The sequence below is a fragment of the Struthio camelus genome, chromosome 23, assembly GCF_040807025.1.
Source record: "Struthio camelus isolate bStrCam1 chromosome 23, bStrCam1.hap1, whole genome shotgun sequence".
Taxonomy (NCBI): domain Eukaryota; kingdom Metazoa; phylum Chordata; class Aves; order Struthioniformes; family Struthionidae; genus Struthio; species Struthio camelus.
In genome coordinates, this window is record NC_090964.1 from 9645647 (window position 1) to 9922756 (window position 277110).

Genomic DNA, 277110 nt, shown 5'->3' on the forward strand with positions numbered 1-277110 from the left:
CGGTATCAATCTCGGTAAGGGAAGCACTTTTATATTGCAGATCTGATGGAGGAATAAATTCCCGCAGAAGCTGAAAGCAGAAGCTAATAGGCTCTTTCACAATGAAGGAATAGATCTGCTGACAAATGCATTTCCAGGGCATCAAAATAAACGGTATTTTTTGCTAAGGCCAGGAACAGGGCTGTTCCAGGGCCTCCTGAGCATCTCCAGGCAGCCCAGCTGAGACCAGACGCCTGGACACAACTGTGCTCAGGAGACTAAGGCCTGGCTCCTCAGCTTGATGGTGGTTTACTCCACGTGTCACCTACACGGAACAGTCCCACTCACTGCGTATCTTGGCCCGATTATGTCCACCCTTGCTCCTGGGCTGTGGTTTCTCTGCTCATCTCCTGCCCTTGTTGGGCTGTTTCAGGTACAGTCATCTGGGCCACGCTTTGTCCTCTGTCTGGGGAATGAGGCAGTTCCCGGCATCGCAGTGTCTTGCCAATGTCGCCTTAGGCAGTGTTTATAAGATCGGGAGGATCATGTTGCCCAGATAATCCTTCTGTTTAAGCTTCTTATCTGAAAGCGGCTCTTTGGATATGATAGACAGAACTAGCCCTCGACCTGGCTCCTTGGTGCTCTGCAGGCTGCATTCCCGGCAGGGATAACCCCACGCATTAGCGTGTCTGCTCCAAGGTCCCACGTCTGCAGGTGCTGTGAGTGGCCAACTCCTCGCACAAAGGCAGGCACGAGGCTCTGCCACCCGGTCCACGTACAGCTCCAGACTCCTCTTACCTGGAGAGCTCGCAGGGTCACGCCTTGGCATCCGAGTGTTTTACCGCTCTGTCGGGATGCAAGGTTGGTGCTGCTGCCTGCGCCGACTTGCTGGGAGGACACTCCGGCATCCCCGTGTAGCATCTCTTCTCACCAGCACTGCCTTTTGGGAGACCGCTTCGCTTGTCTGCATCCCGCTTCCGAAATTCAGGGGTGGTTTTCCCAGGGGCTCAGAGCTTGGCCGTGCGTCTCCCTGGCGCAGCGATGGCTGCAGCAGCGGCCCCGGCTCCTGCTGGCTCCGGGCAGAGGGAAGGGAGGACACTTGCCTTTTGGGCAGGCTCCTTGTGCCGAGCTCTCTTTTTCATTTCCCCTTTTGAAAAAATATGCATTAATTTATCTTTCCTATCAATTGATTTTCCAGTTAAAACTGCTCTCTGCCTGCCCTTGATTCACACCCTGCAGGAAAAAAAGCCTTGTAAAAGAAATGGATACCCCTGTTGCTTAAGAGACAAAAATTTACTGAAGACTTGTACGCGCCAGTCCCCAAAGGGGGCGAGAGGAAATGATTTGTTCAATTAATTATAAATGTTTTAATTTAAATGGCTAATGTAGAAGATAGTCAGATATAAAACAGCAAACTGCTGAAGTGTTTTATGGGTCCTTAAAGACCACTAAATGCTTGTTCTGATTCTGTTAAGATCACTCAAATGACTTTTCTCCTTGCATTCAGGGCTGGGTGCAGCGGGAGGCAGAGGGTGAGAAGAGGGGGAGGCAGGAAAGGGGAGAGATTTCCTCCTGTATTTTACATACCTCCAGGCAAGTTGTGATGAATGTTTAGCAATTCGTTTCTTTGGAGCTGGAATTTGCCTTTGAAAAAACAAAATGTTCCCAGTGCTGTGGGAGAGGTGAGGAAAAGGAACAAAGAACAAAAAATCTTGCTGGGTCAAGGTCACTATCTTGCAGTAGAATTAGTCCTACATCTATTGCATCCCTGACGTCCTCCCTGATATCTCAAACAGTCCCTGTCGCACGGGACAATGCTCACTTGAATTCCAAAGTGACAGATATTTCGCATAAATTTGTCTGCGGTTTCTCAGCTGATGTAAACCAGTGAAGCCCTACGTATTTCAATATTAACAAGCTGATTTATACAGGAAGTGATCCCAACCTTCGTTTTATCTTGTCAAAAAGTATTGATATCAGAAATGCAAAATTATGAGACTTATAATAGAAAGAGGTATTGCATGAAAGAAGGAATCTCTTAAATGGAAATTTCCTGAATGAATGAGAGAGGAGAGAGGGAGAGAGAGCAAGTGTACGTGTGTGCGCACGCCTGCATCAGCGTCCTTGCAAGAGCAGGTTGGCTCTCCATGACCTGGAGCTCCATACGCAGTGTTATTTCTAGAGAAATAAGCCATATGCTGCTCACTTGGGTCTGTAGCGCTATCGGCCAAGCCTGCAGGTCGTGCAACGCTGGGGTGCTTCCCTGCATGTCCAGCCAGATCTGGATGACCGGTGAGATGAGTCTTGCGCTTGCTTGGGGTGCTGGGGTGGGGTAGCGCAGGGTTCGGCGCGTGCCTGGCCGCGGGGTGGGTTCACGCCACCCCCAGGGCTGGCCAGGGAAGGTCACCACGTGGGATGGGGGCTGCCAAAGCAGGGGAGGCAGGCAAAAGGAGTCTTCTGCCCAGACAAACAGCCCCAGGAGATCATTTCGGGGTGCAAGCTCTGCTGCTGGCTCCTGAGGCAACCACTTGGAGGAATCTCTTGCTTTAGCTGTACAGATGAGTTCATCTTTTACAATGGTGTCAGCTGGTGGGATTTTCGCTTCGTAGCTCCCTAGCTGTAACTAGAACAGACTCAGAAAATCAGAACCTCGGTGCTACCAGGCTTTTCCTTCTGGCTTCTGACCCCAACCCCTTCCTTTTGCCGTAAAAGCAACTTCTTGCAGTTCATCAAAGCTCATGCAAATTCACTGCCTGTCTGCACTGCCTGCCCCTTCTTTATTTTTCCTCCCAGGACACTGCTTCTCTGCACTGCCTGTGAGCCGCGCTGCTGCTAATTCTTTTCTGTGGTTCTTATTTTGATGTTGAAAAGGAGTAGAAGTGGAATGGGAGGGGGTAAATTGGCCACCTAATACATTTATTGTCTCTGTTTCTTCTTTTTCCTCGCCTCTCCTCAGACTGCCCTGCCCTGATGAAAAGCATTTTCCTGGAGCTCTCAGTTTGTTGACTCCTGAAGCTTTGGAGTTATTACCTAACTAAATGGCTTTTCTTTTCATGCTTCAACAAAATCTTTCTTGCTTCCAGCATAACCTCTCTCCTCCCAGGCCACACAGAAACAATTACAGCAGCAAAAGTCTTCCACAGTCATAATTATACTTCCTTGCGATGCGAGAGCAGGCTGTGCTCTGGCAAATGCATATCGGTTTGGGTGTCATTTATAAATTCCAGCCGAGGTGGCTGGCGCGGCCGATGGGAGCCGTTTCGGCCGCCGCCTCTGTTCATGTGCGCTCGCCCGGGTGCGCGCGTTGGCAGCGACCGTGCGGCACGCAGCAGAGTTCAGGCGCCTGTAGCCCGCGGGAAATGATGAATCACACCCCGCGAGTTTCCCAGGGCAATGTTTGATGTAGCGATAGCTGCACAACAGCTCGGTATAACATCTTCTGCCGCACAGGGGACCGTGTTGTATGAGGCTCATTTCCAGCAGCATCGAAAACATATTGCTTGTTGCACAGGAGTTTGTACCTTTTTGCAGCAAGCTGGCTCGGGCTGGCGGAGCAGCTGGGATTGGGATGAGCCTGCTCACACTCAACATTTCTCCTCAAAGTATTTGAAGCTCCCATGCACCTCAGTCTTCAAAGTATTTAGAGGCGCACGTTCAAGGTTTGGCATGCAAATATAGGGTCACTCTAGGGTAGAGTCTTGCAACCTGGTGTCCAAAGAGGAGAAAACCAGCGAGGAGAGAGATTTTTCTTGCAGTGTTTTACACGCCCCTGTCCCTCATACCCTACGTCTGCTGGAGGATGCCTGCGGAAGGGATTTGATCTGAGAGAACAGCAAATCCTTCCTGCCACACAGCTTTTTAAAATACTGCTCATATTGTTAAGGACTTAAGGTGCTCATATCCAGGGAAGTGCCCTGTCCTTGAGTGAGCCTGCTGCTTTGCTGGGAGCTGTACAGGGCCTGCCTTGCTTCATCGCGTTGGGGCTGAAAGTTGGAAGCGAATGAGAAACAGCAGGAAACCAAAGGGAAACTGAGTAGTTAACGTTTTATTGAGTGAAAGGCAAAAAGTAGGAACAAGCATTAAGAATAAAATGGGATTTGAAAAATTATTACATTGGCAATTATTAAAATGGAAATATTTGTGATGGAGTGTGGAAACTGGTCTTTAACAGTTATGTGGCTTTGAACCTAGGCACGTCCTTGCATGTAAGGTACTGATCTCGCCAATGCTTAAGCTTATATGTGTGTGTATGTAAATTTATTCACTCTGATATAAGCGTTTGGGGACTACTCCTTAACAGCACCCTGAAATCCTATTGATGTGAAAGAAATTCCTTCCTTACTGCAAACAGGTGATAAGAGCCTGGTTTGCCAAATTTGAAGGAAGTGCTTGCAAAGGAACTTGGATGATGTGAATGTAGAAGGGGTATTTTTTCTTAATTTTTCAGAGCCCAGCTATTAGCAAAGAGATGCTCTGCGCAGCAGGTACCCACACTCCATAGCCCTGCCATCTGCCCTTTACCATCTTCCACTAGCACCTATAGGATGTTACATTAACCTTTCACCAAGAAGAAAATATTAGGTCTGCAGTTTTCAAAGTTGGTTTTAGTCCCTTTCTCACTGGCAGGACCATGAGGTTTTTATTTTAATTAGTGTGACAGTGCCCAGTTGGCTCCATCAGCCCGACACAAAAATATGGCAGGGGAGGACTTTGAGGAAGCTGGCTCCAAGGAGCCTTTAGCCATGCTGCCAGCTTCTCCTCCATGCCGGAAAGGTTTGCTGGGCGGTTGCAAACACAGGAGCAGCTCAGGACCGTGAGCACTGAGGCTGCCATGAGAGAAGAGAGCCACACAGCTAACTGGGGGCTCCAAGGCAGAGTGCGGGTGCCAGCCAGCTGGAGGGGTTGTTAGCAGCTTGCAAAGGTCAGGAGTAAATACTAAGTATTGGTAAGTCAGGGTGTGTGAGTGCATTGCAGCGTGGGATGAGTTGGTCTGGAAATGCTCAGGTAGTTGCTGCCATGGCTTTGCAGCCTGAAGCTGGACTGGAGCATTGCAAAGGCACAGGCACTACAAACTGGGGAGAGCTGCTAATGCTGTTGTCCGAGTTGCAGTGCCTGGGCTGCTGAGTTAAAAGGAAAACGCCACCATTATTCTCAGACCATAACCAGCGAGGGTCAGGAGCAGGAGTGTGAGGCTGCTACGAACAAAGCTGAGCTGTAACCTGTCTTGTTAGAAAACAGAAAGTCTCTCACAAATGGATTTCCAATTTCCCATCCACCTGCTTAGCTGAGACAGATTTCTTGCTGTATAATTACTTTTTGGGTACTTACAGGTTCTGGTATCCAAGCAACTTGATGCCTCTTAACTCCTTTTGCAAATCTGTTTTTTTCTGTTGACTTTTAAGTGTCGGAGCAAGATCAACTGAATTCTTGAGGCAGAGACTACTTTCTTCATTGCTATTTTACTTCCCCTAACTGTTCTGGGTAAATATGATGCTGGGCCAGTGTTTCAGGAGCAAAGACTGGATTTCTGGTACATGGTGTGGCCATTACTGCCGGCTGGAGAGCCGGGCTGCTGCCTGCTAAATCCAGCAGCGGAGCGACTCATTTTGCAGCAGCTGTAGGTCTAGGCCAAAGCACTCAGTCTCATTTCTGATAAGACAGTGGGCAAGACCAGAGCACATTAGTAATGTGTCTTGCCTCCCAAACAACATCCAGAGGCAATGATGTCTTCCTGCAGGTAAAGCTGGCTGGTTTTGCGGTAATCCATCCTTGGATGTTTCTGCTGGAGAGTGGGGACTTAAGCTCCTTGAGATTCAGCAGAGTAGAGTGCACAGAAACCTGGACAAGAGCCCGTTAGGAGTCCATGGGGTGCTGCCAGCTCGTACCAGCAGATTCGGGCTGTCAGGTTACCTAATAGCAGGACACCATTCAAGCAAAGCATGTGACTTAAGTCTATCCCTACTCAATAAGCCATTCAGGCACATACTCAAGACCTCTTGATTTCAGGGGGGCTTTACGTGTCTTTCTGGATCAAGACCAGGTTGTAGATGCCTTTATTAATACAGAGACACAGTTAATCACACAGAGAGGCTCTTCTGCAGAACTGCTCCTACATTTAAGTAAGAGTAGGACAGCTGTGTCCACATGGAGACACTAGTCAATGCACGAGACCTGTTCTGCAGGCGGTGGTGAGATGGCTGGAGAGCTATAGACCCACGCAGCCCCCCGAGTAATTGGGCAGCCTCACCTCCATAATGTTGGTGGATAGAGACCCCACTCTGCCTGGGGTCAACTCTAGGGTAAGCCCTGGAGTCCAAACCTCTTCCCAAGGTGAATAGATCTGTTTGCAGAGTTACAGTGCCAGCTTTATGGCTAGGTGTTCCCAGCTCATTAGCAGCACTTCTCTTTACCAGCAGCAGCAGTGCATGGGTTGGACCAAACCAACGTGTATCCCTGAGTGCTGACCTGGACCTAGATCAGGGACTGCAGTGAGCATCCAGGCCCTCCTGCCACGGCCCCAGGCCGAGGCTTGGACTTAGGGATCATGTTTCCCTCTCTAAGCTAGCTCTTGTTGAGGCATGCTGGCTCTGCTCCCCCCCTCCTGTTTGTGTAATTTTTCATGGACAAACAAAGGAGGAAGACGGGGGGGGGGGGGGGGGGGGAAGGACCGTAACAAACACACTGTTTTTTACAGGCCTTAGCAATCTCTTCATTATCATGCAAAGAGCACAGGCAAGTCCACACACCCCACAGAAGGTTAAGCATCAATATGTATTCAGAGGCTTTGACCTCAGTTGGATAAAGTGTAATTTAATTAACTTTTGCTTGACTGTTCAAATGCTGGAATAATTTGGAGATCTCCACATGGGTCACATCACAGATTCTTGCTGGACGGCCCATCTTCCTCGCCTGGCTCACAGTCTCAGGAGCATTTTCTCTCTTTCTCCTTCTCTCCTCCACAACAGGCTGGATATCCTTTAGCACAAAGCACTTGGGCTTAAAGCTATCATTTGTGGTCATGGTGGCAACAATTAGGCCATCAATCAATAAACTAATTCTCCTATTTAAAGTCATTAGGGACTGTGGATCTAAGCATCTGCTTTAGCTAATGGGTTTAAAAGTTGGGTAAATATGGCAGACCCGCTCTTGAGGAGAAGGAAGCAATAGGAGTTCGATTTAGAATTGGACTCTAGTGAACACAACATCAATTTTAATTAGCAAGCTTCTACAGTTTCCCAACCAAACCAAAATAAACTAGGAGGGCACCAATGGGACACAGGCACTGCTGCAGACTACGGCCATTACTCTTCTAGACCTACCAACTTGGGACTTCTTGCTGCTAAGAGCTCAGTTTTAAAGACATTAAAAAGACTGACTTCCCAGGGGAGGTTCCTAGCTCCTTAAAACAGGCCACTGAACTTTGACCCTGCAATTTGGACACATACTTGGCATGAGAGACAGGGTGAAGACTGTGCTGCAATGAGCATTTTAAAAAAGGCATCCACTTATTAGTTAACCGTGAGCATAACCTGTCCCCTTGGAGGCAGCTCTCCAGTCCCAGGGGCTTAATGGGCTGCAGTCTCCCAAAGGCCACTTACTCACAGTGCACCAGCACTCCATGCCGCTGTAGCTCGGGCATGGGAACACACGTGGGTCCTTGGTTATTTCTGCTGGTCCAAGCAAGCCCAGTGGCTGCCCTCGTGGCATCAGTGATCTGTTGCCCAACTCGCGCTCAGTGCTGATGTGGCTCAGCTACAGCACTTCTCAGCTGTCACATATATCTTTTAACCTGGTGAGGGGTCATTTATTTACACCTCCCGGCCTAACACACTGGCTATCATGGGAATGCTGAAGTTTGAAAAGCCTGATCATAGATCTGTTGTAGCTCAGAGGGAAGGGAAACAGCTTTTCTTCTACCTGCCTCTAAATGACTATAAATGTGTTTTTCTTAGAGATCATGACTCACAGGGGGCCAGCAATTGATGAGCTAGTGTTTGACCTGATTGATACAAACCTTCATCACCTGCCATTTCTTGAGTCAACAGCATGAATATGATCATTTGGATGGTGCGTACCAGCCTCCTCCCTTGATGCCTCCGTGGCCTTCAGCAGAGTCCAGAGGCTGCATCTGTGCCCTGTGCAGAGCAACACCAGTTGCCAAACACCAAACTCTGTGTCCTCATGGCACAGTCACTCACTGTCGCACGTGGGGTTAAAGCTAAGAAGTTACTGCTAGTGGAGAAAAGCAGTCCTGACTCTCTGACCCCACAGTCAAACCAATTACCCACAGTTAGTGCTGCTGCCTTGTGACTATCTTCTTTTTAAGGGAGAGGGGAAAAAAAAGAGAAGTGTAGAGCCATACATCTAAATCTTTTCACTTATGACTTATATTCCTAACTTTGACAAGTCCTTATATAACTGAAATTAAGCTTCAGCCATATTAAATCTTCAGTGAGTTAGGCCTGCAGTTATCGTATTCCCTTGAAGATTAATGAGAGTCACGCATGCATTTGAAAAGCGAACACCCGAGGGGCCCCCTGCTTTCCCCTCCCCTTGTTTTAAACAGCAAGTGCAGGAAGCCTTTGCCAGGAGCCTGGGAGGCTGCTGCAGAGCCGTGCATGCCAGATTTGCCAGTTTGCACGGCAGTCTGTGATTTCCAAACTGGTTGCTCGCAGAACAGAACAAAAGGCAAAGCTGAAATTTCTTCTGAAGCAGAATTCCAAAAACGTTTCAAAACCGGAACGGCCGTTCTCAGCTCACTCGTTTTGTACTTGTTTTGTAAGACTTACTGACTACTGAAATGCCCCCAGGCAGGGTTGTTGGAATTTCACCAATGCACATAGCAAAACACTTTATGCTTTTACCAAAGAGCATTTTCTGATGCAAAAGAAGCTGACTTCCTCCCAGCAGCCGTGGAAGAGCCCTGCTACACTCCTCCTGTTGTCTCAGGGCTGGGCTGCTGAGAGGCACCTGGTACTGGCTGCAGCCAGGGACGCAATCCTGGACCAGATGGATGCGTTCAGATCCCGGCAGGGAATTCCTAAACTGAGCTAGTTTTATTTGCCTAAATCAATATTCACTTTTTTTTCTTGGCAGGCTAGCAGAATCCATAGTAAAAGCAAAGATATGGTTTGGAAAGGCAATTATGCAAAGGCAAATGTATATATATTTTTAAAAGCAGAGTGGCAAACCTTGCAGGTCACCCGTTCGTTCTCTCTCAGATTTGATCATGTGAGTTACTCTGAGTCCTGACTTCATGCCATCCCAGCACGATGCTCTATGCCCAGCTGCGATGTAAAGAATTAAACTTAGGCATGTTTTCCCCGTTCTTGCTGGGTAAAGCATGAAACCCTTTGCACCTTTCAGAGCTGAACCCCTGCTCCTCTCAAAGCAGCACCGCTACTTCTCTGGCCGATCTATTTCTGCAGAATGTCAGACGTCACGTTTTCAGGAATCTCATGTTTCTCAGTGCAAGTTAAAACAGCAGATAAAAAGAACCATTTTAAAAGTCCTTTCTGCTTTTCTTGTGCACTCTTCAGTGAGTCAGATTGAGGCATTACCAGCTGTCAGAGATGTTTTAAGGCATGGCCTTCTCTGGATAAAAGCAAAGTCCAGACAGAGGATTTGGCTTTCAGTGAAGATTTTTCTTCCGGAGCTGTTATTCCAGGATTGCCTCCATGTGTACGTGCGTCCTCAGCACGTATTAGGCACAATGACTGAGCCATCTCATTGGGACAAGGTGAAGTTACGGACAGGCCAGTTCTAAGGGTAATTTTATTCCAGCTCCTCTGAGGAAGTTCTAATGAGTTTAAAAACAACAAAAAAAAAGAAAGTAATGTTTTAGAAAGTGATTTTTTTTCAATGCCTGTAGTTAGCACACTTACGGAACCAGAAAGGTCTTTGCATGACTGAGAATGATTGTTGTACATCTGGTGTCCCTTTTACTGACTGTACCTTGGTCCGACTGTGACGGACACGGCCCTGATGTATGGCGTAGGAGACGGTGCACAGTGAGTTTGTAGCTGCTGAATAGAGGAGGCTCTTGGGACGTTCATTGCTTGCCTGGAAAGGTCAATTTTGGTGGGATGAACATGTGTCTTTCCAGACAGGAACCCCAAGACAGGGTCCTTGAAGAGTAAATCTCTGTGAACTGGCTTAGGGAGGCTGTGATATGGGAAGCCCTGTTTCTTGGAAAAAAGAGCCCGGAGGCTAAGTACAGGGGAGAGGCTGGCAGTGGTTTCAGATGGAGGAAGGAGCCCTGGAGAGGCCAAGCAACTCGATCCGCTCAGAGCCTCAGCTGGGTGCCCTGGCCTTCGGGGAAGGCTGCGTGTGCCAGTGCTCAGCCTGGAGGTACGTCTGCTCCAAAATGTGTGTTTTCTAGTTGCTGGGATTTAGGGAGGCTGCTGGATCAGTGCGAACCACTGTTGGGTCCCGGAGCAGGACACTGCAGCTGGCTGAGGTCAGAGTTGCGTGTCTGTTGGCACCAGGGAGGACAACTGGTGACCCTCGGGAAGCGGGTGCAGCCCAGACCACCAAGGTGTGTGGGAGGAAGGCTGGATGCTCGGTAGCCCTGCTGCAAGCCTCCGTAGCTGACACTCTTGATGCTCTTTTTAATACATATATTAAAAGGATGATAATAAGCAAATCCATCAGTTATGCAAATGAGTGGCAATTGCATCTTGAAGAGCATCCCACAGTTTAATTACATCATAATTGCAATGTAACACTTTAATTACCATATGCATCACAAAATCATGAGCACTGTTTTTAATCTCTTCACTAATATTTCAAATCAAACAGATTGCACAGTGCCCACACTGCAAAGCCGCAGACAAAGAGACCAAATAGACCCTAAATGCGGCAGCAGCATGGCGGTTTGGTGGTCCGCGAAGCTATTCTCAGCCTCTTAGCTTAACAGCGTGAATGAATGAGAGCTAAAGGGATGCAAAGCTAAGAAGCAGCGTCCTTGGCTGGCATCTCACACCAAAGCCAGCCGCTGGGGATTTGTAAGGGATGGCGTGAGGCTGCACACCCACTGCGCTCCTCCGGCTCCCCGAGAGCTCGGGAGCTGAGCAGGGCACGCTGTCATGGAAAGGACAAGGACAAGCCTGAGCATTACTGTTAGCAGAGCTATGCGAGGCTTTATGGTTGGAGAAAAAGGGGAGAGGCATTTATTCCAGTCACAGTTCAGAAAGCCAGAATCCGTTGAGAGTCGCTGCAAAATATCTGCTCGAGCGAGTGGAGCCGGCTGGCCGGGCTTGTCCTGGGAGCGCCCGGGGGCGCTGGGCCCCCTCGGTCGGGCCGTCCCGGCCGGGCAAGCGCCGCGGCCAGGGAGGCGGCTGTGCCCGTGAAGGTTTGGAAACGGCTGTTCTGGGAGAAGTGTTTGGATGAAGGTGCTCCCTTCAGTGTCCCTTCCCCTCCCAGCACAGGAAAACAAATTTCACTTTCACCTTCTCACCTCCTGGAGAGGAACCCTCACACTGCACTTCCGCAGCATGTTTGTCAACATGGCCTTAGCTGGAGACGGCAAAAGCAGCACAAACCAGCTTGTTTTGTAAATCTTTAAAGTTTGCTTGCTTTATTTTCCCCCTCATTCAGTTTCTTTTTTTTTTTCCTCCTAAAGGGACATCTAGTAAGCAACTTTAAAAAGTAACAGACGGGCTTTAACACCTAAGTGAAACTCATGACTGGAGGCTCCAGAGAGGACCGCTGTTGGGCAGAGATGCGCGCTGCGCAGTGACGGACGGGCGCCGCGGGTGAGACGGACACACGGGGGGAGACGCAGTCCCTGCCCGGGCAGCAGCCCCCGCTGCTCCGCTGCAGAGCCGCCGTGGTTTGCAGAAGTGCGGCACTGATCGCACTCCCTTCCTCTGCAGCCGTGCTGTGGATATTGGGCACCAGGGTCATAATCCAGCGAAGCTCTTTCTGACTCCTCCCGGCCCATGCGCTTCCTCCCGATGCTGCGGAGCAGACGGCGCTAGCGGGTGCTCGGCGCGTGGTGAGGGCCATCGCCAAGCCCTGTGTCACTGGTGCTTTTGCTGCATGTCATAGATTGCCGGTTTGCTTTGCCGTGAGCTGGCAGTGATTAAAAATCATCCTGTGCTAATCCATATAAATTCTTTTAATCGTGAATTTAATCTTTTAAGTATGCAGTAATTAAATTACATGCCAGTCAGAAGCACATCAATATAATGTGTGAGGTTTGCAGCCCGTGGGTAGTGGGGGAAAGCCTGAGGACAGAGGACAGGACAGGACAGTGGAGTCTGTCCTGCCACTTGCTTCCTGAGGGATCTTGGATAAAGTCATTCCTCTTGCGGCCGCTGTTTCCTTACTAAAATTATTTTCAACTTTCCTTTTTCAAGCCAATTTGAGATCTTGGAAGGGGATGTGCTTCCAGAAAGTCAAAGGTAGGCTGAATGCAGGTAACCCTTCAGCAGGATGGGCTAGGGAACATCTCTGTGGAAGCCATTTCCTCTGGAGGCCTCTAACCTGTCCCAGAAAACCTCCCTGTGTCTCTCAAGGGCTGCATTACTACAGCAGTGCCCCCCGAGCAGGAGCACGGTCTGGCCAGCCTCCGCCGTGCTCCTCTACCCCTTGTTCCTGCCAGCCGGAGCTACAGCTCTTGCTTTCTGTGTTTGCAGATGCAGGGAGAAGGAAGAGGAGATGAAGGGGAGGAGAAGATAAAGCCCCGACATCAGCTAGTGGCTGGGAAAGCGCCCGAAGCACTTTTCCTTGTCTTGTAGTACTTCAGAAGGCCGGAGGAGAACCGGACGAGTGAGCTTGTGAGCTTCCTGTGTAACTGCTGATCATTTATTCTTCTCCTTTGCCCTGCTTCAGTTGTCCCCATTCACCCAGGTGGACGGTGCCATGCGTTTAAACGGGCTGGCGTTAACAGGGGAAAATACTGCGACATCAGAAGCACATTAAAAGATTAAAGTTTGCGGTGGGAGGCGGAAAGTAGACATGAACTACTAGGTAGAGAGATGACTGGCTTTGGGATTGTGACAATTACTGTACTTGATGTTTTTTAACATTAAGAGCCAAATAGGGACATATATTTAATTCATTAAAACAGTATGAAGTATCTCCCTCCATCCCAATGCAGTTAATCGGTACTCTAGAGAAGTATCAGGAAATAAGTGTCTCCTAATGAAAGGGTCCCTGTAAGGTCAGCCTGCCGCTTGTTAGCTAATCTGAGACTTATTTGTTTTGCAAATTGCTCTTCCATTTTGAACCGCTGTGCAGTAATTTCCATGGCGGGGAAGCAGGAGAGAGTTCACGGGGCTGTTTTTGAAGCCCTCAATCTGTCATTGGGAGAAGGATAAAAATAGAACGGAGAAGAAAAGGAACATGCTGTTGGTTTTGTTCCAGGCAATTCAGTCCTATTTTTCACAGCCGGAAATCTAAGAGGGAGCGATGGCTGGCAGGGTCTGTCGCGGACCGCGCGTCGCCTTGCACGCGTGTGTCACGGGCCTGGGAGCACGCGAGACGCAGGTAACCCTTCGCCTCGCCTGGCCCTTCTGCCCTGATCCCAAAGCATTCGACAAAGAAAATCACAGTCATTAACTGTAATTTTACAGATGGAAGAAGCTGAGGCTCGGAGAGCAACTGACTTTGATGAAGGTCACTGTCCACGTGGGAAATGGTCCCCGTGTCCCCCAGCTCAGGGCTCGCTGCTATTTCCAGCTCTGCCTTCAGCCTCCTTCCTGGCTCTGAGCGCGGTGCGTGGGCTGAGTCCTGCTCCCGGGGAGGCTCGTCGCGGTCTGCGGGGGTCGGCTGGCCTCCTGCCGCCTCGGTGTGATCCCCTCCGAGAAGCTGTGAGCCCTCTCCTTCGCTCAGCGCAGCCGCAGGGAGCCAGGCTGGCGTTTCTGTCCCGGCTGCGCAGGCTCCGGCACCGAGAGCCTGGCCGGAAAGCGCCGCTCCTGCTGGGACAAGTCCTCACTGAACAGCACAAGAAAAGGCGGGTGCCCTTTCCAGCCGGCGCGGCGGGCAGCCAGGGCTGGGAGGAGATGCACAGCAGGTGAGGAGAGGCGCTTCAGCTGATGGCACCCACTGAGCAGAGGCAAAAGGAGTAACATACTGAGCTCGTCTCAGCCTGAGACGAATGCAAAAGCCTGAACTAGTGTTTCAAATCCCTTTCCTTCTCAGTCTGAGGCAGTCACGCTGGAGGCTTGGCTGCTGGTCCTGAAGCACTGTGGGCTCACCGTAATGTGGGGTTTTTTTTTATCTCTGTGAGTTCACTTCTAGAGAATGGTCCGATGGAGGCATCTGCCATCATATCAGCCTGTGTCCCGACCCTTTCTCCCATGCTTGAGTCTGTTATTTATTTTACAGATGCACACACGGGAATAAGCTGCTCGACAAGGTGTCCCTCTCAATCATGATCCAGAGCCATCCCCTGGCACCCTGGCAAGTGCAGGAAGCAAAAGCAGCCCGTTGCTCCCCCCTTCCCGTCCTGCTGCCTGCTCGAGCGCTGCTTCCCTGCTCAGCTCGCCCTGCGTCTCGCAGCTGGAGTCCCCGGGGGCGCAGCCTTGCGCAGAGGGTTGGGAAGGGACCGAGATTTGCTTTTGGAGAAAAGAACGGGGAAGAAAACCGACTTTTTAATTTTAAGTAAAAAGAAGAGTGATGTGTAAATTGGGGCTGTCATCCTTTCCTTATCAATTCGTCAGCTCTGGTTCAGCAACCCTCTCTATCTAGGCTGTGTGCGATTGAGGGCCCAATGGCTGTCACTGCTTATTTCACTCAGGTATTTAGAAATAAGGAGCAAGAGTAAAACACAAAAGCACTGTGGCCCTGCGCCGGCGGTTGCTGCAGCGGCCCCTTGCTGCCGGCTCGGCCGGGAGCAGCACGAGGGCCGGGCAGGAGCTGAGCCGAGCTGCTCGAGTCTCTCGCCGGCCACCAGCGCATTGGGCGGCTGCCCCGGTTCTCCAGTGGCTGACCCGGGGCACAGCTCTTTGGCTGCGAACTTTTGGCAGCAATTTTCTCCCCGTTTTGAAGCAGAGTGACTGGGAGCACTGGGGACGGACTCCAGCTGTCCTGACTGCTCTGCGCTATCTGCTTGGCAATTGCTTGCACGTACAACAAAGCAGTGATTAGGCAATAGAAATAACCTTTATTTCCCAATATCCTAGAAAAAATAGCCTTTATTTTAATTTCCCCCTATAGTAATAAAGTCTATAATAAAAATAAGGCATTCCAATGAGGGAGGTTTTTTTCCCAGTGTCGTGGAAATGGAGGAATTTCAGCAACTGTATTTGTGTGCAAAAGAGAGGAGAAAGTAGATTAATTTTAAAAGGTTATATTGATTGCAGTCAAGCATGAACCTGCAGCAAGGAGTGTTATGTAATTACCCACTCCGAGCTGTGCAGATGAGAGAGTGAGCTGTTTTCCTCTTTACATAGCCATTTCACCTTAGCCTCTCCCCAGTATGCTGAAGCACTCCCAGCGTAACACACTACTGAACCGCAAAGAGCCATACCTCGAGGTTCATAAATCCTTAACTTAGAGGCGAGAGCAAGAGGACATATGTGATCCCTGATGCTTGGGAGAGATCAGTCCTAGGTCCTAAAACACAAAACTTCATCCTTCAGCGTGTGAACAACACTGCAGCTCAGGGGTCAGGGTTGGAAAGTTCACTAGGAGCAAAGGATCGAGTGAACTTTTACTGGATTTTTGTTTCTTTACGAGCCTTTTAGCACTGCTTCTGAGTGTCTCTTTTGGAAAGAACTCTCGGGATCCTTCATGATAACGAAGCTGATTTCCTGCAGATGTGGCAAACCAGCATGAGCAACGTGCTAGGAGGAAGCTTGGGAATAAAGATACCTCTATCAGCCAGTTAGCAACACATGGTTCTCTGCTCATCACCCTGGCTGCAGTTACCATGGGCTGGGCTGAGTGCTGTAAAGGAGACCAGAGGTCTGCTCCACCTCCACCTGAAGCCAGAGGATGGTTACTGGAATGTGGGTGTAGGTCTGGAGGCTGTACTTGTCCAGATTTTTTCTTCCTCTCGTTTTAGCATTATTATCATTGAGTTTGTTTCAGCATCAAAATCCTTGGAGTGACAGAAATTCAAACAACTGCAGAAAGACAGAGAACAGAAAAGCAGGAGGTGGAAGAGGCTGCTCCTGTTTCCCTGCTGGAGCTGGGGAGAGGCTAGGGCTTGATGTGGAGATGAAGCAGGTCAGCTTCTGCAGGGTCCCTGGCCCCAGGGCATGCGGGGCTGTTTAGGGCTGTAATCCAGGCTTGCCTCCTGCCCTTGAATGCATAGGGGACTGGACTTGTTTAGAGAAATGCAGAGACCTGCCTAGCGCTCTCTGTTACGTTCCTCCATTGTCCCCAGAAACCTTGACTTTTTTTTTGGTTAATTCCTGGAGTGGCCTGTGAGAACCAGAGGCATCTGCATCCGAGACTGAGAGGCAAAGGCAGCCTAAGAGCGTCAGCAATGCCCATCTGAAAGCCTGATGGGCAAGGAAAGTCTTCCTGCAGCAGACGGGAGCCCTGAGCATCACCTGCTGAGTCTGCTGTCTCTTTGGTTGCTTCCCAAACTTTCTTGGTCCCCAGGTTAGCTCTGTTGTTTCCGTTTCACATCAGTACAGATGGACCCAACAGCCTTTTATTGCACTTGCTGAACTTGTGTTATGCTATCTGGACTGGGCATTTTCATGAAGGCTGAGCTGGACCCAGTCGTTCCTAGTACGAACCCAGTAGGTTTCCTACCAGAGCCCCTTCTCCCCCCTTCCCTAGGGCAGAAACGTCCACTCAGTGAAAATGCTTCTTCCGCTGCTCGTGATCGTCTGGGCTACGGCAATTCCAACATCAAGCGCGAACCACGGCTGACCTCCACTTGCAAGAAGTGGCGGAGCTATATATACCTGACGCGTTCTTGGAGTTTGAAAGCCTCCTTTGCGAGGTCATGCCTTGCAGCCTGCGGCCAGGAGCTGGGGCGCGACTCCTCCCGCTCCATCCATCGCTGGCCGCCCACTCGCTCGGTGCTGCCGGCTGGTTCCCCACATCCACGTGATCCCACGGCTCCGGGCTTCAATTACAGGAGGAGGAAACAGTTCGCCTTTATCAGAAAGGATAAGAATAGAGAACGGCAGGCGGCTAACTGTGGGGTGCGGATGAAAGGCGGCCAGCTCTAATTCTTTCCACGCTCAGGGTGATCTGCCCCCTCTTTTTCTGAGCCGTAATTGGCATGCCACACCACAGACGACAGTAGCACTCCACCAAAGCCAGGAGCATCCCGAGGCCAGGACTCCAGACTCTCGGTCAATGAGTTAGAAGGCAGGGAGGATGCTTTTGATCCCACTCTCCTTCCTCTGACGTGCTGAAGGATTATTAGGCTCTGAGGAACGTTGTTCTCTGGCTCGAGCTTTCCCTTGCTCTGCAGAGGAGACCGACTGCCACTCTGCGATTTCAGGAGGCCTCGGAGCAGCCTGGCCTGTGGTGCTGCGTGCTGCGCAGTGCTGCTGGAGCTGTGCCAATGGCTGGTGCTCCATCGTGCTGCTGAGCACCAGCTACTTGTGTCGAGACTGGTCGCTGAACATCTGCAGTCACTGCAGGCCTGTCAAATTCAGGCCTGGAGACAACATCTCTGAGTCCTTCACGAGGCCCAGCCGTGACAGAGACGGACATTTGTGTGGCACTTGTGACAGCAGTGACTGATGGTGCCATGAGAGCCTCCCTCATTTGCTCCCTATCACCCTGCCCATGTGATAATTACGCCAGTAATTAGGGATGGCTCAGAGCCACAGACTTCATAACTATGTCAAACACCTCTCTGGGCTTGTGTGGCACCCACAAGGCGCCAGGTGTTGATTCAGGACAGTTGTTTGAGTAAATGCTGCTAGAGCATTGCTCTGGTGGTGTGAGTCCCCTCTGGGAGACCAGGGGTCATGACAAAGTGATTGCTCTCTTGTGTTTTGAGGTCAGGAGAAGCAGGTGATCATGGTGGGCTCTCTCACATTCGAACAGGTTTTAAAAGAAGATGCTCCAAAGGGATAAGTAGTTTTTGGCTGCTTCTCTTCTGAGCTGTGTAACTGGAGGTAGCCTTGTTTCGCTGGGGTGCCAGAGACGCTGGACGTGTTTCACTGGGGCCACCTTGGCATGGAGACTTCCAAAACCAGTCATCATGGTGGGACATCTTGGCATTTGACTTTTCTGCATTTTTTCCAGGTGCTTCCTCTGGCTTTGCTGTCATTCATTTAACACACACGCACTCAGCACAAGGTGGTTTGAACCTCCATCTCCAGTAGCTGAAATACAATTACCCAACATAACCTATTTGGAGAAGTGTTCACTTCTAGTCAGCAAATTGTGAAGAAATTCACTGTATCGTTTAGAGCAGGAAATTGTCCTGGAGCGTAAGAGCTCAGAGTTATGACTCCAGCAGCCTTACAGGTAAAAGATAAGATAAAAAGGGTGGATAAGACTGGAGATTTAACTGATATACTAAAAAACTTTGAGCAGGCGACACCTCAATCTGAGATAACTGTAACTGGGGGTTTTGCTCTCCGACGAACGCTGGCAGCCGTGGCAGTCCTGGCGAGCGGAGCTGCCCCTCGGAAAACGCTGCATGCGTTGGCAGGCACGGATCAGGAGGGTGCCCGCGGGACTGCACTGTGGGCAAAGCTCCTCCTCTTCACGTTGTTTATTTTCTTCTCTCTTGCTTTCAGTTTAATCATGGACCAAAAAGGAGAAGCGGTGCCCTTGCAAGCGCGATGTGACATAAATTCCTCCGCCACCGCAGGGCCCTGGGGAGTGAGGTGTCCATCACTGCAGCCCTGCGTCTCCCCCACAACCCTGTTCCTGCTGCCGCCTCGCCACGGTCCTTCCAGAGAGGCCCGGAAATGCGATGGAGCAACACTTCTAGGGGGAAAAGGGCTGAGAAGAGGTGTGCAAATGGGGGCTGGAAACGTTGCTCACCACTGGCAGTGGTAAAGGGGGTGTCTATGGTTTCTAACCCAAATCCAGGCTGTGCCGCTACAGGCTTGTACGGACACAGCAAGACCGTCGTGCCCCCAGCGTAGGGAAGCTGAGGCGCAGCGGGTGCATGCCTCCCCCTCATCTGGAGGAGAGGGGCTCAGCCCCCGTGTGAAGCCATGAATTCAGGCCTGGCTCCCAGCCTCGCGCACGGCCCCGTGCCCTGTCGCTGCTCTCCTATCCCACAGCCACCACCTCGACTGCTGGAAGCCGGGTCTCCCCCACCTCAAAGCCGGCAGCTCCCCTCCCAGCCCGAGGCTGCGATCAGCGCGGCTCAACACCAGCCTCTCAGGGGACGTTTCAGGCCGGGGTTGGTGAAGGAGATAAAAGGAAAAGAAGGCAGAGGCTATGCTATGCGGTGTGCATCGCCTGGCCCCGAAGGGAGTTCTCCTGTTCTCCACAAATGTCGAGGAAGAAAATGCAGTGAATCTCTCCCTCCTGTTCACTGCAGCTCCTTAAAGAAAAATGAAATGCTTTGAGCAATGCAAAAGGGGAAGGAGGCAGCAGAAGGAGACCGACACTTGAGTCTCCTCCAAATGTCATTTCCTGGTGTATAAATGTCCTCATAAACAGCAGGCTGAGGAATTACTGGCTGCGCAGAGGTCTGAGCCCAGCCTTCCCAGGCCATGCATTAGGCAGCAAGGCAGGGCAATAACTTGACCTTTTTGAAATGTCCAGTGCACTGTTTTATTGACTCTGCGCCCTCGTTGCTGAGAGGCACTTGTCATCAGGCCCACCACAACGGCCCACCATGATCCTGCATCCTGCTCCCGTGTGGCAGCGCATCTCCCAGCAAGCAGTGGGGAGAGCATCTCCCAGACCTTTCCCTGCTCTCCAGGGTTTGTCACGCTCTCCAGCTGGTGCTGCCTCGCCTCTGCGGCCGGAGGTGCACGTGTGGGGAGCGTCTCCTCTCCGCAGGCACATGGGGGAGGATGAGCCATTGCTGCCTGGAGCAAGGCACGATCAGCTGCTCCTTCGAGCCAGGCTGGGGAATGATGGATTGAATGAATATCCAGTTCATTAAATGTTGTTTGTTCTATTGTGTTTGCTGCATGTCCCAGACTGATGCCTAATGAATGCCGCTGAGCCCTCTAGATTAATAAAGAGGTGTTGAGACGTGGCTTGAACTCTGGAGAAACTTGGGGAAAGATGTGCTGTTGCATGTGCCCGTCCCAGGTGACTGCAGGTGCCCAGGAACAGGGGGAGGTGATGGCCAAGCTGGTCTAGGTGCTAGGTGAGATGCGTGTCCATGCACACGCAGAAAGCGCTCCTCGAGATCTGGGTGTTTGCAGGCAGCGGGGTCTAAGGCCTGACTTGGGAGCTGCCAGTCTCTGCAAGGCTCGAGGAAGAGCATTCCCACCAGGAACTGGCCAGGCTGGCGGGTGGAGGGAAAGCCAGCGACTGAGCTGTGTTTGTGGCTCACGAAGGAGAGCAGAGCGCGCAGGTCTTGGAGGCAGAGGTTTGTCACAGGCACCAGGCATCTGCCAGACCCACCTCTGCCCAGGGACAGTAATCTCTCTGCTGAAGTCATCTAACACACGGCTCCTCCCTGCTTTGGCTTGGTGAAGTTTAACTAAGCACAATGTTATCCCTACATCTGGCTGGTATTTTGGGGGATATCTTCCTCTTTTTCAGGAAATGTCAATATGGAGTCAAAACTATTTTTGGGCACAGGAGGGAAAAGGTCAGCTTGAACAAATTTCTCAACCCAAACTAAAAAAAGAAAGGAGTAAAACAGTTTGTCAGCTGTTTTCCAAACAAACCCATTTCAGCTTCAAACGGCAGCTAATTAGAATGTTGACATTTTAAAACATGATGATATGAAATCTCTTGCTTTGAGCCAAGTCTAGGCCCTTTTCAGATTTCAAAACCATTGTCCTGAGTTCCTGGATGCAGCATGAGCAAGCGGTGCAGCCTTAGGCTGCTCAGAGGTGCTTTTCCCGCGTGGAAGTGGCCCAGGTATCCAGGTCCAGGTCCCTCCGTCACTCTGGCCTCTATAGGGAAAGGCAAGGCAAGGAGGAAGGGCAGCGAGCCGGTGAGGGCTGGCTGCGTGGAGACAGAGGTGTTTCGGTCCTTTAGGAAGGGAGGAAGGAGCTGTGTAGAGCAGCATGAGTTGGTTTCACAGGGATGGGCAGGTGGCGTACGGGTAGTCTCTTTTGTCAAGTATTTTTCTTACAAGTGGAACAAGTTTTTAGTCTGTGGGAGAATGCTGTAATGTTAGTTTGCTTGGCAGAGATCTCCAAACAAAGCTGAGCCGGATGACATGGGTGCCTGGGAGGATACTTGGACATCAGCACTGGAATGTGTCACCCTGCTCAAAGGCCAGGAAACCAGGTGAGAAAAGCATACAGCATGTGGGCTGGACCCCGGTGGGAAAGGAGGTAGAACTGGCTGGGCGAAGACATGATGGGGAAGGGGGCAGGCGGGAGCTGCCACTGCAGGAATTGCCTCCAGACTGGGGAGCAGGTCCCCGGAGCCGGACCTCGACAGACAGAGGCTGCTCTTGAAGCCAGCAGCCTCACCCTCTGCTCTCCCCCGCGGCAGGAGAGATACGGGAAGCCTTGCCATGCCGTTTTGAAGCAGTCTCTCTTCCAGGAGGCTGGAGGCCTTGGAAGTGCCTCCAGGAGGCGATGCTCCGAAGGCAGTGGATGGGCTGCAGACAGTGTCTTGCCATCTGCTCACTGACAGTGCGGAGGGGAGATGGGAGCCGGCGCGCGCGGGGCTGGCTGGGAGAGAGCAAGCAGCAATCAAGAGACGTATTGTGGCTGTTTGACTTTCTGCATGATGCATAATTTAGGAGACAAAACGCAAAAGTCAGCTCAGCTCAGCAGGGATTCGGGAGTTGATTTGGGGGAGTGTGGGAGAGGAGACACTGTCCCTTTGATTAGCTGAGTGCAGGAGGAGGCTGACAGGTGAAGGAGAGCAGAGCCCGACTGATGCCCGGCTCTGACCCGGTGTTTACAGACCAGTGGAGCTGTGAGGAGCAGTTGCACTCACTAAGCAGGCACGAGCCGCATCCCGGGGCTGCCTCGTCCCTGCCAAGGGGGTCACCCAGGGCCGCGCCGTGGCAGAGAAGCGGCTGATCCCACTGCTGAGAGGGGCGCAGGCTGTGTGCTGGGTGGCAAAGCCTGGCTTATCACGGGCCATGGTCAGAGAGGAAGGGACCGGGCACTGGATTTCGGTGTGCACGGTGCACGTGTGCTGACCCTCCTGTGCATCTTCCTGGACTCAAAACTCCCTATCAGGTTGCAGCAAGCATGGGATGGAGGGGGCAGCTGGGCCATGAGAGAGAAGGTGTTGCTACTACCAGTGATGAGATGGGAAAGAAAAGGCCAGCAGGAAGCCCGTGTCCTGCGCCAAGTCGCAGCCGGAGCTGGAAGAGGCACCGTGCCCACCAAGGTGAGCGTGACGGCCTCGTTACAGCCCTGTTCAGGCGGCAGAGCCGTGCAGACAGTGCTGGGTGCCTGTGGCTTCCTCTCCCCTGAGGAGCTGCCAGGCGTCTTTTTGTCATGAAGACACTCCGCATTTCCCTTTGGGCTTGCGTGGCTGCTCGTACAGGGGCCCCAGGCTGCATCGGCCTTGGGGATGCTGCGGCGAGACAAATCAATCCTAATGCACTCCAGATAAACATCCTGGCAAGGGGATGAGCTAGTGAGAGAGATGTAGATGGATGGGTGGACAGATAGATAAATAGACCTTGGGAGACTGATCTCAAGAAAGGGACTGACTAGGGGGGGAGAAATAGCTGGAGCAAAACGTGCAGAGGGTAGGAATCAGGGAGAGGCGTCCTGCCGAGCAGAGCGATCCCAGCGGGCCGGCAGGCGAGAATGGTGGAGAGCCCCAGGGCTGTGGAGCAGGACAGGGGTGGGAGGAGAGCCCAGGACCTGCGCCGGTGGCTCCTGCCAGCTGCATGCACGCCACGTGCAGGGGGATTGAACCCCCAGGTGGTCTCTGGAGGCGAAGGGGAGAGCTGGCACGCAGCATCCCTCCCTGACATGGGGGTTTGAAAGGCTCATCCGTCCCCACGGAGAGGCTGCATTGTTGTCACAGCCCGGGGCTGGCTGGAGGCTGTTGCTGCAAATGCTGCCCAGTGGCAAAATGCAGGTGTTGGGATGCAAAGCCTGTCCCTGGCAGAGGCCTTTCAAAGGAAATCATCCACCGATGGGGCATTTTGGGCCAGAGGGATGGTGTGTGGCTGGTGCTCGATTAAAGCAGATCTGTGCACAGGGGTGACAGCAAGCTGCAGGGCAGATCCTGCGAGAGCTGCCCTTGGGCAGGGGGAGGCGACGGGAGAGGGTGCAGCGAGCGGGCTGCTGCGGGAGCTGCGGGCGCGAGGGGTGCACACTGTCCCCCCCAGGCTGGGGGTGACGCTGCCTCCGGTGCCCTCCTCGCCCTGCAGTGAGGCGCCCGGGCTGGCAGCTCCTTCTGCAGCAGCATCTCTGGTAGGAGCAGCTGAAAACAGCCGGAGCAGCGCCGGGCCCTGGGAGCGGGCTGCGGCCCCGGGCCCCGCCGGACGGCTCCCTGCCGCCCCGCTCAGCCCTCCGTTTGCTGGCAGGTGGGAAAGCGCATGCACAGCCTGCAGGAGAAAAAAATCTTCCCCTTCATACGAAGGGAGTTAGCAGGTTTCTAGAGTCAGCAGGGGAGGGACGGCTCAGCAATAGCGTTCAGCTTTGAACTCGCTTAAAAGCCCTGTTGCTGGTAGCCGCGGCGAGTGCCGGGCAGCTGGGTGAACTCTAAATGCATTGAGCCCAAGAGAGGAGTTTTTCCGGAAGGGTGTTTGGCGCTCGCTGCTGGCAGGCGAGGGGTGCGGGTGCCCTCCCCGGGGAGCGCGAGCCCGGCGCAGCGCGCTGGCTGGGGCAGGCAAAGCACAGCGTGCAGCAAAAGCCAGCGAGGGCCTCGGTGCCTGCGCGCCGGCAGTGCGGCAGCCCCGTCTGCTCCCGACAGCAGCTCCATCCCCGAGTTACGCTGCGTCACCTTGCCCTGTTGGCTGAGCTCAGGGGCCCTTTTAACCTACTGGGAAAGGTATAAACATGGCACTGGCAGGGTCGAGCCCTATCAGTCTGCAATGATGCCTCCTTGAACCAAAGCCCGGACCCGTCGCCTCCTGGCTCACCCAGCCCAGCTCAGCATAACCCGGCAGAGGAGAGGAGGGTCCTGGGGAGGCAAGGGCTTGATTTAGGACTGCAGTGCTTCTGGAACAGGGACATCTGGGGTGAAATTCCCAAAGAAGAGGCAAATGCAAGCCCAACGGTGGAGCAGGTACCAGCTGAGCCCCCGCAAAAGGCAACGCTCATGCAGCCCGGCTCCTGCGTGAGTGGGGACTTGCTGTGCGGGGCTTTGCAGGGTCCAGCCTGCAGCTCTTTGGAAAAAAAATAACCCTGAGGAAAACTATTTTTATTAGCACAGCAAAGAGACTGAGCACTGAGCTCCTTCAGCGGAGTGGCACTCACACGACTGCTGGGCTGCTCAGGAAAGTGCTGGCCCCTGGGAAGCTGGAGCCGGGCAGACATGACGTTGCAAGGTTGGGTGCGAGGGCTGAAGGTTAGCCAGCAGCCTCTACCAAGCAAAGACATTTTCTGCTCTGTCATCCTGAGTTTTCTGCTTTCCTTTGCCAGATTGTTCCAGAGGAAGGCCAGGGAAGCCTGGGCCGCGCTGCACACACGTTCTTCCAATGCCATCTAGTGTCTGCCGCACGGCAGCTCCTCTCTGCTCACCTCCAGCGCGGACAGGGATGCGTGTCCAGGCAGCCTGAGGGTGTTATTTTGAGGCACCAGATCTTATTTATTACAAGATGATCTCTGAGGGCCAACAGGCTGCTCTGGCCGATTATTAACAGCAGTACCAGTGCCACGAATAACTGGTAGGCGCACAGATTTGACTTGATTATTTTTTATAGCGTTTCCATTTTGCAATAAAAGCCCACCCCAGCAGGATGGATTGCAAGAAAGCAATGACATGTCCAGGGTGATAAAAATCTTTCAGCCTTCAGCCACTTGTCTCATAGCCCCAACATCACCTGAGGCTTAATCACTCAGAAAAGTGCTGTCATGTCCTATTGTCACTGTATTGGGAGCACGACCTCTTTCCCATTTAGCTGCCATTTCAAAATAATATAACCTGCCAGGGGACAGGCATGACTCAGGAGCCTGGTAATAGGATATAAAGACTTTGACCTGCAGGTCGCCCATTTGAATGCTGCCAAGGTCAGCTGCAAGGGCAAAGATGTTGCTTGCGCGATGATTGTTTGGCCAAACCACCCAACGCAGCAATAGCCGGGCCCCTAGTTCCAAGCTGGGGCTTGGATCTCCGCTCCCCCTTCTTGAGAGGCCTCCTGGGATCCTGACCCCGTCCAGCATCATGGCCTGGTTTTTGGGTAGCTCTCAAGTTCCCTGTGTCAGCAGGTTGCCACGTGCTTGCCAGAAGGGTTAAGCAGTTCATCTCCCCGCTTTAGGGAGACAAGGCAGTCTCCCTTGCCTGCGGTTTCCAGGATTAGATGACAGCCTGTGGTCCCTTCCAGCTTATGATTTTGCCCTCCACGTTTTTCTCTTGTCATCATTCCAGGGATTCATGGTCTGGATAGATGGAGAATGCTCTTATTTCTGCCAAAACCAATGGCCTCGTGGGACAAAATGCCACAGCAGCATCTCCATTGCCCTCCATGTCCCCTCACTTGCTCCCCAGTGCAGGCGGTTTCCTGGGATGGGCCTGCCCTGGTGTCCTCCTCTCCATTTCCCCATGCTCTCTCCACTCTCTGAGCCTCTCTTCTGTACTCCGCCATCAACTGCAATGATTTAGGTCCATGCTAACCCTGTCTGCACCCTCGGCCACCACTGACCATGCACATTTATCTCCTCAGTAGCAAACCATCTCATCGAGTCAGTTTGATTCTCTGATTAATTAAGCTTTCACTAGAAATTAGGTTACTCCCTGCAGCCACAATTATAAATATTAGCAGATTAATGGGTCCTGGCTATGTTAGATGGCCGCTACCAGGCTGCGCCATAGAGAGTTTGCCTGCTCTAATCCAGAGAGTCCTTGAGTACTGGCTTGCAATAAAAGAGCTGCTAAACAGCCCCAGAATAGCAGCAGGCCACGTCCTGCCTACGTGAAGGGAACCTGCGCGGTGGGAAGCATCAGTGTCGGCAGCTCTTAGGGCAGCTTGGAGCAAACACCGAAATGAGGGAAAGTTAGTTCCTCCCAACATACCTGTGCAAGGGGTGTCCATGCTCTCGTCAGAGCTGGCATGGGTGCCTTTGCTGCCTGGGTGACCTGGGGGCACGGCTATGTCACTGCTCTGGGTGGCAGCTCCCCATCCCCCCGGCCTGTGTAGGACTGCCTCCCGCTATACAGTCATGCAATACCTGCAGGTCCAACCACAGCAGAAGCACGGTAGAGACCAGGCTTCGGCAAACTGTTTTTTGACTGAACCTGGATCCCAGCACCTTGGCCAGGCTGCTGAGCAGCACAGCTCTCCCCAGCACGACACAGAGTCCCTTCCTCATTAGCACGCTCCCCTCACCCCGCCGGTGCTTCAGCAGGGTGATTTAATTGCTGTCAGCCTCATTAGCGGTGCCACCTTCTCACCATCTTTGCTTTAATTGTACCCTTCCTCCTTCTCCAGCCCCAGGAGCACTGCCTAAAGTGCTTTGGGTGAGAAATCCCAAGGCCCTGGGCTGTGCCTTGAGAGGCCGTCAGCCCTATCGCCCCTCACCCATCCTGATTTCCTTCTCCAGGGCTCACGGCTCAGCCCCAGGCCACTGGGGCAGCACTGGCTCTTCCCACCCATGCCTGGGGACAGGAGGTCCATAGCACTTGCCTCTGGGCCATCAGCATCTCCGTCAGGGCCTTCTGCTGCTGTGAGCAGCTCTCCCTGGTTGAACCTCCAGTGCTGGCATCTTCCTGCAGACCACAGTGTCCCTCGGGAAGCTCCCAGGCTTTTCACTAGCCTTCCCAGGGGGTGACCATCTGTGTGAGCCCCCAGGGCGGCTGAGTGCTCCTGCAGCCCCAGAGAGGCACAACGGGCCGGCGCGTGCCCAGGCTGTGGCCAGATGATGGAGAATTGCTGGAACAGACTCACCGAGCTGCAGAAGTAGTGGTCGTGGCCCTTGGCTGGGATGCGACAGCAGCAGTACAGCTACGGGCACTCACACGACTTCCACAGCAGTTTAGCCAACATGCAACCTGCTCAGTGTGTTTAGTTTTCACTAATCTGTTTGGTTTTTCAATTGTTGGCAAACAAGGTGCCTTCTTCTTTGAATAACAAGTGCATTGGTTAAAGGAAGCAGCGAGTGGCTGGGCTGTGCAAACAGCGCTGAGCCTGCCCGAGTTTCCAGGCTGGTCCTGGGCGCGTAACTGGTTTTGCTGCTTGTGCTCGCATCACGCGGGGTCGAGCCTGAGGTCTGCTGTGGGGACCCAGGCGTCCTGGAGAGGAAGCAAGCCCTGCTCTCCCTCGCAGATTCCCGCCTGCCTTTCCCCCACGGCTTTGACTGACGGCTGTCAGGGCCCACAGAGATCATTAAGAACACCTAGTCTGACATATCGTTTACCACCAGGCTATAATTTCACCCAGAACCTATTTTGCTATATTTATCCAGCATTAATAATGGGATTTTGCCCTACTCAACAGCATCTGCATGTAACACCGGTGACCGTAGAAGCAATTCTGGCTGAGTTAGTGTGTAAAAGCCTTTGCAATGATCTTGTGCTACAGACCTCAAGGAGGGTATAAATATAAGGCCACTTTAGTAAGATGAAAATAGCCCTTTCCCCCTGATTTTCTGCTTGCTCCTTTCCCGCAGCAGGAGCCCCCCCCGTTGGGTCAGGGCCTGCCTGTCCGGGGGCTGACAGGTTTCCTAACCGCCCCCAATTGCTTCCCTCCGTGGCTGCCTCTTCCCTGCAAAATCAGCCAAATTATGCGTAAGATTGCAGCAGCTTCAGCGGGGACCGACTCGGGCACATAGCCCGCGGTTCCTGCCCCGGAGAGACGCGGCCTGAGGAGCGGGACCGAGCCCGTCCCCGCTCTCGCGCGGCCCCACTCTCCATCCCGGCAGCAAAGGGGGCTCCCGCAGCTCTGACCGTGCCCCATGCCTGCCCTGGGGGGGGGCTCAGCTTCAAAAGGTCGTGGAAGAGCTGCGTTAGCCTGAGCGCCGAGGGGACCGTGACGCTGCACACCAGCCACTGCTGCTGCTGTTTAATTAACAGCACGGGAAGCACCGCTGAGCCACCAAGGTCGTTTACTCAGCTTGGTTTCGAGGGTGCATGTTACACCTCCTGGCAGAAACACATCTGGATCAGTGGTAAAGCATCCACCTCGACCCAGCGCTGGTTCCTGTTTATCCTGGGTGGCTAAAATAGCAGGAGCCGCTGGCAGAGGGGCAGGAGAGGCTCTGAGATGCCGCCTGGCGATGCCCTTGGCTTCGTGGCGAAGTGGGCAGGCTCCAGCTGTGCCAAGTGTGCGCAGAGACCGTCACAAGCTTTGCTGCATTTCAAAACTGCGAAATCTGTCAAGGAAGGGGAACAAAAAAGTCCTGAGTATTGTTATTATTTTACAAAATGAAAAACTTTTGTGCAATTCCAAGACCTTCCAGAAAAAAAGCAGCGTGCAGGCGGTCCCAGGCAGCGCTTGGTGTTTCTGTGGCGCCTTGCACGCGAGGACGTCCCGCAGCGGGGCCGGGGCGCTGGCTCCAGCCGCCCCGATCGCCGCTCTGCCCCAGCCCCGCGGCGGGTCCTCGCACCCCTGCGCGCCGGCTGTCGAGCAGAGCCGGCAGCGTCTCCCGCGGGCACCGGCAGAGACGCTGGGCGCTGCCGAGAGCCGAGTGCCGTCCCCAGAGACACCTCAGGCCCAGTATCCCGAGGTGCTTGCGGTTCCCCTTGGCGGGTGTAATTTTACCTGCTCTTACATCCTGGCTGCAGCAGCAGCCAAACCAATTTGTCTCTTGGCAGCTTCCTCTGCCTCTTGCCAAACTGCCACATGCTGCTTCCTTGAGCCATCAGCAGCGGCGACCAGGGCGGCTCCGGAGACCCCCCAGCTGCGGGCGCCTCTGCCTGGCTTGCCGGGCATCGCTGCAGTGGAGGAAACTCTGCGCCTCAGTGGGTGCAGCAGGAAAATGGGCGTAAGCCTGTTTACCTGCCGGCTCACGGAGTTTGCTGTGCTGTTTGCTTCATGTCCGCAGCTCAGCTGGTGACTCCTGGATGAATGACGCTATATAAATGCGAAGTGTTATTAATATTTCATGTTGTAGAGAAAATGTACTAATAGGGCTTGTTACCAGAAGACGAAGTGCTGCCATTAATACGCCTTCCCCAGCTCCTGATGGCAGCGGGGAGCGGGGTGGTGGTGGCGACCGGCGGAGACCCCCCGGCGCGCACGGAGCTGCCCGGCCCCGTTTGCACCCGTCGCACCCGCAGAGCTGCAACGCAGACCGGGGCCGGCCGGGCGCGCGGCGGCGGAGACGGTCGCACGTAGAGGCCGGAGAGCCGAACCTCGCCCCGGCTCCGCGCTCGCAGCATCAACGAGGCATAAACTCCGCGGGAGCCGGACGACCGCAGGCTCCGCCGGTGCAGGGGGGCCTCCGCCGGCAGAGGAGCCAGCCTTTGCCCCCTTCTTTTCCTCTCTCCCTCTGGCTGCAGGACTCGAACCAGGTGTTCGAGGGGCAGCCCAGGGCTGATCTCCGCTCACGCTGGGTTAAGCCTGAGGCTGGCCGGATCCCAGCAGCTACGCTGCGCACATCACATCGGTCTCACCCATCTGGGAGACGGTGCAACCCCCCCCCCGCCATCCACTCACCGTGTCTCTGGGAGGAGATCAGCCCCCCGTGTGGCTGTGATTGCCCTAAAGAGGGGACTTTACGCCAGAAAGCAGCAAGAGGTGACAGTGTCCAGGTACCCGCCAGCCTGGGGGCACCCAGGGGGAAATGTCCCCACCCAGCGCTGGGCGCCTCGGGAAAGGGGTGCAGGGTCCCTTCCCGGCGCCTGGAGGGACAGAGCCCCTGGAAACCCCCTTCTCGTCACAGCCGCTGAACAAGCGTGTGAAAAAAAATGGCCTTATTTGATTTAAAATTGCAGAACGCTTCCCTGAAGCCATCAGCAAACAATGGTAATTTACTTTACAGCTGTTTAGATTTGTTTCTCTACATTTTTAAAAACCCCAGTGGAATTGCAAATGAAACTCGTGTTTGCTCCTCAGGCGGTCTGAATCCCACCTGGTCTCTCCCGCCCCAGGCGGCATCGCCTGCTCGTCGGGACAGCTGCCCAAACCGGTGCCCAGCACCCCGGTCCCTGCGCGCACGCCGCTCCGCTGCCCCGCAGCCGGCTGCGCTCTGCGGGGGCCGGGCCCCAAAATCGCAGCTCTGAGATGGCACGTTGGTCCCCGGAGGGCTGCCAGGCCCTGGCCTGGCGCGAGAAGGGACGGGAGAGGCCTGATGCCAGCGGGTGGCCGCAGGCGAGGGCAGCAGGGGGAAGGAGGTTGACCGATTCCCAGTGAAATGAGCAGCTGCCGCCCACGCAGCGTGCAGGTGGGGAGGGAAAAAAGTTCTCCTTAAGTTGCTGCCACGGTGCAAAGCTTGATTAGAGAGGGAGATGTTCAGCCAACCTGCTCCGGCAGCCCTCGGCGGGCAGCTCCCAGGGCTCCGGCGGGGCCGAGCGGGGTGAACCCGGGCTCCGGCGGGGAGCTGGAGCGGCCGCGCGGAGGGGCAGCGCTACCCCGGCTGCCTCGGCCTCGGGGCATCCCGGAGCCCCCCCGGCAGCCGGCGACCGCCAGCCCGGTCCCCGCGGTGGGGCAGCGCCCGGCGGCTCCCGGGGCCGGGGCTGGCGTCGGCTCCATCGCGCCGCGGCTCGACGGGGGCGGGAAAGCAGGAGCGTGCGAGGCCGGCGGGGCCGGGCACCCCCAGCAGCCCGGCCGGGAAGGGCTGCCGGTGGCCAGGGTGCAGGAGCGCAGCCTGCCGTGGCTGGCGGCCGCGGCGGCGCACGGATGGGGAGGGTTTGGCCGCGGGGCAGCCCGTCGCCTGGGGAAAGCCGGCAGCCAGCAGGGCACGTGGGGCTCTGCCCTAAACCTGCTCCCTCCCTGGGAAGGGCTCCCGCTGGGAATCTCCTCCTCGCTGCGAGAGCCCGGGGATGAATCACGCGGCGCCGGGCGCCTCCCGCGCAGGGCGATGCTCTGGCCGCGGCAGGCAGACGCCGCCGGCGGCAGCCCCGGCCCCGCGGACGGACGGACGGACGAGCGCGCCGCAGGTGAGGACGGCCCCGGGCGCTCGCGGGGCACCGGCACCCCCTGCCCTGCGGGCGGGACGGGGGCTGGAAGCGCGCCGTGTGCGCGCAGCCCCGGGGAGGTGCTGGCCGGGGGGCCGGGGCGGGCGGGCGAGGGAAGCAGCCTCGTCGGTAGGGCGGGCGGCAGCTCGGCTCAGGCCAGGCGCACGCAGGGAGCCCCGGGGCGCCCTGGGCCGCTGCAGGAGGGGCGCGAGGGAAGGGTAAATCCGCGACCCTGGTCCGGCGCCTGCGCCTCCCTGGCTGACTCCGCGGATGGCCGCAGGGCGAAGGAGCCGCGGGCCGGCCGCGGAGGCACGCGCGCCCCCGGCGGGACGGGCGCCCCCAGCCCCCCGAGAGCCCCGCCGAGGGGTGGGTGCTATTTCACTGAGAGCGGAGCTGAGCCGGGGGGGGGGGGACACGACTCGGCCAAGGGGAAGCAGCCTCCCGCCGCGCCGGGTTTGCGCCGGGGCAGAGGCGGATTCCAGCGGTGGGAGAGGAGGCGGCAGCCGCGCCGCGGACCGGTCGGGTGATTCATGCCTTGCCCTGCTCCGATTCGTTGCCTGCCCGGGCCATGCCTGGCAACCTTGGGACAATTAATAACAAATACCTGGGTAAGGAGCCAGGAGATGGGGAGGGAGGCAGGCGGCTCCGGGCGGCCCCGGGGCTGAGCGGGGCACGGATGGCGGCTCCCCAGGGCACCTGGCCAGAGCGGGGTGCGGGAGGGCTCGAGGGTCGGCGGCGCCTCCTCCGCTGCAGGCTTCGGCTCAGGAATGACCGGCACGCGTCTGTTTGGATCGCCTGAAAGGCTGTCAAACGGCATTCGCGTCCCTTCGTGCCGGATGGTGGGGCCTGGCTGAAGGATGCTTGTCTCGCTGCAGAGCCAGCAGCTTTTGCAGGTCACCTCGGCCCCCGCGGACGGGGGACACGGCACGCTGCCGCGACCCTCTCGCCAGCCCAGGCCTGCGCTGGGGACCGATTTTGGTGCATGCCCTGGTGAGTAAGTGAAGGCCAGGGACGGTCACCGTCTTGGCGCTGGGGACATGCTGGGGCTCCTGGCCTCTGTCGGGGAGCCCTCGCTGTCTTTAGGGTCGTTTCTGTCACTGTTTTCTCTCTCTTGCCAGACTAGCTAACAGGATCGGGGGACCATGAATTGGGGGGTGTTCGAAGGGCTGCTCAGCGGGGTCAACAAGTACTCCACGGCCTTCGGCCGCATCTGGCTCTCCCTGGTCTTCATCTTCCGCCTGCTGGTCTACGTGGTGGCGGCCGAGCGGGTCTGGAGCGATGACCACAAGGACTTCGACTGCAACACGCGGCAGCCGGGCTGCAGGAACGTCTGCTTCGACCACTTCTTCCCCGTCTCCCACATCCGGCTGTGGGCCCTGCAGCTCATCCTGGTGACCTGTCCCTCCCTTCTGGTCATCATGCACGTGGCCTACCGGGAGGCCAAGGCACAGAGACGCCGCGCCGTGGAGGGGGACAACTGCCGCCGCGTCTACCTCGACCCCGGCAAGAAGCGGGGAGGCCTGTGGTGGACCTACCTGCTCAGCCTTGTCTTCAAGGCCGCCGTGGACGTGATTTTCCTCTACATCTTCTACCGCTTCTACAGGAACTACACCCTGCCCCACGTGGTGAAGTGCGAGCTCATGCCATGCCCCAATATCGTGGACTGCTTCATCTCCCGGCCCACCGAGAAGAACATCTTCACCCTCTTCATGGTGGTCACCGCCTGCATCTGCATCATGCTGAGCCTCATCGAGGCCACCTACCTGATAGGCAAGCGGTGCCGCGAGTGCCTCGGCGCCCAGCGTGAGCAGAGCCGCGAGCACCGCCGGGACTGCGCTCTTTCCCCCGCCGAGTCGCCTGAAACTGGGGGGCAGGTTTTCCAGGGGGTGGATTACAAGCCCCCCACGGCCTCCATCCCTGCCAGCACACCGCAGGACGAAGAGGCTCTTCCCTAGAGGCTGGGGGAGACGCAGGAGCCCTCTCGGGAGGGAGCTGCCCCTTCTGTCGGGCCACGGGGGGGACCCCAGAGCGGCCGGCCTCGGCGGGGCGGGGGGCTTGCACGTCGGCTTTGGATTCAGCATCTCTTGGGGAACACGCAGGACGTCGTGCCAGTGAAGCTGGGTGAAGGTAGGTGCTGCAAGATGTGTGTGCACTGGCTGAAGGCCACCGTGCTCTGCGCAGCCGAGGGACAAGCAGCTCCGCCGGGGCTGGAAATCAGCACCAGCACCCTCGAGCCGCGGGACTCCCAGCCCGTCCCAGCTGTGGGTATGCCTGGTTCGTCTGTTTTTGAGTATATCCTCGCAGCAAATAAAAGTTCATGTCTCTAAGAAATAATGGCCAGCTTGGTTCTGCTCTTCAGGCATAAAGCTGACACCGAGGATCACTCGCCAAGAGGGGAACAAGGCGCGCATCCCTCCTGGGGACGCATCGCTCCTGCGGCCAGCTCCGGGGCTGCAACTGCGATGAGTCGCCTGCCAAAGGCTCAGGGTCTGCCGTGGAAAAACCACTGCAAATCAGACAGCCCCTCGCGGCTGCCCTTCCCGCGGCAGGAGCCGGCCGGGAGCGCTCGCCTCGTGGGTGGCAGCGGGGAGCTCCGGCACCGGGAATTGCTCCGGTCCCAGGGCCGCGTTGTGCCCGTGCCATGCCCATGATCCGGGGGCCCAGCCGCACGGCGCCGGCTCCCCGAGCGGTTTGGGGATGCGCACAGCATGGCCTGGGGTCGCGCTGCCCAGGGAAGCCCTTCTCCTTGCACCGGCTGAATCAGTGGCAAAAGTGCCGCAGCGTTTGCCCAGCGCTGGCTGCGGGCCATAGCGCCAGGCGAGAGCGGCAGTTTAATCATTTCCCTGTAGCTGTGGGCTTAAAAAAAAGAATTCTTGATTTGCAATGGGCTGCTGAGCTTCTTGGCATGGGCAGGCACACCCAGCAGGCGTGAACCTCACCGGCACGTCCGCCAGCCGGAGCAGCCCTGGCACCCGCTCAGCCTGGGAAGCTCGAAGGGGTCCCCGGGCACCTCTGCCCGAGAGGGGACCGCGGGGCAGCAGGCGGCAGCGATGGGGGCTGGGAGGGGACAGGTTTGATTTCAAGGGTGCTCCACGCCCAATTCAAACCTTCCGCAATTTTTTGCAAAGGATTGCAAAGGAATTTGGTTTGCAAACTTTGCAAGCCAGCAAGAGCATGATTCCACGGCAGCAGCGTGCGAGCTTGGTGCAGGCGCTGCCGAAGTGAGGTGTCCGGCGCGAGGCGGGTCGACAGAGCCCGCTGCGCGCATCAGCCTGCCGCTGCAAAGCCGGGGGAAAACACCCGAGCAAAACAGCCAAGTAAAGGAGAGGAAAAACACCCCAACCATTGATTAAACAATAACATTAAATGGCAGTATATGATCTCGTTTATTGCTGTAATAGGTCGTGTTTTTCCGTGACTAAGGCTGCACTGCAATTTCTAAGGCCATCAGCGGTAACCGAACATTAGCTGGGATGAATAATTAACAACAATTTCATGGCAAATGCACTCGCAAGTAACATTAACACTGAATATGCAGCTTGATCTGTTACTGGTTTCACTTTATTTAGAGGGTGTGATTATTATTTCTCTGTAAGCACAGAAAGCCCCGTTGCCTCTGCTGCTAAGAAAACAGCAAGAGGGGAAAATGCTGCCGTCGCGGCCGAGGGGCTTCCCGAGCACCGGTCGCTGCAGCTCCTGCCCCTTTGCAGCACGTCAGCATCAACGAACAAGATCCTGCGTGAGACGCTGGTCCAAACCACCCCCCAGAGGAGTGGAGGAGCCTTGGTCTGTTGTGGGGGAAAGGGAAGAGAAAGCTTTTTTTTTGGAAATTGCTGCCCAAGTGCTCCCCGAAAGCTCATGGGGGACAGCAGGCTGCCGCTGTCGGAGGGGACAGGACCTCAGGGGACGGACACCTTTGGGGTCATGGATGCAGATGATGAAGTACATTTCTTAGGTTTTCTTGCACATCTTTTCAGTGAGGCTGTTGTTATCTCTGGCTTCCTTCTGTCCTCGCCTTGGCTGCAGCTGCTGGATTATCCACCTGGAAATTTTCTCTGCTGAAGCCTTTAATGCCAGAGGATTCAGGTTGCTCTTTGTCTGCGAGCCATCACCTCTGATTTAAAGAGTCAGGGCTGGGCTGTTTGTTTTTCAGCAAGGTTCGCTGTTGTTGATCAAGGCTAGCCTGTGTTAGCAAAACCCAGAGGTGTCGCCCAGCTGAAAGCAGTAATCCCAAACGCCCTCCTGCCGCCCCTGCTTCTTCACATCAAAGAGGTGGCAGCGGGACCCACTGCGCTGCAAGACCTGACTATCCGGTTGCGTTTCTTCAATCTCGCTTGCAGCAAGTGTTGCACAGACTCCGCACAGCTCAGGGTATCTTGCACCATCCAGGCTTGGCATCAGCGACAGGTCAGTGGGACATCTGTGGGGTCATTTCTCTTTTTCTTTCTGGTGCATTTCTGTACTTTGCACAAAAGGGAACTGAAATTACCCCAGTTGGTGCTGCAGGAATTGTCCGGGGGCTGGAGACCGGACAGTCTCGCTGGACTGGTGTCAGTGGTAAAGCAAATGAGAACCGGGGAATGCTACAGTAAGAGGTGAATATTTTCCAGCCTTTGCATCATCACACAGGGGTTTGCATTTCCTCATTAGAGGTGCTGAGAAGGCCTCTCCTCCAGAGAGGAAAATCTTGAATTTGAGGGAGAGGGGGTTTTAAAATCAATACATCTAGCCCAACAAGATCTGCCCCTTGCTGGACACGGAGAGGCTCACGAGCACCGCAGCGCCGGTCCGAAACAGCCTGCTGCTTCCGTGCTGGGTCTTGTTTCTTCACTGCCTGAAAATTGCCTGTGTGCTGGGAACTGAAGAGAAACTGCCTGATTTATTCCCAACGTGCTTGAGCGCGTCAGCGCCCCGGCTGCCTGCTCCCATGCTCCCGGTGACTCCGGCGCGTGTGGGCGACGTTTCCTCCCCGGGGACGCGGCCGGGAGCGCGGCGGCGAGCGGAGCCGGCGCGAGCCGGCGGGGAGGGAGCGGGGGATCAAAGGCAGCGGATTTGGAGCCGGCCGACGGCTGAGCACCTCCGTCTGCCAGTGCCCAGCGTAGGACCCTTTTCCAGAGCCTTTGCGATGTTTCTGGCAGTGTGTGGAGGCCGTGTGCTGCCCTGCTCAGTCGTTTCCATTACGAAGGACTTCAAGTCGGTGCCTCCTGCAACTGTCTGGGGGGTTTTAGCGTTTGCATGTGGCGCTGAGGACTTTCGCCCCGCATCAGATAAAGCAGGAGCCGCATCTCCAGGTCGGGCTCAAGCGGGTCCGGGAACGGGATCTCCTCGCGGGGGCAGAGCCGGCACCCTGCGAGCGCGGCCGGGCGCCCTGCCGGGCCGTTTCCACGCCTGCGCCGCCCTCCTGCCGAAAAAGCCGGGCTGTGGGGACGGACCGCCGGGGCGGCGGTTCGCGGGCGAGCTCGGCTGCGCGGAGGGGAAGGGGCAGTCTGCTGCGGGAAAACAGAAGAAATCCTCCTTTAAATTGCTACATGGGGGGGTTTTAAGCTGCAAGAGCCCGGGCAGTAAAAACCAGCGGCTGACACGTGCTAATCCGAGCAGCCAGATGTGGGTCTGGAGGCAGCCGAGCTGGCGAGGCCGCCTGCCCCTTCCAAGCTTTCTCTCCTCCCGCATCCGACTCTGCACGGCCCAGGGCAGCCGGGAGCACAAGACGGGAGGAGGCGCCGACAAAGGACAAAACAGAGACTTGCTCCAGGCTGGGACACCCAAATACCGGGCTCAGCAGGAGAAAACATGAGGTGTTTTTTTTTTTCCCCCCGCCACCCAGGTGCCTTAGGGGAAATCTGGCAAAAAGGCACCTCAGCTCTTGGGGCCTGCAGCGGCCGGGGCGAGCGCCAGCTGAGCCGGGAGCATGTGTCCCCTCCCGAAACGCTGCACTTGTGGCCCAAAGGCTGCCCGGGGCCACGGCGCCGCTCGTCACCCAGCCCTTTAGGGGCAGAAGGGGACTAAAGTGATCTTATCGCTGGCGGAGAACAGGGGGGAGGCAACCGCTGCCCTAAGGAGAAAGCAAACTTCCTGGGCGTTTCTCCTCTTCTTCCCTTCTCTGCTTTGTTTTTCCATCTCTAAGGTCACGGCCCCCGAAATTCTGTGCTTGCTCGTGCCACACGGACTCTGCAAAATAACTTAAATTCCTGATCCCGCTGATAGGTGCAGAAAAATGTTCAAAGCCAGCTCCTGGGCAGAGGGAGGCTCCTGTCTGCTTGGGAAACCTCGTTTGCAGCTCTCGTCTTCAGCCGGGGGAGCACCGCGCTCAGCACCCCCATGCTCGCCAGGAGCACGTTGCACCCGTGCACGGCTGCGCGCGATGGGGAGCTGTGGGTCTGCTCCCAGCCCGGCTCCCGGCACGGCCCCGCGGCTGCCACGAGCAGCGCTGGGCCATCGCGCGGGGCCAGGCTGCCTGGCAGGGCCAAGCTGGGGCTGCAGCCGGGGCACTGGGCTCCTGGTGCCCGGGGGTGAGCAGACCCCCAGGCACTGACACCGGTGTCCCTGTCCCTTTGAGGGGGTCAGGCAAGCATCTGCCGCTTTTGTTTGACCTCTAGGAGCAAAAAAACCCGCAGGGCTCCAGTGTCCGCTTGAGCGGCTCCTTGTCTCCAGCGAGCGTGCAAAGCAAACCTCTCGAAAGCGAGTGCACGGCTGCACGTCCAACACCTCTGCCCCCTCCGCGTGGGCGCTGGCGAGAGCCCGCGGCAGTCTGCTCAGCCCCGCGGCATGCTGCAGCAACGCCCGCTCCGCCACCGCGAGCGGGCAAACAGCGGGTCAAGGGAAACGAATTCCTGCCTGGGCCGTGTCTGCCCAGGCGTGCGTGGCTGCACGCCCGGCTAAGCCCAGAGATACTCGGCCATCCCGGGCAGGGAGGGGGCTGACGCTGCCGGGGCGCTGGGGACAGGGATCCCGCTCCAGAAGCTTGTCCAGGGCTGTCAGGATGGATGGGATGGCAACGGGCTCCCTTTGCAATTCACTGCCGCCAGGTTTATTCGAGTTTTGGGGAAAGGTCTTGTCCAGGAGCATCTCAAAGCAAGTCAGGTGGCAGCTGTATGCCACTACAGGGGGGAGATCCCAATGCTCTGTTGCAAAAGCATTATTTGTGCAAAATCATTCAAAAACTGGGTAATAATGGCAGAACTTGTGATTCTTAGCGATAGTTGCATTCTGCCCTGCTCATATGCTGGTGTCAGCCTGCCTCCCCTGCGTCGCGGGTGTGGGAAGGTGTGACCGTCAGCCGTCTTGGGCTTTCCCCGGCTTCTTTGCAGCGCCTAAGCTGCTGGCACTGCTGGCGGAGGAGCCTGGCCAGCTGATCGCACTGCAGGATTCAACCCGCCTTTGCCGCTGAGCCCGTGCGTGTGCATGCATGTGCAGAGACAATAACCACCGTGGGAGCTGTTTGCTAGACTCACCCCGTTACTAAGAACAAACTACCCTTCCCCTGCTGACACTCGCTGCAAACAGAACCTGAGCACGCCGGGAGGCTGCAGAACGCCGGGGAAAGAGCTTCCCAGCGCCCCAGGCTGCCGCCTCCCTCCAGCTACTGCAGAGCAGGTAGCTCCGGGAGCCGGCAGGGCCCCAGGGGGCCGGGGGCTGCAGAGGGCAGCCCCAGCTGTGACGTGGGGCAGGGGCAGCCCCCGGCGAGGACAGGCCGGGCCGTGGTGCCGACGGCTCTCCTGTGCCGCTGGGGACCGGCAGGCCGGGCAGGCACCTACCCCGCAGGGCTAACGGGGGGGCGGTGGGAGCTGTGTTACGACCAGGGCGGTGGGTGGCAGGCGGTGGGACCCCCATGCCGTGTTCTGGCACGTTTGCACCCACGCGGGGCAGGACCGGGCTGTGACGCAGCGGTCTGGCGTGCGGCGAGAGTGCCAGCCTTGGCAGGAGGCGGCAGAGAGAGCCGAGCGCACCTTCAGCGTTGCCCTCGCTCCGGCTGGCTCGTGGCCAGGGCTCGCCGGGGCCGGGCGGGCTGCGGGTCTTGCACAACGCCGCGCACCCGCCCTCGGCGCATGGGGCTCGGCGCGGCACTCCCCGGCCCCCTCCCGCCCCGCAGCGGGTCCATGGCTGGAGGCGGCGCGGGGCTGCGAGCGGCAGCGGCTGAGCCGGGCAGGTGGGCAGTGGGGACGCGGCGCGGGGCGGGTGGCAGAATTTGCGGGGTTAAGGAGTGATCGCTGTGCCCGTGCGGTGGGCAGGATGGGGCAGCTCGCCTGCACCGGGGCGTGCGGGAGGCAGAGGGGACCCAGCTGCAGCCCCCAGCCTGGGCTTTTGGATGAGAGCGGCAGCTCCCTGCTCTCGATTTTAAAGCAGACATGCAAAGGGCTGAGTGAAAGCGCTGTGATTGCTTCCCACCCCGGCTTGTAGCAGCACGTTTACTGGCAGAGACGGATCTCCAGGTTTTAGATAGGGAGGTGAGACGAGACAAGAGGTTTTCAGGGTCGGGCATAGACGCTGCCCCGGCATCAGGCTGGGACGGTGGTGTGGGACTCACCGCGGCCCCCGGGAGGGACGCGCGCCCCGTCCTCCAGAGCAGGGCACCGCTCGGCTGAGGCCACGGTTTTTGGTGCATCTCAGGGCTGGCAGCGAAGGAGCGTGGTGGTGGGTCCGGGGCTCTCCGGCGGCACCGCGGGGCTCCGGGCAGCGCCTGAGGCTCTGCTCCTTCCTTGCAGACCCAGGAGGTTGCTTCGCACCACGCTACCCCCCCGGCTGTGACTCCAGCGGCAAGGGGACCCTGAGCACCCGTGTGCCGGCAAGCCACCGGCTATGCCCTGCTAAGCGGAGAGAGGAGCCCGAGCCTGTCCCAGGTACGTGCCGGGGGCTGCGGGGCAGAGGGGGGCTGTGCAGGGTTTACTGCGGGCAGAGCGGGTCTGCCCCGCTGGCAGAGGGACGGTCACCGCTTCGCTCGTGGGAAGAGCGGAAAAGCAATCTCGTTTCCCCCCACCCCCGACCCATCAGAAAGGCAATGAGCTGGCGATAATCTTGGGGCTGGGTAAGAGAAACAGCGGTCCAAACCTATGATGTTTTGGGCCCAGCTTCACCCCTGCTGGATGGCTCAGTCCCAAAACTGGGCTGCGAGCGGGCACTGAGAGCTTTCCCGGCGCAGGGAAGCAGCCCGTGGCCGCGGCGCCCGGGACCGAGTGCTCTTGCTGGGCCGGATCTGGCCGCAACCGATGGGACCCGCTGGCAGCCGGGAGCGGGATGTGCCGCGCAGCTCCCCGGCTCCGACCTGAACCTGCTGGGTGAGTCGGAGGCGGCTTTGCTGCCTCCTGCGGCATTTCCACGCCGTGGGCGCATTCCTTCTGCATGAGTGGTGCAGACGCCCTGCGATCTGCGACGGATGCGCAGGCAGGGCTTCGGCTTGCTCCCTGTCGTTGCTCACAGCAGCGATATTTGGGAAATACAGCGTCTCGTTTCTACTTGCAGGGTTGGCAATGATGCATTTGCAGTTTTGTCCCGCAGCCCCGGGGTGGCCATTTCTTTTACTTGGCAAAGTGGCCAGTTTGCCCTAGAAACATGAGCTTGGTTTGCAAGCTTAAAATAGCACTTTTTCCAGCTAAAACCTCAAAAACATTGCAATGTTTGCTTGAAAATTGGACCATTACTGAAGAAAGTGAGGCATTTTAAACTCAAATTGTCCCTAGACTTTGAACAAAGATAAGCAAAATTTTACAGTTGTTCATGAAACTGAACTTTTCTTGCAAATGCAAATAAAATGCAAAAAAACACCACTTCTGAGCCTTTCCAGCGCTCCTCGGTATCCTTGCAGGCCTTGCCCCTCCTTACTCGCTCCAGGATCGCAAGGAGTTTCCCTCTGATTGCCCATCCAAACCTCGCACATGGTGCAAATCCTTCTCGAGCTTCCAGGCGCAGTGGCTTTTGGTCTCCTACCAGCACAAGACTAAATGTTATTCGGAGCATCTTCATAAAAGTTAACAGCACGGGGACGTACCCGAGCCAGGTTTTCTTGAGCAGCCCTCCATCACCGGAGACGCATTTACAACCACAAAGACAATTGTTGCTAACTCATCCCTGGGCAAAAAAAGCAACCGGGGATTTCTAAATCCAGCCGTCTTCTTTCCGCCTGTTGCTTCACTGGCAGCAGTAAAGCTCCCGCCATCGGGACCTAACAACTCTCGGCGGCGCTTTCAAGCCCTGCGCCTGTCCGCCGGCGCCACGCACAGACTCTCGCCTTCGGCAGCTCCGCTCTCGCTCGGGTTCCCCTCAGGCGTCACCTTGCGACTGAGAAAACTGGTCCCTGGCGTGGTCTCCTCATCCCCCGCTCTGCAGCTCCGCTTCGCCTTTGGGCGCAGCAGCCAATTTAAGCTCATTTTACTCATGTGGAAACCAAAGCTCAGGGAGGCCAGGGCCCCGCTGGGCTGGCGATGGGAGAGCAGGCAGGGATCCTGGAGCTCCCCCAGGAAAGGCAGTACTTCCCTGATGGGAAAGGTCCCCATCCATCCCCAAAAGGCACTTCTGCATGGGTCTCTCCAGGCCCCAAAAGGAGGGGGGGGATCTCTGCTCTGGATGGAAATGTGCTGCGGTCACCGTCAGCCCCCTCCCCATGGGCCCGCCAGGACACGGGGCTGTTTTCGCACAAGCCCTTGCTTTGCTGAAGTATTAACCTTCCCACATAGCTGGCCCCATCTGACTCTCAGGGCACGGCCTCTTCTTGTTTATCCTGGCCCATTGCAGGGGATTCGCTGCCAATTTATATCAACCTACGCAATCAGACCTGGATTGAGGTTGGCAGGAACTCCTCCTGGTTCCTTATCACTTACCAAAAAGCCTCTATGAGAAGGAAGAGCAAAGCGGTTGAGTCACTCCTAAATGTCAATGTGAGTCAGCACAGGACCCAGCAGTGCCACCATTCAGCCCACATTTTATTGTACGTGCACGGGATGGGTCCTCCTCCACCCAAAGGAGTGCAGAGTGGGGCAAGAGAGTTAGGGAGGTTAAGGAGCCTGAGAGAGCCCTGACCCTGCTGAAATGCAGGGAGAGATGAACTGGCCAGTTATTTCCCACTGCATCTCTTCACCTTCTGTTTCTCTTGCTCTTCATCCAGGTTGGATGACTCTGGCCCCTGCCAGCGCCGCCCACCATGGATTGGAAAACGCTGCAGGCACTGCTCAGCGGGGTCAACAAGTACTCCACGGCCTTTGGCCGCATCTGGCTCTCAGTGGTCTTTGTCTTCCGCGTGCTGGTCTATGTGGTGGCAGCCGAGCGCGTGTGGGGGGATGAGCAGAAGGACTTTGACTGCAACACACGCCAGCCAGGATGCACCAATGTCTGCTACGACCACTTCTTTCCCATCTCCCACATACGCCTCTGGGCCCTGCAACTCATCTTTGTCACTTGTCCTTCCCTCCTGGTCATCATGCACGTGGCCTACCGAGAAGACCGTGAGAAGAAGAACCGTGAGAAGAACGGGGAGAATTGCCCCAAGCTCTACAGCAACACAGGCAAGAAGCACGGCGGGCTGTGGTGGACCTACCTGCTCAGCCTCTTCTTCAAGCTTATCATAGAGATACTGTTCCTCTACCTCCTCCACAAGATGTGGGACAGCTTCGACCTGCCACGGCTCGTCAAGTGCGCCAATGTGGACCCTTGCCCCAACACTGTAGACTGCTACATCGCTCGGCCGACCGAGAAGAGGGTCTTCACCTATTTCATGGTCGGGGCCTCCTCCATCTGCATTGTCCTCACTGTCTGTGAGATCTTCTACCTCATCTTCAAGCGGGTTGTACGGACTGCGCGGAAATGGAAGAAGTCCACCAAGCGCTCTGTCAGCTACAGCAAGGCCTCCACCTGCCGATGCCACCTCAAGCTGGAGGAGAAGGAAAACAAGTCCCAGAATAGGTCTGTGGCAGCCCTGAGGGCCTCGGCTCCCAACTTGACTTTGATCTGACAGGGTTGTGGAAGGGGGAGGGGGAGGGAAAAATGCCCTGGCAAGTGCCAGGGACAGTGACCCCATCTGCAATGCCACCACCAGACTCTTCAGCCGGGACCTTGATGGCTATAAAGGGGAGGGAGAGCACATCCACGGGAACTCTCCTACTTGGTGCTACCAACCGAATGTACCTCGTGGGGATACCTCTGCCCAGGCTTGTTAGGGCGACAAGGGAGGGACAGGGTCCTCGCAGGGAGGTTGTGTGTGACAGCCCCTCTTTGTGTGCGTGCTACAGGAGTTTGCAGCCAAAGAGCATCTCTGAATCCAGGAGCTCGTGCTCTTCATTTTGCTGCAAGCTGCCACGCCACAGCAAGCAGTCCCGTAGCTGGGTGCGTCTCTCCTCTGCGCTCGGAGAGCTCGGAGAGGAGGGGGGAGAACCGTGGGTGCCCTTATGCCATGGGAGAAATGACGGATGTGAACTTGCTGGAGAGACTACAACCTCCACAGTCTCTGTTAGGTGCTGTTTGTCCCTGCTCCCTTTTTGCAGCACATAATTCAGGGCCAGTAACCTCACGGGCTCTGCTGGAGACAGGATGCACAGTCGTATGGGGACCGAGCAAGGGGCTCCTGGTCCCTCCGCCCAACCAGGACCTTCCCAAAGAGCTGAGAGTCGAGGTCTAGGCTTTCTGTGGAATAACGCTGCAGGGACGACGGGACGGTGGGCACGTCCTCGGGTGTGCCGCTAGCGAGGGCCCGCTCGGCGCGGGCAGCAGCGTGCCTGAGGGTGTCTGTTCTTTCCACAGAGGAGAGGAGATGTGATCTCCCACCCGGCCCGGCCCGGCCCGACTCAGAGACCCTGCCCCTTGACCCATGAGCTGCGAAGTGCCCGAGCCATTCGACCCGTACCAGAATTGACTAAGCCCAACAAACTAAAGGCCCCTGAGAAAGGGCAGAGGGGCATCCGAGCGGACGCAGGTAAGGCCTGCGATCACCACTGGCCACTGCCACGGTGCAGCACGCTTTAGGGACCACGTCGATGCCCAGATGCTGTGCCTGAATGCCAGCTCCTCGGTCAGAGCCCTCGTCCTGCTGCAGGCAGAGGTGGAGCTGCTGCGGGTCCTTCGTGCTGCCAGAGCGGTGCTGCAAGATGTCAGCGAACCCAGAGCAATCACCGATGAGGGTCGCTGCAAACTGCCCATTTGGGGCGATTTGCCAGTCCTGGGGCAGAAGCAGGTTTCCCCTCTTTGCTCATGCAAGCGCCACGCTGATGTCCCCCTGCTGCAGGCTCCTCTGCTTCCCTCCGAACCGGGGTCTTTGCATCCCTTCCTCGCCTCGGATGGATGTTTCAGCAATGTCATTAGCTATGTAAACCAAAAGGCCAATAAATGTTATGTTGTTTGTAGATGCTGAGATCTGCTCTGTGTGCTGTGAGTCCAGGGAGGGGAACGGCGAGGGCACATGGAGCAGGGAGAAGGGAAATGGCTAGGCAGGAAGAAATGAATTTGCTGAGGTTTCCCGGGAGTCTGTAGCAGCCAGGAAGGTGGCCAGGTCCCGAGCGCTCCCGTCCCAACTGGGGCTGGTGCAGGTGAAGCTCTCCCTGAATCCAGCCTGCTGGGTGCCTGCCTCCGGCGCGGCGTTCTCCCGGCTCGTCACGCACCGTTGAGCTTTAATTCACTGCAACCGCGTGCTGGCCCCTGAGGAAATCAAAGAGGGATCAGCATCAATTATTTACTAAACCTTGATAAATATTACAATAAATAGCAATGATTTCCATTTAATCTCTCCTTAAACAGCTCAATGCAAAGGGTCTGCTGGCGCTCTGGTCAGCCGGGGTTTCCAGCTCCCGCCTGGCCGTGCTTCCCCACTCCGCGGCAGCACCCTGCCCGCGGGCCAGGCGCGAAGACGTCGGGCACCCGCACAGGCACCCGCGCACTGGGCACGGCCTCTCGGCGGGTAAAGCAAGGTGGAAGCAGGAGCATCAGCAGGCGAGGGCTGCTCCGTTTGCTCCTTGGCTATGGAGCAATGCCTCGGCTGTCAACTGCAGGCGGTCGGGAGCGGGAAGTGGTTCGCCGTGGGAAACGTGCTCCCGCCTCTGCGGCACCCTGGTATTTTGGATAGAGCAGCACATAGGGTGCAATTATTTTATATTAAATATAATGGTGCTTTTCCTGCTCCACCCACTGCTCAGCCCCAGCACTGTCTTGGAGGAGGAAATGCCACATCTTGGTGTTGGAGAACCAGTGGCTTCCTGCCATGCGCGTGGACTGGCCCACTTTCTTCCCTGCTTGCCCAACCCCAAATCCTGGCTGTGCCAAGCGCAGCGGGACAGTGAGGGTGGATGCACGTGGGGCTCTTTGCCCTGCTTCAGCCTGTGCATAAAATATCAGCATCCACCCGAACTGCCTTCCTGAAGCAGGGCCGCTGCTGCCAAGCCTCGCTCAGGTCCCCGTGCTCAGTGCCTTTGCACACACCCGCCCCAAACCCTGCAGCGCCTGGGACGGGACAGCAGCCATCCATTTCCCCCACAGCAGAGCTGAGCCTAAAGTTGGACAGTGTGTTACAGCCCGTGCATGCTTAATTAAGCTCATCTCATCAGCTCAGTGTGTCAGGCTTGGGGCTGTGTTTTCGAGGCCTCCCGGGGCAGCCCTGCACCGGGGCTCGGGGCTGCAGCGTGGCTCCAGCACCACCCAGTGCCCGGTGCACCGCACGCCACCGCGCCGACAGCACGGCACCAGGAAAGCGAGTCCGGCGGCCCGGACACCGGCAGGCCCCAACCATGCCGGGCACAGAGCATCCTCTGCTGCGTCGGGCCAGCTGCCCGGGGGCTGCGACCGAGCTCGGCTGGTACCTCCCGCACGTCCCACGTGATGCTGACACTTAAACCCTGCAACTTTTGGGGCTCCCAGCTGGGGCAACTTGCTGGCAGTCCCATCCCAGCTGCAGCACATCTGGGCACCCTGGGAACAGGACCCCTCGCTGCTGTGCCGGTTTAGCCTGGTGGGAGAGCCTCAGCTGGCGGAAGAGAGCGCGAGGAGGCTCTTCCCCCTCCCCAGAGGACGGCTGCTGGCACGGGCCGCACCGCGAGCCGCGCTCTGCCTGCAGCTCGCAGGGCTCCAAGGCACGAGCCAGCAGGGAAATCCAGGGAAATCCAGCTGCTGGCCACATGTCCCTGGGCCATTCGCCCTGTCCCGGTGCCTGGAGCAGGGCTGGGGCTGCATCCGCCTTGGGCATGGCTCGTGGCCACTGGCGCGCCGGGATGCGGGGCTCAGCCCCCGCGACGCTGGCAGGCCACAGCCCCTTGCTGAGACGCTGTCCCCGATGCGGCCACAGATCCTTCGTCCCCCTGTGCCGGGGCCGCCGGGACAGCGCGACGTCGCCACTGGGCAGCACACTGCCACCCGTCCGCCCGCCCGGCTCGGTCCATCCCGCAGCCCTGCCCTGTGATGGTTTTGGCTCCCAGGGGCCTCCCATCTGGGCTGATTATTATTATTTCAGTCCCGACTAACTTGTTTTCTTCCGCTTTCTATTTCCAGGCTGCGCTGGCCCCATCCGTCACTCGCTGTCAGACATGGGGGGGGATCCCGGCCGGGCGGCTCTCTCCGGACCCGCCACCCCTTTCCCCTCCCTGCACGGCGCCGGGGGGGGGCCGGGCTTCCCGAAAGGCCAGAGGGAAAGCGAGGAGGCCCCTGGGCCCAGCTCCCCGCACACCTGCAGCTCGGCTGTTGCTTTAAGCCCTGGTCCCTGGGTTTCCTGCCTGCGCTCCTCCTCCGCGGGCTCCCCTGGGTCCCCTCCGTGGCCAGAGCCTCCCAGGCCCCGGCTGCTCACATCCTGCGCAGCACCAGACGCAGGCTGGACGTGCCCGGCACCGGGCGCTCGCTCCGCAGCGCCCGCCCGTGCTGCAGAGGTGAGTGAGCGGCGCCGGGCACCGGCCGCGGCACCCTGGGCACCCAGCTGCTGGCAGCGGGCCGGACGGAGACGCGGGTGCTCCTGCGCCCTCCCCAGTGGCATCTGTCCTGGTGCCGGGTACTTGTTGCGGTGGGCGCCTGCTTTCTGCTTCGGGACGTGGGGTCACCCTTCACCACTTGCTCCGACTTTCTGCTTTGGGCACTTGCCTCATCCCTCCGCTGCTGGATGTCCCTTTAACAAGCCAGCTGGCACCTCTGGTTGCTTAATTGGCAGGGGTTAATTAGGAGTCAGGGCTGTGCCTGCTTCCTCTCTCCCAGCTGGCTTGCAGGGCTTGCACTCGCAGGGGGAGATGCAGGAAAGGCTCGGCGGCAGGCAGGGGTGACGCCGAGGGGTGCCGGGAGCCGCGCGCTGTGCTGGTCCCTCCGCGGTGAGTGGGGCTGGTGGACACAGGGGCCACGCAGCCGGCGTGACGGGGGCACTCCAGGCTGCTCCCGGGCTGGCTGCTGCCCCTGTGCCGCTGGACGGGAGCTGGGGCTGCCCTAGCCGAGGTCGGGGTGGCTGATGGGTCCCAAGGGTTGGTGCTTTTTGGGCTCCCTCTCCCCACGACCCTGCTGCTCTCTGCCCCTGGTGGAGCTGCTGCAAAGGGCTGGTGGTGAAGTAGGTTTGAGCTGCTCCTGCACCCAAGGGCTGCCCCAAACTAGCTACGTGCCATAATGGCTGGCCAGCAAGCCCCTCGCTGGGGGCCGTGCCCTGGGACGGCTACGAGCCGCGGGTGCTGCTGGCTAGGTGCTGCTGCTGGGTGGTGGCTCCCTGGGTGCCTGAGGCCTGGGCTGTGAGCGGGACTGTCCTGCGGGCTGTCGCTGCAGACGCCCCTCACCCTGTGCTGTGGGAGGGAGCCCAGAAGGGTGGTCCCCCCACACTGGGGACTCCTGCTTGCCAAGTGTGTGCCACCTGGGATGCTCCTCAGTGGGTTCACTCTGGGCTGGGACACTCTTTGAGCAGCTGTGTCCCAAGAAAGTTTGCAGGTTAGCCAGCCCCATCTGCCCTGTGCCCCTTGGCAGGGAAACAGAGGACTAACTTCTCTCATTTCCACTCTTCCCTGCTGCCAGAGACGTGAAGCTCCCTAGAAGATGGGTGACTGGGGTTTCCTGGAGAAACTGCTGGACCAAGTCCAGGAGCACTCCACCGTGATCGGGAAGATCTGGCTGACGGTGCTCTTCATCTTCCGCATCCTCATCCTCGGCTTGGCCGGGGAGTCCGTGTGGGGGGACGAGCAGTCGGATTTTGTGTGCAACACCAAGCAGCCGGGCTGCACCAACGTCTGCTATGACAAAGCCTTCCCCATCTCCCACATCCGCTACTGGGTGCTCCAGTTCCTTTTTGTCAGCACTCCCACTTTGATTTACCTCGGCCACGTTGTCTATCTCTCCCGGCAGGAGGAGAAACTGAAGCAGCAGGAAAGTGAGCTTCGGGCCATCCATAGCAAGGACCCCAAGATAGAGCAGGCCCTGGCAGTGGTGGAGAAGAAGATGTCCAAGATCTATGTGACAGAGGATGGGCGGCTCAAGATCCGAGGAGCCCTGATGTGGACGTACATCATTAGTGTGATCTGCAAGAGCATCTTTGAGGCTGGCTTCCTCATTGGCCAGTGGTACCTCTATGGCTTTTCCATGTTGCCCCGTTATGTGTGCAAGAGGGACCCCTGCCCTCATCAGGTGGATTGCTTCATCTCCCGCCCCACTGAGAAGAGCATCTTCATCATCTTCATGCTGGTGATGGGCCTGATCTCCTTAATCCTGAACCTCCTGGAGCTCTTCCACCTCTGCTGCAAGAACCTGCTTAGCAACATCAAGAAAGTGTCGGTGCCGACCAGCCCAGGCCAGGACACCTTCGCTGACAATGTGGTCTCTGGCCCCTACCCACCCAAGCACTACCCCTTCCTCCCCATGGGCGAGAGCCATACGCCGCCCTACCAGGCCTACAACAAGCTCTCCAGTGAGCAGAACTGGGCCAACTTCAACAACGAGGAGAACCTGGCCATGAGCAGCGGCAGCAGGCCCCTATCAGACCCCTACGCCGTGAGGGCTGCTGAAGCCCTGGCTCCCGATGAGAAGCAGTGCAGCCGCCCCAGCAGCTCGGCCTCTAAAAAGCAGTATGTCTAGCGCCGGGTGCCGGCGGCGGCGGGCGAGGGGGACCTTTCTCCATCCCTCCCACTCGCAAAGGTGCCAGCCGCGGCGACGCTGCCTGCCCTGTGCCGGGGCGCCGTGCTGCTGGGGGGCACGGCGTGGGCACCGACGGGGCTGCGCCCCACGAGGACGTACCGCGGCGCTGCCGGCAGAGCCTCTTGGGGCAGCCGCCCGCTCCTCCGGCAGAGCGAGACGCTTTGGGACCTGATCCTTCACGAACTCGGCTGAGCGCCTCTGGTCCCCGGAGGGCAGAGTCTTTTTTCTCTTCTTTTTTTTCTATATATACTGTAAACAAGGAAACCACAGAGAAGCTTTTGCGGGCTGTGTCGGAGGCTCCTCTGGGAGGACGAGCTCTGGGAAGTGGTTTGCCTCTGGCCTCCGCAGCCCCACGGAGCTGGTCCAGCCTCGAGAGCCGGACGGCTGCGGGGCCGGGCTGCCTGTGGCTGGGGGGAGCACTGTGTAGCGGGTCCTGGTCACCAGCCGTACCCTATTTCTGTGACCCCTGGCAGCAAGTTAATGCCATTGTGGCCAGCATGGTGTTTGTGGCAGGGATGCCCTGCTGCCAGCAATGAGGAGAGGGTCAGCTGTGGTGCTGGCTCCATGTTGGGGAAACTGAGGCAGCCGGAGCCAGGTCAGCCCTGGCGACCCCGATCTCTGCAGGGCTGCCGGCTCCACGGCCCTGGGAGTGTGAGCCCCCCCGCGTCCTGTCCCTGCGCCCTTTCCCATGCAATGTGTGTCTCTAAGTTATTTTTAACCTGCTGGCCTGACTATGAAGTTTTTCTGCCTTAAAGGTGCAGTCATGCGACGGGCATCGGGGCCCTGGGTAAGGCAGAGGGCTGTGCCCAGCCACGGCCCAGGCCCCCAGCCCCTTGAGCCCTGCTGTTTTGGGGGAGGAATTAGCCTAGCAATTGCTGGTTCGAGGGGGTTATGGTTTTTATTACTTTGCACAAGTCGTCTCCTGCTGTGGGGCAAGGCGCTGGCCGGGGCGGCAAGAACCGGCAGCCGCTGTGAGCGGTTGCCCCGACTTCCCCGGTCCCCGAAGCTGTGATCGGGGAAGGGCCAGCGGGGCCCTGCAGCAGCCGGGTGCTGCGGGAACCTGCTCCGCGTGTTTCCCGCGGGCCCTGCGAAGCCTGGCGAGGCCAGTGCGGGATGGGGGCGTTGCTCCCCAGCGCTGTTTTGTATTCCCACCAACAGATACAGAATGTTACATCTTGCTAAATAAAACCGAATGAAGTAAAAGGATGATTTGTGGTGCATGGTGGGGAGGGTCGGGCACGGGCCCCGGGAGCGGGAAGCCGGGGGCTGCGGCCCGCTCTGGCGGGAGCGGAAAGCACGAGCATCGCGGCACTAACGCCCTCCCCGCGGCCCAGCCTGCAGCACCGGGTGGCTCGGCCCGGGCTCCCGGCCGCCGCCGGGGCCTCTCGCCCCCCGCCCCGGCTCCCCTGCAGATAAACCCCGCGGAGGCCACGGAGCTGCTCGCTGCTGCATAATAGGTGGAAATGAGCTGCAGATAAAGACACACAATGTGGGTTCGGGCTGTTGTTTAGTTTCTCTGGCCAAATGAGCCCGGGGCAGAGCCTGCGCTCTCTGCCCAGGGCCTCTTCAACGAGGGTGTGACATACTAAAAATACCTCCACGTAGACGAAACGTGGGTGATAGGGTGCAGAACTGCTGCCGTCGCCCGCAGGCGGAAACGGCGAGGGAGGCACCCGGGTGCGGGCAGAGCCCCGGGCGGGCGGCGGGCACGGCTGCCCGGCGCGGGGGCAGGAGGGCGAAGGGGAAGACCCGTCTCCGGGCTTACCCCGCTGCCCCCCGGCACCCCCCTGCCTCTCCCACAGGGGCTGCGCAGGGTGCTGCAGCGGGGCCGGCGCCCGGGCAGAGCTGCGAGCGCAGCAGCGCCGCGGCGGCCTGCGGAGGGGAGCCCTGCGCGGCCGGGAGGAAATGCCAGTGCGAAAGGTAACGGTGCAGCCGCCCGCAGCGTGTTTACCCATCGGGCAGCACTTTGTTTGCTCTCCTCTCCTGCCCTGGGCTGATATTTTTGTTGGCGCCGGGGGAGCATCACGCTTTTCCGAACGGCCCTGCAAGGTGGAAAACAAGACGGCCGAGAGCCCCCCCCCTCTGCCCGGAGGCCGCGGCCAGCCGGGGCCGCGCGGGGCTGCGATAACGCGGCTCCGCACACGGCTATTGTTCCCGTGTTGTGACAAGGCGGCTCGGGGCGCCCGGCGTGACCCCCGCGCCGCCGGGGCTCGCGCAGCTGGGACCTGCCGCCGCCGCGCGCCAACAACAACAGCGCGGCCCTCATCTGCGCCGCGGGAGCTTCCCGGGGTCGCGGGGAGCGGAGGCGGCCGCCGAGCTGCTGGCACGAGCCCCCCCCGACGCAGGGTGTGCGGCCCTTAGGCAAATAAAAGTTTGGGGCTGATAAGGCTGCTGGCTGGCCCGGCGCTGCTGGCGAAGCCTTTCTGCGCCGCCGGGGGGGCAGCGGCCGGGCAGGCACGCACGGCCTTTCTCACACCTCCGGCGTCAACCGGCTCCTCCGCTCGCTTTCTGGGACTCGGGCAGCAACCCCCCAACAACCCGCCACCCCCCCGCCCCGCAGTGCCTCAGTTTCCCTAAGGGCAAAGCCGTAGCCCCGCGGTGCCCCATGCCTTCGGTGCAGCTTTCCTAGGCTCCGAGAGCCCCAGGGGGTTTATCCCCGGGGCAGGCGGGTATTTTCCCGGGAGGGGGGGGAAGCCTGCACCCCGGCACTGCCGCCAGCGAGCCAGCCGGGCTCTTTCTGCACCGACGGCGCCTGGGCTACAGCGAGCGCCTGGGAGGAGAATCACAGCATCACAGAAGGGTTGAGGCTGGAAGGGACCTCTGGAGATCATCTAGTCCAACCTGCCTGCTCAAGCAGGGTCCTCTAGAGCATGTTTCCCAGGATCACATCCAGACGGGGTCGAATCAGAGGGAGCAAAAGAGGGAGGGAAAGAGCTGGGCAGACGGGCAGGGGCGCGTGGGGCCCGACCGCCTCCCTGCCGGGTCTGCGCGCGCTATGCGCAGCTGGCCGAGCACCCACGCGGCTATCTTTAAGCTTTCCCAGTGCACGGAAAAGAGCGGGCGTCTAAATGGGAGCCGCTCACCGGAAGAGCAGCAGCGGGAGCAGAACTGCCGCTGCGTGGGGAGCACGGGAAGAGGGCAGGGCAGGGACGTGCCGGGCACGGGCACGGGCACAGCCGCGTTCCCCCCCGCCGCTGCCACCCCCGTTCCGTCCCGCGGTGCCCGGGGAGGGCCGGGAGCAGCCGGGGATGCTGGCCGGCGGCTCCGCTCACCCGCTGGCATCCCATCTTTGCGGGAAGAGCAAACCAGGCCCTGGACACGCTGCTGCCCGTCTGAGCGCCGCCGGCGGCAATGCACAGCGCGGGAGAGGCAAGCCCCGACCCGCTGCCTTCCTCCCCGGGGACTGGCCCCGGCCCGCAGCTATATTTAGCGCCCCCCGCGCGGGGCGCACCGGGCAGCGCGGCCCCCTCCCGGCACGGTGGCCCCCGCGGCCGCCTGAGAACCGCGGGGTGGGAGGAAGCGCGCTCAATAGCTGCCGCGACTTCCCGCATCCTGACATTGTCGCTCCCCTCCAGCAGCCGCTTCCTCGCGCGGGGGGCAGCGGGCAGCGGCGGCCGGCGGCCCCCTGCACCCTCGCGCCCGCCCCAGCGCGGCCGCAGCCTGCGCTAGCCCGTGAGCCGGGCGGCGGGGCTGCTCCTCGGGGGCCAACGCTTGCCGGCTCCCGGCGGAGCCGCAGCCGACGCGGCAGGTCCCCGCCAGGGAGGGCACCCCGAGCGTCGCCATCCCGCTCTCCCCAGCGGCCACGGCTCTTCCGCAGGGATTTGGGTTGTGTTATAACCCCGGCGCTGCCCGGCCCCAGCCCTGAGCAGGAGAAAGCTGCTGCGCAGCTCGCCGGGAGCACCGGGCCGGCCCGGCTGCCTGGCACCCTGCAGCCCCCTCGGCCCCCGGCCCCGGCCCCGAGCCGCCTGAGGCCTGATCCGCCGGCTTTGGTGGCCCGAGCGGAGCAGAGGCGATGCCTGCAGGGAGGGCAGGCGCCGATCCCTCTACAGCTGCCCCCCCCACCCCCCCAAAAAAATGCTTTTGCCATTAAAAAGAGCAGCGGGGCAGCGCCGGGGCCGTGGGGACGTCGGGAGGAAGAGGGTCTCGCAGTGAGAGGGAGCGGGCCGGGAAGCGGTTCCCACGGGCTCAGGGAAAGGGCAAAAGTGGAGCCTGGGAAAAAAAGCCTTGAGCAGCCGGGACGGGAGCCGGCGGCCCCCAGGGGACGCGCCGCTCGCTCGCCGGGGTGAGCACAGCTCTGCACCCGCCTGCCGGGACACGGGGCTGGGTGCCGCACGGCGCCGGGCCTGGCCTCGGGGCACGCATGTCCCCGGACCGTCCGCTCGCCCCCAGCACCTCTCCCCCGCTCCCAAGCTCTCGCACGCCACACGGCACCGGCGGTCGGGGCCGGGCTGGAAAGGGACCAAACCGCGCCGAGCAGCCGTCGTGCCAGAGCATCCCGGCGGCGACGACACGCTCCCCGGCCCCGCGCGCAGCTGGCGCGTCCGTGCGCTGAGCTAACCGGACGTCCGCCGCGGCGCCCAGGTGCGCCGAGCCTGCTGCCGGGCGACGCGGGGGGCTCCGGCCCGGGGCAGCTGGGCTCCCCCCACCGCCTCGGCGCACTCCTGCATCCTGCCTCCGGAAACAGCAACCTGCGCCTCTCGCAGGTCTTACTGATGGACAGACGCGCACACAACCCCCCCCCCCCCCCCCCCCCCCCGGAGGCAAACGGAGCTGGGCCGGGGCCGGGGCAGACAGCAAGGCCACAAGCCGCAGCTGCCTGCCCGCCGCCGACGGGGAGGGAGCAGTGAGGCGGCAGGGCCGGGCCGAGAGCAACCCGGCCGGCTCGTGCCCCGAGCCTGCGGGCATGGCCACGCGGGGCAGGGCAGGGCCAGGGCGGCCCCGGGGCCGCGCTCCCCGAGAGCCGGGGCTGGACGCTGGCTCCTGCGCTGCGGGGGATGCTGCAGCCCCAGACACAATCATTGCACACGTTTTTCTTCTGGCTCAGCATCGTCCCGCTGGCCGAGCCTGGCTCCGCCAGGCTTTGTGCAGCCCTGCCTGCCCGCTCCCCCCAGGGCTGCCTTCCTGCCCGGAGCAGGTTGCATTTCAGTGGTTGCAGGATTTAAGCCCTTCTCTGTGGCACACTGCACGGGCCAGCGAGGGACTTCCCCGAAGCCATGAAAGTGCTGCACTGACGGCAGGGAGGGCATCCGCCTTTGACACCCGCCGCCGGCTGGGTTGGGCAGCTGGGACTCCCTGCCCCGGGGCCGGGCTCGCCTGCGGCGTGCTCCCAGGCGCTCTCGGCCGTGGCCAGCCCCGCTCCTCGCCACGCTCCTGCGGCAGCAACCAGCTGCACTGCAGCGGGAACAAGCCCAGCGGGTTGCAGACCGGCCGGAACAGAACACGGATCGGCTCTTGAATCGTTGTGTGCAAGAGCCGGAAAATAATTTTTGCCAGAATAGTTTATTCAAGTAAGCTTCCTCTTGCACTTCACGAGCCATCCGTGGCCGCTCGTCCCAGCCCTGCGTGCTTGCTGGGCCCTATTCTTGTCCCGCGAGCGCTTCCCAGGCAGCACATTGTTGGGATTCAATGGGAGGAAGGGTGGGTTTACAGCAGCAAGGATTTAGGAGAACTGCTGCACTTTCCCGTGCTGCATCTGGTCTCTGGGAAGCGGCTTCACCCCTGCCCCAGTGTCTCCGTGGGAGATCCCGACTTGTCCTGACAGCGCCGCCGACCTCAGCTGCAGGACCGGCCTCTGCCAGCCCCGGGAACACTGGGAGTCGCTAAATGCACAGAAAGCAGCTGGGGGACAGCTGCACCGTGTGGCCCGCGGCGAGGCGGCAACACCGGGCTGCGCTGCGCCGTGGCCGTCCGGGAGCCGTGGCAGGAGCCACGTGGCGGCTGGTGGCCCGGCCGGGGCGCCCCGGGCCGGCAGCCCTCAGTGTCCACGCAGCCGGATTCCCTGCCACGACTTTCCCAGTGACCGCATTGTTTCAGCGAACGGGGAGGAACATGCGGAGCGGCACCCCCCCCCCCCCCACCCCAAACCAAGCCGCCTGGGCTCAGACGGAGGAAACAGCAGCCAGCGAGGGCCCAACAAAGCACAATTGTGCCCTGCCGGCCCTGAGAACAGGCAGCTCAATGGGCTATAAACAGCCTAGGGAGTCACTCCGTCTCGGGGTGAACAAAGGGCATTCGGAAGAAGTTTCCGACCTGGGTCCAGCTGGTCCCAGCTGGGGAAAGGGAAGGGCCCATTCCCAGCCCAGAGCACAATAGGGAACAGCCGTCACCCAGCATCACAGCGCAGCCAGGCTGGGGCAGAAGCAGGCTAAGGGCTACGTCAGCCACCTCGCGGAGGCGAGGGGCTGGTGCCAGCCGGCCGGCAGGGCCCTGGGCTGGGGACCCAGGGGACAGCATGAGAGGCACTGTGAGTCCCAGAGCAGGAGGCAGCAGCGGGACACAGGGCAGGGCTAGGATGGCCTTCGCATTGCCTCCTGCTCTGCCCCTGCCTCGGCTTCCCTGTCTGTCCCCTTGCAAACAGCAAGTGCAAAGGCCAGCGAGCTCTTGGCAGCGAAGGGCTGCGAGCCCAGCTAGAGAGCAGAGATCCAGCCCCAAGGACAGTGGGTTGAGAGATAAACACGGCTGGGGAGCGCAGGTAGTAAAGCTGTCAACAGGGCAGGAGCTGGCCCAGATGTGGGAAGTGGAGAGCCCTTTCTCCCCACACGCTCGAGGAAGCAGGGTGAAGCAGTGTAAAATGCTGAACTGGCTGCTGACATCAGGGCTTTGCATGACACAACAGATTTATCGGCCCTGGGAGGGGAAGGCCAGGCTGGGGCAGTGAATGAGGCCTCGCAGCGAGACGAGGGGAAAAAACAAGCCAGGAGCTAGCGATAACCTGAGCTACAGCCAGCTCAGCCCAGACAGGCAGAGAGCAGCCAGGAGTTGAACACCGGGCCCTGCTTGGGCAGTTCTAGCAGGGCTTTATTCCCCTCGCGTCAGCAGCGCTCGGCTCCTGCGAGTCGAGGGGACACGAGACAATACCCAGCCTCGTTCCCAGCAGCGTTTCAGCAGCAGGTCTCCCAGGGCTCGTGGTTGGCCCCCCCCTCGTTGCTGGCAGTTCCCGTGCCTCCGTTTCTGCCCTCTCACAACACCTTGCTCAGCATCACCAGCAGCTGGGCAGGACCCCCCGGCTCCCCACCCAGCACTGCCGCCATTCTGCCTTTGCAGACAAGGAAATTGAAGGCAAACAAAGGACGTGGCTCAGGGCGCCAGGAGGGAGGCACACCAGCAGCATGGGCTGCTGTGGCCTCCCTCTCCCTTCACCCTTGTTCACCCCATCACCCTTTCTCCGTGCTATGCCAGGCCTCAAGGACTGGGGGCCAGTGAGGTCAGGGCCAGGCCAGGGGGTCGCAGCCTGGCTCTGGGCACACTCAGGCTTTCTCCAGCCATAGAAGAGGGAGGGAGGCCTCTCCCTCATCCTCCCTCACACCCTTGTTCTGAGTGCTTGGAGCACAGGAACCCACGGGGACAGAGCAACGGTGCCCCTCCAGTGCCACACGGACACAGCACAGGCCTGTGCCAACGGGAAGGAGCACGGCGCTGCACAGCAAAGGTCAAGTGAAGCACAGCCTGCTACCAGCACCCTGAGAGATGCTCAGCACTGCAATGGGATTTAGCAAGCTTCTCAAACACTGGGCGCAGAAACACAGTCTGAGCTGGGGTTTTGGCCAGACAGCAAAGCAGAACACAGAGGCCCAAGGACTCACAGTAGTTTAATCTGGCTGTTTCTGTGCAAGGCAGAGAGTTCTTCCCTTTCTTTACACATCTCCAATCAGCCTCAGCCCGGCCCAAAGTGACAGCTGTGCTTGCAACCCCATGACAGATGCAGGGCCGGGACTGCCACCCTCTGCACCCTCTTCCCCTGCTGCAGAGCCTGCAGACAACGCAGGGACCATTGTCATTCAGGCTCCTGCAGAGGTATGCTAGCGTGGTGCTGTGATCTCTAGCAAGCATGTCTGGGGTTTACAAGAGGCTGATAAGCAGGATGGCAGGTCACCTGCAAGCCCTCCTCGTCCCCCCTGCCATTAGCCCAGCCCTTGACCCCATGTCCCTCAGGCCCAGGCGCACCCCAGAGAGCTTGGCTTGGCAAGACACAAATCTCTTCTGTTTTCGTGCCAGGGAAGAAACCAAATCTGACGAGAACTGGGTGGAACCAGGCCAAAAAGATTTTGGGGCACGGGGACAGGCTGGGAGCTGATGAGCTTTAGACACGCTCCACCTCCAGAACATCATTCCCGTCGTGTTGTGCCACCTAAGAGGAGACCTGGCTGCTGTATATTGAGCATGTCCGTTGGGTGGGCAAACCCTGACCAGTCACCTCTCCAGAGGGCCCAGGGAGAGTGTGGAGCAGCAGTGAGCACAGCAGATTACTCAAGTATAGCCAGGTGCTGGAGGGCGTCCAGTGGAAGACGTGCAGGTGGCAGAGAAGTCCCCAGCATCAGGACGAGGGACACAGCTGGGCAGGCCGGTCAGCCCCAGTCTCCGGGAAGGGCCCTCAGCCGAGCCCAGCTGGCCAGACTCGTGCTCCAGGGCTCCAGGTTTGCCCACGCAGCTTCATTAACTCTTCTCGGGTCGGTTCCTGTTCAGCACCGCCCGGGGGGCGAACTCGAGTTTGTCCTTGAGGCTCACCACCTCGGTCAGGTCCTTGCCGGCGATCTCCTGCAGCTTGCGGTCCTCGCGCCGCTCCGAGATGCTCTGCTCCTCCTCGGCCGGCGGCGGTGGCGGGTCGCCCCGCAGGAACCACTCCAGGTGGTAGCCCACGGCGCCCACCACGAAGGCCACCGGGAAGGTGACGTACGGGGCGTAGGTGCGCAGCGCCGTCCAGAGCACCGGCCACATGGCGGCGGCGGGGCCTGCGGAGGGGCAGCGACACGACGGTCACGGCGGGGCCGGGCCCGGCCGAGCACCGCACCGGGCCGGGCCGGGCCGGGCCGGGCCTGCCCGTCAGCGCAGGCCGCGCAGGCCGCACGGAGCCCGCCGGGGCGGCCGCCGCGGGGCCCTCAGCGGCGCCTGTCAGCGACCGAACCGGCCCGAACCGGCTCGAACCGGTTTGAACCGGCCCGTAAACGGCGCGACCCCCGCCCCCTCCCCCCCCGCCCTCACCTGGGCCCGAGCGCCCCGCTCCCCGCAGGCCGCACCTCTCCCGGCTCCGCCCCCTTGCTCCCATTGGCTGCCCCGGCGGCGAGGACGCGCGCGCGGCGAAGCGGGGCCCCCTCCCAGCGGCGGGCGCCTCCGCGCCGCGGCGCTGCCCCCTGCTGGGCGCCGCCGCAACGGCAGCGCTGGAGGAGCAGCGGCCGGCGCCGCCTCGGGGGCAGGGGGAGAGGGGCAGAGACCGGCCCCACGGGGCCCCTTGCCCCACGGACCCCCCGCCCCACGGACACCCCTGCCCCACGGCCCCCCCTGCCCCAAGGACACCCCTGCCCCATGGACATCCCTGCCTCACCGACAACTCCTGCCCCACCGATCCCCTGCCCCACGGCCCCCGCTGCCCCAAGGACACCCCTGCCCCACGGACACCCCTGCCCCAAGGACACCCCTGCCCCACGGACACCCCCTGCCCCACAGACACTCCTGCCCCATGGACATCCCTGCCTCACCGACAACTCCTGCCCCACCGATCCCCTGCCCCACGGCCCCCCCTGCCCCAAGGACACCCCTGCCCCACGGACACCCCCTGCCCCACGGACACCCCTGCCCCAAGGACACCCCTGCCCCACGGACACCCCCTGCCCCACGGACACCCCCTGCCCCACCGACCCCCTGCCCCACAGACACTCCTGCCCCATGGACATCCCTGCCTCACCGACAACTCCTGCCCCACTGATCCCCTGCCCCACGCCCCCCCCTGCCCCACGGACACCCCTTGCCCCACGGACCCACCTGCCCCACGCACACCTCCTGCCCCACTGACCCCCCCTGCCCCACGGACTAACGTGGCCCCACGCCCCCCCCGCCCCATGGACACCTCCTGCCCCAAAACCCCCCCACCCCACCGACCCCCCTGCCCCACACATACCCCCACCCCACCAACAGCTCTGCCCTACCGGCACCCCTCCTGCCCCACGGACACCCTGGCCAGAGACCAGCCCCTCGCCCTCCCCTGCCCCACAGACCCCGCCGGTGAAGGACAGGCGGACACGGCGGGTGAAAGGTGAGACAGACGCCGGCCGCGTCTCCCGGCGGCGGGGAGGTGCCCGCCGGCCCCGAGTACCCAAAGAGGCGTCTTTATTAATTACAGCTGGAGGCTCGTTACAATAAAAACGGACCCAGGCGTCACACGGTCACCGTACGGCGTCGCCCGGGCCGGCGGACGGGCTTCCTCGGCCGGCACGCCGCCGGGAGCCGAGGGCCGCGCGGCGGCGGGGACCGGCATCGCCGCCGGGAGCCGCGCGGCGGAGGGGACCGGCATCGCCGCCTTCCCACCCGGGAAAGGGCCGGAGCGGAGCGGCCGCGCCGGAGCCCCTGCCCTCGCCGCCGGTGGCCTCTGCCCGCTGCCAAAGGCGCTTCGTGCAAGCAACCGTCAGCAGCGGCGCGCGCTGGCTCCCTCCGCCTCTGCTCCGGTCCCGTCCCGCCACCGCCACGGCGTTTCTCTCCTTGCGAGGGTAAAAGAGAGAGCGGGCTGCCGGGGGCCAACGCTGAGCCTCGGGGCGAGGGAGCCCGCGGCGTCTCCCGGCCGGCCGGAGCAGCCCCCTGCCCCGAGCCCGGCGCCGACCCCGCGCCGCGCGGCAGGACGCGGCCCCGCTCGACCCTGCGGCACCGCCCCGGGGCCCCCTGCAAGGTTTGGCCCCCAGGGTTTGGGGACCGGCCCTGCCGGGGGGTCTCGCCGCATCCCGGCGGCTCGCTGGGAGGGAGACGCGGAGCGGGGAGGCGAAGGGGGAAGGCTGCCCCGGGCCGGGGTTCACAGTGCAGGCGGGCTCCCCACTTTGAAGCAGAGGCGACGAGGGAAGCAGCGCGGAGCTTTTTGGTTTTGCCCCCTGCAGCGCCTTTGGAGGCCGCTTCCTGGGGGTGGCTCATGGCCCGTGGCACGGGCCGGCCCCCTGCCCGGCAAAGGGGCAGCCGGAGGGCCAGCGAAGGCTCCGCACGGGGTAAAAGAGGGAGGAAAGGTGTCAAGCGTGGACCGGCGTGCAGCCCCACAGCACCGTGCCCGGCCGACCTGCAGGAACCCCACGGGGCCCGGCCGAGGGTCCTGTCCGGGGAGCTGCTGGCAGCTCAGGGGATGGAGGAGCTGGGGATGGAGCGGGAGAGTAGGGCACAGGCTTCCCCGCTCCGCTGCGCCGCCCTGTGCAACCCCCTGCAGGAAACTGCCCCACTCTGGGGTCAGTGCATGGAGATGGGGCAGCCAGGAGCGCAAAGCAGCATCCCGGGAGGTGCCCTGTCCCTGCAACGAGCTCGGGGAGCAGGGGCAACACTGCCCAGCGTGGGCATCCCGGCATAGCCCCGATGGTGGCCGACCGGCATGGCTCCGGGAGAGGCACGGAAAGGCCGGCATCGCACTTCCCGGCACGCTCAGCCCTGTTCTCCCCACCGCTGCCACCTTGCTCGCGCACCCGGCACGCGGGAAAAGCAGCTCTCACCAGCAGCAACTCGCCAAACCACAGCCATCTCCCCCGATCCCCCGGCTCGCGGACGCACTGCGGAGGCGGTCCCGGACTCTCCTCGTGCAGGAATGGGGGGACAGAAAGCTGGGGAAGGAGGGAAGGAGACGGGAAAGGCTTCGCAGAAAGACGGATGCGTGCGTTCGTGCTGATGCTCGGCGTCGAGGGAAGCGGGGCCGGCTCTCCGTTGCCATGGATTTCCTGCTGCTCCGGTCCCAGTCTCACCAGCCAGAACACAGCTCTGGTCATGTGTAGTTTCCGTTTTATTCCTTAGGATATATTTATATATGTATAGTGGTCAAGGACGCTGGATTCCCCACGGCACCAAGGTAGGGGCGCCACGGCAGAGCCCCTCGCCCCCGCCGCGCGCCCGCGGGTGCCGGCGGGGCTCGGTGGTGGCGCGTCCCCGCGGCGGCCGCGCACCGCGGGATTGCACCGAGTTTCGGAGCGGCGGGGGGGGGCCTGCCTGCAGCCCCCTCCCCGGCGGGGCCGGGGCCGCGGGTCGCCTCTCCGTGGGACGGGACGCGGGCCGAGGAGGGTGGGCGGGAGGGCGGGAGGGTGGAAAGAGGAGGGAGGGGACAGGAGAGCCAAGCTGAGGCTTGCCCAAGGCGGGGAGGGAGGGAGAGCCTGGGCCCCCGGGGAGTGGGGAGGGACATGCGGGCGGGGGGCAACGGGACCCAGGGGGCAGAACCAGGGTGGCGTTCATTCGCCGTCGGATCCGTGAAACGTCTCAGACGATAGAAAAGGGAGAAGCTGTGAGCGGGCCACGAGCTGCCCCCAGGGCGTCCCCGCGGCCCCCGATCACAGTGAGCGACGGACTCTCCGTCCAGTCCGCGTAGAAAAGCCAAGGCCCCCGTCACAGCCGGGTCTGCGCCTCGGGGATGTAGATCTCGATGCTGTCGGCGCTCTCGGTGGCCGAGTTCTGGCGGAAGGAGGCGGCGCGCTTGGCCGCCAGGAGCCTCTTGCGGGCCTCCTGCCGCTGCCGGTCCACCGAGTCCAGGGAGCGCTCCTTCACCGGGTGCACCTTGGAGCGCGGCGGCTTCTTTGGTATCGGCGGAGGCACCTTCTTCTCCTCCTGCGCGACAGCGGCGGAGCTTCAGGGCCGGGCACGGGGCTGCGCTGGGTGCAGCGGGGCTGCCGGCGAGCGAGACGCCGGCCGGCCGGCCGGACACCCCGCCGGGCAACACCGGCCCGCGCAGACCGGGCACGCCTGCACCCCCGCAGCCCGCAGCGCATCAGCGCGCGCACGTGCGTGCAGACGATGTGCCCGGCCCTTTGCAGATAACGCCACAGAGAAACCCTCAGCAATCGTGCTCCAATATCGCAGCGGAGGAAAGGCCTGTTTTTCAAGCCCGCTTTTCCCCATTCTTTGTTTCCCGAGTGTTTGCTAAAAACACCTGCTGGTTTGGCTGGTAACAACTCAGCAGTGGCAATTTGGATGCAGATGTGTTAGGAGAGAAAGACGAAGGGAGGGATGACCACAACCGCCAGCCCTCACCGGCACTCCTCTTCCGGACCGGCGCTGCGGAAGAGCCAGGCCAGCTCCGGCGCGGCCACGAGAGCCTCGAGCTCTCCTGCCCTTGGAGGCAGCACTCAGCATCCCAATATTAGCCTGGACAAGCCCTCCCCGTCTCTTGTGAAAAAACCCCAGGGTCCTCCCGCCAAGCAAGCAACACAACCTGCAGGCCCTGGGGCGGCTGAGGGCAGGGACTGCTCTGCCCCGAGAAGTGAGAGCCATCCCCGGGAGCGCCAGCTGGGCAGCAGGCAGGGTCTTACCTTGGTCTCAATAATCTTCCACCCGTTGGCCTTGAGCTGCTGGAGCTCTGCGAACTTCATGCTGACATCCTCGATGGAGAGCTGCAGGAGGTCCCAGAACCCAGCCAGGTCTTGGAAGGTGGGCACGGGGAACGCGTTGGGATCCTGCGGGGAGGAGGACACCCCGGCTTGGCCACGTCCACCCCGCAGGACACCCGCAGGCGTCTGCGGCTTCGAGCACCAACCTCCCGTCCCACCCAGCGCACGCTGCTGCGGAGGGGCCCGGCTGCCTGGCGTTCCCCTGCTCTATTCAAAAATCCCCTCTCCGTCACCAAGGCGCCCTAGGCACAATATCGCAGCTAGGTCTCTGCCCCAGAGCCAAAGCAGCCAGCAGGATGGGGCAGTTTGGGAAGTACCCCCTTTGCGCCCCTCTGACTAAGGGGAAAATACCACACTGGCCAAGGAAAAGGGCTCTTTATCCTCCCCAGCACTTGGGATCCAGCCAGAAAGCCTTCTCCTCCTCGCCCACTTCCCCAGGCGGAAAGGGGTTAGGATGAGCCTCCAAATATTGAGGTGGCTCCACCAAAGCAGCTGCTGCCGGGTGCAGGCCGACGTCCACAGCTCCGCTTGCAGGGCCCCGCGGCCCGGGGACGGCGCGGCAGCGGCCGGGCACTCACCATGTTCTGCTGGCAGAGTCGGTAAAACTGCTGCACCTTCTGGGACATGAGGAGCTGGGCGCTGCCCACAGCACTGCGGATCTTCTCCAGGACTGGCGAGGCCCCGGAGAAAGCACGAGGTCAGTTCCTCCCCGGGGAAGCGGGTATCTTCCCAATTGCTCAGCAACAATTTACTCCCACATTTAGGAGCAGCTCAGCACTGAGCATCACACTCCAGCCCCCTCCTCCGTGGGAGAGCCCGGGGAGCTCAGACCCACCCAAAAACCCACACGGGGTCTCCTCTCTGCGCTGCTCCAGACCCCACTTGTCCCAGAGGGTTTCTGGGTATCTCTTGCCACTGACCCCAATCTCTTTAACCCTCTCCAAGCCAAGCAGCATCACCTGCAGGGGAGCTGCTCCAAGGTGGCCACCCATGGGGCCACACAGGACACGCATGGGCTGATCCAGCCCTCCAGGAACCCCGACCCCAACCCCCCCAGCCCCCCAGCCCACTCTGACTCACTCTCCTCCGGCAGGTCGTAGTCCTCCGCCTCCCTCTCCATCTGCTGGCACCAGCCCTCCATCTTCTCCACCTCGGCCTGCAGGAGTTTGATGAACCATTCCCCGTCCCGGTGGCAGGGGGAGGCCCTGCCGGAGTCGGGGAGGCTGCGGGAGCCCCGGTCCCTCCAGGAGTCCCGGCGGGGCACCTCCACCGTGTCGTACTGCATCTGGTAGTCCTCCCGGTACGCCCACTGGCCCTGCGTGTGCACCGTCTTGTACACCGAGTACTGCCGGGTGGACTCGGGCTCCGAGGAGTGCCGCTGGAAGGGCCGCCCGAACTGCAGGGCTTTGTCCTCAGTGGCCACGGCCAGCCCGGCGAAGCCCTCCAGCTCCAGGTCCGCCTGCACGCCCGCCGTCACGCTGTTGGAGCGCTTGAAGCGGGCTCGTCTGCAGAGGGGAGAGCGGGAGCGCGTGGGGACCCTCGCGGGGACAGCAGGCACCCTAGGGACGCTGGGGACCCGGGGACATTGGGGACCCCGGGTGAGCGAGGGCAGCCCCACCGGTGGCCCCTCAAGCCCAGCACCGCCGCGCTGGGACCATTGTGGGTCCGGGCAGGGCACGGGGTGTCCACGGGCAGGACAGGGCAGGGGACGCCGGCGCGGAGCCCCTGCTCGTGGCCGCCGTTCCCCCGTTTCCTGTGCTCCCGCCGGGGCCGGCCCGCTGCTGACGGCTGGGTGAGGAACGTGCAGCCGGGCCCCTCGTCCGGGCAAGCAGCAGCACGGTTCTGGGGCTCGCCGGAGCCGGGCCGCTGCGCCGCCGCGCGCGAGCAGGGCCGGCCCCGCAGCGCCTCGGCTCGGGCCGTGCCAGCCCCAGCTCACGGCCCTCCGGCCCCAGGCCCACACTCATGTTTTGTGCCAGAAAAGCCCCAAGGTTTCATCCGAGTCTGGGCCAGGTTCGAGCCCCAGCTCAGGGCGAACAGGAGCCCGGAGGGACGGGGCACTAACAGCCGCCCTTCACCAGCTTCTACCTTTTATCTTCCTCCACTTGCACCCCGATGGAGTGGAACTCCCTCTGGCTCCGGCTCTCCGTGTCCGAGTCGGAGATGGCCTCCACCTGCCGCGGCACCAGAGGAGAACGCATTGGGAAGGCACGGGCACGGGCGGCTCGGGCAGCAGCAACCAGGCGCCGCGGGGCCAGGCAGCGCCCGCCGGCCGCCCCGGCTCCGCTTCGGCTTGGAGCATCCCCCAAGCGCCGAGCGGGAGAGCGGGGCAGCCAGCGCCGGGGCGGCGCTGGGGCCGCCGCGGAGGCTCGCTGGCAGCAACGGGACAGGCGGCCGCAGCCCCCCGCTGCCAGCAGGACTCAGGCAGAGTCGGACCCCGACTGCACCCGGGACGGACGGAGGGAGGAGCGGGGCCCACCTGGACTCCGATGGAGGGGCGCCACTTCCTCTGCCGAGCCAGGCTCCTCAGCTCCTCCCGGCCGGGGATGGCCTTGATGATGAGCGTGGAGGGCTTGGGAGAGGTGCGGGGCTGGACCGGGGGCAGATCGAGCGACATGGTGGCCACCTTGGAGCTCTCCAGGCTCTCGGCCGAGTTGCAGCGGGCCGCGGCGTCTTTGGACCAGGCGGGGCTGCGGGCGGCCTCGCCGGGCAGGTAGCTCTCGTGGGCGGACTCGGTGCTGCTCTGCGCCGTGACGGAGATGAGGGGCTTGGCTTTGGTTCCTGGAGGGATGGGAGGTGGAGCTTTTCTGTAACTGAAGGCTGCTGTGGGAGAGGCGCATGGTGAAAAGTCGCATGAAACAAGAGACACTTCCCCGTTCCCGCCCGCGACCCAAGAGCGTCCCGCGCGAAGGACGCCCACCGCCTCCGCCGGCGCGGGCGCGCAGGGCCGGGGCCGCGGCGCACCACGGACACCCGCTGCGGCCGGCCCTGCGGGGCCCCGCGGGGTCACTGGTGGGCTCTCAGACTGGCCGTTTGGCCAGAAGCGGATAGGAAATCACCCCAGAGGCAGGCGGGCGAAGGCAAGGGGCAGAGACCGGGAAACAGAGAGGGGGAAAAGCAGCAGCAGGAGGGAGGTGGTGAGCGGAGAGCGGCTGGCAGGCGCCGGCAGGACGGAGCGTCCCGCGCGCAGCCGCAGGGTGCCCGCGCGGGTACCGGGCGGTTTGCACGGGGCAGGGCGAGGGGGACCTGCAGCGAGGCAGGGGAGACGGCGGGCACCTGCGCGAGCCGGCAGGGAGACGCGGGGTCCCTCGCGCGGCCGAGCCCCGGCGCCCCCCGGTACTCACAGGTGCTGGGCTTCAGGATGCTGCTGGTGATGCCTGGCCCGGCGGGGGCCGACATGGAGAAGAGCGAGAGGCAGTCGTCGTCCTGGGAGCAGCCCGCCTGGATGGCCCGCAGGTAGCTGTGGCTCCGCATGCGGAAGCAGCCGGGCAGGTCCAGCGCCTCCACGGCCTGCGACTCCACCTCGCCGAACACGGACTCGCACACGGCCTCGAACTGGTGGTTGAGCTCGTCGTTGATCTGGGGGGAGCGGCGGGTGAGGCTGGGGGAGGCCAGGGGGACCTGGCTCCTCCGGCCCCCCGGGATCTCGCCCAGGCGGGAGCAGGGGCAGGAGGCGACGCTCGGAGCTGCCGCCTCCCCCTGCTCCTGCAGCTCCCCCGCACCAACTAACGGGCTCCCCCCACCGGCGCCAGGATGCCCAGGGACCAAGCTGAGGACCAACCTCGCCGGCGCCCTGGGCTCAGCCTTTGCCAGCCCGGGCGGAAGCTGGCCCCGCGACGGGCAGCCCCGTCCCCGCCACGCGGACGCCCCGATCTCGCCGCCCGCAGCAGCGCGGGACGCGCCGGTGGCAGCTGGGACGCGGGAGGCACCGAGCGCGGCGCCCGGCCCGGCTCGCCTTACCTGGCCGGTGGTGAAGGAGCGCCCATAGCCCTGTCCCCGAGGGAGCATTCGAGGTGGCGTGCAGCAGCTGGGACAGTTACAGATATATGAATCAGAATAGTGCCTACTTGCAAACCTAATGAGAGACAGTGGGAATAGAAGGGATGGCACCAAAAGCAACACGTTCAAGGCGAGCATTTGGAAACAGCAGCAGCCGCAGTGCTCCCGCGGGCCGCAGCTGCCGCCCCCCCTCCGGAGACCTCCTGCCCACCGCCCCGAGCCTTCCCGAAGCCTGCCGCGGGTCGGGGCCGAGCACGAGCCTCCAAAATAGTTATGCCTGTGTCACCTTTGCACGCCGGTGCCATGCCTTTCAGCCCCGGGGCTTTGCTCACTGTCTCGGTTCGGCACCAAGATGCTGGGGCAGCTGGAGAGCCCAGCGGCGGCCCCCCAGCGCCACCCCTAACGCGGCCCTGGGCTGTGCGGGGCCGTGCTGAGCCCGGGCTCGGGGCCGGCAGGTGCCGGCGCGGCTCTCTGCAGAAGCGGTCACGGTAGCAGCGCGTGCAACGCCCCCGCTGTGCGCCCGCCGCCCGCGTCCCTGAGCCGGGCCCGCGAGGCGACAGCCCTTACTTGGTCCTGGCCTGGTCGGCGCTGGAGGAGCGGCGGTAGCTGTCTCGCCGCGAGGCTGCCTTGGGCGACACTTTGGCGCTGGCGTCCGAATCGCCGCTGTCCTCGTCGCCCATGGCCTTGATGTAGCTGCCACTGCGCATCCGCCGGCAGGGGATCTCCCCGTCCTTGCCCGCCGCCGGGTACCCGCTCCACTCGTCCTGCGGCACCTGGCACAGGAGGCAAGCGTGGGAGGACGCCGCGGCCGGGATCCTGCAGCCCGGCGCGCGGAGCTGAGCCCCGGGCTGGCCGCGCGGCACGGGCCAGCCTGAGCCTGGCGCGCGCAGCTGGTCCGAACCCGGCACGCGGGCACCGTCCGAGCCCGGCAGGCACGCGTGACCCCAGCCCGGCGCGTGTGCCTGACCGGACCTTGGCCGATGGCTGCAGCAGGAGCTTTTTCCCGTCCCCAGCTCAGGCTCTTGGCACTGGCTGCAGCATCCAGCGGCCACGAGCGCTGCCCTAGGCATGAGGGACCGCTGAAAACGCATCCCTCACCCGACTCCCCTCCGCACCCCGGCCTGGCCCAAGCCCCCCAGGTTGCTTCTCACCAACTCCGCTGCCCAGGGCCGTTTGCCTCCGAGGTTCCCATCTCCCTGCTCCTGTCCCCTCTCCGTTTCCCTGGGGAGAGCTGGGATCCTGCCCGCGGCCCCTCTCCCAGCGCCTCCAGGCCAGGCCGGCACCCCCGTCCCCTCCGCGCTGGGCACCGCTCACAGCCTCCCCCCGGCGCTCAGACCCCCGGAGGAAGCCCCTAACACCGGGAGGCCTGATCCTTCCTTTACACCCTGGGTGCCCGGCATGCCGTGCCCCATGCAGGGCAGTTTCGCACAGGCTTTCAGCCCCGTCCCGGCTCCCCTGCCCTTGGCGCTCGCGGCAGAGCCCGGCCGCCCCGGCGGGCTGCCCTCGGCTCCCACCTCGCAGCCCCCCCGGCAGCCGAGGCCGGGCCAGATCCCTCCCATCCCCGCGCGGCCGCCCGGCTCCGCCACGCGCCGTGCCGATGACGCCGGCACCACGGGGCCGGGTCCGTACCGAGTTCCGGCGGCCGGACGGCGTTCCCGGGGCCGCGCGCCCGGAGCCGAGCCCCCAGCCCTGCCGCGGCGGAGAGGGCCTTGGTCACCGCCAGCGTCCCCCGTCCCCCCCTGGGCCAGCGCGCCTGTGCCGCTTGCTGTCTCCTTCCCCCAGGAAAGGGAGCGAAGAGTTAATTAGTTTTTAATTGGCAAGGGGGTGACCTAGAAGGGAGCCCGGTGACGGGGCCGGGCAGTGGCACCGGGCCAGGCGCCACCGGGTTAAAAGCCCAGACGAGGGTGAGGGACGCAGGGGCGAGAGGAGCCCAGCGGGGACAGAGCTGGTTTGGCCCCGAAATCCACAGGAGAAAGGGGAGGGGAGATGGGGCTTTGCAGGGCCCTGCGAGGAGAGGGGGGACAGCAGGGACCGGGCTGCCCGGGGGACAAGCGGAGAGCCCGGGGCACGGGGCGCCCCTGCTCGGCGCGGGCTCCTCAGCCGCAGGGGCAAGCGGCCCAGCCGGGAGCTCGCCCGTGCGCGCGGCTGCAAGCCTGGCCCAGAGCTTTCGGAGGCAGGGGACGCGCCAGGGCCACCCTGGGGCCGAGGGAGCCCCAGGAGCAGCGGGCGCTGAGGCCGGGGAGCAGAGCCGGCGCGGCCCCGTGCTCTCCGCCGCGGGACGCGGCACCGTCCCAGCTCCCCCGCGGCATCGCTGCACGAGCGCCGGAGGGGCCGGCGGCACCCAGCGACACCCGGCGAGCGCCCGGGCACCGTCCCCGGGGCCAGCGGCGCTGCCCAGCCGCCCCTCACCTGCAGGTACTGGTAGGCTCTGTCTTTGGCCTTTGCCTCCTGAAGCATCAAGGTTTTCTCCGTGCCGCCGCCGGAGCTGGGATAGGCCTCGCGGGCCTGGCTGACGGTCATGGTGTGCCAGGCGCTCCTCTTGAGCGTCTGGCCATCCAGAGACATGGACATGCCGGCGCAGGCCAGGCATTTGCCTTCCCCGCCGCTCTTTAGACTCTTCAAGGTCAAGTCTCTGAAGGCACTTTCGGGAGCGTCCACGCAGTACTGGGTGCCCTGGTCCACGGCGTGCCGTCCGGACACCATGTAGCTGCTGTCGCTGTCCAGGTTGTCGTCGGAGCTCCACCAGCCCATCATCTTGGACCGGTGCCGGGAGTCCACCTTGCGGTCCTTGCTCTTGCTCCGCTTGCCGTGGCGGGACTGGTGGTGGTGGTGGTGGTGGTGGTGGTGGTGGTGGTGGTAGCCGTCCCCGCGGCCGTCCATCTTGGTGCCGTTGTAGTCCCGCTTGGCCGGCGTCTCCAGGGAGTGCGACTTGGCGAAGAGCTTCTGGACGGAGTGGACCAGGTGGCGGATGCGGCTGGGGCTCTCGCTGCGCGGCTCGGCGGCGTTGGCCCGCTGGTACTGCAGCGTGTGGAAGCCGTCGTGGTGCAGCGGCAGCTGCTTCTCGAACTGGTCCAGCAGCGTCGGCGGGAGGCGGTTGATCTTGCTGGCGGGGTGGGCGGTCGCCATGCATTCGTCGCAGGAGTCGTAGGGCTGCTGCGCGTGGTGCATCCTCGGGAAGGTGCTGCTGGCGCTGGCGGAGAGCGGCTCGCTCAGGGGCCCGCCGGGGCACTCGGCAGCGGCCCCGGGGCTCCGCGGCGGGCAGCAGGGATGCTCCAAGGAACACGGCTCGCTGGGGCTGAGCAGATAGGGCTGCCGGCTCTCGGGGCCGCGGCGGAGGTAGTCGAGGGGCTGCGGGCAGTCCTCGGGGACGCAGCGGCAGCGGTGCGCCGGGGGGGGCTGGGCCTGGCTGCGCTCCCCATGGTAGCCTCTCATGGTGTCAGCATCGCTGCCGGAGCCGCGGCATCTCGCGGGCGGCTCCCCGCGGGGTCACCTGCGGGGACAGGGCACGCACACCGTCACCCTCCTCCCGGCACCCACCGGCGCCCTTCGCAGCCGGCTCTCTAGACGGCCGAAAGCCCTTGGGCCCGAGCCACCGTGCTGCGAGAACCAGAGAGGAGCCGCGAACCCGCCCGGGTAGGATCCCACCCGGCTGGGCTCCGGCTATCCCTGCAAACCCAGCCGGGACGGCCGGAAAGCTGGCTTTCCTCAGGACACGGGCAGGCACCATCGCTCGCGCCCCCGCGCGGCGCCCGGGCGGGAAGAGCGCGCGCGGGGCAGCCCAACGCCTGCCCGCCGCTGGCTTTCGGTCTGCCTGCTCCGAAGCGTGCAGCACAAACCGCAGGAATTTCTAAGGAAAACAAAAAATCTTGCTACAAAACCATCAAAGCGCATACTTTGGCACCGGTGAGGGAGGACATTTTGACATCATCAGAAACTTGTTTTCTTCTCTGACACCAAATATTATGAAGTGTTTTTCCATTAGGAAAACGGTTCTGGCTGCGTTTTTCAGCCGTTTCGACTCACGGAGCTTCTAATGAGCTGGAATAGGGAGCGGGGGGGCCCGGCGGCTGCCCTGCGCTCTGATATCTCAATCCAGCCCGTCCTCCCCGCAGAGCTTCAATCACGGCACCCGAACGGCGCTCTTCCCCCGGAGCCTGCACAGGTATTTATAGAAACTACCTTGAAACCTCGGGAACCGAGCTGCTCTGCCATTCATCACAGCGCCCGCAGTCCTCCACTCACGGCAAGCTGAATAATAGCGAGAGCGGAACCGAGCAAAGAAAGTTAAGCTGCATCCAGGGCATTTTCATGCCGGCGAGGGCTGCGAGCGGGCTGCCAGGCTGCCGTCCCCGGGGTCTGGCACGTGCCCGAGCAGCGCGCTGGGATTGCCCACATGCCTCTCCTTACTCCGACTTAACCAATTCGTTCTGACACCTGCAAGGGGGCCGGATAAATCAGGGCTCTGCAGCACCGACTCTCCCGCCACCTTCTCCCGACGCTCCGCTCTCGCTCGCAGAGGCTCAGCCCTGCTCCCACAGCAGAAGCGCCTTTGCCTCAGCCGCCCCATGGGGTTGGAAAGCCAGCTTCAATAAGTCTGGTGGATTTGGGGGGGGGGGGAACCTGGGTGCACGTCCCCTCCGCCAGCCCACGGACCACGGCGCGGGGCCATGCAGGCGCTGCACCCGTTCGTCTTCGTGACAGTCCCTCCAAGACTCCGGCTTTGCTATGACTATAAATGAGCAAATTACTTATTCTCCAGCATAGCTTGGCTAATTAACAGGCATCATTAGTGGATCTCGTTATCATATTTAGCCAGGGTGCCTTGGGCAACCTGTCTCCGAGATGAGACGTGAGGAAAGGTAACCCGCGCTTGAGACCGGGTAATTGCAGGAGAGGTGGCTTTTCCCGGAGCCGGAGGAGCGGCCGGCAGCCGCGGGCGGCGAGGAGCCCCGGCGCGGCGGGGCTTGCACCAGGCCGCCGGTCGGGCGGCGAAACGGGGGGGCCTGGAAACGCGGGTCCCCACGCTGGGCAGGGACGCTCAGGGATGGAGGGGCCGGCGGCGGCTCGGGGCGCCGAGCGGGAGCGAGGTCTCGGCCGCCGGGGAGGCGCTGCCGAGGGACGGGGCCGCCGGCGGGATGCAAGCGCCCCGGGAACGCGTCTCCTCCGGCGAGCCTCTCCCGTCGCCCTTCTTCCCCGCTTCGGCCCTGCTCGCCTCCCTCCCGCCCGCGCCGACTCCTGCTCTGCCGGGCTCCCTAATCGCTGCGTCTTAAACGAAGCAAGCCGCAGCCTGTCAGCAAAACAAAAAACGCCTCTCCTCTCCCAGGAGGGCTGTTCGGGGACGCAGCCATCCCCCGGGAAGGGGCTGCCAGGCTCAGCCGTCCCCGCCGCGGGACACGGCGGGGCAGCGGCCCCGGTGGCTCCGGCAAAGGGACGTCGCCACCCGCGGGGACACGGACGGGCTCCCGCGCTCCCTGGAGCCGCCGGCATCGCCTCGCGCTAAGGGAGGGAAGCGCCAAACGGATCTAAATATTGCCACCGCGTCGGCAAGAACGAGTCAAAATAGCTGAGCAGCCCGTTATTATGAGTCGCGCCGGCTTTTGTGCTCAGGAATTGGAGGAATTAAACAAAGCAAGCGGAGCCTCCTGCAAGACCAAATTTCCTTTTGGGAAAAAAATCCCGCCGGCACCCCGGGCTCTGCGCGGGCGCCTTCGGGCTGCGCCGGGAGGATGCTCACGGCGAGGAGGCAGGAGCAGGTGACTCTGAAGCAGCAGGCAAAGCCGCTCTCCCCTCCCGTCTCCAGGCCCTGCGTTCCCAGGCGGGACATCCCCGGAGGAGGAGGAGGAGGAGACGAGGCAGAAGGCTCCTGAGCGGCGCGCGGGAAGGGGGAGGTGAGGGAGCCGCGGGAGCCGTCTGGAGCGCGGCTCCTCGGCAGACGGCCGCAGACAGCAGCCAGAAACGCGTCCCTCTAAAGCCAGCTCTCAACTCCGCAGCCCTCGAGGAGGGAATTCGTTTCAGCACATTGCAAACTCAAAAAAGGGGGAAAAAACCCAGCACGTCTGAATTCTGTGCCATTTAACACCAGGGTAATTACCACCATTGGGAACCTACCGCCCACACAATTATGTGCTAGGATAAACTGGAAGAGCATAATTACCATTACAAATAACTCACTTCTTGCCTTTATTGCATCCAAAGCCTGGAGAAACTCCCATCAGCAATTCCCCCATTGCCAACTTAGTTCTGACTTTTGCTTCCACCGCATTTCTCCCCACCGAGAGGGTCAGCAGAGGGAGGACGGGGGCCCATAACCCCTGGGCGCTCGGAAATCCAGCCCCACCACTTCATTTCCCACCGGGGCACTTGGCAGAGGCGGTTCTGCTTTTCGGCAGCCACGCGGTGCGATCTCTACCGCGTCGCGGGGCCGAGCCCGCGGCGGCCGAGCCGGCTTCGCCGCAGGGACCCGGTGCAGCCCCAGCGGGAGCCCAGCCTGGCCGGGGCGGGCAGGGGGGTTTCTAGCAGCTCGTTGGCTCCACACCTCTCTTGGTGCTGGGTTTGGGGTTTTCTTAACCCTTTCCTCATCACTGCATTGGGAACACAACGGTCAAATCCCCAGAGAGAGCATCACTGCTTGGGATGGAGGGGAGGGCTGTCCAGAAACCAAATGGCTTTCACCAAAACCTGGTTAAAACAGCCCAAAGCAGAGTCTTCCCTTCTGCCTGCGGTGCCCACATGTCCCCACGGCCCCCACGACACCCACAATCCCACCGAGCTTTCCCCAGAGCCGGAATAACTGGCCGGGAAGTGGCTGGGGCCACACAAACACCTCTGCAAGGTCTGAGTCCAGCAAGCCGCTCTTCCCTGCTGATGCACAACAAAACTACATTTTTTCCAAGGTTGTGGTGGCAAAGAGGGAGAGGCCAAGCCCCGAGGGCTCGGCGCATCCCAGCGTCAGGCGCTCGGGAGCTCGGGAGCGCTCCGGGGATGCCCGGCACCCCTTTCTTCCCAACCCGAAAGCCCATCATGAGCCAAGACCATCACCTGGAGATGCTTGCTCGGGGCCAGCTGAAGCCCAGCGCTCTCACTTACCGCCCAGCGCTCAGGAAAAGCCTGTCCTCATGGTCCCAGCCTCCGGCGGGCTCCTCCGCGGAGAGTCCTCCCTCGGCAGCAAGGTCTGGGGAGCAGCGACAGAGAGGGGGATGAAGCACAAGGAGGAAGAGGAAGAGCAGCAGTCACCAAAAATAGCCTGACCCAAATCCGGCTTTTTCTAACAGTCCATCTTTCCTGCCTCCGATGGAGATTTACCGCCCGCGGCCAGGGCAGGCGCGCGAGCGCTGGCGCCGGATACGGGCCGTTGCGGGAGCATCCCAGGGCAGTTACGGGAACGGTTCCCCGCTGCCGCCGGGCACGTGTTTCACCCGGTTAAGCCCCAAAACGATGCCCAGCCACACCGCCTTATGCAATACCCTGCCAGTGGGCGCTGGAGTCGGCCCAGCAGCCGCCTGGCCGTTGACTTTGATTTTCTCCAGATTGGGCCATATGCTCCACAAAGGCTCCTCCTGCCACCTCGGCTTTCCAGCACGAGCAAAGTGATTTTTTACAGCCGTTTGCCCGGCAGAGGCGCGCAGCGAGGACAGCGCGAGCCGAGTCCACTCTGCTTTGCAAATTAGTGACAAGTTTGCCAGCAAAGTTCCTGCTGGGGATCTTTATGGCTCGTGATGAAAGCGAGAGAGAACAAACACGCAGCTTGAGCTCCCGGCGCCGCGCGCGAGCTGGAGTCGGAAAAAAAACCGCTCTTCCCACTGACGAACTGAGCAAATTTGATCTACAGTCATCGGAAGAAAATAAATATGGAATACCGCCAGGTCATTTCCACTGTGCTTTTAATCTATTTACTTTTTTCAAACTAGTTGTAAGCGAGAAGAACTGTAGAAAGCAAACATTTTATTTTATTACTAATTACTCTGTTATTTTATTAGGCTGCATTAGTAAAATTTACTCAGCCTAAAAAAATAAAATAAAATAACGGGCTTAGTACGGATTCACCTAATTTAATACATAATTCTGCATCAAGTAATTATTTTCTTAAAAGTTGAATTAGCCAAAAGCAGCTCACGGATATTTCATTAGTTGTGTCAGGCAGGAAAGAGATAGTGTAATTAGTTAGAAGTTTGTCTTTCCTCTAAGTAATTACTTTAAAGGAGATGTGCAAAGAAAGCCCCGCTGGCTGCGCGGCGAGGGCCGATCCCTGCCGAGCCGTCCGGCGCCGGCTCCGAGAGCCGACCCGCGCCCCTCCAAGCGGCCTGCCGCTGCCCGGCCGGGGTCCCGCGCCCACCCTGCCCCGGCGGCGGCCGTTCCCGCGCGCAGCAACGGGCTCGTTCCCGTGCAGCCTTCGCGGCGCGGCAGCGATAACGGAGCAAGCGCCGGAGCGAACGGCGAGAAGGCAGGTCAGGAGCGTCCGTCCTCCCCCTTTACAACAGGACGCAACTCCAAAAAGGGAAACCAAAGCTCATCCAAGGTAACTTTTCTCTGCGCGCGGCGTTCCCCGCCTGCCGCGCGCTCCGGCGCGGGAGCCGCAGCCGAGCCGGGCGCACAAGGCCTCAGACCGGAGCGGGGGCAGCGCCGGCCCGATGCTCGGCCGCACCGGTCGGCCCCCGGCCCCTCCGGCCCCCGCGCCCCCTTCCCGCCGGCTCTCACCCGAAGCAGGGACGAGCCCCAAGAGCAGGAGAACTGGGACGCGCCGAATTAGCAGGATGCAAAGATCACAGCAAAGGCAGATGATATAATCAGGAAATCAAAGGCAATTACTGTTAACTAAACAAAAAATAGAGGGCTGTGGATGGGCCCAGAGCGGGAAAGGATTATGAGGGGCAGAGACCAACTAGAAGCAGCTATAAATAAGGGATGAGACAAGGCTTTAAAAAGTCACGAAGGACAAATACCAGCTGAAGAATTGCAAACGTGAGCAGAGCAAGGGGTATTTCTGGAGCCAGGGGAGAGGGGCCGGGCCGCATGGGGCACCGTGCTGGGCCCCCTGCCCCGCACAGCTGGACACCCCTGGCCCGCACAGCTGGACACCTCTGGCCCGCACAGCTGGACACCTCTGGAGCGCGGCGTCCCGGAGGCGGCTGCGGTCGGAGCCACCGCCACGGCCCCACCGCGGGGAGGGCTGCAGCGAGCCATGAGACTCTCTCCGGCACCAATTAGGAGAATTGGCTCCTCTGATTACCAGGAGGCAGGATGCGTTTCTGCTGACTCAGCAGCGATGCCGCTCGCCTCTTCCCAGACCCCTGGCCCGGCCACGCAGCCCCCTGCCCTCCCTCCTGCCGGAGCAGGGACGCTTCCCCGGCCCTAGAGCCGCCCCGAGAGGCCGCTCCGTTAAAATACATGCTGCAGCTCCAGCTCTCACCCCAAAGGTGCCATCCGCCCGGCCGGACCGCCAGCGTCGCGGCCCTCCTCCGACCGCGTCCCGCACGGGAGCTGCACCCAGGGCCCCTTCCCGGGTGACCCAGGTGCCGGCTCCGGCGGGAGCCGCCGGCCCTCCGGCCAGCCCGGGTCCCCGCTGCCGGGCAGCGCAGCCTCAACTATTCACGTTCGTTTGGTGCCATGAACGCCAGGAGCGGCGTTGCGGCTCCGCTCCCAGGGAACCGGCCTTTCCCGCTCTCCAGTCACGAGCAGGGACGGCACCGGCGGGTCGGTGCCGGCGGCCCGGCCCCCGCGGCACAGCGGGGCACCGGGGGCTCCGGCTGAGCCCAGTCCGCGGCACGGGGACCGCGATGGGGACGGGGAGGCTCCGCTTTCCCGCGGGAAGGGCGCCGCGCGCCCACCCCGCTCCTCGCAAGGGGACTCCGAGGACAGGTCGTTTGACGGGAGGGTTTATTAAGCACATGATTAACTTTGGCACCGGCACCGGTTCCGTGACAGCTCCTTCTCTTAGGGCTGGGGAGAGCGAGCGTGCGAGAGGTACTGCCTCTGCTGATGCAGCGGTTGGTGGGATGAAAAATCCTGCAATGCAGCACTGCTTCTTAATGAGCCATTTGTCTTTGAGTCTTCTTGACTCATTACCATGCCAGGAGAGGGATGGGAGTTGCCCCAAGTCCCCATCTGAGCAATTATTCCTCGAGCGGAGCGAGGAAATACTGCCACGACATGCCCCAGCTGCCAGGGATCCCGGCACGTCCGACAGCACCAGGACTCCCCACCGCCAGCCAGGCGCCTCCGGATGCCGTTCCCGGGAACGCTGCGCCAAGGGGGCCCGCGGATGCAGGGAACACCGCACACGGAGCACGCCGGAGCCTGGACGCCTGGGTCCCGCAGCCGGCGGCGGAGGCGATTCCCTCCAGTACGGCCGTGCTCCCGTCCCGTGGCCCGTTTGCACCGCGGGCAGGCGCGGGGCCGCCTGGAGCTCGCGCAGGCAGCGGCGGCACCGGGGATGCACCGTGCTCCAAGCCGCGCGCCATCAGGCCCGTCCCCACAGGGTCCCCCGCAGCCCCGGACACCAGCCGGGCAGCGAGCTGGGAGCAGCCCGGCTGCTGGCGCCTCCGGTTGTAAGCACAAGGCTCCGGCACCAGGCAGGGGAATACACGGCAAAGCCAAAGTTCTTCCAAAGCAGCAAACCCTGCAAAAACGGGGAGAGGATGGGGCTGGCGGTCCGGAGCCCCAGAGAAGCCGGCTGGGAAATAAAGCCGGCTGGCGGGAGCAAACCTCCTCCTGGGGGCGAGCACAGAGATGCAGCCGACGCTGCCGGGTCGCAGCCGGGCAGGCGAGGGCAGACGGCTCCGCGCACGCGGCCAGCTCGGGGGGCTCCAGGTGCCGGCCCCGGGCGCCTGCGTCGCAGCCCGGCGCTGCAGGCACAGACCCGTCCCGTCCCCACGGCACAGACCCCTCCAGCGCCAGTGCTGCCCGGGGCTCCTCAGCATCCGGAGCGACACTCCGGGAGATGCTTGGCCAAAAGAACTGGGACACCAGGAGACATCCGGGTCTGTAGGAGCCAGGACACGGTGTGGGATGGAGCCGAACGCCCCCGGAGCCAGGGGACCTGCAGGCGAGAGCCGCAGGGCAGGCACGTCCTCCTGCCCGGGCTCGGAGACTCCGCTCACGCTCCTTCCCCAAGAGCCAACACGTCACTTGTTATCAGCAAGGGAAGAGATGAAGGAGTTACCCTGGGGTTGGCTCCATGAGGCCAGTGCCACACGGGGCTGAGACCGTCACATCGAGGCAGGAGGGACACAGCCACCCCGGCGTCCCCCGGGGCAGCGCCTCCTCGCTCCCTCCCTTCCCAGGACGGTCCAGCGTCCCGACGCTCCCAGGAGAGGGCAAAGTTGCTTTTCCAGCCGCGAAAAAGCAGGACCTCAGGTCCTCCTCGAGCAAAGACGGCAGCTCCTGCGAGGCCCCAGGTTCACGCAGCGAACCCCATCACCCCCTCCCCAGCACCCGGCTCGCCCCAGGAGCCTCCGTCTCCGCTCGGCCCCGCATCGTCGGCCACCCCGGCACGGGTGACGGCTGCAGCCACTGGGGACCCACTGCCTGCAACCAGCCGCTCGCTGCTGTGCTGCATCTCCTAGGGGTGCAGCAGCCTTCGGCTGGGTGGCCATGGGGACCAGGATGGGGCCATGGGGACCAGGATGGGGCCACGGGGACCAGACGGGGCCACGGGGACCAGACGGGGCCACCTCCCAGCCTCTTGCGCTGCTCCCACCCCGGCATGGGCTCCCACGCCGCTGATTGATGAGACAAGCCTCAAGGCTGCGAACCTCCACGTGATGGATTAACATACGCCAACGGCACAAGTGTCCTTAGGGCGTCAGGATGAGTGAGTAACTAGGGCACGGGCGGCTGCGGAGCAGGGGCGGCCACGCGCCCGGGCAGCGACGCGCGGCGTGCCAGCAGCCTCCCCAACCATCAGCATCCCGCCTCTCCATCGCTCACCGCCCGGCCGCAGCCTCCCCTCCGCCGGCAGGGCTGGCACGGCCGCCCCTCGGCCCGGGCTGAGGCCCTTCGCTCACCCCCGCGTGTTTCTGGTCGAGAGCAACTCATGTCAATGTAAGTCGACTGGGAGCAAACTAAAGCCAGACAAAGCCTGGTTCGAATAGCGTCCGCATACCCTTCAGCATCTTTCGGAGGGGGTCAGACCAGAGCCGGGTTTCGAGGCTAACCCGGAGCAGGACCAGCCTTCGGCTGCAGCCGCACAAACCTCTGGCTGAAGCAGGGGGCTCCCGGCGGGCTGCACGGCCGGGCCCTGCTGCCCCGGGAACTCACCCCCGCCCTAACCGGAGCCGGCTCCCGCGGGGAAGACTCCAACATCGACTCAACTTCGACCCCAGCAGAGAATTGCGAGCGCGGGGGAAGGAAGCGCTGGCGAAGCCCGATCCCACACCCGCAGCGGTGTCAATCAGCACCCCGATTACCGGCCGACAGCGAGCACCAGGAGGAGCAGCCCTGCCCTCCAGGCATCCCCACCGCGGGGATGCCCAAAACCTTAAGGGTTCGGCGCAGACAAAACCTCTCCGCTCTCTGGGCTGAGAGCAGCAGAGCTCGGTGCACCCAGCTGGGCTGGGCTTTGCAGTCCAGTTTGGCCACCCCAAGCAGGGAGGTGCCAGTTTTCGCCGATGCTGGGGGAAGTTTGCAGGCTCCCAAGAGGCACCGAGCGGCTGCTCTCGCCAGGCCAGCGCAGCCCCGGGTCCCCACAGGCGGCACGGCACGGCACGGCATGGTGCGGGTCTGCAGGACCCCGACAGAGGCGCAGCCGCCCCGCACCGAGCCCCATGCCAGCTGGCGCCGCTGCTGGGAGCGCCGACACGTGCCTCATCGCCGGTTATTCCCGCGGACGGATTCCTCCCGACGGATGCGCTGAACATCTGTGCCAGCTGCCCGCGGTGCTGGGAGCAGCAGTCACGTTCCCCCGCCGCCAGCCGGGTGCAAGGCGAGGGCGGCAGCTGGCCCCGCGCGCCCTCCCGCTCCCCGCACAGCGGGGTGGCAGCACCCGGCCCGGCCAGCAGACGCGCTCAGAGGGGTGAAGCCCGCTTTGCCCCCGCGCTGCCGGGGCGGGCGGAGGAGCTGGGCTGCCCGAGCCCTCCCCGAGGGCAGGCTGGGCAGCGCCGGCGTGCCGCGACCCGGCTCGCCTCCCCCCCGGCAGGCCGGCACCGTGCCCAGCACCGCTCCCCAGCCCCCGCCGGGCACTTTCCCAGCGGCGACGGCAGGGTGGCCGCTCGCCGGGCGGCAGCAGGTCCCCAGCTCCCAGCAGGGCCCTGCCAAGCCCCTGCCCCTGCTGCCTTGCAGGGGGAGCCGCGGCTGCTCTCCTCCGCCCTCCTCCTCCTCCCTCTCCGTGGCACGCGCGAGCGGCTCGGCTGGCCGCCGGTGCCCAGCGCGGGCCCTGCACGCCGGGCGGGCTGCAGGCGGGCGGCGGCGCAGACGGGTGCACACACCCACGCGAGCGGCCCACGCGCGCGGGTCCAGCCGAGCATGCACGCACGGGGCGCAGCGCGTCCCTGCGCCTGGGAAGGGCGTCGAGGAGGACGCAAGCATCGGAGAGCCGGGGGCAGCGGCTCGGCGGGCAGGGAGGACGCCCGGGGAACGGGACGCGGGAGCCAACGCCAGACCAACGCGCTGAATATGCACCCCGGGGGCCCAGGGCAAGGGGAAGGGACGAGCGGGGGCATCTCCCCCCGAGCCGCGCTCGTGCTGGGCCCCGGCTCTCGCAAGTCACATCCACAGCAGCCCCGCGTCCCCATGCGCAGCCCCACTGGCTCCCTGCTCACGTGGGAGACCATCACCCTGGCGTCCCGCTCCCACCTTGCCCGGCTCCCGGGGCAGAGCCTCTCCCAAAGCTGACGGCTCTCACCCCAACCGCACGCTCCAGACTCGGCGCCGCGTGCCCGGCCGGGAGCCGCCGGGAACACTGCTCAGCTACGTCCCAAAGCGGGGTTGAACCTTCCCACAAACCCGCCCCGGCTCCGACTCCCCAGACAGGCCTGGCTCAGCCCGGCGGAGCCGGAGGAGCCGGCCGGGATCGCTGCCGCCGGCCGGGCAGGATCAACCCTGCCCTCCCCACCCGCTCCCGCCGCCTTTGCCGCGCCACCCTCCACGTCTGCATCGCCCCTCGCTCTGTTAACAACACACCAACGCGCTGAGACCGCTTAAAAAGCCACTTATCTCGCCAGCCACATGGTGTAATGACTTAAGCTGGGGATCGTTTCAAAGCTGCTTTCGCGAGCTGCCGGCGCCCCGGCTCCGGTGAGCCCGGGCGGACCGGCGGTGCTCCCCAGCGAGGCCCTTGCGGGAAGCGGGTCGCGGCAGGGGAACGGGGCGGGTGCCGAGAGCCCTTCGTCCCCGCGCGCCGCCGCCGGCGCCGCAGGGATGCTCCAGGCACAGGCGCCCAGCGCCTGCGGCTCCCCCGGGGCAGGGGCCGGGCCAGCGGGGCCCCGCGAGCGGGAGCCGGCGCGAGGAGCGGCCACGCTGCCTTCCTAACCGATGGGCTTAATTTGCAAAGCTGCTGAGAGCCTAAATATTTAAATACGTAATTCTGCACAAGGCGCTCGCCGCCAGCGCCGAAGCGCGCCGGCGGGGCAGAACCAGGCTCCGGGCAGCAGCGGCACGGCGCGTCCTCGGCTCCCGCGGCCCCCGGTGCCGCCAGCGCGTCGGCAGCCCAGCGTGGCCCGGCGCCCGCGCGCGTCCTCGACGCCCCAGGCCGCGCGCGGGGGTCCCGCTCCGCCGCCGGCGTCCGAAGCGCCGCCCGGCCCCGGCGGAGACGCACGGTGCGGGACGCGACGCGACGCTCCTCCGGGCAGCAAAGGCCCCCGCGCAGATTACAGTGCCGACGGTCCTGCTGCACGAGCTTAGAGATAAGAGAGATTTGTAGGATTTACCAGCAATACAAATTGAATATTTAATTTTAGCTGCAAGGGGGCAAGCCGGGGCTCAGCACCCGCCGCCCGCGGGCCTCCCTGCCCCCTGGGAAACCACTTCCCAGCCCTCCCAGGAGAGAAACGCTGCCGGGAGCGCGAGCAGGCGCCGGGGGCTCCCCCGCCCCAGCTGCCCCCCGTCCCACCACGGCTACCCGGCCCCCTCGGGCCCCCTCGGGACCGTCCCCTGCCAGCCTGGGCACGCGTGCCCGCACGGCGCCGGCTCAGGACAGCGCGGACGCCCCGCACGGGGGGCAGCACGGCCGGATGGCACCGGCCGCCCGGCTGCAGCATCGTCCCGCCGCAGGGGAGCGAAGCCCGGGGGGCGCCGGCGGGGCCGCCGGACCCCAGCAGGGTGCCGGGCACCCGGCGTTCCCGGGGCAGGGGTCGGGAGCTGAATCCCCCCGCCGCAGCGGCGGCGCGCTGCCGCACGGCTGCGGGTCCCGCCGCCCCGACGCGGGCATCGCCGCTGGGGGAGGACGGCGGAAGATGCAGGAGGGAGGCGAGAGGCTACCGGCATTGTCTGGAAAGTAGGTCGTGCGCTGAGCAAAGAGATATTTATATCAAAGCTCGTTCCCCCGCAGAAGGCGGAGAGCGGGGCGCAGGCGGCACCATGAACCTGTCCCGGGGCGCCCAGCCCCTCCGCCCACCCCTGCCCCGGCCGGGCTCCCGCGGCCCCCCGCCCCACGCTGCCGCACCAGCGGGCGCCCCGGCCGCCCCGTCTCTGCGGCTGCAAATTACAGGCGTCGAATCATCCCGAGTGGGAGGGGAGCCGCGGCTCCCATCTCGCGCCCGGCTCCGCGCAGCCTCGCTCATCCCTGTACTGAGCTTCCGCCAGGTCTCAGCCCGGTCACCACCCCTGGCAAACCGCCCTGGCGCCGGCGGGACGAGGGGGCCGCGGGCTCGGGGCGGCCGGCGAGGCCCCGGCAGCCGGGAGCGGGGTGGCGGCGGGGGGCTTCGATCCGCCCGGCCGGCGCGGGAGCAAGTTCATTTCCCGTAATAGCTGTGTCGGCTGAATTTACAGCCTCACTTTGAGTTATTAATAATAATGGCCTCACGCTGAAGTAGAGCTTTTCATCTGCCTCCAAGCCCTTTCCAAAGGACATCCGCACCATTATCACCGTTTTATTACCGTTTTAGCAGGCAGGAAAGTGAGACGGAAGGAGCGGAAGTGCGGAGCCCGCCGCCGCGGAGCGGGTCCCCCTGCCGGGTCCGGGGCCGCCAGCGAGTACCGGCCACTTCCCTCCCTCCCCTGCTGCCGCCGCGCCGCGAAACCGTGCCGCAGGTGGCACCGCGCGCCCGGCCCGGCCGGGGCCGCCGCGGAGGAGCCGCGCTGATTTACGCCGGCGGCCCGCCGGGGCCCCGCCGCTCGCACAAATCCCCTCCAGACGGCGATAAAACATGTCACCTCGTCGGCGATCTGCAGCGCGCCCGACTGCGTGAAAAGCGCAGGGGCAGGGAGGGAGGCCGGGCTGCTCCAGCGGCGGCGCAGATGAACGCGGGTCTTACGCGGCGGGGCGCTGGGGTGAGGGGCTCCGGCGAGAGCGGGGCTGGCGCCGCCGCAGCGGGGGCTCCCCGCCGCCCGCCCCCTCCACCCGCAGATTTATTCCCCTGTAACAGCGCTTGGAGCTGAAGTTATTTTTTGTTTACTAGCAACAAGGTGTTGTAAATACGTCGTTCCCAGTAATTATAGAGTCTAGGTGCACACCTTAATCTCCATAAAATATCAGATGCTGCAATTTGCCTGATTTAGTGAGATTGGAGGCTGGTAAAGGCGCCGAGGTAAGCGGCAAATCTGGGAGGGGGGAACGACCGCAAAGGCGCCCGCGGCCCGGCGGTGCCCACGCGCCCCCGGCCCGCCGCCCCATCGCTTCCCCGGCAGCCTCTGCCGCTTCACGCCGCCATGGCCGTTGAGGGCAAACGGAGCTTTTTGTACAGTTTACCTCATCAGGACTCCAAAAGCTGAGAGCCGCCTCTCCAGCGGTGAGGCCGGGGGGCACAGTGTGTGCGCGGCGTGTGCATGGCGTGTGCATGGCGCGTGCATGCTGCGTGTGCATGGCGCGTGCATGCTGCGTGCATGGCGTGTGCATGCTGCATGCATGCTGCGTGCATGGCATGTACATGGTGCGTGCATGCTGTGTGCATGGCATGTGCATGGCGCGTGCATGGCGTGTGCATGCTGCATGCATGCTGTGTGCATGGCATGTACATGGTGCGTGCATGCTGTGTGCATGGCATGTGCATGGCGCGTGCATGGCGTGTGCATGCTGCGTGCATGCTGTGTGCATGGCATGTACATGGTGCGTGCATGCTGTGTGCATGGCATGTGCATGGCGCGTGCATGGCGTGTGCATGCTGTGTGCATGGCATGTACATGGTGCGTGCATGCTGTGTGCATGGCATGTGCATGGCGCGTGCATGGCGTGTGCATGCTGCGTGCATGCTGTGTGCATGGCATGTACATGGTGCGTGCATGCTGTGTGCATGGCATGTGCATGGCGCGTGCATGGCGTGTGCATGCTGCGTGCATGGCGCGTGCATGGCATGTACATGGTGCGTGCATGCTGTGTGCATGGCATGTGCATGGCGCGTGCATGGCGTGTGCATGCTGCGTGCATGCTGCGTGCATGCTGCGTGCATGGCAGCACCGGTCACACCACAGACAAGCCGGGGTGCCGGGAGCCGGCACGCAGGGAGCCGCGCGCCCCACTGCCCTGCCATCACCCCCACCACGGCCCTGCCCGGGCAGCGGCACCTGGACACGGGCGCCAGCGCGGGCCCAGGTGTCCGGGCGAGGATGCCCACCCCCGTGGCGAGGGGGGACCAGCCTGGGAAGCAGAAGGCTCATCTGCTAACGAGCACCGCCGTTACCACAGCAACCTTAAAGGCGCCTAGAGCTTCCGCCTCCCTAACGAAGCAGCGTCGACGTCTTTCCCAGAGGGACCCGCAGCCCCGTCCCGCCGCCCCGTCCCGCTGCCCGTCACCCTGGCCTCGGGCCATGGCGGCCCCTGGGAGCCCTGCGCCGGCGGGGGCCCGGCGCTCGCCCGCTGCCCCGGCCCGCCGGCCTCGCTGAGGGGTGCACGCCGGCCCCGCGGCACGGCGCCCCGAACGGCGCCGGGAGCCGCCACTGACCTACAGCCGTCAGCCTGACGGCTTAATTAACTTCCCTCTTCCCCGGGCTGCTATCAGAGGGAATAAGACATCACCTGAGACTGTTAATTGGGCTAATTATTCCAGTTTCAGATTTGTGAATAATTAGTTACTGTTGTCTCCAGCCTTCCTTCCGCCTCGCCTTTTTTTTTTTCTTTCTTTCTTTTTTTTTTAAGGCCAGGCGACTTCGGGGCTCACGGAAGGAGCCGGGCGCGAGGCCCAAGGGCTCTCCGGCGCCCTCGCTCCCCTTGGGGCGCCCGAAACGCCGGGGCCTCGGGGCAGGGCCGGCCGCGGGCAGCGCTCGTGCCAGGCAGCGGCGCCGGCCCCGTCACCGCCGCGTTTCCCGCGGGCGCGAGCTGCCCCCGGGGTTTGCCGTTCGGTCGGCGCCGCTCGGGCCGGCGGCGGGGGCACCGGCCGCCTCCTTCCGAGGAACGCCACGCTTTCTCGCAGCCTCGTCCCCCGCTACGAAGAGCCCTCGTGAGGCCGTGCCAGCCCGCACGCGGCCCCTGATGCTGCTCGCTCGCGAAGGGGCGCTGAGCTGCCCCGTCCGCAGCCGCGGCGCACCGCGGGCCGGTGGCGGGGCCGGGGCCGAGCGCGCCCTCCCCGCCGCCCGGGGCCAGGCCCCGCGGGGACACGGCGGCCGTTTGGCGGGGCCGGGCTGGGGGAGCCAGTCCCAGCGGGAGCCGGGGGGTCCCGGGGTCCCGGAGCCGCCTGCCGCCCGTCCGCAGCCCACCAGGAGCCTCGGGGAGGGCGGCCGGCGGGGCCGGTACGTAGGGACAAGCCACAGCTTTCCGGGTGCTGCACGGGGCGGCACGTCCGGTGCAGGCGGCGCCGCTCAGCACCGCGGACAGCTCCCGGCGCCCCGCCGCGGCCACCGCCGCGCCCACCAGGGCCACCGCCACCACCATGGCCACCACGGCCACCGCCACCGACAGGGCCACCGCCACTGCCACGGCCACCGCCACCGCTGCGGCCACCAGGGCCACCGCCACCACCATGGCCACCACGGCCACCGCCACGACCACCGCCACCAACAGGGCCACCGCCACAGCCACCGCCACGGCCACCAGGGCCACCGCCACGACCACCAGGGCCACCGACACCGCCACAGCCACGGCCACCAGGGCCACCGCCACCACCATGGCCACCACAGCCACTGCCACGACCACCGCCACCGACAGGGCCACCGCCACCGCCACGACCACCAGGGCCACCACCACCAGCACGGCCACCGCCACCAACACAGCTACCACCACCAACACAGCCATGGCCACCAACACAGCCACGGCCACCAACACTGCCACAGGCACCGGCGTGGCCACCACTAGGGCCACCACCACGGCCACCAGGGCCACCGACACGGCCACCAGGGCCACCGCCACCGACACAGCCACGGCCACTGCCACCAACACAGCCACGGCCACCAGGGCCACTGCCACCGCCACGGCCACCGCCACAGCCACCGGCGTGGCCACCACCAGGGCCACCGCCACAGCCACCAACACTGCCACAGCCACCACCATGGCCACCACCAGGGCTACGGCCACCACCACCACTACCACCACAGCCACCAACACCCCCACAGCCACCACTGTGGCCACCACCAGGGCCACCACCACAGCCATGGCCACAGACACCAACACCACCACCACGGCCACCACCGTGGCCACCACCAGGGCCACGCTCAGCACCAGCCGCAGACGCCTGCCCGCTGTCAGCGGCGCGGCAGCCTCAGGCCGCTGTGCCGGGAGGAGCCGGGCGGCCTTGGAGGGCGCAGGGGAGACACGGCCGAGAGCCCTCGCTCCCTGCCGCGCTGGCAGCATCCCGGGGCGCGCTCGCTGGGCAAGAGAACCCAGCCCGCGGGGAGGCATGGCACCAGCCCGGGGACAGCGGGCTCAGGGCAGGGCTCTGTTACTTCCCTCCCCCTGCCTCAGTTTCCCCTGCAGGAAAATGCGCAGCAAGGCGGGGAGGCAGAGGTGCCGAGACGGCGCAGGAGCAGCCCACCGGGACGCGCTGGCAGGCGAACGCACGCCGCCCCCACGCCGCGCGGGCGCCGACCGCAGCGCCAGGCCGCCGGCACGGCCGCTGCTCCGGGCGCGCGTCAAACCCTGCCGCCTGGGCACCGCCGAGCCGGCAGCGGAGCCTCCCCCGCGCGCGGCCCCCCGGCAGCCGGAGCCGCTTCCTTCCAGCGCCCCCGCCGAGCCCGCGGCGCCCCCGCGGCCAGCCCAGCTGCCGCCCAGCACGAAGGGGAGCTCTGCGCCGAAAGCGCTGCCCAGGCGCCCCGGAGGGTCCCCGCAGCGCCCAGCCCCGCGCCCCGCTCACCCTGCCCCGCGGCCCAGCGGCTCGCCCGCGCTCCGCGCCAGCCGACGAGCAGAAGCGGCGCGCCGGCCGAATCCGCTTTCCTCCTGCGGCGTCCCTGCGGGCTGCCCACGGCGCGCGGAGCCGGCCGGGGAGGAGGGACGGGCTGCGCGGGAGGGGAGTCCCCCGGGGGGGCCGCGCGGCTGCCGGCGGCTCCTGCGCGCGCGGGCTGCCACCGGCGCTGTGCGCCCGGCGAGGGGCGGCCGCGGAGCCAGGCGCACACGCGCACACGCAGACACTCCCACGCGCTCGCACAGGCACTCTCCGGACGCCCCCGCGCAGAGCCGAGCATCCCCGGGCACATGGGACTGCACATGCCGAGCAACACCTGCGCACCGCCGCGCGCAGCCGCGCACCCCCGCTGCTCCCGCACCGCCGCACACGCATGCACCCCCGCATGCAGCCATGTACACCCGCTGCTCCCGCACCGCTGCACACCCTGCATGCACATGCACCCCTGCACGCAGCCATGCACACCCACTGCTTCCACACCGCCGCACACCCCACACGCACATGCACCCCCGCATGCACATGTGCACCCGCTGCTCCCACACCGCCGCACACCCTGCATGCACATGCATGCACCCCCATGCGCAGCCATGCACCCCCGCTGCTCCCGCACCGCCGCTCACCCTGCTTGCACATGCATGCACCCCCATGTGCAGCCATGCACCCCCGCTGCTCCCACACCGCCGCACACCCTGCATGCACATGCATGCACCCCCATGTGCAGCCATGCACCCCCGCTGCTCCCACACCGCCGCACACCCTGCATGCACATGCATGCACCCCCATGCGCAGCCATGCACCCCCGCTGCTCCCGCACCGCCGCTCACCCTGCTTGCACATGCATGCACCCCCATGTGCAGCCATGCACCCCCGCTGCTCCTGCACCGCCGCTCACCCTGCTTGCACATGCATGCACCCCCACACGCAGCCACACACAGCCAGTACTCCCACACCGCCACTCACCCATGCACCCCCGCATGCAGCCACACACCCCTGCTGCTCCCACACCGCCGCACACCCTGCATGCACATGCATGCACCCCTGCACGCAACCATGCACACCTGCTGCTCCCACACCGCCACACACGCCGCACGCACACGCAGCCCCACATGCAGCCATGCAACCCTGCTGCTCCCACACCGCCACACACCCTGCACACGCATGCAGCCCCACACGCAGCCACACACACCTGCTGCTCCTGCACCACTGCACACCCTGCACGCACATGCACCCCCGCATGCAGCTGCGCACACCCGCTCTTCCCGCACCACCGCACACCCCACACACGCATATAGCCCCGCACGCAGCCACGCACACCCGCTGCTCCCACATCGCTGCACACCCTGCACGTAGCCACACTTGCCCCACTGCTCCTGCATTACCCCAGCCCCCCAGGCCCCTCGCACCCCACAGGCGCCTGCATGCAGCCCCCAGCCCCCCCGGCCGGGCCCTGGCACTCGCTCACGCGGCTCCCCCCGCCACGCACGTGCAGCCACGCGCTGCGAATCCCCCAGGGGCAGGGCAGCAGCTCCCCTCCGCGGCGCGCTGGGCCGCCCCTGCGCTCCCACCGCCCGGCAGAAGGGGCCCAGGGGAGCTCAGAGCAGAAGCCTGTTTCGATAAGAAGCGCCGAGCCCTTTCCCGTAACCTGCAGCACGGAGGCAGCGGAGGGGGACGCGCTCCGCCCCACGGGGCCCCGCGGGCTCGAGGGCAGCACGACTCGCTCTTCGCCGGCGGTACCCCGGGCGGGAGGGCAGACCCCCCGGCGGCCCCTGGCGACGGGCAGTGCCCCCGCCGAGCCAGGCAGCCCTGCTAACAGCCACTTCAGCATCTCCACTCGGGGCGTCTCGGTGCCCCCGGCCCCGCCGCGGCCCCTCCAGCCCCTCGGCAGGACGGAGATGCGCCCAGGGCCGGCCCCGGCAGGGCCCCTCGCCGACGGGCGCCCCGGCACGCGCACCCGCGACTCGGGTACCTGCAGCTTCGGCGGCGCGCCGGCTCCCGGGCGGCCCCCCCCCCCCCACGGCCAGGCTGCTCGCCGAGCTCGGCTCTGCCCACCGCACGCTCCAGCCCATTCCCAGCCCAAACGCCTCCAGGCCGGGGAGAAAGGAGCACGGACGGAGAGGCCGGCTCGCCCAGCGTCGCCTGACTCCAGAAGCTGCTGTTTTAAGGCCAAACAGACCCTCAGTGAAATGGCGAGAGCTGGCAACCACGTTGCAAACATCTGCTCTTCCAACAGCATCATGATTCACAGGTTATTAATTGGGGCTTGGCAGCGCCGGGAAGTGTTTGTATCCACTGGCTTCGTTCTCAGCCACAACTCGCTGCCGAAGAGGTTTCGGGCCCGGAGAAGGAGCCCAAACAGGCTCTGCCTCCGACCACGGCGGAGCCAGGCCGGGTGCGGGGTGGGACCGGTGCCGCCGGCCGTCGGAGCCCGGCCTGCTCCGCGCGACGGGCTCGGCGCCCAGGTGGGGAGCAAAACTCCCCCCAGGCGCGGCTGGAAACAGGCGGCGGCCGCACCAGCAGGCGCAGGGGAATCGCACCCGCGGCAGCGGGAGAACGGCACCCCGGCACCCCTTTCCCCCCGCGCCGCTGCAGGGGGGGTGCCCGCTTTGGCTCCCGCACCAGCCACTTTTGGCAGGATTTTTGGATGCTGTTGATGTGTTCTTGCAAGTTCCCTGCTACAAACACTACTTTGTTTTTGTAGGGTCTCCCAGCTGTTATTGCAAGCACTTCTGAGCTATCAGCTCTCCAGGGCATGGGCATATGCTGTTATCGAGGCTTAAAGAGAGAGCTGCAGAACAGCACTCTGCTTGGGCAGCATCAGACAAAGGCTTTGAAAAGCCTCCTCCAAAGAGAGCCAAGAGAAATATGAATTCAGAAGCTGATTAGAAACCATGTCATGGCTCGTTCCAACTCCAGCATTTGGGGAGGAGTGAGATGGAGGGGGGAACAGGGGGGAAAAAAAGTGAAAAGTCTAATTAGGATTTAGGGAAGGTTTTAGAGGAGCCAAAACGGAGGGATGCTGGAGCACATCTGCTCGCCGGGCGGGGGCCACGGGCCATGCTGCACCCCGAGCCCACCCGATCCCGGGCGAACGTGGAAAGTACAAATTAATTCTCCTTAATCTGATGGGCACTGGCTCTCCTGCCACGTGCTGCAGCCGCAGCTTGCGGGGAGCCGACATGCAGCCCGGCCTCCCTCGCCGCCCCGCTGTCTCACGCGCGGGCGCCGAGGCCCCCGGACGGCTGTGCCTCGTCCTGCCATCACGGCTGGGCCCCGGGAAGCGGATGGGGAGGCGGCGGCACAGCCTGGAGCGGGGCGAGAGGCCGGGAGCAGCCGGGCCCTCGCTGCAGGGAGCCCCGCACTCGGAAGGGGCTCGCGCCAGCCCCGCCGGGGAGGAGGGCGAGCGCAGGGCACGGGGCTCAGAGCCCGGCCCCCTCCCGGGCGCCCCGCGGAGCCACCACCTTGCAGAGGAGCCCGCGTGCACCGCGGGGAGCAAGGGCAGAGCCCGGCGGGAGGCGCCGCCTCGCTCCGTCCCCTCCAGGCCGGGGCCCGGCGGGCTCCCCCGGCCGCGGTGCGCAGGGACGATTGCCCAGGGCGGTTTGCAGCCCGCGCGCCACCTCCGAGCAGGACTGCCCGTGACCTTGCAGCGCAGCCGTCTCGGGAGGCCGTTCATCACCTGCAAGCGCAGCGCTGCAGCCGGGCACCGCCGCGGCTCTCGCAGAGGGACGGCCGCGCTGCAGGCACCCCGGCGGCGCGGCACCGCGAGCCGGAGGCAGCCACAAGCCCGACGGCACGGAGCACCCGGGCACCGCGAGTTTTATCCCCGGAGACCACCCCAGGCGGGGGATGCTCGGAGCAGAGCGACGCAGGGTTCGTGGGAGCCTCTCTGCACGTGCCTTCGGCTGCGTCCCACGCACCCTGCACCGCTCTCGGGGAGCGGGGCTTTCCTCATCCCTGCGTTGAGGGATGCAGTTAACCGCCTCCATCCCTCTCCCTGGGAAACGCTCCCCCGCGCCCATCCCCTGCCGAACACGCTTCCCGGCCCCAGAGGCACCGGTCCTCCCTTCCCGCATCCCGCCAGCCCGGGGCCCGGCGCTTAACCACCGCAGGCGGCAGAAAGAAAAGAAGAAAGCGTGATATTGCAGCAAGGCAAAGGGCCGGGGGCAGCGACGGAGCTGCGCCAGCCCGCCCCGCGCGGGGACCTGCCCCGGGGCTGGGGGCCTTTCCGCGCGTCCCCATCGCTGTCGGCACGGCTGCGCCAGCAGCAGCCGGGTGGCTATTCTTAGCTCCCAGCTCTGCGTTCTTCCAGGCGACGGCACAGCATATTACTATTATTACTCGTTGCCAACGTCTTGGAGCAGGCAGCCAGGATCGTGGTGGGGTTTCCACACCCCTGGTGACCTGTCATTCGGTCCCTGCCTGGGTTTGGTCTTCAACAGGCTATTTTGGGAAATCCAATTTTATGGCCAGAAGGAGCACAAGCCACACATTCAGCTCCGGAGCTGAATCCAGACTCGTCGCCTTGTTCCAATCTGGATTTTTGTCTTGTCTATGATGAAAATAAGGGCCAAAAGTCGCCTTTTGCTCCAGATCCAAATTTCTGGCTCCTTTAGATCCAGGCTTTCAGTTCAGCTTATTCAGAGACAAGCCGTTTGCAAAACCTGGATCCGGAGCCCGAGTCCCCAGCTGTAGGAGCACCATCGTGGGCTCAAAAGCCAAGCGCGGGGCCTGATCCTGCCCTCCTGGGCAGGCAGAGCCTCGGGGGTCTGCATATGCTCTGCCGCGAGGTCTCGGCCCAGCTCCCCGCTCTGAGCTCGCACTGGGGAGACTGGCAGAGCCCCCCGCGCGCCCGGCGGGGAAGGACGCCCCCAGGCTGGCCAACGCCACCGCTCCCGACCCCCCTCCGCAGGCAATTTCAATTTTTTGCACAAAAGCAGCTTTTGCCTCGAGACCACCACCAGCTAAGAGGGGCGGGTGCTGCCAGCGGCGTGTCTTCGGAGCCGAACTCTTCCAGCCCCGGTCCCGCGGCCCAGTGCGGCTCCCGTTCTGGCCGCTCGGGAGCGAGACTCGGGCAGATTCGGGGCCAGGGCTCAGCACCAAGCCCTGACTCCCCCCGCCCAGACGGGGAGGCCACGGACACGACGGCCCAGCCGCAGCCGGGACACCTGGAGCCAGACCTGGAGCCAGGCTGGCGGCCAGCAACGCCGAGGCCCTGGCTAGCGCCCGCCTTGCCCCCGCGCCCCGAGAGCCCACACCTGCGGCTCCCCCCGTGCCGAGGCTCCCACTGCCCGTCAGCGAGGAGCTCCCCCCGCCAGCTCCGTCCGTCTCCTAAAGGCATCCAGCCAGCAGGCCGGATCCTGCCCCAAATCACGCCGAGGGAGGCCTTGCAGCATCAGCCCCGAGCACCGCCGGCGCGCCCGACCTGCCAGGGCACCCTGACGGCAGCCGGCACCACGCGGCCCAGCTCGCCCTCCGTCCCGCCGGCTCAGGGCCTGGAGCGGGTAGAGACCCGCCACGAGGACCCGCGTCCTGCCAGGGAGGTGACATGCTGGGCTGGACCCACGGGCGGCAGGAGGACGGGAGGTCCCAGCACCGACTCGCAGGTTTAGCATGGGGTGGAGGGAGCAGACCTGGCTCCCCCAGCAAAACCCGACCGTTGGGGGGGCAGCAAGTCAACAAGAGGAGAGGGACGCCCAGACTCCGTCCCCCAAAAAGCACCCACTTCTTGCCTGAAAGGATTCATCATCTCATGAAGCTGGGCAGTGACCCGCAGCAAGGTGCCCGCCACGACGGCCAGGGTCGCTGCACGGGGGAAGCTGCAGGACCTGAGCGCGTCCCTCTGCCCCAAAGCCCTGCTCAGCCGGCAGACGGGACATGCTGGGCCCCCTCTCCCAGCCTGCCTGCCCCGCGCGCTGCTGCATGCCGCACGCCCTGCCCAGCCGAACTCAGCGAGGGCGTCCAACCAGCCCAACGCTGCCTGCACACCTCAGCGCCAAGAAAATGCCCCATTTTGCAATCTTCTCCCAGTCCCCTAAAGCTCCTCACCACGACCAGCTCGGCCCACCAGGCACAGCAGTGCAAAACGGGGAGCGCCCAGGAGCCCCCCGGCTGCTCTGCGCCCACCGGCCCGGCCGCACGTTTGCACGGCGCATCCCGCGCCCGGGGCAGCCTGTCCCCTGAGCCCCGACGGGGGGTTCCCGGGGCGCCCTGCCCCGTCAGGGCTCCCACGGCCGCCCCAGCTCCGCGGGGTCACGGCGGGAAGAGCCCCCGGGCAGAAATAACGCCACTTGTCCCGGGAGAGAAAAATCGCTGGTTGTGGGAAGGAGCAGGAGACTCGAGCTCAGCCCAAGCCGTGCCCGCCCTCAAACCGCCAGGCCGGGCTCTGCCCTCGGGGGGCGCCGGGGCGCCCCGGGCGCGGCCCCGGCCGGGACCCCCAGGCAGCGGCGGGGCCGGGCCGCCTCCGCCCGCAGCGCAGGCGACGGCCCCGGGACACCCCCGCGGCCCCCCCCGGCCCCGATGCGCCCCGATGCCACCCCCCGCCCCGGCATGCTCCGATGCCACCTCCCCAGCCCCGGTGCGCCCCGATGACATCTCCCCCCCCCGGCCCCGGTGCGCCCCGATGCCACCTCCCCCCCCCGCCCCGGTGCGCCCCGATGCCACCTCCCCCCCCCCGGCACCGGTGCGCCCCGATGCCACCTCCCCCCCCCGCCCCGGTGCGCCCCGATGCCACCTCCCCCCCCCGCCCCGGTGCGCCCCGATGCCCGCCGCTCTCTTACCGCGCTCCTGCCCGCCTACATCCTGCGGCCGGTCGCGCTCGTCTCCGCGGGGCGGCTCCCCGGCGGCTCGGCCCGGCCCGGCCCGGTTCGGCTCGGCTCGGTTCGGCTCGGCCAGGCTCGGCTTGGCTCGGCTGAGTTCGGCTGGACCGGACACGCGGCTCGGCTCGGCTCGGCTCGGCTCGGCCCGGCCCGGCCCGGCCGCAGGCGAGCGGCGGCCCCGCAGTGCAGCGCGGAGCGGAGCGGGGCCGCCGGCGGCCGCGGCGGATCCTCCCCGGAGTCAGCGCGGAGCGCGGGCGGCAGCGGCGAGGACGCGCAAAATGGCTCCGGTGCGGCTCTGCCGCCTCCTCCCGGCCCGGCCCCGCCGCACCGGGACCCCCTGCCCGCACGGCGGGCGGGGGCGGCGAGCGCCGCCTGTCACGAGTTCGTCGGGGCTCAGCCGGGCCGGGGAAGCCCCGCGGGAGAGGGGAAGGGGCTGGCACCCAGGCGCACACCCGCGTCCCCACGCTGCCTGCAGCCCGTTCTGCTCCTCTGCGGCCGGCTCGGACCCGCTGGGACCCCCAGCGCTGGCCCAGGAAGAAGCCGCTTCCCCGGAGCCGTCCTGCCGCCCGCACAAGGATGCCGGGCTGCCCCGCGGTGGGGGTCCCGCGCCCCGGGGCTGCCCCGCGTGCCGCCCTGCCTGCCCCGGCGGGCCCGCTGCGGCGCTGAGCTGCCGCTGGCTCACACAGCCCCCCTCGCAACCCGCGGTGTAATTTGCTAATAATAATAATTAAGGCGGGTGCGAGTTGGAAGTGCAGGGGAATAATAACCTGGTTAACACCTCGCTGTGCGCTGCGGAGGGGGGAGACACGCAGAGCGGCACGTGCCCAGCCGTGCCAGCTCGCAAGGGGCTCCGGGGCATTTCGGGAGCCCTCTCCGGCGCGGCCAAGCCCCGGGGTGGCACGCTGGCCTCGCGCCCGCGCTCCGCTCCCCTCACCAGGCGCCGCCTGGTCTATCGGCACGGGGCCGCCCGGGCGCGTGCGGTGCGCAAGGGCTCGCCGTGCCGGCGAGGAACGTGGCCCAGACACGCTTCCCGGAGCTTGTTTTTAAGCAAACAGATCCTGCATTTTCACGCGTTGTTGAACACGAGATGGGCAGCGTGTAATTGCTGCACGAGCGGCGGGGAAGCCTGGAGCCGGCGCCCTGGCTCGCCGAGGAAGCCGTGCCGGGGACCCCTCCCCGCCAGCGCCGCAGCTCGCCGCCGGGAGGACACCCGCGGGCAGGGGCTGTCCCCAGCGGTTCCCCATCTGCTACGCAGCGGGAGAGCCAGGGCCGAAGGCGGCGCCTGCGCTTTGCCAGCTCCCTGGCCGAGGGCCGGTCCCAGCTCACGCAGGCTTGGGGCGGTCTCGACTCCCTGGGGGCTGCCGCCCCCCGGGCAGCACCGGGTCCCGCACCGTCCGCCCCGCGCTCGTCCCGCGGTGCCCGGCCACGTCCGGCACCTCGGGGCCTGCCAGGTGCTGCCCGGGACCCCGTGCCCAGGGAGGAGCCCTGCTTTCCGCCGCGGGGAGCAGAACGCCGCCCACCTCTCCGAGAAGTTACGTAAAAGGATTAAAATTTAATATGTACTTTGAACGGCGGCTGTAGCGGGGCAGGCTGCTCCGAGGACCGCGCTCCGAGACCGGCGGCGTAGCCCCAACTTCCCGGGCGGCCGTGCAGCTGGCAGGCCAGTACCGGCCACCAAGGCCACCAGGAGCACGGGGACGGCTGGCGATTGCTGCGCAGGGCCGCACGGCGAGCCAGGACGGCCGCGTCGGCCAGGCCAGGCCCGGGCGGGAGCGGGTCCCAGCACGCGGCTTGGCTGCACCGGCAGCAGCTGCTCCAGCCCGGCGCGAGAGCACGAGCGCCTCGAAGCCCCGATGCGCCGCCACACCCCAGCGTCCCGTGGGCTCCCGCGGGTGCTGCCGGCCGGCCGGCGCGCTGGTGGCACCCTGCTCTCCCTGACCCGTGGATGCGGCGTGTTTCTCTCCGGCTCACGGAAAGCCCTTCCCCGCGGCGCCTGTCCCCCGCCCTGCAGCTCCTCCCTGCAGCCTTGAATAAACCAGCATCTGCCGGAGAGCGGCGGCGGCCGGCGGCAGACCGGGGCCTGCCCTCCTGCTCTGCAGCGCCTCAGCAGCGCGGCAGACGGGGGCAGAGGGCAGCGACCCCAGCAGCCTGCCCCTACATCCCCCCGGCGGGGACCCGCTGCCCGTCGGCGCGCGGCAGCGGGGCGGGCGGCGCTGCTGGCACGCAGCGCGGGGAGCCCGCCATCAAAGAGACGCGCCAAGCCTTTGCCTCGTTCGTTTTTAATGCCGCGCAGGCAGGAGGCAGCGCGAGGCTGGGCCGGGGCAGCGGGCGCAGGACAGGACCCGCCGCCACTGCCCAACCGCCCCAGCCCCCGGCGTCACCCCCCGTCCTCGCGTACCTGCGGCTGCTCCACGCAGCAGGTCAAACCCCCCTTGCCAAGGGGGCTGCCCCCAGGGGCGCCCTCAAGCCCCCTGGCCAGGCTGCGGCCCCGCCAAACCGGCTCGGGGGCCACCAGCCCGCCGCTCCCCACGTGCTCCCAGCCAGGCAGGTCCAGCCGGGCAGGGGGGCTGCAGGAGGTGCGTGCAGAGAGCGCGGCCTCTGCCAGCACGCGCGCCCGCGACGGGCACGAGCGAGGCGGCGGGCGCGGGGGCACGCGGAGGGGGGAGCGGGTGCGCGGCGGTGCGAGGAGCCGCACGCCCAGCCGCTGCCCGGCCGGCCCCGGAGAGCTGGCCCCGCGGCAGAGCGGAGCCCGGGCGGGGGGCCGCCGGGGGCCGTCGCGCTAGGAGGAGGTGAGGGAGGAGGCGCGGGGCACGGGCCTGGCGGGGGCCGGGGCGGGCGGCGGGCGGCAGCGGCCCACCTTGCGCAGGGTGCTGCCGAGGTCGGCGCGGAAGCGCCGGATGGCGAAGCAGTAGACCAGGGGGTCGATGCAGCTGTTGAGGCTGAGCAGGGCCACGCTCAGCGTGTGCAGCACGTCCAGGGCGGCGGGCGGCCCGCAGCCCGGCGCCGGCGGCCGGCTGCCCACCCAGGGCGCCAGCGTCAGGTGGTAGGGGGCCACGCAGACCGCGAACACCAGCAGCATGCCCAGCGCCATGGCGCGCGCCTGCTGCCGGTGGGAGCCCGGCGAGGCGGCGGCGGCGGGCGCCGACAGCGAGCGCACGATGGAGGCGTAGGCGCCCAGCACCACCAGGAAGGCGCCGGCGAAGAAGCCCACCATGGCGTACGCGTAGGTCCGCTGCTTGGCGTACTGCTCAAAGCACTTGGTGCCGCCGGCGCCCGCCGGGAAGGTCTGCCGGGCGGCCAGGGTGGGCACGGCGCAGCCCAGCCCCAGCAGCCAGGCCAGGGCGCAGGCCAGGGCGGCCCCGCGGCGCCCGCCCAGCGGCAGCTCCCGCCGGGCCGCCCGCACGGTGCGGTAGCGGTTGACGCTGATGAGCACCATGAAGGTGATGGCGCTGTAGGTGGCCAGGTAGTAGGCGGCGCCGGCCAGGCGGCACGCGGCCTCCGAGAGCAGCCAGTCCCCGCCGGCCAGGTAGTAGGGGATCCAGAGGGGCAGGGTGAGGTTGAAGAGGATGTCGGCCAGTGTGAGGTTGATGAGGTAGATGCGGATGGCCTTCCTCACCTTGCCGCTCTGCAGGAACACCAGCAAGGCCACCAGGTTGCCCGGCAGCCCCACGCACAGCACCAGGCAGTAGACCGCCGGCACCAGCACGAACTGCAGCGGGTCGCTGGGCACGCACTGGCCGGGGCGCCCCGCGGGCCCCGGCGCCGAGACGTTCATCCCTGCAGAGACGGGGAGGTCAGCAGGGAGGGACCGGAGCACCCGCAAAGCTGCACCCAACCCACTGGAGGCGGTCCGTGCCCCGCGGGACCCGGCAGCCCTCTCCGAACCGCGGCCGCCCGGGGGCCGCGCCGAGTCCGCGCGTCGCGGCTGCAGCTGCGTCCCCGCCGCAGGGGCAGAGCCGCAGCCCGGCACCCGCAGGAGGCTGCGCCCGGGCTTGGCGCCTCCCTCGCAGCCAGGGCCGCGCGTCCCCTCCGTCCCCGCTGCTCCCGGCGTGCTCCGAGCTCTGCCCGGGCACCGCGAAGAGCCCCGAATCCCCGGCAGAGCCCGCCCGGAGCACAGTCGCCCGCTGGCTCGGCGAGACGCCGGCCTCGAGCACGCGCGGCCCCGCAGCCCCCGGCGCGCTGTGCCGGGACGGCGCTCTCACCCCGGGGTCGTCTTGGTGCCCGCAGGTCGTTTCCCCCAGGAGAGCAAGAACGGTTGGGTGCCACGACCGCGCAGCCGGGAAGAGCCGGCGATGGGCTCACGCCACCCCCGGCCGCCAAACCGCTTTCCCTGGCGATCCCCCTCTCCCAGGACTGCGGCCAGTCCACCTCGCTCGTCCCCAGGTCACGGGCCGGCGTTTCCCGGGGCCAGCGGGCGGCACGGGCCCGCGCGGCGCCCAGCGGGACGCCAGCGCTCCCGGGGGCCCGGCCGGCGGGGCCGCGCTCGCCGGCGCCCAGGCCCGCAGGGACGGCGCGAGCGGAGGCGCCGGCGCGTCCTTACCCTGGCGGGCCGGGCGGCCGCGTCACCTCCCCGCCGCTGCGCGCCGTCTGCCGCAGCCCGTCTGGCCCCGGGAGCCTTTAAAGGGTGGCTGCGGGGAGGCAGGGCCTGGCGGGTGAATGCGGCGGGCCGGCGGCGGCAGCTGCAGCGCGGCAGGCACCTGTGCGCGTATGTAACCGGGGAGCCCCGGCGCGGAGCCGCGCTAAGACCCCCCGCGCCGCCCGGGCCGGTTTCGCCGGAGGGGGAGAGGCCCCCATCCCGCCCCCGCCATCCTGCCCGGCGCGGCGGCATGAATAACCCGCGTGTGATGTCCCAGACAACGGCCCCTTTCAGCCCCTCGGGCCACCGCCGCCGCCGCGCAGGAAGCCCCCGATGCCGCTGGGCTTACGGGGACAGGACAACGCCGGGACGCCACGGCGGAGGGTGGCCCTTTCCCCGGCAGCGCCCCCTCCGTCACCCTTTTGCCACGGGTCTCACGCGTCCGTCGTTCCCGCCGCGGCTCCTCGTCCCGCTCAGCGCGGAGGCCGGCCAAAGGCCGCGCTGGTCCCTCCGCAGCCTCCCGTCTCCCCCGCCGCAAACACCGGCGCCATCCCGCAGAGACCAAAACCAGCCCCTTGGCCGCCCCGAGGGCCTGGCGGCGCGGGGTGCAGGGCGTGGGACGCGGCGCCGCCGGGCAGCGCGGGAACGGTGCGCCCCGGAGCCGGAGCCGGAGCCGTGCCGGGGCACGGCGGGAGCGGCGGCCGGGCCGGGGGCGCGCGGGGCCGGGCTGGCAGCGCGGCCGGCGCCCGGGACGCACATGAAAGCGGCGCAGGGTCAAGTTTCCACACTCGGCAGCTGGGGGAAGGAGGGGGCGACACGCGGGAGATCAAAGCAGGAATCCGCCTTCTCACGGCTCTTGCTCTTTCGTTTGCTTCAAAGCCGGACTCAGCAGGAACGCGGGGAGCAGCGGGCCAGGCCCCCCTCGGTGGGCACGGCACAGTCGTCCCTGTCCCCAGCTCCGCCGGGGGGACAGGGCCACCGGGGCACCCCTCCCCGCGCACCGCCTTGCACAGCTCAGTATTTCGCGCCCCCACCCCAGGCGCGGTCCCGTGCTCCTTTGGGACAAGGTGCCTCATCCCCCCCCCGCCCCGGTCCCGGCTGGTGGCGCCAGGGACGCTCACCCCGGCGCCTGCAGCGGCCTGCGCCCTCGCCGGGCCCGGTCTCCTTGCTCCCGGCCGGGAAACGCACCAGGCTCAAACCCGACCTCGGGCTCCAGTCACAAATAGAACAGGGGAGGCAACGCCTGAAAAACAGAGGCTTTATTTAAAAATACAAGAGCCCCCGTGAGAGCAGAGCCAGCCCCCGCTCGGCCTGGCTGAGCCGCGGGAAGAGCCACCTCGTGCGAGTTTAGCCACAGAGCGGCCGGAGCGGCCGCGGTGCCGCGCGGGGCACCGGCCGGCGGAGCCGCCCCGGCAGCGAGGGGTGCAGGGGACGGGCGCCCGGCAGCCCCCGGCCGCTCCCTCACCAGCACATCCGCGCGAAAGCATATACAGCACGTCGGGGGCCAGCTACCTCGCAGGAAGTGATGCCATCCCCCAAAATACCCTAACGGCATCACTTCCCGCTGAGCAAACCTCCCCTCTTTCCTTCCTGCCTCCGCTCACTCGAACTTGGGCTTGGCGGGGGCAGCCCGGCCGCGGATGTTGAGCAGCAGCAGGAGGCCGAGGCAGACGGTGGCGGGGGCACACATGGCCACGGGCTCCTTCAGCGCCAGCAGGGTGTAGATGGCACCTGGGGCGAGGAGCAGAGCGGGGAGCCACGTCAGCGAGGGCGGCGCGGGACGAGGACGGGGCCCCCCTCCCTCCCCGAGCCCCCTTTCTGGCTGCCTGCAGGCTCAGGCAGCCCCTGAGCTCGGGGCAGGGGGAAGAGCTGCACCGCGGCGCCCCATCCTGCCCACGCGTGTCCCCCCCCCTTCCCTCCCGGCCCTGCCGCAGGTTCCCGCGCCTGCCCCGCGGTGACACGAGGGCAGGAGGGACGCGGAGCCGGGCACCGAGAGAGGCGAGCCCGGCCCCAGCCCGCGCTGCTGGGCGCCCCGGGGGCTCAGGAGCCCGGTGGGCAGCTGCCATCAGGGGCGACGAACCCATTTAGCACCAGGTGCCTGGCGGCTCCAGCGGTTTCTGGCCGTTTGGGCTGCCACCAGCCGGATCCCACTGCCGGGACGAGCGAGGGGACGAGGGCAGGCCATAGCAGCCGTCGCCCGGCCCCACGCGCCGGGGCTGGCGGCTGCGCGTGCGGCCCCCGGGACGGAGGCGGCAATGCCGGGGCCTGGCCCAGCGCGGAGCCGGGCTGCAGAGGGACCGCGGCGGCGCTGGCAGCGGGGCCCCAGGGACCCCCCAGCCCGGCACGGGGGGCAGCCGCCGCCTGCTCTCACCGATCATGACGATGCTGAGCACGAAGTTGCTGATCTCCTGCAGGAGCTGGGGCCCGACGGCCAGCAGCAGCCCGGCCGCCGCCTCGACCCAGCCGACCGCCTCCAGGTACCGCCCGGGCTCGGGCTTGTAGCCGAAGTCCTTCAGGGGGAAAACATCCGCGAAGCGCACGAACTGGGACTGCTGCAGAGAGCCGGGAGCGGCTGGGAGCCGAGGGCCGGGGGGGTCCGGCCGCTCCGCACACCCCCCCCCCCGCGCCCCTCACCGCCCCGCGGGGCGCGACCCGGCCCCCGCGCCCCTCACCGCCCCGCGGGGCTCCGCCGGGCCGCCCCGCTCACCATATGCCGGTGCAGGTCGGCCGAGAGCCGGTCCGAGAGCTTCGCGGCGCCCGTGAGCAGGAAGAAGAGGCCGAGCAGGACGCGCAGGGCGGTGAACACCGCCGCCATGGCCGGGCCGCGCCGGGCGGGGCCGGGACCGGGGCCGGGCGGGGCCAGCGGCTCGGCTCGGCTCGGCTCGGCTCGGCGCGGCTCGGCTCCGCTCGGCTCGGCCCGGTTCAACCTGGCCCGGCTCGGCTCGGCGCGGCTCCGCTCGGCCCGGTTCAACCTGGCCCGGCTCGGCCCGGCTCGGCTCGGCGCGGCTCCGCTCGGTTCGGCCCGGCCCGGCCCGGCACGGCTCAGTTCGACCTGGCCCGGCTCGGCTCGGCTCGGCGCGGCTCGGTTCGGCCTGGCCCGGCTCGGCCCGGGCCCTATACCTGCCCCTGGGTCCGCCCCGGCCCGGCCCCCCGAGCCCGGCCCGGCCGCACGGCAGACCTGCCCCGAGCCCCGAGCCCCGGCCCCGCGGGGGCAGAGCAGGAAGGGGCCGGGGGTGGGGGGGGACAGGCCCTCGCTCCTCCGGGGCCACCCGGCCCCCCGCGCTCTGGCCCTGACCGGCCTCTTCCCCCCCCCCCTCCCCGAGCTGCCCGGCTCCTCCCGAGCCCTCCCCGGCCAGCACCGTCCTCCCAGCACACCGGCCTGCGCCGAGGCGGTGCCGAGGCTGCTCCCACCGGCAAGCGGCGGGTCAAAATCCTCCCGGGCCGCTTCCACGGCAAACCAAGGAGCGGCCTGGGGTCGGCAGCCGGGGCCTCGGCATTTCGAGCCAGCCCTGCGACGGGCCGCACGCAACCCAGCGCCAGGCCTGCCAGCGCCGAGCCCCTCCGCAGTGAGCAGGGACGGGGCTGCGGCCGGCCCGAGCAGTCCCGGAGCAGGTGCTGGCCCAGGCCAGCAGCCAAGAGAGCCGCTCGGGGAGGAGGCGCCGGCAGCCCAGCAGGCAGCTCGCTGCCGGGGAAGGGAGCCAGGGGCTCGCCTCCTGCCCAAGTGCTTTGGCAGGCAGCGAAGTAGTTAATAACCCAGCTACTGCAGGGATTGTCTTCTGGCACCAGGAGAGAGGCCCCGGGGGAGCAGAGGAGACAGCTCCCTCGCTGCCCGCGCGCGCCAGGCCCTGCAAACGCAAGACTGCGTCACCGCCTGCGCCAGCGTTCGCCGTCAGACCGTCTCTACGTCCAGCGCGCTTAGAGGCTCTCAAAAAAACTGCAGTCTTGGATTCGCACGAGCAAGGAGCGGCGCTGCAGGGCACGCGCCGGCCTCGCTCCCAGCGGCAGTGGCCGAGGGGAGCCGGCAGCTGCCTACGTGTGGTTATCCAGCAGGGCTCACTGGTTATTCTAAACAAAATGGAAACATTTTTTAAGGCCAGTAAACCACAAAAGAACACAAACCGTTTCCCCAGGACCAGGAAGTACCAGCCATCCCGGCAGGCACCACCGGGCCGGATCTGCACTAACCCGCGACCCGGGCTCAGCCCCGCGGGGACCCCAGCTCGCAGGGGAGCCTCACGCACAGGCTCGCAGGGCCAGCTGCCTTCATGGGGCTGCAGTGGAGGCAGATACCTGTCCTGTTTTTATTTCTGGCTGTACATCTTCCTCCAGGACCGTTTGGCACAAAAGGCTTAGGAAGAGCTTGGAGAGAGCACGGCCTGCTTCCGTCACGGGTGTTTTCTCCTGCAGCCCTTCGCTGCTGAAGGCTCACTGCTCTGAATCACAAGCTAACAAATGATAAATAGCAGGCACAATTCAGCTCTTACTGTCTAGGAAAGCCTTTTGGGGGAAGAAGAAGAGAAAGACCAAACCGTTTCTGAATAATGGATCCTGGCAGCTCCCTGCCCCTGCGCTTCCCGCGCAGGCCTGCGTCTGCCGCCCGCCCTCATTACCGCATGAAACATTCAGCAGTTCTCCTGGCTCTATTGTTAAAGGCAGATAGGGTAGAAGAGCATAATGAGACGCCTGCCTGAAGAAATCATTTTCCTTCAGCTCAGAAAGGATCATCTTTTTTCTTTGATAACGAGGTTTCACCCTCAGCCTTTCACAGGGAGAGCAGAGCCCAGGAAGGTCCCGGCTCCTGCTGTGCCGCAGGACAAGGCTGGAGGAGCACCACAGGGTGACATTTTGGGCCTGTGTTATGAAATAAGGGACTGGGCTGTTTCCAAGGATTCTTTAGCAATCCTCCCGCACCATTTCCAGTGATTAATTAATGCTCAGAGCTCACTGCCACTCACTTCAGCTATCTCTGTACTAGAGGGGGACAGAGAGGAATAGATATCTTGCCATTCCTTAGTGCAATCCTTTTATCCTAAAGGGAATTATCTGTAGACAAAAATATAGCTCCCTTCCCTAACAAAACTCTCAAACTCCACCTGGGATTCTGCCGTCTTTAGATTTACAGCTTCTCTCTGAAGCAATTCATCACTTGTCAGGCGTTAAATAAGGAAGTGTCCTCCTGCATGGCAGGAGCTTCTCCTCTGCTGTGCACAGGTGGACCATGACAGTTCGCCACAAGCACATCCATTTCTCATCTCGTAAGTTCAGCAAACCAAGTTTATTGCCCAGGTCTCATCCTAGTGACATGCAGGCCAAGCTGTCATCTTCCATGGGTACATAGACATGGATTTCTCTCCTGCCCTTCCTGGGCTGGGCTGGTGGAGGCTGGTCTCCCCCAGGCAGGGCCAGGGAAGTCCCCCCAGCCACCAGCAGCTCCTCTGACAAGGGCTTCAGCCCTGGCAGCTGTGAAATGCTCCGGGCAAGCATTTGCAGAGGCTGGTCTTTTCCTCGAGGCAAGAACACGCTAGAAGCTGGCTGTTCCACAGGAGCTCGGCCAGGCCACCCTCGGGCACCCATGGAAGGCAGCATGGGGGCTGGCAGCTTGCCTGTGCTGTGTGGGTGGTGCAGAACAGCATGCTCACCACTTGCGAGGAAGGCATTGCACCTGCTGGAAAGGTTAGACAGTTCCCTAGCATCAAACCTGGACCCCAGTCCCAACCCACAGAGAAACCCTCCATCAGGATGCAAGTCCCTGCTATGCAAGGCTGTGCAAGACAGGCCAGGTGCCCTTGTTGAGGGAGAGGGGCTTGCTTTAAGCTGGGTAATTCTCATCCTTTACAAGGTGTCCATAGCATGAAAAAACAGTCTCACTAAAATCTACTGGGGGGTTGGGCTTAGTATCTTCCAGGCCTGGCTAAGATTAGAGTAATTAAAAAAGCTGCAGTCACACCACCCACCTGGCTGCAGCAAGCAGCTAGCAGCCTGGGGGAGCGAAGGCTGCAGAAAAGTGGAACGCGCACCTTGCTGGGTGCCCATCTCTGGAGAGAGGCAGGCTGTAGCAGGGAGAAGTACTGCATTTTTCTTCCTCCCCACAGCTTTACCCTCTCTCTCCCCCTTGGGCAGCTGCCCTCCTCCCCCAACTGCTCCCCAAGCCCCCTATCTCATCCCCAAGATTGCTTCTGCCCCCATCCCCATTTCTCACCCTAGTACTGTCTCACTCCCAGGACCAGCCAGGACTCCTGGCCCTATTAATCGCTCTCCAGCTGCCTGTGGTTATTTTATTACACCACATCAGATCCATTCCTCCCATACCATCCCTAAGCCCCACTGCAATGCCCATGGGCTCAGGGAAGTCCCCTTTCCCCACGCACCAGAGGCGCACAGCACCAGTATTTCCAAGCATCCAGAGAGCTGCAGCTGTATGTTAGCAGCATGAAATGGCAAAACTGCGAGATCAGCTGAAGATGCAGATTGCACAGAAAATTGTGGCAGATAAATGCATTCTTTGGGCCGGAACAGGGCTCCAAGCACTGCCTGCGTGATCTGTATCTGCTCCCAGCCTCTTTTTTTTTTTTTTAAATACAGGAGCTACTTAGAGTAATGAAACATTTGGTAGAACCAGGTAATCAGCTTTACCAGCCAGAAAACACTAGCCTACTGACACAGTGCCCAGACATTAAAGAAAAAAATGCTTTATGCTAGTCATCCATCAGATAATGATACAACTAATGGCCTACACTGAAGAAAAAAGAGGAATTTTTGCAATTCCTTTCCCCCCAAACACATACAATTCCAATATAGAAAGCGAAACATGGTTTGCTTATAAAGTGGTGTAGGTTAAGTCCATCATTTTGAATGTTAAAAACACATTTAGGTTGAAACAGTTTCACATAGGAAGCAGAAGAAGCTGCAACAATGGAAACAAAATTAAGACAAATTATTGGAAAGGAACAGAATTTGAGAAAGAAAAAGGTATGCAAGTCCGCATAGCTGTGGAGACAATACACTGAAACCCACTTTCCCGCCACTGCAGGACCCTATGATTTTTTCAGGCCACATTGCCCTCCCCTAGAAAGCACAGCTAGACATTTCCATAGGCAAGAGCAGAAGACTCACCTTGATCCAAACGTGTCCTGAAAGCATGATTTCCAAGCGCTCTGCTGCTGCACAAGGCACCTCCCAGGCAGCCGGGGTAACAAAGTGCCACTGCCTGCACCTGCGAAGGGATTTGTAGGGAAATAAAGCATTTGATGAACAGATGCCCCACTTCGTCCTTCCAAACTCAGGGTAGGCAAGCTGCTCAGCCTCCAGGGTTGCTTTGGCACTGCTGGGTACAACATTCTTCCACGATCAGCCATTTCTATGAGTAACAGACCACAAGGCTCAATTTCTTTCCGGAAGCCACCTCCTCCTCCTCCTCAGTTAAGGTCTCAATTAGCAGATAAATAATTCACTTGAACTCTATGCAATATTTACTAATGATGACTACAGCAGAACCTAATTCATTGAACCTGGGGGGGGGCCCAGCTTGTTGACAGCACATAATACACCACCTTTCCTGTAGCACTCTCCAACAGGTGCACAATAGCTACTCAGGGAATAAACATTTCTTTGAACCACTTTTCAGAATCAGGACAGTAATGTAAACAGTCAAATCAATGAGTGAACTTTTCCTCTCAGATTATCCTGTACCTGCTTGCTTGGTTTCACAGAAAAGTGAAAACCAGCAGTTAAGAGCTTTTAATGCAGCCAAACCCATCTCCTCTTCCATAAACTTTACAGCCACTGTCAAACACCTATGCTTCCCCCTGCTGCTTCTAACTAGACTAACACCAGCTTGCAAACTCCTGTTACTGTTGCTCACATTGTTTTCCTTTAACCAGCTCCAAGAGGAGATGTTCATGATTGGCATGAAGCCACATGATTGACTTAGGCTCAACACAAATTGTTCCCTAACCAAATGCCCCAATTCTGTAATGCATGGTGAATAAAGGTAAGCATCAAGGACTCTTAATCTACACATCTTGCTATAAAACCAGCTGAGACAAGTACCAGAAATTTAGGTATAGCAGCTCTAACAAATATTGTTCTGTTTTGTTCAGGGATAAAACAGAGGCAAGTAAACAGAACATTTAATACAAACATAGTCATGGCTGATATTTAAAGCACCGATCAGTTCTGTTCCATCCCTGAATCAATCCAAACAACACCCTGAAGTGTCTAGAGTATTTCATATGTCTTTGCCACATTAAATCCAATTTATTTTGGTCTCAATGGTCTGGCAATGCATTTCCTAAGCAAATGTTCATGGCTTCTCATGCTGCTGTAGGGGTAATCTTGTTATAAAGCAGCAGAACGAACAGAGCCTGCTGGTGGTACATTTTAACATGCTAAGGAAAACTATTGTGTATTTAAACATAGGATTATATTTAATAAATCACAGTATCAGCTATGTATGTGCAACAGAGTAGCTTTAAGGGATTATAGCTGTCCTTTAAAAGTCATCATTTGAGTAAACCATACTAAAAAAAACATTGGTGTTACTATTTAGAATTCTAAGGCTTGATACATAAAACGGTATTTGGATCACTGAAGAATACTGGAGACTGGGGAATGAATGGGAGAAGCACTTCCAGAAGAGCATGGGGGGTAGGGAGAAGGAGCAAGAATAATTTATAAAAAAAAAATTAAGCTCGAGTCATTTAGTAAAAGCATATATGGCTGCAAACTGGACAGGAATAAAGCTACACTGAGAAGTGGAGCATTCTAACCACAAGACTGAGCCACTGCAGTAATCCCAGCAGAAATAAAATTACTCGCAAAAGAAACTTTATTACAAGAGGAACCTTGTTATATTTTTTAGTTACGAGAGGTTACATATTTCATGTACTTGTAACAGCACAGAACAGGATTCAATCACTCAAGCCCCTCTCCTCTCACCCCAGTGCTCCAATCACGTTCTGCATCCCCTTCTACGACCTCATTTATGGCAGCCTCTCAAATTCATTCATACCATATTATGCTAACTGGCTGGTTTACTAAATGGAATGCATTCTGAAATAAAACAGAAGTCATTTATAAGAAAACTTGTTATATTTTATTTAAAAAATGCTATTATGTTCCTTGCTCCTCTTCACTGCATTTGGACTCCATCATCTTCTGCAAGTGCAAAGCACAAAGTTAGCAAAAACATTAGAAATGCCACCAGAAGTCACACACAAAATGACATGAAACGGGGTGTCAGCACATCACAAAGATCATGTACCTTCTCAAACATTCCCTAGCATTTTACATTCTTGTCACAGACTTCAGTTTAAAACAAATAGCATTCACGTTTTCATCTACTTCATAAATTCTAAAGATCTGAAATTGCTTTCTGTCTTAATACCCTAGGAAGAGCGAGCACTAGTTATCAATTACACAAAATTCAGTAGGAATTCATCAAGTGAGTCTTAACTGGCCTCAAGTCCTACATGTTCAGCTGTGGTATATTTGAGCTGTTACTTACCCATCACTTGGGTATTTAAGGTATTTTGCATGTTGCCCCTCACACAAGACCTCAAGCATTTAAAGTTCCCCTTTGTACTTTAATATAAGTTAGAGTTTAGTCAGCTTATCATTTGAAAGTACCCGAGACAGTCACCCCACCTCTATTCACACCTTTTTATGGTGTTTGAACTTAAAAAGCTTTTATCTTGTTTAACCACCTATAATATTCAGAAGACAGGATTTATCTGATTGTTGAAGGGCTGAAAGCCTCAAACAATGGTTATATCTTGGCTCTACAAAAGAAAAATTTAGAAGTTTTTACATAAAAATCAGGATTAATTCAGGGAAATTTTCAGGCAGGATCTACTTGATTAATCACTTAAGGTGCGATATACTGCTGTACGAACTCAATAGCCAGGAACACGACATACTCACTTGTTCGCTTGCTGTATCTTGGTCCCTCCACACATCACCGGACATCATGCTGGAAGTGCTCGTGCTCAGCTCCTGAACTAAAAGAAGATTCAGATGTCTATAGTGGTTTTGACTTCTCTTGTACAAAGGCACACCTCAAAAGACTTTTCTGAACCACTGCTGTCATGGTATCAAGGCAAGACAGAACCCAAGTCTACAGCTTGGCAAGAAGACTATTAAATTCTACTCTACAAATCTCATGTATTCACTAATAGCGATTTCTCAATATTCAGCAACTCAGTCACTCAGAGACTGAACATTAAGTGTCCAGAGCCCTTTATTTCACTCCTTCAGAACAACAGAAAGATTAAAAGTTATGCTTACCTCCCATGGATGAGCACACTGGTTTCACTCAGCTTGCATCTTCACCTAAAGGATAACAATTGAAGTTATTATAATAATACACAGAAAATTCTGACCATTTCAAAACTAACTTAAAAGTAAGATTTTAAGATACATGGACTGATTAGTTATGAGGGGGAATTTACAAATTACTCCAAAATATTAGGTGGAAGAATAAGGGGCAGAAATAGACTAGCCTAAACACTTGTAAAGAGGTGAAAGAATATGCAAGTAGTTGACTGAAGAATTGCACCTTGTCTGAGCACAAACCGTAAACCACCAGTCTGAGTACAATGAAGTTTGATTGCAGCCAGAGGTATACTATCCCTTATGTGAAGGTATGTAACAATTTTGTCAAGCTATTTCAGTTATTTTACCCTAGTTTGTCTCCTGTAGCAATGCCCTCTTCCTTCCCCTTCATGAATGAGTGGAATGTCCCCGATTCCTAGCAGCCCTCAAGTTCAATAGTCCTAGAAGTGCTTCAAAAGCCAAAGACACTAGAGATTATCATTGACAGTCTACTGCTTTTACTCCAAGCAACAGATTCTGAAGACCCACCCTTTTACTGTAACTAAGTCGAGGGCAAACTGCAATGGTCAGCAACCAGGGATGTCGTAATACAATGTTCTTTGCACACTTTTATTTGGGAGGCAAATCACACCGTGGTCACAATATGATTTGGCCAGGCCAGAAAGGGAGAAGCTCAGGTTTAGTCTCAAACCCACCACTTGGGTTTTATCATGGCCCTCAGGAGCAGGAAGTATAGTATGCACATTTTGTTTTCTATGCCATAGCAACAAACACCATGCATAAGGGATACTATATCTTTGTGCATCTTTTCAACACTCCGGATCATCCACTTATAGCCACGCTCCTCCCAACCCTCCCCAGTTAGCTCTTCAGTACTGGTGTTCAGAAGCAACATTTATAGAGATGGGGTATTCACAGACCACTGCGGGATTGCACAGCCAAGTCCTAACTTGTCAATCATTATCTAGCAGCAATGACAGAAGTGGGAGAAGGCCAATCCTCCCCTTTTTTTTTTCTCCTTTTCCAGTGAGCAGCTATTTAAGAACTCCACTAGCTGGTATGGAGAGAAAAATCTGAAGCTAATCAGCTGATTCCAAACTTGCTAGGAGTAGAAGAAGCCAAGCCATTACCCAGAGCAGCATACTTTTAATGCATCCTTTCCAACATGCTTAGCCTCATTTAACATAATGTAACAAAACACTGGCCTTCCTGATCATGTCACTGCAGCTGGCAATGATTAACAGAGACATGCAACCCCATTACTGCTCAAGTCCTAAAACTACTCACAGGCCTCAGTGTTTAGCTATGGGGAAAACTGCAAGCAAATCAAGACTTTGTATGCTTAATGTTACAGTAAAGCCCCCATTCACGCTATGCTGTGCTCTCTCCTGACAGCACCAGTATCTGGATCTGAGGGCCTAACAGGTACGCATATGTATTCTGACACCACACTTCTGAGCTTCAGATAAGCTTTTGAGAAAAAGTGTATTTCACAGAGATAAAACCAAGATGAAACACAATGCAAGCACTTTAATGTCATTTCTCGTACCCACTTGTTACAGACTGACTTAGAGTAGACATTGACTATTTGCTTTTAAGTTTTCCACCACACCAAGTTTCATTACTGCAAACAATCAAAGCTCGTATGAAACCCATGGTTCAGTCACAAATTGCTTGCTCTATGAGTGTCAAAAACCTTATTAGTTCAAGTATGTAGAACAAGGCAGATGTGCCAATAACCCCTCCACGACATTCCTGCAAGTAGTCACATATCCAGAGCACAGTGGAAAAAATGGTTAGATCTGAGCATTGGTTGAAAGATAACTAATAATTCATTTTTTGTTATATGACAGTATGCATACTGCCATCAGTTTTGTTACTGAATTCTATTCACAGATAAGATTAAGCCATCACCAAAAGCCAAACTGACTTTGCGACAAATGGTGTCACCGCTTGACTAGCTAGAGTTCAGCTACACTCACTGTGGTGTAACCAAAGACCTGTTACGATCTCGAGTTTAAGGTGCAGATGCTACTTCAGGTTTTCAAAGGAATATGAAAAGAAAGCTACAGTAGGGGGCAAAGCTGTCCAGTAGATCACCTCTTTACCAGTAAGAGTCCTTCCTGGAAGATAATACAGAAGTGTCCAAATACGACAATAATACCAGAAACAAGCACGCAAAGTAGAACTTTGCGGAACAAGTGGGAAAACACATTATACCACCTCTGAAATAGATTCTTGAGCATCAGACAAGATCTAGATCAGGTGCTGAAGTAAGGGACCTTGAAATTCAGGTTCAAGAGCTAATAAAAAAGAGCTGGAGATCAGCATATTTGGAAGTCTGGAAAGGTAAGCATGTTAATCCTGAAACACTACATTCAGTATTTCTCGTAATGAAGAGTTTAGAATTACATCCTCAAAGACTGATGAAAAATTAAACTCAGCATTAGCATTAACTACCAAGATGAGTACTAAAGGCAGAAACAGAGATTCTCCGTATTGTCAATTAAGGCAGCTGAATGTGTTGACTGTCAATCAAGGATTAATTAAAATAAGACAAATGAAATGTCCAATAAGCTCTATGAAACTCTTCATGGGGATATTCATTTAAGCACTCATTTGCATGTCCTGAAAAATACTCCAAATCGGTCTTAAAGCTGACTGTATTAGCAAGCTTTAAGTTACTATCACATTTAGTTCACACAAGGCTAGAACAGTGATTATCAATGCAGCTCCTGCTTAGCCAAGACACTACAAAGGGATGCACTGCCGATGGGTCATTTTGTCACTACAGAAAGTTTAAACAGTCCTTTTCTAGGCACTAATAGCACCTAAAAGTGAGTCTAAGAGCACGCTCCCTCTTCCCCACAGAGCTCATCTAAGAATATCTTTGTTACATTGTAACTAAGAAAAATCCACCCAAGCCGAGTCATATGTACAAAGGAATCGGGTCTGAAAATACTTATCTAAGAATCACAGTAAGTTGCTTATTGATTCTGAACAAGACAAAGCTCAAAACCGAAAGCCACGCAGCTTTGATGTAAGCTTAGTATACAGGTATGAAGAGTGCTGCACTGTAATTCCACAGTCAGAAGTGTGATGTCAGAATACCCACAGTATAAGATTACATAGAAAGTCACCAAGTTAGATTATATTGCTTGTTACCTACCTGTACGCAGTCGGCAATGAGAATCTTGGAGCAAGCAGGAATACTACATCCGGGTCCTAATGTCCATTGCCATTTGTGGTACTACGTTCCTCACAGTTATGAACTGCAGAAATGCTGGCTAAGTGCAGTTACGTAGCAGGCCACTAGTTTTAAGTGTAAATTGCAGTCTCAAAAACTCCAGCAAAAACTTGCTGCCACAGTAAATGGTTGCCAAGGAGAAGCCAAGAATTCTTTCTACCATAAAAATACCACAAAATCTCAAAAGCAGTTTCAGTTTCTCATCAGCTGTATGTATAATTAGGTAGTGTGATGCGTCTACACCAAAAGATAAGATTATTCTGTATTAATTTATGAGAAAGTGTGAAGATAAAGATACCAGTTTCTAAATGCTGCAGAGTTTTTAGAGAAAACTGTTAAAATGGGCTCAATTTTGTTAAAGCAAGCTAAATTGCAACAGCCAATGTCCTCCAAGTCCAGTACAAAAATGTTACGTGATCCAGACCATCCAAAAATGGGTCTGACCAACCAAGCACTTTTCTATGATTTTTAAAATTCAATTATATAAATCTGATTTTATGAAAAGGTCCAAAACCTCATAGGAACAGATCAAAGAACGTAACTGTCTCACCTCCCCCATTTAACAACTTTATCAGATTTTAAAATTGACATGTCTGCCAGCTTTTAAGACATCACCTTTAAAAGGTCTTGATTTCAAGTTGGCTAGTTAATAGGATACCTGTTTTAATACATGCAACTCAAAGCAGAACTGGTTTTAGAAATTCTGCTTATGCAGCTACCAGGCTAGATTTAACCAAAACTTTCAGAAGTTTTGAAAACTGCCAAATCTTTCAGTAGATTTACTGATCACAGTTTTGCAACTAGTCTATTTTTAATACCTAGCAACAGTAGCTTACATACAAACAGGGGTACCAAAAGACAACCTCTGTAAGGTACAAGGACATCAGCATCCTTCACTCTTCAAAGTTACAGAACTACAAAAGAACATACTTTAGGATATGCACCAGCATCTCTTTAATAAAGAATGACATGTAAATCTGAAAAATAAACTGAAAAAATTAATGTAATGTTTACGTTCAGAATTCCCCACCTCAGACACCTTCACCATTCGTGGGTGTCCCATGAACACCCTCCAGATAATATATGCATTATTTAATCCTACTTAAATAAAACCAATTGCAGATGGACCGCTGATTTTTAAACTAAGCATCCAATACAAGGACTCCCCAATACTTGGTCTGCAGTTTAGAAACTGCCAATTCAGAATTTCCTGAGTTGCAATTCATTGTGGTAGCATGTTATCTACCCCCAAAACTGTTCTGGGAAAATAGAAGCATTCACCAAACCAGCTGAGTCACTATTCAGTGCACTTAATATTCAGTGTTACCTGGTATCAACATTTCACAACATGCTAGGGTTTTTACATTTAGGCAGTAACAGCACTTACAGTGAGTACTTCAAGAGGGATCATCTGCACCCTAAGATATTGCAATCTGACACTGAAGTTTTAACCACAGAGAAAATTTAACACAGAATTTAGAGTTAGCCAATGCTTAGCACAAGGAATGGAAAGAACTTCAGAAGATTAAAAGCTATTCACAGAATGCTCAGCAGTTGGGGAATTGTGTGAAGGTACAGCCACGCTAAGTTTACCTACTTTGTGCCACGCAGGCTGAGGTATCCTGCATTAGCACCAAGGCGTTTTACACTGGGAAGTCAAGTTCCCAGCTTATTTGGTACAATGCAATAAAAGCAAAGTAACTACCTTATATCAATGAGTCCCGAATACTTTGATATTCTTCTGGGACTTAAAGAAATTGACAGCAAGCTAACAAATTCATCAACTCTTCTACAAAAGAGCCTTAAAGGGAGTTTATTTGTACTGTGTAGTATTAACTATTAAACTCCAGATTTAGATACTACTTTTGATGCATTTTCTCCAAACATCAATAATAAAGTAGTGATAACCATCGTGCAAGAATGCTAATTTCTCTGCATTTTGCATACAGCTTTTTATAATTTACCCACAAGCTACAAAGTTTAAGACTAGTTTCTACAGCCCCCTTAGTAATACAATAATTGAATTCTGAACTATGCAAATTAGTCCACTCAATTAGCATGAGGACATAAGCAAGTTAAGAGTATAAGTTAGCAGATTCTCTCCTAGTCGCTCAAGTAACACTTCTGGTCTTTTTGCCAAGCAATTTCAGGTAGGTATACAATACTCAACAAGGCCAGATCCTGTAATCTCAGGCAGCTTAACAGCAGATAAGTATCACATTAATAATCCTTCAATTAGGAAGTCAGTCAATACAAGGCATTCTATGGATTTAAAATAACCATTTCTAATCTTCCGCTTAAAGTCTTTAGAAGATTTCAAGCAGTAAATGCCAAGGTGGTAAGTGCTACCATCCCACCACCCGTTATCCATGGCTAAAATCTGAAATTCATTACAGGACTGCATCATCGCTTGCAGTGTAGCTTTCATTACTGTATCTTACAGCACTTGCAAGATTTCCACTTGCTTCCTTATTGCAGCACAATTAAGGCTCAAAAACCTGTACCTACTGGAAAATTAGGCTACTATTTGACCCCATCTTAAACTAGAGGCAGAGGATCATGGGAGAAGATCTCACTCTTCACTACTGCTCCACACCCTGGTCTAGTTTGATCTCAACTGCAAGACTCAGTTGGTTTACTGCTGAAGGTGTGGTATTTAGCCTCATGTTTTTAACCACGAATGGCAAGAAGAATTACTACATTTAGTTTTCTATTTATTTGAAGCACAGTAAAAAAAAGTTGGTACACTTTGGGAATTCAGTGGCACAAGGTACACTGCCATCAAGTTAGGGACGTTATACATCAAAAAAACAGCTAAATTTGTTTTGAAACACTGCATTACATAATTAAATTGTACTCGCCCAAACAGACCACTTACAAATATTAGGTCAGTAAGTTTCTAACATCCATAAAAACGTAGCTTTCTTACTAAAATGCAAGAATTAAAAAGTTGGTGTCTAAACAAGACAGACAAAAACAAACTGGAATGAAACTACAGGTCACATCTAAAATCGGGGCTTTTTGTTTGGGCCTTCATATTCTTCTCTCCCTCTACCATATCCTGTTGGCGTTCCAGGCCCCATTCCTCTAGGACCCTGGCCACCCACAGGCCCCGCACCTCCCTGCCCAAAGCGTTCAGGACGCTATTGGAACAGAATTAACAGTTCATTATATGTAGTTGATGTCCATGTGTGTTAAGTATATATTTTTAGAAGGTTCCGTAGTCAAGGTTCGTCGATACAATCACCATTGAGCCGATCCACAGGTACCGGGAACATAGAAAGGAAAAAAGGGTAATTTAAAAATTAGTTTATTGTAATACATGCCTTGAGGTATGTTCCCACTTGATGCATTCTCATACATCTGTTACAAAGAACAGATCCTCCCTGCAGTGCTAGAAATGTAAGCATTAGTGCAGATGTGAATTAACAACTTTTCCAAATGATCTCTAGCAATTTTCAACCAAGTTAAGGCAAACAGCTTGCAAACTTCTCACCTTTAGTGCAGTAAAAGTTTAGCTTACATCACTGTCATTTCCCAATAAGCCTAGCCAGAGACAATAAGTTCAGTTCACTGAAGTATGAGCTGACATTCATAAAATGTCATTGTAAACAGAATGCCTACTCACCAGTTAATGGCATGTGCTGCAATAGAGACCATGTGCTTTTCAAGATGGGGTTAAGACTACGGTCTGCTGACTAAACTGCAGAGGCCTTAAGTAGTAATCAAAATTGTGATAGTGAGCACTACTGGATTACAAGAAGAAAAAAAAGTGAAAAGCTAATGACCAGTGATTTACCTAACCAACGCAACAATTGCTGGATCAAAAGACTTGCAGTAAGTCCCACGTACTTCAGAACTGCTGCTGTATAATATGCAAAATGTGTTCAAAGAACTACATTTTATTCAGTGTTTCAAGCTAGAACTATGCACAAAGGGTTATGTGCATCCAGTAAATATTTCCCTTCCCACCCCACCCTCATCACAAGCTCTTGGAAAATTCACTGTAACTTTAGTGTTGAAAGGCTTCATATACTGAGATATAAAAAGCTAGATTGCCCTGCAATAAAGCAGAGACTCCAGATATCTTTATTAGTACCTCTATAGTTGCATGTACTTCATTCAGTTACTGTATCAGTAGATGTGATCAGCGTTCAATCTACAGAACTGACAAATTAGAAAGTCAAAGATAGCTTTAAACTTTCATTTCAAGTAAGCTTTCCACTACCAAGTAACAGAACAATGGTAGGTTCAGTTTGTTACAAAAGGTATCTGCAACTGCAGTAATTCACACCTCTAAGTTCTTGACTTCTGAAAGTTAACTTCAATCCTTCCAAGACAGGAATTTCAGAAACAGTACTTAGCTTCATGACAGCTTACGTCTGCCTGCACTTCTTTTTAAAGATACTAGCTCAGTAACTGGGACAGTACTGTGTAGCAGAGATCCCTGTCCTAAGAAACTCAAGACAGTTAAACCATCTTACTGTCACACCTTTTGACCATATCACGTTTTCAGGTATTACACAAGTTCAGCATGCACCTGTACCATGAATTTCAGAAGGAGAAAAAAACGTACACAGCATTCACCACAGACTGCCTAACTGTTCACTGGAAACTTATGAACTGCTTAAATATATCATCAGTAGATTATAGATACGTTAAGGCCACCGGCACTGTCTACTGAATCAAAGATGCTCTGCAAAATTATGATTCCAAAGATATGGTTCCCATAAAAACAGAAGATACTTGACAAGCTACTATGGTAGCTTACCGCAATAAGCCAGAGGCCTAAACCCACCCAAAAATCATTTACTTCAGCTCGTGCCACAGAGAGTACACCCTTTATAAGGAGGGTGGAAGCACACTAGAATCACGACCTGAACCAACAGATTTCCATCCTACCCATTAAGCATTTCTTTACTCTATCAGTATTGCTTCAGTGTGATAACACCAAGCAGGCTCAAAGCCCATTCACACATATAGTGTGCCAAAAACGTACTGCTTGGAAACATACCTCTAAACACGAGATATGCAGTACTTTAAGAAACTCTTATCTATAGTCATGCCCAACAAGGAAGAAACAACAACAAGTAAGAACAGGGTATCATTCCTGTGTAAGACAGGAACCACAAAATGGCTGCAGTCAAGGAACGCTGGAACATGCTAAAGCTAAAAAACTGCATTTCTGCTCTTTATGGCAAACATGAGCATATAGAATAAACAATATGCTGTTTACCACTGATTACTTCAGTTAATCTGCTGCTTAAATAGACAGGAGGAGTACAGATTTTGAATTAACAGCATATCCATACCAAAGTGCATCAACTCTAAACTAGGCTTGGAAGGGCCAAAATAAACGCAATGTTGCAACTCCTGAAAGGAGAACAAAGCTCCCACCTGGTCATCAATACAGAATGCCAAATTACTTAACTACTATGTAATTAGGTATTTTAAATCTCAAATTTGTAAGTTCTCTACCTGTATCAGAATAGGCAATTTTTAAAAGAAAATTGTATTCTGAAACATCAATTTGTGAAAAATCCTTCCAAGCCTAACTGTGATGCAGAAATTCCAAACTCCAATAAAATCAGAGTTAACTGCAAATATGCTTAACAGCACATTTGAATTTGCTTACAAACAACTTCCAACTATGTAAGCTACCATAACGATTAATAACTAAACTAGTACTACATATCGCCAAACTAGTCCTCCACGTTAAAAACCTGACAAGAAAGTCAGCAGTTAAAAAAAGAAGATTACACAACCATCCAAATACCAGTAAAGAAACTCAATTCCCAACTGCAACATTTTCCTTGTGCTAAACTAAAGCCACCACAGGATACGTTACCATGTCACTTCCCATCATAGAACCACTCATGGCTGCTTGGCCAACTCCTGGATTAGCTTCATAACCTATGCCGCCACCACCTCCGAGAGGTGGAAATTTCTGGGCTGCAGAAGCATAAGGATCTAAGAAAGAAAAATATATAATCATATTCTGACAATTTCTAAATTAACCACATAAAGTTATTATTAAAAAACTCTTTACCTCCCATGTTCATTGTGGTGGCACCACCCATTCTCATGTCTCTCTCTCTCTGCACAGAAGAAACAACTTTTAGCATAGGGTACTCAGTGAAACCTATCCATTTAAGGAGATAAAGCAACCATACAGCCGATTACTATCATTTCTTCTACACACACAGAGACATCCCATTACCTAGCTTAAGGGAAGCAAAATGCATTGTATTTTGAAAGCATATCCGAAAGTGTCTGGAAATCCCTGAACAGGGTAATAAATCCAGGAAACATCATGATTTCACTTACTGGATCCATGTAACCCATTCTACTATAATTCTCTTCCCTCTGTCTTCTCATTTGTTCTTCCATTTCTCGCTGACGTATCATCATTTCCTCTTCCCGTCTGCGACGCTCCTCCTCCTGCCTGATCATTCCAAAATAGGCCGTTAAACCTCAACAGTAACTAACACATTCAACGTCTAATGAACGTCACTTGCACAAGAATAAGCCACTGTGGGTTCTACAGGTTACCAAATCATTGCATTTCAGAGAAAAAAAAGCTCAAACATTCAGAGAAACCTCCGCTGCAGTTCAATTTCACATACACCAAAGCAGCAATGGTGTTTCTTAAAAACAAAAAAACATAAATCATTTGAAATACAAAAATGTACAGCCACCATGGAAAAACATGAAAAAATCCTATGGAAGTCAAACCAACCTCAGCTGAATTTCCTTGCGTTTCTGCATTTCTTGATTGTGAAGTTCTTCCATACGTCTCAGTTCTTCCTGACGCCTCATAAGGTCTACAGAAATTAAACTCGTCAAAAGTTGTTTCACAAACTCATCTCTCAGATTAAGCTCATACTTGAGATGAATCAACTTCACTAGTGTTTGCTTTTAAGACCAAAATTCCCAATTTCTATTCAGTAGAATGTAGCAGGAATTTATTCATGAGGCCAGTCATACATTTAAGCTAATGGAATAAAATTTCAGAACCAATTACCTTGACGCAAGAGGTTTGCCTGATGTTCATGATAAGCATCTTCCATCTCACTTTCAAGCTTGTCCTTGGCATCTTTCATGTTTTTTGCCACTTGTTCTCTCTGCTGTTTTTCCATTTCATCTAAAGATTTCCACCTCTGGGAATATTCAAATTCAAAACTGCCAGGCTGAGCAAAACGGGGAGGAGTCTCTCTTTCCCTGCAGAAAGGAAGATATTCATTCAGGCTGCATAAGCCTGGAAACTGAAGGTCAGTTTAAGACCTCAAGCAGAACAGGAAAAATTACTAGGGAACATCAAAGGAACTCGGAAAATATTTCTCCACTACTATGTGATATATAAAACTTGCTGCGACTGAATACTGAAGAAAACAACGTTTTATGGATTCAAGCATTTAATATAAGTTCAAACATTTAATATAAATTATATAAAAGTAAATAAGGAGACTCTGCACAATTGCTTCCCTAGCAAATCTGTTCAGCTTCTGGTACCACTGCTTGTTTACCCTGTTCCTTTAAAATCTTAAATTCTAAATACTTCGCTACTGGCAACTGCCAGAGGCAAAACCCTGAAGGACAGGCACAGTCAGCATAAGCAGTTATTCAGGAGGGACAGATTTTTCAATGCTGACTTACCCAAAGCACAGCATTAAAAGGCTATTAGCAATGTTTACTTTAATCTAAATTGCCTTAAAAAAACCTGAAGGCTGACGAGCTTATTCTGCCATGTAAAGAAACTGATGAAAGAAACTAAGATTCAGTAGCAGATGGAAGAAAACCAGAAGAATTTGAAAACACTTTATACACTTGCATTCAAAAGTGTTTTAAAATTAAGAAAAAATAACGAGCCACGATAAGTATTTTCAAAGACGTTGTCTCAAAGCTGTTTATATTTTTGATCACAGCACAGATTTTGAACATTTCCTTATACGAACAAGATTCACAGGATCTTCCCCCTGCACTCCTTTCTATAACACAAAATATACAACACTTCTACAACAAATAACAGGCTCAGTGTATAGAAGCTAATGTAACGCTAGCACTCAAGGGACTCCTGCAGACCCAAACCTACCACTCCCTCCATTTTCATGTCCACTGATCCGCCTCGTAAGCCAACAGCTCACAGACCTGTTAGTTTTTGGTCACGGTACAACTTAATATACTTTAGCTTTCCTTTCATGCTCTTAACACTAGTTCTTAAAAGTCCTTAAAGTCCTTATCAAGATGTTGCTTCCATATGTGCCTCATCTTTAAACGTGGTCACAGTTCTCAATAATAGGTGAGCAATGAGTTGGAAGCCTGATTTTCCAAGAGCTGCACAGGTAGGTTTCTACATCTGTCAATGGAGAAATACTGTTACCATGCTACATATTTGTGCTTTACTCTGTTACTCTTTGTGATACAATGTAGAAATTGTTTATGTAATGCTTAGTGAACATACTAATCAAAAGTAACACTTCACAATTGATGGGTATCAACTGTAAGAATGTTACAATTCCCTAAAAAAAGAGACTATTACCAAAAACAAGAACTGAGAAGTACTACACAAAAATTTTAGCTTGTTTCTGAAAAATTACTTTATTTCCTTCAGGCAAGGAAAATAAACTAGTATCTATTTATTATCTGTTACTCTCTACAGCAAAGCATAGTGCCTACTTTTGATACATCGGATTCTTCTGGGCAAGCTTTTCTGGAAGACCATCTTCATCATCCAGTTGCTCCAGCGGTTCCACAATAACTGGCCTGGGAGTGCTGAACAAAAAATCATTAGTTTTACTTTCCATTTAACCCTCCACTATGGAAAACTATAAAGAAATAAGAATTTTACTCAGTTTAGGATTTATATGCTACTCACATAATCCTAGAAAAGCAAAACACTTACGTTGTCAACAAAAACACTCCCTCAGTACACCGTTCAAATGCTTTTCTTGCAGCTGGCTTTGATGCAAATTCAACAATGCCTTTTCCTGTTGATCTGCCTCGATCGTCCACAATCACAACAGCTCTTTCCACTGGACCAAACTGGGAAAAAGCTTCCTCCAATAACTCGTTGGACACATAGGGTGAAAGATTACGCACTGAAAGAGCGGCTGCATGCGTGGCAAAACGAACGCGAAGCTGTCGACCCCTCATGGGGGTATCGTCCAGTTCTGCTTTTGCAATTTCTGCAAGAGCTCTAGATTCCTGAGGAAAGTTTAAGAACCAGTTTTAGAAAATTAAGTTATAACTCACCGATTTGTGAGAATTAAACGGACATAAGGTATGAAAGCCTACCAATTTAATGAATCCAAATCCTTTCCCCTTATTGATAAAAACTTCTCCTGGCTCCCCATATTTGGCGAACAATCTTTTGAAGTCTTCATCTGTGATATCAGCAGGCAAATTCCCAACAAACAAACGGCAACGCTGAGTATAGGTCTTCTCCCCGGGCCGCCTCAGAAGAGACAGGTTCGCTTTAAAGCCCTAGGAGGAAACAGAGCAGCTCCAGCACTCCCTGCGTGCGCGGCCCTGCCGCTCACCGCAGCGCGAAGCTGCGGGCTTCCCCCGTGAAGAGAAGCCCCACGCACTCCCACGGGCGCCGCGAGCGAATACAAACCCATGCTGCCACAGACCCCGCAGGCTGCAGTCGGGAGCTGCCTAGGCACCTAGGGAACATGCATGTTATGTTCACGCGTCCCCGCAGGCCGGCTGCCTCCGGCGCCGCTCGTGCTCGCCGCCGCCTCCCGGCTCGCCCTCTGCCGGGCCTCCCGCCGCCGCCGCCCCCGCGCGCTCCTCCCCTCAAGATGGCGGCGGGAGCGCGCGGGACCGCCGAGCCCGGCCGCAGCCGCCATCTTGTCACTCTGGGAGGGGGAAGAAGGAGGGGGGGGTGGCGCCGTGACTCACCTCATCCGAAAGCTTCTCGCCGCCGCCGCCGGTCGGGCCCTGCTGCGAGGAGAGGCTCTGCTGTCCCTGGTGCTGCTGCCCGCGGCCGCGCGGCTCCCCGCCCGGCCCGCCGCGGTGCCCCGGCCCGCCCTTGTGCGGCCCGCCCGGCCCCTGCGGGGGGCCGCCCGGTCCCTTGGGCCCGCCACCGGGCGATTGTCCTTGTCCTTTCTTAGGGCCGCCGGCGGGGGTGGGGCTGGGGCTCGGCTTAGGCTGCGGCTGTTGCTGTCCCCCCGGGCCGGAGGGAGTCGAGGGGGGCGCGGACACCTGGGCCTGCTGCTGCTGCTGCGGCGGCTGCCCCGTGGGCAGCGCGGACGGCGGAGGCGCCCCCGGGCCGGCCTGGCTGCCGGCAGGCCCCGCCGTGGTGGCAGCGGCGGAAGACGACGAGGAAGGCGGAGCGGAGGTCGAAGCGGGCGGTTTCGGAGGCTCGGGTTTGGGGCCTCCGCCCGGCGGGCCGCCCGGGCCTTGCGGGCCGCCCCCCATGGGGCCGCGGTTCTGGCCCATACCCATGCCGGGCGGCGGAGAGCGGAAATCGTGGTTCGGACCTCCACGGCCGCCGCCGCCTCCTCGCCGGTGGAAGCCGCCTCCCCCGCCGCCACGGCTACGGAACCGATCCCGCGACATGGTGGAGGAAGGAGGAGAAGACGAGGTGCTCCAGCGGCGACTGCTTCTCCTCAGAGCCCGCTGCTCAAAATGGCGGCTAGCTGAACGGCCTCGCCGCCGCCTTTGTCCGCCCCTTATATAGCTTCCCCGCCCCCGGAAACCACCCACTCCGCCCCGCTAACCAACCACCGGCCGTAGCGGCGAAGACCGATAGCCAGAGTGACCAATAGCGGGCCTCAATTCTGTTGACTCTTTGATCCCATTGGTCAGGAACTTGCCCTCCGATCATTGGTTCATTTGACGGCCGACGTTGGGACGGGATGATCCGTTAACCTCCCGTAGGCTGATTGGGCAATTTGATCGGCGGGAGGCGAGGTCACGAAGGAAGGCTGGTTTGCGATTGGCTGCCCGGGAAGTCAGTCGAAGGCGGGCCCGCCGGCGCCGCGCAGGCCCGAGGCCCTTCCGCGCCCCGCTGGGCATTGCGGGCCCCTCGCCGCGACCCGGCGGCTCCGCGGTCACCGGCCCGCGGGCGGAGCCGAGCTGCTGGGCCGTATGGCGCCCCCGGAACCGCAGCTAAACCTTTTAGCCCCCCGCCCCCCGAAAAAAAGAAAGACTAGGTTTTTATATTTTTTCAAATAAATATATTTGCCTACTTTTAACGCTGTTGGTGGCCTTAATTTCTGCTTTGAAAACAAGTTTGGTACGAAGAACTAAGTTTCTATTTATTCCATCGTTAATGGAGAGCGGAAACAACTCCAGGGCGGGAGGTTGAAGTTATAACGTTGTTACCCTATTTTGCTTGAAATGCCTAACAGGGAGGTAGCACAAATGAATATTTTCACTTGGAAAAGTAATGCTATTTCCCAAGCTCCTTGTAAAAGCAGGATACAGCTCTGTGCTGTACCACCTTTGCTGGTAAAAAAAAAAAAAACTTTTCTCCAAAAGTTAAAACAAGGTGTTCACAGTAGGAAGGTGAGCTGTAAAAATACATCGTGGTTATGGTCACAATATGTCACAGCGATAACTGGCCAAAGTACGTTCACTCTGTTTAACGTCACCGGCTTCAATGGCACTGGAAACTCATCTAGCCCTGTTCTAATATTAGAACTACATGGTATTTTTAAGGCTTTCACTTCACAGGGTTTCAATCCACGAAGGCTCCTAAGCCCCCCCTGCTGTTTCACCTTCAGTTTCAGGTTTGAAGAACCAAAACCTTAAGAGAAACCCAAGTGAAAGCCACATGTTTTTCTTGATTCAACTGTAGTTGTCGCAATGTTATGAATATGACATTATAATTCATAAATATTTGTGAACCCCTGGGCAGGCAAAGGTGGACTTCACTGCTTAACACTGCTTACTGAATTTCCCTGTGGCTTTACATTTGTAAAATAAAAATCTGATATAGATTGAGCTTTTCTCCAAATCAGTATTATATTGGGCCTAAGACTAACCAATTCAACTGCAGCAGGACAAAAGCCCCAAGTTTTGTTTTAAAATGGATTCTCTCCCGAGATGTCAGCCACTCACTACAAGCAGTAAACGTTTCCACCACGAGGTGTCTCAGAGGTTATAGCACTGAAAGAAGAAATTTGGGACTGACTGTAAGCACAAAAAATGGCATTTCCTTATGGTCACACTTAGTTATTTCTGCTCAGTAAACAACAAAGAATATTCAGTGTAAAATAGTTGCTTTCTACCTTTGCTGTACCCTAAGTGTAAGTGAACTATATTTTAGGAAGTTATAAATTTTTACTACTCTTTGAAAGAAATAAAGCGTTATGGTGAAACAACTGTGAGACTATCCACCTCAAAAGAGAAGAATAAACAAGAAGCAACTCTTGGTTCCATCTCGCAGTGGTAAGCTGCTATGCCCACTGGAAGTATCAGCAAATGCAACTTCTGGGGGTTAACAAGGGGATACGATCTCAACAGCAGGTATTCCAGCTATAGACAAATTGAACTGGCACAGAGTGGACCACTGACAGTGTTCACCATACTGAGTGTAGTAAAGAAGAGATTGACAGATTAGGAGGGCTATGAACATTGGAAAGATATATTTTAGAAAATGAAGGATACTGATGAGAAACTTACTGAAGAAGTTCTTAAACTAATTCTTCTGGAGGAAAAAGTGCTAAAGAACAAGTATTTGTAGTAACACTAATTTGGATGAATGTTAAGATTTTATAATCCTCGCCCCTCCGGCATGCCCACTGCCAAGTAGATCAGAAAAAGCCTGACTGATAAAAAAAAAAAAACCACACTGATTTTACTCTCTTGCCATCTCCAGATCTGCGTGCACGTGGCATAGGCTTTGATCCACCAGACAAACGTGTTCCACGTTGCATGTCTTTTAAACACTAGAGCCACAATCCTCATCACAAGTGACAATTTCTTTCTATCTCAAACTATTTCATAGCATAATTCTGCTCCCAGACCTGTTTAAATCTGGATGACTCACCTGAAGTCCACAAACTAGCCAGGATATGATTAAATGTCTTTGTAACACCATAAATGCAATGTAAGTATTTATCCTGGGCTTGCAATCAGACACATTGATGTAGCTATGAGGACCTGAAACAGAAATGACCTCTGCTAACAGTCACCCGATTTTGTAAATATTCACGCTAGGCAGCTTGCTGTTATAATACAAAAACAAACACCGAGGAAAAAAGCTTGAGATGTTCTCGACAGTATGTCCCACTGCAAATAAACTGTCTCTGAGACTGGAAACTCTTCAGGACAGCTGTGATACATTTGAAGCTGCTCTGTAGTATTTCTCCATACTTCTTATTGATTTGGTTATTGGGATGCTTACTGCATATCTTTTAGTTTAGTTTAACAGAGACTTTTGGGAAAAAGAAGCAAGTGAGAGAGAGGACTCAAGATCCTTCCCTCCCCGACAATGCTAACAGCTATGTTAAAGATTATGCCAGTGTTACTACTTTTGAAGATTTTTCCTACTATACAACCAATCTACAAAAGTGAATTGAGCAAGTGTAAGAAGTGGTTGATGACTAAAGAGAGGAAAAGACCTGTAGCAGTCTTCAGAAGGAATACTCGAAAGAGTGAATTAGGCTGACACTGAGGTGTCTGAAGTTATGCGTGTCTCGGTTACCATCGAGGCAGCGATAATCTTCAGGTAAGAAAGGCATGTGTGTCAGCAGGTGGTTGATTTAGATTTGTTTTTCCGTAAACTCTTTTCTCTTCCTATAAATACAAACAAAATACTGACAAGAAGAAGTCTGTTTTATCTCTGTATTATTAGTTGCAGATTTCTGGAGGAAAAAGCCACATGTGTCCAACCAATTAAGTAAGAATAATTACTCCTCGAGGTTCTTTTAAGTGTCCTATCTACAAACAGTAAAACTCTGTGAATCACAGTAACATCTACCACAGCTCAAGAAACAATTAAATCTTGCAAGGAGATGCTGGGTCTGCATTCCCTTTGCATTCCCTGGGCATTTTTATCTAGAAGGGAACAGTTCAATGGCAGAAATTCAAGTAGTACCACAGGAACTCCAGATGTTCAGCAACTAAAAAAAAAAAAAAAAAAGAAAGCAAAACAGAGTGGACAGAAAGATCAGAGCAGTGAAGAACCCGAAGGTGCAGCCTAGCACCTTTACCCTGCTGCAGGCTCTGCTAGTCAAGACTATGGCATACTGGGATAAACCTGTCTGGAACAGCAGGGATTTCTGCAGAACAGTTTCATTATACTGGGACTCAACACAGTTTTGTGAATAACAGCATCACCTTTTAAAGAATGAAGGAGGAAGTAAAATGCCTACAGCAACATCTGGTACATAAAGCTGAGAGACAGGATGAAAGGAGCGTCTAATAGCTGCTACATTGGCCATTCAGTGTGCACAGCAGAGCTCTCAGCGACTTTCCTGTGTCACTTGATGATGAGAGTTCTCCTCTCTCTCCCTCCTCCACTGTTTCACTCCCTGCTTGAGCACTGATTAAATCTGCTCTCCAAGCGGATTTTCCTGTACACCATGACAAATATGCCTGTAGGCCATTTTTTAACCCAGATGAGTGAAAGTAATGCAGGGCCAGACAAGAGATTACAGTGACAGTAAAGCAAATACAAAGACCGCAGGGAGGGTTGATTGTCTTTGCACAGTAACTTCATTGATTTCCATGGATATAATCTTGACTTCTGCTGGAATAAAGGAAATCAGAATCAGGCTCAAGAGTTTACAAAAAAGGCAATATTGGAAGTCTGCTCTCTGAACGCTCCAGAGACCAAAAGTTCACTTCACAGTTCTGTGGGAGGCCGTATTCTCTCAACCAGGGAGGGAAGGATAACATTACGGATTTTCCACTTCTAATTTCTCCAAACTAAATGAAGTTTCTGAATCTTTTTCAGTAGCAGAAATTTTGAGCGCCCTGTCAAAATCCAAACTAGCACAAAAGCCACTTAAGAGAAAAATGAGTTCTTCTGTGAAAGAAATGTTCAGGGGGAAATATAACAGGAAACTTACTCTGTCATGTCCCTGCCTTTCCCTTCCCTCTTCCCTCCCTTCTACCTTTCACTCTTCTCCCTCCCCTTCCCATGCTGGGCAGTGCGGCTGGTGTGGGAGGCCACAGGGGGAAGCTCTAACCAGTTTACAATTACTTTGCCTTGCTTAGCAGATCCAAGGACAGGCACTTCTACACATAACTTCACTCCTCGTTGGCTTTCCTGACACTGCTATGGGTTCCAGTGTTTGTAAGGGAGGGTTTGGTCTGTAAGCCTGGATGGGTCAGACAAGCATTGGGCCTGGAAAGACAGTCAGTGGACTTGTTGAAACCAAGAAGGGAACGTTATACACTGCTATTATAGCCTGAGATAGCAAGTACAGCTATTTATCGTTTGTGCTCATGCAGCTCCAACTGCCATTGTATCTGACTACCTCCTTACCTTTAACACGTTTAACTTCATACCCCAACTCACAAAGAGAGAGCTCCAAGACAGGGAAGTCCTGTGACTTGTTCAAGGTCACACAAACAGTCTACAGCATGGCAAGGAAAGGAACCTGGTGTTTTAAGAGCTGGGAGAGCACTGGAACAACTGGGCCTTCCCTCCCCTGACTGCCTGCCGTCTCGTCTCTCAGCAGTAATTGCATTCTGCCAGTGGACGGAGGAATGCTTGTACACGGTGGGCACGTCTGCTAAAGGCACACTCGAGCATGCCAAGTACGTCTTCTACGAGGCTCCAAGAGCCCTCCATTTCCCATGGAGTCAATTTGAGTTAAGGATGCTCACAAGCTTGCAGAAAGCACTCAGCAAAGTTGTGTGACAGAGCCATCAATCTATACATTTCCTTGACCTGCGGAGAGAAAAAGATATTCATAACTAAAATGTATCCTGCTGCCCTGAAGTTAACAACATCCATTTCTTCTGTTAAGAGAACTTCAAATTTTGTAACTGACAATAAATAAGTGATGAGAATGGAAGGTAGCTGTTAAAGATAATCCTATTCCTCATTCTTACAGAGGAGGAATCAAAAGCTCAAGGAAAAACATACAAATCAGCTCTGCAAAAATTCCAGCAGCTCTGAATTGCTGTTTTGGTTAATATTTGCCTATGCAAAGAACGTAAGCGGGGCAGAAAAAGTGAGCAGACTCACCACACTGTATTTCATCACACTGCCATGACCTTCTGGAAATTTTCAGATTGGCAATGTCTTCTATGTATATTTTTTACCTATTATTACTTCCAAAACATAAAACTCATGTTTTATGTTTTGGGAACATTGGAAATATACAGAAGAGATAACCATAAGAATTAAAATTTTTTTTTTCATAACATGAGAATCATAGAAGTATTCAAATAAATAGTTTTACTCTGCATTTAGAAAAAGTGATGTAGTCACAGCATGAAATTCAGGATGATGTCAAAAAGCAGCATCCAGAGTTTCTAAGAGGGCACCTCCACATAACTTGTAAAAAAAAAAAAAAAAAAAAAATCTGGAAGAGCTTTCCGAACAACAGAGATGGCCAAATAATTCCATCGATTATTCCTGTCGATTTTCAGTAACTCTCAGAAGATGAGGACAAAATTAATATTGTAGTAACTAAGCAACAGATTAGACTTCCCAGGGAATTATAGGTCTGATCTGACACCTATGCCAGGCAAAATTTGTGACCTTGACCACACTTGGATTTTGCAAATGTCTTAGATTTCCCTTTTTAAAAAATAAAAGTTTCCACATCTTAGGGCAAATAATATTATCTGAACAGCACCATATCCCAATGCTTACTTGGGCCTGTAAGCAGAAGGAAACAATGCCTCACTGAATTCCTATTAATCTCAGTGTATATTACTCTGAATGCTCAGTAATGACAGTTTGTTGCCAACACTAATTCCTCCACTGCTGATCAAAGTAGCAGAGGGCTTTGCTTCAGGAAGTAAGCTTATATGGGGTTGGAATTCTGATATTCTGCAAGGAAAGAAAAGTAAATGAAAAACAAAGGAAATACAAAAGCAAAACAAATGGGAATGGAACTGAGATCAGAAGTAGCAGCTGTCTAGCCGGAAAGAAATTTTCCTTACAGAGGCCTGCTTTTCCCTTAAAAATTAGCTACATATATTAGCTATACTACTTACAGGCATGAAAGAGTCCTACAGCTTATATGGTACAGCTTTGCTGGCAAAAGCTCAAGTGCTGACATACTTCAGCAGCAGTTTTGGTGTACATCTAACTGTCTATGGCTGTAAGTGATGCAAGATTTATAGGGAGAGGTAGTATCTTCTACGAGACAAACTATGTAGTTAGAAAAATGTTTATACAAATCCCAAGGATATTAATTTGGGTCTTAGAAAAGAGATTCTGAATCTAAAAGTTCACCTAGTCTTTCCAATAATATTTATTAGTTTATTAAAAGGTATTTCCTCTCCCTTGCCTTGACACAAGAATCTGATATAAACCTGGTATGAACTCTTCTGCTGGCATAAACAGTCTCTCCACCAGGAGGACTTGCCAATAAATCTAAACTGGCAGCACAGACAAGGCCTGAATATAGCAGAAAGTAGCTAAAGACAGCGTAGGATCACCTACCGCATCAAAGATGTGTTTTCTGCTTGCTCTCTACGCTAACCGCCACTTGAGATCTGCAGTGGACTACATCCTTAAGTGTCTTGAGGATGTATCTAGCTCATGGTCTCTAATTCAATAAGAAATCTAGGCCTCTTCTCCCTCCGAGTTCTGTACTTCTGCCACAGATTTTTTCATAATAGACCACCTAGTGTAAAAAATAAGCTTCAAAAAGTACTACAAGAAATGGTGAATTGTAGATGGCTTACAGACCAATTTGAAGGTACAGGACACAAATGGTTGAGTCACTGATGCAGAGTAGCATCAGCTTTTTTTTTAAATATAGAATTAGGTATAAACATTTAGATACCGGATTTGCACATGTTGGTCACTATCTATTTAAATATTTCATGAAGTATGCAATTAAGTTCCTTTATCATTGTTATTGACTGTATGATTTTAGATATCCAGTGTACTTATCACTACCTATGTTCCTGGCTTCTTTTTGCATTTCTTCAGGGTGGCATGGTGAAAATGAATGAAAACAATCTCCATTGTATTTATAACCAGATTTACTTTGGGGATCTTAGAACTGCAAAAGCTGACTGCTGGCATGTTTTGAAAAAAAAGCCTTAAAAAAAGATGATGCAGAATGGATTTATAATGATCTGTAATTATAATAAAAGTATGACTGCACTAAACTTAAGTTCTGGTCCAAATTTCATATACACCCATAAAACCATCCAAACAGAAGTTAACTTTATAATTAACACTGGATAATTCCCATTACACAAGGATACTATTAACTATGTATAGTAGTTTTATTTCTTTCTAGCTGTTTACATTTTTTCACCCTCCAGCTCATGGAGTGCTTTGGATAATGCAGCATGCGCAAATGAAATCGCTCAGAGCCGTGTAAGTGATTGCTCCACTCTCGTCCTCCCTGAGCGCAGGAAGACCCTGCTACTCTTATGTTCTTATCAAGCAAAATACAGAGGGGCATTTGTTCGCACGAGCAGAGCTAGAATATTCTCTTTTGAGTTCAGCTTCCTCCTTTCATCCCACCCACCATCAGACACTTCCTGACATTTCTCCCGCAGGCAGAGCAAGGCAACTGCTTCCCCCCCCCCCCCCTTTTGCAACGGCTGCTCCTTCAGTAATCTGTGGGTGGTGGGGGAAGGGGATGTTATCTCAACAGCAGACACCACCAAGCAAGTCTGGGACGTGAGGGGGAGTTTTAGGATGAAAATAGGCCTCTGCCACCCCTCCTGCATTTGTGTATCTATGACTAAGCACACCGAATCCACTGCTTTTTAAAACTTGGCTTCTCTCTTTCCTTGATCTTTGCTGTTTCCAAGCTCTTGAGCCCCTTTGTCCTTGCAGCCTGGGGGACCTCGCTGAGGCAGGCCCCTGACATAGCCAGTGCCACGGAAATACAAATCCTGCCCAGCAATCGAGCCCCACTGCCCCAGCTGCCCTGCCACCCCTGCCATCAGCCTCTGCTGTGCCTTGTGCCACCGGTGCAGGGGGACAAAGTGAGAGCAACTCTGGAGCTGGGAGATAAACCCCCATTGCTGCTCTAGTGTCACCCCCACCCCTCCCAGTCTGCTCAGGCGCCAAGACAAGGCTACACTAGGATTTTTTTTTTTTCCCTGAAATATTCACTCTTTTTGCTTATATCATTAAAGCCCCATCTTGAAAGCTGCTAGCATCTGAAATATGGGACCATTTAAAACTAGGAGGTTTGAGCAATTCTGTACATCTCTGGGTCAAAAAAGGTTGCCAGCAGCTCATCTCCTCTAGAATTGTCACTACTGCACCACAGGGGAACTGCCTGTAGGTTCAAGGGACCAGTAGGGAGAGTATGAAATAAAGCTGCCAGGTTCCAGGCTCTCTTGCCTAGATCACGTTCTTACCCTCTTTCCCCAATACAGCTTCCTCTGAGCTTTAAACACCATCTTCTCTGTACACCAAGACAGATTTGTTGAGGACTGGGATTTCAGGGGGCTGTAGCTCCCTCTCCCATTAGCACTGCCCAGTGCACCCCTTCAGATTTGATGTAGAAGTGGCCTCACATCACATCCTTTCTCAGTCCCCTACCGCAGTCTGGACAAAGAAGAGCACCACGCATCCTTCTTTCCCTCAACTCTGGCATCCCCTCAATCCTGTAAATTCTGGTTCCTCAGGCTTTCGGCCGCTGCTGTTCCCTACTCTCATGCTATCCTATCCCACAGCCCCACAGTGCTTTGCTCATTGCACTCCTTGGCTTCACATGCGAGGCAAACAGGCCCTCTTCTCTTGTCGAGTCTTATGCCTGTTGTCTAGACCAGACACTTGTATTTGTGTAATAATGTCTGGAGGTCAAACTCCACACTGGCAAAAGCCTGAACTGAGAGAGGGACTGAGAGCAGCATGAAAGAACTCATGTCTGGATTTTGCTCAGGAAACTCCACTGGTAATAGCTTCACATTGTTACTAGCATAAAGCATGTTTGTAAAGGGATGGTTTGCCAGTATAGCTACATGGGTCTAACCTATTCTGGTTCAACCTTTTCTAGTGAAAGAGCTGGGCAGTCAAGAGACATACAGGTTTGCTAACTCTAAACTCCCTTTTTTTTTTTTTTTTTTTTTTTTTTAAAAACAGTACATGCTACAGTGTTCTTCTGAGTTCTCTCACTGGCCCCCAGATGTGGGTACAACGTACACAACCACCACGTTTCTCATATGCTTTTGTATCAAGCCCACCTTACAAAGACTGTCCCATTAGGACACTCACAGAGCTCACTGAAAAAGAGAACAAGATTATTTGTTGTCATTGCTTTTGATCAGAAGCACTTAACAGTATTCTAAGCATCTGCAACTGTAATTCTCTGAACAGAACCTGAGCTCAAACAGAGGAAGGAGTGTCCACATCGCAATATAAAAGGCTGGCAGGTTTTCTGGATGATCTATATTCAGCTGTGCATGCCCGTGGGTATGTGGAAAGATCATTTATCCAGTTCATTGAACTGCAGCTTGCATGTGAAAGGAGTTTCATGGTTTCTTTTTTAAATGTCACTGTTTTAAAGACAAACAGTCTCATGCAGAACTGTGCAGCAGATTATAATATGCAGACGCCAGGGGTAAATTAAAAAACAATTCAAAAACAATACACAGTGGAACAATCTTATCTTTTCCTTGCCTTATCCAGGCATTTATCTAGGTCTGATCCTACACTACCCATCACATTATCTACATATTACACACTCTCTTCTTTCGCCACATTAATACATATACAGTTCATTTAGAGTCAAAAGTAAGTCAGGTCTGAACAAGCCGGAAAACGTGCTGCACAGATCAATTACCCTATTCATAGAAAGGGCTAAGATACGTCTACAGAACATATATACTGGTGTTGATCTAGGTCTAAATGGTCCGTGCTCATTGTCACCCTCTCACCTGGCAGGCCATAATATCAGCTTAATCAAATCTTCCGTCAGGCACAGATTTCAATAGCATATGATTTTATTACACTGTTTTAATGACAGGATCTATTTTTAACAAAATATTTTGTTTGTTGGTCTGAACGCATTTTCAGTTGCATATTGAGAACTCAAATATTTTCATCAGCTCCCTAATTTATTTATGAGAAACATGCAACAAAATAGAGCTACTTGTTTCTGTTAGTATGCTCTAAGTTCTATAAAATGTTCATTTTACAGAATACTATAGACATATACAACACAGCCCCAAGAAGTTATAACAACAAGTTTGTCAAGTCTTGTGATGTTAAGTGAAAGCCTCACTGTATCTGAAGTTATTCTAAATGCCTAAGCTTTTGGAGTCATTGCTACATGACAATATAGGTTTAATTAGAACAAACAAACAACCCCCCCAGCACACTTTCTAACCTTAAGCCTGAAAACGTGAATGCAGTGCACCATAATGTCTCAGAAATCAGAGGTCAAAAAAAAAAAAAACCCAACTAAGCTTGTTATTCTCAAACTCTTGACTTATAAGCCAACCTCATCTTTTAAGCTCTTCCTCCTGACTTCTGAGTACTTGAATTTCTTAACATTGTTACTAATTGTTTAGGTCATTTATAAATATTTATATTCTGACAGAGCACTTGCATTCTTTCTTTTTCTTTTCTTTTTTTTTCCTTCATTTTATATCTTTATAGAAAATTCCACTCAGAAATATGTGCATTTCCACTGCTTAAATGAACTGCACATGTACAACATATCCGTGTAGCTACACATATGCTTTTGAGAAATCTGCGCATACATAACAGTCATTTATGCAGAATGTCCACATGTCCTGTAGTCTGGTCAGCGCATTAGTGGACATATCCAAGGGGAACGTTGATATATGGTAGCCCTACATTTAGGATTTCTAGCTATCCAAGAAACAAAACCAATGTCAATACTAATTAAGTCACATAAAATTTTTCATTATTACTATATTTTACACCTATTAAACTATTCACACTTCTCATCTGTAGCTATCTAAGGATAAAAGTACTTTTTAAACACTTATTAAATATCACATCAAGCTCGGTTTCCACATAACATCTTTAGTCATAAAGAATCCCAAATTCTCTAAGAAACATAATGAAATGATATATCAACCAGAATTATTTTATACTTGAGGATGATGATTATTGTGTAGTGTAAAGAAGTATTATTTATAAGTTATTAAATTATTACATACATTAATTATTTCACTGGCACTGGAATGCAGCCACTTCTAAAGAAGGATTTGACAGGATTTCATAAATGAATCCCGATAGTAGGTATCCAACGTTTGAGGCCAGATGAAGGATGGTGTTTACATAAGAATCACTTCATTCACCACTGAAATGCAGCAGCTGCTGTTTAATACCACATGTCAATTGTGCACATCAGATAAACCCAGGAAGTGGAGATTTCTCTTTAAGACAAAGTTTTAATTAGCAGTTAGATCATTTAAATAATAAAGAGAAAGGAATACATTCTTCTTATCAAGTATTTGTAGGTGGTAGTAATGTTTGACATCATTCCCAATAAAAATGGCAAAAATCTGTATCTTATCCATACCTTTACCTTTCTTCTTAACAGGCCTATATCTTGCTATATGTATGCTTGCATATATATGTTGCTATATACATTTGAGTATGTTAACTATTGGAAAGCATGAAAACGACAGGCAACATTACAAAGCATTAAATAACAAAGTTTTCCTCTTGAAAAGTTACACCAATTTTTGCAACCAAAATGAGGCCCCTTAGGTATTTCAGGTTAAACACATATGCAAATCTTTATAGGATTAAGACCTCAGCGTTCATAGAAAGAACTCTTATAGGAACTTTTGAATAACACACCAGACTAGCAAAAGTCTGGTCAAAAATAAACCATCCACTACTACACTGAAAACATAAGTGTTTTACTGTTGTGCCACCAAATGTTAAATTAACGAGAAAGTAGGTAGTACTTCATTCATGGTTGATACTGCACAGGCGCTATCAACAAAACCCAAACTGGTCTGTTTTCTCTGGTTGATTCCAATAAAGCGAGAAAACTCAATGTCCTGCAAATATCGCACGTAGTCTTCAAAACAACAACAGTACAGTAGATCCAGCCTAGAAAGGAAGTGCCTCCAGGCTCCACGGCAGCACAAAATTAAAAGTGAACCGCATCTGGCCGAAAATTGGGTTAAATCATCTCACGGCTCAGGTTTGCAACGCAATTAGTTTGCGACACGATGATTTGTACGGCGTCGAGCATCCTGTCGAAAAAACAAATACATACCCTCTTCAACAGGAAGGCCACGAGTCCAACACATTTGCTTCTGGAGAGGTGCCGAACGGAAGACGCGACGATGCCGATTGCTCCGGGTCAATCCTCACAGCTACTTTCCCCACGGCCCCGGCACACCTGGGCAGGAGGTGCGGAGGCCTCAGAGGCGAAGTGGGAGAGCATGGCGGGAACAAGGCGCCGGGGACGGCGTCGCGTGGTGAGGCGGGCGCTGTGGCCCGACCTCAGCCTGACGCGTCGGGGCGCCGCAGGCAGGCGAAACGAGGCTAGGCCAGGCCAGACCTGCCCGTGGCGCTTGTGGGGGACTGCCAGGGCGACACCACCACTGGCTCCTGCCACACGCAGGCCTGGTCGCCATGACAGGAGGTCGCGGGCCTGGCGGCCACCACCACACCCATCGAGGGCCATCATGGCGCGACGCTCCCCAAGAAGAGCTTGGCGCCTCACGCCCTCGCCCACCTCAGGGCGGTCGTGCTGGACAGCACCCCGAGGCCCGCAGCCCCCAGGACCCCCCAAGACCCTCCGGGCTCCCCCGAGGCCTTTGGCGCGCTTTAAGAGGCAGCCCGCCTGGCCCTGAGGGGGCCGCACCGCGCCTGCGCGGCAAAGGGGGGGGGGGGCCGAGAGGCGGGGACGGGCAGCAGTGCGCAGGCGCGCGGCGCAGGCGCGCTCCGGCCCCGCGCTGGGCTTGTCGTTGGTGCTCTGAGTGGGCTCGCGGCCTGGCGGGTGCGACCCCCGCGCCCCCCCCCCTCGCCGCCCTGAGGGAGCCGCCGGGCCCCCCGCCCGCTGCCAGCTCCCTCCCGCCGCAGCGCGGCTCGGGGTCGGCCCCCGGGCACCCCGCGCACCCTCCCCCCCGCAGCGGGGGGGGGAAGGCTGCGAGGGAGTGACCCCCCCGGCCCGCCGAGCCGGGCTGGGACAGCCGAGGGGGGGGGGGGGCGCAGCATGGCGGAGGCCAAGGAGGAGGGAGCCGGACCCTGCGCCAGGGTGAGTGGGGGGCCGGGCCGTGAAGGGAGGTCAAAGGGGAGGGGTCAGGGGGCGGGGCCGGCCTCGGGCGGGGGGGTCCCGCCGCCCTTTGGGGCTCCCGGGCAGCCCCGGCCTGCAGGACGCCCCCCCCCCCCTCCCGGGCCCGGGGCAGGCTGCCCCCCGCCAGGCGCCTCACGGTTGTCCGCTCGGCTGAGCACCCTGTTCCCCCTGGCTGTCAGAGTCCTCGTGCGGCGTCTTCGCCTCGCTCCTGGGCAAGGAGTGTCGTGTGTCGATCGATAAGCGCCTCGGCCTCGCTCGGGCACTAAACTCGCACCTCGCTAGGCTTCGTCACCGCTGCCTGAGCGCCTGGCTGCTCCGTGTTTAAAACGTGCGACGTTCTTGCTGTTTTCTTTGAATTTGTTTCGGTTGTCCGTGTCGGCCCGAAGCGCGCCGCCAAGACGGCAGCGTCATCCAGTTAGGTGCTCAGACCGCGGCCGTTGGGTGAGTACCGTTAGCCGTGCTAACCCAGAGGCTTGGCCCTTCCTTGCCACAGTTTGGTCTGTAAGTATGCTGGGCACGCTAATTTGCTCAAAGTAGTAATTAATCTTTTAAAAACAGTGAACAATTCTCTTTTGCCCATGTCTAACAGCCTATGAAGTAACTGAGGGAAAATATCTTTTTTAGCAGCGCTCAAAATAATCATGCAACAAGTGGGTCCTCTTTCCCGCAAGCACATAGCTTTTGACTGAAAATCTTCTAATAGAAAGGAGGTTAAGTCTGAATTTGAGGTTTTGTGGAAGGGTCCGTAGTCCACTGCTAGTATCTGAGCTGTCCAGTTCTCTTTTCGCAGAGATGAGAAAGTCTTCCCAATCTCTAATCTTGAGAAAGGCGAGAGCACTATCCAAACCTTTCTGTTGCTATATATGAGAGAAGTTTCAGCTACTGCATTTGTTTCAGGCAGCACGAAACTTGTGATTGCTGTGAAACTCATTACTAAACAGAAAAATTGACTCTTGACAGTATAACAGGAAGAGCTGTGTGCATATTGTTCAGCTATTCTACAATTATGGAAAAGAGCATCCTAACTGAATTGTCTTAAGCCCGTGTCTTTCAAGACGTTTGCACTCGTATATACTTACGAGCAATCTCAAAGAGTTTTATGGAATTGCTCACAAATGTTACATAGATTTGTAAGTCTCTGGAGGATCAAGATTTCAGCTCTCTGCAAGGTACTTAGAGGGAAGTGGCTGAAGGTAGGACAGTAGCTTAAGAAATCTTAAATAAAACTTCATTCCCAGTAACTTAAATGTTAGTGGACATAGAGAAGAACTTTTATACCGTGAGGACAGTCAAGCATTGGAACAGGTTGCCCAGAGAGGTTGTACAGTCTCTATCCTTGGAGGTTTTCAAGACAAGTCTGGATAAACCCCTGAGCAAAGTGGTCTGACCTCATAGCCAGCCTTGCTTTGATCAGGAGGTTGGCCTAGAGGCTTCCTCAGGTCATTTCCAACCTGAACTATCCTATGATCTCTACTTTTTTAGGTCCTGACTTTGCATCAGTGCTTTATGTAGTATGTGTTGTCCCAGTGTCCAGTGATCTGAACACGCTCAGTGCCTTGATACGCTCAATTTATCTGAGGCGTTATCTGGGGTCGCCCAGCCAAATATATCGGGAAAAGAAGAAGATGGACTTTTTTTCTTCTTAAACTTACTCATTGTCTGCTAAGGAATAACAGAAAAGTATCATCAAGTTAGTATCCTCTTCATTGGTCTCAGGAAAAATTGGTTCTGTATCACCAGGATAATCATGCACTAGATGCTAAGTCCAGCAGGCTCCATTGATTACTGCTGCACATGTCCCAGCACATTATGGAAAGCGTCTCACGTGCTGTTGTCATTGACAACTTTCTAGCTTCTTGCAGAAGCAGAGAACTTGTTTGGTAGAATTTACAGATGATCTTGGGAAGTTGCAGTTGCCTCAGGCTATTAAGTAAGGGAAGGAGAAACACTACAGGCCAATCTAACCTGAAGGAAAATACCTTTCTGGTCCTGAGTCTGGTAGTGAGCTTCAGTGTGAGAAGGGCTTCCGTGAGACTTTAAAACAACTGGTAGCACCAGTCCACTGCATTCTGTCCATCTGCGTGCCGTCTTCGTTCAGAGCCCAAGAGGTGAATTTCCCCATCTTCTCTCCCCGCACCCAAAACCACTTTATGCACCAAGATGTTCTTGAGGAATGTGGGAGAAGTGAATCCTTCCTGGCTGCTCAGATGAACAGTGGAAACTGTGAAGAATGAGATTAGCGGTCAGTAAATAAGGTGCACTTATATCTCTTCTATTGAAAACAGTAAGTAATGAGGTCTTGGAAATCCTGTATATCCCCTTTCTCCTCCCCTATGTGATCCAGTTCCCCTTCTAAGGGAGATAAGATGATGGAGTCGTCCAAATCCGGGGCTTAAGGAACAATGAGCATTTCTTACAAAATTTTCTGTTCCTTCATATGGAAAATAGAAAGACTGTTTTTTATGATAATGATTTATGATTTTTTTTTTTTTTCAGACAGGAACGTTGTATGTGCTGGTACATTAAGAATTCTTCTTTTCAATGTGAAAACCTTTTGCGAAGGTTGTTATTCCAAAAGCTCATACACTGAAACTGGCATGTTGTAGAACCCATTGATAAAGGGATGCCATCTTTTATCTTGAGGCACAATAATTGGCAACTAACTAAAAAAGAAAACTTTTGTCAGTGTAAGACTGACATAGAAGTTTATCTCATTTTATTTTTAATAATATCCTGAAAGTTCTTATTTTTAAATCGTTATTTCAGAGAAGGTTAATTTCTGCCCAAAATCAAAACTGGTGTATTTTCTAAGGAAAATATATCAACTTTTAATATTTATAGATATTAAATAAGATCAAGGTTGACTTGAAAGGTGTCTGATTATATTGCTTTTTATTTAGTTGATCAAAAAAATGTGTCACTTTGGCTTTAATTTGTATGTAACATCACTAACTTGAGCACTTTCCATTTTAAATAGAATGATCATTTATTTACGACCGTACTCTGTCAACCCATTGAACTAGACAGGACAATTTGTGGTGTACAGTACTAACTACTGAAATTTGACACTTGGGCTCTTGGAAATTAATTTGATTTGAGTAGATAAACAGGCGTATGCCTACATCGATAAAACAGCTATTTTCAAAAGATTTTTAATTTTGCATAGCTTTTATTAAAAATTGAAGGAGACACAAGTTTTAAAAAGTTTTGTTACTGGACTACGTTTATATGATACAAAGACAATGAAAATGTTTCTCTGCAAAGACTTATGCACCTCTCAAAGGATGCTTTACTATCATAATTCTTGTATTCACATTCTAAAAATAAGCCTAATGGATCTCGATCTTTTACGTTAAGGCTTTTCACATTGTATAAAATACAGAAAAATAAGTAAACTATGCCCACTTTAAGGCCCCATACCTGATAAGAATTTTGGAAATAGGTGTGAGAATCACTCCCAATGTTACTGAAGTGACTATCTCAACGTTTCCCTCACGTAATTACTGTTTTAGCCCCATCATGTCTTCAAGACATTCCAGTTCATGTTGATCTTTCCCTAAATAAGTCCTGTAGCAAGTTTTACGTAGTAAATTTTCTTGAAGGATTCCGGTCAATGACTTCCTCTATTCAGATGATTTCCATCATCCATTTTATAAGTGTCTTAACTGCATAAAAGCAGCACTACTGTACCTCAGTCCTGCTTTTGCTTGTAACGTTTATTCTCTCTGATCATCTAAACTCCTCAGAATAAGACTCCTCCAGCACAGAAGGGAGTGTTAGCAGAATTGTGCGTGCTCTCAGTGTCCATCATGTTAGCCTATGTTCTGCGTTTCAACATTTAGTAGAAAAAAAAAATCATGTTTCCACATGGGCAAAAAAGGGAGATGGGCAGAGAACGCTAGCAAGGTTGGGTTTTTATATTAGTTGTGTAGTGGAAACAGAAAGAGAATGAACAAGAATCAATCTGGATAAATAACTTGAGAATAAAACGAACTCTGTTCTTGGGAAGGTCTGGTAGAGTGTTTCATGAATGCTGTAAGCGTGAGACTTTGATAAATGAAGCCTTGCATGATCTTGATCCCAGGAGCAGTCACTTTATTTCTAGAAGTTCATACCAGGGTGAAGCAAAAGCCATAAGACAACTGAATTTGAAATCTCCTATCATGAGCTGCTCTTTAGCCATATCAAGGAAAGGCAGACCAATTTAAGCAGGCTGCAAACTGGTGCTAACCTCATGACCTAGAGCAGATAACCTTTATTGCCGTACTGTTCCTTCAACTGACTTTCTGGAAGTGCAACTCGGATATTTCAAAGGAAATAAAAATTAAAAAGTTTAAAGACTTATCTGTAGCTTTGCTTTGTCAAACTGATACTGATCCAACAACTGCATGCTGCATTCTGTCCTTTTTATAAAGACTAAATGAAAAGTGATGATAATGTATTTCATTTTGGTTACCATATTTGCTCTCTATTTTAGGTATGTGTGTTTAAATTTAATTTAAAAGCAGTTTGAAATATTAAAAAGGGCTTATATATAAATTATCTGCTGTGTTCTTTCTGAAAACCCAAAAGCAAAATCATAGTGAGTACTGAAATGGCTTAAATTTTGAGGATAGTCATAGAGAACAGATCAAGAGATCTGTCTTTGGGTCTTTTCTGAGCTCCGACAATATCGTCGTTAACGTGTTAATGCTTCGATGTAGAAGTATATTTAGAATCACTAGTCTAGTCTTAAGAGGCATTTGCAGACTGGAACAGATAGTTTTAAAGTGTGTTGTATCTAATACTTTGAAGTTTTTAATGAGAAATGTATGATACTCAGTGACTATTACAACTAAAGCTCTTTTCCTGTCGCATTGGGTTTTATGGAATAAAAAGTTAGCTACCAGTTTCAAAACCATAATTTAAATTTTACATTTGGTCTCTTTCCCCCTTTTATTCTAAATGTTTGGTAGCTGATCCAGATTCAGAAAAATACTTAAAGTTCTCATATTAGAACTTGGAGGAGCTTGGGGGAGCTTAGTATCCAGATTTTCCAAGGCTGCTTGGAAAATCTGAATCTTGGTCCCAAGTTAGCTAAGCACATTGATCTGAGATCTATCAGGCTTACCAATCGCCTAAATCCCAATCTTTACCTTAGGCTTTTGTTGTCCATGCTGGTGGTCAGAAAGCATAAACTCCCTCCCTCCCCCCACCCCCCAAAGTGTAACACAGGAGAGTACTAAGCAAGGTACAAGAATGCTAGGCACTTCTGAATCAACAAATACTGCAAAGTTGCCTTTGTGTACCAGTCCGCTGTGCCAGTGCTGAAATGGTCTTTACATACTATGCTGTATTGCAGATGATAAATATAGGACAAATAATTGTTGATTCCTGTTTTTGCTTTCCTAGCAACATGAAGGGGAAAGAGTTTAGAAATAAATGTATTTTCCTTTTTGTCATCCTCATGCTGTAAGCCGTACCCATAAAATAATTATCTGTTTAGTCTAGCCCAGGTTATCTGGACTCTGTCTACCATCAGTGAGAGAAATGGGGTTCTCTGAAAGATCATCTGCCCAATCCTAGGGTAAGATGGATTGCCTTCTGGAGGTGCCTCTTCATTTCTATTGAAAAGAGAGGAAGCCTGAATGACTGGCCTAAAAAACTAATGTTTGGTTGTCTAAATGTAGGTGAGAAGAACCTGGGATAGAATTAATGTAATGTCACACAATTGTTCCTACAGGAGAAGTTTGGGAATACTTACTTTCTTTTATTTTTTTTTAAATGAACTTACTCTTGTCCATTTTTGATTCTTGAAACTTGTCAAAACGAGCTTAAAAAGTAGCTGGAAACAGTTCATCTTTATTCTAAATGGTTCAGTATGCTCAAGAAGGCTTTTATGAAATACAGTTTCGTTAATATAGACTGTTAGCACAGGTCTTTATTATGTTTAATATTATCTGGTAGAAGTTGTCATAGTGTTCTATGAAAAATGGCACTTACTTCCTTGGGAAAATTTGTGTTATCGAGAAACTTACTGAATTGGTAGGTTTTATATGTCTTTAAAAAATGTTTCTTGGGGGAAGACTGTATAGCCAAGTTTTACCTGCATCGCTTATTTCAAGGCAGAAGAATCTCAAGTAGAGGTGGGTCAGTATTTTTTTTTTAAAATACCTCACTGTGATAGTTGTTCACTACTTTGCAGGCATCTTGTGCAGACAGTCTTGTTTACGTAATAGGGCAGTTCTCAAGTGCTCCATGAAACGATGGCAGGAGCTTTGCAGAGAGCTCTGATCACACAGTATTAGTGTTTTTTCTGCCTGTTTTAACAGGTGTTCAGGCATTTCATTCTGAAGAGCCTTGGATATCTGTAATAATACCTGCAAAGAAGGTGGCACATCCAACTAAGCTGCCTACTCTAAGAACCACTCCTTCATAGGAAAGGAGAACGTAGAAGCCAGCCAGGGCAACAGCTAAGAACGGGACTGGAATTGTAGCCATCTCTAAGAGAAATGCCGATTTTTATCGGAGCAGGAGAGGAGAAAATCATAGGACTGTACAGGCGTGTTGAAGAGAAGTGGAACAGGCAAAAAGGGAAGCCTGAGTTAGGAAGATACTTTGAAGAATAAAGTAGAATGTGTGACTGCTTTTATTTTTTTAAGGACAAAAATACAGAAGTAGAGAAAGCTGCGTATATATACAGCCTCTCCTGTTTTCACCACCAATTGTTGTTGTTGGCACATAACTCTTATGAGAAGGGAAAAGCCTTGCAGTACCTAATGGTAGATGAGATGATTCAGCAGTGTGGGCCTATTAACGTATAAACGGACCTGTAAAGGAGGGCTGATAGTCCCTGTTGTGTTTATCAACAAGCAGAAGGTGCTGTATGTGTAAATTTTCCTGATTTGCATGCAAAGCCATCTTGTAAGCTTCTTATTTGAGGGCAGATTATAATGAAAAGTGGACAACTTAGGTTTTATGCATGTATCACTTTCTTTAAAGATAAATTTACTAAGATTTTTTTTCTGTTAGTAAAATAACTGTTAGCAAATCAATTACTAACGTGGCTCATTATCCTCTTGGGGGAGACATTGGGTAAAGGACTCTTTCCTAGGTTATAGTGTTCTGTTCCTCCAGCCCCAGATTGTTGTCCTCAGTGCTTTTTTGGTGTATTATCTAGACTAGTATTTCCTAAAAGGACATGATGATGGCTTTCTATTAATGAGAGACTCAGCTTCTGAGTTAAATGGAATTAAGGGGATTGTGTACTTTGCAGAACATAATCTTCTAAATAAATTATAGCTGCTCTTTTGAAAGCTTTGGCTAAAATATTTAAGTATATATTTGTAGTCTGGGAAATGTTGTCCTCCTTTGGGGATGATAAAATATGTTACTAAAGTGAAATATTTGGTTTGTAATAATTACTTGCTGAATATCACATCAGAAACAATCACTGTTGTAACGTGGAACCCAGTCTGATTTTGGTGTTTTTTATATACATGTAACTTTATTCACTTCATTTTAGTTTTTTTCTGACTTATGCTGTGAGAAACAGGGATTGAACTAATTTCAGTTCACTTAGAGATTTAGTTTAACCAAACTCCCAGTGTCAAGGATTGTTTGTAGAATGCCTTAAGCAGTATGAAAGTTCAGCACATAGCTGGGGAGCAGGGTTTGGAGGAAGAAGTCTTTTTTTTTTTTTTTTAAGAAGACCCTAACTGTGATGTCTTGATTTACTTTATGCATATTTGTGTGTGTGTGTGTTTCTTAATTTGCAAGGCCCATGCATTTGGCAGGTTTCAGATCTACATATCTTATTCTGGTGGCTATGCAAAAACTATTGTGAGCTGAAGCCTTCAGTATGGAGCTGGTTCCTTTTCGAACTCACCTTTGTGGAGAAATGGAGATGGGCTAGGCTCTCCCTCTGTTCTTTATAGGTATTGATTAAAAATACTGAAACATTGAGAAAAGATAAGGCACACTATAACATTCTGTGCATTTGGCAGGCTGATCTGCTTGGTTTCATATATTTTTGTAACACTATTCAGCTTGTGTGTGTTTGGTGGATGTGGAAACCACTGATACAAGGTAGACAGAGGTTTTGTTTGGAATTGGCCTGTGAATATTCAGAAAACTCAGAAATGCCCAAAAATCTGGGCATAGGAAGGAATAATATCCTTATGTGCTGAATTGCTCCGTGGTATTTATGGTGAATTCTAAAAATGCAGATAGAAAATGTCAGCAGCACATGCCTTAATCTTATTTTCTGAAACTTGAAAACTTAAGATGTATAAACAAAGTATAATTGTATTTCTTGAACAGGAAGATTAGGAGCCATAAGAAACAGAAAAATGTCTGCCTTTGTCTTTTTACATGTATAGATGATTGTTTAGATTTGCCTTTAAATTTACCCATCATAGTATCCATTTAATTACACTTAGATTAAAATAGTGATTGCAACTAAAATCTAGGCACAACCTTCTGAAAGCTTGAGTGTTCATCAAATGCCCACTGAAGTCTGAAGGACATACCTTGCAAAATCAATAGAGTTCGCGTCCTCCTGCCTCCTGCTCCCAAAATACATGCTCTGATTCTATTTTCGGCTATTAAAAAGCACCGGCCGGCAGCCTGCCCCGCTATTCCGGGGGGCGTCTGGTAAGCGGGCGCGCGGGATGCGGCTGTCCGGCGCGGAGCCCAGCCGGCCGGGGCGGCTAGGGGGCTCTGCAGGCCCGGCTCCGCGCGCGGAGCTCTATGGCTCGCCTGACCCCGCCGGGTTCTCTTCCTGCCGCAGTGGTTCTTTTCCTGTAGCAGGTATCTGCAGCAGCCTGGCTCTTTGTTACCCTCTGCTCTTTCCCTCTCTAGGTGCTTTGAAGGTATGGATCAATGGGTCTGTCTGCGAGGCTGCAAAAGCAGCGCTAGGAAAGACCCAGTGCTTAATTTTGCTTGTGCTGCATGGTTTTCCTGCAGAAGAGGTGCAGTGCATTTGGCTGGCTGCCTGGCATCTCTTCTAGGGATGTCATGTGTAAAAGGTCAGGGGATGCTTCCTGATCTTATTACACCTGATTAAAGAATAGGAATAAAAATGCAAATTGCTTTTTAAAAAATTATATCTTCCTTAGGAGTTTATTAAATTCTGAGTGGGGGTGTATGCTGTCCTCTGAAGGTGCGAGGGAACTGTATAGACAAGAAATTGAGAAAAATCTTTGGGTTTTTTGAATTGCAATTCCTTAACGTCTCTGTTTCTTCTCCACAGTTTGCTTATGGATGCACTAAAACCTAAGATCAGACTTCAAAAGGCTTGCTAGAAAGATATATGCCTGTGTATGTTAAGTTGTTATGATTTTTTTCTTTAAAGTAGTTCTTTATTTTGTATACAAAACGGTATTGTAGCCATAGGGCAGCTTCCACCTTTATATTGCACAAAAATAATTTATTAATTGTTTGGTTCATGGATGCTATGGCAACTTTGAATGCCATTACAGTATTGAACAGGTTTTTAGTTAGTGCAAATTAGCACATTGTATTAAACCGTAAACAGTGTTCTTCTGTCACCCGCTCCAAGCAAATAAGGGGTGAGTACTGTGGATGTAACAATATTTTCCTAGTGTCTAGTGTGTAATTATAAAAAAAAAAAAAAATCTACCAACATACCTAGTGAAATAATTTTTATAAAAACAGTGCTGTTGCTCTGTTTGTAAAGAATAGTTAGTTTAAAGCAAACTCATTTTTAGATTTATTTTAGTAATTATAATTTCATTGAAGATTTTGTTGCCCCAGCTGATAAAAAGCCCGACATTTTTCTTTTTAAAGTTGCTGCCTCCGGAAATACCTAACAGAATTTGCTTTATCAGCATTTGTGTATTATTATATTATCTATTTATTTATTTGTTACAACTTGAATAGGCAAAACATTGCTTCGTGTACTAGTCTAGCTAATGAGACAGAATCACTAAGAAACATATATTCTGAAACATTTCATTTTATTAATTCCGTATTTAAGCTATTTTGTCTTAAAATCTTAGGGAATGTTTACTGTCTCAAAAGCACTGATTATCGTTAAGTTATTCTCTGGCAAAATATTAGCCAAAGTGATAAAATGAAGGTATTAAAAAATATATAATAGTCATATGTTTTGTTTTAAAACTAGAAATGTGTTTTGAGGACTATGTTGGGAATTTCAAGCCTAGAGTATAGTAACAGAAGACTTTCCATTCTGCATGCTTTCCATTCTGCAGTAGCCTAGGACTTAATCTGTGATATGGAGGTGCCTCTTCTTAGAACTATCTCTCAGAGGACCTTTAAGAAGTGCCGTCTTATGAATCAGTTGTATATTTACCTTTCTAATCCTTTCTAATCACCACATCTTAAAAAATTAGAGCAGAAAAAATGAAGGGAATTAAGAATGGATGGCAACTAATCAGAGGAAGAAATATTAGGACTGGTAAGAGAGGGACCTGCGGGGTAACTTTATCTGAATGTAATAATAGAATAATGTGGAAGTAGTAAATTGGGCTTTATTACTTATATTTCTGTGTAACGCAAGACCATTATCCAATGAGAATCAACTTATTTAAAACTTATAAAAGGTAATACAATTTTTGTGTAACTACTTGTTAATATATGAAAATTCCTCCTGAGATGGCATTAAATAAGGTCTTAATAGGATTCCAGAATGGATTCAAGAATGGAATAGAGTGTATATAAATGGAGAGAATACCCCACACCATTTCAGAAAAGATATATGAAGGATATGAGCCCTCATTTGAGGGCATAGTCCAATTATAGGCTGGAACTAATAATTCTTTTTTTTTTTTTTTTAATGTGTATGTAGATACCTATGTATCCAGACACATGAACATGCAAATGCTTCCTCTAGTTGCCTCTCTGGACTCCCTCCGCATGGGGGATCTGATGCTGTCCACCATCAGAAACTAGTAGTGGTTTAGCTGTGACTGCTAATGTTATCAGATGCTGAAGTTCCTGTTTTATAAGTATTTGTAATGGAGCCTTTTGATAGCAGACACAGATCTGCCTATCCCTGTAGGTCTGAAATATATCTTCAGACTCTTGATTCTTAATTGGCCTGAGCATTTCCATTTCAACAGACACCTCCCTGCACAGACTAGTTATCCCTTCCTTTCTTCCTGTTCTGACTCCAGACTGTCGCAGCTCTACTAAGGGTCCCAACTAGTGTGTATTATGACCTGAATCTTCACTTCTGACATAGACTGTAGGGTATGAATCCAACTGTAACCTCTGTAATTACCTGGACAAGCTTAGAGCAGGGGAAAATCACATCTGTAAACTATATGCAATTAAATGTCTATTCCGAAACCTTTTAAAAGGAAGAAAATTGATTAAGCTCTAAAAGTTCCCAAGGCAAACACATCACCTATTATTTTCATAGCCTCATTAAAGAAAGAGGAAAGAAATCCCAAATAGGCTTTTTTTCTAGGATGACCTCGTGGTTGGGAAGTGTCTTGGATTCCTTCCAAATAGATTGTAAATGTTGTCCAACCTATCCAAAATATTTATGGTAGTGCCTAATGCCCACTTGCAAATGGCCCCTTGTGCTAAGTTAAGCCTTGCATTTCTTTGAATGAAACAGAAAGGTCCAGACAGCAAAATTTCATCTTCTAATCATGGGATTTCTGTTTTGTCACCTATTAATAAAAGATTTATTAATACCAGAGGAGGAAGAATACCCAGGTTTTGGATATGTAAAGTGACCAAGACTGTGACAGAACCTAGAACACTTCCCCACAGGTATTCAGGATCTCAAATGAGTTAAAGAACTACTTTGATGTAGATTTACTTCAACGAAAGCATTCTCTAATGCTTCATCAGCACTGAAATGTTCTGTCTTCCTACCGGAAAATTGTTTGAGATTTTCTTGGAGAAGAAAGTGCAATACTGATAGGAAGCAAGAAAAGGATAAAGTAAGTTCAAGATGCAGAAAAAAATATAGGCTATTGTTTTTGCATCACAGGGGTTCATACTCTGATGTTATAGCCAAACGGCAGCCAGTTCCTTTCACTGTTCTTGTATAAAAACAGTACATCGTCACTCTTTCTCTTCTCAGCATCTGGTATTAGCACTAAATATGTCCAAGACTGATGGGATTAGTTTTATGCTAGGGTAAACGTAGTTAGTTACATGTGGACTTGTAGATCAACATTAAACTAGCATCTCCTGAATCACTCCTAGTATCATTATAGCAGTAAGAGGACTCAGGCCTTGCAGACCTTCCTGGAAGGTGGTTGCTTACTCTTTTTTGCTCTAGACAATGAATGATGAATGATGCTTTTCCAGCCACAACTCTGCTCACAGGAGCTGGAAAGTTTTGATATCAAAGTGCAGTGTTGAGTTGTCTTGAAATTCACAATGCTGGACAGGGCCTCACTAGAAGTTAGTTCTGTATTTGTCAAGTTAGGTAGAAGGTGCTAACTTCCCATTTTGGACTTGTAGGTGATATTGGATGTAGGCTAATGGACTCACTGCCATCGGACGAATCCTATAACAGTGTGTTGTCATCCTTTCCCAGAGCTGTCTGCTAAGGAACTGATAGTTCCCCACTGCATTCCTGTGGAATCCCCAATTTATCAACTAAGTGACTTGAGTCCAATGAAATTAGAGATCATCCCTTTGCTATCAAATCCCATTACTTTCCTTAAGATGGCTTAAGAATTGATGTGTGAGCAGGATCTACCAGAAAAGAAAAGGTAGAACTGGAGATGCAGAGAGAGATGACTTAAATGAACTGCTCTTATCTGTTAGGAAAAAAGGACAGATGCTAATAAGAGCAGGGCATTCTAAAGAAAAGCGAGTGTTCTGAGTGCGCATGCTTCTTCAGACAGCATTCATACATGCTGTCAACTTCAACATCTGTCAGAGGAAGTGTAATGAAAGCGGATGTTTTGTACAGCACACAAAGTCATCATCTGGTTCTTCTTCAGTGGCATTCACACTGACACTCATTGTCTCACAACTCCTAGGAGTTAAGTATGATGTTTCACTGTCACTGGAAAGGAGACATTCCTTGGTAGAATGATTAAACCTTTGTATCAGTGTAGCCCGTGTCAGCGAAAGTGGTATGCGTTGGTATTGTTCCATTTAGAATGTGTAGATGAAATGAAAGCTTGCAGAGAGCAGAAGAGGGCAGAATGCTCTTGGTGTGGGATCCACGATCTTGACCTAATACAAATATCACCTGTAGATATGAAAGTTTTCACGTTCCCTTCCCTCTCCTTCCACCTTTTCTGTGAAGCAACAGTAATTTTAAATTTTTATTGTTTGCTTTTTCTATGTACTTTTAAACTTCTTAGGATAAATGTCCCTTTTTAGTAGTGTAACAGTCTGAATTCACAGAACTTTGCTTGGGGCAGGAAAGGAAGGAAGAGGAATTGTGATATTTTTATGGTTTTGTTTTTGGTAGGATACGTTTTAACAAAGTACATCTCAGCTGAGCAAGATAATGATATAGTGCTTTCCTTTTTACAGTTTGAAGATAAATCTGATGCAGTATTTGATATTACAGAAAAATGTAAGTATTTTTATTTATTTATGTAAGGTCATAGTTCAATAGAAAACTTCTTAGATGTACCACTGCTGCCAAAAAGGCTATCTTACTCTTCTCCCAGCCCTTGCTATTCATTCCCTCTCTGCACTGCCTTCTCCACAAATACTGCTTATGATATGAGTTAAAGATAGTGCCCCTTCTTCCTGCATTAGTTTTCAGTTTCTGCTTCACCCTGTGGTGAGTGGGGCAGAAATGTTTCTTGTGTCAGCAGAATTTTGTCAGTAATGTTGGCCCAAGAAGGCTTAAAGGGTTCAAGGAATTACAGCATTAGACGGATTAGCAAAGGACATTTACACATGTCCTTTTGTTACACGTAAAGTTTGTGACTTTTATGACTGTTTACCAATATTTTGTTCCTTCCTAGGTGGTGAAATCCTGGATGCAGAAATGTCTGAGGACACTGACCACAACTTAACACCTGCCCTCGACAGCATATCTTATGGAATACAGAATCGAACAGGATCTGAAAATTCACTGCTGGATGATGATGATGATGATGATTACTTTCTGAACTCTGGGGATCTTGCAGGCATACCTGTTGTTGGGAGTGACAACGAAGATGATCAAAATTTCACTCCAAAAGACACTCTCCCTTCAGCGATTCATGCTGAAGACCATTTGGAAGAGGGCAAGAGAGTTACAGAACATGAATTGGACAGTGAAAAAGAAATTCAGATTCAAAATGCAATCCAGAAGGATCTCACTTCTCCGTTTGAACAGGGCCCTGTATTTAAATCAATTCGAAAAGATTTTAGCATAACAAGAGATAATGGCAAAGAGACTTTTTCCACAAAGGACAAGAATAGAGAAGGACATTTTCAAGAACGTGAAAAACGGTTGGAAAAAATCCCTAAAGATATGGATTCTAGATTGAAAAGCAGTTTTCTTGACAAAGCAGGTAACTGTTGACATCGTAGACCTGGCTACACAGGAAGGAGGAAGCACGAACTAGATAGAAATTAGTGATAGAGCTAATTACTGAAGACCTCATCTCGGTGAAGATAATATGCCTAGCTATATGTAGGGAAGCATTTTATTAAGAACCCTAAAATACGATGAAGTCTGTGTTAGGACGAGGATTTGCAAAAGGGCCTGACAGGATGAGGGGTTCTCATCCTCCACAGCTTGTGTCAAAGCCTCAGCATAACATTTGTTGTGGTGTTTTACTAAACCAGGCTGGGTGACACTTGAAGCTTCCTTATGTTTTTCTGGCAGTTTTTTGTAGACCTTGAAACTCCTTAAAAGAAAAGATGATGAAGTTTAGTTTAAGCTGGTGGCCAAGAAAGATTTCTTCTGAGCAAAGCACTGATTCTTCATTAATATGGGTGTACTTAAAGCACTTTGCATTTTATAGTGGCATCAGGGAAAGGATTACAATAAATTTAATAGTGCCTGCAGGAAGTCAGCCAGGGAGTAACCTGAGACCTACTTTTCCTGGGAGACAGCTCTCCTTTTTCCTCAGATACTTGTTTCTTGGACTTTGTCCAGCCAACTCGGAGAGAACCAAAGATGCCTGTAATCCATTTCTCATTTGAGGGAGCCCGAAAGTCATCAGTAGTCTTGCTCCCTACCCACACACCTTTTTTGATTTCCCAAGCTCTGATAGTTACAGTAGAAGAGTAAATGCAAAAGTTAAAAGTAGCTAGACTGGAACATGTGATTTAGTTTTATTCAAAGTACTGTATAGATGGAGGGAGGTATAGACAATGAGTGAGACGCTCCTGACTATTTATTGAAATTCAGACCTTACAATTCTGGTATTTAAATTTGGTGTGTTTAGTAACAGCAAGTTAAAATCAGCGCTTCCAGTTTTCACAGATGATAGAGGAACAATGCAGAGATTTTTAAAAATAAAGAAGATTTAAAGATGTCTCTTAACTTTTATCTTCAGGTGGAAATCAAGTACAGAATATTTCTGTGCAAAAGACATTTCAGAAAATTGTAAATACCTACGATCATAAGATAGTGGCTGAAAGCTGTGCAACCTCAGAGAGAGCAGTCAGTAATTGAAACAGCTATACTACATGCTCACAGGCTTTCTATTTAGTAACAAATGCAGCATTTGTCAACATATTAAACAGATAATGTGTTAAAAAAACAACTTCTATTATTGGAAAGTTACTGTGGAGGGGAAGAGGCAAAAGATCAGAACAGCAGAGAAAAGGATGAAATTTGTTGCTTTGAAAAATATTGTATGATGTAAATGAAGAAGCATGGCAGAATTACTCATTGGGGTGTAGAAAATGCTGAGTGAACGATTCTGCTTCAGAATTGTACAACCATTTCACTGGAATAGGAAAATAATGACCTAGTAGAATAATAAAATTGTGAGCTCTTTTTGAGCATTACCTTCTTGTTTGCAGGGAAGGGAAAGGGTGTAGTTTAATACTTCTGAGGTGCTGACAGACTATGGGGTTGGGGATTAGTATGAGACTCTAGATAGTTTTAAAGGAAATTCATTGGAATCTGTATTCATTTATATTTAATGTATATGTTTTCCTCAGTTCATAATCAAGTAGAAGAAACATTACGGACGCAGTTAGCGCCACAAACTCCAGAAACTAACTTCAGGGTAAGCTATAGATCTTTCAAACACTTTTGCAAGTGTAGCAATATACTTGGAATAATTCAAAATACTTATTTTATATTTGAGTGTAAATCTGAGTATCAAGAAAACTGATCTTCTGACTCTTAGACATCTTTGCTACTTAAACAGTCTGCATATAATTTTGTAAAATTTTGCTGACCCTCTCTTTGGATTGAGGATTCTTTTGATAGCCACTTCCATATTCAGCATGGTCTGACAGTGACTGGTGAGCCGAATCTAGACCTGGATGCATCCATCTGACCTGCTGCCTTTTTTCCAGATGAGACAGGGAGCAGCTGTACCAACAACAGACTCTGTCCAAACAACCGAGTGCCCCTACTGACAACCAACTTAGAGAGCTGGGTGGCTTCTGCTTTGTCCAAAGGAGTGAAAAAGATTGGGGGTGGGATGGCAGAGGGTGCTGCAGGGAGGTAGAGGCAGCAGCTGCTGCCCTTCCTTTCTCCCAACTTCCAGTGGCAGGACCCATTTCTCTTGGTCTGCAACAGAAACTCCCCCTTGGCAGCAGTCCAACTCTTTATGGCAGATGCAGGAGGGTGAATTCTTTTTCATATTATTGTTTCAGGAGTCTAGCTACCTATTTTCTAGTAAGGAATCTATTGGACAAGAGCTGGGGAATTCCTTTGCACCAAATATTAGAATTAAGGAGGAGCCTTTGGATGACGAATATGATAAAGCTATGGCCCCACAGCAGGGACTATTAGACAAAATTAAAGATGAACCTGATAATTCTGAGGTAAGTTTCCCATTGCATTTCTCATTTTGGTCTGACAAATGACCGCATAAGCTGGATATAAATTCAGCATTTTATTTGGTTTGACCGAAATTTAACTTGAAGAATATAGTTTAGTAGAAGGATTTTCCCTCTTATACTACCGTGAAACCCAAACCCCCAACTTTTTGATGTCATTGTTACCATATCACTGAAAATGTTATGCTTTTCAGTTAGAGACAAAACAAACTGCTCTGAAAGTCTCATTATGAAATCTGTGGCAATACAGACACTTTATTTCAGCTCATTCTTGTTAGAAAATAAAATATAAATGATATATTACTGAATATTTTGTGAGACGTCACAGTTAGAGCTGTGTAGTTTGAAAAGAACTGTTCCTACTACTTCCTCTTAAAGGTTATCTTTGCAAGCACAGCAGTTAGTTATTTGTTTTTGTTTTAAATTAATATGTAGAGGTCTTAGGTCTTACCTTGTCAAAATATTTAAGTATATAAAGGTCGGTGAAGTCAGTATAAGCATATGTTTACCTGACTTTCTCATTTGAGACAAACATTTTTTATGGTGGTATAGGTAAGAGCCCAGGGATTCCAAAATGGAGAAAAGCTGACCTATTGGATTGTATGGGGCTGGGGCAAGGATCCTTGAGTTCTAACCTGTCTTTGCAACTGGTTTGCTTTGTGATACCAAGGAAATCATTTATGTTTCAGTACCTGTCTCCTCACTGCTAATATTTGGGTTTCATGCCAAAATTGCAAAATACTCCAAATTTTGGCACAATGTGAACTGTAGCGTATAACTATTCAGTTTGGTCATGTGAATAGTGGCGATTTATCTAACCTACCCTTAGTCTTTCAAAATTAGGTGTGCAGTCTTAGGCTAAGTGTTTAGAGTCTCTTTATACTCAGTGAAAAGTGAGCAAAACTTCCCAAAGGTGATTCATCCCACTTGCTTTGACACTGGAGCTTTGGTGTTCTTGTTCAGGCATTAGTTTTTCTAGTATCAGTCTATGTATTTTTGCTGTATTTTTCTCTTCGTTTTGGGCCAATCTTCCCTGATTTTTTTTTCCTTCTTTTCTCATGATGCTCTTGGCTAACTTTAAAAAAAAAAAAAAAAAGTAAAGCGAGTATTTGAAACCGTTCGGATTTCACTGCCCTTCTGATTTGTTCAGTGTCCATGAGGTTATTTTTATTTTTCCTTAAGCATATATAATGTCAAGCCATATATAGGTCAGTTAAATCTGTCTATTCTTCTGTCCTCCAAGATGGCATCTGTTATGTGGATTTGTGTGGAATGTAATGCAAGATGTCTGTGATTATCAAAGGTCATATTAATGAGTAAAAGTGAAGACTATTGTTCAAAATACTAATCCTTTTGAGTAAAATCCTATAGTTATCAACTCTGATACCGGAAAAGTATGAGAACTGAGGAGGGTTCGTTTTAGTTTTGCTTTAAATCAGAATCAGTGTTTGTGGTTTTTTCATGCATCCTGAAAGGCCATTTCTTGCTGTAACCTTCAGTTGGAGCTGAAGCTTCTTGGCTTGTAGCACTGTTACACTGCTGTGAAGCTATGCTTGGTCACACACGACTAATGTCAGAATTTGGTTCCATTTCTATTCCTAATATTGACTAGGATATAGTTTTTAAATTGTAATACTAAAAAAGCACAGTGCTTTAGAAACCAGTATCACGGCATGCCCATATATAGCTTAAAAGCTCGTCTTACTGAAAATTGGAATGTTTCAGCCTTGATAGTTTACATGGTGAACTAGTACAATGGTACTAGTTCTTCTAGTTCTTGCCTGTTCTTCTGGGAAACCTGTTGAGAAATAGTTTGGTTGTCTTATTATAGAAACTTGTAATTTTCCCAAATGAATAACAGAAATGTTAAATTTTAGCAGATGATATGTGGATGTTAGGGTGTATTTTCGGAGATGGCTTAAGCTGAGGGAGTGTTTGCTGCCACTGAAAAGTGAGAATTTATTTTTGCCCAGTGATTTTGAATTGGCTTACCTTGGAGTCAGACAGCAACTGTTAATGTACCTCAGTCATAATATGATACCCTGCCCTTACTGTTCTCAAATGACTGTAAGTAGGTTAAATCTCATCAGCTCTGTAGTTCGAAGAGATTATTGTTTTTGACCTGCTAAGATTTACACGTAGAGTGTTAGAAGCTGCTCTATGGTTCAAATTTCTGGAGAAAGCATGGGCAGGAAGCCTGGTGTCCAAGTATGAATAGCTGCTGTGAGTAAGCTAGTGATTTATAGTACGTCAGCTATTCCGCAAGCAACCGTCTGTAGGGATTTTCTTATTCTGTAGTAAATGCAAGGTTATTCCCCTCTCACTGAGGCCAGTCTAAGCAGGGACTATTATGGTCTGCCTGTAACGATGCCAGCTTCACACAGCTGGTTCAAGGAACTAAGCTGAGAAAAACAAACAAATAAAAAGACTACAAAAAAACAGTTAATTTTGGCTGACTCAGCTCTATCAACCAGCTCAGCATCCAGGCCCAGAGTAGGTGATGGGGCAGAACCATGGATGTCCCAGTTTAAAACTTCTTAACCTGCCATGAAGCTTCACCTTAGGCTCTCCTAAGGTACTGAAGTCTTAATTAAGTACAGAATACTTTTGATAATCCTAGGTCTTAGTCTCTATTTCATTATTATCATCTACGAATTTGAAAATAAAGCTTTTTTCGCAGAGTAAGGGTAAGGACTGCAAACAATAAAGCGTTTCTGGATGGAAAGTTCTTTGTAAATGGAAAGCAGGGATTTCTTGTAAGTTTTGCCTACACCGAATGCTAAAGGGTCTAGAATACAGCTGGAAAGGGGAATGCATCATGCAGGTGCTCTTTTCCATTTCCACTTGTCACTCTCAGCTGTATGCTGCAAACTTCTGAGCGGGTTGTGTGTGCTACTCAGCACAGCAACATCTGTAAACCTGGTCTTTGGAAAAGACTTAGGAGATTCATTCTTGCTTTCCTGGACCTTAGATTCAATACAGCATTATGAACGAATGGAAATCATGAAAACTGTTATTACATGTATGTATTTGTTCTCCTTTTCCTTTCCCTTTGTTTTAGGAGTACGGCCAACAGCCAAAAACTCAGGAAGGGGAGCTGAAAATCAGTGCTGTATTTTCAGTCAGTGGCAGTCCTCTTGGTAAGGAATAGGCAAGACTCACTTTATTTAAATCTATAAAATAAATCACTTTTGCAAATGGTCTTGCAAATTATTCAACATTTCATTTACTATGTGTAAGCCCAGTAGAAAAAAAGAACTAGTTTGATTTAGAGACAATGAAACGCAGAAATTGAAAAATGCTTGTATTTTTGAGGCAAAGGAGAACTGAATGTTAAAGGACTATTAAAAGCACATTGGAAATTTCAGCAGTAGTATCTCCTCTGCAGAAAGCCAGCACAGGACATGTATTTATAGAGAGTTCTTCTGCTATTTAATGCTCCCTTAGACCCTGAAAGCCTAAAGCAAGTCATAGGCTTTGTGCTTACCCCCTGCACAACAGTGAATGATATGCAATATATGTATAACAGTTACTGTATGTTTTCTCTTTTTTTTTTTTTTTTTTTTTTTTTTAGCTCCACAGTTGTCATCAGGTTTCCAGCCTGCTGTGGCATCCTCTGGCATGAGTAAAATGCTTCCTTCAGTTCCAACCACAGCTGTTCGGGTTTCCTGTTCAGGCTGTAAAAAAATCCTCCAGAAGGGGCAAACTGCATACCAGAGGAAAGGCTCTACTCAGCTCTTCTGCTCCACACTGTGCCTCACTGGATACACTGTTCCAGCTTCTCGCCCACCAGCTTCTACCAAGAAAACCTGCTCAAGCTGCTCAAAGTAGGACAGTGTTTTAACTTGTTCTAGTAATAATTGATACTCAAGCAAATAATGAAAGACTTCAATTGTCTTCTTATACTACATGCTGTTTCTCTGATGCCCACTTCTTTTGTTGAGATTCCCTGAAAAAAAGTTGTGTCCAATATTGCTATTTGTTGATTGATCTGTCTACAAATAACACTTTGAGTTCCATTTCGTGAATTGGGTTTTGCATACACGTAGATTTAAAAGCCTCTACTGTGAAATGTGCATCCTATCTTTTTTTTTTAATTAAAAAGAGACAAATATAAAAAACTTTATTTCAAAAGGTACTACACTTTTCTCACATTTGAAAATGTCATTATACTCTCAGAACCACTATTTGGAAAAAATTCTTTAGAAAAGATGGTCTCCATTTTCCACAGCCTTTTGGAAACATAGGCCTGAATCTTCTGCTCTAGAAACCATTTTAATAATTAAAAATAATGGGGTTGCAGGATGACATGAAAACATTTATTCTTCATTTCTTTATTTGTTTTTTTTTCTCCATAGAGACATTCTAAATCCAAAGGATGTAATCACTGCCCAGTTTGACAATACAAATTCCAGTAAGGATTTCTGCAGCCAGTCATGTCTTTCTACATATGAACTGAAAAGGAAACCTGTTGTTACTATTCATACTAACAGCATTTCAACCAAGTGCAGCATGTGCCAGAAAAATGCAGTGGTAAGTGCAAACTCCTTTTTCATTTGAATTGTCTTTAGATCAGGACAGCTTGATATCCCAGAGATCAACTATTCCATATTCTTTCTATTCTTATTATATATTCTTTCTCCTCTTTTAGATTAGACATGAAGTGAATTACCAAAATGTTGTCCACAAGCTGTGCAGCGATGCCTGCTTCTCCAAGTTCCGGTCAGCTAATAATTTGACCATGAATTGCTGTGAGAACTGTGGGGGCTACTGTTACAGTGGATCTGGCCAGTGTCACATGCTTCAAATAGAGGGACAGTCAAAGAAGTTCTGCAGTTCAACGTGTGTTACAGCATACAAGCAGGTATATTTTGACATTTACAATATTAAAAGTATATCTTTGATTAGATTTTTGAGTGTTTTAAGAAATAGATCTTGATTTATTAGTTAGTAACTTTAGTTACTAGCTTGGCCTAAGATTTTCCTTTTTCCATTTGCTACTTAATGTTTGTCCAAACCTATTGCTTTGTTTCCCACACTATTGAAATGGCTACTAGTATGAGAAAAGGCAAAGTAGAACCACCCAGGAATAGTCCACTGTGACAAATCTGGGCCAGCCTCTCAGGAGATGACCATCATCTGACAATTCACAAGAACCTCATGAACAGAGCTGGGTTTTTTTCTGCCTTTGAGGTGCTCTCTGTTTAAGTATTACTCTCTGCCAGGTATGAGTGACAACAGTAATGTCATTTCTCATTGGCTGCCTCACAGTCCTTAAACATGAAGAGTAATATAACTTTAGGATATCTCACATTATGGCAGATCCTTCTTGCTACTGAAAAAGAAGTTGTTTATTTTCAAAATTCCAGTTTTCTAAATAAGTTGTCTCAATCATGCTCCACATCCTTATGGTCGTGGGTACCTTAAATACTAAAAACACATCAGAACCCATTACTTTTTTGACTCGCCTCAGCTATTGAGGTTGCAGCATTTGAATTAAGTGGAGAGGAAAAACAATGATTAGTTGATCATTATGATTTAAATTTTTTAATTTTTAATATTTTGATTTTAATTTTAATCGTGCCTCTTAAAGAACTGAGCAGTTGAAAGAACCCTAATTTAGCATGATAGCTCAGTTATTTTTGACTGACATATATTAATGTGATTACTTTAGGAAAAATTGCCTTGTGGTAAGATAGCGTAACTGTACATTTTATGACTTGACTCTGCTGCCCCATTATTCAGGCCACTTAGACCAAGAAAATGAATGATTTTAAAATCTAATAAAATATTTCTTCAGAAAATTGTCTACAACATTAGTTGTCCTCTGAGGTGTTGTTGTAACAAATACGGAAATTTGATTAACTAAACTGAAAAGGAGAGGGATTTCATACTGTCTTTGCATCTGACAACATAACCTCATATATGTTAGTCTTCCTGGAAATGCAGTATGTTCAAAGCTTATAAAAATAAGAGAAATTTAACTTCTATTGATTTTTTTTTTCTTTAAAAAGCACTGATCATACTGATCATAAACATTCTGATCATATCTGGACTTTTTTTTTTTAATCTTTAGAAATGTATACTCTGTTCTATCCTTCTGTGAAAATCTGGTATAGCTGTTTACAGAACAAAGTGCATTTTTAAAGATACGGTAATAAAATGGTCTGGTACAGTAGTTCTTAAACTGTTTTCCAAAGTTAAAGACCCTAACAACCTTTCAGAGGTTGTGTAGACACCCATAGAGTAAGTCTATGAAAAGTAGACTTCTCTTTGTGGATCTCTTTAAAAAAAGTAGTTCATAGACCATGGATTGAAAACACTGTGATTATTACTAGGAGATATAAGATACTTCTGTTCTCTATTTTCTTGCCAAAGGATCTTCCGTGAACCTGTTTCTCTCCATGTTTCTTGTTTTCTCATCTGCTAAATGGGATTATTGCTTTACGTACATAGCTAAATGTGTTAAGTCATAAGCAAAATGTCGTTTATTGGCAAAAAATGTTAAAGTAGTCTGATACAAGTTTCTTGATATTTGTTATTACAACATGTATTATAGTTTGCACTTGGAGGCTTTAGTCCTACCAGCCTAGGGACTATATAAACCTGCCTAAAAAGGTAGTGCTTCCCCTGAGTGATAGCAAGCATACTGGAGAACTCAGAGAAGTATATCTGCATTATAAATAATACAGCTGTAACATAAATCCTGTTTCAAGTACACTGCCTCTCGCCTCTCATTTTGTGCACATTTTATATGTTAGTGACTAATTTCCAGGTTAATAAAAAATAATAAGTTTCAGATGAATGACCTCTTTTACTGTTTCCACAGAAGTCGGCTAAAATTACACCTTGCGCACTGTGTAAATCTTTGAGATCTTCAGCTGAGATGATCGAGAGTACAAATAACTTGGGAAAAACTGAGCTGTTTTGCTCTGTTAACTGCTTGTCAGCATATAGAGTTAAATTGGTTACTTCTGCAGGTAACTTTATTCTTTTATTTCTTTAGAAGCATAGTCTCACATAGTTTATATCCAAACTTAGTTTATCTTGAAAGCAAAGGCAAACGTTCTTTCTTTTGGGAGTGGAAAGTGACATTTCTTTTTTTAAAAAAGATGGTACTGACATGAAAACATAAGGACTTTCTACTGTAGATTTTACTTCACTGACAATGCAGACATTTCAGCTTTTAAATAAAACTGTTTCTCTAGGAAGAAAAGGGTAGAAGCCGAAAGTTTTTCCCTTTTTCACTTTATCTTTTTGTGCATTCACAAACATACATAAACTTCCAGGATTTGTATATTAATACATTGAATGTTGGGGTTTTCAGATATGTTTATACATTCCATTGCTGTTCTAGGTATCTGCTAGAAAACAGTCACTAATTCAGCCCTTTCTTTGTTTTTAGAGAACCTAAGCATAATCATGAACATTAATGTATTTTCTGCTCTCACAAAAGAAACTGATGGGTTTCCCAGCTGGGCAAATCCGCTTGTGTGGACACCTACCATACCACCACTGTGACTATTCTGCTTTTGTTGTCCAGGGTGATTAGTTTAGTTACCTCTGCCTAATGTTGCATTGGGCTAAGTAAACAGATTACCTGCTATTTCTCTTATAAAATAGAAAAATACCTACTGACATCCTAGGGATACTGGGAGATTAAAGGATCTGGCAAGCAACGGACGCTGCTGCTGCAGTGTCTGCTTGTGAATCTGTAGAAGCTTTTTCTTAGACTTCTGTGTGTATCTTGCCTTGTCATTCAGAATCTTGCACATCATTGTATGCACAGTGCAAAATTATCTGCAATACTACTTGATGTTGGATAAATCACTTTTTCTCCTCTGTTTCACCCTCAGGTGTTCAAGTTCAGTGCAACAGCTGTAAAACTTCTGCAATCCCTCAGTATCACTTGGCTATGTCAGATGGGAGCATACGTAATTTTTGCAGCTACAGTTGTGTAGTAGCTTTTCAGGTATGGCATCTAGGATATCTTCTCTAGCTCAATGAATAGAATAATAAATTGATAGTAAAAATATCTGCGATGATGGGTAATATATAATAATTGTAAAATAAGGTCTCTTCCTCAATTTGCTTTCCTGCAGAATTTGTTCAACAAGCCAGCAGGAATGAACTCTTCTGTGGTACCCCTGTCACAAGGTCAAGTCATTGTAAGCATTCCCTCGGGAGCAACGGTATCGGCAGGTGGCACGACCTCGACTGTGTCCCCCAGCTCCATGAGCAGTTCAGCTGCAGCTGGTCTACAGAGGCTGGCTGCCCAGTCCCAGCAAGTCACTTTTGCCCGCACTGTTGTAAAACTCAGGTGTCAGCACTGTAACAGATTGTTTGCAACGAAACCAGAACTGCTTGACTACAAGGTAATAAAAATTAGGGCTTTGCAAGCTTTTTCAATCAGAAATCCAAGAAATTGTAACTATATTATGTGCAATGGTCTGTCAGTACTTCTCTGTCGCTTACTATGACCTGCTGTGGTGGAGTTTGGAATGGATTTTGATATTATTTGACCATAATCAAAATGAATACTGATACTAGCTCTTTTATCTTTAAAAAAAAAAAAAAAGTGACTAACTGGTTAGGTAAATACATCCCTCATTCTTGGTCATAGAGATGATCCTTTTAATTCCAGGACAAAGCATGCTGGTGAGGGCTTTCTGCAGAAAATTGTTCTGCCTTTGTTACAAAGCTACGTTGAGAGACTTATTCTCTAGTGTTGTCTGTTGATGAATTCTAAGGGCGTAAATAGGCTTTTGAGTTTTTATTAACTATTTAAATGTTCACATCTGGGAGGTGAAAACAAGATTTGGCTTAACTGAAACATTCTCACTATGTTGCAGGGTAAAATGTTTCAGTTTTGTGGGAAGACCTGCTGTGATGAATATAAGAAGAGGAGCAGTGTAATGGCAATGTGTGAATACTGCAAAATTGAGAAAATTATCAAGGAGACGGTGCGATTCTCAGGCATAGATAAGCCATTCTGTAGTGAAGGTAAGACAGGGCAAAGCTATGTCTCGCCTAAATCAGGTCAGAAGTGCCTGGCCTTAAAATTTTGGGTGATAGTAGAAGCAGCTTAACGTTTACCTAGAGCTTTGTTCACACTTTATATTTTAATGCTACATTTCAATAAGTTATTACAGACATAACTGAACACAAGAACTAGAAGGGCCAAGCAAATGTAATTTTGGTACTGAAGAGTGCTTTTGATATATTACTATTTTCTCTTCTTTTAGGCTGTAAACTGCTTTATAAGCATGACTTGGCTAAGCGTTGGGGAAGCCACTGTAAAATGTGCAGTTACTGTTTACAGGCTTCCCCCAAACTGGTCCAGAATCACTTTGGGGGGAAGATGGAGGAATTCTGCTCAGAGGAGTGCATGTCTAAATTTACAGTTTTGTTTTACCAGGTAAGCAATATTCTCGCAGAGTATTCTCTGAAATACAGACATTCTAGCGAAAGAACCTTTGAAGTCCAGGAACTATGTGAACTGCCTGTAGTTGATCTTTACATCCATAGAAGATATTAAATGTATATGATGGATGACTAAATTTTTCTAAAGTTCTGAGCACCACCTTCCCATATAGAGAAAACCTAATTTGGGTTGTGGGAATGCAAACACCAGATGTTCTGCTGCTTTGTGATCCTCTGTAAAAATGACCACGCTCTTGACTGATTTCTTTATAGTATATTTGCTGAGCAAAATGCAAAGATTTGTACGCATATGCTCTTTGTTGTTGAGCATATACGTGTACTTAGTTTCTCCTTTGCTCTGTTTTTCCAGATGGCAAAGTGTGATGGTTGTAAGAGACAAGGTAAACTCAGCGAATCCATGAAATGGCAAGGGGAGATCAAACATTTTTGCAATCTGCTTTGTATTCTGATGTTCTGTAACCAACAAAGTGTTTCTGACCCTCCACCCCAAAACAACACAGGTAAAACAGGATGTGAATAGTATTCCTTTTTGGTGTGCATGATAGTGATATGATCACCTATTTGGAAACTCAATTCAGTGAACTTTAATTAAAATATATATCCTCTATGGGGGACTTGCCTGTTGCCGTTGAACGGGCTTAGTTTTAGATAACTCTGTTGAGGCAATTTCAGCCTTCTGTGGGTATGAAACGAGATTACTTCATATACCAAACCTATATTTTGATTTTAAAAAAGATGAAACATAAAAGTGTGATTTTTCAGTTGCTTTTATACAACGAAGGCCCATTTTATTACGATAAAATGTAGTGATGACTGCTGAAGACATGTTAAAAATCTAGCGTGTCTTGTGTACTTTGTAAGACATAGCCAGAGATAATAGAATGTTAGTGTGTGTTTAATAAAAAAAAGTTAGGTGGTAAAATTAGTAGACTTAATGATTAAAAGTACAGGCTTCAGTATATGATCATAATACAGCCAGTTCTGTATTGTGTGTAGGCATGTGAAGAGTTACTGTTCCTATTTCATTAAATGTTGAATCTTAAAAGTATCAATGCTAAGATTAATGTCTGCTATAGCTGTTTCATTGCTGGTTGTTTTAGCAGATGGAATGGGAAGGTGGGTGGGAATGAAGCCCACAGGAATAGGAACTGTGAGTTTCTGTAGGGAATGAAATGCAAAGGGAAGAAAGGAAGAAAGGCCCACAAAGACAGGAAGAGGAAGCGAAACAAGGGGCAGAAATAGCACTGGTCCTAAAGAGGGGCATATTCTCCCACTGAGTGATGGTGACTGCAACAGTAAGGTACCCAACAAGCAATAAAGAATATTAACTGAAAGTTTATAGTATGCACCAGGCCATATACTACTCTTGAATTTTGTGCACATCTCCTGCTTACATTGGTGGGAGTTGTTTTCCCTGATTAAGAGTAATATATCACTATATAAGTAACTTTATACTTTCAGGCCATAACTATACCATGTGACATTCCTGGTCTTGTCAATCAATACATTTGGCTGTTAGTAAGGATAGCAATATGTATGATGGGCCTGCTTCTTCAAAAGTGTGCCAGCAACTTCAGCTGAGGCAAGTGTGCAACACCTTTGAAAAATTGGGCTCCAGGCATCTCTCTGAACAGGGGGCTGCCAGAATAATGGAGTGCTTCAAAACAGTGTTTTTTGATGAAATGTGGTAATTATGGTGCTTTCAGATGGAAAGAACCTAAGGGTTGCTTTAACTATGAGATTCTTATAAAATGCGGCTCATTCATTATACAGAGCGTATAAGCTTGTCAGGATCGTGACTGTCTCCCATACCATGTATGTATGGTACTGAGCACAGTGAGGTATCCTGTTCTGTTGTCTCCCAAGTGCTACTGTAATAGAAATAGCCCCTTTCATACTGTGATAAACTTCTGAAATGTTTCAGTGCCTGGAAAACAGCTTAAGTTTGCTTGTGGAACCAACTCCTATTTAAAATGAAAACCTGCAGTTTGACACCTACATTCCCCTCTCATAAGGCAGGCTTTTTCATTTGGAGAAATTCTGGAGGGTGGGAGATGTTGCTAAAATGAGGGATTTTTTTTTTTTTTAATAAACTTACTGCTTATTCTAGTTTTCTTCTGTTCATTTATCCAGCAAACCTTTCTATGGCACCAGCTTCCTCATCAGGCCCTCCTTCTTTGAGAAAGGATTCAACCCCTGTCATAGCAAATGTGGTGTCCCTTGCAAGCACCCCTGCTGCCCAGCCTACAGTTAACTCCAACAATGTTTTACAGGGTAGGACTGTTAAATATGATTTCTGTGTTTTTAAAACTCCGTTCAAGGATATTTACATTTGTTCACGGATCTTTCCCACTGGGGACAATAGCCACTTCTTCATTACACTTCATGTCAGTGCAGATGGTTACTGTTTTGTCCTCCCTTTACCAAGGTGTAAATAATGACTTAAATTTATTTACATACAGCAGGGAGTTAGATTTAATGGGAATTCTTTTTCTTGGCCTTGTCAGATTATGAGCCTTGGTGACAGGAGCACAAACTAATTTATATTGTTTCTCTTCACAGGTGCAGTCCCTACTGTGACAGCAAAAATAATAGGAGATGTAAGTTTTACAGTAAAATCTTTTTATCTCTTTTGCCCAAATTGTATCAATAACAAGTAAAGTATCCAAGAATTTAGCCCTGTCATTTTGTAACTACTTTTCCTACTTGTGATCAGAATTTAGAGTTCATCCAGCGTGCAGATGAATTTTTATAAATGGATAGAACTTGTATGGTATAAAAGTCTTTTTGTGTCCAATGACAGACTGGTCTTTTAGATAAAGACTGTTGAATTGCAGCTCTTGAAGGCTATAGTTTTCAAGCAATTTATGCATGGTCTGCATATTTTGGGCACTACCTTTTGGGGCTAGAAGTGGGATGTGGCGTCAAAAGAGCTGCCATAGGAGGAGGGGAACCAGCATGGGCTGCTGAGGCTGACATTACCAAGCTCTTGCAATTTAGCTTCCCTTCCCCGCTCCGTCAGTAGTGTGGTAACAGCTGTGGGGAACCTCTGTCACTGCTTCTCTTATTATATTAAGCCCTAGAGTCCCCACTTTTGGGCTTTTTGATGCATGTAGTATATATCATGTGACTCTCTTAAAATATTAGGATTTTATGATGTAGCTCTTAGGTTCCGGAAGATTGGCACCCTTGATTTTAGCTCAAGTATGCTTTATGGTATGCTTTATAAACTTCCCCTAATGAAACAGACCATGTTATTTGAATGTATGACTGAAAACAACAGTTAGCTGGATATGAAATGATTGCACACACAAGTAATCAGTGTGTCTATAATCAAGAAGTGATACTGACACTGCCACTATTTGCATTCTGATTTTATTTGTATTCCTTTTCAATGTTTTCACATTGATTTACAGTTTTTTGGGTATCTGTGTCAGCCAACTTTTCAGTCCTCAGGAAGTATCTTAACATAAGTTCTTTTTAGATCTTTGCCATCAGTAAGATTCCAAGATCAAAAGTCTGTAGAGGTTACTTGACTACAGAAATCAAGCATTCTTCAGGTCTGTTCTCTGCTCGTTTAACAAGAAAAAAATGCCCATTGTTTGATTAAAATAGATTTTTATGAAGACCAGAAAGCACCAAATGCATTAGCAAGCTGTTTTTCTGCGTTCTTAAATGATCATTTTTAATAACAGGAACTGTAATACTGCTTTAAATCAGGCAACCTCCCGTAGTAGAGAACAAATATTAATTCTTATAATATGCTACCACAACCAGTACTGATTCTGCCCTCGTTTATGTTTTTTAAAACAGGCCAGTACTCAGACAGATGCCCTGAAACTACCACCATCACAACCACCCAGGCTTTTAAAAAACAAAGCGTTATTGTGCAAGCCAATCACACAGACTAAGGCCACCTCGTGCAAACCTCATACACAAAACAAAGAATGCCAGACAGGTATGTATCTAATCTCTAACCCCCTTTATAAAAATCTGTGTTGCAGGTGAGAGAGCAATGCATGGTTTATGTAACAGAGAATTATTTTTCTTAACATATTTTAAAAACTTAAATAGTTTTCCGATGGTTGTTTCCAAGTAGCAGTTTGCCTTGCAGATGCAAAGCATTTGCTGTTTTTTGAAGTCCTGAAAAGCCTCATGTGTAATGAGTCTTGAGATTGCCTTCAGCTCATCTTTAGTGTTCTGTAATGATCTTAAAATAGTGGAGAATGAGGTGAAGTGGTTACATGACATGCAAAAGGTTGTGGAGGGAACTTGTTTCCCTCAGGATAGAATTTGAGAGTTCTATGGTGGGTGTAAGAAATCTGTCTTATTTCGGATAAATTTGTTGTACTTGTTCTCATGTAATCCTCTATTAGCACTTGATGTGTATGTGCACAGATATTCAGATAAGTTGCAAGTCAGCAGGGTAATATACAGTACTGTGCACGTTGAGCTACAAGCAGAAGTCACCAGTAATGGCGCTCCAAACAATTAATTGTAATGGTCTCTGAAGTGTGCAGGATAGTCATGTGCTCTTTTTAGAAACTAAATCATTTTTGTTTTCTTTTTAATATAACAGAAGAAGAAGAAGAAATTCAACCCCAAATCATTGTGGTACCTGTTCCTATACCAGTGTTTGTGCCAGTACCCCTTCACCTCTATACTCAGTATACACCAGTTCCGCTTGGGATGCCAGTACCTGTAAGTTTTTCCTTCAGTTCACTACAGAAGTGGTGTATGGGCTTGGTTTTGAGCAGGACACGAGCAATGTCATTGGGTTTTGTTTTTAGGCCAGCTTAGATGCAAGTGGTATTTGAAATTGAAACTATTTCTTTCTTTATCCACATCATACTTAATTAAGCATCATCACACAAAAAACAGTTTATAGTGTCATTGCAGAAATGAAGCAAGTTGTCTAGTCTGAAGTTATTTTAAAATTGTATGGAATCCCAAGCTATATGTAAGACTAAGGGAGAGGAACGTCCCTTCGATATTTGCCATTTCCCTTCTCCCACAAACAAGTTCTAATATTTTCCACATGTCTGTATAGGTACCAGTTCCAATGCTTTTCCCAACTACCCTGGATAATGCTGATAAGATTATCGAAACTATTCAGGATCTCAAGGAAAAGATTCCCACAAATCCATTTGAAGCTGATCTCCTTCAGATGGCAGAAATGATTGCAGAAGATGAGGAGAAAGAAAAAACACACTCTCATGGCGGTATGTGATGTTTTAAAAAAGGAAAATTAAATTAAATTAATTAGAAGTCGTCTGCACAGAAAATAGTTAGAGAAATAGTTGTTGGGCCTGATTTGCTGCTTCCCAAGTAAGCATGCCATGTTTAATGGTCCTGTTGTCCTACCAACATGTATTTTCACAATGAAAGTGTTCATGCAGTTTAAGTTTTTAACCTACATAGGAGTATAGTGCTTATGCCATGAGTTAGTGATTTGAATGCTTGTTTTTTAAAATGAAGAAGCCTTCTGGAATTCAGCTGAACTGCATATATGAGGAAAATTTTGCCTCCATATACAGTATTCCGTTCTTTGTTTTAGAAATGCATTTTCTTCTAAGGTTTGCTTATTCTGGTTGCATGGTTCCCATCTCAGGTGTTGGTTGTGCTTGCGCCTTTCTGAAGCTTTTGTAATTTTCTAGAGGTTTCAGTCAATATTCAGGAGAACTATGTTTAGCATAGAAGCATAGAGTTTGGCATAGAGTTAGCATAGAAGCATAGAGTTTAGCATAGAGTTAAATACAGATCACCAACAGTGGCTTAAATGTCTTGGCATTCCCTTTTCCTCATCCTAGATGCTGGTTTGATTTCTGGGTTGGCAGTAACAGATTCCTAGAGATAGTATCCCCTAGATCAGTAAGTCATGCGTTAGCAGAAGAAAGACTCAAAATCAAGAGAGCAGAGTTACAAGAATATTTTCCTATCAGGCTTTTAATGGTGGATTCTTGGAGGGTGGTGCATTTCGAAATTTGGCAAAGCAAACAGGAATCACTTCTGCATTTATGTTTCTCCCATAACAGCATGGCATTGGTAGAGATCTGTTGGTAGACTTGTAGTGGAGGAGAAAATGCATTACTTGTTGGTAGTATTATAACCTAATATATATTTTTTGGTGTTCAAAATCTTTTATCTCAGTTTATGTAAGCTGTGAATCATTTGTAGATACAGGATTTCCTTCTTTTTCTTAAGGATCTCAAACATCTGAGCATGAGCTCTTTTTGGACCCCAAGATATTTGAGAAAGGTCAGTTGGATTTTTTTTGCAAAGAGACTTTGATGCCACTGTCTTTCAAACTCCTATTTTTGTCCATCCTTTCCTATAGCACGTGATATATTTGATCATTCTCATTACAGACCAAGGTAGCACTTACAGTGGAGACCTAGAATCGGAAGCAGTATCCACTCCACACAGCTGGGAGGATGAGTTAAATCACTATGCCTTACGATCAAATACCCTACCGGATCCAGATCCAGAACTGAAACAGTTCTCCAAAGGAGATACGGAACAGGACCTGGAGGCAGATTTTCCATCAGGTCTGTAGAATGTGAAGAAAAATGCATTGTTGTGTAAAAGCATGCACAATTTTCTGAGTAAATACTGTACCAGCAGTCTGCTGATGAAGGGGATGTGCTTTCGTTTAGTACAAATGGGTATTTAAAGCTGCAGTAATATATCAGCTCTACTAAAAATTATTATTTTTTAGAATATTATTGGTCTCTTTAAAGACAGCGTCCTATAGAACAGGAGTAGCAGGTAATCTTGCTCGACTCCTTTGCCTTTAACCCTTCTGTGTCCCTAGGTACAATTCATTTCAGTTGTGCAGAGGAATAAGTTTGCCTGAATAAGTACATCCACTGTTGGGGGTGGGGGGTGGGGGGGGTTACCTCTTCTGAGAATTTACTTTTTTTATATAGAAGGTAAATTTATTGCCTAATTATCCCAAGGTAAAGCGTTACTTGAATACGTGGATGTGATTGTCAACTTTAAGATATTCAGCAGTATCTAAGTGACGCTTCTACTTGGACATGTTAAATCATATAAACTCTTAATGGTGTTAATTTGACTTTAGACTCATTTGACCCTCTCAGTAAAGGACTGGGTCTACATTCACGTTCACGAACGAGACGGAGACATAGAGATGGCTTCCCACAGCCAAAAAGACGGGTAAGAAAGTATTTCTGGAACATAATGTTATTACTTTAAATGCAAGAAACTTATGTGCATGCTTATTCTCAACAGTAAGAAGTCTTGCTGCAGGGCGAAAATGAGAACTTGATTTAACTATGCTATATACATTTTTTTTCTGCTTCCCTGCTATGTGAAATAAGGTTTTCCTCCCTTCACTCTGCAACTAGGTAGAATAAATGCTCTTTTTGGTGTAGAGCATTTAAAGAATGTGTATCACTTAAAAAGCTCCAAAATAGATGTATTTTTAACTAGTGTAATAATCCACAGGAAAGAATCAATTTTTTATGATGTAAACAGGAATATATTTCTGTGTGTATTTATCATGAGGAGAATTACTGTTGTTATTGCACCTTTTCCATGAAGCATAGTTAATATTTGTCCACTTATTAATTTAAAAAAAAAAAAATTATGTAGTCATTCCGCTTCTGTCACAAGAGTAGGTTTTTGTTATATCAGTGTACTGTTCTTATTATCCAAGATCACATTAAACTTCCCTAGATGAAGACCTTATTAAATGTAAGCTTGTATTTTGTTTGATTTGTGTGATTTCCTGCAGGGACGGAAGAAGTCTGTAGTTTCTGTAGAGCCCCGGAATCTCATGCAGGGTTCCTACCCAGGCTGCTCTGTTTCTGGGATGACCCTAAAGTATATGTATGGGGTAAATGCCTGGAAGAATTGGGTCCAATGGAAAAATGCACAGGAGGAACAAGGGGACCTAAAGTTTTCAGGTAAACTTGTCTGTCTTTCAGTGGAAACAACAATATCTATATTGAAGAGCACTCGGTGTGGTATGTTATTCAGGTAGGAATTTGGATTACTTATTACTATCTGAGGTTTAAAACATCCATGAGTGGAGAAAAGATTTTTACACAGCATCGTCATATGGTTTCTCATGCATTTAAAAATTGCATCTATTACATTCTTAATTTATCTGTCGCCTATTAAAATGGGCTCTAAAATACCAGGTTTCTTTTCAACATTATAAATGTTAGTCTCCATTTGCGTTAATTCCCCCTTTGTGTTCATTTCTGTGTGATAATTCATGTATAGAATAGATGTTTTATGCAGCTGCAGAGCTTTTGCTGAGCTGATATCAGGCAGTCGTTCTATGCTGACAACACTATGTTGGCCTCATTTTTTTCTTCTGTAGTTAAAGCATTCATAAAGTATTTGTGTGCCAGCATAACTGTTTACCATGAAAAAACTGTGCGCTACAGTGTTTAAACCTCATTTCTAGACATCACAGTTGTGAAGAAACCTTCTGAAACTCTTCTCACTCTAGATGCTGCCCTCTGCCTGAAACTAACTCGAAAAGGCATGAATTGTTTCTTTCGCCTCACATTTGTTTGTTTTTCTAATTATGGCTTTTTTACAAAAGCACAGCATTCCTGGGATTTGGCAGTGCCTAACTCTCCTTTTCTCTGGTCTCAAATCTATCTTACATGCTTGCACTGAGAGTTTTGTGGGCAAATTTTCAGAGTCCAGCAGAGAATTTAAATTAGGAACGTAATTGAGCTTTGTTGGGATGGTGGGGAAGAGAGCAAACCATATTAAATAGTGCTGCAATGTAAAGAACTTAGTGTGATAGGAGCGATCTCAAAGGGGAAAATTCTGGTTAGAGAGAGATCTGCTTTTTCCTCCCTCATTTGGAATTTTTGTTGTCATTACATGAGAACAGCTGGTTTTTGTTTCCCAGAAGACTAATCACATGAGTTATTGTCTTTTCTTCTTGTGGCTAAGGAAACAATGATTGCAGCCAGTTCTAGGAAACTATATCCACAGCCCAGAAAGGTTCCTTGTTTAGTCCCAAGCAGTCAGTCACTGTTCTATGGTGTGGAGCAGCCAAGGCTAGTAATTTCATTATGGATTCTCCGACTCATTGATTCTGTTTGCTCTGCTTCCCTTTCTGAATCCCATGGCCCTTTAAACTCTTCATTCCTTCTCCCTTTAAGGAGTCGAATATGCTGCACTCAACTCATGTCCAGAACTACTAGGAAACACTCAAGATCTTTCTCTCACTCAAGATCCCCCTGAGTCCAGCTGTAGAGGTGAAACTGATTTATCAACCCTACACTGCCAGCCTCAAGTATATGTAACCATTGCCATGCCGCAGCTTTGGGCTCACTGAGTTCCCTACCATTTCAATATCTTAGCTTTAAATATCTATGTTCTTCTTACTCAGTTACAGCATTTGTACTGGTTATACATGCTGGTGGTTTGTTTTTTATCGACCAACTATTTATTTAATTGCTAGCTGACAGACAGGAAATAATTCACAAGTTAGACTTACAGGGGTCTGTTTGTTTGAGACAGATGTTTTAGTAGTTCTGCCTACGTGAAATGATACGGAATGTGTGAAGATTTAGTCTGTTGAATGAAGTTAATTTTTCTCATAATTTTCTTCACCACAGTTCGTCCTGTGAAACTCAAGGAGGACGTTCTCTCATGCACTTTTGCTGAGCTGAGTTTTGGCTTGTGCCAGTTTATCCAAGAGGTGCGGAGACCAAATGGAGAAAAATATGATCCTGACAGCATCTTATACTTGTGCCTTGGAATTCAGCAGGTAACTTATTGAGTTAGGATATTGCTGAGAACATACCAGAAACTAGTCTGGCTTTTTGTGCAGTATCCGTAACACCATGCAGCTGCTCAGTGTTTGCAGAAGAGGCAAGAGTGTTTCTTTATTTCTGCTTTATTCTTAGTCTGTTTTAGTCCTGTACTTGGCTAATTTGTCTGGACCTTTTTATGGTCAAAGTAGACGGACCTCTCCTGTACTTAGGAGGAATGTGACATGGAGGGATAGGTGTTTCTATCTAAACACAAATCTTTCATTTTGGTACCTTTTGTATCCTTGCCGTGCATAGGAAAGCTAGGTATAGACTTGTGGATCCTCAGAAATAGTTACTCTGTGATGGAGTGTTTCAGATCTAAATAGTTGCCCAATGCTCTTCTAATATACAAGTTACACGGAAGAGATTACCCAGGAAAGACTATGCTCCTTCAGTGGCTAAGCAGATACCTGTTGTGTTGACAACACTTACAGAAATAGTATAATGGGAATAATAGAATCGTAATTAATGAATACTAAGAGTAACGTAACCAGTCCTTGCTACCTGCTTAGGCACTCACTGCGTGTTGAAGCAGTTGCAGCACAAACCTAGAATAAAATAACTTCTACCAAAAACTCAGTGTCTCAGTTGAACATACCACTATTTGGGGCTTTTTTGTAGAAAAATCTTTTCATTCATTTCCTTGAATGATCATTGGGTTGGTAAGGAATAAAAAGCTACTTCTGACGTAAAACCTGCCATTTCATTAGGCATGGAATTATCTTTGACTTTTTTTTTTCCTAGTTGTGGTTGAAAAAAATGCAGAAAGAGTTAAGATTCAGGTTGCCATTGATAAGGTCTAGGAGTTTCAGCGTTTTTTGTGTCCGCTTTTGACTTATGTGTTGGTGCATACTTTCTGGCCTATGGAAAAAATTTTAATGGCTCCTTGGCCAGAATTTAAGGAACTTTTACATTGGTGCTATAAGTTGAGCTTTTTCTGCAGCCCAGCGCTGGGCTTCTATCTGCTGTCAGAAGAACCTGCATTAGCAAGTGAAACTTCTTTTCATAGAAGGGTATTCAGTAACTAGTCTGTTCTGTATAGACGAACTTTTTTTCAATGATATATTTCTTTACTTTTAGAGGATGATAATTTTTCAGAAAACAGCTCTAGAGCTAGGAACATTAGCAATAATTCTTGCCTATATCTCCCCTTTCATGCTGGGGAGGTCCCAGTCCTTGCAGAAAATCTGATGTGATATCTTACTGAAGATTTCAACAACATGCTTTGGACCATTAGACACTTGGACATAAGAAATGAAAAGAATCTGATGTCCTGTATCTTCTGCAATGTTAAGTAATCATAAATTGTATGTCTTCCTTTTTTTTCTCTTGTAGTACCTGTTTGAGAATGGTAGAATAGATAACATTTTTACCGAGCCCTATTCCAGGTTTATGATTGAGCTTACAAAACTCTTGAAAATCTGGGAACCTACAATTCTTCCAAATGGTAGGACAATTATTTTATTTTGTGTAGCTGCATGACAAAGTCATTATTATAAACTACTACTTTCTCATTGCCATGAAGAGGAATGTGATCTGAGACATTCACATTAGTTTCCTCTTCCCCACCATGTAGTTGTTTGCGGTAGACTAGAACCGTGGATTATATGTCTATCTCTCTCGGTCACAGATTGCACTTAAGTGTGTCTTTGTCTCTGGTTAATCTGTCAGCTTCTTGGAAAGAAAGGTTTCCCAACCCTCTAGTCAACATGCCAGTTCTTTTCTTCCCTTAAGTTTTAGCTACTCTTTATTTGAATACAGGTAGCCAGTACTGTATGCGATATTTGAGATGGGTTACTGCAAATACTGTGTACAGTTACATTAGTATTTCCCTTTCAGTACTGGAAATATTTCTTCTGATAAATCATAGGATCACAGTAGCAAGCCATTGGTATCTTATCTCAACTCCTCGACTCCCAGGTTCTTGTCGCCTTGATCACTCCCAAATTCTGCAGATATTTTTAGTTGGTCTTCAGGTGTGACCATGTGCTTTATAAAGCTGGACAGCAGCAATATTAGTAGATCGGATCTTTTTCAGAGCACAGGGAAGCTTGTGTGATGTTGGAAACTCCATGCCTACATCTACAACTGGCTTTTCGTTTTAAAAATGGACTTTGTATTTAACAGAGAAATAACCCCGTTACTTGTAGACTGCTGCATACAGTGAAGTTTTCTTTCCCAACAATTATCTTATAAGCCTCCATATCTCCTTTTCTTAGCTGGCTTACCATAATAACAATGGTCTGTTTCTATGTAAAGGTGGTACCATTTAAACTCGTGCTCCCTGCCTAGGAATTATGCCCTGTGGCTGACCGATGGTTTAATTCAGTGAAATTAAAACTCAGTGAGGTTCTGCTGGTATCTGCAATCTTCTTTTTTATTCTTCTCTCCCTTCTTCGGGCATTGGAGGATCTTGCTGTTCCACAGCTTGGTGCTCCATGCTTCCTCTTATGTTCATGCATGCAGTCTTATTGGAATTATTGTTGCTTATTATAGGTCTGAATTTGTGTTCTGATGTGCAGTTCGTTCATATACAAGGTTAGCTAAAAGAGAGCCTATGTGAGTCTGATAGAATCTGCCTTCTTAATATTATCTATTTCTGCCCTCCCACCCTGCCTGGATATGTTACTTTCTCTTATCACTTTGGGAAAATTCTTAGAATTTGCTAGAATGCCAGGGATCTGTAAAAGCTATTCATTTATAACTGAATATGGGGAAGCGCCCTAAAATGGGATAAATAACCCTTTTCTTTTTTTCTTTGCCCATTGTCTTCAGGCTACATGTTCTCAAGAATTGAAGAGGAACACTTGTGGGAATGTAAACAGCTAGGTGCATATTCCCCTATAGTCTTATTGAACACACTTCTATTCTTCAACACCAAATACTTCCAACTAAAGAATGTCAGCGAGCACCTGAAATTATCCTTTGCCCATGTTATGAGACGCACCCGGACTCTGAAGTATAATACTAAGATGACGTATTTACGTTTTTTCCCACCCTTTCAAAAACAAGAGGTAGAATCAGGTAAGTGCCTGGTTTTTGATTCTGAATTTCTGCGATCGTATTTGAATTGTCTAATCCTTATTTTAAAAGGGACAGGGGGAAGAATATGTTATGCAGTAAGCAGAGCTAGGAATAGTCTGACTTCTGCTGGTACCCAGTACATGTCCAGTATTTTTTCATTTCTAGGAGAGTTTAAAGTGAGATTCGGCATGAGCCAAGGTATCTAGTTTAAAAAAAAAAGCAACAACTTCTAATTGAAAACCTACTAGTTAGTAATGTTGTCTGCCATTGTGGAGTGACTTTGCAAGGACATCAAGTGGGGTCATGAAACTATTGGCTTCTTCAGTTAATAGTTCCAATATGTTACGTGAATTCTCCTTTATTAAGAAAAACTATATTCTCCATATTCTTCTGCTAGGTGACTAGTTCTTGTTAGTTTTCCTGTAACAGGAATGACACTTCTATTCTTCCCTCATAGAATAAGGTCCTTGATGAGATTGAGAGCATGTGCCCTGCTTAATATTCTAAGCAAGTGACCGTAGAATCTTCCTGAAGTGCTTTTTAGATTACTTCTATCCCAGAATTTAATTTTTAGTCTGATTTCCTAAGAAAGCAGGACTTACAGAATTATGTTGTCTAGCTGTAAGTAAGCTCCCTTGTTCACACAATAACTTTGAACTTAGCCAGTTTGAACTGAGAGATAGGGTTCTTAAAAGCGCTCAGTTTCTGTAAGCTTTGGGATAGAGGAAGAGAACAGGAGACGCTGTCCAACTGGTGCCCGGTGACATCCCTGAAGGAAAGATGGGAGCTCTCCACTATTCATGTCTCTCATCCTCATGGTAGCAACTGACTCACTATAGCATGTGTGATATTTTGCCCACCCAGCAGGCTAACTACATCAGACCAGTTTATTTGTGTATGATTTTGAATGACAGAATATAATGTCAAATAGCGTCTTGTTTCTTTGTGATACGAAGTCCCATCAGGTTGGTGCTAAGCAAAGCGACTCGGGGCTTATTCTTGGAAGTGCTATTCTTCGCTGAACGTCTGTGATGTCATTTTCCTGTATCTAGATAAATTATCTGTAGGCAAAAGGAAACGCGGTGAAGATGAGGAGATTGCAACAGCAGTGGAAATGGCCGAAAATACGGATAATCCCCTGCGATGTCCAGTCCGACTTTATGAGTTTTACTTGTCAAAATGGTAAGTGACAGAACTTGGTTTTCGATCTGTATGTGAACTAGAACAGTCCAAAAAGGTAAAACATTTCTGCAAGGAAAATAAGTGCAGTTTTCTCCTAGCACCCTCCAAAGGTAGAAGAGTTTATGGCCTAAGTTCTTGGCTTTGAAAAGTGGGTAAACAGCATCCATCCCTCAGGCCTCTGGAAGCAAGGATATCCCACTCAGACCTTTTATACCTGTACTGTGGGCTCCTCTCTCCTTTCCTAGTACTCCGATGTGAATAGAGCCTTGCTGATAGGACTTCCTTCATCAGCAAAGCTGTTGGACTCAGCAAAATAGGTAGTGTTTGTTACGTGTGTTGGATAAAGAGTTACAGAAAGATGTATATCCTTTAAATGCCTTTTTACAGATCCCCAAGGAGGTCCCTGAAGAGGGCCCTTCACAGGGCACAAGTCTAAACAGGGAGCGTTACTGTAGTGACCATGGCCTTTTCATCTCTCTAACTTCCCATGCAGGATCCTTCTTTTGAGAAGCTTATAACAAATATCACATGTTCCACGCAAAAAAGGGTAGGAAAAGTGTGAATTAGATGAAACTGCTGATGGCTTTTGCCTGTTGAAATATGAGATTAACTTTTATTTAGAAATTAGAAAGGAGGCTATGTAACAAAGGCATAGATATAAGTCATTTTGTCTCTCCCTTTTCCTATACAAACTTTAGTTAGAGCGTTAAGCAGGTGGAATATGGTGTTCTCTTTTCAAAGAAAATACACGTGCAAAATGAAGAGTATCTCACTAGTGCCAGCACCCAAGTAAACCACCCTCAAAAATACACCTAGTGAGCTTATTACAAATCATCCTATTACTTAGGCAAAGGTGTGCCTAGTAGCTGTCCTTTCTGTCTCCCCGTTATCTTCCATGTATTCACTTGCATATTGTTAGAAGCTTTTAGCTGTCCTTCGGCTGTGAAAACACTTTCATGCTCCTCATCATATATCACAGCTGAGCCCTTGCAGTGGTGCAAGTGGCAGTAAAAATTCACTTTTCTGTTTTAATCTGAATGTTCCAAAGCCAACCAAGAATCCTTTCTCTAGAGGGCTGTGTCCCTCAGAGAAAGCTTTCTCAGAGTCTAATGGTCAGTCTTTCAAGCATATGGGCTCACCATTCTGCACCATGAGCAGGCAAGCTGGGATTTAGTTTTGTGTTTTGCTAATTCTTGGACTGTCCCAAAGTACTAAGCAGTTCTGGAATACTAGAACCAATTTTATTCAGAGATTAAGTGTCAAATGCATCATCAGTCATGTCAAGAAACCCATGCCATTAATTGGATAATACTAAAATTGAAAAACAACATCTGTAAAGAGGTCACTCTAATTGTCTTCGTTTTATAAGCAACTGATGCTGAGTGACTTGGAAACTGTTCACTAAATTGAAGGGGGAAAACAAGTCACTAATAAGAAGAAATGAATTACGCCATTTAAATTGCAGTGATCTAGTCACAATATAACTTTCATTTTCTTTGCTGTTTCTCCTTAACTTCTGTTGTCCATAGGACTGTTAGTGCTGCCTTCTGATAACGTGGTCTTCCTTTCTTTACACTGACAGTTCTGAAAGCGTGAAGCAGAGAAGTGATGTATTTTACCTTCAACCTGAGCGCTCCTGTGTACCCAATAGCCCCATGTGGTATTCCACGTTGCCAATAGACCCAGGAACCTTGGACATCATGTTAACACGTATTCTTATGGTGAGGGAGGTACATGAAGAACTTGCCAAAGTCAAATCAGAGGACTCTGATATTGAGTTATCAGACTAACTGAAGTGGGGTCTTTTCCTTTGAATACACATCAGAAGCACCAAACTGTGAATACATCCAGCCTTTGGAAAATGTGTATCAAATAAGCCAAGATAAGGTCACCTTAAAGGCATATTTTGAACCACAGTGGATGTACAAACTGGAATTGGAAGGAAGCAAGCTATGTAAGCTGCAAGAAACAACGTCCTACAGCAGCGATAAATTCTCTGAACAAACTCAAGATGAACTAACCTATTTGAGTGGTGCATAAATCCTTTATCTGTTTAGGATTTTAAGCAAATTGTGAGATATTTTTAAGGAAAATGGATGCGTAAAATCTACCATAATGATGATGGGCATAGAGAGCTAGACTGTGGCTCACGTGACTTCTCAGCCTGATGGCTGGCAGTCATTGCTGCCAAAGAACATGTGGAGATCTAGAGCTCTTCACAAGGACAGGAGAGAAAATGGTGATATTCAGACAGACAGACACCTTCCGTTATAAATATGTACACACATGTGCTTTTATAGTTTTTTTTTTTTTTTTTAACTGGGATCAAATGTTAACGTAGGCAAAAGCCGCCAGGGTAGCTGTGTAACTGGACAACTATCTGACTGCTGTTAAACGGTCACAGGATGCCAGAATCTAGCTCTCGGTCCATGCTAATACCAACCCTAGCTCTGTTTGGTCTGTGATGTGGAAGAGGTGCTGTAGGTCAGACTTCAGACTGATCACGTTATGGGACAAACATTTCTGGGGTATGTACAGGAGAGTGACTGTCCTGGGGTATGTGCAGAAAATCCCTTAACTAGCCCAGTAGCTCTGCAGTCTGTTGATATAATCTAGCAAATACTGTGGTGCGTGGAAATTTTTTTTTTCCCTTAAGGCAGCTTTCCTTTCTCCTCTTTCCCCTACTCTGATGTTTTTGGTTATTTTATAAGGCAAATCTGGAGGGCCTTGTCATTTCAAGGGAAAGATACGTGCACTCTTTCTCTTTCCACCTTTGCAACACCTGCGGTGTTGTACAAAGGATGCAGTATTACTTCTGACAAAGAACTGTGGTAAAAAGTTACCATGTGTGTTTTTTCCCCACCCCACCTAAAGAGATTTAGTCATAGTGTTGGAAATTAAAAGAGATTTTTTTTAAGGCTTGGCTGTTACTGCATCTTTTAGAAGATAAGAGCTCCCATATTGTGTTTAGAGGACAGGACATTATCAGAGACTATTCTGTATCTCTGTTTTCTCAAGCTATAGATGTGTGTTTCTGATGAGCAGAGGTCACAAAGTCATTGGAAACTCAAACTATTTTTAAAGAAGAGAATTGTATGGTTTTTATCTAGTTTTGGTCAGTTGTCCAGCTTCTGCAGCAGGGGTCTGATACTTGATCTTGTCACTAAAGTTTCAGGAGATGAAAATCAACAGCCTTGAATGATATTTCCTTTTTTTGTTTGTTTGTTTTGTTTTTAATTATTTTTTTAGCAGTAACAAAAGTAATTTAACAAAAATAAAATCAGAAAGTAGTCTATTGACATTGTGTACTCGGTAGTCCTGTCCCTGCCTGTAACAGATTTCACTGATGTATTTTTTAATACAGAAGACTATGTGAAAAGTAAACCTGCCCCAATTCTGTCTGATCCAAGCCCATCTGTGTCTGTCATTTCTGATCAAAGATACTTCTTTGTCCATGTCCTGGCCTAGCACTCCTGGGGGAAAATATTTCGACCATAATGTGTACACTAACAATAAACTACCCAGGCGCTTGGAGGCTTAATGATTTTCATTTAGGTTAATTTCATATTGTATAAACACTAAGTTATACTCTACAGTTATATTAAAATATTTAAATAGCAGTCACACTGTTTTGTATCGAGATGGTTGATAGAATGTTTCGGGGGAAAAAAAAAATCACTGTGGAGGGAACAGCTAACCAGCTTAGTGTATAGGTCTATAGAGGATAAAAAAGTCTGAGAGATGTGTCTGTTGCACACAGGTATGCCCAGAACCTCCAGATTAGTAGAAGAGAGGAAGGATCCGGGAATAACTGAAGTTCTTGGAGAGTCCGTGTAAGAGTGCAGTTATTTATGTCTGTATCAGGTTGCCTTTGCCTGTTACTTTCCTTCCCTGACTGCCCCCTCCCCCCCCCCAGCAAATAAGCAAGGGAAAGAGTTGAGAAACGCTATTGGGAGGGCTGATTTTTGTTGGGAGGGGGTGGGGATTGTTTAAAAAAATAATACCACAACTGAGTTTTCCCTTAATAGACATAACAGAAATATTCCCATAGAATAAAGTAGTATATTTGTATATTATGAGTAACATATTTGATTTTCCTTTCTCTGAAGAACCTCACTCTTTCTTGTCTGTGAATGCTTTCATGTATGTTAATTTTTTCCAGGTACTTGGAATGAGATATTTGCATATTCTCAGCAAAGAAAGCTAAAACATCTTAGCATGACTGACTGAAAGCAAAGTTGTTAAACATTGTACTAACTCCTTTTATTTAGTCACTCTGAGATGAGAAAGGGTTCAGTGCGGCTTCTTTTGATGATATAATTAACAGAACAGATTAGTTTCAGTTTTTCTAGTGAGGTACCTTCTGCTTTGTGCCCTGCGGCAACGGTGTGCATCGTTCTGGGTGTGCCTGTGTTACTGTAGCCTCTCGAGGGGTTTGTAGTCAAGCTGGCTAGAATTCTCACTGACTTACAAGATCTCTTGCCTTGAAGGATTAAAATATATTTATAGATTATCCATGCAGCATTGAAGTTCTAAACACTTAGACAAAGTTGTTTATAATTAAAAAATCTGAATCATTTGCTGACCATGCAACACTTCATTACTTGAAATATTTTTTTTAGGGAGAAAAATCATATTTTAGTCTCATGGACGGAGAAGCAACAAAGATGAGTATGAGAAAGACAAGTAGAAGATAATACTTCCTGCTGAGAGGGTTTCTTTCGTTATCTGTATGCCTTCTGACTGCTAGACTCACGTTGTTTAAAAGCATTTAATTTCCAATGATAGTTTAGCTGTACAAACTGTCTAGTTTGAGAGCTTGGAAGCCAGAATGTCTTGTTACTCATTAGAGTATATTCCTGTAGAGAATTACAGTTCTGTTTACTAATTCAAGTCTTTGGATTTTGCAGAGATTTTTATTTAAAATGCTTCTTGGAGTGCAGATATTATCTATGCAGTGCTGGTATTTTCCTAGCAGTTTTTATTCTGAAAGATGCTCAGAACATGCCTACTAATTTTTCTTGGTTTCAGTTGAAAGGAGGATACTAAAGGCACTTGGAATGTCACAGAATTAGGTGCGAAAGAAGTTAAATTAGCTAATAAATTATTCCATCATCAACCTCATTAACCAGTGATCTAAAAGAAAACCCTGGATTTCTCTGGCAGTAGTCTCCAGCTCAGTGATGTCTCCTCAGAGACTTGAAATAAAAAGGCAGCAGAGTCATTCGTTTCCTATTTCCTAAGGGTATGCTCATACAGTGGCGAGGCAGCACCGATGAAGCTTTAGTGCTAGGGCTACAGAAGTGACTCTGCATGTGCAATAAAGTCTTTGGTTTTTTGGTAACAATCTTAGTAACTCTTTTCAGTCCCTTGAGCAATAGTTTCACTGTTGCCTTAAAAAAAGGAAAGCAGAACAAATGCTGTTGTATAAAATCTTTATGGTGCTCTTCTCAAAGCACAGTCACCATGCTCCCTGTGTAAATTTGAGTTTGGCTGACATCAGCACAACGGGTTGCTGGATTTTTGTCTGTGTCATCCAATTTAAACATTCCGAACAGATCTAGTGAAAGCAAAATTAAAATTTGCTCTCTTCTACTAAATAGCTGCTCGTCTACAGTATGTGCTCAGTAGAAGGGATCAGCATACAAGATTTAAAGAAATAACAAGTGTTGAGCAATCAACTTGAACATCGTTGCAGAAGAAAGAGGGAAAGTACCACTAACCACGGCACAGATGAAAATTCTTTGCAGTGGCAGTAATTGGTGATTGCTTATTACAATGATTGAAAACTATTGAACATTTCCCTAAAGAAACCAGGTTATTTTACCTTTCTCTTGCCATTCAGCCAGTTTTCATCCAGTTTTGAGGATGGTGTTTTGTAACTGAGTACGAGCACCAAAATCAGTAAAAATCATGGACCATTGCTGACTGGAAAGCTGAGAAGCAGTTTTAGGAGAAATTAAACTGAATCGGAGCGTAGCTTGACTATTAGAGTAACAGCTTCTGAACCTAAGCTTGTCTCCTTTACCCAGACAGTTCAATAAAGTAAGGTTTATGTGAGTAAAGCAGGTGTGAACCACCATTTTTCATCTCTTCATAGATTTCTTGAAAGGTGAAACTGCAAGACTAGGTCCTACATGATCACTGCCTTTCTTGCCTTACTATGATCTGCTGCTTGAGACCGGTCTCTCCCACAGTATATGACTGCAGTTTTGTCTGGCAGGTAGGACTAACTCTATATACAGTAGGGATATTCTTTTTATATCTTTCCTTAGGGAAACAGCTGGCTTGAAAAAGGAGGAGTAGAATGTTTCTGCACAATATGGTTGCATTTATTAAAAACTTGACTCCAGCCATTTCTAAAAGGTGGAATTTTTAACTAAGGGGTGAAGTTGCTCATTTAGTCTGTCCTCTGGCATGAACATAGCGCTTTTAATTTCATCCTGCAGTTCCCATGTCAAGCCCATAGCATCTGGCTGAGCTGTAAGTTCTCGCATTTTTATCTTCAGTTTCCTTCTTCCCCCATTTCCAAAGCACTTGGTACCTTTTTTTTGTTGTGCTTTGAGGAAACTATTTTACACTTGTCAGAAAGAATAATAATGGAGTAAGTGGTGAAGCAGTAGCCATTGAACTGTACTCTAAAGAGTCTGTGCAGTAGAAGTTTTACCATATTTGCTTTCTGTGCTGCATTGTGCAGATGGGCAATTGTGCATGACAAGTAACTAATGCCAATGATATTTAAGGTGCATAGGTGTCATTGTTTTATATTCAATGCATCTCAATTAGATGCTATTAAGAAAAATCAGTGAATGTGGGTACATGTCAAAGACAGGACAAACCTAGTGAAAAACCTGATTTTTAAAAGTGTATAATTCCTGCGTTGTAGAATGTTAGCTTTTTTGTTATTTTGTGAAAAATAGCAAAATCTGCAACAGCTTTTTTTTTTTTTTTTTAATTCATCAATAGAGGTTGCAGCTGTTGAAGTCATAAGAGCTCAGTTGATTGCACCAGTGGTAGAGATCTGGTCCAGTGAGTGTTGCAAAGTTGTAGAATGATTTTAAAAGTTGAAAGGCTTTGCGGACCCCAGGCATCTTGGATTCTTCTAGTCCCAGTACTTAAATTTCCATGGGATAGTAACAGTCATTAATCTGATTTTTTCTCAGAAATTTTTTTTTTAATTAAAGAAACAAAAACTGGAATATCTTAGATTATCTACTGTTTGGAGAGAAAGAAGGAATTTAAATTGTACAGAGTATATCACAGGAAATGGCCAAGGTAAAACACCAAACCCCAGATCTCCATATGCATCCCAAGTACTCAATCTTACTAAAAAAAAAAAAAAAAAAAAAAATCCAGTCCAACTTCCTGCTAGTCATACATAATCGATACAGACTGCAGTAGCCACATTAAGTATGACTTAGTTATTTTTGTGGTTTATAGTAGATTGTTATATATACCAATGAACATAATACCTAGGGCCTTAGGTCTAAGACTGCTGGACCTTTTATTCTTTCTTCTATATATTTATAACACAAAAGGCCAGACTACTTTGGGAAGGTCTTTTAGATCTGCGGGGTAGCTTGTATTTGAGCCAAAATTCTCCCTTTTAAAAAAAGGGTGCAAGTGACAAGTGACTACTCCTGATTTTATCCCCAGTTAAGCCACTGACTCATTATATAGCCCAGGATCTAGCGTACACTTCAAGTAACTGCTGTTGTATAGACGAAAGCCTCGTGTTTAGTTCCTTGCCATTCTGTACCTCAGTTGTACCCATTTGTAAATTGGCTAGACTTTCCTACCTCGTACGGGCATTATGAGGCTAAATTCTGTAGGATGCTTTGCAGCCTTGTGTTGAAAGGTGCTATATAACTGCAAAGTGTTACTTCAAAAGATCTAAATAGGTCACCAGTGCATCATAATCTATATTAAAAAGACTTTTTTCTTATATGAGAATTTATAGAGTTCAATGTATGGTATTAATAAGTGAATTATTGAGACCCCAAAAATAGTTTGTTTGAATCGTATCTGTATTCTGCAAAAGTGATTAAAAAACCTTTAACCTTAATAAAAGAGTACATCCTCATTTCATGTATCACGTTGCAATCTAAGTTTAAAAAGAAAATCTCATAGACTTTGGAGGGGGGGTTAGTTGTTCTTAAGTCATCATTAAAATAGCAGTTTAATATCGTCACAGCAAGGACTGGTCTTTCCCATGTGGCTATAGAGCATCGCACAGTGGGGTTTGTTCCTTTCTGAAGCCTTTGAGATGAGCTTTATGTAGATCGATCAGCATCAGAGTTTGTTACACACACCCTCTTCCCCCAAAACCGAATGCAGGGGGGTCATGGTGGCTTGTCCTCTGACTTCGCAACCGTGCAGAGCTGAAACAACTTCAAACTTTCCCTTCTTTTTAGTTAAGTAATACAATGTGAATTACAGTGTTTTGTCCTGCATAGTAACTTTTCTTTCTTAACGCATTTTGTTTAGGCAGAGTTACACGTAATAGAGCCAGCCACTCTGAGTAATCTACCAGTCGCTGTTCGCTGCATGGAAGTTGTTAAGATAAGTAAGTGTCGTGGATATGGCAACAGGGATAGTGGAGCAGGGTTGGTGCTGCCCTCCTCACTGCTGTGAGCGGTGTCTGATCATCTTCAGTGACCAGGAAGGTTCCTTAGGACCGAATATCACACTTTCACTCTTGCCCTGAAATTCCAGAATTACCTGAGCGCTCACGGTACCATGGAAATGACACCTCTCACCGGAAAAACCTCATTTTACAAAGGTTAATTTGTCTTACAATAAGCTCAGTGAAAATTCTCATGCTTTTCTGAATGAGATTCCTGTACCTCCCCTATGGCAGCATCCCTGGGCACTTTAAACAGTGCAGTTTTTAAGGTCCTAATCCTGCAGCTAGTTTACACTTACTTTGAGAAACGCTAGTGTACCCACAGCCTTGTGAGTCTGCCTGTGCAGCCAGCTTAGCCTTACCAAGTCGAGAAAGCATAGATACTCCTTCAATTTTAAAGAGTACATTTAGAAAACAAAAATGGCTAATCACCAGCAAAATATTACACACATGCTGATTAAATGTTCCCAGAAGTCTGATGAATGACTATACTACTGGTCATAGCAGTATTTGCTGTGACAGTATTTATCTTGATGGAGGCTTAATATATATTATTATGCATGAGATGATAGTTTTATATCATCCTTTGAGGAGAGCTGGATTTGACCATTTGTAGATGGTATTGGTGTGAGGAGATGGGGAAAACTGAAAAGATGCTTAAGAAAGAAAGCATGTGAGTTGCAAAAGCAGTAGAGACCTATTGTGGCAGCTTGTTGACCAATGCTGTTGCGTAATACATTTATATAATGCAATTGGTAATTAATTATAGAGGATACAGAAATTGAAAGCCAGATGATTGCAAGAGAGCCTTGTTCACCAGTGTATTTAAGTATGATAGACTGGATCAGTCTTCCTTTATGGAAATACAGTACAAAAAGTGGAGTTTTTTTAAAAACAGTCACTGATATGACATGCTGTGCTTATCACACCAGGAAGTGAGGAGGACATCAGGATTGCTGAGAAGGCACCAAAACAAATCCCTTGCTGCTAAAGCAGAACTACTCTGAATATTTTTGACAGAGCTAAGAGAGATGATGCTCTGTTCAAAGATAGCCACATATTAATAACATAACAATGCTAAGGTGTATTAGCAAGTCCACTCTATGTATTATTTCTGCAGTCTTGGTCTTGCAATGGCAAGTCTTTTTTTTTTTCTTTCTCTCCCTGAGGATTTAGGTCAGATCCTGCAGATGTGCAAAGGCCTAAATTTGCAAGTTGACCTTAGACTTAATGGGGCTAGTTAAAGCTGAGCAGATCTTAGGGGTGGATGCTGTGCAGGGCTGGGATGCAGCATGGCATCTCCCCCTCGCATTTGCCTGGCGAACTTTGTTCCAGGCAGAGCTAAGGATGAGGCCACAGTCGCCTATGCTGTACTTCTGTCCTTCCCCGTGTAAATCCACCCCGTATGTAAGTATTTACAGGATCAAGATCTTAATTTGTAAAAATATGATTTAAGATTTAGTCTAGATGCTTTATAACAAAATCATGTTTAAGTGATTAACAAATGACTATTCCTCTGTACACATTCTAGGGCTGGTCCACATTATGACAGTGACGTGTAAATACTCAGCATTCATATGTCCGGTCCTTGCTGTCGCTGTGTAGGGGCTACATTTTAAGGGGCTGCAAGCTGGTCACTTGCTGTGGCAGCTTGAGCAGAGATGAGGAGATAATGTGGAAACTGGAGGGTTTTGGTGTGTGGTGTGTGTATATATTGAGTTCCTATTGCATTTGTATTTTTTTATATTGTTCAGATAAAATGTTCTCATTTCACATGTCAGTCCAGTCTGTCATCCATCACCATGTACAATTTGAATTAAACATTGTTTATAATAAAAACTATCTACATCCTTGCTGCTGTCGCATCTTTTCATTGGGAGAGATTTTTGAAACTGGAAAAAACTATAAGGTAAGCTTTTCCTGGACCAGTGAAAATCCTGAGGCACTTGACAGGTACCTGGGAAATACACACCGACAGCAACAAACTGTGTCATCTCTGTCCAAGGAGTCTGTTTCCGTGTCTCCTGCAAGTTTCGTTTCTCTCACCAGTGTACCTCCCCTTCCTGTTCCCACCCAGCCTCTCTAGTGCAATCACATGGGCCGCTCCCGAATGACCGAGTGAAGTTTGCATAGCTAGCATGATCTGTGTGACTCAAGTTTCAGCTTTATATCAGCACTGTATTCAACAGAGAATAATCTAGGTTGGAAGGGACTTCTGGATGTCTCTGATCCAGCCCTCCCCATCCCAAATGAGGTATTATCAAAACGTTAAGTGAGCAGCTGGCTTCGTACAGGCTCTGCTGGGACCTGGGGCATTGCCCTTAGGTGCAGCAGCAAGTGCCCTCTGGAGCCTGTGGGAGTGACAGGTCCTGGGCTGACTGCTCCAAGTCCCTGAGGTCAGGGATATTGGCCCATTAGGAGCTTTACTTCATTAGATGCTGCCAAACTGTTGTCTACTGCTAATGCTTCTGACTACTGCCATCCCATACTCAGTTTTGGGCCTCAAACTGCCCTGCTATGATGTGTCCATAGAGGCTTAAGTGCCGCAGGTGCCAGCTACATATGGCCCTGATATCATTGTTGTTGGTAAGAGTCATCACAGCTTCCCCTTTGCTCTCTATGGTGAGCCAAGTGAACGCTGTTTTTCTAAAGCGCTAGGTGCTGCAGTGCTCCAAGTTTCTGAAGTGCTAAGACTCGGGAAGCTGCGAGGTTGCTTAGGGGTGGGGGGGGGTGATGGCTGCAGTGGGCATCCCTGGGAGCCGCATTCCCAGCCCCATTCATCAGTGGGAGGAAGGCAGCTCGCAAAGTCCAACTTCACTCTCACATTAATTCCATTCTATTATTTTTGCTTACATGCCAAGAGACTACAGCATGTATATACCAATATCATTGCATGAAATCTGTGACTCCTTTACAGTGCTCTTCAAATAGTGGTTATTTTTGTTGCTGCAGTTTCCAATTCTGAAGAGCAGAGTCCCCTGGGAACAGCAGGTTACAGAACAAACACTTTCAAATTCAGGAACACTGAAAATTAGGCTGTCTCTGGCATCTCACAAACACTGCAGTCTCATTTTCCAGCTCTTTTGAATAAAAGAGTTTAAAGAAACCCATCATGACTATACAAAATATATAGCAATGTCTCTCATGCTTGGGGGTGGGGGGAGGGATCCACATACCATTTTTTGCCTGGTTTAGTATAGCTACAGTTAACCTGAGTGTGAAAGAAGCATGCACAGCTCTAACAAAGCCTGCGTCACTAATGAGCTCTCTGCACAAAATGCAAACAGCTGAGTAGCAGGTTGACGGCAGGGCTGCACCTTGCACTGTTCGCCACTGCGCTGCTCTGCTGCTATCGGACACTCAGCCAAGGCCCACACAGGAGGTAAGGAAATATATTTGTATGGGAAACTTCAAAATGTTGAAAGCCTCTCACCCCTGTATTTCTACTGATGTCAGTCTGATTCTGTGCAATTGCTGCAAAACTTCTTGCTGCCTGGCAAGAGACCTCTATTGTGGCTAGGAGTTGCTTGGTACATTGCAGACAACCAGGTAGTGGCTCTTACTTTTTTTTTTTCTTTATATCATCCAGACAATTTTCCCCTCAATTTGTTGTTTTTTAGAGCTGCATGAATGGTCTTTCACACGTGCTCTCTGTTGGGTACCCAGAGGCCCTGGCAATAGTCCTCTTGTCTGGCCTCACCGTACCCCCCCCCTCCCACCCATAGCCCCTCTCCCACCCCCGTTGCAACCACACAAACCCACTACAGAGACACCCACCTGCAGCCAGGTTTATTGTTTTCCCATGTACTCTCTGCTCAAGTGGATTGACAGCTTTTAAGAAGACAGCGAAGCAAGCAGTGGGTTTGCAGCGGGCTTTCCAGCGAATGTCACGCTGCTTTTCAAAAGCCTTGGGCTAAAGCGTTTCTTCTTGCTGTTACTCAGCTTTGTGTTTAGGAAGTGTTGTTGGTGCTTGACCCCTTTGGCCACCAGGCACCAGCTGTTGCACCAAGTGACCCAAAGACTGACCCTAGCCCAATTTTGGCACCTAGGGAGAGTCCTGCAGCTCCTGCAAAGACAGAAAGAGACATGATGCCCTCGTACCATCTGCTCTCCCTGCTGATGGACAGGGCACACGATAGGGGTACCTAATGACTTCTCCGACCTCCATCTGGGTGAGCTGGCCTGCAAACGGGCTCTGGACCTTGAGCACCAGCAAGTCCCTTTCCACCAGCCTTTCCTGGAAATGGCCAGAGTGCCTACGAGTGCAAGCCTTGTTCTTGGCAGAAGAGCAGACATGGTACCTTCACGGGCCCAGATGTCTTCAACCTTGGGGCCTTTATCCCAGCAAGCCCTGAATGTGTCTTCCTACTGCATTATGGATTTATCCCTGGTCTCCATCCCTTCCCCACAGTTTTGAGTGATTACATCAAATCATGCACTACAGGGCACAGGCTGGTTTGGCTCTACAGCAAGATTAGTTTATAACCCCAAGTCACTCGTGCACACCCAGGTCTCAGGTGCAGCTGCACAGACAGTTCAGCTCCTCCGCCCTCCCCACTCACCGGCAGACTGCAGCACGGCCACGATGCTGCCTGCAGCCACTCCTCCGCCGTTGGCTATGGCAGCCGCTGACATCATCTTGGCAGCTACAGACCCCGCAGCAATGCCTGTGGCTGTAAATCCCAGCGCCAAGATGCCCACCGGGACACCAACCAATGCCACTCCTGCAGTGTGGGCACAGCAGCGTTACTGCACAGCACATCTCTCCTCTTGCCATCAGCATTTCTTATCCAGCCTCCCAAAAAGGACGCAGACATGAGGGCTGCCAAGAGAGGGCCAGGGGAGCAGGGATAGGACATGCCCCATCCTAGGAGAGGAGAGTCATTCGTGCAGGAGAAAGGCATGCACAGTCGCGGCCATGGGCACAGCCAGGTTTGCAGGGACAGCGCAGGGCCTCCCACTCCCCCAGAGCAGAGCCCAAAGCCCCCCCAGCTGCAGCTCGCCAGCCACCCGTGCGGCTTTGGGGCACCGCAGGCCACGGCTCTGGGCTGCAGCAAGCTCAGGGACAGGGCCACCCTCGCCTGCATGGCCTGGAGGGCTCGGCAGCACCAGGCTCTGCTCAGCCGCCCCGTAACACAGGTGCTTTGGAGCGCCTTACCTAGTCCGACAGCAGCCCCAATGCTTGCTCCTTTGATTTTTCTGCCCATCCCTTGGAAGGAAGGAAGAAGCTTCATTTAGTTGGAGGCAGAGCTCAGTCTTAGGCAGAAAAGGAGCTGCAGCAGCCTATAACACGGTGGTTGAGGGCCTGCGCTTGGTTCCCCCATCCCACTGGCTCAGACAGGCTTTTCCTTGCCACAGTTTGTGGCCACGCTTTTGGCTGGGAAATCGCCATGCCTATGCCATAAAGATGCCCCAGGAACCACCACCATGGGAGCAGGTGCTGGTGCCCTGGCAGCTAGGTGCCGCCTGCCAGATGAGCAGGAGAAGGGAAAGAGAGTCCCAGATGGGGTCCAGCTCCCCGGTGGGGCTGTGACCAGCCACCAGCCAGCCCTGTGCACGCTGCGGCCCTCGTGCCCAGGGGAGCAGATCCCAGGAGCCGAGCCAAGACCCAGGCCCCCCGCCCAGCTGTGAGGACTGGCCCCTCTACCCACCGTCTCACCCCAACGCCAAGCTTCCTGGTGCCTTTGCAAGAATGAGGAAGAGGATGCAGCAATTCGCAGCAGTGATGCACGAGATGGCTCTGGGTAACGACGCAGCCGCACACTGCTCTTGGCTGAGCAGCAGCAGCCTGGGCCAGCAGCCAGCAGCATCAGCGCTGGAGAGGAGCCAGCAGCAAGCCCCAAGCCAGAGCCGGGGCTGCTCTGGGGCGCCTCGTCCCAAGGGTGCCCACCCTGCTTGGGGAGGTCTGGCCCCAGGGGTCCCTTGCCCAGGAGTGCCCACCCCGCCACAGTCCCTACCGTTGTCAACACCAGCCAAGGTGCAGCCTGCTGCTCTCCTGACCGCCCGGGAGGAATGACAGAGCAGGGAGAGCCCTCAGGCCACTCCAGCTCACCCAGTGCCACCTGGGGCTGCTCCACCCCACCCAGCACCACCTGGGGCCACCCAGGGCTGCTCCACCCCCCCACCCCACCCACTGCCACCAGGGGCTGCTCCAGCATGCCCAGTGCCACCTGGGGCCACCCACTGCCACCAGGGGCTGCTCCACCCCCCCACCCCACCCACTGCCACCAGGGGCTGCTCCAGCATGCCCAGTGCCACCTGGGGCCACCCACTGCCACCAGGGGCTGCTCCACCCCCCCACCCCACCCACTGCCACCAGGGGCTGCTCCAGCATGCCCAGTGCCACCTGGGGCCACCCACTGCCACCAGGGGCTGCTCCACCCCCCCCACCCCACCCACTGCCACCAGGGGCTGCTCCACCCCACCCAGTGCCACCTGGGGCCACCCACAGCTGCTCCAGCCCACCCAGGGCCACCCTAGCCGGCCCAGTGCCACCTGGAGCCACTCAGGGCTGCTCCACCCCACCACCCAGTGCCACCCCGTGCTCACACAGCCATTCGTCCTGGGAGAAAAGCACAGATGTCTTTATTTGGGGACTTAGGTGCAGCTAGAGGGATCTGTGCCAGGGGCATCCCAGTGGGATGGGGGGACCACAGTGGGGATGGTTCAGTGCGGGGGTCACGGCAGGGATCCAGGGGATCACAGCGGGGATCCAGGTGGTCCCGGTGGGGTTGGGTCACACTAGGGATGCGACAGCCGCGCCAGCAGCCACCACGGCCTCTGTCGCAGCTGTAGAGAGTCCTGCGGCCCCTGAGGAAGAAGAGAAGTCAGCCCTGCTCCTGGCCCCCCACCCAGCATTCCCAGCCCCAGCTCCCTGCCACGGGGTGGGGGTCCCCCGCACGCCCCCGCCACCCAGCGGCCATGCACGCTGCGCTCCTGGCTCGCTGCAACACCCCCGAGCAGAGCAGGGGCCTCCCAAATCCCATGCCCCTGCTGCCTTCAGGCAGCTCCCCAGCAAGGTTGGGGCCGGGCGCGGGGGGGCCACGAGCATCCCTCCCACCCGCGGCTCCCCGGCACCGAGCACTCACCCACGGACTGCAGGACGGCCACCAGGCTCCCGGCGGCCACCCCGCCACCGTTGGCCACGGCGGCCGAGGACATCATGGCAGCAGCTGCGGAGCCGGCTGCAATTCCTGCTCCAGTAAAGCCCAGCGCTGCCAGGGCTACCGGGACCCCAACGGTAGCGACTCCTGCGTCACGGAGAGCGCAGCAGCGTGAACGATCTCCCGGGCCCTGCTCTTCCCCAGGCTGCAAACTCCTCCAGCCCCGGCGGCTCCTCGGCGGAGCCCTTCGCCCAGGCTCAGAGAGTGGGGGGGGGGGGGAACCCGCGCGTGGAAGCGGACCCCCCGCCCTGCAGCCCGGCTTCGGGGGCTGCCCCGCCGCGGGGCTGCTGCCCCCCGGGCAGCGGGGGGGGGGGGGGAATCTCGCTGCCTCTGCGGCGGAGCTGTGCGGGGCGCCCCCCCCCCTCCCCGGTGAAGCGGTTAATTTGGGGGGCTGTTTTGTGGGGCTGCGCTCGTGCCCGCTAGCGCCTTACCTAGTCCTGCCACGGCGCCCACGGCAGCGCTGAGGATGGCTGCAAGACAAGGCGAGCGATCAGCGGCGCGGGGGGGGACCTCGGCTGCCCCGGCCCCCGGCGCAGGGGGGGCTGCGCGGCCCCGCGGCCCCGGCGAGCGCGGCCGGCTGCTTACAGGTCATAGCGGCGGTGCCGGCGGCGGGAGCGGGAGCGGGAGCAGCGCCGAGCCGGTCCGAGCCTCGCTACCTTCGGGATTCAAGCACAGGACAAGTTTCCCCTTGGGGCGCTGCCGGCCGAGATATCCCCCCCCCCCTCCCCGCCGCCCCCCCGGCATGTCCCTGCGCCAGCAGCGCCGGGAAGACCACCGCTGCGGGCTCGTCCCCCCGCTGCTCGGCGTGCACCCCTCCTCTTCTCAGCCCCATCTGGCCCCTTCCCCCGCGGGAAGGGGGCGCAGCCCCCCCCCCCCCCCCGGATCTCCGCATCTCCGCGGCCGCTGACCTGCGCGGAGCCGCTGCAGCCGGCTGCTCGCCGCCGCTGCCGTCTTTTGTGGCGGGCGGCAGGTGACGCGACATGACGCGGAGCCGCTCAAGGAGAAGCGGTTTCGTTTTCTCCAGGTTTCGTTTCCCCACGATTACTCGCAGGGCTTCAGGCCGAGCCCCTGGGGCGAGAGCGACCGTCCTCGCAGCTCCGCATTGCCGGTCCTGCCTCTTTCTCGGCCCTTTTAAAACCGCACTGCAGAAACTGTAAAGCTTGGCGCTTTTTTTTTTTTTTTAAAAAGACACGCTAGCAGCTCAGCTGGGGCCAGGGCGAGCGAGGGGGCGCGGGCGGGCCGAGCCCCTCGCAGGCCTTCTCTCTTCCCCCTGAAAGCATCAGAAACGGCCCAAGCCACGCTTTGCCGACGCCTTCTCCGGCACGCCGCCTGCTCCCTCCGCGAGGCCCGGGAGCCCTCGGGGGCACCCCCGGCCCGGCAGCCCCCCGCCGGCTCCGAGGTGCCGCTGGCGCCCCGCCGGGCCGCGCGCGGGGACGAAGCGGGTGCCGTAGCGCGTGCGCCGCTGCAGCTGGTTGAAGGGGACCAAATCCAGTTGCAAGTTGATCTGGTTCCTTTTTACCAGCTCCAGGGACGCACGGTGTCTCCGGAGGCGGCGGTGACGGCGGGGTCCCGGCGCGGGGGTCCCAGCCCAAAAATACATACTTCTTAACATTCCATAACGCCGCCGGCTCCATATGGGCATATGAAGAAGTATGTAGGGTTGGGAGGGAGAGGCTGGGCCCGCCGGAGCCGTCCGCCTGGCGCGCGGCCCCCCGGCGCGTCCGTCTCTGCCGCGGGCCGTCGGGACCTTGAAAGGAGGGAAAAGCGGTGGTGAAGCCCGAGGCTGCGGCAGCAGCTGCTCGCACGAGCCATCCCGAAGCCCCAGGTGCCCAGCATCCCCCCCCCCCGCCGCCCCGCTCAGGCACACGGTCGGTTTTGGGGCGGCGGGCAGGGCCGGCTCGAGGCGCAGCCGGGGCGAGGGTGCGCGGGGAGCTCGCTGGCACCTCCGAAACAGGCAGAGCCCTCGCCCGGCCCCGGGCTCCGCGCTGGCACGGGGCCGAGGCGCCGCTCCTCGGGCAGCGCCCGCTGACGGCGGCTCCTCCGTGGCTCTGCCGGGGGGGTCCCCGCGGGCAAGGCTTCGCGGCCGACCTCGCGGGCCCCCGACCGCGGCCGCCGGGAGGGAACCGAGGGAGGCGGGCAGCCCCCGGCCCACGCCGCAGGGGCTTCGCTGCCTCCTTGCGAGGAGGGCCGAGAGGAGCGGGACGCCGCACTCGCCTTGCCGCGAGAGCCCGGCTGCGCCCTGCGTGCCCCACCGGCAAGGCGATGGCGACAGCCCTACCCCACACCTCCACCTAAAGCCAGACCTGCCCCGGGGCAGAGGCAGGTTTCATCCTGGCCCCACCGTCACCCTCCGGGGCCGCAGGTGTGGGGCAGAGTCCGGGGCTTAACCCCTTCCTCTGCTGCCAGCCCCGGCCCGTCCGGGACCTCGCAGCGCCGCCAGACCTCGGCCCCGGCCCAGCGCCCGCTGGCCCAGCCGACCGGCTCCTGGCCGCCGGCTGACGTGGGGACGCTGGGGGGCTCCCAGGAGGGGTTCAGCCCCCATCCCAGAGAGGCTAAACCTGCGGCTCCTGGCCCCAAAGGCCGGCTCGGCCGGGCTCCGGCATCAGGCAAAGGTCTCTGCTACGGCTTCGGCCGTAGCAGGAGCGAAGCCGGGGCGCTGCGACGAGCCGGGACGCGCTGCGGGGACAGCCCGGCGCGGTGGCCAGGGCCAGCGTCACCGCCGCGCTTCGGCTGAAGGCTGGATGCCTCCGGTCTCCCACCTTTCCCTCGAGCCGCGCTCACCCTGGGGCCTCGGGGGAAATCCCGGCAGCGCGGGATCCTCCCGGAGAAGAGGCGGCTGCTCTGCAGGGCGCTGCCAGCGCCTCGTCCTGCTGCCCCCGGGCAGGCAGCGGGACCCGGCGCCTCGCGCAGCGGGGTCGCTCCCGGCCCTTCTCCCTTAAACATGTTTTTGGAAAGTCAGCCGGTTTGGCAGCAGCCCGGCCACCAGCTCCAAGCGTCCCCCGAGGCCGGCGAGCCCCCGGGACGCCTCCGTGTCCCCAGGTGTAGAACAGGGGAGCAGGGCGCTGCCCCCAGCCAGGACGGGCTGCAGAGAGCTGTGACAGCCCCCGACCCGCTCGGGGCGCTGCACCCGCCCCCCCCCGCATCCCGCCGGCGCTCCCGCACCCCGGCACGCGCCGTCCTTGGCGGGGGGGCTGGCTATGAATTCATCCTCTGGAAGAAGGTTTTGCAGAGGTCTCTTGGGCTGGAGACCATGATGGGGGCAAGGGGGATTACCCGGCAGGAGCACAGGGGAAAGCTCAGCCCTCGGAGCGGGAACGGGCCGACGGGCCGCGGCCGGGGCAGGCGCAGCCCCGTGCGCTGACCCCAGTGACCTTCCCGCCCCTAAATTCCCGCTCAGGGCGCCGGGTGCAAACGCCGGGTGCAGGGTGCAGTCCTGGGGGTGCCCAGGCTGCCCCGTCGCAGGGCACTGCGGCCGCAGCAGCCCCGGAGGGAGCCTGGAGACGCTGCCCACACTGCGCTGCCGCTCTCTGCGGGGAGCTGGTGGTGCCGAGCCACGAGCCGTCGCCGCGGGGCGCAGGGCCCTGCCTGTGCCAGCACGGCCGCGGTCCCCCCGGTGCCCCCACCTGCGCCCCCAGCATCCTCCGCCTGCAGCGCCGGACCAGCACCCTGCTCCCGGCGGCAAGCGGCAGCCCCCGAGGCCTGACACCCGCTTAACCCTTCGGGCAGCCCCGTGGCCGACGCCGGAGCCGGGCTGCAGCCCCAGCTGGCGGAGCCGCCCCTGCCCCGGCTGGGCGCCGCGTCCGCAGCGGGACGGGGCTGCTGCGGGCAGCAGCTCACCTGCAGCCGCCCGGGGCCGTCGGCGGCCTCGCGCCGTAGCTCGCCCTGCCCGGGGGTCGTGGCAGCCCCGGCACCGCGTAGCTTGCGGGGCGCCGGGGGCAAACGGCCTGGCAGGGGAGAGGCAGAAGAGCCGGCGAAGGGGCTGCCAAGCCTGGCTTTGGTGACACGCACGCACACACACACACACGGCACGCACGCACACACGGCGTGCACACACGGCGCGCACACACACACGGCGCGCACACACACACGGCGCGCACACACACACACGGCGCGCACACACGGCGCGCACACTCGCACAGCACAGAACAGCCCCAGCCTGGCTATAAAAGGAAGCATCTTTTTTCGCCGCTCTCCGGCAGCGCCGCGTGCCCGGCCGCGCTCGCTGGCTCGCGGAGACGCGTCCCGGCCGTGCAGCTCGTCGCTCCGCCCGGGCCCCGCTCCCGCCGCACACCCGCCGCCCCGGCGGCTTCGCCCGCCCAGCCGGCTGGCAGGAGCAGACGGACGAACGCGAGGCAGGGAGGAAGCTCCGGCGGGGCATCGCCCCGGCCCATCGCGCCCTCCCCCCGGCCCCCCCGGACTCACCGGCCCGGCCGCCGCCGCTCGCAGCCTCCTCCCCGCCGGCGGCCCCGCTGCAGCCGTCCCCGTCCCCGTCCTCGCCCGCCGCCGCCGCCGGGCATCCCCGGGCTTCCCCCGGCCCCGAGCGGCGCAGCGCAGGGCTCGGCGGCGCCGGGGGCTCTGCCCGCCCGCGGCGCCGGGGGCAAGGCCACGGCAGACACCTTGCTGCGGTCACCGAGGGGCAGAGTGAGAAAAAAAGCAGCGCGGCACCCCGGCTCCGGCGGTCCGCGGGCTGCCACGACGCCCTCCCCGCGCCGGGCGCGCTCTGTTTGCCTGCTATTTTTGGCAGCCTCCTAAGAGCTCCTCTCGGGCTATTAATAATGAGAGTGCGAAATTCGTTTGGCCTCTCCTATATAAGGAAAGGTAGAGGCTTAGAGGCAGCTAAATATACTGGCGCGTGCGGGAGCGAGCGGGGAGGCTTTGGCACCGCGTGTGGAAAAGGGATTGTTTGAACAATGGAAAGACGGACTCACTCGGCGCGCGGGGCCCTGCGCGGACGGGCGGGCGGGCAGCGGGTCAGAGCGCCCGCCGAGCCCCACGCCGCGGCACGCGTCCCTTGGGGACCCGGCGGGCCGGGTTTGCAGCAGCGGGGGCCTCGCGGCCGTCCTCGCGGCCCGGGCACGGGAACGGGCTCTCCGCCGGCCGGCGCGGGACGAGAGCTGGCAGAGGGCAGGTCGCGCGGGCAGCAGCGGCGCTCTGCAAAACCCCCGCGCGGAGCCGGCTGCGCTCGCCCCCAACCATGCACCGCAAACCAGGCACCCTAAAATTAAGCCCCTGGGCCAGCAGCAAGGAGGGGCAGAGCCCTGCCGAGGGACGGCTGCCAGGCGGCTGCGCCAGCCCTGGCGCCCCGCTGTGCCCCGCAGCGCCCGCGGAGGAGCAGGGAGCGCCGCCCGGGGCTCGCCCTCCGCAAACCGGGATGCACTGGCTCGCTGGCCTGTTACGCGCTTGGAGGAGGTTTCGGGCTGCTGCAAACAGGGCCGGCCGGCCGTGACCTTGCCCCGCGCCGAGGCCCGGCTGGCAGAGGCAAAGCAGCAGCAGCTCGGGGAATCCGGCGCCCAAAACCGCGGAGAGGCAGCGCCAAAGTCACGGGCTTGTAACAGGGACGGCACCAACGGGGGCGAGAGCGCGCCCGGAGAGCTGGGAAGGAAGTGCCCGGCCTGGCAAAGAGCAGGGTTTGGGTTTGCCTCAGGTGTTGGTGCTGTTTTCACTTTCTCTGGAGCAGGGAGCTGTTTAGGGAGGGACAGTCGATGCCGGGGAAGCTGGTTTGTATTTTCAGCTATTACGAGTTCCCCTCCCGTTAACGGCCCGACCGGCGCGCCGGCTCTGCCGTCCCAGCGCCGGCCGAGGTGGCCGGTGTCCCCAAGGGCCGCCGGCGCGCAGAGGGTCCCGGTGCCGGCGGCTCCCTCGCCGGCAGCCTGACTTGCCCGGGGTGAGCAGAGCCCTGGGAGCCGCTGCTTCGGCTGGGGTCGCCCTGACGCTCCCTGAAACAACCCCAGGGCCGAGCAAAGCCCCTTCCCCCCCGAGCAGACGTGCAGGAATGACCCTCGGCGGGGGGCCCGTCCTTCCAAAACTCGGTCCCCGCTGGCAGCGCGGAGCGGAGCCGAGCAGAGGCCGCAGCGGTGAAACCCTGGCAAACTCCCCCTCCGCCCTGGGATGGCGACAGTTATCAGGAAATAAAAATAGCAGAGCTGGGTAACGCTAACTAGAGGGCATGGCTGCGCTGCTGGAAGGTGCCCAGATAAGCGAGAGAGATTGCTGGAGACGGGGGCTGCTCCCAGACCCGTTCCTGCTGGGGGCAGCGAGGAGGGGGCACCTGGTGCAGGGCTGAACTTCTCCTACGGCCGCCGGGCTGCTTCGGTGCCCGGCTGACGCCAGGCGAAGGCAGCGCTGCAGCGCTCGTGGTCAGGCCCCCCGGGCCCGGGGAGCACAGCGGACTATTGGCTTCTCCTTTCCTTAGGTGACATTGAACTCCGAGGGCTCCAGTACAACCTGTCGACCACGCGAGACGCGCATGGACAGAAGGGCAGTGCTGAAGGTGAATTTCCTCTGCTCTTCAAAACATCCGCCTCCCACACTGCCATCAGGCCCCTTCTGGCTGCAGCGGCGCTAAAGCACGCTCTCGGCAGCGGCCAGCCACAGCCACAGCCGCAGCCGGGCAGCCTTGTCCATCCCCGTCAACGACTCCGCTCCCAAGGCTCCTCTGCTTCCTCGGGAGGTGCAGTTAGGCCAGGCACGGGTGCAGCTCGAGCCCGGAAGCTTCTGCTAGTTCACCTGCCAGTGAAATCAAGGGTGCCCGCGTGCCTCCGCTTCAGGGAACGAAGGGCCCTCGGCAGACGGGTGGGGACCTGCACCCGTCGCCAGCCCGAAACACCAGCCCACGGCACCCCTGCACCTCCTGTGGCTACAGCGCGCAGCTGGACGCCAAAGCTTCAGCTCTGCTGCTAGGGGTGACCGACCTCAAGGAAATCACTGATGGCCTTTGCCAGCGTGGCAGGAGAGCAGGAGCAAGTGAGCTGCTCAACCTGGCAGAGCAAGAGACCGGGGCGAGGGCGGTCGGGGTTCAGCGATCCCAGGCTGAAACTTGGCATTCAGCTAAACAAAGCCAGAGGTCACGTTACAAGTGCAAGGTTCGTTGTATGAGACTCGGCATCTGTGACCTTCCCTCCTGCGCCCTACGCGAAGGCAGAGCAGTCAAGCCGTAGCGGTTGCTGCAGCCGGCTGCTAAGCAAGCGGCAGCCTTGGCCGTCTGTCAAGCAAGCGCTCGGCAGCCCTGCGAGCCGCTTATGGTAATGGTGCCCCACAGGGCGCTGCAGCTAAAGCAGCCCCTTGTCCAGCGGTGCCTACCGAGCCCCTGCTGCCTGGCACTGGGGAAGAGGAACGAGGAAGGACTTCCAATTCTTTGCAAGAGTACAGTGCTCTTACTGGGAACCAGCCCACAGCTGAAACTGGAGAAAGAAGCAAGCTAAGCAGCAGCAAAACATCTTCCCTGTTTATTTGCAAGAAACATTTTGTTTTAAAAAATTAGTCTTGATCCAAGTAACACTGCAATCAACAAACATTGTTAGACCAAAGCTCAGACAGGCTGGGCAGCCCCCTGGTATACAGAAGAATGAAGAAAAGATTTATGAGCAAACTATTTTAAAACAAGATCGCGACATTTGCCTCCAACACGTTAACAAATGTTTGAAGTACATTTATGTTAAAGAAGAAAACAAAACCAAGTTAAGCTGATGGTTCATCTAACAGATGTCTCAGCTCTTAACTTCCACACATGGGTAACTCGTAGCCAGTGTCTCTAATTGTGCAATCATGATGCATAGCAATGCAGAAACCTTCCCATTGCAAGGTCAAACTAGGATCACAGTACTTGGGTAACAAATGAGCAATGATATGAGTGATGCTAGGGGGGAGGAGGAGAGGGCAGTAAACGATTCTAAAATAATGCATTTATTCTACACACACGCACGCACACACACACCCACACCTTGGAAGGAGGTCTGCATTATAGTGCACTAAAACAGACAACCTGCCCCTACTGCCGGCGTTAGGAGGTTCCCATGGCGGGCCAGAAGCTATCGCCGTTGGCTTGCGAGGGTATCCTCTCGCCCTCCAGCTTCGCGTTGCCTTAGGCTTGGACTCTCGTCCGCGCACCCCTCGTCCTTTGCAGCCCCCGCGCAGGTGACAGCTCAGAGGCACCAGGGGTTAACAGCCAAGCGAGAGAGGGCTCCGGGGAGGGCCGGCAGCTCCCGGCTGGCCTGGCGGAGAAGCTGCACAGCCAGGGAATACTCATGGGAAGCAGCCCTCTAAGGGGAGGCTCGCGCTATGCTCTGTCACAAACCTGTGCTAGGGGATGACAAACGACTAAGGCGCGAGGAAGGTCGAGGAAGCTGTGCTCGCGGAGCTGCTCAGCACGGAGCGCAGGGAACGCCACAGCCTACTGCAAAGTCAAGCTTTCGCCGAGGCAGGAAACGCCGCTTCTGCCCACGGCGGTGCTGCCAGCTGACTAAAGCACTGCAATGTAAATGTTTGTTTCCCACAGTGAAATATAAGGGGGAAGAAAATAACCTCAGCTAAGCAAAGGTGCTGTCACGTGCCAGATTCTAATTCTTCCCTTTTCCATAATAGGGAGCCAGGGCTAGCTTAAAAGCGCACTGTGCTTTTAAGTATCCTGTGAGGATACTGATCTGCGCAGTAAAGAACACCCGAAAGCTCAACCACGGCAAGCGATCCTATTTACTGCAGAGAGGGCTTCCCCAGACGGAGAGGAGCAAAAGGCTCAAGAAAGCACATGCTCCAAGAACGAGAAACAGTTAAAGACGACAACACCGCTCCTCTAACAGCATAAAATAAGGTCAGGCACAGTCCCAGGACCAAATCTGCTTAACTCCTGCAGCTTCAAAAAAATCTCATTTTCTTTTAGTTTGTTAATCTCGCATCCAAATGAAGGGAAACACACTGGAGGGTGGAGTCACTCAAGAGTTAAGCCTCTGGCCATTAGTACAACTTGCAACAATAGTTTCAGACAAACACTCACTGTGCCCCTTTAAGGCATGGTAACTGCAGCATCCTGGTGTCCCGCCATCCCCGTGTGTGGTCCAAGGCGGGCTTGGGGGAAGGAACAGCTGCGAGAAAGAAAGGGTGCGGAAGGAGCAGCCCTGGCCCGGGAAGCCGCGCGCACAAGGCGGAGGTGACCTGGGTTGCACCGCAGCGGAGCGGGAGGCGAGCCCCGTGCCCGGCGCAGCGGATGGGGCACAAGGCTAACGCCGCGGTGCTCGGCGAGAACGACATAGACTCCGGTGCTGGTGCCCGAGGAAGACAGCTGATTGCCCGGAAAAATAAAGTTAGCAGCAGCCATGACTACATTCAGTGAGGGAACATTCCCTTACTTTCAATAGTGTTTAATCTTCACCTAGCTCAACACAAATCAGTAGTGCAGCAATATAAATACAACCAAGGAAGTTAAAGCCTTTTGGCTTTTATACCCCAAAAAAGCCAATGGAATAGGTTTCCAGTTCTAATAAATTAACACAAAGAAAGGCAATAAACTGCCCACCCATCCCTGGAGGAGCAATGGCATCCTTCATGCCAGTGAGAGGCTGATTGCTGGCCAAGGACAGGGGTGCAGCTCATGAAAGCAGTACAGTGAGATAAAGAAGCAGGTATAGGAAAGGACCACCACACACCCAATTCCTAGAAAGGCCTTTCCCAGAGTCCAAGCAGCAGGGAAACACCGCCGCTGGCACTCAGCATGTGATGCCCGCAGGTGCTGAGAGTTCCCCTTTCTACTGGCTAAAGTGCATTAAGTGTGCACTTACACTGTGCTAGGAGCAGGCAGGGTTATTCAGCCACAGCATGAGGCCACTAAGCTACCAGCCAGAGGGGAACAGCCAGCTGTTGGGAATTGAGGATATCAACCCCTGTTGGCCTGGGTTGTACAAGTTTTAAGAAAAAGTCTATGGCATTTCATAATCAAGATACAGCTGGTAACATCCAGATTCGTGGAGGGTTTGGGGACCTATGGAGAGTGCTGGGTCATTGAACAACATCTCACAGCTTTGGAAATAAGCCAACCATTGGATGCAGGTACCAAAGGTGGGTGTCCCCTCCCTGGCTCTGGCACCCACCAGGAGAGCTTTCTGCAGGAGGGGGTCTCCTAGCCCAGCAAGCTAGCACAGACAGGTCAGTTTTTCACATTTGAACAGGCACTGTGTCAACACTCCCAGCGAGAGAAGCCTGACACAATTTAGAACAGCTACAAAACCCTCTCCCAACTGCAAGTTGATGGGGCGTGACCAGAGAGTTTAGCTTCCCCCTCTGCACACTCCAAAAGCAGACAGTGCATGTGAAAGGACAAGTTTAAATCAAAATAGTGCTTAAATGATTAGGGAAGGTGGGAGTAAAAGAGAAGAGTTGTTGTACAGCAAGAGTAGTCTGTGCAAGGCTACTGGAGCCTGAAGGGAGCTCAGAGCACAGCTCAAAGCACAGCCTTGACCTTCCTTCTCCAAGGAGCTCCCAAGGCAAACGACCTGGAAGTCCCTGGGTGTTTTTCTCTGCTGCAGTTTGAGGTGGGCTAGGAGGGTCCCGCACATTCACGGTTGCTCCAAGTGGTTCTATCCCGCTGCATTCCAGATGCCAGCTCTGTTTTTTCCTGATGAATAGTCTGTGGTTCACAGTTACCTTCTCCTCCCTTTGATTTCCCTTGACATTCAAATTCAAGTACAACCAGTTTTAACTGAATTAAAAGAAATCCACAAAACCAAAGTTATTTTCTGTGAAACAAGTTAGCAGCACAGTCCTAATCAAACCGGCCTCCAAAGGCCCTTATAGAAGAAGATGGGAGCAGCCTTCTCTGCCACAGAGCTCCAGCAAAAGGCTGCCTGGGAGAAGCTATAGGATTTCCTCCCTCTGGTTCTTGGGTTTGAGCATCACTTGTCCATTGCGCAAGGAGCCATTCTGACTGCGGAGCAGTTTCCCTTTTTCCCGGTCAGGCCATGTGAAGATGGCTTCATCACTGTCCAGTTCAGATTCTGAGTGCATCAGGCTAGTGTTGAGGATCTGGGCTTTCTGTCTGGCACCTTGGAAGGAGAGACATTCCCATGTTAAAAATACTTTTAATATTAGTCAAACACACCTTACTCCATTCCCCCCCTTTCACTCTCATTCTTTCAACATGTCAAAGGGGTAGTCTAATCAATACACTTTCCTGGATCTGCCACTTATTCCTTCAAAGGTTGAAGACAAAGACAAAGTGATCCTGTTTAAGATAACTTGGCATGACAGAGGTCACACAGACATTTTGAGATACTGCAAAGCACAACACGCAGGTAGGGAAAAAAATTATGTTACCAAAAGGGGCTGTGAAAATATGCGAGATCTCTGCCTCCCTGACTTGGCTCAGGGGCATTGTTTAGAGAGCTCTCTGAGGGCAAAAAGCTGTAGTAAAGAGAATATGCAGGTGTGTGAGAGAAGATGACTGCGTTCTTACTATCCTTCCTACTCATCTCTGCTTCTCTTGCCTGAGAGTTCCATAACTGAGAAGTTATAGTCGATACCAATTTTTGGACCTTTCTGTGAACAGTTTACAGGTCTCCACATAATACCTCTATGATAGAAAGTGGAGACATCAGGACTAAGCCAGTTTCAGCCTTGATTTCTAAACCACAGTTAGTCAATTTACCTAAATGCTCTGCCTACACATCTGAAACAAGCTCTTTGATCTTCTGAGACTTGTCTGTCAGTGCCTAACATTAAGTTTGTCTCACTCTGTGATCTTAAGTCCACTGAGGAGGAGTATTCTTAGTCAGCATTCTGGAAACGCTGAGCTCGTCTCATGTTTTACCTGCTTTGGGATTTGGCTTCAACTCCAGGCTTTCTTGATCCGTTGCATCCAAAATCTTGTATTTGCTTTTTCTTTTGGATTTTCCTTTTCGTCTAAAGGGGAAGAACAGGAATTAAGAGGCAGGCTATTTCTGAACAAGCAAGAAAAAAAACCCTCTGATCTTAAAAGCTACAGTACTACTTGCTTATTCCAGACTATGTTCATATCAGAAAGCAACACGCTAAAAACATTGCTTTAGTTGCACATTTACAGGCAAATCTTGCTTCTGAACTGAACCCAGAGTCCGAGGACCTTATCGTTTCACTTGAAACACCAAGGGACAAAAACTAACATCATAGGACTAAGCAGATGACCTGCTGGGACTATGGGTTTGAATCTCTTCCACCTCCTAATACAGCCCCTTGTTCTGAAGCACTGGTACAGTGCGGGTTATGGGCTCAGTCCCACCTCTTACAACAGCAGATCACCATCCAGGATAAGATTCCAAAGGCAACCACAATGACGAAAGATGCAATGATCACATACAGCACACTCCATTCTGAAAGCAAAACACCCCAGAGATAAAGACATTTTGGTACCTCATACAGCTGACGGTGTGGACTTTAGATGACTATTCTTGAGAAAAAGAAAGGCAGGCCTGACTCTTTGCTGAATTAGAGAGCCTATCATCCATCACTGACAGTAGCACCAACTTGCCTAGGGAAGCCACAAGTCTGAGACTCAGTGCTCAGGCTTCTTGTAGAAGCCTCTTTGCCATATTTGAAAATGTCTTTTGATTTACAAAATTTACTTTTCTATAGCAGGAAAGCCTCTGAAGGGGCATGACAAAAAAGGGTTCAATTTATACACTAGAAATGGACTCAATTCTTAGTAAGTGTTCAGCAAGAGGTTCTGAAGAGTCATTTCCCTACCAAACATTCCCTGCCAAAGAGGTACAACTAGTGAGATTAGGAGTGGGACTAACTCCTTATCCAAACATGATGTCAGAGATACTGGAAGAAAGTGAGTACTGTTATTCAGCCTACCCTGGGGTTCAAACACTGCTTCCTAAAGACAAACAATCCCAAGATGACTGCACGTACCACAGTTACTTTCGCCATCCCCCATCTGCACCTTGATGAAGTTCTCCATCCAGAATGGGTCACAGATGCAACGTTTGGTGAAGGAGTCACAGCGTCCATGCTCAGAGCAGTTTAACTGACATGCTAGGGACCAAAACCAGCAAGGTGAACGGAATGACTTATGTGCAAGGTTAAACCAAGACTTAAGTAATCTTGCATGTATTCTAACTCCCACTAAGAGGACTTGGGCTGCCTGTGGGCAAAACAATGTGACTTGTAGCTCCCACTCCATATTCTGGAAGTCCTGAGAAAAAGAGCTAAAGACAAGACAGGAGATAAACCACGAGTTTTTGTGCCTCCCACAGGGGGCAGTCGTAGCCAAATCATCTTCCCTTTGCTGCTTAAGTCTGGCTACATATGGAATACGGAAACTGTTTTGCTACTTATCTTTGCAGGCTGCCAAAAAAGTACAAAAAGAACAGAGCACTGCTGGGCAAAATTGCTTAGAACCTCAACAGTCAAAACTAGACAGTATAGTTTAAAAGTAGGAGTTCAAGATGGCCAATCCCAGCAGGCTCTAACTTGAATCTAGTCACTCTGTAGTTCATCTTCTTAGCTTAACTATAATTGCAAGTAGCAAGAAGTGCAAATGTAATGTCTAGGCCTCATGCAAAATGAGAAAAGCCTTGCTTCACTAGCAACATAAGAGATACAAAATAAGAAAATTTTGCCTAATAATTTATGATTTTGATACAAAAGTCATGGAATTGGAATATTTGTAAGTATGCGTTTGATAAGGTTTCCACTCTCAAATTCGAACTCAGTCTGTGAGACAGACCACAGGAAACAAATAAATCCTTTAAAACGTCCATGAATCAGGGTGTGACAACAGAAACGAAGACTAGCTTTTGAAGGAATAAAGGCACAAAATCGTTAAAGATCAGGAAATCATGAGAATTATTACTTCCCAAAATTCTAATTTACTGTAACTAATTGATCAGCACAAAATCCTCATAGGTTTGAGCTCATAAAAGGAAAGCAGTGCTAACGTAAATTGTAAAAATTTGAAAAAAAAAAACAAACTGTTTACTCTCTATCAGACTGACGTGTATGCTGAAGAGGATATGAATAGATTCACAGTTACTAAGATCTGTAATTTTTTTGTTTTTGGTACGACACTCATTTAATTGGCTGTATTCCATTAAAACTATATTTTAGTTTCATAAGCATCAATCTCTTTTTGATTTGTGAATTCTCATATTTCCCAGTAACATTACAAGTTATTGTTTAATGAACATGCAAAAGAAGTTGAATTGCAGATAGCCGTAATCAACTAGTAATTAACTGACTGGTTAATTTACAGTTTAATGGACTTATTTTTCTGTTTCCCATTTACTAATAAGAAAGCTATTAGCCTGGGGCAGGGGGCAGTTCCTAGCACACATGAAGGCCCTTACTCTTGCAGACATCTGGGGAGAGGGGAGCAGATGTTAGCCCATACCACAGTACCTCTTACTTACTGACTGTGTTAATTTCTAATGCCCGAAAAATGAGAAAGTCTGACTGTTGTTTCCGGAGTTCATTTTTCAGTGTCCAGGCCACATCACGTCCTTTGAATATCTGATGGGGAGGCTGGTTCTTTACAAAAAAGACCATCTTCGTGCTGCAAGTCAGATATAAAAATTATCTGCTGCTTCTCCAAACATCAGGCAGAGAGCCATTTTCCTCTCATCTGCCATTACAGAGGGACTTACTCAGAATCCCAAATTTATCTGAGCCCAGATTTACAGAAATATCAAAGCGGGCTGTGTCTTGAAAGCAATACTGGTATAGACCTTGTCATACAATAGAGAGCCCTTTAAGGCATCTGATAAACATGTATTTTGGCTGCAACAGGTAAGATATTACAAGAATCCCTTATCCGTCTCACTCAGTGGAAGAACGGTGGCAACTAGTCTGATCACGGCAGACACGGAAAGGTAATGTTAAAACGAAAAGAGCTGCCTCTTCTGTTCTGAATTCTTTTTTTTAAACTTTGCCACGGACAATGAATTCTGGTTTTACTATTACAGCAGGCAACGTGGACACAAAGGAATCAATACATTATTGAAGCCACAAAAGTCTCAAGTCTAGTTCCAGATTTATTGCTGACTTGCTACATGACTAAGCAAGTTGCTTAGATCTTTTTCAATGCTTCAGGTACTTTAAACAGCTCCCCCTTTAGTAGAAATTAAGGGCATTGCACTCATTTCAACAGATTTCCACTCTGTCCTTGATAATTTAGTTCCCAAGCCACCCACATTCATGTTCAGGCATCCTCAAACACACCTACAGTAACAGCAGACTGCTGTCAATATTGAGATAAGTGTAGCTCTTGCTGCAACCACACTACAGAGCTAGTCAGTGAAGTATTTTCTAGAACAGGGAACCTTCCAGAGTAGACAGCCATGTAGCCATTTATGCAGAGGTGGAAAACTGAATTTGACCAGGTGCTTTCAGGCCAAAGCAGCATGGGTAGGATCCCACTGGACCAAACCATCCCTTGTATGACATGCTGCTTATTGTATTTGGAGCTGAGCGACGCTATCCACTCTGCTTCCCAACAGAAAGCGATCCTTTATTCAACAGGCCCTAAAGCAATCCCCCTACATGCACGCTTGCATGCACACACACCTTACCTTTGTTCAGTGTACGGCTGAATCTTTTGTACAGTAATGTCCGAGTCAAGGACCCCCAGCAGAACGCCTATTTGCCGGATGAACATACCCTTCTGCCTCTCAGTCAGCTGGCTGACATTAACATCCAGAATCATCTCCACAAGGTTATTTTTTCTAGGATCTAGGGAGAACATAGATATCACAGATCTTTAGAACTTCCATTTGACGGCGTGGGTACAAGTCAGGTTTCTACCATCTTTCCAGAATGTTTCTTCTTTGAAGAAAAAAGTACAGCATCTCACTGTAACAGGGGATGTAGGTCTTTGATCTTTACAGGTAACTGCAAGCAGTGAGACTCAACCCCCAAGAGTTATATGAAGTTATAACCACTTCCCCAGAGGTTTTGACCATTTACATTCCCAAGCTGGACCTAGAGTATGCACGTTATCACAGTACATTGCATCCAGAAAAAAATAGAGGGCTTGCTAACGCACTGTAGATAAACATGGTAAAGTATCACAGAATCACAGAATGGTTTAGGTTGGAAGGGACCTCTGGAGATCACCTAGTCCAACCTCCCTGCTCAAGCAGGGTCACCTAGAGCATATTGCCCAGGATGACATCCAGACGGGTTTTGAATATCTCCAGGGAAGGAGACTCCACTACCTCTCTGGGCAACCTGTTCCAATGCTCAGTCACCCTCACAGTGAAGAAGTACAACGAAAGTACAACGAACAAATATACTCACCAGGTTTGACTTCCACTGTAGTCCTTTCCACATCACTTTCCCCTTTGGCATCTGTTACTCTGAGATGGAACGTGTAGGTCCCTTCCACCAGATTGGAGAGGAGAAGGACGGGATGATGGTCTGAATTGTTCAGGACTTCCTGGGAGGTAGAGCAAAATAAATATCAGGAAACAAAGGATCAAACTAGCATGACATTGTCATCATATTTAAAGATATTGCTAAAAGGTAACACGTGCAATGACTAGCCTCACATTGTCTCAGGAGCTGTCTGTCAATGCTACTTCTCACTGACTCTTTCACAGTGCTGCAGTGTTGCAGATCACTATTTAAAAAAATAAACACCTCACCCCAGCTGCAGGGCTCCCCTCATCCCGGGTCCACAAGTAGCTGATGATTCCCTTATCATCAGAGGATTTTGATCCATCCAGTTCAGCTGTGTTTGTGGGCAGGGTGATGACAACATTTCCAGCAATCTTTGCAACCGGTGGCTTGTTTATCTCTAACCAAACAGAAAGAAACGAGTTGGGAAAAAATCTGATAACATCTAAGGAAGAACTACTGTACTAGACCTCTTCTGTAACCCACAAATCCCTGTCTAATCATGGGACAGAGAAAGGAAATTAAGTACTCTGGGATTCAGCTAAAGATACTGTTCCTCCAGATAAGGGCAAACCCCTGGCTTAGAGAAGGCTATGTCAGTGCTCTCCACCTTATTTTGCACATGTTCCTAATTTTTATGTTGTCTCTGAACACAGGTTTTGCTGAACTACTCACAGAAATACTTGGGTCTCATGTGACGTGGCAGACAGTTCTGAGCATGGCTGGACATACCTTCTTTGACAATAACGTTGACTGAGCTTTGGCTCTGCAAGTTCCTCTCATCTTTAACTGTCAGAGTAAATTCGTATGTTCCAACCTGAAGGCCTGTTACAGTGGCAACACTGCTGTTGGCATTCTCCAGCTTGACACCATCTGGGCCCCTAACCAAAATACAAGAGGATCAGTTTAAACCTTACATCAATCTCTGGAGCTTGTGTAACACCAAACAGGAGGCTCTAGCAGAGTTTATGGGGATGCAAGGAAGCAACTACGTTGTTCAGAACAAAGAGCAAGATCCCAATACTTGCACGAGAACAGTCTGGAAGATGATACCCACCGTGTTTTTTCCCAGACAAAGGAGACTATTTTCTGGTCATCTGAGCTCTTGCTGCCATCTAGAGTGGTGCTGTCCACAGGAAGAGTTAATTCCTTATCTGGACCAGCATCTGCCTTTGGGGGCTTATTGTTCTCTGAAAAAGGATTGCAGTATTTTTCATACATATGCCAGAGCTTACTCCCCCAGCATTAAAAAGTGTCTCTATGTTCCCTAATCTATTTCTTGCCCATTATCTTGACTTTGTACTCAGAGAAAGTGAGATAAAAAGCAGTTAAGAGTTCCGTCCAGAGTTTCATTCACAGATCTGCAATAAAATAAGAATGAAACTCAGGAGTCTTGATTTTTGCTCTCACTTTTCCTGCTCCTGTCCCAGGACCTAGCACTGTGGGCAGAGGCAGCTCCCAGTAAATACAACCCTGCCATTATGGTTAAACAATATTATACACGATGCGGTCTAGTTAGTAAGAGAACAACCTACTAAGGCAATAGTCCTATAGTCTTTCCTTTGTCAGTTTATCAGCAACACACCGGGCCCAGGAAGCACCTGAATTAGAGCAGCTTTGCTGAAAGCAATGCACAACTACTCTAGGATTTAGAGTACGCTGTCAGAACGATGCTCACCTCTAAACATTGGCATAGAGGCAGCAAAAGCAGTCTTCCTTGCTATCCCTATTCATTTATCAAAACAGTCCTCTCAAAGGGCAGCTTACCTGGCTGGACTATAACAGTGACCTCTGCAGTAGACTGGTGCCCAGCGGAATCTGTCACTATTAACTGGTAAGTGTAATCACCTTCTTGCATTGCAGAGAGCTGTAAGACTGGAGTCCTCACTCCCTTTGAGAAAACATATTCACATATTAAGAAGATTTTTTACACTGATGAGAACAGATCTGAAGAACTCTCCTTCTAAACCAGTTATCAGCAGATTCTAGGGGCTTCTTATTAATTCCTGTTAGGGCTCAGAAAGCCGTGCTGCTCAAGAGAAAAGAAGCATGCAAGGCACTTGCAGCCAAACTTGCATACAGCAACAAGGACAACGTTGTGAGATATAACAAGAGCAACGTCATATAGGTGTGCATATCTTTTGTGATTCAAGAGTTATCAATCCAAGTGACATCGCTTGGGAACTCTGTACAAATCACACACACTGTGAACCTGATCCAAAAGAAAAGTCAAGTCCCTGCTTTACACTGCTTAGGACTGAGGTGCGTCTGGCTCAGCAAAAGTCAGACTCCAAGGTTCAGCTCAAAAGATCCAGTCCATTGTGTCTGCCCAGCTTAGGACATGCATGACCTGTTACAAGACTTACCTGACTGGGTCATGCTGTGAATCTGAATATAATCCTGACTGATAGTCAGCTAAAATATGATACAGTCTGGCTCCACTCCTGTTGATAGCACTTAAGCATCCATATTATACCTGCATTGATTTAGCTATCACTGACATTCTGGAGAATCCAGCGACTGAACAAACCACATAGAACACGCTTCCCTTGCGGCATATAGGTTAGAAAGAGATACATTGGTGTGATCAAGTTGTGCTGAGACTTGCTGTAAAGGACATCAATCTTCAAAGCCATCAAGCTTCCATCCCTCTTCATCTTCTATTCATCAGCAACATTTAGAACTACGCTGCTCAAGAATGGGGAGAGGAGGCCAGTGAAAACCTATGGTTAGACTGGTGTGTCAGCTCAGCCATTCAACCAATACCATCTTCATGCGTATTTAGTTTTAGGTACATATTTAATCAACACGTGCTTGCTTTGTAGGATTATAAGAAGCATTTGCTAATAGCAATTTAAAAATGGTTTGATTATAGAAATAAGACGCTAATAAGTAATACGGGACGAGCACTGGAGACTTCTACCAACCTGCATCTCCATCACCTTTCCTTTGCTATTAGGACTGAGCAGCCACTCATAGCTGACAATGCTGTGATCATCGGTGCTCTGGTTGCCATAGAGGGTGATGGAGTTCTGAGGCAGTGTGATCACTTGGTTTGGGCCTGCATTTGCCACTGGAGGATAATCCACTGCTTTGTTCACAGTCAAGCTTGCAGTGGTGGAATTGCTGGCACCATCCGAGTCCACTACAGTTAGACTGAAGACAAAAAAAGTGCTAACAGTGAAAAAAACCATGATGGCCAGAGTGGAATACAAAACAAACAGGGTGCTAGCTGTCTGGAGCTAACTGAAATGCAAGAGAAGAGTTAGAAACCTAAAGATACATTTAAGGACAGATTTTTTTTTTTTGCAGGACTGAAAAAACATGGTTTGAGGCAACTATGCTTTTTCTGAATAGCAAAACACAACCACCTTTCATGCCTAATTACCAGCCTCAGTGCAACTTAAGAAATTCAGAAGTCATGTCCATCTCTGAAATTGAAGTTTACCACCCAGTTTGGAGATAAAAACATGCTAGTGAAAGAAGATCGTCTGCTTTCACACTGCGCACAGTTGTGATGGAAAAAGACTTCCCCAAGTACAACATTGCCTCCCAAAAGATGCCCATTAACAAGGACACTACATAACATCATAGCCAAACAACTGACTTACTATATTCTAGTTCTTGCATGGGAGCATCATGATAGAGTCTGAAAGAGCTGCTTTGCTTTTAAGTACCTGGACTTGCTATCAGTACCAGAGCATGAAAGCAGATAGTTAAAATATACATGAGAAAATTGCGTTCTCTAAGCACCAAAGCCTCCTTCTGATCCCTTTTTACTAAAACCTATGCCCAACAGTAAAAAATTCCCATGTAGTGACAAATAGTGAAAAAATGCTTGCTTATTCTACAAGCAGCAATGAAGGACAAAGTTAAGACTATATCCTATTAACTTCATACATCTACTACATCAGAAGCGCAGTGGTCTCACCAGCAACACGAAATAAAAGTTCATTCCAAGGGCCAGTCATCGCTAGCCCACAGCCTGGAGACAGTATCCCTCCTCAAGTAGGCTAATATCACAAAATAGAACTGTTTTTTGCTAAATTTAGATCTGAACAGTAGTCTGACTAGTTCGTATACCAACTGTCTAAGACAAAAACAAGTGTTCAGTCATAGGTACTCAAGTTAATTTTATTTACTAGACCTGTTGCTGCAGTGAACATGAACACCACACCAAAATGCAGACCAAAGAAAAAACATGTAAGAACAAGCATTAGAATAATATCAGCTAATACCTATTACCCAGATGTTTGCAGAAAACCATTAGGCCACATTCAGTTATCTGAGACAAATGCATTGCATTTGGAAAGTAGATTTAAAAACTGAATTTCTTCTTAAGCCTTTAGCCAAACAATTTATTTTTGACATCTCAGGAGACATTTTGTAGCTCTGACAGACCATATTTTCCCTTCTGCCATCATCTAAGATCAGTGTTACAACTTAAGGAAAAAAACTACCTGGACAGCTTACCTCTTCTAAAGAGTTATAAAGTTATGAACTTCTGAAAAGTTATAAAGCTTCTTGAAAGGGAATGGAGAGAGAGGGAAAAATCAGAATACAGGCTTCTTTTCTTGGGTGCTTTGTTTTGGAAGCCAGACTAACACTTCAGGAATCTTATAAGTTTTATTCTTAAGAGAGGAGAACTTATCATTTCTTCCAGGAAGAACTTACCTGAACGTGTAATTCCCAGGTAGCAGGTTGGTCAGCGTCAATATGGCAGTATCAGTAGAAACCTTTTCCTCTCGCAAAGGACCCTTCAATTCTTCCCAATGATAACTGACAATTTTATCATCATCAGTGCTTTCTGTTACAATTAGGGAAGAAAATGCACATACAAGAAGTTGGAAAACACTGCTTCACAAAACCCACAGGTTCAGCCCCGCTTTACTGCGATGCCTAATGGGCAAAGGCATTTTTGGTCCATGGCCAGAGATCTCTGTTATTCTCAGATACCCAAACTGTACACTCTCCTCTGCACGGTTTCACTGGTACACTCTAAAATACCCTTAATCCCAGGTTTGTGTGTGTGTCAGGCAGAGACAAAAAACACTAACAAAATAATCCCAGCTGTGGGCAAGACAACCTGAATATATTTAAGAGAACTCCTGAAGAGCTCTAAAGGGGGCAGGGATCAGCACAGACTGCATGTTAGCTAAATGATATGCCTGAAGCTTAATACAAGAGGCTGGTACCAGAAATTTTTTTGATTCTAAGCAGCAACTTTCTAGGGTTTCTCCTGTTTCAGGAGAGTCACTCAGGACAGTGTCGTTCAAAAGGAAACACGGAGAGGTACTGTTGGTGCATATTCCCCTCTCCTGTTCAAAAGCAGCTGACTCTTTTCACTAATGTGCATTTGACAATGTCACAGCCAGTTCCTCTAAAAACCATTCCAAAAGGGCCAGTCCAGAACCAAACACACAGAAGCCACGCTTGCTAGATTACTGCATTTAACCGAGCAGGTACTCACGGCTGCCATCAATAACAGTCGAAATGGTTGGCAGTGAAATCTCCTGGAACTGCGGGGACACAATGGCAACAGGGGGCTGATTCACCCGAGGCTCTGCAACAACAATTGAGCTGTTACAATGACATCTACAGGCAGATCATGATACAAAGCACCAAGGAACCCTTTGAAACCCAAGGAACCTGCCCAAACAACTCTCTGAAACTACTCTGCCCTTGTGCACGAGGGGTGGTTAGCATGATACATGCTGCACATCCCCTCTCCTCAGCCCTATATACTCCCTCATCCCTGCTATCATTCAACTGGCAGCCCAGTGAGTCCAGGAGAGGAGTCCTAAGTGTGGCTGCATGGCACAGCAGTTCTACAAGACAGCCACTAATCAGGCCAACTGCAGAGAACTGCATGTCAACAGCGCAACGATTTGTGCTCAGAAGGAATCTAAAAAAAAAAAAAAAAAGGAAGTGAATTGCCACCAGGCTAATACTCTAGAAATGACTGCTCTTGAACACTTGCAAAGGGAGTGCAAGCACACTTTGGCCACAAAGGTTGTGTAAAAAGTCTCACTGAAGCGTGCAAAATAAAGTTCTTGTGCATAAAAGGAGATGCCGAACCTGTGGTGTAACCTTCCCTCTTTACATTGCCTATCTAAAAAGAGGGATCCAGTGACAAAGTCAACACAGGCTCCTAGTATTTACAGCAGCTCATCTGCAAACCATGTCTTTAAAAGCATCTTACAATAGAGAATGAGATTTGACTTAACCTGCCTGTGGTTGGGAATGATATTCTTTACTGGACAGGGAAGAAAAGAACCTCGAAAGGAGCTTCAAAGCTCTGGCTTCCCTTCATTTTCTGCTCCTGCTGCTATAAGCTTTTTACCCAGTTACAGCTAGTTTCTATTGAAGTAGCAAATGCCTAACCCTGGAAAACCGCTAAGCGCTTCTGAAGCGGTATCCCAGCTCTTTTTTTTAATTATTATACTGTATTCAATATAGCAGAGATAGCTATGTGTATTAGCAGTAGTTTCACATTTTAGCAAATGATTTAACACACTTATACTTTTATGTATACTGAATTCACAGGTAATGAATTCTCACTATGTTAATCCAAGGTCCAATCAAATAAGCAAAATACCATGATATAAGTATCATGGTTTAACAAAGACAGATGAAGTTAAGAAAAGATGCAGTTCCTCTGAACTCACTTGGATTCACCGTCACATTCACATAACCCTCTCCGTATGCATTTTCCCCATCGACAATGACTTTGAATTCATAGAGACCAACAGTAAGCTGGAAAGTAAACACAAAAGATTGTTTAAATTCTAATAGTAGAAACTTGCCAGGAGTTGCTAAAGGTCAAGTTACCACGCTTTGGCCTGGTACTGCATTAGGAGCATAAACACATGCAATTTTGTTCCAGTCTATACATATAAGGCAAAGGATGGTTCCCAAGCCAGAGCAACGGCAAGTATCTTTTCGTTTACAATGGCTATGCAGAAACCAAATACTAATATTTCTTACTGCCACAGGTGACACAGGGTTGTCAGTCAAGCTCGATTTTGTAGCAACAACAGGTAAACAGAAGAGATAATAGAGATTAGTTCAGCTTTTCTGGTCAGAGGAATCTGGGCTAGCAGACTGCATTTGAGATGAGAAAGGTTGCATGTAAGAAAAGAAAATCTCTTCCTGTGTGTCTTTACAAAGAAAATTATTTCTTCTGTTTCTTCTAGATGGCATGAGGCAGGCAGTCACCCCGTCTTGCTTCAGCACGGAGTGATGAAGGAAAGGGCAAGGGACTAGATGCTAGACAACAACCACTGTGTCCGAAAGGCTGAAACCCTGACAAAGACAGACATTTTCCTTTTGAAGGGCTTTTTTCTGCATGGTGTCATGACTAAAGCCTGTAAATTTTTTTGAGCGCACTAGGATCCAAAATGCTCAGGAGAACATCCCATAAAAACAAAATTGTATCATAACGTATTATTGAAAGTCATTCTCTTTTTAAGAATCCTCACATGCAGAAAACGACAATCCTTTCACTGGGTTAGAGCTTGTCTTAAAGCAGCAGCCAGGAGCTTTCTATGCTGATCCCGTTAATAAGAGTCATGGAATATCTGAACTCCCTTCTTCAGTGGGGAGTACAAGGCTTCAGACCTAAACTGACTACCACACTGTTTCGGTAGCAAAAATATTCAGAGCCATTCGTTAAATTGTGCCATTTGTATATGGTTTGACACACCGCTTGTAGGCAGCTTTTAGACCCTGAAATCAATTTCTTCTTTCCCCCATGCCAGATCAATCTTCTCTTTATAAGAGACTTAGAAGAGGGCTTGCAGTTGAATGCTGGCTGCCTGCCCATCATGCAATTTCCTATTCATCCTGAAATCACATACAAGTCTTTCCTGGTTGCCAAGGTCCCTGTCTTCTCCACTTGGCATTCCACACAGCAGGATAGTAAGCAGCAAAAGCTTTACCTTAGATAACTTAAGGGTCTGGGAGTGCTTCCCTTCCATTTCTCCACTGTAGTCTTTTGGATGAGTAATGAGTTCCCACTCATAGGAGTAACTAGTTCCTTTAAAAAAAAAAAAAAAAGTTCTAGAAGTTAATTCTTAAAAGACCACCTTTTCCCTTCTGTCATGCTGAAGAACAGCAAAGGTGTTAAACATTTACAAGGTCCATTCTGCTGCACTATGGAAAAATAAGACAGCATGGCGTTTAGACTGCAGCTTTTGGGGAATATACCCAGGAAAAGAGACAACCTGTGCTTCTAAACATGTTTACTCTGGAGCCAAAAACCTTCTTGCAGCCTCCTAAGGTATTAGAGAGCTTTGGAACAATCACAGCTTCAGGATGTTGACAGAAGTCTTTCTGTGCCCACAAATCCTGCTGGCACAACGTAAAGCCAGTTTTTGAAAAGGAATGCATCCCATTTAACACTGCTGCTGCACAACATGTAACATGCTTGCCTCTCCTTGGCAAGTCTCCCACTGCCATCGTGGACACAGCTATACATGCAAACTCCACAAATACTTGTGAACAATTTGCATGATGAAATGGAGCGTATATAGAAATAAGTTCCTCAGTGTGTCAACCACCTCAAAGTCAGACTTTAATACAGATGATGAGAAATCACTTGCTAAGACAGGCTGTCACAAGCCCTGCAAGCACACATCACCAAGAGCTGCTGAAGACCCACTGCCTCCTCACATAGCACTTTGAGAATAAGCTGTCTTGCAAGTCTAATCTAATGATTGTGGCATTTTTAAGGCTTTTGTCTCTCGCTATTTTCTGCGAGAGGCAGCATGGGATAACAGTACAGGAGGCCTAGTTTCTACAGAAAACTGTACTCTGATGGAAGGTATTGGAACGCTGTATCTAATGTTTATTTTTACCAGCATATGCCCTAAGGAGAACTCCCAGCGAAGCCTTACCAGGCGGTGGTTCAGGAAGCACAAACGCATTCAGTTGAACTTCATTCTTTGGTAGGGTCACTTGGACGCTGTCTCCAGCTGAAACTACCAGCTCCTTTATAACTGAGAGGGAGAAACACAGAATTGAAAGAGGAAGAGGAAAAAAATAGATACGTACATAAAAACTGCCTGGGCTTCAGAGTCTACGGAATAAAAGCCAGCTACAAACGGCTGTATTTTGTAAACATCCCATCACTCAATATAGCTTCTGTTTCAGGTTTCAGACTATTTCAGACTACTTTTAATGCAAAAGCACTAATGAGGTTTTACAATTTTAAGGCAAGCCCAAAATTACTCAGTCACCTCTCTCTTTGCAGATACTGTGCAGTTCCTGCTTCTTTTGTAAAGAGCTGAAATGTGATCCCCTGACCTTGTACAGGGGCCTCTATTCACCCAGGTCCAGCAGGATGAGAAGGGTTTTACCCGACAGGTTTTCAGGAGAAAACCCAGATGCACTCTCATGGACAGAGCAAGACAAACATTGCAATTCAGTAAATAGCAATTTCAGATCTTTACAAATATATGAGGAATTCAAAGTATTTCTTAGTCAAAAAATTGCTTGGGGGCCAACAGATTTTTTAAAATCTGCATAGCTACCACATTCATGCTACGGGAATTCAAAATATAAGTAAAATGAAAAGCTTCGTATTTCCTCTTCTTCCCCATCTTTTCCAGTTCAGAAAAGTCAGTAGCATTTCTTAAAACTTTTCTTGCTATTCTATTTCAAATAAATTGACAGGTAGGTTGCTTTTAAAGACTACCAGATAAAGGCATGAAAAATACGGTCTGTGGCATTTTCTTCTGCTTGTTATTAGCATTCAGATGACCAGAAAGTTGACTGCATTTCTTAAGAGCATCTTTGCCTCCTCCTTCTCTTCCCGTTTATTTATTTATTTTTTTAATTTTGAGGCCTGGGAATTATGCCTAGAAAACAAAAATTAAAGTTTGCTATTCCCTAGTTTGAGCCCCATTGAAGATAATGTTTCAGATATACGCACCAAAAGTCTAAGTTAAAAAAAGATAGGGAAAACATCGTTAAGCGTTTAGTCTTCCTTCCAACAGCTTATTAGCTATTGGAAATAACTAGTTAACTAAGAGAAAACAAGTTTGTCAAACCCTCTTTTTCCTCTCAATTACTCAGTCTTCTGGAATATTTTAACTCCATCAGTCTTTCAGTCCCAAAAATTTCCAAGGTAAAAGGAAATCTGACCTTCTAGTAGAAAAAACAAACAGACAAAAACCCCAAACCCCTTTTGGAAAAACAACCCTTATCATCTTTGTATTATTTAGTGAAACAAGGAGGCCCTAGCTACATTACTTTTCCAACACAAATCACTTAAGTCATTTAATATATATTTTCCAGCTTTAGCTGGGTAAGCCTTTAGAAAGAATAGCAACTTGTTAGTACAAGTACCCAACCAGCTTCCTGTCAAAAAAGTCTTTGGATGCAGCATTTCCTTTACACTTTCCATTTGTCCTCTCCAAAGGGAAAAGGAACCCTAAATTCAAAAGAATTCAGCCAGGGATACTAAAGTAAACTGGATTTACTGAATTTTGAGATATCAGACAACCAGTACACACCATTCCACGTAAGCACACATCCTTGCAGGATGAGCTAATGGTCTGAGTGGGCTGACAGAGAACTATCCAAAGTGCATTTTTGGTTTTACACGTTTTCAAATTTTTGCTTTAAGAAATACCTCTGAACAGAAACAAGTCATTTTTCTGCAAAGCAAGGCATGGCTAATGGCCAAGTACACTGTTCTCCAAAGCTAAACTGTGCACTGACGTTTCAGGTAGGGGGGAAAAAAAAAAAAATCAGTTACAATCCATTGTGAACAGACATGAAGATTTCTGCTCAGCTTGATAGACAGTGGCATGTCATAACGGCTGAAAGAATGTTTCACACGATTATGCCTTGCATCAAATCTCATCTTTCACTTTTGGAATGAAGATATCACCATTACTTTCAAGCTGTTCTTAGAAACAGATCCAATAGTCACATGCAGATTGGTTACGCTAAAAACCCATTCCAGGTCTTCATAAATTAATGGGGAGTAACTGGCACACGTGCTGAAGAGCCTGTCTCAATACCCTTTAAAAGATACCCTAATTTCTGAAATTATCCAGTGTTTTTCAATGCTGCAACAGCTTGTCAACAAAATGTAAATAAACGAGAGTTGCTGGAGCACTGTATGTTCTCACCTGGGGTGGGGGCAGTAGTACTTGGTGATATAGGAGCGTTGGTTTGGATTGTGGGAACACTGCCATTTGTGGGAACACCACTCGGCACGGAAGTAGCAACCTGCATCTTCATTGTGGTTTTACCCTGAACAGCACTGACTGTGGGCATCTCTGAGGAGTGAGGATGGACAAAAGCATCATCTGGCTGCCTAGGTTTTTCGGTCTTTCCAACGGCTGTCAAGCCCAGAGCTACAGGACTGGAGAACGTAGCCAATGCCGATGGTTCTGGCACAGATGTTCCTGTGTGGACCTGGAAAGGAAAAAGTAACCTTAGCTTGACTGAAGTCTGAATGTCAACTTTGTTTCACTGTGTTGGTTTCACAGTGGAGCCAAATTCCTTTGGATTATGCTATATATCAAACTCCACCAGAAGTTAAGACTTCACCTCCTCCAATTAGAGAGGGCGAAGACTCCCTTGTTTGTTTTTCCCCAACAAGAAGGATGTTTTACTGCTTCCTCGTCTGTCTTCTAAAATATTTCTCTCTATTCTTCCAGAGTTCCTCCTCCAGAACAGAGAGGCCATTTTAAGCTCAAAATGGCCTAACACCAGTTAAGATCTTAGATCTGAAGTACTGCATCTGAAGTGCCACTGCTGTTGATGTGGCAAACATGGCAGAAGATCCTAGGTTCAAAATTGTAGTGAGTGGAGCTAAAAGAATGGAGAGAGAGAATAAGACAGAAGCAGAAAAGAGGAACCAGGAAATAGGGTTCACTTTGGCCATTTATTCTGGCCATGCATTCCTTTTTCTGAAGCTGTACAGTTGGCAGGCACAAAGGAAGAGGATTCCAATAGCATTTTTCTGTAACTTTCAAATCATTGCAGCAAGTTGATATTATTTCAAAAACATTCTTCAAAGCAAGACGACCTGACACAAACAGTTCCCTGAGTACATGCCACAGGAGATACTGCTGGGGCAGGGAGTTAACCTTGCGGGCAGAAAGCTTGCACACATCCATGCAGGATGAGCCACTTTATTGAAAATAAGCAAAGTGGACAAGAACAATTTCCTTTCTTTCATCAGAAAATTCCTTTTACAGTACCTATCCCCATTCAGGTTCTTAGCCTGCAGGGTAGTACCCTGCCAATTCACCTTTCATCATAAAATACATGCGTACATTTTGTTGAGCTAACTCTATTTTGAGAGCATCTGCTAAATACTTAAAATGAAGCAATTTACCATCTTTGACTTGGGAAATGTTTTGTAGCTGAATTGCCCAGCACTGCTCCCTACTAGAGCAGCTGGTCAAAAGCTCATATTGGAGGAAACATTCTCATGCTTTTATGCAATACTACTGGCATTCAGTCCAGGAAATGAAAACAGTAAAAATGCTCTAGACCACAGTGGGCAACATCCTGTCAGTAAATGGGCTGGGCTTCAGAAAACAGTTAAATACTAGTAGTAAAAATAAAGCCATCGCTGCACATACTGGTACAGCCAGCCAAGCCGAAAGCAGCAAGGAAAGAGTTGAAAGCTTCTCTGTAAGAATTTTTTTTTTGTACTCTCGGGCTAACCATTTCCTCTCCTGCACCTCAGCTAACTCTCCCTTAGTCACAGAATTCAAAGAACCTCAATTCATTTGTATATTTAACAAACTTTCAAGCTTCAGGGACAGAAGAAACAAACACTGTTTATTAGCATTACGGACACAAACTTTTTTTTTCCCCCCCTATTTGCTTGCTTGTTCATGGGCTTCCTCTACCTTTAGCAAAACTGGAGATTATCTGGAACAGAGGCAGGCAAAATCCGACACAGCGCTCTGTGTGGTTGCTCATCAGCAGCCTCAGGACAGCAGTTCCAAACAATGCACGACAACCTGCAGCACTAGTCAACTAGAGTTACTGACTCCCCTTTGCCAAGTAAGCAAATAAGATACAGTTAGAAATACTGGCATTCTAAGATGACAAGAGCAGAAAGACCAGGCAGAAACTCAGACACTTAAGACAGACTATTTAGAAAAGGCACAGGAGCAGAAAGACCCCATGACTTGACACAGCTATAGGGAAGCACTTTTTGCTTAACAGGAACCAACCCACAGAGGTGGCAAGAACAGCTGTCACAAATGGTGCACAGGAGATGAGCGTCTACCCGCTGGGCACAACAACTGAGACCTCAACTTTGCTCAATAATGTTCTCAGTGAGCTGGGTGCTTCCCTGACTCATTTTTTAATGCCTAAAAAAACCTCTACAGTTTACAGAGATCCTCTTCCTCCTCCCAAAAGTCTTCAGGATGAATTGACAGCCAAATGTCTGCAGAGAGCTCAAATTAGATAAGCTTTGCCTGGGGCAACGTAACAGCCAAAATGCCTCTAATGCTTGCAAGCTGAGACAGTTCTTATCTTTACTCCATAACCCAGAATTCTTTAAAGCAAAGAACAGAAGATTTCATTCTTCAGGATAAAGAAGGAGACTAGAAGTTTGCCAGCTGCCCTATCTTATTAGCTTACAAAATAGACAGAGAAAAGTGGCATATTGGTCTGAGTGAACATGTGAGTGTCAGACACTTTTGATTCCTATCCCTAACTCCCTTTGGCCTGGGATAAGTGACCTGGCCTCCCTATCTTAAAATCCTACATCTGTAGAATAGAGCAAGAGCAACTAAGTGCATCTGAATTTGCACTGAACATTAAGTTACTTGAAAGAACAATATTGTGTAAAGGACGTTTGTTTTATTTAAATAGGACTTAATTCAGTGAGCTTGGTCTGAATTTACAAAGCAGGCTCTCTGCATCTCAGATAGTGTCTAATAGTTTGCTTTAGGTGCAGTGTCTGTGAGGACTTCAGAGACACTCAGCGGATATGGGGAATGCCACTAACCACTACAGAATTAGTGCTGGCTATGAAAGAGACCTTTCCTCTTTCCTCCCAGCGTAAAAAGTGCCCCAAACTAGCAGGATATATGACAGTACGAACCAAACCTCAGGTGTGCTAGGGCCAACCATAGCTAAAATTGTGACGTCCTGAATGTAGGAATGAGCTCCCTTTTGATTCTGTTGCAACAATTCCATTTTGAAGCTTTCTGCACAGCCTGCCTGCAGACGTGCTGCAGTAATCATCTTCATCAGTAGTGCTGCACTTCAATTCTTATCCTGATCGGCTATTAAATCCCGTGCTTTATCTTAAAATTGGCGAACACCTCTTACAACAGGGCAGGAACTGAGATTTTGGTGCCTGCAGAATGTCACCCTCTTTAACGGAAAAGCACCAATTTCTCTTTCTTAGAGAAGGGCTGATGAGCAGGGTGGACTGTAGTTTACTCACACTCTCCTTCACCCATCTCTGGCACTATAGAATGCATACTACAAAACTACAAATGAATGCTAGTTGTATGTTAGCAAATGACATTGCATATGACTACTGAGCTGTCAGAACTGCAAGAAAATTAAAACTCAGTGAGCTGCAAGGCAATGTTTTCCTAAAGCAGTCCCTTGACCTTTCCCCAAGCCTTTAGGAGCAAAGGAAAAACATTTGCCTTGCCACCCGTTCAATGCTTGTCATCAAAAGGGAAGAACATGCACATTAATTTCTCTCTCCTCCTTTACAGAGGAGTCAAGAGCCAGTTTGACCACACATGTCTTTTCCCACTTGAGATGTTTGATGCTCTCAGGTACAACCTACTTTGCATGCAGTAACGATCAAGTATTCTCTGCACCTTCCAGCCTACCTGCCAAACCTCCTTTAAGAATACAAGTATTAAATGCACTGCATTCACCTGATAAAGCAACATGCTCTGTGAACTCAACCAAATCTAGCCCAACTGTAACGCTATTGATCTCAGCATGCACGTAACATTATTTATTTTGGCTCATCACCAACCCAACTTGGAAAACTCTCTGCTTTAGCATCTGTCTCTTGCAAAGGCTGGCCACGTCTCAAGTGCAAAGCCCTGAATGTTATATCCTTGGCCTAAATTAAACTGTTCTCAAATCAGAAATGCAAGGACAGTTGCATAGCTTGACTTATATTTTGCCAGTGAAAGTTAGATGATTCAATAATCAAGGAATTAGTCAAAGGCTGAGTAGAACCAGGTTCAACTCAATACTCTAGTTAAGGTGGATTTTTATCCTGCTCCTCCTTAAAAACTCTATCCTAAACCTCAGAAATGTGAGTGCCAGGAATTCCACCACAGTCAATACATTTTGTTAAAAAGTTTTTATTTTGATAAACCTGCATTTTGTCAAAACTTTCTAAGACTTTCTTACTAGCAAAAACCAATATGGAGAAGAAAAATCTTTCTCCAGCATACTTGCAACAGTTTACCTTAATGACAAAGAAGGGCACTTCCTAAAGATGGGAAACCTTGGCTACTCAGTGATATTCAGCAGGCAACTAGCCAACCTAATTTAATAATATTTGCAACCTGTTTATTTGGCAGATACCAAACGGTAATAATATGACAACTCAGAATGCTGCAACACTGCAAACTGAACAAGCAGGGAGATATAACAACTATTACCCAAGAGCAAAAGAATACATTTAAGACTGTCTGCAAAGAAGCCTCCACAGATGTTGCGCACACATCAAATAAGAGAATGGGGTCACTGTGTAAATCTCAAAAGATCTTCTTAGGAAGAAGAATGAACAGGCAGGGCAGAAATGCTGCAGTATTGCAGGGGAGAAAGAAAGCTGAGATCATAAATCAGTCCCAAATGCTGTGGGGCTCTGGGAGATCAAACATTTGTAAAGTTTTTCTGCATCATTTCACACACCACCCGGGCTGCCCTGGAATTCGCAGCAGTGTCCTTTGGCTGCTCTCCACATCCTGCTCTACAGGGTGGTGGCTCAGATCAGTCACAGCCCTACCTGGAACTGAGATTTGCAAACAAGGGAGAGAAATAATTTCTGTTAAGTTTCTAGAACAAAAACGTAACTACAGGAAAAAGCACCAGGCTTCAACAGTGCCAAATCCTAGAAACAGGGCAGAAGATATGTAAGAAACAGTGTCACAAAGCAGGATTCTTCCTCTATCACTATCACTACTAGAGGGACTTCTTTGTGTGATAAGGTCCAAAAAAGTATTTGCAGATTTAAATACACAAACATCATTTAATGATTCAAACGTGCCGATTTCTGTTGAGACAGATAACTAGAATTACTAGATTAACTTTTTTCATTCTGTTTTCAAAGAGGGCTTCAGATTCTCAAATACACCAAAGCTTATATTGGCATTGGTTAAATGAAACCAATTTAAACTCTACTCCAAAAATGTAAAATGTTAAAGTGTCAACTCAGATAAGTGAGTTGCCACTAAAATACGCTGGAAACTCTACAAAATAATGCACTTAACTGCCTCAGTTCAAAACACTCAAAAGGAAACAACTCATTTTATTTTGTGGCCCTAAGAAGGTATTTTATAGGTAACACTTCTCAGCTCCGAGGCACTTCCCATTAATATCACATCTCACCTTTCCTTCTCATCTGGCAAGCGTGTTGTGTGATTATACAAGAGATAAGCATCATCGTGAGTTCAGTTTCCCCCCATCTCCCCACAGCTAGTTATCCCAGAGGAGAGAGGAAAGCACGACCAGGCAGAAGAACGGTAGCAGTCTAAGCCAGTCCTCTTTCAGCCCCAGCAATCACACTTACCTGTAGAAAGCCAGTGGCATTTGCATCACTTGATCTAGTCACATTATTGCTTTTAGGACGGAATGGGCTTTTGGGTTTCTGCCCTCTTGAATTCTGTCCCGTTTTAAGCGAGTCTTTCTCTTGATTTGGATGGCCTTCGGGATCAGGCTTGTCCTGCACTAAAGACCTAAGTACTTGTTGATCTTCAAATTCTGTTTCACTTCGGCTTCTTCTGGATTTACTCTCTCGATGTCTGGCTGGCTCGCCAGCCGCAGTCTCACTACTGGGGATGGCAGCTACATTCCTTTTCAGAAGATCCACTCTGTCACTTGCCAAGTTCCATTCCTGGAAGGACCTCCGCAGTCTTTTTTTGCCTTGGACAGGGATGCCCCAGTCCAACCACTTGTGAAGCCAAGTCTTTGCATCATTTTCTGTTCGATACTTTAAGAAGTGCTCTGTGCTTTTTGGTTTCCTTAAAAATACCAAAACAGAGTCAGAGGAGCCAGTCCTGTTTGCCTGACACGTGCCAGGCATAGTGCAGTTCACCTGGATGCACATATTTTCCAAGAACCAAAAGGCATCACAGGTGGGGCTCTGGCAGCAAGCAGTCTGACAGGACTGTACAGTATGAAATCCTTCCAGAAGCCGTAAATGGCCATCTTCCCACGATCTCAGACGGCCACCAAATAAGATCTTCCCTAGCTGGCATTTAGATCTGTTCCAATTTGCATCTGAGAAAGGGAAAGGAAAGAGAAATAAAGAAAATTCTCAATTCTTTAAAGCAGTGCACAATAAATCCCCATCACTATTGTCAAGGTGACTTTAGAGCGCTGGAGTGACGTGGGGGAGAGAGCACAAACAGTGAACTGGGGGCCTTCCTTGAATCCATAGCTGGCTATACTATCTAGCACTTGCATATGACTTTAAGCAACAATCCACTATCTGGATTTCAGTTTTCCCGCTTATCAACAGGGCCATTGCCCAAATTTGAGAGTAATGAGGCAATGATTGCTAATGAGGCAATCTTGTAGAGCTCTTGAAAGCATAGAAATGAAAAGAAATCTTAGCTGTCGCTTTTGCGGCCAAAACTTGGTTTCTCAACTTGCAGGCCCATCTCATTTGATACATAAGTTGTCCTCTTAGGACACAAACCCTCTCTAGCAGGTAGGGAACACATCACTTTCAGCACCTCAACTATAAAATCAAGTTTTATAGGAAGGCCACTTGTATAGCTGAAACATCCCACTCAAAGCTTGATTTTTCTACAGACTATACAACAAAAGAAGTCAAAAGCGAATTCTGTTTTGGAGAAGACTAATGCATAGACTGAACAGCGAGGCCAAGGTTCCCAGCAAGTTAAGAGCCAGAAATTGAACCTGGGAGTCCCAAGTCCAATTTTTTATTCTAACTCCTAGATAGCACTGCCTCTCAGCTCTGCTGCCTGTATTTTCCTTGAAGTAGAACTTCAGAATAAATGGCCCTGGCTTGTTTAAGAGTATTATAAAGCCACTTTTCTCTCCCATGCTGAATGAGGTCAATGCCAATTACTTTGGCTGAAGTTCCTCCATTTGAGTCAAAGAAGTCATTACATCTTCTAGAACAGTGGTCTGCAAGGCCTATTGTCCCCACCTGCTTTGCTATGGTACTTTGTTTAACAGAAATCATCTGTCAAATATTTTATTAAAGAGTCAAGTTACTTCAGATCTCACATCAGGGTAAAGAAGCAACTGCTTTGCATACAGATTTTTTTTTTTTTAAGCATGAAAAATTAGAGTGCTTGCACGGATCAATGGATTAAAAGGCTTCCAAAATTCAGAGCTCTGCAGATTAAGGACTCTCTAAAAATAGACTAATGACCTATGGAACTGCTACCCTGTGCTGTGTTCAGCATCCAAGGGGTAATAGGTCACTGGAAGATTACTTTACAAACTATGTCACCGGACTCTGAGTTGTGCAGCTGGAGACTATGTTCCAGAATTGGCTCCCCGCCTGTTAGGAAGGGATGTCTTTAACACAACAGAAAATGAAAACTTTGTTCTTCGTTAAAAAAAAAAGTCTGAATCTAAATTATAATACTCTGATCCCTGTTTCTCCACAGCATATAAATAGAAGTTGAGTAACATACTACTATTTCAGTAATTTGAATGAATTCAGAACTCATGTTGCATTATACCCAGTGACATTCACTACAGTTGAAGCTAAACAAATTAAGCAGGTGTGGAAGAAGAGCCTACTGATCTCTGTCTCTCTCTTCCCTACAAAGAATTCCCATCCCACTTCTTTCACTCCCAAATTACAAACACATTAAAGACGGGGCATACGTTCAGCACAGGAGAAAGGCCACAAAAGTCTCCAGATCATCATCTATCGATTAGAAGTAATTTGGTGATGGCACTGCAGGGTGTTTTATGATTCTTGAAATAAGAGTATGCAAGGTCCCCACTACCCCACATATGATCGACACCGCAGCTGAGCCGGGGTAGGCTTAAGCAGCACGAAGTTTTCTAAATGCCAAACACTGAACAGACACCAGTGCAGAGGGGAAACAGATTTTTCTGATCAAGTCTGGAGGTCACAAGCAGTGGTCAAGCTAAACTAACACCAGTCCTGCAAAACTATCTGAGAATATAGCAATGTAGGTGAATGTAGGTCTCCTCCATTCTAGCTATTTTAGGCCACTTTAAGCATTCAGCTTCAGGACTTTAAACTCCTGCTGTAGAGAGACATATCTCATCCTGTTGAAAAGGCAAGGAACTCTGACTCTCTGAATCACAGCTAACACCTGACATTGGGGATACAAAGGTACTGTGACTTTTCCCTTCCTCTTGCACCATCCCCAGCACCCCCTGGATAATCTTGTTTGATGAGAAAAGGTGAGCAGTGAAAAAAAGGGACATATTTCTTTGCAATTCAGTTATCCCAAACACCACAATATGTGTAACTCAGGTTTTTTACTAATAATCAATAAAGGAATCCAACCACGACGACTCCCTCAGACCCAGAACAGATTAGCTTGTTTAAAATGAAAAGTGACAGTCAAATTCACGTACCTTTTGCGTAGAATCTCTTGCTACACCAGCAAAAATTTCAACCCAAAATGGGAACTCATACCCCCATGAAGGAGAGTTTGGTTTTGAGACATCAGAAAGGAGGAAGCAGAAGTTTTATTTATAGCTCATGTGTGAGGCCAGCTCAGCAAAGGCAGTCTGCAAACAGAGGGCTACAGAGTGCCAGCATCAGCTGCCACAGAACGCACTTGAGATGTGTGACCTCGCCACTGGGGACCCGTGCGCTCAGTGGGTTTCTGAACCCACAACTGCAAGGAGGGATGAAAAGCTTTTCACTCAAGAAAAGTCCAAATGCAATGTCTACATGAAACATTGCAGGTGCTCAACAGAAAGAGAAGCTCACGACAGCACCTTTAAAACCAGCACCATCCTTGTCACACTTCATCAACATAGAGCCCTTCCTTCGAGAGCAAGAAGTGGCAGCCTGCCTGCCCAGGGCCAACAGCTGACCTCATTACACTCTGAAGTGCTTGGCCTGAGAGTCACCCTGGGATGACACTGTGCACACAGGCAGGGACAGGCAGCTGGCACTAACCTGACGGGTCTGGAGTTGGGACAGAGTACAGGGAATGTATACACACACAAAGATTGGACTTTGGGAAACAAGTTACAAATGGAAGGATAATGCTGTTGCTGTGAATTTCAGAAGGATCTTATCCATTGAGTCAATTTAGTCTAAAAATTCACTTTCTTTTAAAGGTGAAGCACTGTCTCTAATGAACCCTGTGTGAAAGAGAAATACGCTACCCTGCTGTCCACATCTCTAACATTCTTCCTCCTCCTTGACAAATGCTCATCCATGCCTCCTCAGATGTCAGCCCTGGCTCATACATACCATACTAATTAAAGCTTGATACAGAGCCCAGTGAAATTCTTTGGGGGCTTTCTAACAGCAGACTTGGAAGTAAGCACAAAATGGGGCACACTTTAAAAAAAAAAAAAAAAGTACTCCCAGGGAAGACATCCGCTCTGAAAAATCCCTACATATACAAGTGTTAAATGTACTCATCTAAAATCTCAAACCTGAATCACTGTAGGCATCTCCTAGGTGTAACAGAGCCATGCCTACTGTTAAATCAAGGCGCACAGATTTAAATTGCACTTAGTCCAGATTTCATTTCTAAAGCTCTGCTAATGCTCACCTAGAACATGTTTATTTGAAACAAACCAAGATGGTTTCTGAAGTGCTGTATATGGATAGCTTAAAAATGAAATCACAGAAACAAGAGAAGTTAATATGCAAGTCATAATATGCTAGCACAGCACTATAGATGTATTTTTTTCACCCACCATACTAATTTTCATCTACGCAATTCCTGTGGTCTTTGGTGGGCATCACAGATCCACACAACTCTATTTAAAGGGCCATGGCAGAAAGCAAGTCTACACCTGTGTTGCATCTCTGGTCTGCCAGGAAAATTCACCTGGCCTGTTTACACCACACTTCTTTCTGTCCTGCAGGAACACGCTACTGGCTGAAATAATTGTTCTGATGAAAAGCCACCAACTGCTACTTGTAGTCTTCCAGCAGGACCTTCACTAGGTGGACATGTACCTGTAGCAAACGAAAAAAGGCAGCTGTGACTACAGCCAGAGCTACTAATTCAGCCCAGACCCAACTTTGACTGCTCCAGATCTTAAAAAACAAAACAAAACAAAACCATACATGGGGGTGGGGGAGGAAGGTTCACTAGAACCATTAATGCAGCCATCTCCTAGCTGCCTTCTCCAAGAGAGCAGACAGGCATCGCATAGGGCAGGACAGAAGACTGAGCAGCAGCTCTACTTACTATACACAATGTTGGGCATATGACAAGTCAGAGTCACGGCCCTTCGCTGCTATTAAAATAAGCTACATAGCAGAGCAGGAGGAATTGGGCACTACTGGTATAACGCAACATTTGTGGAAAGCTATAAGACAGAGCCACAAACAATCTGTTCAGTCTCTTCTACTTCCTGGTGCTGGACGCTATGCAACAGTGCACAGGATCTTCCGGATTGGTCAGGCTAGCAGAGCAGCAAATCTAGACACTGACAGCATCAGTGCCAGCACCTTCAGAGCAAAGCATAAGAAACCTCCCAGGAGGAATGTCCCTGAGGACAAGTTTTCTCCTAAACCCCAGCAGCCTACCCAGCTTACACAATAAAAATCACCTGACTGTTACAAACTGTGCATACTCAGCCATTTCCAAACAGCTTATTTATTTTAGTATATCAACAGATAAAATGCTGCCCTTCTCAACTTGCAGAGTTCCTGTTCCTGCTGAACAGTAGGTGAATGAAAGGGTTAAGTACAGTTTCTATGAATGAGCTCAGGTTCACAAGCTTATTTTGGCAGTTAATCTGATATCAATAGGCATTAATGATTAAAGGCTCGACTGTATAGGCTTTTTCTAATCTGTTACGTGCAACCAATTATGTCAATATAGTTCCTCTTATGTAAGTCTGCATGATTGCACCGATTTCTAAATAACCATGATTCCTCTTCAGTTTAACTCTGCTGGATAAGTGACTCAGATGAAAACCAAAAGAACATGGACTCCAGCGTGGAAAAAGATCCACGTAAGCAGAGCTATGTCACAAATAATTATATTTGTTTCTATACACACATCAGCCTCCATGGTTCTAACTCTCCCAAGTATACAAGCCCTCAAATGCTGTAGCGCTGTATGGAACACCCTGTTAGCACAACATATGATCTGCAGCTCTTGCTCTAGGCTTCTGAAATATTACTAAAGACAGGAAACACTAAGCAGGAAGTCCAGTTCACAAGGAAACATGCAATCCATCAGATACACCAACAAAACACTAAGTACCGAGCACACTTTGCTAAGAACAGAAATATAAATGCATCTTTCCAGGTTCTAAATCAGTAGATTAAGGTCACACAACTGATTAGCTTAATCAAATCTACCACTTGGTAAGTATCCAGGAAAGCCCAGTGAAACAGGGACTCTGTAGCAGCCTACAACACATCCACCCATGGAGAGAAAAGAATAGGAAAAAAAAAAGAAAAAATAAAGTAAAATCTGCTTTTCATATCATGCTAACATTAAGATGTGGCAACCTTCCAGCAAGGTCAAAGCAGTCGGCAGCTGTCACACAGGTTAATTATATATCGAAGTCACCACTGTCTCAAACCTATAGTTCACCACAATTTGAACAAAACCAAAACACACAGTATAAACTTTCTTATCTTCACTAACATTTGGTAAGTGCTAGGTACACACACGGGAAGAACACATCATCATCTTCGTAAATATTTGGCCCCAAAAGCACTCACAGGAACTTAACACTTCTGTCTGAAAAGTCAGACTCTGAACCTTTTTAATACAAAACCAAAAAGAAACAAAAAAAAAAATCCATCATATGAAAATGTCCATACAAGTCACCAATCTGGTTATTTACTTGGGCAGGAGGATGGTTGCTCAAATTTGGACAGGAAATAAATACCAAGCACAACAATTATGCGTAGGTAAATTCAGATTATTGATACACTGTGTTTGTGGGGAAGTCTTTAATATTAGACTGCTGGAAAACACTCTTGGCTTCTCAAACAAGTTCAAGTATTCCTTAGATGAAATTATTTTCCCAGAATATCGCTTATTCCTTTTGCAAAAAAAAAAAAAAAAAAGAAAACAGATTCTCAGCTGAGCTTTATGCAATGCAGGCAAATGCCTGAGAGCAAACACGAAGCACGAAGAACCCCAACATTAGCTGTATGGAACAGACAGACACTTTACTGCAGACACACTGGTGCTGGCTACTTTGTATTCACAATAGCAGATGGCTATTAGAATGATACAGTGTTATAAAAAGTCCCCTCATCTCTTCACTACCTAGTGTTTTGGATACACTACCTTTTTGATAGCTTATTCAGTAACAAACTGCCAAGATTATTTTACCAGCTACTCTGCCTAACAGCTAATAATTTCACCTTCTTTTCTGAATATTTTTATTAAATGAGAAGGATAAACCTTCTTTTCTGAATATTTTTATTAAATGAGAAGGATAAATATAAATAAAAATAGAGATACAGTCCCAGGGAGAACAGAAAAGTCACCTGTTGAGGAGCACAAGGCACACAGGCAAGCACATAAGTAGAACAGGTGCAGACTTCCCAGATGCCTCGCAGGTTTTCCCAGGCAGTATTGTGATAAAAACCGATTGCCGATGCTGAACTTGACTTCCAACTTTTTCTCCATGGCCTTTGTGGGTAGCAACAGGGCTCTAGAAACACATAAGAAAGAGAAAACACGTATCAGCAATTGGTATGTTTTTGCAAGGACCCAGCCAACAAAGTGATGAGCACGGAACATTTGTGCAGGAAAGGGAATGTCTAATCTTATCTGCTGTGACTTAGTCCAACTGCTGCTAAGGAACTATCAGTATTGCAACACTGAAATGAAACCTGAAGTAGCAAAGTTTCCAGCTGTTCAACTGCAGCACACGACCATCTCAGCCCCATGATCTCCCCTCCAGACCACACCACTTCTGCAGATGGAGCACTAACCGCAAAACATCTAGTACCGTAACACACTGAATTTCAGAGATGCATTCGGGAAACTTCAGTTTCGAATACGCCATGGGCAAGAGGTACCCAGTTGGCTCTGCTAGCATAAGACAGACACTGACAAACCCAGTACAGCTGCTGGGCGATGTCATCAGCTGCACGTCAGTGCTGGCTGGTACCAACCAGAAACAAAGAGAGAAAAGAACACAGCAACGCGGAGAAACAAGCAGCTAAAGAGCTATTTTGCCCTATATTTCGCTCTGCAGGGCACACATGAGGACAGCACTGATGATCGTTCTCAGCGTTTCTAACCCTGATGTGAAACCCAAGCCAGCTAAAGGAGCGCTCAGATTCCTCTGCGGAATGCATGACAGGAAAACAAAGTGTTACAAGAAATAAACACTTCCCGTTTTTCAAGGAGTAGTGGAGCATCATTAGGCACAAGGAATTAGATCGGCCGTTTCTGAAGAATCAACGGGGAACGTTATCGGAGGTCTGATTACTAGTCTACCGTTTAAAAACCCTTTTTCTGTAACGAGAGAACGGGCTCAAGCCCCGGGCAGCGAACAGCGGGAACAGCAGGCTACGCTGACGCCCGCAAGAGACGCGAAAAGCAAATTCCACGGGGCTCGGCGGGGAATAAAGCAAAGCCGCGGGCGTCTGGCCCACGCGTGGCTACGGAAACCGCCCGCGCCCAACTCCTCCGGTTTGTCGCCACCTATTCAAACGAACCCGACGCCCAGCGAGGCGGGAGCGGCCGGCGGGGCCTGCCCGGGCCGCGGCGGGGCGAGGGCGGCGGCGGCACGTACCAGGGGTGCGCGGTGAGGCGGGCGGGGCTGCTGGCGGGCGGCAGGGGGCGGGCGGCGGGGCCGGGGCTCCAGCGCGCCGGGCCGGGGGGCGGCGCGGCCTCCTGCGCCGCGGCCATGGGGGCGGCTGGCGGCGGCGGGCGCCCGCTCACCTCTCACCCGGAAGCGCACCGCCGCCCCTCCGGAAGCGGAAGTGACTCTGCCGGCGCCGCCCCGCCCGCCTCCTGCCAGTGTCGGTGCTCCCGCCGCGAGCCGGCTGCCGCCTCCCGCCAGAGCCGCGGCCACGGGCCACGCGGCGCCGCCGCCGCCGCCTCTCCCACAGCGACCGGGCGAGGGCGGCGCGGCACCGCCGCCGGCGAGCTGCCCACACGCCGCGCGGGGGCGGCGGCGGCTTCGGTGACCGCCTAAGACCGCGGTAGGCGATTGGCCGGCGCCGAGCGCGCGGCCCGCGGATTGGCTGGGAGGCGGGGCGAGGCCCGCGTGCTCCGTGCCCGAGCGGCGGCGGAGGCCGGGGCAGGGGCCGGGATCGGGAACCCATTTTAACCGTATGATCTCTCTCTTTATCAAAGTGCTGATCTGAAATAATTTCCTTTCCTTAGTGCTAGCGTAGGATTCCAGGTATAAAGCTACAGGCCCCTGCAATATCAGATCCAACTATGTCTTCCAAAGCAATCAGTCATAAGACGTCAGACGCTATTTGAAACCTCAAGTTTCAAAACAAGATCCCTGCTGCATGTAGTAGAATGAGTCCTTGATGTCTGCAGCCAACTATTTTTGCAGCTGATTATATGTGTAGCAGCTTGTATGGCTACAGATCTTATTTACTAACCATAAATAATGCAGTTCATCTTAAAATCTAACTACTAGTGTTGATTCCTCAGTCTCCTTTCAGCAAGGACGTTTTCAGGAAGGCACACGTTGAGTAGAGGAGCATTTCTTATTAATATAATTGAATATCTCCTAATTCTCTATGTAGGGGCTAGGGAAGAGCAGAGGATATGCTCATTTTTCACTGCAGCTCTTTTATCTTCCCATCTATTTCTGTTTTGCTAAACGCTGGCTTTCTGCATTTGCAGCTGAACTGATCACCATGGCTTCAAACTCTGGAGCTGCTCCCAGTGCTGAAGGATCCAGAAATTTAACTTTGAAAAGGTGCCTTGATGTGCTCAGGGATGCAAAAAACGACAGCGAGCAGTTTGCAGCCTTGCTTCTGGTAAGAATCTGCTTTGGGATAATGCCACTGAGTGTAATCGCTTCAGAAGAACACAGGCCTGGCTGCTCTCTGATAGACAGCCTGGCTGGAAAAGCAAGTAGAGAAGGCAAAACTTGCTCTTAGCCCGGAGCGTTTGAGATGAGAATGCCTGAGTTTTGTTTTCAGCTGTGCTTGCTGACATGTTGGGAGTTTGGGGGCAAGATGCTTCAAGTGCTTATACCCTGATGTTCCCGCTAGCAAAAGGGACATAGCCTCTCCTTTCCCTGGGTGTCCTGAGCATTAATCAACACCTCTTGAAGCACTCTGGTAAAGCTGTGGATTAGAACTTTGACCAAGTACCCAGCTCAGTGGTCGGGGAATCACTTTTCTGTACAGATGAAAGTTCTTTATGCTTCTTATTTACCTGTTCAACCTTGTAAAGAGCCTTAGCAAAGCCTCTTCTTATGCTGCCCACTCGCCCCTGCTTTATCTTGCAGGTCACCAAAGCAGTCAGAGCAGGAGAAGTAGACTCTAAGACCCGTCGCCAGATCTTTGATGCAATTGGATTCACGTTTCCGAATCGCCTGCTCACCTCCCGGGAGCCCCCGGCAGGCTGCCCAGAGCACATGTTCCAGGCGCTTGGCCTTACCCTGCTGGCGTGTTTCTGCACCGATCCAGAGTTAGCTGGCCACTCCCAGATCCTGAACAAGATCCCAACCTTCAATGACATCCTGGTTTCCCCCTGTAATCCGGACAGTTCATCCATGGTCGATGATGTGTACCAGTGTCTGACTGCTGTCATGGCCACTCCCAGGGGCCCCAAAGAGTTGGTGTCCAAAGGAACAGTGTCTGCCCTCTGCCAGGCCTATGTGAATTGCAGTTATGGCTCTGACCGTGCCTTGCAGCTGCTTATGGGGCTGTTGGCCACAGCAGAGGCCAAGTGCTGGCAGAGAGACACTCCACACCTCTTGGCCGTGCTGAGCAAGCTCTCTGACGAGTTTCTCAAGACTGAAGACATGACCAAATTTGACCTGTGTGAGGTTCTTCCTCACTTCATTCCCCTGACACCGCCCCTCATGCAGGACTCGCAGGGCTCTGAGTGCCTCCATAGACTTTACAAAGGACTGGCTAAAATTCTGAGCAGTAAACTCAGCCAGTCGCAGCGGGACCCTGCTCTGAAGCTTGCTGCCTGCCTTATGCAGGCCTGTGGGTCAGAGTGGATCCCAGCAGACCGTGCTGGAAGCAAGTTCTTGGCCTTGCTGGTGAACTTGGCCTGCGTGGAGGTCCGCCTGACTCTGGAGGAGCCAGATCCCCTAGAGGTGGAGGGGAAGAAAGAAGTGGTAACAGCCTGCTATGTCCTTATTGAGATGGGGATCCAGGAATGCCTGAGCGAAGAGAAGCCACTGCTAGAAGAGATGCAGAAAATGCAGCTCTTGAGGATCATGGAGGAGGCATTTGGCGCTGTAATATTCTACTTGAGACAGGTAATGCAGGGCCTGGACATAGTTTGTTTTTCAAGCAAAGGACATGTTTTATGGCTGTTCACTCTGGAGTTCTGGAGGAGGCTTTGATACCTGTTCACTGGAAAGCTTAAAATGGATCTTATTGACCTCAATAGGGCCTCATCTGCAGTACAATGTGGCCAGTCTGATAGATCACAAAATAGCGGATTACAAACTGCATGGTCACTGTGATTTTTGTTTTCTTCTTCCATACCTTTCCTACCTCTCAATAAATAAAGGAATCAGCATCTGCTTTAGCTACAGAAGTCCAGACTGGTTGCAGCAGCTCAGCAGCTCATGTCACAGCGATAACAGCGTATATCAAATTATGCATCTTGGCCCAATGCAGTTTTCATACCAGAGTTAGCTGGTGAGGACAGTGGCCCTAATGTCTCATTTTCTGTCTGCTTTCTTCTTCATGCAGGTTGGACGGGAGGAGCTACATGATCCTTTCATATTTGCTTCTGTTCGAATCCTTGGAGCCTGGATGGCAGAAGAAACATCCTCCCTCAAACGGGAAATCTGTGAGCTGTTGCCTTTCCTCGTTCACTACGCCAAGAAGCTTTTCAAAGAGGGAGAGACAGCTGCAAGTCTTCCTCAGTCTGATGGGATGCTGGCCGGGCTCGACAGCTCCAAGGGCTCAGGCTTACCCCGGGATGCTCTGAGGTGAGCATCTTAAGCACAGAGTTGGTGCACGCTGCTGCTTGAGGTATTCCAGCATTTCAGCACAAACAGGCTCAACTCTGTTTCCCCAGTCCAGAGAAATGCATCCTGCATCTATGTCAGATTCCTGTTTGTCCTTTGCTGGAAAGAGGCAACTGGAACCGCTGCAGTACAATTCACAGAGGGCTTGGACAGCTGTAGACTAATGTGAGGTGCCAGCTATTCACAGAGACTGTTAGGCAGGGAAAGACTTGTGGAGGCTGTATGTCAAGGTTTTAGCTGCAACAAAGAGGGGAAATAATAGGGCCTTTATACTCTGCTGTGGCATTGCGGTACCTTTCCCTCAGGCCTGAGGGACTCTGCACTGTGTTGCCTGTTGAGCTGATTTGAGAGTCATTTCTATTCTCCATTCTCCCTGCAGTTCCAGTTCCACGTGCTCCTTTTTCTCCCAGTAAGCACAGGGCTTAGACTCAACTCCCTGCATTCTTCCTTGTTTCCAATCTCTTTCCTTTTCCAGATTTCTGCTGCCTGGCTTTTGCCATTTAACAGCAGAGGACAAGCCCCGGGACATCCTCGTCTCAGAAGGGGCACCAGCACTGCTGTGTGAGTACTTCCTGCATCATTGGGAGGTGCTGATGTCAGAGCCCGGGTCCCTGACTCCGCTAACAAGCACTGAAATGAGTCTACAGACTGCATGTGGGATTTTCTTTAACCTGGTCGTGACTGCACCAGACCTTATCAGGTAACAGACCCAGAGCCACAGGAGCTTGTTTTAAGATTGTCAGTAGGAAGAAAGAGTACCTTGTGAAGCGAGCTTGCTGGATCTTTGAAGACACTAACTGCTGTAAAAGGGACATTCCTGTTTTCAACACCAATCACATTACTTTTTTGCTGCTACATTTAACCTTGACATTTTCAGGTGTTTCTGGCTCTGCCCAGGAAATAGTCTCAGGGTTTGCTTTCTCTCTAGGCGAGAGAAATCCTTTTCCTCTCTGATGGACATGTTGCTGAAGTCTCTGCCATTTCTGCTACCCCAGAAAGATCACCTGGTTCTAGCGGCCAACATTGCCACTCTGGGCTTGATGATGGCCAGGATCCTTGCAAGTCCAGCAGGTAAGAAAAGTTCCCACTGTCAAAGTTGCATACTTTGCATATTGCGTACTGCTCTTGTTCCTGGGCAGAGATTGGAGTCTGAGTGGTTGGGCTGGATAAAGCAGACACAAGGGAAACGGTTCAAATTTTGGGTGGAGTTTCTGTCTTCGGTAAAGTGACAAAAACAAAACCTAAAGGAGCAAGGAGCATGCGGAAAATTCAGCAGGCCAGCGAGTTGGGAGACAGTGTGGATTCAGAGCTCTCTAGAGCAGGAGCGTATGGTTTTTTGTTCCCCTTCCACTGAAAGCTCTGCTGCAGGCTGACCCACAGGAGGGTCCCTCCTTTGTCCTAGAGAGTCATTCATTTCCTGTTTCTTTCAGTTCTTCAGGGGACCCAATCTGCCAAGGAGTTTTTTGGAGCTACCATTCGCTTCCTATCAGAGGCCCACGCTGCCCAAACAGACCCCACCAGCCACTGTTTGGCCATGGCTGTGTCGCCTGCCTATGAGACTGCCTGGGCTGACGTCCGTGAGCTTTGGTTCCTGGGGATGCAGGCCTTTGCCAGCTGCGTGTCACTTTTCCCGTGGTTGCCACAGACAGTCCTCCAGGCACGGTGGCTGGAAGGCCTCTCGGAGTTGTTGGCCCAAGTCACTCCAGCCTCAGTGGATTTTGAACTCATTGCTGCTTTCCAGGGTGTCTTGGTAGAGCTGACCAGAGTCAGTAAGCCATGCAAAGAAGTGATCCTGTCGCACCAGGGGGAGGAATGGGCAAATCTTTATGGTATGGCAGCTTTGGAACAGTGTCTTTCTGAGCAATAAAGCTCTTTTCACCAGCAGCCTAGGGTGGAAAATAAAGCCTGGCATCTGCACAAGATGTATTAAACAATCCTCACACCCTCTGATGCTGAATAGGGACGCGAGGCATTTAAAAGACCAGACTTCATAAAATTAGAGCAGTGCAGCAGAGCTCAGCAGGATTTGCTCAGTCCAGATACTTGACATCCAGAACAGTTGCTGCCTCAGTATATTTCAAGATGTACCTACTCGACCTTTTGTCAATATTTCTTTATTTTTAAAAACAACCCTTTTTACTTCTGAAGAAGTTTTCTGTTGCTTCATTTTTCTTTGTTGCCACACTGTTGGAATTTACTTCTGCCCAAAGCACTAGCATGGTGCCTCCTTTCCCCTTGCACTAGCATGGTGCCTCCTTTCCCCTTTAACATGCTCTCACAGTTTCTTCACAGTAATCCCCTGAAGATGTCACCTTAATTTGTTTTCTGTCAGAGACCTGCATATGTTAGTAAGGTAACTTTGCATGACAAGTGGAAGGCTTCAAACACTAGGGAAAGGAAGAGTTTTAGAATTTACCAGTAGAAAGGAGAATAACTTTACCTGTAATTTGGCACAGACCAGTCCCCTTCTGGTGTGAAGACACGCAGAGGTCCTATTACCATGCTGTGGCATGCCCTGCCCTGTTCACACCCATGACCAGTACCGTCATCCCAAATTCATGCCTAGAAAATCTTTACAGCGCCGCTTGCTATTGAGTGTCCTGTCCTGTAACACACCTGCACGAGGCACAGTCATAAGATTTGTATTGTTCACTCAGGCTCCCTCTCACTGCAGGGATGGGATGTACAGGGAGAATTTTCCATTCATACAAGGAGAGGGACTGTTGAACCTGCAAAGGCCTTGGCGCTCTGTAGAGTCCTCTGGTAAGGACTGTAAAACATAGACCTCGGTGAATTACACCTCACTCTCCCTACAGAGCAAGAAAATACTGTATCACTTTACAGAAAAGAGCCGCGTGTAACAACGTGCATGTACCACTGCTTGTACCACTGGCTTTGCAGTCTGCACTCTCGGCCCTAGAGTGCCCGGTGGGCCTGCAAATAGAACAGAACCAGAAACAATAGCCTGGGTGGGGCGATACTTTGGAGATGGACTAACCAAAGATGGTTTAGGCCAGGACGAGAGCTCCCTGTTTGGGCTGCGGTCTGGTACTTTGAGACATTTCCACCAGATGTCAGTCTAAGAGCTTTTTAGGAGAGAGGTGCTCCCAGCTCGGGAGGGTTTTCCCCAGCCAGCCAGGACAAAAACGAGGCACAGATGTAGACGGCAAAGAAAACTCATGGTTGTGAAACTGCAAAATCCTGTGATTCAGAGAAAATCAAGAGAGGAGTCCTCTCAAGAGGAAGGCTGAGTCAGGGTGTATTCCTATTTGATAGCATATTTTTAAGTAATTTTATGAAAGTAGATGCCTTACATAACCAGTGAGAAGGCATCTGCTGTCTGCTATTGTTCAGGAAAAGTATCTTTCTGATCTTTCCAGCTCAGCCCTGAACAGTTAATGCAAGTTGAAACAAGGGTAGGTGCTACCAGAAGAGAGCAATGCAAGCCAAACAAGCAAATGAGCCTTCTGGAGTTGGAAAAGAGCCTAACTCTGATTTAGTGTGGGCTGGGTGAGTATCCCTGTTCTGCCAAGAACCCCTCATCCCTGCAACGCAGAGAAACATCAGTGTGAGCTGGAAGAGTCCAAAATGCATTTCAGATTGTCAAAAAAAAAAAAAAACCTAAAATGCTTTAGCTTTGGCTGTTCCTTGTACCGTATGCTGTTCTGCCTCTGGTCAAAGGGTGTGGGCTTCCCATTAATAAAAAGCTATCATTAGTGTTAATGAGAGATAGGCGCCTGTATCAACAGGAGCGTGCTCCCCTTTCTGCTCCTCGTGCTGTGCTGGGCCCTCTGTGGTTAGCAGCGCTGGCTTGGCCATCTTTAATCCCCTGCGGGCAGCAGCATGAGCTTTCACAATACCTGACCAGAGATCCAGTCTAGGCCTGCAGGAAACCTTTTAAGACCGGAGCGGTCCTAGGCCTGGAGGCCTTTGGCTATTGGCCTTTAATTCTCAAGCAGGCTACCTGCATATCCATGAGCATATCCATGCTCACTGGAAGCAAAGAAAGAGCCCTGGGAAGTCCTTCAGTTCATTCTTCAGCACATCCCAGGGCAGTGGGTCTTCTCCAGGCCACTAATAGGTGCCTGGAGAAGACTCCTGTCTCAGACTCCACATCCCTCATTCTCACGCTTCTCAATGAAAGATCCCACCAGGGTGTGGGAAAGACAATCCCTGGCTTGCCAGAGCGGGAGCCTCCCAGAGACCCTGCCTGCCTGAGACATGCTTACTTCTCTGTGCAACATGAAATACATTCCTCTTGGCTGCCCGTGAACTGACAGAGGACAGGGTGAGACACAAACGTTGCTCTGGCAGCGTTAGTGGGCTGAACGCCAGGGGAGATGTGCTAGGTAGATGCCAGGGCTCCCTGGGAAACATTACTGCTCTCTTGTCCCAGGGCACTGCTTTCTAAACATGCGCTTGGACAGAGCACTCCTAAAAGGCTGATTTCCCTTCCTGGGATCCCTGGGCTCTAACTACAGGGAGCATGTTCAAGAGGTGAGAGCAGAGCAGCTGGCAAAGGCCACCCGTCATATGGACTTTTCTATTATTTGTATTTTACCAGTTTGCCTGCCCTGGCATGCTCAGTGCTGCTCAACCCGTTGCAAGAGACAGTCTGTGCCCTGAGCTGCCAGCGCACTAACTGGCCAAGGCTTCAAAGGCTGCGGGGTGACTCCCAGGCCACTCCAAGTGTTGCAAGCCCAAGTGCATGTTTTGCCACTGGGGCCTGGCACCTGTGGGCATCAATTCTCTATTGCCAGAAATGTGGCTGATGCCGATTACTACTGGCAAAATCCAGCACCAAGTGTGCTTTATCTCTCAGTGCATTTTCAACACCAGGACAAGCTCTCCAGGAATGAGCCAGTCTTTCACCATGGCTTGGACAAGATGGATAAGGTCCCAGAGGAGCAGGTGCACATTCTGTTCTGCTGTGACAGCTTAAATGTCATTGCAAACCCTACCATGGCATACATTATCTTACAATGTTTATTCATGTCATCCCAAAAGCACTGGCAATAAAATTAAATATTTCATAAGGTTGTTATTTGGCTGCAGCACTACAGAAACCACAAGCGACCCCCCTGCAACAAACGTCTTGCTGCAAGATGTGACAAAGGTGGTGAGGGTGTGAGGCCTGAGCAGCGAGAGGGGCTGCACCGTTCTCTGCTCACCCCTAGACGGGGCCCTCATGCTTCTCTCTGAAACCCTGCCTGGTTCTCCAGCCCCAGAGCAAGTAGCTTTGTTCCCTGCCTGGATTCCTGGAGAGGGGATGTGGGAAATGACAGGAGAAAGTCACATTTCATTGGGCGGCTGAGGGAAGCCAGGATTCCCAGTGGCAGAGACCACTCTGAGGGTGAACAAGCTCATCTTTGACTGGGGCAGCGAGATGGGATCACACACTTGTTTCTGTGTCCCTACGGCCCCACTTCTGCAGTTATTTTCACTGCTGATGCCTGAAAGCAACGGTTGCTCCTTCAAGCCCCTTGCACACTCCTGGAAGAGCCAGCATATACATTGATCTGCCTGGGGACCTTCATTACGAGAGGATCCTTGGTTTTCAGGCCCTCAGCATTACAATGTCACTCTATCAGCAAACAGGAAGGACATTTGGCGGAGCAAAAAGCAAGCACAGCTGGACACGCACATGGCATAGTCTTTAAACTGTAAGGCTACAGAGCAGACAGCCATGGAAAGTTGTACCGTGTTTAAAAGACCCCAGCAATTGCTCTGGTCATTCTGGACCAGTAACCGAACAGGGCAGCCTCGGAGGCAGCAGCTCTGAAGCGGCAGCGTCTTTGGCACGAACGTGCACAGCTGCCCAGCATCGTGCTGCTCATAGGCACTCGCCAGCATTTGCTGCGAGGTCCCTTGCCCCCTTCCTCGGCACAGCTGGGGCTGGGGCTGTCGGAGGCGAGGGCCGGGCCCCGGGCCGATCCGTGGCAGTTCCCGTTACCCCAGGCGGCGCGGGTGCCAGGCTGCCCTGGCTCCTTGCCCCGGCACTGGGTTTGCCATGAGGTCAGTTCGCCAGGAGCGTTCGGTGACGGCAGGGCAGCCTTTCCTTGTCCTTCCCTTTGTCTGTCAGTTTTGCAGGTTTCCTTTGCTCTGTCTCATTTTCAGGTGGAACCGTGACTTCCCTTCTGAACGCCCGCCCGGGCCAGCCTCCCCCTCGGCACTGCGGGCCTGCGGGCAGGCCAGTTGCTGTGTTTACCACTAGGATTTTGCACAGTTTCACCTCTTTCAGTTGAATAAAGAATCAACATTATACGGACTAGACGAGCAAAGGACTTTAAGAATGAACTGGAACATAACTGCAAAATACAGCATGTCCAATCCAATTTTTCCTAGCAAATAAAATGAATCTGGTGGAAAATAAATAGAGACCTTTCAGGAGCAGCGTCCTTGAAAAGCATTTGGGGGGGGTGTGAAGAAATTTGAATAGATCAGCCCTTTACACCTCTGTACATCCCTCCTCCCTCCTTTAAATGCCATCTTTAATAGAAATAAATTAGAATAAATGATCAGCCTTTCTTTGCCTCCTAAAGACAGGTGGCAGGGTAATATTAAAAGAAATGAATAAAAATTCATTTAATGAGCATTGTTAATTAAACCTGGAAATCAAAGAGGTCTGAGCTGTGGGAATTCAGAGGAAAAATGAAAATGAAGGGAGCTGTAGCTCGGGGCAGGAAGAGTGGAATTAAATTAAATGTAATGTGGGACTGTGTTTGTTAATGTCTATCACACATCACAGTGTATTACAGTTTAGGGTAAAGTGTTTGTTCCCTCTCACACACAAATTACACGCCGCCACAAATGGAAACTTCTGCACAGCAATGGGCAGTCCGGCCCCAGCAAGGACTCGGCGGCCGCGCGCCGCGCGTTACGGCGAGGACAGGGTGGCCAGGGACTTGCCCAGGGCCACGCAGCAGGTCAGTGGCAGAGCAGGACCCAGAGCCCTTCCCACGGAGCCAGGGTGCAGCAAGGGTGTGTGTGAGTGTGCGGCTGTGTGTATGAGTGCGTGTGTCAGCCGGTCGTTAGTGTGGGAATGTGTGTCAGTGTGTAGGTTTCACTGTGTGTGCAGTTTGTGCGTAAGCATGGGTGCGTGTTGTGTGTTACCGTGGACGTGCTACTGTGCGTGTTAGGGTGCCTCGGTGCGTGTGTGCACGTGTGTGTCTGTGTGCATCAGTGCGCATCGCTGTACGTGCGTGTGGGTCAGTGCCTGCACCAGTGCATCGGTGTGTGCGTGTTTGTGGGTGTGTCTGTATCAGTGTGTGCATGTGTGCACATACATGTGTGTGTGTGTGTGTGTGTGCATGTGTGTGCGTGCGTGTGTGTGTGTGTGTCTGCTCCTGCCAGTCCTCTGGGGGCCAGAGGTGGTTCCAGATGGCCCAGCCCCACACACTGCACCGGACCGAGCTGCCGCCACCCCCGGAGCCCCAAGCCGCGGCCAGGAGCGCGCCCTCAGGGCCGCGCCGTCTAGTGTCCGGCTGGCCCTGCCAGTGCCCGGTGCCCGGTGCCCGGTGCCCGGTGCCCGGAGCAGCGCGCAGGGACCTGGCACCGCGGCCCGCCCCACTCGGCCCCCAGGGAGGGCCCACGGGGGGCCGGGCCGGGCCGGGCGGAGGGCGCGCACGCTGCCGGCCTCGCTCCCCGGCTTTCCCCCGTTGTGTCTCGCCCCGGCGCCCGCCCCCCGCCCGTCCCCACGGGCAGGGCGCCAGTCCCGCAGCACCGCTGGATCCTCATCTCTCTCCCCAGGGCCGGGCTGGGGCTCCCCGGAGCCCGTCGGGGGCAGCGTCCCGGGGGCAGCCCCGGCCTCTGTCCCCGCTACTGCCGTCGGGAGGAGGCGAGGGGGGTGAGGGCAGCCAACGGCGACCTCCCGGCGGGGACGCTAGCACCTTGTCCGGCCTAATAAAGTTAAACCTCAGAGCAACGCCGCGTCCCCGCAGGCTGCCCGCCCCCGAAGGCGCTCCCGCCCGTCGGGCCTCCGCCGGCCGCACTCGTCCCCCCGGCCCAGCGGAGGAGCTAACGTCGGGGGGACCCGGGGGGTGACGCCGCGGGGCGGGTGACACCGCGGCTGTCGGGGAAAGAGCCGGCGGCTGCCGCCCCACGGCCGCGGAGCAGCCTCGGTGCGTCCCCCCGGGGGCGGCAGCGCCCCTCGCCCCCCGCCGCGCCGCAGCCCCCTCCGACGGCGGCGCGGCCCGGCCCGACGGCTGCTCCCGCCGCGGCCGCAGCTCCGGGCCGGCCGAGCCGAGCGGCGGCGCGGCGGGGCCGAGGGGAGCCGTCGGGGCCCCGCGGGAGCGGGCGGCGCGTCCCCGGCTCCGTGTCGCTGACGCGCGCCCCCGGCGCGGCGGGCGCGCCCCCGCCGCTATAACTGGCGCGCATGGAGTCGGGGCCGGCGCAGAGGAGCGGGCGGGCGATGGGAGACGCCGCTCCGGCGGGATAGAGGGGCGGAGACGGGGGCACCCCCGGGGCCCGGCCCGCCCGGGGCTCGCCGCGGGCCCGCACCGATGCTAGTGCACAGCTACGCGGGCATGGTGAGTGCGGGGCCCGGGGGCGCGCCGCGGGCCGGGGCGCGGGTAGGGTCGGGTCGGGGGCCGGGGGCCGGGCCCGCCTCACCGCCGCTGTCTCGCCGCCGCAGGACCGCGCCGAGGGGCTGCCCGGGGCGCCGGCGGGGTCCCGCCTGCCGCAGCTGCCCGCGCTCAACCAGGCGCCCTACGGCTCGGCGCCGCCGCTGTGCCACACGCCCGCCGCCGACTTCCAGCCGCCCTACTTCCCCCCGCCGTACCCGCAGCCGCCGCTGCCCTACGCGCAGGGCCAGGAGCCCGGCTACCCGCACCTGGCGGACCCCTACGCCGCCCTCAGCCCGCTGCACCAGCACCAGCAGCCCGCCTGGCCCCCGCAGCGCGCCCGCCAGGACGACGCGGGGCTGCTCTCGCAGACCCACCGCGCCCTGGGGCTCGACCCCCGCCGCGAGTACCCCGCCGTGCCCCGCCTGCTCCACGGGCTGCCCGACGGCGGCCACGGCCTCGCCGACGGCCCGCTGGGCCTCCACGGCCTCGGCCACCACGGCATCGAGGACATCCAGGTACCGGGGCGGGGGGGCGGAAGGGCGGGAGGGCTCGCCGCGGTGGCGGGGCCGGACGCTCTCGCCTGGCGCCGGTCGTCTCCGGCGCAACCTCGGCCGGGGACCCCGGGCCCGATCCGCCGGCCCGGCCCGCCTCGGAGCGCCGAGAGGGGTCTCCGCCGGGCCGGGCCGTTCACACCGCCGGGGCGGCGGGGCCGTCCTGCGCCCTTTCCGGGCACGGCGAGGAGCGAAACGAAAAGTCGCCTCGGGAGGAAGCGCCCCGCCGCCCCTCGGCGGTGCCGGCCCCGGGGCGTCCCGCCGGGCCGGGCCGGCCGTGCGGGCTCCCGCCCCGCTCCCGTTACCGGCGCTGCCCGACGCCGCTCCGGGGATTTTCCTTCCCAACGATTCCTGCCCGCCGCGCTCCCGGAGCGGGCCTGGGGCAGGGGACCGGGACGGGGCCGCGCTCCCGGAGCGGGCCGCCTCGCTGCCCGGTGTGGGGCCGCCTACCCCGTTGCCGGCAGCAGCGCCACGGTGGAGCCCCCACGCGGGCCCCGGCGCTTGGCCCGCGGGATGCGGCCCGCTCCGCGCAGCGCCTGCGGCCGCACCGGGGCTGCGGGGCTCCGCGGCCCGGGGAAGCGCGCCGGCCCCCCCCGCCCCGAGGCCGCCCGCTGACGGCTCTCGCTTTGGTGCTTTCAGGCCGTGGACGACGGCGGGATGAACCTGCTCGATCAGTCTGTGATCAAGAAAGGTAAGAGCGCGGCGGCCCGCTCCCGCCTCCCGGTTCGCCCCTGCCGCCGCCGCCGCCGGGGCTCGGCCGGAGCCGGGCGGCGGCGGGCGGCGACGAGCCGGCGGGGTCCCGGCCGTACCCGGTCCCCTCGCTGGGCCGGGGGCGAGGGGAAGGGCTCGGTGCCGTGAGCGGGGGCGCGGCGGTGCCGGACGGCGCCGGCTCTCCGGCAACGCGGCCGAACGAAAGCGGCGGGTCCCGGCGGCCCCGCGCCGCCGCCCTCCGTCGGGGAGCGCCGCGGCGGGGGGTGTCGGGGCCGCCGGGACCGGGGACCGAGGGGCGCGGCCCGGCCGGCCGAGCGTCGGCGGCAGCGGCACGCGGGGAGCCCCGGGGCCCGCACCGCCGGCCGCCGCGGAACCGGTCTGAGTGCGACGCCCCGGGGGATGCCCCCGGCGGGGCTCGGTGGCAGCTCCCGGCGGCTCCCGGTGCCGCTGCCTCGGGCGGGGGCCGTGCGGCCGGCGGCGGGGGAGCGACCCCGGGCCGCGCACCGCTCCGCGCCGCCTCGGGCGGGGAAAGCGCTGGGCAACGGGGAACGGGCTCGTCCTGGGGAGAAGGACGCGTTTAACGGGGGCGAGGAGGTGGCGCAGCTGTAGGGACCGCGGCCGGTGCTCGCACATCCCGGCGGTCGGGGCAGCATCCTGCCGGTCCCCGGTGCCGCCGCCCGCCTCACCCCGCCGTCGCAGCTCGTTCCCCGCCTCTGCTTTTGCAGCAGCCTGGGCCTGGGGGGACTCCTCGTTTTCGGCTCCAGAAGGGGGGTTTTGCACCGGGGACCGGCGGGGAGGCGAGGTGCGAAGCGGGGCTCGAGGGCGGCGAGGGTGCCCCGCGGCCGCGGTTTTCTCCGCCGCTTTCTCCCGGGGCCGGTTTCTCCCGCTCTGCTGCGGGCAGAGCGCTCCGCACCGCTCCTCGGAGCAGCGGGCTGCCGCTGGTGTCACCCACCGCCTTTCCTAATTTACTGCCCATCTTCTCCTACCTTTAAACAGCCCGTCTGCGTCAAAGCACAGCCCTGTGGTTAAAATAGCTCAACTCCGCAAAATATTTTTTCTAATAAAAATTTCATCGGGGTATCGTTGAGAGCATTAGGAGCATGACCGATTTATGCGGCTGCGTGGGGTAATAACTCGTATGGAATATTCAAACACTGCTCTTGGCTTCTTTCAGCGCTTTTAGAAGAGCAAAAGTAGGTAGATGGAAATACACGTTTACTATTCCGCTGCAAAGTCTTAAACACAAGCAGGCAAAGTGAACCACAGCCACCGTTAGAGGTTTAGTGGCAGCGGTTAACACTGTCCGGTTCCGACAGCCGGAGCTCAGCTGCTGGCGGGGGGTTATTGGGTGAAAAGAGCCGGTGACACGCGAGGGGCACAGGAGCTTGCGGGGCTGCTCCCGGGTTTCTGTGGGCGAGGCAGAGCGCTGCTGAGGCCGGTAGGTTTTAGCCCGGACAGACACTGGCGGCTCCGGCCGCGCTCCGCTCCGCGGCGGCGGCGGCGGGGACTTCCCGAGTCCCGCCTGAAACCCACAGTAACTTCCCGGGAAGCGGCAGAGCGGGGAATACTTCCCCGCGGTCTCTCCCTGCGTTGCGCACTCCCCCGACACCAGCGGTGCTCTGATAGCAGTCATTGCACGGGGGGGAGAGGCATTCGCGGTGCATCGCAGTCCCCTTCACATGAAAGTTGTTGTTCTAAGAATGCAGCTTCATTATAGAAGGCATTTCAGCGCGGCATTCATGACCGTAATTATTTTAGCTTTAATTAGAACACCTAAGAGGCATTTCATTAAATATCCTTGCGTGAGAGATGGTTGCAACAAGCTGTAGTGTGCGTTTGTACTCGTTACACAAAAATGCTTGTCGTGCGTTTGCTTTTTGTATGTGCCAGAAGCATTAGAGATACCATTATAAAATATATTTCAGTGAGAATATTTGTCTGGAAAGTTCGAATGAAGTTGCAGTGGGTTGCTTTTTTCCCCTCCCCTTGTCAAAATGTGTGCTTACTTAGAAAATTTTTGTTTCGTGTCTGGAGGAATTATTGTTGTTTCGTGCCAGATTTGTGCCTGAATATCCTCTAGTCTCTCTCTTTCGAAAAAAGAGAATAGCTCTGTCTGAAAAATAGAGGCCTGTGGATACAAGTTGCCTGCAACCTCTGTGCCTATAGACACTTGCTCTTCCTAGTCTGGTTCTCTCTCTCTTCTTTTTTTTTTTTTTTGACTGCTATGTTTGTAACAAAGGTGCAAATATATTTTGGGGAATAACTAGATTTTGAGTGTAGCCTTTAAGGTGTCTGTGATGCCCTGCACAGAATCTCCCGATCTCTCCTCAGGAGCGCAAAGCATCTGATTTTCCTGGAGCAGCTTGAGAAATCGATAAATCTAAAAGCAAGGTGTGGGAGGGAAGCAGCGCGGCTTCACCAAAGCGGCCAGCAATAATTTAGGCTAAGCTGCTCATGGGCAGGAAAGGAGGCAGGGAGGAAGGATTTCGAGGAGCAGCGCTTGCAGGCGGGCGGCCCCCGGTGTCGCCGCTCCGGGCTCCGGCCCGGGGCAGCGGCTCCGGCTCGGGCAGCGGCAGCTCGGCGGGGCTGGGCTCGGGCGGCCCTCCGGCAGCATGGGAGGCGTTATTTGTGCGTATTTCGATAGCTCCGCTGCCCCTTCCCTATCAGCCGCCTCGGAAGCAATGCTCAGGAAAGCCGGCGCGTTTTAACTGAAAAGGAGCCGCAGGAATTGGAGAAACTGCACCAGGGAGGGAGCCCGGGAGGCACCCCGACGGCCCCTGCCCCAGGGCAGGATCCGCTCTCCTCTGCCCCTCCTGACAGATGTTTGCCGAACCTGTTCTCGCCGGCGGAGGTTGCTCGCCCTCCCCGGAGCCTGCTCCAGTGTTTCTCTCGCTTTGCCACGGCAAGGTTTTTCCTGCATCTCCCCTGAAACAAGAAACAAAAAAACAATTATTTTCTCATCCAAATGCATAAAGCGAAGCTGCCATTCACACTAGATGTCCAGAAAAGTCTCCCGAGTCAATAGAGATGGTTAGTGCTATGTTAATCCTCACATAACTAGGTATTTTGCTTCGCATCTGAAGGGCAGCCCTGCAAGCAGGAGTTGCTAGTCAATAGTAAGCAAACACTTTTGCCCTTATTTCAGACTGGACAGAATTAATTATTCTGCAGCTGGACTTTTTTTCTTCTTCTTCTTTTTTTTTTTTTATTAATGTAATAGTGAATCCTGACTTGACTCGCTCTATTTCCGCGGCGCTGCAGCCCGGGAGCGCGGAGTCCCGGCGGCGCCAGGGCCAGCGGCAGGACCCCGGCCCGCCCGGGAGCACGGCAGAAAGGGCTTATAAGCTTAGAAAAAAAAATCATAGGCAAATTCCAAGCGATTTACCGTCAGGTAGTAAAAGTTACGAGGTGCGCAGATTGATAGTGGGGATTTATTGTACGCTTCTCTCTAGGAGAAGTTATGGGTAAATGTAAAAAGCAGTTTTGTCATGAACTGCGCTGTAATCTCAGATAACACATCGGTTATGATTAATCCTTAAATTCCTCACAGTATGGCCCTCTGACAGAACTCTGATATAAATCTTTGCATGTGAAAACAGATAAATCTCTCCTTAATTAGTTGCCGAGATACCGTTGTCCTGGTTCAACAAAATATTAATCACCTGCCCAAAATCCCTAAAGCGACCTTTTAACTTCTGTATTTGAAAGATACTTTTAATGCAAGCCAAGTGCAGGAACTTTGAGTCAAAAATAGCACTAAATATTAAGGAAGAGCCCTCTATAACTTTCCCAGCGGTGACCTCTGTAAACAGCAGCGCTCTGCTTGCACAGGCTGTCACCTTGCGCGTCCCCAGGGTACATTATGCCTCGTCTCTTTAGTACAGTGACTGTAATTATAGATCTGGCTGGAGCAGATCCATATTCCCTTTGCACAAATTGATACTAACATTGAGTGACTGAGATTTAATGCAAACTGTTTGACGGCGGAGTAAAAACATTGCGAGGCTGCGGCGGCGGCAGTCGTTCGCGGTCTCTTGCTTTGATACCTGCATCACAGGTATGGCGACAGAGCAGGAACCTGCACAAAGCTCGGGAGCGTAATGCCAAAATATTTGCGGCTATATGTTTGCTTTTCTTCCTCCTTCTTAAGTAAGCTTAAACAGTTTTGGTAGCTAATATCGTTACAGACGATTTTTATGGAGATCTTAGAGATGGAGCAGTCTGATACGCCTCCGGTGTGTTTTCCCGAGCTCGTAGCGCTCCGCGCTTGCTGCAGGTGGTCTCGGTTTTAGAAAGTAGCAAAGAAAAAAGAGGAAAAAAATATGTTATGCCGCAGAAAGCGAGGAGGAGAGAGGGAGTGCCTGCGCGCCGCGGGCGCTGCTGCCTCCTGCGCAAACGGGCGCAAAGCTGCGGGCAGCGCCGTCCCGGGCTCCGCGCCTCGCCGCGGAAATTCCGCTTGCGCCGAGGCCGGGGCCGCCGGGTCGGCCGGCATGCGCGGCCGCGGAGGAGGAGGAGGAGAAAGAGGAGGAGGAGGAGGAAGGGCGAGCTGCCTTCCCGGAGCCCGTCGGTGCCCGGGGCCGCTTCCCGCGTCTGTGCGTCTGTCGGGACCGTTCGGGGCAGTGAAGAGACAGATTTTTGGTAGAAATACCCGCTCAAAATTCAGTTTTCACAAATACTTTTATAACTGGGTCGAGTTCGTTATTTCTGGGAATAATCTTCACACTAAAAACGTTGACTGAAATCTCTGTGCGGCGTAACGTTCCTGCAGCTCTGCAAAAGAGACTTAGCCGGTTCCAATGACTACCAAGAAAGCTGGGACATTTGCTGAATCCAAGCACAGTTGCCGAAACATTAACGCCAAATGCTTTTCGTTCAGCTGCAGAGACGCTGCATGTTGGTGGTGGCAGAGCCGAGATTTGAATTTGAGTACTGTGAATTGTGGATAGTACTGAAAAACATGAGATCATCTTCTCTCCCCTGACATGATAAATAATCAATATATTTATTTTGAGGAGAAAATGGATATAATCCCCTGTAGGGAGGTAGAGCCTTTATGAATAACTTTTGTATACACATTTGTTTGTTCTTCCTCTTGTTGGAAAGTATTTCAGGAATGTCTTTCTGTTTCTTTCTTTTTTTTTTAATCAAGCATTAATGTAAGACTAGGAATATATTTTTCTTGACCTGAAAACAGCAAAACGAACTCTGAAAAAGTTTTGTCTGGGGCTCTGGCTGCTGTAGGCTATAGCAGCAGGCATTTTGTGCTGTTGTTCACCTGCTGCCATTGTGCTTTAGAGGCCGAGACAGCTGCTCGCGCGGCGACGTGGAAACCCCCTGGACACGCTGCTGCGTGGGAGATGCGGCGCAGCTTCAGCCCGAGCGGCCTGCGCTCCACATGCACATGCTTCCCTCTTCTGTAAGAGGCAGGGGGGGATTTTCTGTTTTATGAAATCAGGCATTACGCTGTTACATTTCATAGTAAAGAACCTGCAGGTTGGTCATAAAATTAGGGTTTTCATTGCTTGGACATCCTGTCAGGACCAGTGGAAAGCTTCTGATAGAGCCTTTTTAGTAGAAATAAAAAAAGAAATCTCTTTCCTTGGTCACCTTGGTGCCTGGGGATTTGAGAGCAGCCCAGAGCACAGGTCTGCGTGTGAGCTGGCGAGGCTCCTGGTGCCCCGTGGTCCCAGGCACGGGGTGCTCAGTGCGAGCGAGGTGGGACCCTGCAAGCTCCGGGAGCAGGGAGAGCCGGGATCCTCTGCACCCTGCTTGGCAGGCAAATGTTTTGGCTGCAGCGTTTTACAATTTGGACTACTGACGGAGCAGTACATAGCCAGCATACGCTTGTGCTTGTTTCTAAGCAAGCATAGGCATTGCCGGGCTGGAGGGAGACTGAACTCCTTTGACTTCTCTTTGAGGCAGCAGGATTTGGCCGCTGCTTTCTCCTGCACGTTTGTGACTTCTTTAAATTTCCATCCAAGGGTTTTCAGCTGCTCCGGCGTGGCAATGCTAGCGTTTCTGCTGAGGAATGTGGACCTGTTTGGCTGGATGCTGGACACACACACAGATGGAAAGCTATGTCTCAGAGTGCTCCGAGCCCACATTTAGAAATACTGCAAGAAGTAGCTGTCACAGCTAAAGAATGCAGCAGAGGAGGGAGATTAAGAACAAGGTTCTTAGATCCACTTGCGACCACACATAAGTTCCAGGTTTTGAAGCAAAATCATCCTTCGGGTTTCGCATGCAGGGTTGCGGGTGGGATCTCAGGCGTTTTTCACACGGGCCAGCCCTGCTGCAACTTGGTGCTGGCAGTAACAGGAGCGTTGCTATTTCTCCTTAGTTTCAGTGTGGATAAGAATTCAGTTGTAAGAAATGCCACATTAAGCCAAATGTGCCAAAAAAAACCCCCCTGAAATAATGATATTCACAGTAGATTAGATAAACATCATTTCCTGTGATGAGAAAGGTAATAAATGAGGTCATCCTATAAAACACCTGGGGCTGTGAAGACATGTCTTTTATAAGACTGTCCACAAAGTGTGGAGGGAGGTGTTTGGACTCCAGTCAGATATACTGTGCTGAGCTTTGGATATCTTTCCAAGCTCTGCTGGCAGAGCCCTTGTGGCTTTCTGCAGCTTTATCTGCCGAGGTAGTTTGCCTGAGTGGGAAAAGGGGCTAACCGGGAACAAGCTGTATCTTGACTGGAGGGGTTTGCTGCCATAGCTTTGCTAGCAAAGTCTTTAAAGTTTAGACCAGCCCTTGCACACACCATGAACTACAGCGTTCATCAAAACAGTCACACCTCCAGATATATGCACTTCTCTCTTGCATACACACTTACGTGTATGCTGTAAGAACACCTACTAATCAAACAGAAAAACTTAAAAGAAAGTTTTTACTCTGAACTGCATCCAGATCACCATTCCTCCATTAAAATTATATTTTTAATGTCCTATAATTGCATCAGGATAAAACCAGGTGTGTGTTCATGTGAGATAACACACTCGGGTACCAGTGAAGGCACTAGGCTTTGTCTCAACCTTCCTGGTGCCTCCCAGGCATATGTTATCTCCAAGTTTCATGTACCTTGTCATGACTTATTATTTAATTAAATGTTTTTAAATGAATTTTTTTTCTTTTTTAGAAGTAAAGACTCGTTCTTACAGGGTAGGTTTAGAAAAGCCAGCTTGGGTTGCTTTTTGGCATGTGGCTTGTGAGTCAAACCAACACTGTTTCTTCTCCAAGAGGTGGACTCCAGATGAGATTTTTCCATGGGACGGTGCCGCGCAAGCCACCAGCAGGCATGCTGGGCTGCCTGTGGAAGAGCTCGTCCTCTGTGCCTTATTTTCTGGGGCTATGAGTTGCTGAAGACGTTGCTCTAGGGTGGACAGGATTGCAGCCAGTCGTGTGTACTTGTGGGAGAAGGGGAGACCGAGTGCTGGGTCATCAGGTGCTGGCTGTCCCCGACTGTCTGCATTGCCCCGTGTGCTTGTGCCATAATTTGGAGAACTGTGTGAAAGTATGGAAGCTCCTGGGGAAAAGCACAGCACGTGCAAGCATGTAGGGTGGAACAGAAGAGAAACGCTGTCTAAGCAGGTAAAAGATGTAGGAAGAAGTGGTGGTAGAAAAGGGATGGGAATATTCCTGAAAGGACTGGGACTGTTGAGAGAGGAAGCAATTAGGGGAAGATGTGGAAAATAAAGAATGCTTCTCCGCTGGCTCGGGATGAGTGCTGAGCAAGCCCTGGCCTTGCTTTCACTCCCAGCTTCTCTTCCGACTCCCATTTCCTGTGGCTGTGAGTCACAGCGGCAGGAGGGACAGGCAGCAGGTCACGCGCGAACTGTTCGCTGGGAACGTGGAGAGGGAGGCGGTTAGTCACGGACTGCTTCCCACTTCGCTGGAGATACTCGGTGACGCTGGAAGCGGACAAATCTCAAAGTGGTTAAAGGCTTTAGGCACGTTTTATACACTGCACAATCAGCCTGCAGGACTCGCTGCCACTAGATAGCACTGAGTTAAAGAACTGGTCTGGTTTCTGGAAGGAGAGGGGGCAGGAAGATCCTGAGTTACATTAGGTTGCGTAGAAACAGAGAGCTATAAACGTCCTGTCCTTGGAACATGCTCTATTGCTGCCCGCCTGTGGGTAGGGGGAAACTCCCGCCATAGGCACTTCATTTTCTTGTGAGATTTCTTATGCTTGCTGCTGAAGCTGCTCGTACCGGTCGCTGGCCAAGATAGCAGCCTGCCAAGGGGCCAGGCTCACCCAGGCTGGCCATTCCTGTGGTCCCGTTCATACCAAACACCCCAACTGCTGCAGTCCTGCCTTTTCCACTCCACTCACGCTGCAGATCCAGTTCTCATGTTCCAGTTTCCCTGTGCATATTGCACCTTTTGCATACGCCCTGAGGCGAAGAGCAGGGAAGCTTTCCCTCCACCCTGCCTCTCCAGCAGGTCTCTGCCGTTGCCTGGTTCCAGCAGGACAAGCAGGGAGGCAGGCGAAGAGCCCCCAGCATCTGATTTGGCTCCTGTGTCAGAAAGCCCTGCTCTGCAGCGAGCTGGGCTGAGCTCTCCCGGGTTGGGCTCATCCCTTTGCCTTGAGCGTTCGTTTCCCTAGTCATGGCGCATGTTGGTATAAACACCGCCTGCTTGCTACGTGCTCCGGAAAGCCGCCGCCCAGCTGGCGCTTATCAGTGTATCTGCAGATCCATAAAGCCCCGTGAGTGGCGAGCCGTCCCATGCAGCAGGCCGCCGGCACACTGCGGGCCCCGAGCCTCCCGGGGAGCTCCGGCCGCGGGGAATCTCCCCGTGCCAAGCGTCACTGCGCCGTGCCAGCTTGGCTGTGCTTCACCTTGACTTGCCGCATGACCCAGCCCTATTTACTGAGCACCGGGCCAAAACAAATGCTGCGTTTTTGGGGGCCGGTGGATCGGTGGCGCTGCCGAGTGGAGGGGGTAACGGCCTCCGTGGCGTGCCGGGCCCAGGTGAGGGGTCACCCTGGGCTCCGGCTTGTGACGCCGGCTGCCTTTATCCTCAGATCATCCCTGTGAAGCGAGGCGGTGCTAAAATATCTCCTTTGCAGACGGTGAGCTGAGCAGAGAGGGCCTGGCAGCAGGCAAAGGCGAGGTGGTCGCTGCTTGCGGCAGGAGCGTGTCTCCGAGGCCAGGGCCACGCGGGGCTGGCTGGCCACCTCTTCCCATGTGGCCGCTGACACATGGCAACTTGTTTGTGTGCTCCAGCCCAGGGACTTGCCTGGGGTCATACGGAGTCTGTGGTAGAGCAGAGCCAAAGTTAGACCATTCCTCCCTGTTATTTGCCTGTTTAGTAATAGTCCAAGATACATGATCTCAGAAAAAAAAATGTGTGCAAGTTATCTTAATTATTTAAAGAGCCTAAATGAGGTTCTCTGAAGTCCCAGACTAGTGCCCTAACCACTAAACCATCCCACCCTTTCCTGTGTGATCCTCGTGAATTACTCATTCTTGCTGTCCTTCTATTTGTTTGTTTATTTTAATTCTTAATGGAGACAGTACTTAGCAAATATGGATATAATGCTCGGAGCTGCTAAATGCTCAGCCGTCATCTCTCTGTGTCCTGTACCATACCCAGCTCTGCTATGTCAGGGCATCGTCCTTGGTTTAAAAAGAGGTTGTGTTGTGGCTTAGGCAGAGAAGCACAAGGGAGTGAGAAAGAAGTGCGAGAAATGAGCCCAGATGACCCATTGCAATTAAATATCCCAGAACATGGTGTGCCCAAGTGCCAGGCGGTTCAGGAGTGAGGGCTCCAGGGCTGGATGTAGGAAGCTGTGGAGCGGGTTCATCTCTGTAGCATGAAAAAGTCTCCCAACTTCCCCAGCGTCCGCGGTGCGTGCTTGGGATTCCAGCCGGGGTTGAGTTTCCCCACCCTCTATCTCAGGTATTTATCTAGCATCAGTCACTGAAGTACCGAGGCGCCACGGAGCAAGGGATCAGGTCAGGCCTTATTCCTTCCGGACTGGTTGGGCAGGTCCGGGCTGAGGGAGCAGTGTCTCCGAGCAAGGCGCCTGCGTGGAGACGGCGCTTCCTGAGAGCTTCCTTACTTGTGTGCTCCATTGCCTGGGACCTGCCTGTCCTCCAGGCTCTCACGGGCACAGGGCTCACCCCAAGACAGCAGTAAGCCCAGGGCTTCAGGCCATGGCCCCGCTCTGTCCCAGCCAGCGTGCCCGACCCACGGGCAGGGCAGCAAGCTGATGCGCCGCGATCCCCCTGCTAAACTGTCTGGGCTGGACGGAGACTGAGTGCAGAGGTTCTGATGAGACCTCAAGGAAAACGTAAGGAAAAAGCATGGCTTTAGTCTTGTGTTTGATATACTGTTAGCAGGAGATCCTGCCTGTATTTGACCAAAGGCATTCAGGACTGCTTCTAGCTTGCAGACCACAGTTCGAGCAAAAGATCCAAGTTAGCAGGAGACTGGAACAATTATTAAAGTGATAACATAAGAGAGTTTGTAGATGCTGTAAGAGCTGTAGTTACAGTAACCCACGTAAGGATGGGGGCCTTTCTGGGTAGCTGGCTGGATTCCTCCTGACACTATTTCTGTGCCTGGTCAGAATTATTTTCCTTGTAAAAAAGATGCTGATGCTGGTCCTTCCATGAGGTTTGCCTTTGGTACCTTTGCGGGTATTGTTCTAGTGCAGAGAGGGCTTTCCAACGTGCACGTTTCCATGCTGCATGTCCTGCAGCCTGGTCCAGGATGCACGTTCCTTGTTGAAGCATGGTATTGACTGAACTGCAAAACGTCTGGTATGCCCTGACATCTTGCCAAAACATAGGCCTTAAAAAGCCAGGACATCTTTTGAGAAAGAAAAAGTAAAAGCATTTTCACTGTGATAGTACTGGGCAAGTGGTGTCTTTCCCCCAGAGCTATCCCCAGGCGAGCCAGTGACTCCAAAATGGCAGGTGAACTGACATATTTACATTGCTGTGGTTTGAAACTCAAATTGAAACCCTCCCTAAATGGTCTGTGGATTGGCAGCAAGTTCTATATGAAGAGAAGTATTTTGTTATTATTATTCATGTCTAATCTTTGCTGAAGGGTCTTTTGCCCTTCAATAATCTAAATACATTTTAACAAATTGATACTAACATTACCATGGCTTACATAGGATCCATAGCTGTTTCTAAAAGACACTGCATCTTTGTTCTCCCTTGTTAGATTACGTAGATCCAAGCCACACAAATTCAGGCGCTTCTATAGGGAATACAGGGAAAACCTCTCAAGCATGTTACTGTAAAATGGATTATACTGTTTAAACACATAAAGATCCCGTACACTGGTTGCCAAAATGTAATGGGAGTTTGTGCTGCTAAATGAATAAACCTGTGATGCTTAATGCTACAGGGCAGAATGGTGGAGTGTGTGCGAGTCTGGGAGAGTTTGCTGCTGCGTTACACATCTGAACCAGGCTGGCGGCGTGGCATTTGATGAGAAACTTTCCTTGTGATCAGCACCGAGCAAGGCAGATCTCCAGTTCTTCTTGTTTAAGTTCTAGGGCTCTCTAGCCTCCCGTTTTATTTTCTTGCCTTCCCAATACCTGCATATTTTCTGTGCTGTGAAACACACACATTCTGTACGAAAAGAGACAGAGCTACGTAGATCTATCCAGAGCAGATAATAACCGAACTGAATTTTAAATAGCTGTTGTTATTTTTCTAACATAGATGTGAAAGGGCTTAGCTGCAAATTCAGAAAACAAAAATACTGCAGTGAACTGTAACTTTTCAAATAGTTGTAAAGGTAGAAGTAAGAATTGCAGTACTACTTACTCACAGGAGAAGACAAATGAAGCATTGTTATCAGAGCAGTTCTTTCAATGAACAGTAGAAAAAAATGCAGTAAATATTTGTAAATACACCTTGACATTCAAAAGCAGATTTTTTTTTTTATTCATTGCTGTGAAAGTTTGGGTATTTGAGTTTCACTAGCTTAAAGGATATTTTAATTTTAAATATTTGCTGGTGTCCAGTGGGATATTCCTGGGTTTACCATTCAGGTTGCTACATCAGTTAGCCATTGAGGTACCCTAGATAGCATGACACAATTCATAAAATCAAGTAAAGCAGTGAAATTTGTGGAAATTCATAACAAATTATTTGCGAACGGCTTCCCCAAATTCACAAGAGACTCTGAACAACAAGCGCATTTGAGGATGAGTTATTCCTAAACTGCAAAGAAGGCAAATTCATTAGCTGAAATTATTAATTGCAAAGTGCTTTCTAATCTCCTTTCCAGTCCTGAAGGAACACAAGGTGCTTTTGCAAAGGTCTGAGTAATTGTTGTTATTATTTTGATTGGCCATTCCTTTACAGACACAATGTAATAACCAAGTACTGTCTTTAACTGAGGCTACGTATCCTCCAGTCTCAGGAAAACTGAACTTTGATACCTTTACAATCTTGCTTGAAACACCCCAGAAACAGGAAACTCCACAGTGAAATACTGCCAGTACTTCACTATGTATACCAGTGACACAGAAAGCAAAATGAAGTTAATATCACATGACATCTTAAAATTTTGTTCATAACCTAACGTATTGATTTGCATTGGAAGCAAAAAGTAAGTATAGGAGCTTTACATAGGCATGGGATCTCTCCTGATTAGTGTTCTCGTGGGAATAGTTTGAGGCTGCTGACTTGTATTCCTGCTACCTGTTTTCTTTCGAGGGTCCAAGATCCATTTGCCTATCAGAGCTCAGCAATCTGGAAAGCCCAGAGATAAAAACAAGATTCTTTCCATCCTTCCATTTGAAAAGGCCTTCAAGCCGATTACAGCATTTCCTAGAGAGGCTCTTTGACATGGGGACTTGATTCAGGTTGTGCATTCAAGATAAAGAAAATACCTGTATAATCCCCTCTGGGAAGAAAGGATAATTACAGACTGCGGGTTTGAAATATAGCTGATGGCACTGACCTCCTTCTCTGGACCATCAATAAATACCTCCCTGCTGAAACACCAGGAAATTGAAGAAGCTGAACTCTGCAGCACCTCCTCATTGAAAAAGAGCTTTTAAAGTTATGGTAGGAGCAGTTGCCTCTGGCTCACACCCACATGCAGATACTTCTTTATGTATGTATCTCTGTCTTATAATTTACATCAGAGACATTCAAACTAAGGTTAGATTAGTTCATTGAAGGCTCTCCCTGAAAGACAGCAGTAATCCTTTGCCTTTCTGAAGCACCTTTCATCAGATGCTACTCACAAACATTAATCAGCCGAAACTTCCCAACACCGTCTGCAGGGAGCAAGGTAGAGAGAGCAGAAGTAGCACGCCTGCTTTGTTGCAAGGAGTGAAATACAGGAACAGGCCTGGGCTCTAGTCCCTAGTCGCTGGTGCCTGCACGCAAGGGGCTCTAGGCATGGCTTGCTGCAGCCACGCCGAGTTCTGCAACGCTCCGTGGGAGCGGGATGTCGGCAGCTGCCATGGGGAGCGACAGGAATAGGCTTGCACAGCACAGATGTGCTTTTTAGCTGCTGAGCAGAGCAGTAGGACATGGGCCTCCCTCGCACTTTTTTTGGGCTGCCATGAACCTGCAGCGACGCCAGACCCAGCAGAGCTGACTGCTGTGTAGCCACTGAGAGAGCGATCACGCCCAGCATGTCTAAGGTGCTTTTGGGGTAGCTGGAGACTGCTATGTCTAAAGATGAGAAATTGCTTTATAATAGGTGGTCTCCTAAGAGGATTAGCTGATACCTCTTTAAAATGCAATCTAAGCTTTAGCACACTCTGACTTCTAAAAGAGATGTTGCAACAAAAGCTTCAATATCCAGGGATTCGATGCTGCTGAGATGGAGGATTTACCTGTAATGTATCTAAGGAAAGAAGAAAACAGACTTGTAAGACGGGCAACAATTTGCATGTTCCCTCTGGACTTGTTTTTCCCCTCACAGCACCCCGAGCTTCAGCTGGAAATGAAACTGAACAAATAATAACATGATAAGCAATTTAATTTCCAAGTACCACAAATTTTCCTGCTTACAAATTATTCACAAGCATGTAGCACACTTCTCATATGGAAATGAGTCAGTATTTCATCTTTTTCCTTTTTGTAGGTAAAATCTTGTTTCCCTAAAAAAAAGTTGATTGTGTATAGCCAGTATCTGAGTATCTGTTTGGAGTACCTAACTAGCTCCAGCCATCAGCAGTGCTATCCTGCAGCTTCTTCTGGGCACAGACTGGCAGAGCCTGACCCATGTGTTGCAGACTCTCCTTCCACCACCGAACAGAGATTACAAGCTTGCTTGTGGTGAATATTTATATTTAAAAGTGGCCATTTTCAGGAATCATAGAGGTAGTTTCAGACAGCTTTGTGAAAGCACAGTTGGAAGGGCTGTAACCACAGCAGATTTGAAATCTACTTTTGAATTCAGACAAACATTTGCAGGGTTTTATCATGAAAGATATCTGGCTTGTTTGAAACATCTTCTGGCAGAGTTCACTGATTCTTAACCCTTTCACTTCAGAACAACATGTTGGAGGGAATAAGCTAACCGGATATATCGTTTCTGTCTGAAACAAAGCTGAAGCTGCAATGACTCCGATGGTCCAGCCCAACGCTGTCACATCCGCCAGGGGCTAAGAACACAATTTTCCCCAGAGAACGGTATCAGAGAGCCTCTGACCAGGTACCTATTTTCTAATGTGAATTAGGTGCCCACCGATTTGTCTCCAAGGACAATAGCTCATCTGTCAGGAAAGTGGAACCAGCTAAGGGTTTTACACACACGCGTGCTTGGGCATCTGTTGCTGGAAAGAGAGAGATGGCAGCATGGAGGCTTGGAAATGGAGCGCCGTTACCTTGGACCCTCACATCGTGCAGGAGAGGACAAGCAGGCAACAGTAGCACAAGGCTGTAGACCTGTCTGTGTTGTAATCCTAACTCATCACTGAGAAATTCAGCCCCCCTCTCCCCAATGTATGAAGCAGCTCTGGATAGAGTTACCTACGTTTCATTTGACAGAGGAAAAGGACAAATCTGGGGAAAGTAGGAAATTCTACAAGGTTTTCTAACTTCTTGGGCAAAAACCTTTGAAGAACGTGTTTCTTTTGCTCTTTCTTCTTTTATACCTGGAACCTAAAAGCCAAGGGAACCTGCCACTGTGCATATAGGACTGTTAACTGCAAACCAGAACAAAAGCGACAGAAAATTCAGGCTTTATCTCGAAACACCTTCCCCTTACATGGATGATACTAGGCTCCTTACTCCTTCCATGCCACTAGACACACAGACTGATTGCTCATTAGTCCAATGGTGGACATTAGTCCAGTGGTTTCTCCTCTTTTACCCTCCTGCTCAACGTAGAGGAAACATTCAGAGAATTCAGGGTTTGGGATGTTCCTTTTCCCTTCATCTTTGCATTCTGTATTTCCTAAAAAGCACTGCATAGAAATGAGCCTCTGGCATCCCGTGACATCTGCAGCATCATACTGGAGATATTAGGACCTTATATTCATAGGGTTTGCCTTTCAACTTCTGTCTCTCAAAGATGCATCATTAAGTCCTGTGCTCAGGCACTGAACCAACCCCTTCTGGCTATGTTTATCATCCAGGGACTTTTCACCTGGAGAAATTTTTCATCCAGGGATCACTTGGCAAGTTTTAATTACATATCACAACATCCCTCCCAGGTAGAGCTTATTATCTCTATTTTGCTGTTGGAGACACTCAAGCCCAAATTGAGGAGGTGACCAGCTCGGTGTCATAAAACAAATTCTGGCAGAGAAGGAAGCAGATTCCAGCAGTCCTGACCTGCTGTTCACATCAGCCTTTCAGCTCCTTTCATACTTCTGGATGCAAAGGATCTGGGAGGGCAATTATACAGAGGCAGGATCTGTCCAGCCTTCTTTGAAAGCGCTCAGGAAAGTTGTGTGACAAAGCCTTTGGTGTTCTTAGAAACCAGGACCTATTTTGAAATCTCTCTCTGAATCAGGCATTTTCACACCATAGCAAACTAATTGAGTTGTGAGAGTATCATCAGCGCTGACAGTTACACCCAAGGTATGTTTAAAAGATAAACTAGATCCGACTCAGCACAAAAAAGGGATCTCTGATTGGAGCCTCTCCTTTTCAAAGGGAAGATGAAGCTACACGAACCCACTGTGTAGTGCCACGGCAGGTGAGTCGCACGGGATTTTGTGTCACTCTTTACACTGCTGTTCAATGCGCATGCGAGAGGGGTATTATACTGCAAGCGGTGCCTCCATCGCAACATTAAAGGAGGGAGTGAGATGCTGAGCATCATAGAACTCTATCTTGTGACATTACGCAGAAGAAATAAGGATATAGTTTCCTTTTCAACATTCAGCAGGTCACACACCTAATATTGATACATTGTCATTTTAAATAGCTAACTTCAGAAGACAACAGCTTATCACAAGATAAGATGATACTGTGACCAACACCTTGATATTTCATAGCCTTACAAAGAAAGCCTGGAGTTATAAAAAAAGAGACCACACTTAATCAGTTTTTTATAGCTATCGTCCAATGTTTAGGAAGCATCATAAAACCTAGGTTGCTTGTGAAAATATTCCTACAGACCAGAAACACATGTATTCAGATGACACCCATTTGCCTGATCTTTGGTAAATCATTTAACTTGTTCTGTGCCTCATTGCGCCAAGCTGTGCACACCAGCTCCCACGAGGAGTGAGACTTAGCTAATGACTTAAATGGCAAGTCTTGTATCAGCATTGGGCTAAAGATTAGCAATGCATGAAGCACTGTGAGGTCTTAGGGAAAAAGACCATGTCAGCTATATTTCAAAATCACAGGTTTCCCTTTCAAATTGGATCTTTCTTACACTTCTGCTGTGCAGCCCTGCAGTATTTATTTGCAGCCATCCAGCCCGTTGCTCATCAGCAGCTTCATAACCCAGAAATAGCGTCCCTCAGGACTGGAAATTCACCAGGGCAAAATGTTTTATGGTGATTTTAGTTTTGGAAATAAGCAGCCAAGCTCACCTGCATGTAAGTAGCTGCATATCACCAACACCAGTCAAGACTTTTTGGATTTGCTGAATTAAAAATAACAGGATGAATCGGAACTAAGCAAAATGCAGACTAAGAAAATCCTTTCCCTCAGTGATGAGGTACTTCAGGCAGGGAAAAAACTCTCAGGAGAGCCTAGCAGCTAAAGACAAGAACAAAGTTTTGGGGACATAGCATAGAAACCAAATCTGCAATAACCGTAGGGCTTCAGGGAACAGACTAAGATTTCTTTTCTTCCCCCCAGATAGACATGTCTGCATGTCTCGCCAGTAACTCATCTTCCTGGAACTCTGCCTAAGGTTTTGGGTTCTCTCCTACATCCCCAAATCCTTGAGTGACTATAGTAGAAGACAAGAACCCATTTGGCAACTCAGCAGCTCTTTTTCTCAGAAGACCCCCACATTCACAACATTTCTTGCTTGAAAATAAATCTCTACTAGCAGTACACCACAGATTTTAACTGTCTTACTCCCTCCAGATTCAGCTGTGCCTTTGTCACGAGGCCCCTGGATCAGAGGGGGCCAGCACTGGCTGGTCTATCTACAGCCCCCAGCTTCTGCAAATAGGTTTTCCCCCACTGCTGCCACATGCCCCCCCAGTTTGCCCTCCATTCACTATCACAGTTTGCAGATCTCACATGGAAATTGTTAAGACCCCATTCCCATGGAACTAGTAAATAATAATGAGAGCAGATAGCAAAGAGAGTCTCAAAAAGAGGAAAAGAGCTCACACTTCCCAGGAGGTTTCAGAGCACATCCTTGGAAGATCTGCCACCCAAGGCCCTACATGTATCCAAATGAAATCAGATCTACTCCCCCTTCCCCAGACTAAATTGACATGAAGGCAGCCTGTGCCCTACCCTTTATAGCCTTCCTGGGGGTGGAGGGTGTTCACCCCAGCTGAGCCCTGTCCAATTCATCAGGCAGGGCCTGGAGGGAGGAGGCCAAACACCTGTGCAATGCTGTGCTTTAGGGAAGAGTATGTAACCCTTTCCTTGCTTGTCTGTGTGCAATGCCTGTTACCATATGAATGAGCAGTCTCTGGGGTGCATTTCTGCTGACAACACTGTCTTCAGCAGTCATAAGGGAGCTGAGCCTGCTCCAAGCTGCCTCTGTGCAGCCCCTATTTTGTAGTATCTTGTATTGCATATCTCACCTGCTATGTGTTCAGTCCACCCGTTGAGACCAGGAGTGGAGAGCAGGCTATTGAGGGAAAGGTAACATCCTTCCCCAATGCCAGGGGCAGGTAGCCTAACCCCAGGAAACCTCAACAAAGTGTCCAGTACAGTGATACCGATGTAACACTTCTATTGCCAGCCTTAACACTGCGCCACCTGGAAACTGCTCATGTGGAGTTCAGGTTTGTGCCTTCGCCGTGTGACTTAGCATTGCCTCTGCTTGGCACACAGAGGAACTGAGTGCTCCCAGGAGAAATAAGAGAGGCCATTCATGTTTTGCCTTTTCAACACCCTAGAGCCCAGAAATGTTGACATGAAAACCCTGTCTCTGCTCCAGTGGTTTATTCTTCTGCACTGTACCTTAGATAAAATCTTGACGTGATGCTGTGCTGAGTACCATGTAGCACTTCTCAGAGGGGTCAGTTGCCTGCATGCATGTGTCTCGGTTTGGAAATGTCCCTCTGCTCCTGCATATAGCACCAGGACTCAGGGGATCTGTGGGCTCCTGCCCCAGGGCATCGTGCTGTCTGCTGGGCATCATGCAAACCTGCAACAGTCTCATGCTTCCTTCTTGTCTGCAGGCTGGCTCAGGTGCTCCGATCACCTGCTGCTTGCGGGAACAGGAAAGCAGCAACTGAAGATCGAGGGGGACTTTTGGTTTGCTCAGATGACAAGAGACAATTTTGGTTCCCCAAAAGCCAAGGAAACAAAGCTGTCAGGCTTTAATGGTAGCTTGTCTCCCTCCTGCAGCATGTTTATGGGCAAACAAGCTGCAGATCAGACCAGGCAAACAGCAGGTGAGGCCAAATAACAATAATTAATAATTAATGGCAAATGTGGCTATGTTTATTCTTGTTATATTGAGGCAACGTTGTCTAATGGATGAAGCACTGTTACAGGACTCAAGAGACCTGGGGTCTGTTTCCAGCGCTGCTGCTAACATCTGTGTGATGCTGGGCCAGCCACCCTTTCTGTTTCTCCTTTTGCATTTCGTATGCTTTGCTCCTGAGGGTGCAAGCTCTCCGTGACAGGGGCTGTCTTGTTCCATGTATGCACGGTACTGAATGTGATGGGGCTCTGATCTCAGCTGAGGCCTCAAGGCAGAAGAGTAATACCAATAATCATTTTCTGTTATGGGTTCCTTGGTAACGATGCCTGCATGGGTTGGTTGTGGCACATAATAAGAGATAGCCCAACTATTCTGGGCATTAACTTTCAGAGTGGTAGGGTCTGGTTTACAGTTCTCCAGGGGGTTTTGTTTCTGACAGTAGGAACATTCCTAAAACTGCAAGTACACGTTTTAAGTGTTGTGGTGCCTCCATGTCATCATATTGCTCTGCTTCAGCATCGATCAGTGCCTTCCCATGCACTCCACACCCACAACACTGCACTGTCCTGGACCTCCACATGGCCATCCTCTCCCAGAACACGCTGCTATTGTGTGTGGAATGACTCACAAACACTTGCCAGTGCTGGATCTTTCTGATGCCCAAGCAAGTTTTTTCTGTAGGTTCTGGTGTTAGCTGACGTTGGTGCCAGAAAGGTTTGTCTCCTTACCCAGGTGCCACGGATGCGTGTGGTGAAGCATGCTTCTCCTCTCTCCTGCATGACTGTTCAGTCATTCATATACATATGCAGGTCCCCAGCCATGCATGAAGGCTTGAATGCACACCAGTGCATGATTTCCAGGCTTTTGCACAAATGTGTGAATATATATTAATTATGCAGAGCTCTTCACGGACAGATGCATTCACAGAAATACATGGATCCACAGCGGTTAACAAAAGATATGACATAAGAACCAACATCTCCTCTCTAGGGGTGTCTGCGTCTGGCTACGTGGTGGCACTTGCTGCAGCAGAACCCACATCTGCTGTGGTACCTGGACCTGAAGTGACATACATCTTTGCAGTGATATACAGATATTTGTAAAACATGCTCTGACTTCTTATTTTAAGGGTGTGACCCAGAGACAGATATTACCTGTTTTAGGGTTATGAAAGAAAGCTCTGAAGTTGCTGCTGCCTGGAAATAGCTCTGGTTTGCTCGGTCACATGGTGATTGTGGTCAATGCCAATAATTTAATTATTGACTCTAGCAGGGGAACCTATGCATCTTGCCCTTCGGTCCCGATTTCATCCCAGTTTCATGCTGAGAGGGAACTTAATGTACCTTAGCTCATTTCCATTCATCTTTTAGTCTTAAAACATTAGCCATTTTTATATAACATGTGCTACTTTTTATTGCCACACTAACAAGTTGTTGAGCTGTATTTACGACATGCTGATTGTAAGCCCCCATTAATAGGCCCAGTCTATTTACCCTTTCCAATTAATTTTCAGGTTTTCTGTTTCATTTTGGACGTGTGTATTTCCTTTATAAAACCTGCATCTCGCCCTGGTATTTGTTGCTGTATTGCTTGTATGAACTATTTGAATATACGTTATGGAACAATCATTACCAGCTAACCACAGAGAATGCCAGGGCTGAAATGAGCTGGAGCAATGGAATTTGCAGTCCACTTTGGATTCTTTGAAAACCTGCTTTTTTTTTTTTAGAGTTAAATTGGTTATTAATTTCAGACTATAAAAGCCAAAGAGATTGGGCACAAGTGTCAGCCATAGCTTTAACCAATAAATCCTTACCGTGTCTAAGAATGTTTCTTACTAAAGTGACATATGGGAAAAGTGTACCCACTTCATCCTGGATGTGATGCCATGGGCCTGATGGGATGCCACGTTCACCACTGCCTGATTTCTTGTGTTAACTGACTTTTGTCCACTAACTAAAAGGAAGTTTGTGCTGGATTAATTGGGTTTGATCTTCTCAAGCTTCCTTTAAACCAGAGATGATGAAAGTTTAGGGTTGTGGCTTGCTGTGGGGCTAATCCCAAAGCTGAAGTCAAAGGAAATCTTTCTACTGGTTCCTGTGGGCCGCGTATTTGCTCTTGGCCATCCCAGTGTTACCCACTTTTTACGTAGGGCATGAAGGGCTCAGCCCTGTTGATCCTGTCCAGCGGGACGCAGACCTGTGCTTGTCTGAAATGCACCACATCTGCAACCCTTTATGCAGGTGGCTTCCCAAAGCCCAGGGAGAAAGAGCATCCAGGCCTGGGCCTTGCGGGTGGGCATTTTGTGCGACAGGCCAGCGCTTCACCCTACCACACAGCACACCACTAAGATACTCAGGGGAGACAGGCTGAGGAAGCTGGTTTCAGATCCAGACAGTAAAGCTGTGGATGGTCCTTAGCTTTCCAGGAAATTAACCCTAAACCTTGGGTTTAGTTCCACTACAACTGGGAAGGATGGGTAAGCAGGTGAGAGCAGAGCGTGGACTTTTTCCATTTTTTTTCCCTTTTTATTTCTAGTTTTATCAGACCCACTTCTCTTTTCCTTTCTTGAGGAAAACATGAAACTAGCAGACCTCACTGCCAGGCCTGTTTCCATCTGCTGACAGCAGTGCACATGTGCTGGGGGTCTAGGAAGTTGCCATGAGAATCACCAAGCTGTTTCCCTGACTCTGGAGTCTCTCTGTGACAGTCTCCTGTTCTCTCTCCCTTCTTTTTCTCCTAGTGCCCATCCCCTCCAAGGCAAATGGCACCACCATTTCCACTCTGTCAATGAATAAAGATGGTCTGATTGGAGGGGTGACAAATCCCAACGAGGTCTTCTGCTCTGTGCCTGGCCGCCTCTCTCTTCTCAGCTCCACCTCCAAGTACAAGGTGACAGTTGGGGAGGTGCAGAGAAGGCTTTCTCCCCCTGAGTGTCTCAACGCCTCTCTCCTCGGCGGGGTCCTCCGGAGGTAAGCAGCACGCCACTCCTAGAAGCTTTGTAATTGCCAAAGGATGCGGGAACGCACTGTGTTTTGAAATAGAGGGGAATAACTCTAAAGCCAGCTTCATGTTCTGTACTAGGTCTTGCATCTCAGATTAATGGTGACAACGAGAAATTAGTTGTTTATAGTATATTGGAGAGTAGCATTTTAGCTGCTTTTTCTTCTTTCTCTTAAAACTCAGAAACTTAAGCTAAAAAAAAATTCAAATTTTTTTCCTCCTTGTTTTTTTCTTTCAGAGCAAAATCAAAAAATGGGGGCCGGTGTTTAAGGGAAAGGTTAGAGAAAATTGGACTAAATCTACCTGCAGGAAGGCGTAAAGCTGCAAATGTCACCTTGCTGACATCCCTAGTGGAAGGTAAGAGTCTTTCTTTACTGCCTCATAAGATGGGAGTGCCGAAACTTTGCCCATTCAGTATCGTTCATTTGTTGCTTTCCACAAATGAGAACACTTAAAACAAACTATGCAGCGGTCACCACTAATTCAAATTGAGATTAGAAATACCCCAGTGTACACCTCCACACTAATATAAACATGGCTGTCCTCTGAAACTCAGACATTTCTGCTGGACTAGCCATAGTACGTCTTGGAAAAGGCATTCAGAACCTGAACAAGACGGAACTTCATAGCTGCAAGCTTACTTTTGGCAATATGTAAGTTTACCATTCACTTCTGTGATCTAGGTTTACTAAAATTTAGTCCAGTTCACAGAAACCAAATACAAAAAGTCTTAATAGAGCTGTTAAGAATCTAACATATGTTTGCAGTTGTTTTATAGCACTGCGTGCCCACTTTGGCTACAAACCCATGTGCTACTGAACATGCTGTCCCTGGCCAGCATTGATCTGTTTTGTTGGGGTTCTGGCACCTCGCTCAGGTCTGTGTCTTGTCTCATACGAAAGTGCTGCCTCATATCTCCACTGGGACAGCAGGGGACAAGTGAGACATAGAGGAGATGCTACATAGCTTTAAGGTCTTGAAGGTGGAGATCAAGTTTGTAGTAGCTGATCTCTGAGCATGGCATTAAGGTCTAAGTACAGCTATGGAAAATGTGCTACAAACAGCACAGCCTTCACAGGCAGTGTGCGACCTGCCCTTAAAATATGAAGTGCCGCTGCTTAAAGCTGCTTGTTTATTTGTTTCCCTCCTACTTTTTGCACTATGGAAATGATGATGTCGCCACTGCATCTTTGGAGAAAAGGACACGGGACCTAAACAAATGAAATGACAGCTCTGACTCCCTTCTAGCTTTGGAATCCATTGTATTTGTGCCCAGCATGTTGGAGGCAGCTGCCTGGAGGTTCTGAATAGAAAATCATCTCCATTGTTGTCAGCAAATTAAATGACCCGCTTCATTAGGCGGAGGTTGTTACTGAGGGCAGTTGGTTCATGCTGAATGAAAGGCTGATTTCCATTAAAAGAAAAGAAAGAAAAGAAAGAAAGAAAGAAAGGAAGGAAAAAATGTACATTTTGATTTCAGGTGGCTGCTGATGTTTGGGTTACTGCTTACCAGCTCATAGTAAATAAAAGAGTGGTGCCATATGTGCTGGATGGATATGATTTCCTCCTGCAAATAACTATTACGGTACTTGGAGATGTTTCACCCAGAGGAAGGTCCTATTGCTTTGTCATTCAGCACATAGAAACCAGCTTGTCACCCTATGTCCCAACCTCCCACTTTCTTGGGCATTTGCTCTCTTAAGTTTGTCTTCTCCTCTCTGCCTTCCCAATGTCTGCTCATTTAAAGAAAAAAAAAAGGGGGGTTTTGGGTGCCGATGATATATTTTTTCTTACATTGACCCACAGCTGTTCCTCTAGATGGGGGAGAATGGGTGCCTGGGAATGATACACAGAAATAAAAGGCATCACCTGCACCGGTGTGAGTGAAGCGCATTAGACAGGTGGAGCTATGCAATTTCTATCAGAGGGATGTCTCCAGGACTTAGCAAGTTGTTTGCCTGGTTTCTGGAGCTCTGCCACAATTTGAACTCACATCCATCATTCTTTGCTGCTGAGCATTAGTCATTTTTGTATCTCACAGTTGTCTATTTAGATCATCTTTAAAAGGCCTCAAGATTTTCCAGTGAAAAGGAAGTGAATCCTGCTAGAACTGCAGAGGAGTGGAACAGAGTTCAGCGTGGTGTCCTCCATGCATGCGCTCTGCCGAAAGCTCAAGGACTGTAAACAGCACTGAGATAGTGCAGTAGTGAGCAATTCAGGGAGCATTAAGAGGGTTCAGAGATTTCAGAAGCATGCCTAAGCTCTCAGAATGCTCTCAGTGCTAGCCTAGTGTTCGACCAGGCTAGCAAGCTCTCACCTCCCTCCATGCCTGCAGTGAGACAGGGCCTCTCTGCCCCGCACACCTTTGTGGGTGCTCGGGTGCTCCTCCCACAGAATCAACTTCCCTGGGCTATGACTTAGTAGCTTTAACACCAGTTAAAAAGCTGGACCGCTTTGGCCACTCTGCTGATGCCTCTCTAAGCCAGCACCCAAAGCACCTTTAAAACATTCAGCTATTTAGCCACTCATATTCATTGCAATAAATAAATCCTGACTTTAACCATGAGGATATACAGCCCTTTTTATTGCTACAATAATTGTTTTTCTGCAGTCATTACGTTTTGGTTGCTTTTAACTAACTATTCCAATTCTGATTCTCTAGGTTTTACTTATTTTTTTTCCTTTTTCGGAGGAGGAGATAAAGTGAAAAGTATAATCTTTATACGAGAAGCACAGACACTCTGCCCATAATGTGGCTTCACAGACTCAGCTCTCAGAGCTGGGGAGGCCATGATGGGATCTAGGTTAAAGCTATTAGGATGGATGGCCTAATACAGATGAGCAGCAGGGAGCAAGTCAAATTAGCTCTGCCTGCCCAACCAGGATTTCGGGTGTTGGGCATGATCAATTGCCATCAGCTCTGATTATTTCCATGGGGATGCCTGAAGATGGATCAATTGCATCAATGAGTGGGCATTTCCACGGCGTGATGGATATGCTGTTTGTGTGTCCACCCAGAGGGCTTCCTGCTCAGGGCGGGAGGATATAAATACCTTCCTTCCACACTTTTCTCATATCCCCTTTTTGTCTAGCGGTCATGGCTTAAGATCGCTTTTTCACCCTCCAGCCCCTGTTTAAAACTCTGAGGCTACTCTACAACTTTCTTAATTTGGAGAGCCAAGCAGGAGACTGTGGAAGAAAGTGGGGAGAGAAAGATGCCATGAGGGAGGTGGCAAAGTCAGAAACATCTCTGCTGTTCTTTCTTTTGGAGGAACAGCACAGCAAGTCACACCTCATCCCAACCTAAGTCCAGCCAGCTTCAGCTCCATGATTGTTTAACACTTAGCAAAGGAAGGAACCATCTTCAGTTTAGGGTTGGTGATGGTTCGTTTGGATCTGTGAAGGCCAATTCTCTTACAGCTGAGTATAACAAACTCTTAGTGGTGTCACTGCACCAACTCTAGATCCAAAGGTGAACAGAGCTCTTGGGTGGCAATTGAGAAAGGAAAGAGTGCTCTAGTCACAGCAGACACAGGCCATGTCAGTGAGATGTCTGGAGTTGTTACAGGAGGTATTCCCTTTTCACACAGCTTATTAATCTGTCCTGCTTGTAGGTGAAGCTGTTCACCTTGCTCGGGATTTTGGCTACGTGTGCGAAACAGAGTTCCCAGCCAAGGCGGCAGCAGAGTACCTGTGTCGACAGCACTCCGACCCCACCGAGCTTCACACCAGGAAAAACATGCTGCTGGCTACTAAGTGAGTATGGATTGCAATGAGCAACCAAAGCACTGGAATATTAGGTACCTGCATCCTATAATGGAACAGCAGCTTTTGCCCCAGAAGCTTATTCTGCTACGGGGAAGATAGGGTCTCACATGCAGCACAGTGAAGAATTAGAATGGATGGAGTTGCTCATACACAGGAGAGATTAAGTTAACCCTGTGGAGCATTTCCACGCTGCCATACATGTCACTTTGAAGTGGTAGCAGCTGCACCAGCTCCCACTCTGTCTGCATGCAGGGGCCTTCCAGGCTGGAATAGAAAACTCCTGGAGGGGCAGCTACTCACGCTAGCTCTGTTATGGAAGCAAAGAGCAGGAAAAGAAACTGCAGACAAAGCTATATCCCTGCAGCTTTCCAGAACCACTTAAAGTAATACAAACTTTTCTCTTTTAGGCAAATTTGTAAAGAGTTTGCAGATTTAATAGCCCAGGACCGCTCACCACTGGGGAACAGCCGCCCCTCACTCATCTTAGAGCCTGGTGTCCAGAGCTGTTTGACTCATTTCAGCTTGATAACCCACGGCTTTGGGGGCCCAGCTATCTGTGCAGCGCTCACAGCCTTCCAGAACTACCTGGTGGAGTCCCTTAAAGGGCTGGATAAAATGTTCATGAACAGCACAGGAAACGGGCACACGGGTGGAGACTCCAAAGCATCAGAAAAGGAAGTGAAGCATCGGAAATAGCATACTCTCTCCCTCCTTCTCCCCAGTGGAGGACCTTTCCCCAGACGTGATAGGAAGGCTTATCAGCACTGGGGAAAAAAGAAGACCCAGTGTACCGTTTTCTGAACTGTTACATTTGAACTTGGGATGAAACTCATAAAGCAAACAAAAGAGGGGAAAAAAAGAAAAGATTTAACAAATTTAAGAAGAAAACAACTCTAACGTAGAGTTCAGAAAAGAAGCCAGGTTGATGGCTTTTGGGTTTTGTCTTTTTTTTTTCCCCCAAACATGGATGCAGGAAGCCAAGTTATGTGCAATTTTATTTTGTTGTTTTTGCCTTTTTTTTTTTAAACCCATAATGAAATCCTGACGTGCTCCAGGAATTTGTTCCAACTGAAAAAACTGAGAAGAAAGAGCAGAGGCCTCAGCAACGGAAGAACTAGAGGCACAAGCAGTAGAGGGGCAGGGAGCTGGATCACTGGCCGTACCTGGTTGCATCACCTGTTTTTGACAGGCAAACACACAGGAAACCTCCCTATTTCACTATCTACAGCCTAGTCCTAAAGCCAGGCCAAGAGAAGATTGCCAGGACTGCCTTGGATGTCAAGCAGTTTCAGGACCTCGTTTACAGGTTTTCAACAAACTGAGATTCACCGCAGATTTTCCCCAGGGCCATGGAGCCCTGAGCAGCACCACGAGGGGAAGAACAAACCTCACGCCCGGATCGTTCCCAAGGCAGGAGCCGATCAAGGAGAACTTTCCCGACTGTTATGTTCACAGCAGGGGGGAATCAAGCAAGTTAAGTTATACCCAGGACTAATTAAAACTCCATGACCTATAAGTAACAGCACACAATTTTCTACACATAATAATAATAATAATTAATAAAGCACAAGCAGCAGAACTTGAACCAGGCCAAACTGAACTGTTCTAAATCTGTATATATTTATTTATGTGTAATTAAATCTGAAAGTTTTAAAATGTCCTGTGCGAGTTATTTATATCGAATTCAGTTGGGTTCTTTTTTCTTTTTCTTTTTCTTTTTTTTTTGAGAGATGAAAGTCTGGATTTTCTGCCATTAGAAATGGGAATGAAGTTTTCGATACACGAAACTGTAGCATGGACAAAACAGGCTGTGATGATAAAGACTATAGAAGTACTGCAGGATTTTGTACTTGCTGTTGTTTCTCTTAATGCTGCAATAGATGTACAACACCCACACCACAATGTCATTCTCATTATCTTAATAAATCTCTTTCTATTTGAAGAAAACACCTGCATCGTCTTTGTGAACTGGGATCCTTCTGTTTCTGTGGCTGCATCATGAAATATTGTATAGATTTAAGATAAAATGTCCTCCAGTTTCATGGTCGGCATTTGACTGAACTGCTCTATGCAGTCAATGAACAAAAAGTCCAAAGAATGACAGGAACTGGTATTAATTTCTGCCCTGATCCTGCAAACTGTCAGAGCTGAACAGGCTGGCACCTCTGGTATTGCTGGATATGAATAGTGAAATGAGTTTGCAGATGTTCCGGAACTATTCAGGATAGTCAAATCTAAACCTGTCTGTGGAGAGCTGCAGAAGGATCTCATGGTATCAAGACAGTGAGTGATAACTTAGCAGATAAATAATGCTGCTAATCTATATGCAATGAAGCTCTCTAAATTAGCTGCTATGTTTGTAGCACTATTATGGATAATACTTTGAAAATAGCCACCTAGGACTCACAGGAGGTTAGAAATAAAAAAAAAAAAAAAAGAGAGAGTTGAGAACTGTTAGGAAAGGATTAACAAACATTAACAAACCAGAAAATACATCATACTGCATGACATATCTGTGCACTTGGGTGGTATTCCTTCACCTTGAATGCCACACACAGATCTGGCCAGCCAAACAGGTAACACCATGGAGAAAAGTAATCAGGGCGATCAAAGATATAAACTGACTTCTGTATGAGGAAAGACCAAATGGACTAGAGCTGCTCCGCTTGGGAAGGAAGACACTGGCAGTACATGATAGAGAAATAGAAAACAATGTTGTAAAAGAATATAAACAGGGAATGATTACATTAAAACTAAGGACTGGCCATCAAATGAAATTACCAGGCAGCAGTTTTAAATAACTGAACAGAAGACAAGTAAGAAGCTGTGGCAATTCATGAAAGCAGACATGTAAATGGCTTTTAACAATACAGAAGAGGTGATTCCAGGAATTATGTTTTCAGACTCTTCCCTACACATCCATTGCTGGTCATGGCTAGAGACTGGGCAAGACGGACGTCTGGGTCTGATTTGGGTCTGATTCATTACAGCAGCTGTTACATGGGAACTTTCTCAGAGTTTCGGCCTGTTGGTTTTCTCTGGAGGTAGCAGAAGAGGCTGATAAAAACAGAGAAATAACCAAAAGGTCCAGAAGGAACTGCTGGCTTCCAAAGAGATCTCCCCTTGAGTAAAACGTGAGAAGAAATATGTACTAGAGTAATTTGTGGAGATGGGTCAGAGTCAGAAACTTGCATCTAAATACTCCTTTCAAAAACTTTAGGGATGCATGTAAAATGGGAATTAGACCAGAAAAATCACTTGGTATGAAGTTTGTGAAAGCAAAGACCTAACTGACAGGATCCGTAGATCTGGTTTCTCTCCGGACCTCCTAGAAAGAAGAGCCAGGCAACAAGGAGGAGCCAGGGAGCAGAATGGAAATACTAGAGAGACGTTAGAGGCTTGTTTACACTTCAAAGCTATTTGAGTGTGAGCTGAAAGCACAAAAGCTATTCCTAAATAAAATTATTCCAAAATAGGAGTGCCTTGTTCTGCATTAGCATAATCCATGTTTAAAATGGATTATGATAAAGGAGAACAAGGTGCTTTTGTGATAGAATACAGGTTTCCCTACATGAAGTTATTTAGGATAACTATAATTCAATTTGTAGACATGTGCATAGTTTCAGAGAGGTGCAAACTACATGCCAACATGTGATGAAAGCAGGTATGTGCACACTATACTATACAGTGAAATGTCATTTCATAATGCAATCATATTATGAAAACTGGATGTGATTAGGGTACTCCAAATATTAAAAAAATTCTTAGACATGGCAGCGATGAGCAATACAAAGCATCAGGATATGCCTACAGTAATTACATACTATGTCTGTCAGGTAAAGAAAATACCTCCTCCTTCATTTTCCTTTTTGGGTTGCTGCAGTCTTTTGAATGTTTCA

At 51.9% G+C, this 277110-nt stretch overlaps 15 protein-coding genes and 1 long non-coding RNA gene across 49 annotated transcripts; 6 read left to right on the forward strand and 10 right to left on the reverse strand.

Moving 5' to 3' along the window:
- The first annotated feature begins 30903 nt into the window (after positions 1–30903).
- LOC104138107 (gap junction beta-5 protein) lies at positions 30904–33531 on the forward strand. Of its 3 annotated transcripts, none has more exons than XM_068917427.1 (3): positions 30904–31188; positions 32082–32196; positions 32325–33531. In XM_068917427.1, the coding sequence occupies exon 3, from the start codon at positions 32349–32351 to the stop codon at positions 33159–33161; it is 813 nt and encodes a 270-aa protein (XP_068773528.1). In that variant the 5' UTR covers positions 30904–31188; positions 32082–32196; positions 32325–32348; the 3' UTR covers positions 33162–33531. The 3 variants fall into 3 exon arrangements, with proteins under 3 accessions (XP_068773528.1, XP_068773529.1, XP_068773530.1); XM_068917428.1 differs by having other exon boundaries at positions 31018–31188; positions 32009–32196; XM_068917429.1 differs by lacking the exon at positions 30904–31188 and adding an exon at positions 31612–31814.
- A 1898-nt stretch (positions 33532–35429) lies between these two features.
- GJB3 (gap junction protein beta 3) lies at positions 35430–44898 on the forward strand. Of its 6 annotated transcripts, none has more exons than XM_068917436.1 (4): positions 35430–35613; positions 39909–40043; positions 42302–43095; positions 43930–44898. In XM_068917436.1, the coding sequence occupies exons 3-4, from the start codon at positions 42338–42340 to the stop codon at positions 43943–43945; spliced, it is 774 nt and encodes a 257-aa protein (XP_068773537.1). In that variant the 5' UTR covers positions 35430–35613; positions 39909–40043; positions 42302–42337; the 3' UTR covers positions 43946–44898. The 6 variants fall into 6 exon arrangements, with proteins under 6 accessions (XP_068773537.1, XP_068773534.1, XP_068773532.1 ...); XM_068917433.1 differs by lacking the exon at positions 35430–35613 and adding an exon at positions 38661–38799 and having other exon boundaries at positions 43930–44535; XM_068917431.1 differs by lacking the exon at positions 35430–35613 and adding an exon at positions 39179–39352 and having other exon boundaries at positions 43930–44535.
- Positions 44899–46763: 1865 nt separating this feature from the next.
- On the forward strand, positions 46764–50454 carry GJA4 (gap junction protein alpha 4). 2 transcript variants are annotated; one of them, XM_068917426.1, is made up of 2 exons: positions 46764–47030; positions 48142–50454. In XM_068917426.1, the coding sequence occupies exon 2, from the start codon at positions 48163–48165 to the stop codon at positions 49192–49194; it is 1032 nt and encodes a 343-aa protein (XP_068773527.1). In that variant the 5' UTR covers positions 46764–47030; positions 48142–48162; the 3' UTR covers positions 49195–50454. The 2 variants fall into 2 exon arrangements, with proteins under 2 accessions (XP_068773527.1, XP_009663843.1); XM_009665548.2 differs by having other exon boundaries at positions 46919–47459.
- A 6589-nt stretch (positions 50455–57043) lies between these two features.
- On the reverse strand, positions 57044–58521 carry SMIM12 (small integral membrane protein 12). The gene is made up of 2 exons (XM_068917437.1): positions 58453–58521; positions 57044–58202 (listed from the first exon to the last, which is right to left on the reverse strand). The coding sequence occupies exons 1-2, from the start codon at positions 58514–58516 to the stop codon at positions 57907–57909; spliced, it is 360 nt and encodes a 119-aa protein (XP_068773538.1). The 5' UTR covers positions 58517–58521; the 3' UTR covers positions 57044–57906.
- Positions 58522–59494: 973 nt separating this feature from the next.
- DLGAP3 (DLG associated protein 3) lies at positions 59495–94112 on the reverse strand. 5 transcript variants are annotated; one of them, XM_068917569.1, is made up of 12 exons: positions 93985–94112; positions 73881–73965; positions 69204–70284; positions 67362–67567; positions 66756–66822; positions 66140–66374; positions 65275–65615; positions 64884–64969; positions 63879–64303; positions 63377–63468; positions 62721–62864; positions 59495–62019 (listed from the first exon to the last, which is right to left on the reverse strand). In XM_068917569.1, exons 3-12 carry the CDS (start codon positions 70224–70226, stop codon positions 61801–61803), a joined length of 2838 nt encoding a protein of 945 aa, XP_068773670.1. In that variant the 5' UTR covers positions 70227–70284; positions 73881–73965; positions 93985–94112; the 3' UTR covers positions 59495–61800. The 5 variants fall into 5 exon arrangements, with proteins under 5 accessions (XP_068773670.1, XP_068773669.1, XP_068773668.1 ...); XM_068917568.1 differs by having other exon boundaries at positions 65275–65618; XM_068917567.1 differs by having other exon boundaries at positions 66756–66870.
- On the reverse strand, positions 71198–86664 carry LOC138062064 (calphotin-like). The gene is made up of 3 exons (XM_068917837.1): positions 85656–86664; positions 73881–73965; positions 71198–71228 (listed from the first exon to the last, which is right to left on the reverse strand). Exons 1-3 carry the CDS (start codon positions 86662–86664, stop codon positions 71198–71200), a joined length of 1125 nt encoding a protein of 374 aa, XP_068773938.1.
- A 2690-nt stretch (positions 94113–96802) lies between the features above and the next one.
- LOC138062008 (platelet-activating factor receptor-like) lies at positions 96803–99762 on the reverse strand. The gene is made up of 2 exons (XM_068917235.1): positions 99721–99762; positions 96803–97800 (listed from the first exon to the last, which is right to left on the reverse strand). Exon 2 carries the CDS (start codon positions 97796–97798, stop codon positions 96803–96805), a length of 996 nt encoding a protein of 331 aa, XP_068773336.1. The 5' UTR covers positions 97799–97800; positions 99721–99762.
- A 79-nt stretch (positions 99763–99841) lies between these two features.
- Positions 99842–101602, reverse strand: TMEM35B (transmembrane protein 35B). Of its 3 annotated transcripts, none has more exons than XM_068917344.1 (3): positions 101307–101602; positions 100971–101151; positions 99842–100330 (listed from the first exon to the last, which is right to left on the reverse strand). In XM_068917344.1, the coding sequence occupies exons 1-3, from the start codon at positions 101412–101414 to the stop codon at positions 100200–100202; spliced, it is 420 nt and encodes a 139-aa protein (XP_068773445.1). In that variant the 5' UTR covers positions 101415–101602; the 3' UTR covers positions 99842–100199. The 3 variants fall into 3 exon arrangements, with proteins under 3 accessions (XP_068773445.1, XP_068773447.1, XP_068773446.1); XM_068917346.1 differs by having other exon boundaries at positions 100971–101109; positions 101307–101454; XM_068917345.1 differs by having other exon boundaries at positions 100971–101148; positions 101307–101454.
- Positions 101603–103856: 2254 nt separating this feature from the next.
- SFPQ (splicing factor proline and glutamine rich) lies at positions 103857–122849 on the reverse strand. Of its 3 annotated transcripts, XM_068917670.1 has the most exons (13): positions 122082–122849; positions 121473–121661; positions 121081–121382; positions 120855–120950; positions 119203–119399; positions 118918–119002; positions 118506–118623; positions 118228–118276; positions 118027–118148; positions 108884–108928; positions 108521–108597; positions 105713–105812; positions 103857–104264 (listed from the first exon to the last, which is right to left on the reverse strand). In XM_068917670.1, the coding sequence occupies exons 1-10, from the start codon at positions 122739–122741 to the stop codon at positions 108908–108910; spliced, it is 1839 nt and encodes a 612-aa protein (XP_068773771.1). In that variant the 5' UTR covers positions 122742–122849; the 3' UTR covers positions 103857–104264; positions 105713–105812; positions 108521–108597; positions 108884–108907. The 3 variants fall into 3 exon arrangements, with proteins under 3 accessions (XP_068773771.1, XP_068773770.1, XP_068773769.1); XM_068917669.1 differs by lacking the exons at positions 103857–104264; positions 105713–105812 and adding an exon at positions 107671–107755; XM_068917668.1 differs by lacking the exons at positions 103857–104264; positions 105713–105812; positions 108521–108597; positions 108884–108928 and adding an exon at positions 114876–115321.
- Positions 122850–133223: 10374 nt separating this feature from the next.
- On the reverse strand, positions 133224–136090 carry LOC138062054 (uncharacterized). The gene is made up of 2 exons (XR_011136041.1): positions 135506–136090; positions 133224–134648 (listed from the first exon to the last, which is right to left on the reverse strand). It is a non-coding gene; the product is annotated as an uncharacterized lncRNA (long non-coding RNA).
- Positions 136091–136358: 268 nt separating this feature from the next.
- ZMYM4 (zinc finger MYM-type containing 4) lies at positions 136359–180982 on the forward strand. Of its 10 annotated transcripts, none has more exons than XM_068917672.1 (30): positions 136361–136492; positions 150011–150053; positions 150454–150987; positions 152594–152661; positions 153260–153430; positions 156507–156585; positions 157020–157272; positions 157804–157978; positions 158097–158309; positions 160275–160425; positions 161302–161417; positions 161548–161820; positions 162298–162448; positions 162691–162863; positions 163239–163389; positions 165023–165163; positions 165452–165489; positions 166703–166847; positions 167469–167590; positions 167940–168111; positions 169094–169147; positions 169258–169437; positions 169974–170068; positions 170649–170820; positions 172045–172140; positions 172504–172655; positions 174037–174148; positions 175477–175725; positions 176778–176907; positions 178490–180526. In XM_068917672.1, the coding sequence occupies exons 1-30, from the start codon at positions 136451–136453 to the stop codon at positions 178695–178697; spliced, it is 4659 nt and encodes a 1552-aa protein (XP_068773773.1). In that variant the 5' UTR covers positions 136361–136450; the 3' UTR covers positions 178698–180526. The 10 variants fall into 10 exon arrangements, with proteins under 10 accessions (XP_068773782.1, XP_068773773.1, XP_068773774.1 ...); XM_068917673.1 differs by having other exon boundaries at positions 160278–160425; XM_068917677.1 differs by lacking the exon at positions 136361–136492 and adding an exon at positions 145316–145383.
- Positions 180983–189309: 8327 nt separating this feature from the next.
- On the reverse strand, positions 189310–191358 carry LOC104151201 (interferon alpha-inducible protein 27-like protein 2A). The gene is made up of 4 exons (XM_009685843.2): positions 191193–191358; positions 190692–190742; positions 190096–190257; positions 189310–189599 (listed from the first exon to the last, which is right to left on the reverse strand). Exons 1-4 carry the CDS (start codon positions 191341–191343, stop codon positions 189484–189486), a joined length of 480 nt encoding a protein of 159 aa, XP_009684138.2. The 5' UTR covers positions 191344–191358; the 3' UTR covers positions 189310–189483.
- A 738-nt stretch (positions 191359–192096) lies between these two features.
- Positions 192097–193730, reverse strand: LOC138062055 (interferon alpha-inducible protein 27-like protein 2A). Its single transcript, XM_068917683.1, has 5 exons — positions 193605–193730; positions 193282–193352; positions 193128–193166; positions 192622–192783; positions 192097–192343 (listed from the first exon to the last, which is right to left on the reverse strand). The coding sequence occupies exons 2-5, from the start codon at positions 193286–193288 to the stop codon at positions 192270–192272; spliced, it is 282 nt and encodes a 93-aa protein (XP_068773784.1). The 5' UTR covers positions 193289–193352; positions 193605–193730; the 3' UTR covers positions 192097–192269.
- Positions 193731–202009: 8279 nt separating this feature from the next.
- On the reverse strand, positions 202010–234246 carry KIAA0319L (KIAA0319 like). Of its 3 annotated transcripts, none has more exons than XM_068917145.1 (21): positions 234190–234246; positions 232931–233097; positions 225821–226530; positions 220197–220485; positions 217953–218054; positions 216996–217093; positions 215724–215811; positions 214526–214618; positions 213730–213862; positions 211983–212211; positions 210823–210946; positions 210113–210245; positions 209788–209936; positions 209304–209455; positions 208957–209095; positions 208230–208389; positions 207072–207214; positions 205573–205695; positions 204938–205028; positions 204491–204582; positions 202010–203726 (listed from the first exon to the last, which is right to left on the reverse strand). In XM_068917145.1, the coding sequence occupies exons 2-21, from the start codon at positions 233070–233072 to the stop codon at positions 203539–203541; spliced, it is 3378 nt and encodes a 1125-aa protein (XP_068773246.1). In that variant the 5' UTR covers positions 233073–233097; positions 234190–234246; the 3' UTR covers positions 202010–203538. The 3 variants fall into 3 exon arrangements, with proteins under 3 accessions (XP_068773246.1, XP_009684135.2, XP_068773247.1); XM_009685840.2 differs by lacking the exon at positions 234190–234246 and adding an exon at positions 233381–233541; XM_068917146.1 differs by lacking the exons at positions 204938–205028; positions 234190–234246 and adding an exon at positions 233381–233469.
- On the forward strand, positions 233281–241190 carry NCDN (neurochondrin). 6 transcript variants are annotated; one of them, XM_068917148.1, is made up of 7 exons: positions 233281–233873; positions 235263–235399; positions 235876–236862; positions 237305–237546; positions 238061–238285; positions 238514–238656; positions 239016–241190. In XM_068917148.1, exons 2-7 carry the CDS (start codon positions 235277–235279, stop codon positions 239450–239452), a joined length of 2157 nt encoding a protein of 718 aa, XP_068773249.1. In that variant the 5' UTR covers positions 233281–233873; positions 235263–235276; the 3' UTR covers positions 239453–241190. The 6 variants fall into 6 exon arrangements, with proteins under 6 accessions (XP_068773249.1, XP_009684136.2, XP_068773252.1 ...); XM_009685841.2 differs by having other exon boundaries at positions 233310–234086; positions 239016–241184; XM_068917151.1 differs by having other exon boundaries at positions 233684–234194; positions 239016–241184.
- Positions 241191–245982: 4792 nt separating this feature from the next.
- TFAP2E (transcription factor AP-2 epsilon) lies at positions 245983–275151 on the forward strand. Of its 2 annotated transcripts, XM_068917152.1 has the most exons (8): positions 246011–246113; positions 246218–246664; positions 247340–247391; positions 266193–266408; positions 269184–269412; positions 269682–269800; positions 273058–273199; positions 273619–275151. In XM_068917152.1, exons 1-8 carry the CDS (start codon positions 246087–246089, stop codon positions 273905–273907), a joined length of 1521 nt encoding a protein of 506 aa, XP_068773253.1. In that variant the 5' UTR covers positions 246011–246086; the 3' UTR covers positions 273908–275151. The 2 variants fall into 2 exon arrangements, with proteins under 2 accessions (XP_068773254.1, XP_068773253.1); XM_068917153.1 differs by lacking the exon at positions 266193–266408 and having other exon boundaries at positions 245983–246113.
- Positions 275152–277110: the final 1959 nt, after the last annotated feature.

Coding starts and splice junctions, on each gene's coding strand:
- LOC104138107 (XM_068917427.1), top strand. CDS start 32,349: ATGAATTGGGGGGTGTTCGAAGGGCTGCTCAGCGGGGTCAACAAGTAC.
- GJB3 (XM_068917430.1), top strand. CDS start 42,338: ATGGATTGGAAAACGCTGCAGGCACTGCTCAGCGGGGTCAACAAGTAC.
- GJA4 (XM_068917426.1), top strand. CDS start 48,163: ATGGGTGACTGGGGTTTCCTGGAGAAACTGCTGGACCAAGTCCAGGAG.
- SMIM12 (XM_068917437.1), bottom strand. CDS start 58,516: ATGGGAGCAAGGGGGCGGAGCCGGGAGAGGTGCGGCCTGCGGGGAGCG. Junction 58,203..58,452: donor AGCGGGGCGCTCGGGCCCAG/GTGAGGGCGGGG, acceptor GCCCCTCCGCAG/GCCCCGCCGCCGCCATGTGG.
- DLGAP3 (XM_068917564.1), bottom strand. CDS start 70,226: ATGAGAGGCTACCATGGGGAGCGCAGCCAGGCCCAGCCCCCCCCGGCG. Junction 64,970..65,274: donor GCCCCTCCATCGGAGTCCAG/GTGGGCCCCGCT, acceptor GTGCCGCGGCAG/GTGGAGGCCATCTCCGACTC. Junction 62,865..63,376: donor GACTCTGCCAGCAGAACATG/GTGAGTGCCCGG, acceptor TCCTCCCCGCAG/GATCCCAACGCGTTCCCCGT.
- LOC138062064 (XM_068917837.1), bottom strand. CDS start 86,664: ATGCTGCCAGCGCGGCAGGGAGCGAGGGCTCTCGGCCGTGTCTCCCCT. Junction 73,966..85,655: donor CGGCGCCGCCTGCACCGGAC/GTGCCGCCCCGT, acceptor GCTGCTCCCCAG/ACCTTGCTGCCGAGGGAGGA. Junction 71,229..73,880: donor CTTTTCCTGAGCGCTGGGCG/GTAAGTGAGAGC, acceptor GCCCCCTTGCAG/GTGTCAGAACGAATTGGTTA.
- LOC138062008 (XM_068917235.1), bottom strand. CDS start 97,798: ATGAACGTCTCGGCGCCGGGGCCCGCGGGGCGCCCCGGCCAGTGCGTG.
- TMEM35B (XM_068917344.1), bottom strand. CDS start 101,414: ATGGCGGCGGTGTTCACCGCCCTGCGCGTCCTGCTCGGCCTCTTCTTC. Junction 101,152..101,306: donor CCGACCTGCACCGGCATATG/GTGAGCGGGGCG, acceptor GGCTCTCTGCAG/CAGTCCCAGTTCGTGCGCTT. Junction 100,331..100,970: donor GCTCAGCATCGTCATGATCG/GTGAGAGCAGGC, acceptor TCCTCGCCCCAG/GTGCCATCTACACCCTGCTG.
- SFPQ (XM_068917668.1), bottom strand. CDS start 122,741: ATGTCGCGGGATCGGTTCCGTAGCCGTGGCGGCGGGGGAGGCGGCTTC. Junction 119,003..119,202: donor GGCAAACCTCTTGCGTCAAG/GTAATTGGTTCT, acceptor TAATTTCTGTAG/ACCTTATGAGGCGTCAGGAA. Junction 118,624..118,917: donor CGCAAGGAAATTCAGCTGAG/GTTGGTTTGACT, acceptor TGGAATGATCAG/GCAGGAGGAGGAGCGTCGCA.
- ZMYM4 (XM_068917672.1), top strand. CDS start 136,451: ATGGCGGAGGCCAAGGAGGAGGGAGCCGGACCCTGCGCCAGG. Junction 136,493..150,010: donor GAGCCGGACCCTGCGCCAGG/GTGAGTGGGGGG, acceptor TCCTTTTTACAG/TTTGAAGATAAATCTGATGC. Junction 169,438..169,973: donor GGAGGCAGATTTTCCATCAG/GTCTGTAGAATG, acceptor ATTTGACTTTAG/ACTCATTTGACCCTCTCAGT.
- LOC104151201 (XM_009685843.2), bottom strand. CDS start 191,343: ATGCTGCTGGCTGCTGGCCCAGGCTGCTGCTGCTCAGCCAAGAGCAGT. Junction 190,258..190,691: donor TGGGGCTGCTGTCGGACTAG/GTAAGGCGCTCC, acceptor CCCACACTGCAG/GAGTGGCATTGGTTGGTGTC. Junction 189,600..190,095: donor GGCCGTGCTGCAGTCTGCCG/GTGAGTGGGGAG, acceptor CTGTCTTTGCAG/GAGCTGCAGGACTCTCCCTA.
- LOC138062055 (XM_068917683.1), bottom strand. Junction 192,784..193,127: donor GGGCGCCGTGGCAGGACTAG/GTAAGGCGCTAG, acceptor TCCGTGACGCAG/GAGTCGCTACCGTTGGGGTC. Junction 192,344..192,621: donor GGCCGTCCTGCAGTCCGTGG/GTGAGTGCTCGG, acceptor CTTCTTCCTCAG/GGGCCGCAGGACTCTCTACA.
- KIAA0319L (XM_009685840.2), bottom strand. CDS start 233,532: ATGACATCGCCCAGCAGCTGTACTGGGTTTGTCAGTGTCTGTCTTATG. Junction 210,947..211,982: donor GAAAGGTGATGGAGATGCAG/GTTGGTAGAAGT, acceptor GTTTTCTCAAAG/GGAGTGAGGACTCCAGTCTT. Junction 207,215..208,229: donor CAGCCGTACACTGAACAAAG/GTAAGGTGTGTG, acceptor TCTGACTTGCAG/CACGAAGATGGTCTTTTTTG.
- NCDN (XM_068917148.1), top strand. CDS start 235,277: ATGGCTTCAAACTCTGGAGCTGCTCCCAGTGCTGAAGGATCCAGAAAT. Junction 235,400..235,875: donor AGTTTGCAGCCTTGCTTCTG/GTAAGAATCTGC, acceptor TTTATCTTGCAG/GTCACCAAAGCAGTCAGAGC. Junction 237,547..238,060: donor TTACCCCGGGATGCTCTGAG/GTGAGCATCTTA, acceptor TTCCTTTTCCAG/ATTTCTGCTGCCTGGCTTTT.
- TFAP2E (XM_068917152.1), top strand. CDS start 246,087: ATGCTAGTGCACAGCTACGCGGGCATG. Junction 247,392..266,192: donor TCAGTCTGTGATCAAGAAAG/GTAAGAGCGCGG, acceptor TCTTGTCTGCAG/GCTGGCTCAGGTGCTCCGAT. Junction 269,801..273,057: donor GCTGACATCCCTAGTGGAAG/GTAAGAGTCTTT, acceptor TCCTGCTTGTAG/GTGAAGCTGTTCACCTTGCT.